At 43.6% G+C, this 288,358-nt stretch overlaps 11 protein-coding genes across 23 annotated transcripts; 8 read left to right on the forward strand and 3 right to left on the reverse strand.

Moving 5' to 3' along the window:
• The first annotated feature begins 11,170 nt into the window (after positions 1-11,170).
• On the forward strand, positions 11,171-18,324 carry abcb6a (ATP binding cassette subfamily B member 6 (LAN blood group) a). Of its 2 annotated transcripts, none has more exons than XM_086128632.1 (19): positions 11,171-11,424; positions 11,580-12,100; positions 12,924-13,064; positions 13,155-13,344; positions 13,430-13,522; positions 13,898-14,090; positions 14,646-14,767; positions 14,853-15,028; positions 15,777-15,902; positions 15,987-16,063; positions 16,141-16,204; positions 16,277-16,362; positions 16,437-16,494; positions 16,566-16,670; positions 16,771-16,945; positions 17,038-17,150; positions 17,239-17,333; positions 17,397-17,465; positions 17,545-18,324. In XM_086128632.1, the coding sequence occupies exons 2-19, from the start codon at positions 11,585-11,587 to the stop codon at positions 17,702-17,704; spliced, it is 2,559 nt and encodes an 852-aa protein (XP_085984758.1). In that variant the 5' UTR covers positions 11,171-11,424; positions 11,580-11,584; the 3' UTR covers positions 17,705-18,324. The 2 variants fall into 2 exon arrangements, with proteins under 2 accessions (XP_085984758.1, XP_085984767.1); XM_086128641.1 differs by having other exon boundaries at positions 11,583-12,100.
• A 546-nt stretch (positions 18,325-18,870) lies between these two features.
• Positions 18,871-30,029, forward strand: cnppd1 (cyclin Pas1/PHO80 domain containing 1). The gene is made up of 8 exons (XM_086128653.1): positions 18,871-19,044; positions 19,465-19,567; positions 21,459-21,540; positions 21,630-21,750; positions 24,533-24,661; positions 24,741-24,802; positions 24,882-24,999; positions 28,551-30,029. Exons 1-8 carry the CDS (start codon positions 18,982-18,984, stop codon positions 29,133-29,135), a joined length of 1,263 nt encoding a protein of 420 aa, XP_085984779.1. The 5' UTR covers positions 18,871-18,981; the 3' UTR covers positions 29,136-30,029.
• A 604-nt stretch (positions 30,030-30,633) lies between these two features.
• Positions 30,634-37,553, forward strand: prkag3a (protein kinase, AMP-activated, gamma 3a non-catalytic subunit). Of its 2 annotated transcripts, XM_086128667.1 has the most exons (13): positions 30,634-30,759; positions 30,870-30,909; positions 30,991-31,085; positions 31,175-31,254; positions 31,326-31,384; positions 33,193-33,238; positions 33,405-33,459; positions 33,569-33,695; positions 33,795-33,960; positions 34,130-34,167; positions 34,271-34,417; positions 34,813-34,996; positions 37,274-37,553. In XM_086128667.1, the coding sequence occupies exons 5-12, from the start codon at positions 31,328-31,330 to the stop codon at positions 34,927-34,929; spliced, it is 753 nt and encodes a 250-aa protein (XP_085984793.1). In that variant the 5' UTR covers positions 30,634-30,759; positions 30,870-30,909; positions 30,991-31,085; positions 31,175-31,254; positions 31,326-31,327; the 3' UTR covers positions 34,930-34,996; positions 37,274-37,553. The 2 variants fall into 2 exon arrangements, with proteins under 2 accessions (XP_085984793.1, XP_085984803.1); XM_086128677.1 differs by lacking the exons at positions 30,634-30,759; positions 30,870-30,909; positions 31,326-31,384 and having other exon boundaries at positions 31,070-31,085.
• A 1,538-nt stretch (positions 37,554-39,091) lies between these two features.
• On the forward strand, positions 39,092-49,502 carry retreg2 (reticulophagy regulator family member 2). Of its 2 annotated transcripts, none has more exons than XM_086128689.1 (9): positions 39,092-39,475; positions 39,954-40,057; positions 42,390-42,420; positions 42,634-42,763; positions 44,510-44,594; positions 44,706-44,843; positions 44,959-45,047; positions 47,085-47,226; positions 47,413-49,502. In XM_086128689.1, the coding sequence occupies exons 1-9, from the start codon at positions 39,222-39,224 to the stop codon at positions 48,144-48,146; spliced, it is 1,707 nt and encodes a 568-aa protein (XP_085984815.1). In that variant the 5' UTR covers positions 39,092-39,221; the 3' UTR covers positions 48,147-49,502. The 2 variants fall into 2 exon arrangements, with proteins under 2 accessions (XP_085984815.1, XP_085984823.1); XM_086128697.1 differs by having other exon boundaries at positions 39,105-39,475; positions 47,085-47,220.
• Positions 49,503-49,596: 94 nt separating this feature from the next.
• mdh1b (malate dehydrogenase 1B, NAD (soluble)) lies at positions 49,597-58,711 on the reverse strand. Its single transcript, XM_086128710.1, has 10 exons — positions 58,584-58,711; positions 56,910-57,022; positions 56,704-56,838; positions 56,456-56,598; positions 56,211-56,379; positions 55,744-56,083; positions 55,528-55,669; positions 50,272-50,447; positions 50,062-50,197; positions 49,597-49,974 (listed from the first exon to the last, which is right to left on the reverse strand). The coding sequence occupies exons 1-10, from the start codon at positions 58,603-58,605 to the stop codon at positions 49,824-49,826; spliced, it is 1,527 nt and encodes a 508-aa protein (XP_085984836.1). The 5' UTR covers positions 58,606-58,711; the 3' UTR covers positions 49,597-49,823.
• A 240-nt stretch (positions 58,712-58,951) lies between these two features.
• fastkd2 (FAST kinase domains 2) lies at positions 58,952-65,462 on the forward strand. 2 transcript variants are annotated; one of them, XM_086128723.1, is made up of 11 exons: positions 58,952-59,920; positions 59,999-60,102; positions 60,217-60,325; positions 61,692-61,815; positions 61,929-62,068; positions 62,409-62,581; positions 62,685-62,848; positions 62,944-63,180; positions 63,357-63,417; positions 64,132-64,246; positions 64,376-65,462. In XM_086128723.1, exons 1-11 carry the CDS (start codon positions 59,288-59,290, stop codon positions 64,475-64,477), a joined length of 1,962 nt encoding a protein of 653 aa, XP_085984849.1. In that variant the 5' UTR covers positions 58,952-59,287; the 3' UTR covers positions 64,478-65,462. The 2 variants fall into 2 exon arrangements, with proteins under 2 accessions (XP_085984849.1, XP_085984857.1); XM_086128731.1 differs by having other exon boundaries at positions 62,947-63,180.
• A 1,813-nt stretch (positions 65,463-67,275) lies between these two features.
• On the reverse strand, positions 67,276-69,842 carry LOC147211563 (uncharacterized). The gene is made up of 4 exons (XM_086128744.1): positions 69,666-69,842; positions 69,172-69,498; positions 68,991-69,112; positions 67,276-68,727 (listed from the first exon to the last, which is right to left on the reverse strand). The coding sequence occupies exons 1-4, from the start codon at positions 69,745-69,747 to the stop codon at positions 68,614-68,616; spliced, it is 645 nt and encodes a 214-aa protein (XP_085984870.1). The 5' UTR covers positions 69,748-69,842; the 3' UTR covers positions 67,276-68,613.
• Positions 69,843-71,783: 1,941 nt separating this feature from the next.
• On the forward strand, positions 71,784-104,420 carry raph1b (Ras association (RalGDS/AF-6) and pleckstrin homology domains 1b). 4 transcript variants are annotated; one of them, XM_086128755.1, is made up of 18 exons: positions 71,784-72,058; positions 82,326-82,408; positions 89,919-90,038; positions 90,261-90,366; positions 90,471-90,650; positions 90,931-91,361; positions 91,814-91,900; positions 93,414-93,488; positions 95,342-95,419; positions 96,282-96,441; positions 96,744-96,865; positions 97,149-97,214; positions 97,294-97,437; positions 97,650-97,760; positions 97,863-97,961; positions 98,062-98,182; positions 98,266-98,399; positions 100,335-104,420. In XM_086128755.1, the coding sequence occupies exons 3-18, from the start codon at positions 89,919-89,921 to the stop codon at positions 102,915-102,917; spliced, it is 4,617 nt and encodes a 1,538-aa protein (XP_085984881.1). In that variant the 5' UTR covers positions 71,784-72,058; positions 82,326-82,408; the 3' UTR covers positions 102,918-104,420. The 4 variants fall into 4 exon arrangements, with proteins under 4 accessions (XP_085984881.1, XP_085984907.1, XP_085984898.1 ...); XM_086128781.1 differs by lacking the exon at positions 91,814-91,900; XM_086128772.1 differs by lacking the exon at positions 82,326-82,408.
• Positions 104,421-108,067: 3,647 nt separating this feature from the next.
• On the reverse strand, positions 108,068-111,459 carry alg11 (ALG11 alpha-1,2-mannosyltransferase). Its single transcript, XM_086128793.1, has 5 exons — positions 111,375-111,459; positions 110,485-110,706; positions 109,806-110,177; positions 109,175-109,740; positions 108,068-109,102 (listed from the first exon to the last, which is right to left on the reverse strand). The coding sequence occupies exons 1-5, from the start codon at positions 111,428-111,430 to the stop codon at positions 108,819-108,821; spliced, it is 1,500 nt and encodes a 499-aa protein (XP_085984919.1). The 5' UTR covers positions 111,431-111,459; the 3' UTR covers positions 108,068-108,818.
• cpb2 (carboxypeptidase B2 (plasma)) lies at positions 110,682-116,495 on the forward strand. 2 transcript variants are annotated; one of them, XM_086128815.1, is made up of 12 exons: positions 110,682-110,738; positions 111,811-111,917; positions 112,019-112,094; positions 113,019-113,143; positions 113,278-113,386; positions 113,476-113,577; positions 113,788-113,889; positions 113,964-114,074; positions 114,151-114,241; positions 114,996-115,198; positions 115,945-116,029; positions 116,105-116,495. In XM_086128815.1, the coding sequence occupies exons 1-12, from the start codon at positions 110,682-110,684 to the stop codon at positions 116,317-116,319; spliced, it is 1,383 nt and encodes a 460-aa protein (XP_085984941.1). In that variant the 3' UTR covers positions 116,320-116,495. The 2 variants fall into 2 exon arrangements, with proteins under 2 accessions (XP_085984941.1, XP_085984933.1); XM_086128807.1 differs by lacking the exon at positions 110,682-110,738 and having other exon boundaries at positions 111,786-111,917.
• A 1,553-nt stretch (positions 116,496-118,048) lies between these two features.
• Positions 118,049-141,570, forward strand: zc3h13 (zinc finger CCCH-type containing 13). Of its 5 annotated transcripts, none has more exons than XM_086128827.1 (20): positions 118,049-118,197; positions 119,904-120,074; positions 120,159-120,262; positions 121,912-122,026; positions 123,982-124,093; positions 124,203-124,369; positions 125,431-125,573; positions 125,881-126,081; positions 126,164-126,313; positions 126,392-126,729; positions 127,619-128,068; positions 128,145-128,354; positions 129,398-129,881; positions 130,617-130,813; positions 130,925-132,127; positions 132,207-132,812; positions 133,434-133,577; positions 133,662-133,862; positions 140,021-140,184; positions 140,296-141,570. In XM_086128827.1, the coding sequence occupies exons 2-20, from the start codon at positions 119,913-119,915 to the stop codon at positions 140,497-140,499; spliced, it is 5,355 nt and encodes a 1,784-aa protein (XP_085984953.1). In that variant the 5' UTR covers positions 118,049-118,197; positions 119,904-119,912; the 3' UTR covers positions 140,500-141,570. The 5 variants fall into 5 exon arrangements, with proteins under 5 accessions (XP_085984953.1, XP_085984965.1, XP_085984972.1 ...); XM_086128839.1 differs by having other exon boundaries at positions 130,617-130,729; XM_086128846.1 differs by lacking the exon at positions 118,049-118,197 and having other exon boundaries at positions 119,926-120,074; positions 120,146-120,262.
• The last annotated feature ends 146,788 nt before the right edge of the window (positions 141,571-288,358 follow it).

Genomic DNA, 288,358 nt, shown 5'->3' on the forward strand with positions numbered 1-288,358 from the left:
ATTGGCAGTTCCGGTTTTGAAAGATTTATCGCTCATTTCTCTGTATGATACGTTTTGCATGCCGCTCATAACCACATCATTTCCACACGTTTCAACAATCAGAATACATGTCAAGTGAATCAAAGAGTAAAGGCTGGTATGGTAGTGAAACAGTCCCACTGCTTATTGTCAAGAAGAATAGGGGCTTGCTCGTTTTGCTTATCATTCCTTCTCGAGTTACAGTTTGCATCCCCCGAGACATAACAGTACCACGGTACTGAGACGCATGAATAAAGTCAAGTAAACACATCAGAATCAAGTAAGCAAGCCACACAAAAGACCTTCCTCCCATGACCAAGGCCAGGCACGGACAAAAAACAGGGAGAATGAGAGCATATAAATCCTCTGACAAATGTCAAATCAATATCCTGCCTTTCCTTTGTTGCAACTGTTTTGACTTGCCGTCATCATGGGATTATTTGTAAATGCAAAAATTCTCAAGAGGATGGAGGCAAGGGAGTGTGCACCACCGAACCCTCGTTTCCCTCCAAACACACCTGGGGAGGAAAAATAAGTGTATGAGTGGTTGGTTGGTTGGAAGCTGTGTGTTTGTAATTTGTAGAGGTTGTGTGTCTCTCAAGTGCATAGGGAAAACCTGCTTGTGTACTTGTTTTGCAGAAACAGCCTGAGAACTGCCACCTCTGCCTGTGCAACATGTTCACCTCTTGGTGTTGTGAAAACAACCTGAAGCGTTGGCATGGCTGAAGCATGTTGCACGTGACAGCATGATATGCCAAAGATAGTCAGTGCAAAATGATTCTGCTGTTTAAAACTCACAGGTGCATCCGAATGAATTAAATTCTTGAGGAAAACCTAATTAGTTCCAATAGTTCAATTGAAGAAGTGGACTCATTTGAAAGGTTCACGACACACGGTGAAACATTTCATTTTCTTTTTTAGAATTTTCATGATTATAGTTCAGTGTTTATATGATATTGAACAAAAAACTGAATTTGCCATCTGTAGATTTTATCATCTTACACAACAAATAACAGAAATTAGATAATAATTTGCCTTCTGAATTTGTATCTTCATGGGTTTGATAAGTTTAATCATAAGCAGTTTTCCTGATTGAATAGAAGTACAGATTTTTTTTTCATAGTATAATTCATTAAGATGCACCCTTATATGAGGCCCATGCACTAATGTGCTTTGGGATATTCTACTTATGCACATATAAATATTTTTACTTGCTATTGGTCCGAGCTTGGTTCTCAGCATGGTTTATTTGGAGTGTTCCAGGTTCCTCGACCACTACCAACTCATGCAAATTAAAACAGCTACAGTATATTGGGTTTTAATGCGAGTGTGAAGGCTGGCAACCAGTCCTGGGTGCACCCCACGACTCACTTATGAGCCCAGTGTGGATGAAGACAAGTGCTAAAGAAAATGGAAGATCGATGCCATTGTAAAGGTCGTACCTAACACAAAAAGCAAATTTCCCCAGTAGGTCACCCATGGCAAACAGGTCCTAGGTGAGGGACCAGACAAAGCACGGCTCACAAAGCCCCTTATGATAAATAAAATCGATGGCACTCAGTTTCCCTTGCCCGGACGCGGGTCACCGGGGCCCCCCTCTGGAGCCAGGCCTGGAGGTGGGGGCTCGTTGGCGAGCGCCTGGTGGCCGGGCCTACACCCATGGGGCCCGGCCGGGCTCAGCCCGAAGAGGCAACGTGGGTCCCCCTGCTCATGGTCTCACCACCCGTGGGAGGGGTCAAAGGGGTCGGGTGCAATGCGAGCTGGGCGGCAGCCAAAGGCGGGGACCCTGGCGGTCCGATCCTCGGCTGCAGAAGCTAGCTCTTGGGACATGGAATGTCACCTCTCTGGCAGGGAAGGAGCCCGAGCTGGTGTGTGAGGCAGAGAATTTCTGACTGGATATAGTCGGACTTGCCTCCACACACAGCCTGGGTTCTGGTACCAGTTCTCTGGAGAGGGGTTGGACTCTCTTCCACTCTGGAGTTGCTCACGGTGAGAGGCGCAGAGCAGGTGTGGGCATGCTCATTGCCCCCTGGCTCAGTGCCTGTACATTGGGGTTCACACCGGTAGACGAGAGGGTTGCCTCCCTCCGCCTTCGGGTGAGGGGACGGGTCCTGACTGTTGTTTGTGCATATGCACCAAACAGCAGCTCAGCATACCCACCCTTTTTGGAGTCCTTGGAGGGTGTGCTGGAGAGTACTCCTGCTGGGGACTCCCTTGTTCTGCTGGGGGATTTCAATGCTCACGTGGGCAATGACACCGAGACCTGGAGGGGTTGGGAGGAACGCCCCCCCCCGATCAGAACTCGAGTGGTGTTTTGTTTTTGGACTTCTGTGCTCGTCACGGACTGTCCATAACGAACACCTTGTTCAAACATAAGGGTGTCCATATGTGCACTTGGCACCAGGACACCCTAGGCCGTAGTTCGATGATCGACTTTGTGGTTGTATCATCGGATTTGCGACCGCATGTTTTGGACACTCGGGTGAAGAGAGGGGCGGAGCTGTCAACTGATCACCACCTGGTGGTGAGTAGGCTCCGATGGTGGGGAAGATGCCGGTCCGTCCTGGCAGACCCAAACGTATTGTGAGGGTTTGTTGGGAGCGTCTGGCGGAATCCCCTGTCAGAAGGAGTTTCAACTCCCACCTCCGACAGAGCTTTTCCCATGTTCCGGGGGAGGCGGGGGACATTGAGTCCGAGTGGACCATGTTCCGTGCCTCTATTGTTGAGGCGGCCAATCGGAGTTGTGGCCGTAAGGTAGTTGGTGCCTGTCGTGGCGGCAACCCCCGTACTCGCTGTTGGACACCAGCAGTAAGGGTGCCGTCAAGCTGAAGAAGGAGTCCTATCGAGCCTTTATGGCCTGTGGGACCCCAGAGGCAGCTGACGGGTATCGACTGGCCAAGCGGAACGCAGCTTCGGTGGTCGCCGAGGCAAAAACCCGAGCGTGGGAAGAGTTCGGTGAGGCATATGGAAGCCGACTTCCGGACGGCTTCGAGGAAATTCTGGTCCACCATCCGACGTCTCAGGAGGGAGAAGCAGTGCACCACTAACACTGTGTACAGTGGGGATGGGGCGCTGCTGACTTCGACTCCGGACATTGTGAACTGGTGGGCAGAGTACTTCGAAGACCTCCTCAACACGTCTTCCTTGGAGGAAGCAGAGTCTGGGGACCCTGAGGTGGGCTCTTCTATCTCTGTGGTTGAAGTCACCGATGTGGTTAAAAAGCTCCTCGGTGGCAAGGCCCCAGGGGTGGATGAGATCCGCCCGGAGTTCCTCAAGGCTCTGGATGTTGTGGGGCTGTCCTGGTTGACACGCCTCTGCAACATCGCGTGGTCAAGGGAGAGAATGCCTCTGGATTGGCAGACCGGGGTGGTAGTCCCTCTTTTTAAAAAGGGGGACCAGAGGGTGTGTTCCAACTACAGAGGGATCACACTCCTCAGCCTCCCTGGTAAGGTCTATTCAGGGGTGCTGGAGAGGAGGGTCCGTCAGGAAGTCGAGCCTCAGATTGAGGAGGAGCAGTGTGGTTTTCGTCCCGGCCGTGGAACAGTGGACCAGCTCTACACCCTTAGCAGGGTCCTCGAGGGTATGTGGGAATTCGCCCTACCAGTCTAAATGTGTTTTGTGGACTTGGAGAAGGCGTTTGACCGTGTCCCTCGGGGAGTTCTGTGGGGGGTGCTTCGTGGGTATGGGGTACCGAACCCCCTGATACGGGCTGTTCGGTCACGATACCACCGATGTCAGAGTTTGGTTCGCATTGCCGGCAGTAAGTCGGAATCGTTTCCAGTGAGGGTAGGACTCCGCCAAGGCTGCCCTTTGTCACCGATTCTGTTCATAACCTTTATGGACAGAATTTCTAGGCGCAGCCAAAGCGTTGAGGGGGTCCGTTTTGGTGGCCTCAGTATTGCATCCCTGCTTTTTGCAGATGATGTGGTGCTGTTGGCTCCTTCAAACAGGGCTCTCCAACTCTCACTGGAGCGTTTCGCAGCCGAGTGTGAAGCGGTTGGGATGAAAATCAGCACCTCCAAATCTGAAACCATGGTCCTCAGTCGGAAAAGGGTGGAGTGCCCCCTCCGGGTTGGGGGGAGATCTTGCCCCAAGTGGAGGAGTTTAAGTATCTTGGGGTCTTATTCACGAGTGAGGGCAGGAGGGAGCGAGAGATCGACAGGCGGATCGGTGCAGCGTCTGCTGTGATGCGGACGTTGTATCGGTCTGTCGTGGTGAAGAAGGAGCTGAGCCAAAGGGCGAAGCTCTCAATTTACCGGTCGATCTACGTTCCAACTCTCATCTATGGTCACGAGCTATGGGTCGTGACCGAAAGAACGAGATCCCGGATACAAGCGGCCGAAATTAGTTTTCTCCGCAGGGTGTCCGGGCTCTCCCTTAGAGATAAGGTGAGAAGCTCGGTCATCCGGGAGGGGCTCAGAGTGGAGCCGCTTCTCCTCCACATCGAGAGGAGCCAGATGAGGTGGTTTGGGCATCTGATTCGGATGCCTCCTGAACACCTCCCTGGTGAGGTGTTCCTGGCATGTCCCACCGGGAGGAGACCCCAAGGAAGACCCAGGACACGCTGGAGAGACTATGTCACCCAGCTGGCCTGGGAACGCCTCGGGATCCCCTGGGGAGAGCTGGAAGAAGTAGCTAGGGAGAGGGAAGTCTGGGCTTCCCTGCTAAAGCTGTTGCCCCCACGACCCGGCCCCGGATAAGCGGTAGAAGATGGATGGATGGATGGATGTATAACTTTCCCATGCCTGCAGTGTAGCTTGGCATCCTTGTAACAATCATCACCTAGAATTGGAATACTCCCTGCTGGAGACGTACAAACATTAGAATGCGCTAGGCTGAGAATCAGTTTAGGAGAAACGAAAGTTATGATATCACACCTTGCGTACCGGTACTGCCCTTCTGATGACGTAAAAATGATGTGATTCTCTTCCTGCTTCGCACTCGTGACCCGCAGCCATTGTCTGTAATTCACGGGCGCCTGGAATATTCTGTTTTTAAAGGCTTCGAAGGAACTGTTCATCAATTCCAGCCTTTATTTGAAGAACCAATATTCTCCTCGTCCGAAATTCAACGAACACGCGGGGAAGAGGAAGCCGCTCTTCCCACAACAATTGGTGACCCCAACGTGATTTCGGATTGAGGTTTCGGTCAACAAACAGAACATCGGGCGCTCACAATTGAGAAGGTAGGGGACAATTGTCCTCTAAATTGATATTCTGTCTGTGGGCTGAGATCAAGGTAAGAATTGCGTCTTGAATTGATATTCTAAAAAGATAAATTGTGGCTGGATGAACAATCTAATGCGCAATTAATTGTAACTTTGTTTTAAGAGATTTGAGTATAAAAAAAAAGAGAAGAATAAAGAAGTTCGCAGATAAAGAGTACAGAGAAGAATACAGTGATTCCTCGCTATTTTGTGGTTCGTTTATTGCAGCTTCAGTGCATCGCGGATTTTTTCAAACATATTCATAAAAATAAAAAAAAGATTTTTTTTTCTTATCCTCCTGACTACCAGGAAAAAAATAATGTTGTCCAATCACATTTATTTCGAAATTCCCCAATCTATGTGAAGTAATTGGACTACTCAAAAGAAATTTTGAAATCCAACTACATTTTTTTAACAGGCTCAAATACACTTAAAACAACACTTTAACGTGTTCATAAGAGTCTTATAATTAAAATGCCAACAGCATTTCAAGACAAAATGTGTTTGATAAAAAGTATGACTTTTCCTCTTCCCATGTTACGTCGTGTGGACCTGATGTGGACTTTTTTCAGCATTTTTTGGCCACGACATGCATCAAGGAGGAGACTCTGTACTCGGTGGTTGCGCCTTCTCGGCAGCACGGGCATACCAGCACTGTTTTTGACTGGGAGGAATGTCGGCGCCATTTGACTGTCGTTGCTGGACAGTCCCGGGGCGCTTGTGTCTTGCGCCTGTAATGGGCAGCATTTTTCACAGCCCCGCTTTGTTCAGCGGAGAGATCGGTGCTGTTGAATGGTCTGCGGCTGGATGGATGTAAGTCTCGAGGAGCCGACGAGGAGAAGAAAGGAGCGTTAGCGCGGAGCGCCGATGCGGATTTGGAACTGGGAGTCGCGGCTTGGAGTTTGAAGCGGATTACGTGGGACAGGAGAAGTGAACTAATCTCTTTTCGTCAATGGACGCTAAAGCTTCGTGTTTGCTTTCAAAACTTAGCTTGTAGCAGACGTGTGCACATTTTCAGCATGACGTCTCTGATCCACTGGTGAAAGGATCAGAGACGTCTTTCATCTATAACTGCTTCAGACAACAAAGTGTATGCAAAAAAGTGGGTAAGATTGCACGACTGTCTGTGTCTTATGTGTTGTGTTGTGTTATGTTATTTTTGTTATTTTGACTTCAAAATGGCGCCACGAGAGTGGCTGCCTTTCCAGCAGCTCCTATATTTTGTTGTTCTATTTCTTCCTTTCATAACTTTGCTGCTGTGAATTGGGAATTTCTCCATTGCGAGACTAATAAAGGTTTTCTTATCTTATTAAAAGTGCTTGCACTGAGGGAAGCCATTTTCTTACTTTTTCTAACCCCTACAAATTTGGTATCATTGGAAAGCACTGAATGTCCTCTTTAGAGTAAAAAAGGAGTTAAGGTGATTGGAGGCACTGGGTGGGAGATATTTAGGTTCACAAATGTCCTCTACAGAGGACAAATTTGAACTACTGGTAGTCAGGAGGATATACAGGTACATGGAGTACAGTTCTGTATATGTTGCTCTATGTGACTCGCTGTTATTTTGCAGCTTCTTGCGGACCGTTTGCAGACTTTTTGCGGACTTAAATATATATATATTTTTTTAACCTGTATATGTTAATTGATGACATGAGTCATGATGGCTGTTTGAAAGTGCTCTATAAATACAGTTGAGTTGAGTTGAGTTGAGTTGTGGCTACTGCACTGATGGGAGGATAACACCTGAACTATTCTTGGTGGCTGCCGGCATGGCAAAGTTTTGTCCCGAACTAATACATTGTCAAGCTTAGTGGGCGAAGGGTAACATTTTTCCAAGAGAAGTGCATCACCATCTGTTACAATGAGTGTGGTTGACCCCATGCATGCTGCTGAGGCCTCAAGTCTCTGAAAATTAAAGCAACCCTATCCAATCCCCTGTAAGGGAGTGTGCGCTACTCTGGAGGGGGCTTACCTTTGAATCAAGCTAGCACACTAGCTTGATGTCTTCCGTCTTTTTCAGCTTGACTCAGAAGATATGTGTGACTCACTTTAAAAGCTCCCATTCTTAAAAGGAGAGATATATAAGAATATAGAAGCAGTTACCAATTGTTTAAAAAACATATCTATGACTTGTTTTCATCAAAATACACCAAAGATCAATATTTGTATCTTATTTCAGACCCTCCTTTATTTGTGTCACTTTAGCCACTTTAAAGGGCCACGGTGAGTGACTGTATTCCCCGTTCCATATACGACTTAGCCAATCGTAAGTTCGGCTTTTATTACCATGAATAACAGAGGTGCAGCCCTGGCATCACAACGAGAGTGGCTTCTACTTGCAGGAGCAGAGTTGGTGTGAGTTTTGCCATAAGTGCAATTAAGTCATTTTCACTTATGAAGGCAGCATTTCATACACAGTTTCTACTTGATAATTCCTCTGGATGTTTGCCCATCTTGTTAGGTACGGGTTGAGGGGAGTCTTAATTCAGGAATTTATTTGCAAAATGCAACAAAGAGACTGAGTGCCACAATCAAATATCATAATTAGAAAAGTTCACCCCCAAACAAACATGAAACATTCAAAATGCAACATGAACAAAGAAACACAGACACGCCACCACAGAAGACCGGTGACAATGACCAGAGACAGGGTGAATGAAAACCAGGAAATAAATAAACAGACTTATGAAACAATTAGGCACACCATGACAAGACACAAGTGACTGGAAGGAGCTGATTGGTTGATATTAAGGGAGCAAAACTGATGTAACCAAGTGCAAACAAAGACATTACAAGTAGACAGGGAAGGCACGAACAAGAGACCCATGCAGGAACACAAAACTCATGATAGCACACCAATACTAAGACCAAAACACAAATGTTGTGGTGCTGTTTCAGTGTAAACCAAAACCAAAACTTAAAAACACACATCATAACAAAATGTACATTTTACGTGTCCCCTATAACCTCCCACAGAAAAAAAAACCCTGAATAAATACGATGCCCCTTGCTGTTTCTGACTTTTCCAGCTGTCTTCGTGCTTGTGCAGTGTGGGCCACACAATAGATTGATCATGGCTGAGTATTAGAGATTGCAAAACAAGGACTGATTTCACAAAGCTTCTATCGTGAGTACTACAATCTAACGCAACTGAAAGCTTTATTGATCTCCCTTGTGACTAATGAGATTGGAAGCAGCATTCCCAACACGGCTGATAGTATTCTTTTCGGGCTAAATCACAGGATTAGATTAAGGTCCACATTCTTCTCATCTCAACCTGTCACAGTCCCATATTTGCCACTCGGCCACAAGTGAACCGATAGGAGAATGAGAGACAAAAAGCCCACCTTCCAGATGTGTTAGATCCAACCGAATGTCTATGCTAAAGTCAGAAAGGCTCACAAAAGGAGTGGAAGATGAAGGCTGTGATGGGCAGGCCATCACATCTTGAGGAGGACAAAAGAGTGGGGTGACACCCAGTTGGTGGACAGAAGGTCCATTTCCACTCGCACAAAAGAACCGTGGCAATGAAGCAGATTAACAACTCTGTGTGACCATTGTGAAGGCTTTAGTCTAAATGGAAAGATTTTACACTGTGCTCTGTGTGTGCTGTGTGTGTGTGTGTGTGTGTGTGTGTGTCTGTGTGTGTGTGTGTCTGTGTGTGTGTGTCTGTGTGTGTGTGTCTGTGTCTGTGTCTGTGTGTGTGTGTGTGTGTCTTTCTCAAATCCTTTGCACTCTCCCCTCGGGAAAAGATGATCCTCTTTATTTCCTTCCTTTCATATGCAGGTATATACTCACTTTCTTGTGAGCCTTTCATTAATTCCTATTCAAAGGCCAGATGAGACAGCTGGCTTTTCAGGCATTTTTTTTTCAGAACACTTAAATTTTAAATTTCAGGAAAACTGCCTATCCTCTTTTTCCTGTACAGTATGAGACGGCGCTCTAAGTTATCTGTGTGAAATTGCATTTATATTATGTGCCGTCTATCATGTCACAGTAGTTCTGTAGCATTCTTTTTCAGTACCTATTTGGGCTGGTGTGTGGGCGCTCGCGTTTGATTTATTCTCGGTCAACATTTATACATTTGTATTTAGCCCCATCTAACGGTCAAATTTCAATATCGCAGTCATGACTTTTTTTTGTTAACTGGTGGGGATGTGAGTGTGAGATAAGATGGCGACCAGTTCGGGGTGTACCTCGCCCCTCAGGCATAGGCTTCAGCACAAGCCCGACGTTTGTTACTTTAGGCGATACAACACTGTATTAAATATGACCCGTGAAAAACATGCCAAATTAAACTGGTTATGTTAGGCAGAACAGGAGTTATAAAATAATGGGTAATTTATACACTACCTAATTTATGTCAGGTACAAGCGTGATCAAAAAAAAAAGTAAAATGTTCCTACACGCAAAAAAAAGAAAAAACAACGGTAGTATCTACTCAATAAATATCAATCCATTTTCCCATTCCAATTTATAATTCAATTATAAAAGTAATTATTTAATTATAAAACTGGATACGGTTTTATAATTAAAGATTTATGTAAATACTTGTACTGTTGTAATCTTTGTCTCAAATATCCATCCATCCATTCTCTGACCCAAGAAACAGCACCATAGCAAATCTTTTTCATCCATCTATCCATCCATCCATTTTCTAATCCGCTTATCCGAATGAGGGTCTCGGGCATGCTGGAGCCTATCCCAAATGTCTCCGGGCAGCAGTCAGGGTACACCCTGAACTGGTTGCCAGCCAATCGCAGGGCACACATGGACAAAAAAAACATTCACACTCACAGTCACGCCTGGGGACAATTTAGAGTGTAAAGAACCTGCACCATAAAGAACCTATGGTGCAGGTCTTTGGAATGTGGGAGGAAACCGGAGTACCCAGAGAAATCCCATGCAGACAGACACAGGATAAACACGCAAACTCCACACAGGAAAGCCGGAGCCGGTTTCTAACCCTGTAACTCTGCACTGTGAGGTCTACGTGCTAACCAGTCGACCGCCCCTCAATAAATATATGCTGTAAAAATAACTGATAGAATCCACTCAATAAATGTATAGTCAAAATTTGCAGCCACTTTCAGTGGATAAATGTAAATCATATATTTGGGTAAAGGGTATTTTAATTAACGCCATGTCACTGTGTTCTGAAGGAAGATAATTAACGCCATGTCACTGTGTTCTGAAGGAGGATTTCTGATCCCCCAGTTTCTTTTGATGCTGTGGCAGCAGGATGTGAATGGTAAGAGTGTTAGAGCTATCAAGAGTCAGTGAAAGCCATTCACCTTTTTACTCATATTATTTAGAAGCAAGGGCGGCCCGGTAGTCCAGTGGTTAGCACGTTGACTCACAGTGCAGGGGTACCGGGTTCAATTTCAGCTCCAGCCTCCCTGTGTGGAGTTTGCATGTTCTCCCCGGGCCTGCGTGGGTTTTCTCCGGGTGCTCCGTTTTCCTCCCACATTCCAAAAACATGCATGGCAGGCGGATTGGACACTCTAAATTGTCCCTAGGTGTGAGTGTGGGCGTGCATGGCTGTTTGTCTCTGTGTGCCCTGCGATTGGCTGGCAACCAATTCTGGGTTTCCTACTGCCCGATGACAGCTGGGATAGGCTCCAGCACCCGCCGCGACCCTAGTGAGGATAAAGCGGTTCGGAAGGTGAATGAATGAATGAATATTTAGAAGTAGACAGATTCGCCAAAATAATCCAATGGTGTTCATGGTGTATTGTCATGTTTTTATGATGTATTTTCCCTGTTGTTGTCGTCAATTCTTCGTTCCTCCTGCACGTTCTCTCAGTCCACACTCCAGTCTCGCTGGAGGCGGTAATGGATCATTAAGCTGGTGCTAGTTTGCCATGATGCCATCCCCGAACGAACCGTAGAACATGATGATGATTTCTTCATCTCCTCTTGAGGGCGCTGAATGCTAAGGCACGTTCTGTACGTCGGTTGTGTAAAACTGACGTCAATCGCCAAGGTTGTTTAGTGTGTTGTCGAACAGGAGCGCGACAACCAACCACGGACAGAACCGATGACTCACAAGTCAGTTTGTACGCCAGACGCTCTAATGTTGCTCGCCTTCAAGTTGTTTGGATCGGACAAGGCAAGCTAGGACATCTGCTAGCTTCTTTATACCAAGCTCTGCTACTGACACTTGGAGCGTGTGAATTGGTCAGTCGAGCTCAAACAAGGTAATTGTTGCACTTGATAGAACGCCGAAAAGTATGAGAGTTACGACATTTGTATGTCTCTTTGAGTTTTGGGATGTGATGTGCTTGTAAAGCAAAATCAGCAACAACATTACTTGCTCAAATCGTCCGGTGTGTTTTCTGGCTTTTCCCGACAGTAGTCATGGTGTTAGTACACAGCTATTGTGAAGCCGGATTTCCCATCTCCCACACGTGGGTGGACGAAGGAATCGCCCCCTGCTTTTACTTCACTCTGGTCCCTGCTGTCCTGCTCACCATCTCTATCTTCCTCGGCACCGTCCACTTCATCTTCTACCAGAAGTATGGCACAGCAATGGAGCCCAAGTTCATCCCCCGCTCGCGTCTCTACACGTTCCAAGTGGCCATTTCCAGCCTTGTCTTGGTTCAGTTTCTGGGTGGGATGATTTGGCGAGCCACCCAAGGAGACCAGCTCCCAGGCTATGTGGTGCTCTATGGCTGCTTCTCTGCCATAGCCTGGGTTTGGGCGCTTGCCTTGCTTATTGTCGAGAGGCGCAGGACTCTGGTCATGGATCGAACACGGGGCCACAGCGCAGCGCTACTACTGTTCTGGGCGACGGCGTTCGCAGCTGAGAACCTGGCATTCGTTTCCTGGTTCAGTCCTCACTGGTGGTGGGGCCTGGAAGACAATCAGCAACTGGTGAGAGACACTGAAATTTTGGGCAAAACACCAGGTGCACCAAAACAATCTTATAGACCCAAGAATGTTTATTTTTGCAGGACAGTAATGTAAAATTGTACTGCAACATACAGATTTGTAATATTTTTGCCCCTTTCATGTTGGTTAACTGAAGGTGACCGAATTATTAGAGACAACAGAAACATTCGTATGATGCAACGTTGTCAACCACACTGCAAATAACAACCGCAATAATAAATACCTGTCTGAACCTGTTGATTAAAACGGAATATTATTATCATTGTAAAGGTAGCTATTTTGATTCAGTTTTTGTCATAAATCTTGTTAGATTGTAGCCGGTGTGTGTCTTCCATTGGGTTTTTATCATGAAAGTCTCTTCCTCCCCGCAGTAATGTGATCATTTTTTTTTTCAAATTGGTGTGGGTCAAAGTATCGTACATTGCTCGTTGCCTCAATTTAGTGTTAATATTTAATAGTGAGGACTTGCCTGACAGTTTAGTGGGTCAGAGTCTGTTTGTTTACAATAGGTGTGTTATTCCCTCAGAGTCAATGTTGTCAGTCCTGTATAATGAGATTGCCGCCCTGACTTGCGGTGATGTAAAAAGTACTTTAGATGAAGGGCTGTGAGATGCAGGCTCTGCTCCTTTTTTTGCTGAGTCACTGTCTAACGTTCAGCTACCAGAAACTGTCAGTAAGAGGCCACATCTTGCCCCTCCCACTCCAACGACTTAAAACATGGCCTGCCTCATGTGGACAGGCTTAAGTCATTTACAGGTTAACGTTCATATTGATGTTTATTCTAACTGTCCATGAAATCTCTTAGGTGCAGTTTGGCTTATGGCTGATGCGCTATGTGGGCACAGCACTGCTCTTCTTTGTTGGTCTTAAGGCTCCAGGGCTTCCAAGGAGACCATACATGCTGCTTATAAATGAAGATGAGCGTGACATTGAGCAGAGTGGACAGGTAATGATGAGCAAAAAAACAAAAACTAAACACATTCTCTCTACAGTAGTCCATTCGGTAATTTTGACTGGCTTCTTGTCACCGTCTCAGAGCCTCTTGGGCAGACCAGATGAGAACCAGTCGACTTGGCGGGGCTTCACGCAGAAGTCCAGGCTGCTGTTACCTTACATGTGGCCTCGGGGCAGTGTCTGGCTCCAGCTGCTTGTCCTCTTCTGTTTGGTGCTGCTGGGAGTTGAGAGGGCAATCAACGTCTTTGTTCCAATTTACTACAAAAATATAGGTGTGTATACCAACAGGAGTGGTTTGTCTTTACCTGATGCTTCACGTTTTTAATCATTACTTTTCTGTCTTCTTCCCCTTCTCAGTCAATGAACTGACTGATGGCACCAGCTGGAACACTCTGACCACCACTGTGTGTATTTATGTCCTGTTAAAGTTCATGCAGGGCGGAGGTGCAGGTATGACAGACCTTTTCACACACTAGATGCTGAGTTAGTTCTTGGGTTTCATGTCAGAGTGTGTGTGTCGGTCCCTTACTAAGTGTGCAAGTACCCACCTGCACACATTAACACGCCGCTTATGACCCCCCCCCCCCCCCCCACACACACACACACACAATGTGTGGAGCAAGTTTTGACTAGTAGCTCTGCATTGATATTCCCATATTAAACCAGAAAAGGTCCATGCAAAGCACCATATGTAGAAAACTTTATCTATGAACCACCAGCTCTACTTCACCGTGTAACAACATCAAGAGACAAATATTTTGTGACATAAAAATTAAGGTGAAAAGTGTATGCGCCATTCAAGGCCACGATGACCTTCTCTTGCAGGCGCCTCGGGATTTGTCAGCAACTTGCGTTCCTTCCTGTGGATCCGAGTGCAGCAGTTCACCAACCGTATGGTGCAAGTACGTCTCTTTGCCCACCTGCACGCCCTCTCACTACGCTGGCACCTGGGCCGCAAAACCGGCGACGTGTTGAGAAGCATCGACCGTGGCACCTCGTCCGTCAACAGCTTGCTCAGGTGGGATGGCTGCGCTAATGAAGTCAACAAACTGCTGTATTTTTAGTTGTTTCATCCACTCTTGTCTTTTACGACAGTAGTTAAAAGTTGCAGATAAACAAATTTACATTTCACATTCTACGGTACGATGTGATTGAGGCAAAATTCGTCAATGACTCAACTGATCCAGCAGATGAATCGGGGATATTCAGGCGTCACAAAACTATCATCCCACACCAATGTTTTCTGTTTTCAATATGCCATGCTGCAGGAATAACGATATTTTTCAAAGATCTGCTCTCCTTCAATGGCTTTGTGGTTTGAGTCATTTTGGCATAATCTACGTGAATTGAAATATATGATTTCATTTTAAATAATTTAGTTTATTTTTTTATTATGAATGATAAAATTCTATTGATACTTTTAGTATAGTACTACATAGTGTAAAAAAAATATTGTACATATACATTTTACAATTTTTTTCACAAATAACCATATTACGTGCACAGGGTTTGGTTGTTTGTTTTTCATGCTAAAGTAGGGAAATTAGACTGAAAGATATGTTTTTCTCCACAGCTACATTGTGTTCAGCATCGTCCCAACAATTGCTGACATTGTTATATCCATCATTTACTTTATCACCAATTTCAACGCGTGGTTTGGCCTCATTGTCTTTGTGTGCATGACCCTCTACCTCAGTGAGTAACATCAGTTGGTGCTTCAGAGATCCTCAATTTTTCTCAGCTGTCACTCCCAGTAAAAAATCTTGTGTCTGTCCACCAGCTTTGACAATCATTATCACAGAGTGGAGGACCAAGTACAGACGGGATATGAATCAGCAGGACAACATTGCTAAAACGAAAGCTGTCGACTCCTTGCTGAACTTTGAGACGGTGAAATACTACAATGCAGAGAACTATGAAGTCAGCCGCTTTGAGGACGCCATTTTGAAATACCAGGTATGAAACAGCCCATTTATATTGATTAAAAAAAAAAATCCATGTCTGTTTTAAATGGTGAGATACAATAATTTCTCAAATATGAGACACATTTATTTGGGGAAAAAAAACCATCCAAATTATGGTGGTAGGAGGCTCGGCTAAAGACAGTTCATCGCAAGGTAGTACCTAGGGGTTGTGAAAATGGTGCACGTTCACTCCAATATGACATTTAATGTTGAATGCTACAAATTTATATCGACTAATATGGTGGTTTTGACATAATTCCCCCACAAAACTAAGGAACAATTAATATATTCCACACATGTGGCCTTCTGGACTTCAGGGGTTATGGTCCTTATTTATACTCCAAGCCTCTCATAGTTACGAGAAATATGTCCGATCACGTGTTGTCTATGATATACCGACTATGACTCCATTTTACAAACTCAGAAATAACATAATGGATTCTAAGCCTGTGTCATTTCCCATTTGGAAAAGAGGAGAAATCTCAGCTTTAGCTGAAGCTCACCATTTGTCAAAAAGTGTTCCCTTATCCCATGCAAGCTCAACATAATGTGCGGTTTGGAGCTTTTCTGTGATATGAATATGCAATACAAGATAAAAGAATCAAACACACGAGGTGAGTGGAGATGTAAGTGGGCCCAAGCCAAGCGCCATAACAGAGAAAAAGAACAATTTCAGTACACCGGTTAATGTAAATAATGTAGTCACTGTGTCTGATGGTTGTGGTATCTTCCCACTGTAGTCGTCAGAGTGGAAGACACAGGCCTCCTTGGCCCTCCTCAACCAAACCCAGAACCTGATCATCGGAGCAGGTTTGCTCGCCGGCTCCCTGCTCTCTGCCTATTTTGTGACAGAAGGAAAGTTCCAGGTGCTGATATTCACATGGGAAGTTTGGTGTTTGTAATAAATGTCTCAGCAATGCAAGCTTGAATTGCTCCATGTGTTCTCTCAGGTTGGTGATTTTGTTCTATTTGGAACATACATCATCCAACTCTATACCCCTCTCAACTGGTTTGGTACCTACTACAGGTAAGAACATGCAACTCCTTGTGCTTTAGGTAGCAATCATTTGCTGTTATTCAAGCAACTTTTTCTTGTTGTTCCAGAATGATCCAAAATTTATTCATTGACATGGAAAGCATGATCAAGCTTTTTGAGGAGGAGGAGGAGGTACATCTGAATCTCACAGATACTCCGACAGCTGTTATGCCCACTCCTAAAACAACTCTCTATTGCACGCAGGTGAAAGACGCTCTAAATGCTGTGGATTTTCACTACAAGCTGGGGAAAGTTCAGTTTGAGAATGTTTACTTCAGTTACACAAATGGGTGGGTTCCCCTCTGCTTTGCCATGCAAACATGATGACGGGCAGTTCCGCTCAGTGGTTGTTCCCATTTTACAGCAAGGAGATTCTCAAGGATGTCTCCTTTACAGTACTACCTGGACAGACTGTGGCCCTGGTACGACAACAAGTGTGTGAACGTAATCTCTATGAAAAAAAAAGAAGTAATTTTTGTTGAACCTTCCATAGGTGGGACCATCAGGGTCTGGGAAGAGCACCATCATCCGACTCCTCTTCCGCTTCTATGATGTTCAGGGGGGTAGCGTTCACATTGACAGTCAGGACATTTCCAAAGTAAGATTATGCTTACTTTCAGCGTGTGTGTTTCTGAAATAACTGCAGCACATAAAAAGCAGGAGGAGAGCAAATGACACCTTCTTTTCGTTGTGCTCAGGTGACGCAGACATCTCTGCGAGCGCACATCGGAGTGGTCCCCCAGGACACGGTGCTGTTCAACGACACCATCCTGGAGAACATCCGCTATGGTCACATCTCTGCAAGCGACCAGGAGGTGGAGGAGGCTGCCATCGCTGGTGATATCCATGACAGAATCATGGCATTCCCTGAAGGTGATTTGTGGATTGAGAATTATCAGTTCTGATTCATCATTTGGGTTGACAAAAGTGCAATATCATGTACCGGTAATGTTTGTCTGTGGAAGGTTATAATACTCAAGTGGGCGAAAGAGGCCTAAAGCTGAGTGGAGGAGAGAAGCAGAGGGTGGCGATAGCTAGGACCATCCTCAAGGCGCCACAGATCATCCTGCTGGATGAGGTGATGAGACGATCACAGCATGGCAAACGGGTTCCATTTTGTTCGGTTTGCGGCATTTCCTGTTTGACCACACATGGTGTCTCAACAGGCCACATCAGCGCTCGATACCCAAACGGAACGAAACATCCAGGCCTCATTAGCCAAAGTCTGTTCTAATCGTACGACCATTGTTGTAGCTCACAGGTAAAAGATACCTTCACAGGTCTTCAGTTGACCTCTAACGCATCTAATAAGCTATGTTCATAGGTTGTCCACAATCATTGGAGCAGACCAGATTCTTGTCATCAATGAGGGTCGGATTGCTGAGCAAGGACGGTAAGCTTTGCTTTTCAATGGCAGGCAACTTCCTTGTATTTGATGACACAGTAATAAAGTCACCATCTTTCTGTTTAAGACATGAGGAGCTACTGCAAAAGCAAGGCCTGTATGCAGACATGTGGGCAAATCAACAGCAGGCTCAGGCCTCTGATTCCTCATCAGACACCGAAGCCAAAGATGACAAGTCTGAGAAACTCCAGCCGCCTTCTACTCCCTCAGGCCACCATGGCCATTGAATGTTCCTTAGTTCGTGTGATGACCTTCAGTTTAGATATTATTAGAACTCGATGGCAAGTATCTTCATTATTTATTTAATTTTAATTCAAATGGTGTCTTTACATTTCTGAATGAGATACATCATTTTTTTTATAACTGGTGCAATGTAACCCGCCCTAGCGTTCACACAACACTAGTTTTTGCCGTTTATGTCAGGGTATAGTTCTCAGAATTTTATCAAGAGTTTAATACACACTCCATTTTCATTCAGTTTTCTTCTTAGTTTAAAGTGATGATATTCGTAAATAGAGTGGAGACCAACTATTCACTGGGAATAGGGACGGACACAGTTTGCAGTTGCAATTGCATTATTGTGTGTGTGTGTGTGTGTGTGTGTGTGTGTGTGTGTGTGTTACTAACTTCAAAAACTGGTCAATAAACCAGAATATAATGCCCATAAGCGTTTTACACAAAAAATGGGAGTTGCGCCGCCCAAAATATATATATTTTTTTAAATATTGGGGTGTGGGGTGGGATCTGCAAATAAGTGATTTTGTGGATGCTGGGAATGTTGAAAATTGTAATGTGGAAATGTTTCATTCAGTTTTTCATGGACATAATAATAAAGCCATACATTGTGCCCCTGGGTTTGAGTCTTTGTGATAACGCGCCTGCTTTGTGATAATGCGCCTGGCATGCTCTTGCTGTAAAAACACATTTCAACAAGTGTCTTATGCGTGTACAGTACTGCTCGAGGTCCCGTTTGGATGGCATTTTGTTTACATTTCCAGTCGCACACAATAAAATAAGTGTATAACAGTACGTTTTGTGCTACATTTCAGACATTATGCTCGCTACAAACTACACAGTGCTTTTAAATTAGATTAAATTAAAATTTTAAATTAGTGTTACAGTCTTAATAACTCATTCAAAAATATTTCACCTGAGATGAATATGTATTTTCGTCAAATATATGTAATATAAAAAATGTAACGAGCGTAATGGAGGTTCTGAGCCTGAGGATTGTAATGCGGTTTCCGGCCTTGCTGTGTGGAGTGTGCATGTTGCCTTCCGCATTCCCAGGATTTGCAAGTCTCGTTCATTGGAGACGAGTCTACTCTAAATGGTATTACGCGCCCCCTGTTGGTCAGCTATAGACAAACCCGCTGCAAAAAGTATCTGACGTCACACTGTTTCTCTTCGCGGTTCTGGTGGAGCGAGGCCGGTAACCAGGCCAAAAGCAGTTGCCTTTCCAACGTCATCCTGGATACATGTTGAACCTGTACTAAACAGAGCTATGGATTTCGACTTTTTATTTAACGATACAGCTATCCAATTTTCAGACTTCCGCGAGTTTACGGTAGGTTGTCCTGTTCCCTCAACTCCCAAAGAGAAGCTAACTAGCTAAGCGCTATATTAGCTTGTTCGTTCAGTGTCGGTGAATGTTTTTAATGTTTGTGTCATCTGGATCCGTTCAGAAAAGTTACCTTAGCCTCAAAAGTGTTTTACGTGTCATCTAAATAGGCTCTGACCTAATTGTATACAGGTTTATCTAGAACCTGCAAGTGTTAACCATTCATTGGACTGTATTTTCACGGATTCTGGTCTTTTGCCTGCCACTGAGCGTTATGTACCACAAGTACGCACACTCGGTAATAGTGGTTTACATAATGAATGTAGTCTTCATACATTTACTAACAGCATTGTGAAGCCAATTAAGTCATGAAGTGACAGCTACATAAAGACGCTTTATGTAACCTGAATCGTGTTTTGTTTGCAGTTTCTACCCGGACAACGAAGGTTGTCTGAACGACTGAGAAAGCGACTTTATTATGGATTGGATCGTGATGTGTCACTTGAAGCACTCTCTTCTCCTATGACAGGTGACTGACTTTTACAACGTGGATCTATTGTCTTTCACATGAGCTATTGATCAAACGTTTGAGATATTGGGCGTTGCGGTGAAATATCAGGCGGCACAATTCAAAGTTGACCTACTATTTGGTCAATCGGAGTGATGTTTTCGGCAAAAGGGGCGCGGCCACCAATAGTTGACCCCTTCTACTGTATGTCAGGAACTCCTGGGTCAGTCTTCAAAGAACAGGTAGTGTTGGAAAGGGAATTCAACACAGATTCAGAAACTGCTATCATTTGAAAGACTGGTAAATATTTTGGTCATTTGACTTTGAAATTGAATTTTTTAGGGGGTGGGGGTGTCAGCCACCCACTATCGTTCACCCCGTAAGTAGGCCTTGTTGGTTACATGATTGAGAATCGTGATATTACATTACCACCTGTGAGATTATTTACTCCATCAGATGTGACGGAAATTTGCGCAACTGCAGCCAATCAGAGTCCAGCTTTTCTTTTTAACTTTGGTTTGCAATTTGAAGTAAACAGATTATGCCATTAAATGAAACCCCGAGCAGTAAACAGAAAGTAATTGTTACAATATCTGAACGTGCAGCTAATGGGCAGCCATGACTTGGAATAATTTTGTAAAATTGAAGCTATTTTGACAATGAAGTGCTTTCCCATTACTTTGACCCGCTGTGCCTATCACCACTGAGCCATGTTGGTGATTTAGTTGGGTTGAATGTGTTGGTAGACAATCTTTCTGTTGTATTTCAAAATGCAAAGTATGCTTGTCCCTCATCATTTGCCGTAGTTCAAGTGAGTAATGAGAAATGTGGGGATTGGTTGGGAGAACAGTGGGTAATGGAAGTCAAGTGAGGCTCGCATAGCGACAGAATAAAACATTAAAATCTTCACGAAAGTGTCTTTATTTAATGTAACGCAGAACATTACATTTTTACTGCAGTAGTTGGCCAGCTTTTCCTTGTAGTCCGCTGCGCCACGGTCGTCCTTGCCTGGTTGGATAGATGGTGCAGTTCCATAAAACAAAAGCACCAAGCACGATGGATGAGCTGATCTTGAATTCTCTCGTGGCTGCTCGATTCGAATGGTCATCCACATAACGATTAGCTTGCAGTTTAAACTGTGCTTCGAAAGCGTATCGTAGGTGCCATTTTCGGGATGTTGTTTTAACACGATGTACGTTTGGCATTATATACACCTACCCGGAGTGTGCCTTTAGAGTCCTGTTTTAGGCCCACCCTTCCCACTTTAACATGTGCATGCTGCCCTCCGTTACGTCTGCCTTTCCTCTATATAAGCATGTCGGCACAACATCAATCAGTCAAGCGCAGCGCTCATCGAAGTCACACAACAGCATTCACAGATTTTGGAACTAAGTGCGTACGCAAGGCGCGTTGCATTATCAAGTGCCCCGTCCATTTTGGAGAAAATTCAAGACTTCAATGTGTGCCTCATGGTCATGAAAATACGGTAGTTATTCATTGACACAACATGATGAGAACTGACAGTGTAACCTATTTCAGAGCTAATGCATAACTAGCAAAGTATCCTCACTAGTTCAACATGAGGAATGTTGTCAAAAACGACACTCCTTGTTATCATGGCTCCTGTTCTGCAGCCGCCTCAGTCTTACAACGGTATATTGATGCTTACGGTACCCACATTTTTTTTGAGAGTGAGTTAAAAAAATGGAACAGCTGGACGTGTCCCTTCAAAACTTTAGAGAAGGTCAAATTATGTTCACATGCAAATGTACTGCAGTCATCCTGCAATTTCACCCAAAAGCCCAATTTCCCTAACAATTGGGAAGTAGCGTAAGATAATAATAGTTTGTTGTCAGTCTTAAACCGTGGACGAGTAATAAATTGCACAAATATTGACTGTCATATCCTTCAGACATTGCCGTTGAACTCTTCCGGAAATCTGCACCAAGCCCAATAAGGAAACTCCACAAGAAATACGCTGTTCATGTCTCCAGGTGTGCAACACGTGTTATACAGTTGTTATGCATTTTCAAAGAAAGCAACACATTTCATATTACCAGAAATTGTTTTGTCTTTGCTCCAGGGAGGCTTGTATATCACCGTGTGCCATGATGCTGGCGCTGGTTTACATTGAAAGGCTCCGAAATAGAAACCCGGAATACTTACAAAAGATCTCCTCCTCTGACCTCTTCCTCATCTCCATGGTATGTGTCTGTGGTCACAGGTCATTTTAGATATGTACTGTATACTCTTTGTGTGTATGCGTGCGTGTGAAATTGAAATAAAAATTCCTATTAGATTATCCTAGAATAAGTAGAGATGTGATCAGGGACTCGAATGCCCCATCATTTTTCCAATCTGTCCGTCTCCTGTGGTTCATTTTTCCCAACTGTCTGGTTGATGGCCCCGTCAGCTTCTTGTGTTGATAATGTGCATCAGCTGGTCGAAATGTGCCACTCCAAGGCCATTTCTGGAGGCTGTTTTGTTGTGAGAGAGACTCACACTCTGCACTGGATGTTTGAAATGTAGCACACCCACTAGCTGTGAGCTCTCCTTTATCTCCTCACATCTAAGTGCTGCAGCCATCATATCAAAGAATGTGTTTATGGACCCTTGATTACATTTCCGCTTCGCTATACAGTGATCCCTCGCCACCTCGCGGTTCACTTATCGCGGATTCGCTATTTCGCGGATTTTCATAATGCATTTTTTATTTTTTATTTTTTTTATTTTTTTTGGTGCATGGTGTTCTGCATTCTGATTCGCTAAAAACTCACTCCCGCTTGTTGTATCAAAACATGCTACGAATTGTGCTATCATTTTATGTTCGAAAATTGTAATTTCGAACATCTCCTAAACCCATAATGTCGACGAAACGGCCTGGACCGACAAAAGCACCTGCGGATGGGCCCAAACGGCGGAAGATGCTACCTATCTCAGATAAAGTTAAACTTCTGGACATGCTAAGGGAAGGTAAAAGCTATGCAGCCGTTGCTCGCCATTACGGAATCAATGAATCTTCCGTTCGTTACATAAAGAAGGAGGAAAAAAACATAAGGACGACAGCAGCAGTCAATTTTAATACGAATGCAAAAAGGGTTGTAACTGTCCGCAACAAGACCATGGTACGGATGGAGACGGCATTAGCTCTGTGGATTAATGACCGCAGGAAAAAAAACATAACCCTGGATACAAATGTTATCTGCACAAAAGCGAGAATGCTGTATGAAAACTTTGCTGTCAGTGACGGGGAAGAGGGAGAGGATGCCGGGCCCCCAGCAAGTGCTGCTGACAAAGTGCCAAGCGCATTTAATGCAAGCAAGGGCTGGTTTGAAAAGTTTAAGAAACGCTTTGGACTTAAAAATGTTTGTCTGCACGGTGAGATGGCGTCTGCGGATACCGCAGATTGAACAATAAATTCAAGGCGATCATTGAGGACGGGGGGATATAAGCCCGAACAAGTTTTTAACATGAATGAGACTGCCTTATTTTGGAAACGAATGCCCTCCCGCACCTTCATCATGCAGGAAGAAGCCAAAGCCCCAGGATTTAAAGTTCACAAAGACCGTTTGACCCTGGCTATGTGCGGAAATGCCGCAGGTTTCATGATTAAACCGGGGCTGATTTACGGGTCTAAAAATCCCAGGGCGCTGAAAAACAAAAATAACGATGATTTGCCTGTTTACTGGATGTACAATGCAAAGGCTTGGATGACAAAAGCGCTCAATCTGGATTGGTTCAAAAACTGTTTCATCCCGGAGGTCAAGTGTTATTTGAGAGGAAAGGGACTGGACTTTAAAGTGCTTCTGCTCCTTGACAACGCCGGAGGTCACGGTAATGATTTGGCATATGATGGTGTGCAAATCGAATTTCTGCCGCCAAAAACTACATCCCTGATTCAGCCCATGGACCAAGGAGTCATCCGTGCTTTCAAGGCTCTCTATACGCGCAACACCCTGCAACATCTTGTTGATGCTATGGACTCGGATCAAGATTTCTCACTGAAGGACGACTGGCGTGGATACACCATCGCATCGTGTCTCCAAAACATTCAGAGGGCCATTCAGGAAATGAAAACGGAAACTCTGAAGGCCTGCTGGAAAAAACTATGGCCAGAGGCAGTGCAAAACGCAACCGGAGGCTCGCTTGACGAGGTCCACCACTCTGCCGTAGAAACAGCTGTGAATCTGGCTAAACAGATTGGAGGAGACGGCTTTAATGACATGAGTCCGGATGACATAAACGCCCTGATTGATGGAGACGCACAGCCGCTGACCGATGCAGAGCTGGCAGAAATGACAAAGCCACAAAGCGACGATGAAAGAGAAGAGGGAGAAGAGGACACGAGAGATGAGGAGGAAGGACTAACGCTTGGTCGCTTAGCAAAATTGGTGCGAATGGCCACTGAACTTAAGCGAGTAGCTGAGGAATGGGACCCTTTGATGAGCCGTTCATTACAGTTCTCCAACGTAATCGATGGTGGCATGTCGGTGTACAAGGATCTTTTTGCAAAGAAGAAAAAAGAGCGACAACAGCTGCCTATCACTATGTTCTTCTCCCGAACAAACACACCTGCACCGCGGGCTTCAGAAGAAGAGAACACTGCAGAGCGCAGTCAGGATGCAGCGGCCCAGTCTGAAGAGCAGTGAAACGGCCTACACGCGAGTCACTGTATTTGTACACATGTAATAGTTGCTAATTGTAAAAAAAAAAAAGTTTTCTATTTCGCGGATTTCACTTATCGCGGGTCATTTTCGGAACGTAACACCCGCGATAAACGAGGGATTACTGTATACTTGAATGCACAATATATACACAAATAATATACGGTAATATATATAATGGAAGGTGGAATCTCCGTAACATGTCCAGTAAGTATATTCTCGGGTCATTTTTGCTCAGCATAAACAATATGCCTTAAATTTCCATTTATTGTGAGTGTCTTCATTGGGTTGACAGATGCATGTATCTGCCACTCTTTGTTAGATGGTTGCCAGCAAGTATTTGTACGATGAAGGAGAAGAAGAGGAGGTCTTCAATGATGAGTGGGGAGCAGCTGGAAAACTGGATGTCGAAACAGTCAATAATCTGGAAATGAATTTCCTGAACGCTATTGTAAGTTACAGCGTTTGCCGATGTACTGTAGCATGTACCTGCTTGTTATTTGTCCTAATCCTTGTGCTAATTTTTGCAGGATTGGAGTCTCTTCACTGGGTCAAATGAGTTCTTGGATACACTGAGCCAACTCGAGAGCAGGTCTGTGTACCTTCAAAGTTCAAATGCTTACTAGGCAAATTAAGATTTTTTTGTGAAACAAGTCATTTTGCGTTCTCAGCATTGCTGAGCGTAAGGGGATGACGCGAGGCTGGTTTACCTACACTGACCTCTGTGTGCTGCTCGAGCAATCGGTGTGGAGCCAAACACTTGCAGCTCTCTATCAGCACTTTATCAAGGTGAGCAGGAGCATACAGGACTTGCAAGTGCGAGTGGCTTTATTCACAGGGGAGATGTTTGTGAATGTGACTTGTAAAATTCGTTTATGAACACTTGTTCGAATTACAAAAAAAGGCCAAAGATGAAACGTGAGCGCTATTTAACATCACAATGACAGTGACAGAAATGGTCATAATTCTCAGTATTCTCAAGTCAAGTCAACTCAACTGTATTTATAGCAAGGTTCGTACGGGTCCTTAAAGGTCATAAAAATCAATTAAAAACAAAGTTGTAAAATTATGTTCTTAATTGTCCATAATTTTCAGGGAAATCTTCTAAAATCCATAAAAATTAACCTGCGGTGTTCATTTCATTTGTGTATGTCATTTCCCCACCCTTCCAATTCATAGTTTTGTCGGAATATGCAGGACCTGGTACCCGCTCTGCTTTTTCCGCCGTCACCGATTAGTTCCGACGATGATCACGTGATCACTTCGGGTCATTCCGGGAAATAAATAGATTGACGCCATCCTGGGGCAGGGAATGGATGGTTTGGTTGCCGGCTCGGCAAACAATTACCGTATTTTCTGGAAAAATCTAATCATCGAATTTATCGATCTCAACAAGTGACAGACAAATATAGCTGTTGTTTCGGCTAGGCTAGCTTTTTGTTGTCGTAGATCAAAGCGTATTTGATTTGTGACGTCAGTTGCTTCCAAAAGACGTGCGCGTGCGTACATGTTCGCGCGGACGCACACACAGCAGAGAGCAGCGGACTTTTGATGCTGAGGCGTGCTTCGCTCAAGTGGCGTCGCTACAAATATTCCGGGACAATGCTATTTTCAAGTGGCGTGGCTGGAGAAGCCGGAGTTCCGTGTTTGGGTCGGAAAATTGCTGGCGATTATATATCGGCCTACTGCTGAGTGTGAAAGAAGGGCATCTCCGTGAGAGATAAAACTTGACATAGCCTCCTGGTCAAGTCAAATGCATTGAGGCACACAGCAAAACAGAAGAAAATTGATCGCCAAGAACTTGCAAAAGAGATTGAGGAGAAAACTAAGTCACTGTCTGCTACCCCCTAATTGTCATATCAGTTTCATATTTGTCATTATAAAACATGTCTGATCATTGAAGGTGATATGAGGGAAAATAATAGGGTTGGACCATTTGGGATTTAGACTTCTGACATGCATTTCAGCTGTTCAGGTATACTGGATACTGCTAAGATGGGCAATCAGTACTACTGTTAGTGAAACCAGATTTTTCTAAACCCTGTCCAGGTGACCCATATGACCATTAGCTCTGTTCTTAGAGTTGTGTTTATTCGAAAATAAATTGACGTTTTATATTTTCTCAATTAAAATTTTTCTTTGTGTGTTTTATTTTAGAATTAATTAAAACGTTTTTTTTTTCATTTTCCTACCTGTAATACAGGTAGCAAAGTGAAAATTTGACATACAGTATGTCAAATAAAGGGTTAAGTGATTGCCCCTAAAAATAAAGATGTGCACTTCCTTTGGCAGCAATTATTTGAACACCAGCTCAGTGATATGTGGCTTTCTGTTCAGCCCGTGTATTGCTGAGCGGGCATTAAATCCACCGTGAATCCCCCGCTGAATGGAGAAAAGGTCCTTAAAAAATGGCTAAATTGGTCCACAAAAGTCATTAAAAGGTCCACAAATAAAAAGCAAGTGGAAGAGTGGGAACCCTGTATAGAGCACTTTCAAACAGCCATCGCTGCATACAAAGTGCTGTACATGGAGCAATTAACATATACAACAAACGATAAAGCATATCGGTAACAAAGACGGTAGAAAGCAGCAAACAGCAAAACGAAGAACAAATCTTGAGTCATGCTGAGTCAAATGCCAAAGAATACAAGTGAGTTTTGAGGCGGGTTTTAAATATGGGCAGCGAGGAGGCTTGCCGAATGTTCAGTGGGAGGTCATTCCAGAGAGAGGGACCAGCAACAGAAAAGGCTCGATCCCCTCTGAGCCTCAGTTTAGTTCTTGGTACTTGTAATAATGTCTGGTCCGCAGACCTGAGGCGCCGGGCAGGTGTGTAGGGGCGGATGAGCTCAGAGAGGTAAGGTGGCGCGAGGTCATTTAGAGATTTGAAAATAAATAAGAGGATCTTGAAAATAACTCGAAAATGTATGGGGAGCCAGTGAAGGGATGCCAGAGTAGGAGTTATGTGCTCCCTCTTTCGAGTACCAGTCAAACTCAACACTGACAATACTTTTGTATTGTCAGTGTTGAGTACTTGCTAAGATAAATTGTGAACAAAAACGAATACATGCACCAAATGCATTGCCACAAGTTGTGTTTTGAATACAAAAAACAAAACTGCACAGCCTACCTTTTCTTGCATGGTTAATAAGTGCTTAAAACATGTAAAGATTGAGAACAATTTCATGCAAAATTGTTTTGCTCTCGCGTTAAAGTCCTTTTCACCATTTTTCCAGATTTTTGGGGGATAGCTCAAATCAAGCCCAAGGTACAGTATGTACTTGGGCTTTCTGGAATTAGTTGGCTCTGCCCCATTACGTAAGCACTGAATGCTGAGGTTCCAGACAACCTGGGCCCGGTCCGTGGGCGAACAAGGGCCATTAGCTTGCTAGGCCCTGGAATGGTATTGGTCTTGTCCAATAAGTCACCACCTCACTCAGTTTTGTGGTGTGTGGTAGATCCACATAACCGAGACGTTTGGGGAAAATTGACTTCCTCATAAATACAGTTGCACACGTTATTCAGCCTGCGCCTCAAGATACAGACAACAGAGCACAAACAGTTATATACACAGCCGCGTTGGCAGGATCGTTGCGCCGTCATGTGAAGGACTGGAGAGCAGTGATAAAACTAGCATTTATCTGTCAACCTTCTGTCCAAGTGGATTCACATCTCACTTTGATCAAAAGGACATAATGAGATACATGCGCAAGCTGGACAGGTTGGATATGCCATACCAAATAATAATATGGGCCCAAAAGAACAGAATTGACATACAGCATGAACATAGTCTTAGATAACTAAAATGACAGAGGTATACTATTTTTAACCAGCCACGTTCTCTGCATCAATGATTATATCAGATTAATTTTCAACCTGCCACCTTTTAAAAACAAAAATATGGCTTCTGCCCTCGTTCACGTTTGACAGTGGAAAATAAATTATGGTTTGTGTCTTTTGTTCTGTTTGTTTGCTGGTGAACCAGAACAAGTTAACAAGCAGCTCAGCTTTGCATGTAATCTAGTTATATAACACCAGTATGGAGCCATACATCCATTCATCCCCCGTGTCAAATAGACAGGGACCTTGATTCCGCTGGATGTATTACACTGCAGATTCGAGGCTTCAATTTTGATTTTAGACCTTTTTTGGACTTTATCTTTTCTCATACATTTCAAGTGACATATGTCAACGGATGGAAATTGAAAACTGGTTTCATATTTAATGTGTTTTTTCCTTTTTACGTTGATCCAAACTGTACTGCTTGTTATCTCCCCCCCCCCCCCAAAAAAAATTATAATTGTCACCTGAACCATTCAATGTTTTCTTTTGTTTTCCCCTAGGTTTCCTGTATGCTTGGATTTTTGTATCTGACTAGTGTGGCAGGTCTCATTGCCACAAGCACTGTGCTCCACCAGCTCGTTCTCTGTCCAAGTGGCCAGACTCTGATGACACCGCAAGGCGAAGTCACCTCAACACTCCCGAACCCTGATGCTCCCACTCAACCCCAACCACTGCCCTGTAACACTCTGTCCAACGAGAGTCTGAACCGTCACACCAACTCGCTCGGAGCGGCTTCGCTTCACGCCACCCCGCAGGCATCAGTGTTGTGTCTGTGGGGTTCACTGCTTACCTCTGTGGGCTGCGTACAGCTAGAAACACCATTGGAGTCTCCTGAAACCTGGTGCACTTCCTCCACCTTTTGTCCGGGCTGTCGTCGCAACCTCTCGACCTCTGAGAGCATGTTGAGTAACACCTCCACCATATTCGCCAGTCTTACATCATGGTTGGCCTCCATCTTGATTAGAGGCGCTGAAGTGAGTCAAAATTCTCACCACGAGGTGTTTTCACTTGGGCAGCTGAGACCTTGTCATCCAAAGTTTCTGTTACCTGAAGACAAGACACAAGCTCTCCTCTTGACCGGCTAGCACTCTGCAGACTCCACTGCTGATCATCATTCAGCAAAAGAAACCAGCACTGCTTTGTTTATTTAAATTATTACCACCTTGTGTAATTCTCCAGATATAACAGGCATGGGCGATATGGTGCACAAACACATCTTAGACATGAGATGCTCAGTATAGTCACTTTATTTGACCACAGAAATCCTAACTTCTTTTCAGAGAAGTTTGAGGGTTTCTGTTACTGGTTTGAAGATGGGAGGTCTTGATCCGTGTGTTCTGAGTGATACGGTCTCATTTGAGAAGGGTTTAAGTATGTTGAGTTTAAGCAATGGTGCTTGGTGAGAAGAAGAAACGTAAATAGCTTTACGGTCATATTGATCACCCTTTTTTTTTTTTCCTTACAGTTTTTTGGGGGGAAGGTCAAACGGGTCATGTTCATGCACATAATGCTGCAACTCTTTTTAAATGGAAATGATGATCATAATTCAACACCTCCTGCTGAAGCAATGAACATCTTCCCACGACAGGGTAGTATGATAAATTCCTACTGAGTAGTTTCCTATTTCCTGAGGGCTGTTTGCGTGTTTTGTTACATAATGCCACCTAATTTAGCATGCTAACAATCTAGCTGCTGTGTACCTTCGCTGGACACGTTTCTGTTGCAACAGCAGATTTTACTTTAGACGTACCAATTACTGAAATATCGATCTTTTGGACGGTAAAGGATTGACGCGCAGGTTTTTAAGATTGTGTTCCTGACAAAGCCAAAGTTGTGCCCGGGAATTTATGATAGACATTTTATTTTGACAATTTGATATACTTGGAAGCACAATGTCCTTAATTTTGTACACGCATGTAAAACAGAAATATTGTCAAGTGAACTAAATTAATAAAGAATTACTTTCTTCAAGTTACAAATTTCTTTGTCAGCATCAACTTGTGGACAGATAAAAAAATCACTTCTGAGATTTATGCTGATGTTTTTATGTTCCATCCAATCATTTATTCTCTGAATCACTTATCCTCACCAAACATATACACGAGTACACCCAAACAAATTTATTCGGAAAGCCTTGACTTGCCTGTCGAATCATCAATATTTTCTGTTACATACAATTGCAAATTTGGCTGATTGAGTGCAAATTATATATGTGCTCACATTGTTTTATTACTATAGTTGCAGAAAATAAGTACAAACCTGAGAAAGTCTTAGCTTCAATTTTAGAAAAAAAAATTATAGGAATAAGAAGTTGGAGTAATCAAAATGCAGAGGTGTTTCTGTGATTACTGAGAAATTGAAAATAGGTGACCTTTTGGGAAGGGGCGTACTAAAGTGTCGAACATCCGGCTGTACCCACACTTTTATATCTGTTATGGCACATACTATATTATTTTAGGAATTATTTGAAGACGGGGAACATTTGCCTGGTGTGGATCCCCCCCCCCCCACACACACACACACACACACACACACTACCTCTGTGCGAGTGCCATGAGCTTGACACCTACCACTGCACAAGTCCGAAAATAGTACCAACCTCTTCCTGGGAAAGAGCGAGGGCTTAAGGGGAGGGGACGCCGAGTATTTTATTGGTTCCTAAAACGTTTTTTTGATGGACGCAACGGAATTATGGAGGCTTCCTTGCAGGTAGACAACGTTGTCAATATGATTCCTGTGTTGTTTTGTTCGTTGAGGAGCTTTCTACTCATTTTGACGACGTCACGCCGAGACTGTCTCATGTCGCCGGGTGTTTTCAGGTTTCGGTCCAAACAAAGAAAGGAAGAATACAGAAAGATGGTAAGACTGCGATACTTGTAGTTTGTTGCCACATTTTTTACGATGCAAAAATAAGATGGATTGTATGCATGTGCCATTTAGAGGCCACCGTCTACATGGATTTTATGAAGAGTCACTGTTGCTATGATGCCATTCCAACAAGTTGTAAATTGGTCATATTTGATACCAAGCTTAAAGTAAGTACTCTTTCGGCCTTGTACACCTATTTGTTCACGTGCACCAGAAAACGACAGCATATCAACTGAGACCCTAATTTGTCTTCAAGGTGCAAAAGGCCTTTTTTGCACTGGTGGCAAACAGCTTGAGGGCTGCACCTTTATGGGACAGAGCTGAAGAGATTTGTGGGTAAGGTGGTCGAAATTGCATAGATAAACTTGAATTGCAAAAAAAGAGAAACGTGTTCTATTCACTCACAGGTATGCTGACTATTACAGATTTCATCAACATCATTCATTGTTACTACAAATCCCCTTTGGTAAGATTAGAAATAATGACTTTAACTCTCTTAGCAGTGTAGAGCAATAGTATGCATTCCCCTCCAAAAGTATTGCAACCGTGGGAGCAATTCCTTTCATTTTGCTGTGTAGACTGAAAACATTTGAGTTTGACTTGAAAATTATGTAACATCCATCCATCCATTTTCTAATCCATATCAAAAGGGGTACGGGGTGTGCTGCAGCCTATTCCAGTTGTCTTTGGGTATTAGACGTGGGACACCCCTGTACAGGTTGCCAGTCAATCGCAGGCCACACAGACAAACAACCATCCGCACTCACAATCACACCAAGGGTTCCATCAACGTGCCATGTCTGTTTTTGGAATGTGGGAGCAAACCGGAATACCCGGACAAAACCCACGCAGGCATGGGAAGAACATGCAAATTCCACACAGGAAGGCCAGAGCCGGAACCCTGCACCTTTGCACTGTGAGGCGGACACATTTCCTGAGGGCTGTTTGCGTGTTTTGTTACATAATGCCACCTAATTTAGCATGCTAACAATCTAGCTGCTGTGTACCTTCGCTGGACACGTTTCTGTTGCAACAGCAGATTTTACTTTAGACGTACCAATTACTGAAATATCGATCTTTTGGATGGATGGAGACCATCATAGACCGCATTGTCGCAGCTGAGGTGGGTGTGTCGGTCCACAGCATGAAATACATCAGAATAGTCAGCCACCGTGCCGCCACATGATGTAACATCAGGATAAATATTCTAGTTTTTATATGGAGGTATTCGCATCGTACATACATAACTTTTCAGTCTAGGAATTCGCCTCACTTTTGGAATGTAATTTGTCACGTTTGGCGGGGTGGTGGTGGACCCCAAAAAGCAGGCAAGAGGGAGGAGCAGGGTGTACTTGACAAAATTGTATTAAAACATAGAGAAAACTAAATCCGAAACAAAGTCCAAAGAATCAAACATAAATCATGACTGACGCTAAAACATAACAGTTACCGAAACATGACTGAAACAACCCTGACAGCAGCAAACAAACAACAATGACCCGACCATGAGTGGTCGGCAGGAGTCCTTTTAAACATCTAATTGCCATACCTGTCAACTTTTCGGAGCGCCAACCTGTATAAGCTACCAAAAAAATCCTTATAAAGAGCAAAAAATCCTTATAACATACCAAAGCATTTTATATGTCAAAATAACGGCAGAAAAAAACCCCACGAAATTTTCAATGATATTTATTGTAGATCTCCATAATACAATGTCTGGTTATAATCATCATTCTACTTGGTGGCATTACTGTGTTCAGAGTTGTTTTCCTGCGTTACTTTTTTCACCGACTCCAAATATTGAAAACACAGAAAAAAATAGCCATTCAGCACTCAGGTTTCAACTAGGAACCAACTAGGTGGGAACCAACCACGTGATTTACTGGAAAGTTACCGGAAATGAAAGCATTCGAGTAGACTAGCACCATTCTGGGCAAAAGCAAACGGAACTACCCGTTAGGGTGGGGGGGGGGGGGGGGGGCAGAAATTTTCAGAATCCGTATGATTTGTGCGATACGGCCATATACGTAAGATTCACCACAAAATCCGTATGAACTATGGCTAAACCGTATGAGTTGACAGGTATGAATCGCATAACGACCAACGGGTGTGCAGCTGCAGGGGGAACCCTACAGTGCCACCTGTTGGTCCCAAACCGAATCATGACAGTAATTATTGAGGGGAGTGTAATGGTTAGTCATGCCATTAAATGACTGATAGGTGAATAATGGACAAACTACTTTGATTACATAAGATTGTGGTTCCTCCTACAAGGTGCAGATGTATGAGCTGGAGAACCACAAGATTGAGACATGGAGAGGTTAGTCATTTTAGTACAAGTAATAACCGAAGTCTGTGATAAACAACCACATCATATCCAACCAGAGACTGATGCTCTATATGTACCATAAAAGTGTCCATTCACCATTTTGTGTGTGCGCAAGTTCGTAAATTTGCTGAGATTGCTTTTCCCTCCTCTTGTTTAGATGTCTATTTAAAGTGTTCCTGTCCATTTCTGATTAGTATTTCACCAGATGCCAGGTGAGAACACGGCAATCACCTTTGGCTCGTTCAAACTTTACATTTGACGGCATCTTGCTTTGCACTTTGGACTTTGCACGTGCCCACACACTCTTTTCTCTTCTCCAAGTCTCTTTGATGCCATCTATTCCTTACTCAAACACAAGATCCACAGACTGCCCATCATTGAACCAACATCTGGGAATGTTCTGCACATTCTTACACACAAGAGAATTCTTAAATTCCTCCATATATTTGTGAGCAAGCATTTCATCATTTATCAAAGAATCTTTCATTGACAGATCTGGATGGATCATTTGTCCCGTGCGATTGAATGGAACTGTGTTCCCCTGCAGGGAGAAAAGGTTCCAAAGCCTGCTTTCATTCGGAGGCAGATCCAAGAGATGGCAATCGGAACTTTCAGGAATATTGCCACAGTTCGGCAAACAGCAACTCTTTTCGATGCTCTTGACATATTTGTGGACAGGAGGGTGTCAGCGCTTCCGGTGGTTGATGAAAAGGGTATGCTTTTTTGTGGGTGGTCTGTCTTTGAAGTAATATAATGTAATATGCTGCAACAGTGGCTGAGAGCGATTGAAAGTTTGAAACCTCTGTATGCATAGCAAGGCACCCAACTCCACAGATTTCTTCCCATGGTGTATATTTTTTATTCTTTTTTTTTTCCAACCAGGCAAAGTTGTGGCACTCTACTCACGATTTGATGTCATTGTAAGTACTTCGGAGATGTTTCATTCCCGAAAAACAATTGTCTTCTGCTACTTTCTGTTGCACTCTGATTGTGCGCTGCATGTTGGCACGCCCTCGGTGGCAGAATCTTGCAGCCCAGAAGACATACAACAACCTGGATGTGACAATGCTCGAGGCTCTCAATAGGCGCACATGTTTCATGGAGGGTGTGATCAAGTGCTATCCAGATGAAACCTTGGAGACCATCATAGACCGCATTGTCGCAGCTGAGGTGGGTGTGTCGGTCCACAGCATGAAATACATCAGAATAGTCAAAGTACTGTACCAAGAACTAAACTGAGGCTCAGAGGGGATCGAGCCTTTTCCGTTGCTGGTCCCTCTCTCTGGAATGACCTCCCACTAAACATTCAGCAAGCCTCCTCGCTGCCCATCTTTAAAACCCGCCTCAAAACTCACTTGTATTCTTTGGCATTTGACTCAGCATGACCCAAATTATGATCTTAGTTATACTGTTTGGTGCTCTCTGCTTTACTGTTGTATATGTTAGTTGCTCCATGTACAGCACTTTTTGTGCAGCGATGGCTGTTTGAAAGTGCTTTATAAATACATTTGAGTTGAGTTGAAAATACTTATATGTCGTTTGTGTTCTTTTTCTGTACATCGCAGGTCCACCGGTTGGTGCTTGTGGACAGAGCTGACATGCTGAAGGGCATCATCTCACTCTCAGACCTGCTTCAGGCTATGGTCTTAACACCAGCTGGTATTGAGGCCCTTTTGTCCTAGCAGCAAGTGTTATGTGGCCCTCATTATTGTTTGTGTAAGCTTCATCTGCTGCTGGCTTCACAGTCAGGTAATCTCTGCACCCTCTCATCCTACCACCTGAAATAACCACCTTCTGTTGTAATATTCTAGTGGCTAGAACTCTCCTATCATTAGGGATGTAAAGTAGTGATGGGTCCAGCGACACCGATGCGTTGACGCATGCGCCGGGCTCACAGAGCAAACCATGTGTCGGTGCATGTGCTGCTTCATTACGTCACGTGATTGACACGTGAACTGCACCGGCGCAGTTTAGACTGCATCGGCTGCATTGACACAGTCCAGGCTGCTAATTGACACGTCGATTGCGTTGACACAGTCCAGGCTGCTAATTGACACGTGAACTGCACCGGTGCAGTTTAGACTGCATCGGCTGCTTGGCACAGTCCAAGCTGCGCCACTTAGTCCAGGGGGCGTCGACTCAGTGCAGGGAGCGTTGACGCTGTAAAAGCCCACACAGTGTATCCTAAGGAAGTGCGTCTGGCGACACGATGCAGATTGCCGAAACAAGCCAGACCCTTTCTGTTTGCTGAGAATTGTATTCTGATTTGTTCAATAAAGATTTAAAAAAAAAAAAAAAAAAAAAACAAGCCAGACCTCACCCTCGCTCGAATAAAAATATATGTTTGGGCAATACGGAAAACACACTGATTATCAGAAAAAATGTGTCCGTCTGACTTCGAGCGGCATGTCGGCTGTCATATAATAGGCTATTATTATATGAGAAGTGCTTTATGGACGTTTGTACTGTACGTCATACTCCAGTTGATTGAGAGGTCCCGCCTATAAGGGGGAGTTCCAGAAAGTGACTGCGAGTGAGCACACCGCACGTTTGATGACTCTGCCACGTTGCTATTAAAAGTCACATAAAACGTAAACCTTGTCTGCTGACCATCATTACATTGGCTAGTTTAGCTGTTGTCGTAGTTCAAAGCTTAATATGTGGCGTGGGTTGGGTCGGCGCCGCGAGTACGTGCTCGCGCTCACACGCTCACAGCAGAGAGCAGCAGACTATCGACTGCTGAGACGCGCTTCACTCGAGTGACGTTGCTACAGTACGTGCATATTATGGAGCAGCTTCCGGACAAATACAAATTGTCAGCCGTGTAGAGCCATTTTGATCTCCTTTTGGAGAATAAGGTATTTATTAAAATCTCCTTGTCTCTCCAAGTGCCTCTCGGATTTTTGACATGTCTTATTCCATTGTGTGTGTGTGTTCTCCACAACAGGGGAAATAGCATGCATTAAACGCAACAGACTGAAATTTAAAACACTGGAGCATCTTATTTTTCTAAATCAAAATTTGTGAAGACAAAGCCCACAAGCATCCTCATTCACATGATTTTCACATGATTGAAACACATTGAATGATACAATATGAATGCATGGATGTGAATGATATTGTCAAGGGTCAATGTCATCTTTATTGTCAAATATGCTTTATGTATGACATGCAGCATAGATGAAATTTCTTCCTCTCAATCCTCAGTGCATACATGCATGCAAACATGCTGTGCATTAAACACACACAGCTAAGAAAGGATAGCAGCTACACTGTATAAAAAAGGCATGTAATCTGAACAGTATAGACAATATAAACAGCATAAACAATGGCGCTTGTGGCTATTGTGGGTAGAGTGAGGTCGTGCATTGTATACACGTCATCATCAAATCAGTTTGTTCAGTCTGTCAAGTGGGTTGGCTGCAGGGATTTTGAAGGTCCAGCAGGTGGCAGTGGTCAGCGACACAGTATCAGTACAGTATCAACACAGTGTGTCATTGTGTCGACACGCCTCATGAGGCCTCATGGACCCATCACTAATTGTAAAGATATCCAAACGTCACAATACAAAAAGATCACGATAAGAACAGCACAATACAATAATTGTCACGATATTGTGGGGAGGTTGGTGATATAAAAAAGCTCACGATACTCATGATGTAAAATAAATAGATAATCTCATGAAATGTCACAATATTTACGTAATAACAGCAGTGACAAATAAATGAGCTAGCCCAATCTAGTACCATGTGTTCCTGTTGGCTCAGCCGCTCAAAGTATCATGCTCTATGTACTGTAGTTCACAACGATGTGTTTGGCTGAAGCGGGCGAAAAGGAATGTTTTTTAACCGAGATGTGCCTCTTTTAAGATCATAAAATGACTACGTCTATATTACAATGTCGCTGTTATCGTTACATGCCCACAGATCATGTTAGCTCCTCAGATGAGCTTCATACCTGCTCCCTGACATTCATCATGGAAAATGTGTCCGGATATGTAATTCTGAACATTCCGATGTCTTTCAGAAATCACAGTGTGGGTGAAGTGACAAACTGCTGCGCTGCTGTTTCTATACAGACATTCATGCTGTGTTAAGGCAACTGGAGCAGATGAGTGCACTGACCTCACAGGCTCTACCACATTCTTCTGTTTTCCAAGGCCTCTACTGCAGTCTTCTTTTGTCTACATGTGATCCATTTGATCAATATTTTTATAATGCGTTGCTCATTTTCTGTATTAAATCCATTGTTGTGATGCTTTAGGATTACTGTACAGTTTGTAATAAAATATTTTCTTTGACCATTTCAGTTGATTTGATGGATATAAAATCTCATAGTGTGTGGATTAATATTCATTTTATGCTCAAGTGATCAGTGGTAGAATACAATACTATGACAGTTTGTACAGTTGGTTCAGAAAATCATTGAACCATTTTAGAGTGACCAGTAGCAGTATTTGTTCTACAAGAAGAGTGACTACGTCAGTGACTGTTTAGGGAGTTAATGGCTAGAGGGAAGAAGCTGTTTAAGTGTCTGCTGGATTTGGTGCGCATGGATCTGTAGCGCCTGCCGGAGGGGAGTAGCTGGAAAAGGTGGTGGGCAGGGTGCGGGGGATCCAGGAGGATTTTCCATGCCCTTGTCTTATTCTTGCAGTGTGCAAGTCCTCAAGAGTGGGTAGGGTGATGCCAATGATTTTTTCCGCCGTCCTAACTGTCCGTTGAAGTCGGTTTTTGTCCTTTTTTGTGGCGGCCCCAAACCAAACCGTGATGGAAGAACACAGGATTGATTCGATGACTGCCGTGTAGAACTGACATAGCACCTCCTGTGGCAGGCCATGCTTCCTCAGCAGCCTCAGGAAGTACATCCTCTGCTGGGCCCTTTTCAGGATGGAGATGGTGTTGACTTCCCACTTCATGTCCTGGGAGACTGTGATTCCCAGGAACTTGAAGGTCTCGACGGTTGACACAGGGCAGTTGGATAGTGTGAGGGGCAACTGTGGAGAAGGATGTTTCCTGAAGTCCACGATCATCTCTACAGTCTTGAGCGTGTTCAGCCCGAGGTTGTGTCGGCTGCACCAAGCTCCAGCTGCTCCACTTGTCGGTACGCAGACTCGTCGCCATCTTTGATGAGGCGAAGATCATTATTGCAGGAATATCTTCATTCATAAGGTGGTAGACTTGGGTTTATGCATAGAGCAGTGGTTCTTAACCTGGGTTCGGTCGAACCCCAGGGGTTCGGTGAGAGGGTCCAGGGGTTTGAACTTCGAAGGAGTCTTTGCCATGGAGGGTAAGACACCGCAACTCAAAATGTTAATTAGTTATGACACGCCCGCTTGGCCATCACTGGCTGCAGATGATCACATGACATTGTTCAATAGTGCTGTGGGAAATTTAGTTCGCTTAATAGTCAACGTGCGACTATCGTGATATACGTCGTACAATAAAAAAGTATACTTATCTCTTGAAATTTTATTTACTTTTTTCTGTTTTTAATAAATGAGTTTTTTTATATCTTGAATGTATTTTTTTTTAATTATTTCTTTATTTATCACTCATGAAGGGTTCGGTGAATGTGCATATTAACTGGTTCGGTTCGGTACCTCTAAAAAGGTTAAGAACCACTGTCATAGAGTAAACAAGGAAACACGTGACCTTTTTATGACGCGTGACTCGTCCCCATCGGTCCACAACCCAAGCGTTTAACCGGAAATGTTTGATTGAATCGTCGTATTTTGTTTATTGGTTTTGTTGTTTTTTTCTCGCGTTTTGATGAAGAAAACAATACCGACAAGATGTTATCTGTCCCCATTTTGATTGTGTAACTCGAGACTTTATAGTCTCGAGGGCCTGGTTATTTATTTTATTTTGAAAGTCTCAGCAGGGGGATGTATTTCTTTGGAATATTTTGCTTGACCCAGATCTCGCCATACACCCAGTGATCGCCAAAACAACACAACAAAGTGGCGCAAAGAAACATGGCGAGCTCCGAAGAGTCACCAAAACGCCCCTCCGTTACATTCTCTTCGGTGGCCCTGGAGGCCCTGTTTCCCGCCGGCACGTCGGAGCACACTTGCGGCGAAGGGAACCCGGAGCTCGAGCGACTGCGGGAGCGCCTTCAAGACTGGTTGTCGCCGTACGAGCCTGAGCTGCTGTGGCTTCAGCGGCTGCTGGTGTGGGAGAGGCCGCTGTACAGCATATCGGTCGCGCTCACGCTAAACACGTTATTCTGGTAAGGCCTCGTCGAGGCACTTCTAGACGTGTTGACTGTCACTTCGCTGGCAGCTCGTGAATGTTGCAGAGATGTGCGAGCTCGACGTCAGTCAGGATGTGAATGGCAGGATAAAACGGTTAATCCCACCTTTAGCCGAATGCTAGCACGGCTTCGTTGGAAGTGTCGACACCGCCGCGTTACAAGTGTGACAGTAGTTGAACTGCTTCTACACGAGTGCGCCGATTAAATCAACCAAGTATATTTGTGCTGATACAGTCAGTTCGGTTGTTTTTAAAGGCGTTCAACTTGATGAGCGGGCCTTGTCAAATATCAGCTGTCACTGATAGTTTGGCAATTGGCACTGAGCAACGAGGCGAGATGCTGAGGATACTTTGTAAAAAATTACATGGAAGAGGCGCTCTGTGTGTTGTCATTCATGCCAGGTTTGCAATGAGGCACACAAGTTGCTAATGTGCTCATTGTGTGCCCTTCACAGGCTCCTGTCGTACACTTCCCTGCGCCCGCTATTCCTGTTGAGTGTGTCCCTTCTGGGGCTGATGCTGCTGGAGAGATGGAAGCCCAAGTTGCTCACCATGACTAGTAAAAAGAAGCATTCATGTTTCTGAATGTTATCCTCAAAATTGAACATTTTCGTATCCAATTTTGCTGCTCCAGTTAATCCCTGTGAATGTGGGAAAACATGTTACCACAGCGTAATGGTAATACACGATGTATGGAAAAGTTTCATTCCAATGCAAAGTGTCCAGCTGCTGCAGCTGTAAAGTCACAATCAAAGTTGATATTTGGATGCCAAAGACATAAAATAATATAACACAACACATAACATAAAACACAGACAGTCATGCAATCTTTACCACTTATCCTGCATACTCTTTGTTGATTGAAGCAGTTGTAGATGAAAGAGGAGAGAAAGTGTCTTTTCATCAGTGGATCAGAGACGTCATGCTGAAAATGTGCACACTTTGCGAAAAGCTAAGTTTGAAAGTAAACAAGAAGGTGTAGCGTCCATTGACGAAAAAAGATTGGTTCACTTCTCCTGTCCAACATAAATCCTTTTCAATTCCAAACGGCGACTCTCAGTTCCGAATACCCAACCGCACTCCGCGGCGACGCTCCTCTCTCCTCATCCTCATCCAGTGGTTACTCGGCGCGTCGACCTCACAATGCAGAGGTACCGGGTTCAATTCCAGCTCCGGCCTCCCTGTGTGGAGTTTGAATGTTCTCCTCGGGCCTGCTTGGATTTTCTCCGGGTACTCCGGTTTCCTTCCACATTCCAAAAACATGCATGGCAAGCTGAATGAACACTCAAAATTGTCCCTCGGTGTGAGTGTGAGCGTGGATGGTTATTCATCTGTGTGTGCCCTGCGATTGGCTGGCAACCGGTTCAGGCTGTCCCCCGCCGACTGCCCGAAGACGGCTGGGATAGGCTCCAGCACGCCCCGTGACCCTTGTGAGGATAAGTGGATCGGAAAATGGATGGATATTGCATCGTTAGAACAATGTGGCAGCATTGCGTCTGCTGATTGCATTAATAAGTTATCAAATTTAATGTCGGGCTTTGTAAAACTCTTAAGGCACTGTATGGTGTAGGCAAAGTGCAATATAAGTTTTCTTTATTTACTATTTAGGGCAAATTTTATTAATTCCACCACCCTCCCCTCAACCACCTTTAAATCTGTCATATTAAGGTACAAATCCAATTGGAAGTGCAAATCAGGAATTTTGCAGTGAGTCCAGCCCCTACTTTTAGCCAAAAATTCAACCGGTGTGACTGTGAAACACCTGCTTATTGGAAAGTACAGGGGAAGTTTCCTACATTACTGTTGTTTTTTGTAAGCGTATCATGTAAAATAATGATAATTATGGATATAGAAACTAAACAAAAATGAATGACAAATGCATTCACCCTATGTTTGAGTATAATAATCATTGAATTGAAAAGTGCAACCAACATCTTTTCAGGTTGAATTAACAGTTGGCTTACCTGCTTCTTCTGCAGTTTTTTTCCCCTTAAACCGAGGAATAAATACAACATTAATATCTAAAATAACGTGCAACCAACATATCTGCGTGTTGAATGAACAGTGGTTGAACCTGCTGCGACTCTCATTGCAATAAACAAATAGTGCACTAATGTTTAGTAAAGGGTCCAGTGTGACCAACTATTCTTCAATGAATCTACAGATTTTATTTTTTTATTTTTATGTATCAGTTTGCTGCTGTAACGGGTACACTGCAAACACTGGACGGTTGGCATTGCCGTCGTGTAAAATCCCATATGGCGCCTTAGTGAGTTGTTGGCGAAATAGCAAGTGGCTTATTTGGAACATTTGTCGTCATTGCAAAAGGCAAGTGTTGGGACATAATGGTGGCTTGATAAGCTTAGTTTAGCTTCTGCCATCCACCATGCTATTCTCTTGTCTGCTGGCGTGAGGCGAAGAAGTCACAGACAGATCAGCTGGATCGAGTAACGTTTAAACATCTTTATCATTGAAACTGCTTACAAAAAAAATACACACACACAGGTATGAAGTGTTACCTTTGAAATTGATCTTTGATCCATAAATTCCATCCAAAGGCTAACTTAATGAGGACAGGTCGTTGTAGTTGGATGGTAGGAATAAAACTGATACGTCAACGTAATAGCTGAGTCTTTACTCCACTGGTATGTATACATCCTGTATTTTTATGCTGTTCATTGAATGCCCTTCATGAACCGAGCATTCCCATGTTTACACTCACCCTATAATAGATAAGGTAGAGCTGTACAATCTACTGATACAAAGTTTCCTAAAGGTTCCTTCTGAATACTATTTTGGTGTATTGATTGCCGTTGCTGTACAGTATATTGTATTGGATCGCAATTTCAACATGTTCAAATCTAACCTTGTTTTTTTCCTGTCTCCTCCAGTTCCACGGGTAGAGGTTTCCCCCATTCAGAGGTATGTGGAATGGAAATCATTTTGTGCTACTGATTATCCGTGTGTGCGTGCGTGTGTGTGTGGGTGTGCGTGTGTTGGTGTGTGTTCGTGTTCTTGTATTATCTGTTGCAACATGAACAAGGAATATCAGAATGCATTTTAAACACCACCCGGAGAGAAATCTTGTCTCCCTCTCACTGTTACGTGTGTGTGTGTGTGCGCGCGCGCGTGCAGTGAATCGATGAGCACAAAGCAGCGTCTGCTCAGCGTTCCTGAGCTCAGTCACCACTTGGCGGAAAGTTACTTGACGTGTTGTCTGGTCCTGCACGAGACACTGCAGTACAAACGACAGAATCACGGCAAGGTAAAACACACTATGGGTATTGCTCTCATTGGAATGGACCGTAGGTGGGGTTTTATTTTATTTTATTTTTTTGTTTTGTTTTGTTTTTTTGTAATAACTAACACTCATACAGTGAAACTCCTCTACAACGAAACCTACATGGGCGAAAATACCCCTAATGTGAAAAAAATCATGCATTAACACCATTCCCACTTTCCTGCCCCCAATACAACGAACCCCCCCCCCCCTTGCTTATACGAAATCTTTTTCTCTGCTTTTGCCTCGAGAAGAAATTCACTACAACGAAGTGTAATCCAACAGTGACCTCTACTGCTTAGTTCGTAAACGGCAACAGCAACCACCAAACTGGTTTACAGTAAATATTCCCATCTACGGAGTTCTTTCAAACGGAAATTCCTTCACCCGGACTAAAACCCTATGCATTTGTAAATTTCCCCAGTGTGGGACAAATAAAGGATATCTTTAATCTTTAATTAAAATTTCGACTACGATGTTACATTAACGATCCATTCATAACACTGGAATTTCCACTACCCAGAACCCAGAAGCCATACAGAAGCACGCAGTGGCACAAACACAACCAAGTCCTGCTCGATACTATGGAATAACTCTGTCCGCGCCGCTATTTACTCTCATTCGATACGAAATGGCGACATGTAAGTTACTCGAATAGCATGAGTTTTACTGGAATAGTGAACAATTTTATTTCGTTTACAGCTCCGAGTTTCCTGAACGCAATATACTCATAGCTGCTCTGCCATTGGCTTACAGAGCATTATCCTGGCCTCCGATTGGCCAAGAGGGAGCTCACTATCTATGTATGTAGATACTGTAGCTAGATCCATAGAAGATAGAGTGGAACGCATCCGATTAGCTGCTCAGAGTAAATTGCTTGTGGCTGGACGGACAGTCAAATAAACGAACGTTTCCTGGAATGCTTTACTTGTTATCATGCTAAAAACCTTACGCTAACTGGAGCGCTAATTAGAGAGATGGCGAGTTCTATTGCGCTAACTATGGCCATCGAGGACTATGAAGCGTCCCGTGGCTGGCTTTAAAAGTTCATTGCATGACATCAGCTGAGCAACGCTGTCTTGGGTGGCGATCGAGGGGAGGTCGAGTTAGAGACAGTGAGATGGTGGAAAGAAAAGCCACCGGGTCCAGGAAGTATTTGTTATTGTTAGATTCAGACGCAGCATGAACTTTGCATTGCTAAAATGGCTACAAAACGGACCTTTGGATGTCAAGCAGCTAAGACAAGAAGCGCTCTGACGCTGGAAGAGAGGGTAAAAGTGATCTAAATGAAAGACGAAGGAATCAAAATAAAATACATTATCCAAGAAATTGATGTAAGTGAAAGTGAATGCTGATCGTAAATTTCGCAATTTCTTTCCCTTTTTTTTCTTTCTACAGTGACTATATGAAGTGTCAAATAAGTGTGTGCTCATAATTATGCACTATTGGAATAAAAATAAAGAGTACACATGCGTTTGTGTGTGTATTTACATCTGAGATCAAATTTGCTACAGTGAAAACCCCCTGTTGTGAAAAATTTCTTGCTGCAAACATGATTTCGTTGTAGAGGAGTTTCACTGCAGTTTCGTATGATTTTTATCCTCTGTGAGGTGACAGACATGCCATGCACCTGCGGAGCTGTTGCTCTTTCACTTCTGTCTACTCTTTGCAGCTTGAAGACACGATCACTGATAATGTGATTTGTTTTTATTGAATTCATTTTTTTCCCAGTTCTGTGCAATGATGTGCAGCGGCTGCGTGGCGCTCGCGGTTGTCGGCCATTACGTTCCAGGAATCATGATCTCTTATATTATAGGTGAGTCACGTTTTCTTTGAGATTCCATTCCATGTTTAATGACATTAACAATTGTTTTATTCATTGGGCCTGCAATGCAGCACTAATTTCCCTCGCTTTGAATTCCTTCAGGTCTTAGTGTAATTCTGTGGCCACTGGTGGTGTACCACGAATTGATCCAAAGGATGTACACTGGGCTGGAGCCCATCCTCATGAAACTGGACTACAGCATGAAGGGAGAAACGGAGCGTCGCAAGCATGACAAGAGGAGTGAGCGTCATCCGTTGCAAACAGTCTCTACAAATCTGTCGCGCTGTGCGGCTGTTGTTTGTGGCAGTTCTATGTCCCAAGATTGACCTTTGAAAACACTTGTTTGTCTATGCAGAGGTAAAGAAGGAGGTAGAGGAGGGCGACGAGCCCAGAGCTGAAACTGAGAGTGAAAGTGAGGAGGAGCTCTCCTGTTTTGCCCCAACGGTATGGCCCTCCGTGAACTCAATTCAAGAACCATGTCATGTCTGTAGCCCTTCCCGTGGCCCATCCAAGTTTGCTTTTCCCTTCTATTTGGTCTGAGTGAAAGGAACATAACATCAAATGGGGATTTCAAGACGACCCCTGCAGGAGACTTAACATCCACTTGTTACGCACTGCTTTAATTTACTCCCCTTTGAGAGTGTGGTTTTGTCTCATTCTGCTAGACTCTAGGGGTGGGCAATTATTTTTTGCATAGGGCCACATGAGAGCCAGAAAATATTATGGAGGGCCGGATCAAAAGGGTGAATTAAATTCGACATAATATTAATTGGATTTCTTTATTTAAAAAGCAGTATTTTGCCTTTTTTGGCACGTTTTTCAGACTTTAAGAGTACATTATTCCGTCGTATCGAACAGGATTTGCTTGACTTGGCGCTACTGCGGGCTTCTGTATCGTCTCCCCCTTCCTCCCTATGCTCTGCAACTTCAAGTAACTGTGCCACCTGGCGTTGAAATGCCTGTCATTACAAGTCCAAATGAAATGAATGCAGTCGTTGACATCGAACCTTAATTGTGTACCAACCTTCGGCGGGCCGGATTAAAAAGACCAACGGGCCGGATTTGGCCCGCGGGCCGTAGTTTGCCCACCTCTGTGCTATAGTGTAGCTTTTGCTACCTTAACCTGAGTAGAGCCATGGGTAGCGACAATTTTTCCAAAAAGCAACTTTCAAAACATTTATTTATGTGCCCGTGGGTGTGTGTGTGCGTGTGTAAAATTTTAAGTTTCTCAACTTTAGGCCTTAACAAGCTTAAACTGTCATGAGTATTGTCCTCTATGTTTTAAATACAATAAAATACATCTTTATTTGTACTCTGAGATATGATGCCTGATTCGGGAAACCGAACCTCTGACTGGGCTGGTTGCCCGCCAATCTCACATTTACACTAACTCATTTACACTCACATCCACGCCTACGATATGGACAGCTTAGAGCAGGGGTCGGCAACCCACGGCTCGTTTATCCTTCCATTGCGGCTCTGCGTTGCTTGGGAAAATAAATGATCACGGTCTGATTGAAGTGTGTATCTCAAAAATGTGTACAGTATTACTTCTGTTGTGTTCTCTGACTATACACTAGGTGGCAGTGTTTCTCTAAAAAATACTAATGACATGAAAAAGGAAGGAGAGGTCATGGAAACTACAGTATAGTGAGTTGTACGAACTAGTGTTGTGTTGTTAATATCCTGTTAAGATCATATTTTGTTTGGCTACAGTTTGGCCATGTTATTTGGCCTCCCGACACCACAACTTCTTTCTTCAGACCTTGTGCAATTTCAGTGATCAGCATTCGCCTGCTTCAGAGACGCTTGCGAGCACTTGACGTGTCGGCAGATAGATTTGAGAAAATACAGGCGTCATGCCGGAAAGCCCAGCAACTCCAAAACTGCACAATGTCTGAACAAAGTATTATATTTATGTTTGTTTCTTCATATAATTGTGATCCCGAAATATTAAAATGATTTCTATATTGTATTATTTTTCGTTGCTCTCTCCAACAGCCTGGCAAAACACTGTACATTTAGCTAAACTTTCAACCACAGGATGGCCAAAAATGGAGAAATCTAAGAAAATAAAAATATCTGAAGAAAATAGAACATTTAATCATGCCTGGGTAGATTCATTTGCATTTACCAGTACAATATGCCTAATTTGTGGTGAAAAAACGGCCAACGGTTACAAGTCAAACGTAGAAAGACATTTCCAAAACGAAACACACAGCCTCTGCTGAAAAATGTCCGGAGGGAGAAGTGAGGGGGAAAAAATGCTATTTCGCAACTGATGCAGGAGGCCGAGGAAAAATCAATTCGAGAAGTGGATGAAGTCTGCAAATTTCACTACCGAGCGGCCACTATGTTTTGTGGCCGCTCGGGAAATAGTCAGATATGGGAAGCCGTTCACAGGTGGAGAATATTTGAAAGAGTCATTCCTTGAGATTGCAGAAGCAACACATTGTTTCTCATTGTGGTTGTCTTGCTCAGGTGGATGTGAGGACTACGGCCCTGGCGATGGCCATCACCGACTCAGAGTTGTCTGACGAGGAGGCTTCCATATTGGAGAGCGGCGGCTTCTCAGTTTCCAGAGCCACGACCCCCCAACTGACGGATGTCTCGGAAGGTAAATGTAGGTTTGCATCAAAGTTACATTTGGAAATCTGCTAATATCGAACTAGCCTCTCCCATTAGAGGAAGGCTGAGAGGCCTGGCCGGGTTCACGCGAAAACACACGGAGACAAAAAAAAAAAATAGGTGTGATCCTTGGGAACACAGTAATGTCCTTCAAATATTGTTCTATGTCACCTCTGTTCAGACCTGGATCAACAGAGTGTACACAGCGAGCCAGAAGAGTCCTATCTACGGGATCTCCCCGAGTTTCCCTCCGTTGAGGAGTTTCCGTCCTTGGAGCACAACCTCCTCCGCTTTCCGTTGCAAGGTGACAGATCCCAGGCGAGCGCTCCCGCAGAGGCCGAAGCGTTGAGCCCCGCCAGCCTCCTCATCCAGCACCTTGCGTCCCCACTGCACTTTGTGAACACTCATTTCAACGGCAACGGGAGACCACCTAGTGGCGAGGTGGGTGTATTGCCGGCCACAGGGGAAGGAGCAGCGGGTCAGAGAGGAGAGGGGGAGGCAGCTGCTGTTTCCCAGGGCACGCAGCGGTCACTTGAGGCCCTAAGTGAGGAGATTGTGAGCACAGCCATCTCCTCTGTGGTACAAAACACTTTGTCAGCGTTGCTACGCTCGAGTGAGGCCAGCGAGGAGCCTGTCCTGGCCGAGTTCCTCCCTCATGAATCCCCCCCAGGCGTTATGGAGACCTCCGCCCACCCAACAATGGCAGTGCCGGGGCCCGACGAGGACCTGGAAACCATAACCACAGAAAGCGTCACTGCTGATGACATACACGATGATACACTGGTTGCTACCGAAGAAGAGGATTTTGAGCTTCTGGACCAAAGTGAACTTGAGCAGGCAGATGAGGGGCTGGACCACAGCCCTGAAAGACTGCTGGCGGGGGGAGCCTCCAGAGCTCCGCAGCATCAACACTAGTCATAGCTTTCCCTTTGCCCCCCACCCCTCAGTCCAATGTGTTTTGTTTTTAATTTGTCCATTACAATGACATCATACGAAGCAGTACAGCCCAAAGGTTTATCAAAGCTTCAGCTGTGTCAGCATTTTACATCTGGCCTCAAAAGCGTACAAATTTGCTTTGTAAGCAAATTCCCCGGGGTGAGTCAACCTGCTGTCAGAAGCAGATGTTTGTCCAGATGTTGTTACAGAGATTAGGATTCCAAAGCATGAGTATGTACTCTAAATGATTTCATTCAACTGTTAGATGGTATATTCAGCCGAGGGTGAATTCAAACATTTCTTGCACCCTTTTAATGTTTGGAGCTCTGCCCAAATTCTAATGAGTAAAGCAGAAAAAAATATCTGCTTGGTTTAATTGAGCACATTGGGGTCATAGTTGCGCTTTCACTTGTTGCCTGGAAACGTTAACTTTGACAAGTGTTGGGTGTTGAAAAGAAGATTTTTACCCACACACCCACAAATGACTTAAAGCGCTTTTCTCTGTGGTTGATGCCTGGTCTTGACTTAATATTAGCGAGTGGAATCTATTGTTATGCCACATGTCATTGCTACAGGTGAGATTGAGTTCTTGTTGTCGTCCATCTTTAGCAACTAACCACGACAAGTACATTGCATGCCATGCATTACACATGTACTAACCCATGTTCAATTGCAATGTTTTGAGTTGGACGTTTTTGCTTTCACCGCTCAGTATCCAATTCTCAGGGGGCAGGGTGTATAAATTGGCTTTTAGCGTTGTGTTCATTTCCCCACTTGTCCTCGTGAACTGTATTTGTACTAACTCCCGACTTTACCAGCCTCCTTGTGTATATTGCAGAAATGATTACAAAAATAAATACCTACGGAATTTATATGTTCCGCAATATTCTGCATGTAGAACAACACGCTGCACAATGGGGGAGGGGGGGATACAGTTGAATGTTTCAGGTAAAATTCACTTTATTATTTTCCAATGAGGGGAAGACATGTTTGGTACGTCCTCATTTTCAATACATGCCAACTGTAAATGACAGACAGTTGATCACATATTTAGCGGTTAGCAGCCTAATTTGTGTTTGGTGGTTGGTAGTGTGCTTACCAGATTGCTTCTTGAACTATAAAAAGGGCACTTGTTGAACTGTTCACTTCAAGACTATATTTTCTAGGCTCTTTGGTTTTGCATAAAGTACTCAGTTTGGTCTTTTACATTTTGAGACTATCAAAAGCAAGAGATGCGTTTGGCCAGGCAAGGAGGTTTATTGTACTGAATTACACTTTAACATTGCATGAGAAAGAAAGAATAAAAGAACAAACTGAAAAGCACGATGCACTAAAGCGGGGGTGTCAAACTCATTTTTGTCGCGGGCCACATTGGAGTCACGGTTTCTCTTGGGAGGGCCGTTATGAATTTTGGGAAACCGTATAAATGTTTAGTCCCCTCCACATATTACATACAACAAATTGATGGATAACTTATTTTAAAATCACAAGTCAATGATAATGACTGTTATTGTGGATTACATATGACCATTTGAAATTTTGGTCCAGACTTAAGCAAGCATGGAACTTGACATGCTTGATTTGCTTTCTCGGGCCACATTAAATGATATGGCGGGCCAGAGCTGGCCCCCGAGCCTTGACTTTGACACCTGTGCACTAAAGCGTATCTAAGGTGGCCTGGTTTTCCATGGATTTGTCAAAGTTTTGATCAGGCTCTTGGTAGACCTCTGTACTGGGTTCCTGGTTGACCTCTGTACTGGGCTCCTGGTTGACCTCTGTACTGGGTTTCTCTGTATCCATTTTTTTCCTGTGAAGGAAATCCATCATACATGATGTTAGGGGTGCTGCAGGTTTCAGGACGCACAAAAAAAGGTATCTCAGCCAAATTGCTTGCCTGAGATTACTTGCAAAAAGGTGAAGTTTCTGCTTCAGATCATCTCCAACAGTCACGTCCGACACAACCGACCACTGGCCGTCTGTGAACGTCACTGGCACTGAAAGGATGACGTCGCCGGGGAGTTCGTAATGGTCTGCAAGTTGCCCAAATGTTCTAAATGTATGTGATGCACATTAGAAGTCCCCCACCCCCTTTTTAATGTTTCACCTGTGCACGAGACTCCCACAGAGAACACCTGACTGGGAGTCAAGGTCCCATTCCATGCCTTTAGGAGAGTGAGGATCCCATTAGCAGTCGACATGTCCGCTCCGCGACAGGTCTTTGAGACTACGGCTGCCCGCTGAGAACGCACGATGTCTTGGAAGTCGCCCTCAACCCATTCCCTAAACAAAGAAGGTGGTCAGTGGCTTTTAGGCAGAGGGTGCATGGTGGAATGCTGAGTGGGCCATTCTTGTTGTATATGTTAAATTGCTCCATGTACAACACTTTGTATGCAGCGATGGCTGTTTGAAAGTGCTCTATAAATACAATTGAGTTGAGTTGAGTGCTGTTTGACACCTCTTGGATGGTTGCCACTTGATCAGGTACGCCAGGTGGGCAGCTTGTGCTCAAGGGCCAAATTAGATTGTTGTTAGAGTCAGGTGAAGGGGGAAACTAAAAGTGGGGATAAACTGAGAAATCAATGCATGTGTCCAACATGTTCATGTTTTGATGATTTAATCCAGTCATTTAAATTTTCGAGATATGGGACTCTGTCAATCAAATGCAAAAGAGCAGTTTACCGCCACTGCCAATTACCAGTGCAACACTAAACAGAGCAATATTTTCTCTGTCCCATGAAATTTCAAATAATCCCCGTAGAGACTACACAAACATGAAAAGAGACGAAATGTAAGTACTTGAAGTAAATGCGATGACTAAATATTCTGTAAAATTGCTTTTTTGTACCTCCTTAATATGTTTTTTCCCTCTAATGAATAATTTATATATCACATGGAACGGACTAAATCAGTTTTAAATCGTCTTTTTCTGACTTTCATTGTCAGAATTTTCATTGTCTTATTTGTAATTGTGAAAACATTTTTGTCATGCCGTACAGTTTAAATGGTAATTATGCTCTGAAGTTGTCTCTCAACATACCGCACAGCCCTGTTACTAAAACATTGTTAGCCATCTAGCGGGGGTCTCGAACACCATTTGCGACCCTCATGATTAGATGTTGTGGCCCAGCCGTCGGCAAGTGCTCTCATGAGCCTTGCTTTTTTTTTGTTTTTGTGTTTGTTTTGTCACTTTGTGTTTGTTGTTACGTCGTGTGGACCTGATGTGGACTTTTTTCAGCATTTTTTGGCCACGACATTCATCAAGGAGGAGACTCGGTGCTTGGTGGTTGCGCCTTCTCGGCAGCATGGGTATACCAGCACTGTTTTTGACTGGGAGGAATGTCCGTTCTTGACATTTAAGTTTAATGTTAATGTGACCTCCCACAATTTTAACTCTCATGTTTCTCTGGCTGTTTGGTGTGTGTGTGTGTGTGTGTGTGTGTGTATATGTTTGTTTTAATCATTTATGGGGCTACTATAGCTCAGGCTCATGACAGTTTTTGGCAAAACAGAATTCTAAAGTAACACAAAGTGGAAGGAAAAGATACAGAGTCATGTATTTTTCAAAACGTTCCGTGAAGATAACGATTGGTGACAGAAACAGCCAATTTCCAGGAAAAAAATATATGGTTTTGTTTTTGGGATTTTCCTGTTATTGTTCTTGAGCACAGGGACACCCTGATATGTGTTCAATGCACCCGAGAAATCCTGCTGTGCTCGAGAAACCATGCCATTACTCAACTAGACAAGTTGAGGAGCATGCAAAGTACCAGGGGAAGCGTGAACTGGGTTGCAAATCTTGCTCATATTCAGAAGAACCGTTAATGTTCTGAAATGTTGTTAATAAAAGATTGAGATGATTGAATTGTTTGTACTTTTTTTTTGGTGCAAATTTTAATCCCTTTTTTGAGAAATGACATTTTTTAGCCACACCTAGACGCTATCTCCAGCAGCCCCCACATACAATTAATTTGAGTTTCAATTCTGATCTAGAGGAAAATTAATTGACTATGGATTGACCTACGGTAAGTCTACCACATGAGCCATGCCATTGCTACTCTGAGTTTTTATATTGCTGGTGGCTCCAAATGGAGGCCCCAAATACTTTGGTCTGCCTCCTTTTGGAGGTACAAGTGTAGGCTTTTGTTAAATTGTTAATTATTGTCATTTTATGTTTGAACATTCTATTCTTTTGTGTTAGGATTACTTAAATTATATTCCGTTTAATAATTGCTGAAACAAGTTTATGTTGATATGGTCTGATTGGCTGAAGGAAAGCAGGAAGTGTTTGAGTAGCCGCAAGGAGGTGTGTTCTCGTTCGTTCGTTCGGGGGTGCAGACATTGGAAAAATAAAAGCTGCGTTCAAACGAAGTCCATCTCTCCTTTTGCCCATTCTCAATGTAGAGCCATCCATTCAAAAACTACGAACCCAACTTACACAAGTATTCCGCCTGGCACGGGCAATTTATTAACTCTTGAGTAGGCATGAATGGCTCAGGTGGTAGAATAGCTGTTTCCTCATCGCGAGGTTGTGAGTATGTTCCTCAACCCTTGAGTGACTTTTTTATTTTCAATAAACTAAGACTGAGCAAATAAAACTGATTCAAAAATTATCTTTGTAGAAATTACTTTGTATTTATGAGTGTAGAAAGTTTTTTGTGTTTGTGGGTTAGTAAATATCACTGCATTTTTTCAGTGTACTAAAGCAGGAATAATCTTCAGAATGGATCAAAGTCTCTTCACACACACATGAGGCTGTCATTGGTGTAAAAATATGGGTGAGTAATTTATGTTGTCATCAAATAAAAGTTGGTTTGAAGTGTTTGGATTACGATTAATCTATTACCTTGAGTAACATTTACTCTGAATTTTTTACTTGTGTAAAGTGTAAATTTAGACTGGAACTAAATAAAGTCTTTTTTGAATACTATGTACTCTACAAAATGTACTATGTATCAAAAACTGAACGTCTCTTCAAAACTGATGACAAGATGAAAAAAACTGGTCAGGGAGTTTTCAAAGAGGCCAACAGCAAGATTGAAGGAGCTCCAGGAATTTCTGGCTAGTACAGACCGTTTAGTCCATAAGGTTGGACTATCGGATAGACTGGCAGGACGGAAGTCTGATCTTACAAAGAAAATCATCAAAGCCTGGCTACATTTTTATTTGTTTTAAGATCTGATGAAACTGTTCATCACCCCCCCCCCACCCTAACCAAAAAAAAGAAAAAAAAACACCTATACCTAGAATGAGGCATGGTAGTGGCAGCATCAGGTTGTGGGCCTTTTTTTTTTTTTGGCAACTGGAAATGGAGTCTTACTCAAAATGGCCGGAAGCCTGAATGGTTCCAAAAAACAGTCAACGTTGACACAATGAGGCCTTTGGTAAAAGCAAAAAAAAAAAAAAAAAAAAACCTATTTAGGGCTAAGTGAAGGCACTTTATATGGTGGCAGGTGTGTGCTGATTCCCATGAAACATATAGTTAATTGTGATTGGTTAATTTTGAACACAACCACATTTCCAGTTAGAAAGGGGGTGCACACTTATGCAACCACATATACAAATCGTATTCATTCAACCATCCATTTTCCAACCTGCTTATCCTCACAAGTGTCGCAGGGGCTGCTGGAGGGTATCCCAGCCGTCTTCAGGCAGTAGGCGGGGGACACCCTGAACCAATTGCCAGCCAATCGCAGGGCACACAGAGACGAACAAGCATCCACGTTCACGCTCACACCTAGGGACAATTTAAAGTGTTCAATCAGCCTGCCATGCGTACATGCTTTTGGAATGTGGGGGAAAACTGGAGTACCCAGAGAAAACCCACGCAAGCCCGGGGAGAACATGCAAACTCTACACAGAGAGGCCGGAGTTGGAATTGAACCTCTGCACTGTGAGGTCAACACACTAACCACTGGACCACCGGGCCACCACACAATTTTTACATGGCTCTAATTCAGGGATGGCCAACCAGTCAGAGCCTAAGAGCCAAATTTTTTACTGTGTTACTGCAAAGAGTCACACACGCATGCACCCGCGCGCGCGCACACACACACACACACACACTTTTTTGCCCAAAGATCGACTTTTGGAGCGACCAACCTCCCACTATCAACCCGATCGCGCACGTGCAAGCATATGAACACACACACACACACACACACACACGACCGTGCACTCGCGCATATTTGCATGCACGCCACGACGAGCAACAGACGACGAGCCTGAACATAAATGAAACAGAAAGTGACAAAAACACATCTTTTTTTCCCCATTTCTTGTTCTCACCGCTCGCGGTCGACTTGGGACCCGTCCGCTGGCTCTTGGTCGATTGCGATCGACGTATTGGGGCACCCCTGCCTTAAAAACAGAAGTAATTCGCTGACTAGCTTAGCATTTAGCACTTAGCGCCGTTGTCTGTGGATGAGTGGTGATTCAGTTATCTGATTGGTTGCCCTCTATGTCAATCAAATAACGGGATTGCTGATTGGCTGACGCAGTACGTTCTGTGTATTAAGCACCGTTGTTTGAATGGCAGCGCCATCGCCGAGGCGTTTTCCACAATTGTGTGAAAGCCCGAGAGCCGCATTGAGCCAGCCAAAGAGCCTCATGCGGCTCCCGAGCCGCGGGTTGGCCACCACTGCTCTAATTTATGTCAGGTTATCGGCCATGGTAGTGGATTTTTTTTCCCTTTTGTCTCACAAAAACCTGGCACTTGACTAGGGTGTGCAGACTTTTTATACACAGTAAAGCTAAGTTTGTTCTTGACCACTTGGCATAGCAGCTAGCATTTACGCTTGAGGGAGAAATTTTAGGGTGGTTCTGTTTGTGACCAACAGGTGGCACTGTAGGGCTCCTCCTGCAGTGGCACACCTGTTGGTCATTTTGTTCAGCCCAGCCTGCTCCTCCTGCCTCCCTGCTTTTTGGGGTCCTCCAACTTCTCTACCACCTCGCAAAACGTGACAAGAAAAGCCTACCATTACATTGTAATTAGAGTAATACGGTACTAAAATTAAATTGGTCTTAAAAAAAATCTTTAATTGTGAAGGATTTATTTAGCAATATTTTGATAGAGGCATTTCAGATGTTTAACTATTTGTAACAAAGTTGTGCCAAATAGAGCAAATTATCACGTAAAATGCGGACTGGTGATGATACGAATCAAATTATACGATGGGTTTAACCGTTTTTTATCCAGGTAACGTTACAGAAAAAAAGGAAGAAAAAAACCCAAAAGAAATGGTCGTTTTTTTCTCAAATGTTGGGTGCCTAAATGTCCTCCTGTTCTGGAATGATCCAAACATTTCTGTGGCAGAATAGCTTCCTTTTCCGGTGAGTATATACTGTTGGTTTGCTCACTGACCTGTCGTAGATAATCTCGAGCACTGGATGGGAAAAGAAGGGCGGCCCTTTGATTGGTCCATCATAATTAAAAACATTTGCCCTCTGCAGATCTATGTAGAAGCTGTCTCCAACATCTCCCCACACAATGACGTCTGTCACCTCTGAAGCGGAACACCACAAAGATGCTTGGAATGCTGACAAGCGAGTGCGCAAAACATGTAAGCGGCGTGGCTACCTGAAGTCCTCACTCGGAGCTTGTTGGCGATGGCGGCTCTGGCTTCATTCTCCAGCTGAGTTGCGACGGCAACAAAGCGACGGCTGTCAAGTGAGCACGCTTTCAGTAGAAGTGAGCATCTGAGGTTCACAAGCGAGCCGCCGGACACAATCACCTTCACGTCCCCATTGGCCCTCTCCTCAATCAAGCGCCCATATTCAGCGTACAGGGCTGCCAGCGCTTTTATCGTCTGTTGTTGCTCCACATCCGTGGCATCGTTTCCTCCGGACCAGTGGTCATCCAACAGGAGGATGATCTCAGCTTTCTGGAAAGCGTCTTTGAGATCTGTGTGAATGGTCACCTGTCCATACGTCGAGACAGATTGTTTGTTTGTACTACACTTGCGGCGTGGATCGCGTCGATAAAAGACGATGTATATATACATATACTGTACATATGAAAAGGAAAAGAGAATTAAGATTATCTGCCTGATGGAGTAGAGGCAAAGCCAGATCTTCCGTCTCCATCTTCAGTGACTCTAGTTCCTCCTCATTGCCTTCCACATCCAGGAGGTGAAGACTTATGGCAGATGCTTGGGAGAGCACCTCGGTGGACAGCAGACTGGGGATCAGCATGTTGCAGGTTGGGTTTAGAGCGCTGGGCGAGTACAAATCAGGCCAATGAGTTGGACGCACCAAACACATTAGCACCACGTCTTGTATGTACTTTTCACCTGCTGATCCATATGTGAAGGGGTTGGATGAGACTGGCACGATGATGTGCCTCCAAAATCAGGGTGATCTTGGTCTCAAGGTTTTCTTCTGCAATACTCTGCATCATTTCTTCAGACATGTCTGATGTGATGTTGTAGTAATTCTGGCGGTAAGGAACAGTGCATGACGCATTTATTATTATTATTTACAAACAGCGTGCTCCACAACATCCTCAGGTAATGTGTCAAATACAAAGTAGGAGGCCGACCTGACAGTGCTCTAAAAAGTCATCAAAGCCCCCTAAGAACACGCCTTTGCCTCCTTGGTGCACCAATTCTCTCCACACCAGAGGGGACTCTTCATGTTTCCAGCCATTTTTCATGCAAGTGTCTTGTAGCCAATCCTGGAGACCGGTGAGTTGTCAATAAGATGCCAAAAACGTACTATTTAACATAGGAAAATGGTTATGTTTACCTTCCATTCATCTGGGAGGATCGAGATCTTGTGAATGCGGAAATTTGGCAAAGAACGCGCCAATCGGTCAGCTAAAAGTTCTGCTTTGGCATAATATGGGCAGTCCGTTCTGCCTGTGGGAAAACATCAACGTGTAACTAAGCCGATTCCAACTTGAGCACCGCTGTCAAACTCAAGGCCTGGCGGCTTGACACATCATTTGCCCGCGAAACCAAATGATGTGAATCAACTTCATGTTTGTTGCAAAAATACCAAAATTACAATTTGTCTTCCCTTTTAAAAACTTTGGAATCCTGTATTGCTAGGATTTTTTGTTACCAATGCCCCTTTTTTGAAAAATAAATATTATGTATACAGTGGCGAGAACAAGAATTTGGTGCACTGCTCACGACTCTTAAAGTGTTGAATCTTCTAGATGTCTCATGTTGTTGCTGTATGTTTTTTCTCTTGCCATGTTTTTTGCACCTACCTATGTAAGTATTTTTTTGCTGTAATTCATAGTCACGGTTTATATCAAACATGTTTTGGGTTTTCTTGTCTCTTTATTGACAAGCTATTTCCGGTTATATTTTTGTCCTTGCCTTTTGCAAGCGTTTTTGGTGGTTTCGTTTTTTTCTTGGTGTTGCACCAGCATTCTTTTTTATACTTTGCCGGTCTTGTAATTTTTTTGTAAATCAACTTTTTGTCAATCCCGACCGAATTTACGTTTCTTGAGTCCTATTCTTTCAACCTTGCGGAAAAACTGACAACTACGATGTGGCCTATGACAAAAATGAGTTTGACACCCCTATCAGAGAGGGATGAACATACTTTCAAACACCACATTTTCAGATTTTTCTTTTTTGTTCAATGGCTTCCTTCCACTTCACAAAAAAAGCCACTTTGAGTTGGTCTATCTATCACAGAGGTCTGCCACCTGTGGCTCCTGAGGCTCGTGTGGCTTTCATCCACCTGCTCTGGCTCTCTGTGACTTTGGAAAATAAAAAGAATTAAATTTAATTTCAAATTACTTTGTTCGTTTTTAAAATTTAATTCGAAATGTAAAAATTAAGGTGACCTTTAAACAGTCAAATAAAATACCCCCCCCCCCAAAAAAAAGCGCAGGTGTGCGACATCTGGCTCCAAGATTTATCGAGCTATTCAACCTCAAAGAAAGTTAAACGGAATGCTAAATGTTGGGCCCTACATGATACATAACTATCTAAATGATAACAGGGATGACGCTACACTGGGGATAAGGGCTACTTTGGCACCTTTAGAAATCTGTATAGGCCCAGTAAAGCCCTCCAGCATTTTATTTGATACTGTATTCTTAAATATATCACATATTTGGAAATACCCCCCATCCCCCTCTCCCCAGCCCACCCTACACCTCCTATGTACTGTATCGATCAAGCCCCGGGCCCCCTTAAGCACCGGGAGAAAAACAACTCTTGGGAGCCGTGCCTGTGTTGACAGCACGTTCCCCACACCATAACATGAAGGGACAGATGAAGAAGGTATTAGTTTCACTGGATAATTTAAATGAGGCTTTAATTTCATGAATACAAGGAGAACTCAAATAAAATGTTATCTCTAGTCTGGGGTTGCCGTCCCTTGGCTGTTCAGATGACCCCCCAATAAAATAAATTAACGATTGTGGTTGAAACTTGCACGTCACATTCATCAACTTACCAGCCAACACAAATTTAGCCATTTCATTAGACGACTCTGGCTGCTCGGGCAGAAGGCGGTGCAACGCACAACATAATGGAATGGTTTCCAACGCTGAATAAACTTCGTTTTCGTTTGCCCGTTGCCCGGTAACGAGATGTTCAACAGTGGATGAGACCGGTAGAAACGACACATGGCGATCGTAAAATAATTTACATTTACATTAAAATAGTGATAACGGTTTTGAAATTAATTTAAAACTTTATAATTAAATTCAAACATTTAATTTGCAGAAATTCTTACTTTTGCTTTACATATGTTGTATTTTCATGTATCGTTATAAAGTATTCGGACACCAAGAACGAGCTGTTTCCGTTTCCAGGGGGACCGATTCAAGCAGTGCACACATCTCGATGAGGCATGTGAGAACGCAAATTAGCTATAACAATTTTAAAAACATTATTAACATTTAAAGTACAGGCGGTTCGCTGTTAAATGAAATGACCTTAAGTTTAAGGCAATGACATGGTGGACTTATTATTTGTCGTTTCGTAAACATTAGCATGTAGCATGCAGTCACTGGCATTTTGCTCGTTGCTGACCTTGCGATAATTTCAGTAGACAGTTCGACACGAACGTTGAATCACTCGGCTAAGCAAAATATGTCATCGGTAATTAGTAACCGTGTCCTGATTTTTTGAACGCACTCACAATCTTGGTGGACAATGTCTCTGTGGTTGACGCAAGAGGTCATGAGGCAGTCTCTACGCTCCTGCATCTTTTCGGTCAAATACTGCAGCTCTGTAGTGGCAATTTCGGGCAAGAACTCATGTTCCTCCAAACAACGGTTGGCACACACTCTTGGCACTCGGCAAATCAATTCATGGCGGCGTTCTAGTTTAAAGAGTTCCGTGAGGTTCCATTCGCAGGATGCCAATTTGGGATCAGAAGAAACTAACGTTGGCCCGACCCCAGTGGCGGAGTCCTTAGTTCTGGATGAGATACACCACCCCTTAGGCCAGAGTCAGAGTGGGTCCCCTTTCTTTGAGCTCCTGCTGCACTGTGGCTCTCCATCAGATGTGCTTGACCTCAGCCAACAACATGCGCCCACCCCTCAACAACTGAGCAACTGCCTCACACATATGTGGGCCAGCATCAAGAAGATGTCGGATGAGCAGAGGCGATGTGAGCTGCAGCTGATGTTCGAGCATCCTGCATTTGACCAGCTGTTGCAAAACATCATGGCCAATGTAGGGTCCATGCAATGTGAAGACATGGCATACTCTCTGTTGGCTATGGTGAATCTCGGTGTGCCTCAAAGGAGCCGTGTGATCCAGCTGTATCTCCGTGCCTGTCAGGTACATAAACATCATGCTAACCTTTGTTTATTCTCCTTCATTTCATTCCATAATTGTTTACTTGTTGTTCACTGACAGGAGAAGTTGAATGACTTTGATGAGAAGAGTCTATCCATTTTGGCCTCCTGTCTGGCACATATGGAGAGCACCCCCAATGTTGATGCACTGAAACACGGCTTGAGGTCAGCCTTATTAAGTCGTGTATGAGTGTGGTTTGGTATTAAAACAATATTGTGCTCTTTTGTGTTTAAACTGTACCATTCCAGATCATGTCGCTTTGTTTTTTTATGCTACAGGCTGGTGGTTGAGGAGCACCTTCCCAGGATAAAGAATGTCGTGGCGCTCCAGACCGTGATGCGCCTCTTGGGGAAAGATATGTCGCTTGACCTCAAACGGAAACTTGAGGTATCTTTCCCCCTGCTTCTACCTTGAGATTGAAAGCTGAATTTACACAAATCTGTTGTTATTCAGTCTTGTGAAAGATACTGTTTGTGTTCTCTCTCCCTTTTTTTAAATCTGTGATTGCATCCAAAAACAACTATTCGTTCTTTTTTTTTTTTGCTGATAAGATTACTCAAAAACTAGACTTTACACAATCTTTTTTTGGGGGTGGTGATCACTAATCCATTCCATTCAGTTAAAAAGAAAAACTATGATGATCCGATCAAAAAATGGCGCAAATATTTATTGAAATAACTTGTTCACTTACTGCATTTACTCGTGTACTGTTTATGGACCTCTACAAACTTGCGGTTCAGCACCTCTTGATTCACATATTCACAGATTTTTCTTTCAACATTTTTTTGAATTTGTGATTGAGGGTAGCAGGGGGAGGGGTAGAATGTTCTCTCTGCTGCCCGTCCCTCTCGCTCTTTCATCCTTAAATTTGCGGAAAATACATATTGAATGTTTATCAGCAGTTTTTTTAGATTGAATTGTTTTCCCCTCAATGCATATTTGTATAGCTGCCACTTATCTGCAGTATTTTGCTATTTGCAGGCTGGCCTGGTCCTTATCCCCCCACAAAATATTGGGGTCCACATATTTGAGATAAACATTACAACAGTACACGTATTTACATAAATCTTTAATTATAAAACTTTATACAGTAATTAACATTCATCAATCTTGCCTTCTGAGAGAGGTGAAGAGGCTTGTGTTGGTGGCGTAGAAGGCGGCTCTCAGTTGACTCGTACACACTTTGGGTTCACTCGGCGACTCTGCTGGGGGGTTGGCGGTGTAGCGAAGGTTTTTAGATTGGAAAAAAACATGGTGATGGGTAGCACTATGATGTTCATCTTGCCTTCTTATTAGTTGAAACAGGTTTAAAGTTTCTTTCTTATCGGACAATGGTCTTTTTTTTAGCGAAGAGCTGTCAGTTTCGGCTGTCACTTCAGCCTTCGTCTGAGCTGTCACTGCCTCCTTGTGACGTGTCTAAAAAACATCTGACCGGGTCGGCAAACCTTTAAAATAAGGTTCCCTGACTTGATCAAGGCTGCGAGCCAACCCCTTGCCGTCGTTGAAGCAATGTGTCCCTTGATTGAACAGGCTCTGACGGTAGTAGTTAAGCTTGGGGATGGTCTGTGAAAATCAACTCAGCGTTCCGATTAGGCCAAGGTAATTCACGGTTTAACCACGGGGACAATTACTTTTTCACACAGATCCAGGTAGCTTTGACGAATTCCCCCGCACCCCTTAATAAATGCCCTGCACATGTTTGCCATGTTAATTTTTAGCACCAAACATTAACCCGAATCAATTGAACTTTCAGCAAAAGGCCTTATCGATGATAGAGCGGTTCACCCTTCCCAACGCACAGTATATGATCTCCACCATGGCCAAGATGGGCTTCTATTCCAAACCGCTGCTGGATATCTGCAGTCAGAGAATTACTGGTATGATCAAGTGTTAATTTCATTTCATTTCATTCCAGTGAACTCATATTAATCATAAAAATTCAACATCTTGCTTTTGACCGACCTGTTGTACTCGCTTGTGATTTGTACAGATAATCTCCATGGAGTCCCATTTAACCGACTGTTAAAAGTGCTGTTGGCATGTCGAGAGCTGCGCTATAGAGACTTTAGCCTGCTCACTGGCATCTCGGACTACATTGCCTCCACATTCGACATATGGAGCCAAAAGGAGGTAATGCCCTTTGGTTGATTTCTGACATGATAACGTTTTTTATTGTTGCTGTTTGAAGTTTATTGTTTTGTTTTAGTAATTAGGTGCTCCCAATATTTTTTAAATGTTTAAGTGAACTTTGTTCCGAATGGCTTACGATGGAAAAACTTAGTTTTGAACCGCGAGGCCACTGTTTATATTCCTTTCTCAGCTCGTAACGATACTCACATAAGGTAAAACAAACTTGTCAGTCAGATTTGATCCATCAGACAGTTCAGCTCAAAATGGCAATGGTCGAGATGTTTGTGGTCGTGCTTAAAATGTAATCACATCTTCCCTCATTCTTCTCACTTCACTCCAGGTTGTCCTCTTCCTCTCAGTGTTTGAGAGCCTTGCCTTTTGTCCCACTCCACTGATGGCGGCATTTGTCCAAAGAGTCATCACCAATCCAGATACTCTGAGTCTTAAAGACCTTCTCTGTGTCCTCAATGTGTACGCGTCCCTCAACTATTGCGTGCAGCATAACAGAGAGCAGTATGTTCTTTTATTACACTTTGATTTCTCAGCCAATACACAACAACAGACGTTTAGCTGTGTACGACTTTCACAAAGCTGATGCTCTGGTGTGTTGCTCCAGGTTTCTGCAGAGTCTCAGCAAAACTCTGGACTTCTACCTGCCCAGGATATCTAGTTACGAACTGTTAAAGGCTTGTTCTTGTCTGTGCCTTCTTGGCCACTTCCCATCCTTGCCACTGGAGAAACTCCTCCAGGGTCCCACCCTGGAGGAGCTGAGTAGCAGAGGTCTGGGCCCGAGTTGTTAAATCAGCAATTTAAAAACAACCCCCCCCCCCCCCCCCCCCACATATAATAATAATTAATCTGAATTTTCTTTACAGCAGCAATATATCTCAGGAGACAGGAGCAAATGTTTCAGACAGTGCACCTATGCCTCCATCTTGAGCAGCCTGTCCTCCCTCGGCCACTGAGTGTCCCCGCAACAATGCTGGGAGAAGTGACATCCAGCGGTCCGCCCGTCAATCAGCATCTCTCGCAGCTTCTGCGAAGGTTGTTGTCCGACCAAGCAGATGTAGCGCTACAGGAAATGGTGGTTGTGGAGAACTTCTACTTCATAGGTAATCAAAGATGCATTTATATGATGCCGTCTGTTATGATAAATCATATAAACACTGAGAGAAAATAATGTACGTACTTAATTTGATGTATACAGATGTACTTGCTTAACAGCATAATTCAGTCTGGAATAATTTTTTATGTATTTATTTATTTATATTTTTGCATTGACTGTTAGATGGCATGATAACCAAACTTGTGGCAAACCAAACCCCCAGTGAAGAAACACCAGCACAAAGGTAAGATATGTGTGTGAAACTGTCCATTCTGCTTCCGCTTATTCCAGGTCGTGATGCTAGGGCATGAGTTTATTAAACATAAAGGCCCAGACGTCACTTTTCCTGACACTTGAATTTGCACCTTTTGGGGTACTTGGAACACCCTTCTGTCCCCGTTCTTAAACGTCATCACCTCGGTTTGCTCATCTGGAGGCAATGTACTGTGCATATTGTCAATGCAATGACCCACGTTATCCAGAACCTTGAAGAACTCCAGGCGGATCTCGCCACCTCCACCGCGCTGCCACCGAGGAGCTTGTGTTATTATCATTATCTTTGTTTTTGGTTGTAATGTGGATGAAAATAATCTATTGGGAGCCCCCCCTCCCCATGTCCAATTTCTGCCAATTAAAAAACGGACTAATTTCAGCCGATTAATGGGCTGCTTTAGAATTGAGGTCTTCACAGTTGCCACTTGACATCCCTAACTCCTGTGGCCAGCAACGTGTTCAGTTATTAGCGCCCCAACGACCACCTCACAACCACAACTCTGGTCGGCCACCCCAACAATGGAGGCCGTGGTGACCAGACTAACCCTCCAGTGGGATAAGGTGTCAGCTCCAAGATGTCCAAGAGAGCAGCTTGTTAGAGACTTTAAATGAGTGACTGACCTGTGACTACCCTTCTTCCGAATGTACCTCTTAAGTTTTAGAAACCCTTTTATCACTGTTTTAGAATGGCAGTTCTTTGTCCGCCTTCCTCTGCTTTCTGCTTTGGGACATCTCAACCCCGAGGTCTGCTGGCTGTCAAACTTCGCCATCTAGAGATTTTAGGGTATATTCCAATTATGGTAAGACTTTATTCTGTTTCAAAACCAGTCGTCACAATAAGACATGCTATATTGCTTGAAGTTTGAAGCTCCTTTACCCAAATACAGTATACCATTGTACTTAGTGATCCCATCCTCTTCAATCCCCAGATAACAGAACAGGAGCTGAAGTCTGAAGAGAAGGCCACGCAACTCCTCACAGCACGAATCTTTCCGGAAAGGCCAGCCCCATGCATGACAATCAGTATCTGATCATCTGTGCCACTGACACTAAGGTTAAAGGTTTGAAACCTCAGCCCAGATGACCTGTGAATATGCTACCAATTGCAGTTTAACCCATTAGCGCATTTGTACAATCTCCAATTCCAAAGAAGTTGAAACCTGAACAAAATACGGACAAAATGCAGACCGCTCGACTGTTGAGCAACTGAAATTGTACATCAAGCAAGAAAGGGAAAGAATTCCACCGACAAAGCTTCAACAATTCATGTCCCCAATTACCAAACACTTATTGAATGTTTCTAAAAAGAAAGGAGTTGTAACACCGTGGTAAACGTGCCCCTGTCGCAGCTTTTTTTGGATTGTGTTGCAGGCATCAAATTCAAAATGAGTGACTATTTGGGGGACGGGGCAAATCACAGTATGAACATTAAATATCTTATATTTGGTGTATTCAATTGAATACTCTATAGGTTAAAAGAATTTGCAAATCATTGTCAAGCCATCCCTGCGATTGGCTGGCAACCGATTCAGGGTGTCCCCCGCCTACTGCCCGAAGACAGCTGGGATAGGCTCCAGCATCCCCCGCGACCCTAGTGAGGATTAAGCGGTTCGGAAAATGGATGGATGGATGGATGTCAAGCCATCCATCACAGGTCTCGAGACAAACTTTTTGCACTGGTTGGTCTTGTGCGCCCAACTTTTCTTTGGTATATTAGCACAAAAGTTAGGTGCAGCCATTTTTCCCTCTGCGTCGCATTCAACACCGTAGTTTTATAGGTTCACCCATTTCTTGGGACGAAATTGTTGCAAATATTAAACATTTAGTACAATGGAATGAAGAAACACCTTTTTCCTGCACCCCTCGAAAGGCTGGTGGCACCGGTGCAACCTCTTATGGGGTTTTTTCAGTGTACTGTTGGAGGAAGAGCGGCCTTTCTCTTCCTCCGCGTGTTCATTAATTTCGGATGATGAGGATGTTGGTTAACTAAATAAAGGCTGGAGTCGATGTACAGTACCTTGAAGAGTTTAATTTTCTTTTCTGCAGTTTACGAATCGATTCGGACTCCTGAGAGTCTCAGATCTCGTCAGAAGAGCGTTGAGAAAATACAGTCATGAGATTATATAGAGACAATATGATAATGAGAGGCGGGGAGGTACGCCTCTCATGCAAATCCCGGAAACAAAGAAAGTAACATGACATCTGACCCGGTCTGGCTGGAAGAAGTTGGGAGTGGTGAGGCGAGACCAAACCACCACTACCCACCATTTGGTGTGATGGCAAGTTCCAGAACCCCGCTGTGCATACATCCTGAGATGAGAGTTCTTCCCAGGGGGGCTTAACAGCAATCAGGGACCTACCCAAGGTGCGGGGGAACAACAGAGGACGCTTGGGGGACCGTTAATCAACCAAGGAGGAAGAAGATAAGATTCAACACTACATCCATTTTCCAAACCGCTTGATCCTCACTAGGGTCGCGGGGGGTGCTGGAGCCTATCCCAGCCGTCTTCGGGCAGTAGGCGGGGACACCCCGAATCAGTTGCCAGCCAATCGCAGGGCTCAACACTACATACGTTGTTTTAAGTGTGCAAACTGATGTTCAGGAAAGAGACTGGGATCAGTAGTACTCATAGTAAAGCGCAGTCCCTCAATAGCTGCAACACGGAAACTAAAGATAACAGTTCCTCTTTTGATGTTGACATGTCTTCTGGAGGGGTCCTGAAAGTGGTGGGGGTGAGGGGGCACCAAAGGTGATCGTAATCACAGTAAGCAGGAAATACCTTCAACAACTTTCTCCATTGTTTCTTTCAAGTGTCTGAACAAACACAACCAACAGAGAGGAATAACACCTTAGTGATCGAATCTAACTAAGAGGAGAGGAATAATACTGTAACAATTGAGAGGACTAATACTGTAACAATCAAATCTAACTAACAGAGAGGAATAACACTTTATTGATCAAATCTAACTAAGAGGAGAGGAATAATACTGTAACAGTACCATGGTGAAACAAGGCCGCCTGGGCACCCAAATCACTCTCAGCCTAGAGACATGCATGTGTGTTCTTTATCCTATCCGGGGTCGGTTCGGGGGGGGGGGGGGGGGGGGGGCAGTTTTAGATGGGAAGTCCAAACTTCCCTTTGTCCAGTTCTTCTAGGGGGAATACTAAGGCATTCCACGGACAGCTGGGAGCCACAGTCTCTCCACCATATCATGAGTCATCCTCGGGGTGTTGCGGACATGCCCGCAACACCTCACCAGGGAGGCGTCCAGGAGGCATCCTAACCAGATGTCCGAACCAGCCCATCTGAGCCCCTCCCGGAGATCCGCGCTTCACATCCTTTCCTCTGCGGGAGTTGCCTGGACAACCTGCAGAGGAAACTCATCTCGGCTGCTTGTATCCAGGACCTTGTTCTTTCAGTCACGACGCACAGTTGGTGATCATAGGCGAGGGTACGAAGGTAGATCAACCAGTAAATTGAGCGCTTCGTCTTTTGGCTCAGCTCCCTCTTCACCACGACAGACCGAAACAGAATCTGCACCGACCTGCCTGTCGATCTCCCGGCCCAGCCACTCCTCACTCAAGATTATCATCACCAACCTGGCACTCAACCCTTTTCCTACAGAGGATCCTACTTTTAGATTTGAAGGTGCAAATCATTACATTCTGTTTTTATTCTACTTTTATTTTGTTTTATTCAACGTCCCAACTTCATTGGAATTTGGGATTGTATGGTGTATTCAAACCGGGATATAGACGGAAAGCTGACATATTTAACTGTCAATTAAAATACAGGGTGTCCATAAAGTGTCAAAAATTTATGAAAAATGCAATTGATTAGATATTTTATTCAGATTTGTTCTATTGTATTCAGCATTTATTAACGTTTTTTTTTTACCTCTTAATTCACTTCCACATGGGCACCATTAGTTGCACGAAGCACATCAAGACGGTCGTCGATTTCTTGCCATGTTCGCTGTAGCATAGCCTCATCAATTGTGGCAATGGCATCAGTAATCCTTTGCTTTAGGTCAGTAATGTCCCTTATCTTGGTTCGATACACGATATCTTTAACATAGCCCAATAGAAAACAGTCCAGGGGAGTGATATCTGGTGAATGTGGCAGCCAAGGAATAGTCCATCCCTTCCAATCCACCGGTCTGAAAATGTTTGATTGAGGAACCCACGAACATACAGCCCCCAATGTGGTGGTGCAGCATCTTGCTGAAAAATGATGGTTGGTTGAAGGTCATTCAGTTGTGGTGCCACGTATTCAGTTAAAAGGTCACGGTAAACATTTGCAGAAATTGATGTCTCGTTGAAGAAAAATGGCCCAATTATAAACAAACAAACAGGATCCCTGAAACATACAAATGGGGTGTGATTAAAAAAAAACTTTAATAAACACTGAATACAATAGAACAAATCTGAATAAAATATCGAATCAATTGCATTTTTAGTAAATTTTTCAAATGGTAAAGAGACTTTATGGACACCCTGTACTATGGGCCTGTAACTGATTTCTGCTCCAGTTTCTAGTGCAGATTTTAATGATGTCATGTACCGTATATATGCGACGGGCTGATGGTTGCAGCCAATAAAATGTGTTCTTGCACTACTTTTGCACAAAGGGTGTGCGTAGCAACAGTTTTGAAGCAGCCACATTTGCAAAAGGCAGGAAACTTGTGGTACAAACAGGAAACTTTGCATGCTGTGTTGTCTTAAAAGGGATTTTGGTATATAACAATTCTTTGATCTTCCTAAGTACTCAGAAAACAAACTGTTTCTTCAGTTTCAGCAGAAAGAAAAATCCTCAAAATGAGGTCATTGCAGTATTTAAGATAAACTAATTTTTAAGGCTTGTAAAAAGGTCATTTGGTGATGAGAACAGGAAGGGGGGCATCTAAAATTGTGGCTACCAAATTTAAAGAGAACCCCCGAGTGTGGTTATTTTTTTCTTAACACCACAGACCAACCACAGGAGGGTCTTCCGACTACAAATGTATGAATGAGTGTAAGATGCAGGAAGTTGTTTTTTTTTTTTTTTTTTTGTATTTTGCACAATCTCAGCTGTAGCTGCTGTAACTCAAAGAAATTGCCTAAATTATAAACCAAGCTTGAAGAAGGCACACATTCATAAAATAGGGCAGTTGACTATCGAGCAAATCAAAAGGACAGTTGTTGAGTGTTGCGAAAGCCTCTTTCCCTCTCACGCTGGCTGGTGCCTCTAGGTTTGGTGTTTATGTAGTCGTTTTGGAACTGTTCCTGCCTCACCTTGACCTGCAAACATGTCAAAAGAAAAAATAAATAAATATACTGCACCCAAGGCTCACATGGCAGATACTGTAGATATGCCACAAAAATAACGTGATGCGGCCATTACACCTAAAGTTTACATGTAAGAAAATGGATTCAGTCTGTTTTTTTACAAATTATTTTTATCCATTCAGGTGCTATCTCCCGGTCTCTCTTTTAGTCCATCCCTACGGTGTTGTAACTTGTCTTTAGTTTACATACTGTCTACTTATTTGGATGCGACTTACCCTGTTGACCACTGCGATAATGGTGATAATGATGCTGTAGACGCAGAGAATGCCAAGCACAGTGATCCAAATCCAGAGGTGTCCGTTGCCCTCTTTTGTTTTCCCACTGCTGCATTTGTTACCTAAGAGAACCATTTGAATATGTGCATTGTGTTGAATGTGCCAAGTGTTTTCTGCTTACCGTCGACATGCACCAGAATCCCCACAGCGCTCATCTCTGTTTTCAAAGGAGGTGGGAATGTGACAGTGCCCTCACACCTGTAGAGCCCGCCATTTTTGGCCATCTCTCCTGTCAGGACAAAGTTGACTGATGTGTTGACCTCACGTAGCATCAAGTCAGCACTTGGGTTTGGTTCACAATCCACCGTCATTTTGTTGGAGTTGCACTTTTGGGTGTGAATCACTTTTTCATCTTTTCGAAGCGCAAATGTCAGATCCTCACCAACCAGCATCGGACACGGGACATAGATTGCGGCCGGGTCATGTTTACACACGGCTTGTAGTTCATCTGTTCAGGAAAAAGTCACTATGATCCAGAATTTTTCATCCTCACACATTGCCCCCACAGCCCACTCTAACTTGAGTCAATGCTCAGAATTTACTCTATTACTGGTAGTTGGAATGAGTCATTCCAGTATGAATAGTAGTTACAATGAAAGCCTGTGCAGTACTTACATTTGAAGGGACACATGCTCTGTATTGGGTTAGCCATAGAGATCATGGACCCCAAGATTATCCGAATCACCCAGGCCGTCATTTAAACCTTAAGCGGTGGGAAGAATTTGCCTTGTCTTGTTCCCTCAATTCACAGTGGCAGTTTGTCTTCAAGACATCCTGTGACTGTAAACGCCTCCTTAAGTTTCCTCTCTCTCCTCGTGTGACCTGTGACCTACGTCACGAGCGCGCAAACATGCAAGGTCAAGAGCTCCGCAGACACACAAATGTACATTTTGGTTTTTCAAGTGTGATACCTTGCTTTGAAGAGTACTGTTGTGTCTTATCAATCGTGTCTATATCTTGTGCAATGCTATGTTCCCTAAAAAGGTCAAACTGTGTGTTTTTCTCTGAAACAACTGATTCTGTGGTTTCATTACCTGATGGTAGAAAGAAGAAAGCTCTCAAAACCTGTAAATTGTGATCCAATTTCACTTAATATTCTACAGTTTCTTCTTGTGAAGCGTGACCACTGGAACATTTCTGCGTTGTTTTTGGTGATTTATTCTTTTGTATGTTGTTGTTTATTCATTCATTCATTCATCTTCCGAACCGCTTCATCCTTACTCGGGTCGCGGGGGCGCTGGATTCTATCCCAGCTGTCTTTGGGCAGTAGGCGGGGGACACCCCGAATGTTTATCTATTTTTAATTATTGTTTATGTATTCTGTTGAATGTCTATCGCAATACAGTGAAACTCCTCTACAATGAAACCTACATGAGCAAAAATACCCCCTGGTGTGAAAAAATCTTCATGCATTGACACCATTCCCACTTTCCTGCCCCCGATACAACGAAACACCGCCCCCCCACCCTCGTTGCGTTATAATCTTTTTCTCTGCTCATGCCTCGCGACGAGATTCACTACAACGAAGTCTAATCCAACAGCGACCTCTACTGCTTCATTCGGAAACGGCAACAGCAACCACCACACTGGTTTACACAAGCGCAGTAAGTAGTCCAAGAAGTATTTATTGTTAGTTTCAGACGCAGCAAGAACGTTGCATTGCTAATGGCTCCAAAACGGACCTTTGGATGTCAAGCAGCTAAGAAAAGAAGAGTTCTGACGCTGGAAGAGAGGGTAAAGGTGATCAAAATGAAAGACGGAGGAAGCAAAATAAAAGACATTATCCAAGAAATTGATGTAAGTGAAAGTGAATGCTGATCGTAATTTCACAATTAATTTCCATTTTTTTCTTACTACACTGACTATGAAGTGTCCAATGAGTGTATGCTCATACTTATGCACTATTGGAATAAAACTAAAGAGTACACATAGGTTTGTGTGCGTGTGCGTGTGCGTGTGCGTGTGTGTGTGTGTACACATACGTTTGTGTGTGTGTGTGTGTTTACATCTGAGATCAAATTTGCTACAGTGAAAAACACCCTTTTGTGAAAAATTTCTTGCTGCAAACATGATTTCGTTGCAGATGAGTTTCACTGTACTGTATTTTTGTCAGGTTGAATTGGTAATGACCACTAGTTGTACTTGGTTGGGCCACTAGATGGCAAAACAGCATTGTGTTGTTAAACCTGTTGACGTTCATCACTGCCGTGCAAACAGGCCAATTTTGTTCAAAGTTGTATTTTAGGTACCACCCATTTCCTAAACCGATTGTCGTCATTAGACTTTATCAATTTAACCTAGCGGGGGAAGGGATAATAGGCCTTAAAGGTGGTAGAAAATATTGACTGATAATATAATACAGTATTTACTTCGCACGGTCACTACGAGCGGTCGGTGAATGGGATTGTAGAAGTATTGAATTCCCAAAATGTTTGTCATTGTTAACTGAAATGGGTGAGGGGAGTCGGGGGTTGGCGATGCCAATGAATCACCAACTATTACTCCAATCACATATCGGGCGAATAACGCACACGTCGCGTTTTTTGTTTGTAGGTTTGTTATGCAGATAACACAGGGCACGCATTTGATTCCGTTTCCGTCTCAAGCTATAGCGAAACTAGTATCCATATACAGTACAGTACCGACGCGACAATTGCATAGGACACTTTAATGTCCGATTATGCGTAGGTCGTGAAGGCAACTTGAGTTCTGGGTTGGACAGGAAACGGCGGAGACGCGCGTGTCCCTTACGCGGTCGGGGAGAAGAATGGGTAGCGGTCCGGGAAACATGTTGACCGAATTGAGCGTGAAAACATGAGGACGACGGATAGTTTTAAGTAGTTTTCATACATTTTCAACGCGGCTCACCACCCGAGAAGTGTGACGCATCTTTCCCACACGACTGTTATAACAACCCCCCCCCCCCCCCCACCACCACCACCACCACCACCACCAACGGGAAGGAGACAATCGGAGGAGAGGACCCCCTTTGTGACTCCCATTTCACTGTAAGTATTTTTTTTTTATTCACTGCCCTGATGTGCGTGTGTTCGAATCTCATTTTCCAACTTTCCCTGTGGCGTTCGGGAACGCCCTTTATACTGTAGGTAATATCCATTCTTTTATTCATCCATGCATTTATCGTTATGCCGCACGCCGTTGACAATGTCAAGAGAAACAGCATCCTGCCGCATTTCCTCAAACGCTTTTGTGATTCCAAAAGGAGCATCTGTAAATCGCCTGGCCCGAAGGAAGGGATGTGTGGACGAGCTGTGGGAGCCCCCCAATGCGGCCATTGAATGACTCCTTTCTTGGGGAGAAGGGGTGTGCGTGGTGTTTGGACCGCCTGGGAAAAGGCACTGGCAGTATTTTAGGAGTCGGGTTACAAATGGATAGGGCAGCGATTTTATGTGTTTATCATTAATGCGTTTAATTGACTTGTGGCGATGGAAGGGTATACAGTATTTCTTTGCCCAGTTGTCGCTCTGCAAGCGTAGCAGCCTCCACCCTGACGAGCGAGGGGAGGCCAGCAGCTTCTCTGCTCGTGGCCGCGTACGGCTTCATTTAAATGGCGATTTTATAACTTTAACGGATCAATTGAAACGTATGATACATCTTTTTGTCATACCGTATCACTATAAAATAGTCCGGTTTAATCCCCTTTGTTTCGTGACGTCACCGCCTGGGATTGGGCATCTTGACCGGCGGCTATGTTCACATTAGTTAGCAGCCATTCAAAGCTAACGAACCTACAAACTGCTGCCTGAAGTGTCAAGTCCCAGCCAAACAGGTGGTACAAACTCTGAACACCTATTTGCTGCAACTGGCAGAAATGACATACCACCACACACACACACACACACACACCATGCAGGGTTGAAAGGTTATTCGCAGAGAGCGGAATGTCATGCCAGCATCTGACCGGATCCCAAGATTGCAAACATGTGTCATTGTATGACAAAATCCATCCAAGGTATGAGTGTCAGTCTCTCAACAAAGCCCCTGTGATGCAGAGGGAGTTTTACCAAAACAATATGACACTCGATCAACCCACTTGCCCCAGACTTTTATTCTCAGACAGGGCCGTTTGTGCCCAAAAGCATTCATGATTTGCATTCTTCGGAGTCTGGTGGCAACAGTGTGCCCCATTTGCTTACACTGCAGTTAATGGATTGTTCATGTTCTGGTTGCGCCCCTGTTGTGAGATGCCTTTTAGCTTTTATCTGCTTAATCTTTAGCAGGATTCAGATTTCACTCTCCATAGAATATGCTGAAAGTACATCTCGAGAAATGTTTTTTATTGTGGATTTTTGCTCCTTTTGGCATGTGGCTTTGCATCATGTGCTGAATTTTATTTGTGTAGCTTGCATGTGGCTTTGCATCATGTGATGAATTTTATTTGTGCAGCTTGATTGCATTGCCAAATTTGTTTTGTTAGCTGATGCCTTATGTTCGGATTCTTAACCCGAGTTGCGGCAATAATAAGCACGCGTACAGGTAAGCTAAATAGTAGCTTTACACACACATGATATGTAACACAAGTGTACAAAACATTTTTGTCAGCACACTTAAGTGCCCCAAGGTGCAACGTTTGGACTGTTGCTGTACAGCTCAGCCATAAAAAGCGCAGACACGGATTAAATTTCCAGCCAAAGAGGTAAAATATGTTGGAAGGGAGTTAGTCATTTCATGGCTACTGTTTAAAAGCGCACACACATGCTTTGTCATCATTTTCCCCTTTCCATGCTGTTGAGAAGAGAAGCTAGACATCTCCAAGTAAGAGAAAATGTGTTTTTTACATTCACAATCACTTGGCTGAAAGTCTATGCTGCCTTCTTTCTCTGCCTGTGTTTTGGCGGAGGAGCATATAGTTGATGAAATAAAAATAACAGCAGTCAAATTCATTTTAGGCTTGAGCAATGATGCTGTAAGACTGTAGAACATTATGCGTGCTGTTGCTAGTGTCTCTCATGTGCTTGTCTGTCACCGCTTCAGCACTGTCGCGTGAGGGCTGTGCGTGACTTCCTCCCACCCATCCAAGCAAACAGCAACCCACCCGTATCCTTGGGCAAAAAATTCCCCACACAAAAGACAAGGCAGCGGGTGGCAGCAGTGTACATTTCCTCAGGTTGTGTTACAACCGGAGGATGCGGCTTCAAACGTCGACTTCAGCGCACTCTGATGGCGCACCGGAGGCTCAAGTGTAACCTGATCCAGCCCCACACACAGAAGGAAATTTGGGATGGAGAGTATCATCCTCTGCAGCAAGACTCAGCTCCTTGTGTTGGTTGTGTTTCGGCAAAAGGAGAAGTAATGTGTGTGTTGCAAAGGTGTGTCCCTTCTCTCGACGCATGCCCATGGTCACCAGCTTGTATAGGCCCTTGTTCTGTTGACATTTTGCTGACCTTTAACAGCAGCTGTCTGTAGCAGTGGGAAATGGGAAATGACGGCAATGATTATTTGGCTTTACTCTCGCCTAAAATCTCACCCGTTTCAGAAATAGTTTCTCTTCCTGATGGCCTTTTCATGCGCAGTCCAAAACCAGTATCAGCACACGCAATGGCACTAAATCACTTGCAGAGCTTTCACAAACATTTTGCCAAATAATGATTCATTAACTAACCTATTTGGCAACACCCTTTAGCTAGGGCAACTGTGACAATCGGGCGACACAGTGGATCCTTTCACAAGATGAACTCAGAAATGAAATTTGCAGGTCTGGCTCTCCATCTTACATGCGGCCCCACACATTAACACAGTAAGACATGAAAATCAAAACCGATATGAACAACAGGGGCGTACGTGAAATGAATCTGTTTGTAAATCTAAATCAAATGATTGCAATTTACACTGACTGTACAGCGTCCCTCTTACAGTTACAATGTTAGCCTTTAGCTGGCATCCAAATGTGTAAACATGACAAACGGAACTCCAATAATACAGTGCCAGGTGGTGCATTTGCTAACTGGGCTTCGGGTAAGGGCGGACCCGACCTAATCCACCTTTTCACAGCACCACCTTCAGGGTGCAGTTGTACAAAACATCAATACTATACAAATGGCATTTAAGAACATGTTATTTTGCCAAGTACATGGTCTGGAACAGTTCAGAATCAATACTGATTCAATAATGAGAGAAACATAATTTTTGAAGAATAAAATACATTATGACCACTTGAGTTGGTGATTATTCAACATTTTTACGTGTGCAGATCTCGACAGATCAGGTCTCCGTTGTTGTGTTTTTTGCTTCATAATAATCCACGTGTTTTCAGTGACAGACTGGTCTGGCTTGCAGGCAGGCCATTCGAGTATCCGTACTCTTTTGACGGCCAAGCCACGCTCTTGTAACACATGTAAATTGTGGCTTGGCATTGTCATGCTTAAAGAAGCAGGGGCATCCATGAAAAAGATGTGACTTGGATGGCAGCCTATGTCCCTCCAAAACCTGTATGTACCTTTCAGCTTTAAAGGTCCTTCACAGATGTGCGACTTTCCCAATCCATGTACACTAACACACCACACAATCACAGAAGCTGTCTTTTGTACTTTGCGTTGAAAACACTCAGGATGGTCCTTTTCCTTTTTGGCCTGAACATGAGGTCCATGATTTCAAAAACAATTGCAAACCAAGACTTGTCAGACCTGGGTTGCATGGTGGGGAAGCTCCGCCTGACAGTTCTGAGGTCGTGGGTTAAGATCCGGACTCTGACTTTCTTGTGTTGAGTTTGCATGTTCTTCGTGTGCGTACATGGGTTTTCTCTGGGTGCTCTGGTTTCCTCCCACATTGCAAAAACTTGCAAGGCAAGGTCATTGGAGTCTCTAAATCAGGGGTGCCCAAGTCAGGTCCTCAAGAGCCCCTATGCAGCCTGTTTTAGATGTCTCCCTCTTCCAACACACCTGATTCAAATGATCAGGATCATTATCGGGTTCCTATAAAGCTTGCTGATAAGCTGATTAGTTGAGGGAGGAGACATCTAAAACAGGCTGCATAGGGGCTCTCGAAGACTGGATTGGGCGCCCCTGCTCTAAATATTCCATAGGTGTGAATGTGAGTGTGAACGGTTGTTTGTGTATTTGTGCTCTGCATTTGTCTGGTGATCAGTTCAGGGTGTATCCACCGCTCGCCCAACAAGAGCTGGGATAGGTTCCAGCACACCCGTGACTATTGCGAAGATAAATCAAATCGAATTTATATACATGGCACCTTTCATACATTAAAACTGTTACACAAAGTGCTTTACAGGAATAAAAACAGTCAATACTGTACTGAAAATGGTACAAGTAGACAAACCCACATACGCAACACATTAAGTGACAGTCTGCGGTGTCTACGTAAGTGGATCAGAGACTAGATGGATGGACTCGTCAGACCACAGCACACTTTTCCACTTTGCATCAGTCCATCGCAGATCTGGCACAGTGAAGCTGACGCAATTCCTGGGTGTTGTTTATACCTGTCCACACTATATGGCTTTGGCTTTTCATAGCAGAGTTTTAACTTGCATCTATTGCATCTTGCATCTGCTCTATGGAGCTATGAACTGTGTTAAAGGACAATGGTTTTCTGAAGTGTTCCTGGTTCCACATGGCAATGTTCTTTACGCAAGGATACCGTTTTTTTTTTTTAATGCATTCCCCTTTGAGGGATAGAAGGTCACAGGCATTCAGTGTTGGTTTTCGGCCTTGCTGCTTACATGCAGTGATTTCTCTGGTTCTCTGATAATATCATGTTTTGAGAATATTAATGGATCGTAGGTGATGAAATCCATTAATCTCTTGCAACTGTACGCTGAGAAACATTGTTCACAAAGTGGTGAAGCCTTGTCCCATCCTTGCTTGTGAACAACTCTGCCTGTTATCAATTAACCTGTTGACCTGTGGAATGTTCCAAGCAGGTGTTTTTCTTTTTTCCCATTCCCAGTCTTTTGTTGGCAACTGCTTTTTTGGAACATGTTGCAGCCATCAAATTCTAAATGATACAATCTTTGGGTGGGCTGAGGTTTGAAAATTAAATATCTTTGTAGTATGTTCAGTTGCATATAGATTTTAAAAGATTTGGAAATCATTATATTCTGTTTTTATTTCCATTTTACACATCTCAACTTCATTGGAAATGGGGTTTGTAGGCCAGTGCTTTTCAATGTTTTCGCCAGCAGAGAAGAGTTGCTGGTCCTGACCCCTCACCACGTCAAGGGAACAGATTGAAACTCATCTGAACGTCATGGTTTGATTGGCTGTGGCCCCTGTTAATTACCAAACGTGTAGTTATATTTCAGGTCTTAAACCACTCTTGGACAATCATTCATTCACTCTCAGCTCGTCGCATCTTCTTGTAAGTTGTGTTTCTGTCACTCCAAGGCCATACGGCAAAGATTGTGAATTTTTGAAAAGGGACAGTATGTTTTATCGGTGTCTTCCCATGAAATGCTGACACTTTTTTAAAATGACTATCATGTCATCAAATCTGACATTTTAACTCTTTTAACCTGAGTATTTTATTGGATTTAATATTTGTTCGCGTATTACTCTGGATTACATCTGCCTATGCAATGTCGTTTCCAGAAACGATAATAGTTAGCCTTGCTTCAGTTAAGGTGTTACAAATTAGTACATGTGAACCCCATATAACCTTCCTAACAATATTGGTTCTTAATTGTACCGTTCAACAAATGTGTGCTTCCAAATTTGGAGTATCCTGACTGTACACTCATGGGTGACTTTGCGTGACTGTGCCCCAGTGGCCCAAGCCAGCTCATTTAAGGCATGCAGACCTTGACAGCCCCAACCTTAACCCTCTTCCAACAGAGATGGTGAGCAAAGAAAGAACAATGACCTCAAACCGCACAAATCCTCTGAATGGACAAACAAAGAGACTCCAAAATCTTGGAGAAAGTCTCCCAAAATGCTGCGGGGGGGGGGGGGGGGGGCAAATGAACGACTCCCATCACCACTTATCACCGGTGATGGGAGCAGACACAAGGAGGGCACACTCCACCCATTCATTTTCTTAGTAGCAGTCACACTCGAGCAAAGAGTCGGCATTGACCTACAATTGGCTCCTGCTCCTTGAATAAGAAAAAAAAGGAACCGTCTACGCGCAAGCATTGAAAAACTGTCTTGTGTTAGCCAGAGAATCCAAATTATGGTTTCTATGGAGCTAATGCGCCACAAAACTATCCATCCATTTTGTACTGTGCTTGTCCTTGTCAGGGTCACGCGTAAGCTACCTGACGAGTGAGCATCAGGGTACACACTGGGCCGCTTGCCAGTCAGTCACAGGGCATGTAGACAATCATTCACACTCGCATTCACATCCCATGTTAAGCGAAGAAGGGAGGCTTTTGGCATGTGAGAGGAAGTAGGACAAAATACACACTCGCACGGTGAGGTCATGCGTACTCCAGTACTCACAAATGTTCCATGGATATTTAAACCCCAACCTCTTGTTGGAGAAGCAGGGGTGCTGCTTCATCAAACTAAAGGCTTAAAAAAACTGTTTGTGTGGACTTCACCTTATCGTTTGTAGTCTCGGACGAAGAGTATGATCAAGTGTTTTGTGTGTTTGCTTCGACAATTCTTCCAGTGCAACGTGTCCGCTGTGCGTGTGTCATTTTTCACCACACCATTTAAGTTAAGCTTGATAAGTTATTTATCCGTGTGAACGTGACAATAACAGGTGGCTTTTTTCTTACTGCGGGGCTGCTGCCCTTTGCCACAATCCCCTTTCCCGCGCCCCCCTCCAGTGATATCTAAGGTCAGTCACTCATTCAACCCAATGATGCGTGTGACAGGAAGTGTAGCTCCCGTCGTTGTATTGTCACACAGCTGAGAGATGTTTGTGACTGCCATAAAGTCGAGAAAGCAAAAGGGGTCTTGACATCCGAGTTGGGGAGGGGTGCAGGGGGGTGGTGGTTGTCGAGAACATTTCATCAACCGCATCAGATTTCAACGAGGACTTGAAGAAGGTGATTCATTGAGGTCGTTTCTTAAGCATGCTCACACGGTCGTGCTGCAGCGCCCACAACAAACACACAACGGGTTTGTGTGTGTGCGTCCGTGTGGCTCGGTGATGTGGGGAGCGTATGGAGTGCCCGAGGCTTATTGGGCTACTTCAGAGGAGAGGAGAAAGGCATGGTGCAAGGAGACAGCGGGTGATGTATCACATCAGAAGACATGGGAGGAGGAGGATTTATTTCTTCATCATCCGATTGCCTTAATGAAATGGCCTGCGCTCTGCAGTTCGTTATGCCAGAAGAATAAACATTGCTGGTGTGACCAGAGTTCAACCGTGTTTGCTTAGTGACTTTCCCGAGTGGATGACAAACGTACAGTACTTCGAGCTATGTATCTACCCACAAGTGTATCTTGCCTTTTTTGGGATTTTGCGACATCATTTACAAAGTTGTTGTTTTGGAAAATGGCTGCCATTGTTACGCTCCAGCCACTTTACGTTAAAACCGAAAATAAATCAACGAACAGCGAAAGGTGTTCAGTGCCGACGAATCCCCCCGCTTTCATAATCTGTGTTCTGTTATTTGCTTTCAGTGTTTTGGGGTCTATTGGAGTAAAGCACCTGTTTATAGAAAAGAGATCGGATGGATTTTCTGCATGAAGATTCATGACTTATCTGATTTATAGTGGCTTGACTTTCTCATAAAATATGCACCGAAGCCTACTTTTGCCCCGTCAGATCTCTTGCCTGCAATCAGACCAGCTAATGTTTGAGAGAGAGCGTCGTTATGATGGCGGGCGGCAGAGGATGGGCATGGCAGCCTGCCCTCAAAGCATCTGGAAGCTACGGGGTGAAAAGTATTAATCGATTTAGGACACCTAGGTCAGTCGTGGCTTTGCTTGGCAGCTTGCAAAAGTCATTCACATAATTGACTTTATAAAGGCAAGCAGGCCCACTGCTCTTCAGTCTTGATTACACCAGGGACACTGGAGGACTCTGGCGAGAAAAGCAGTGACCCACAATCTAAAGGAGAAGCAGCTGCAGCAGACTGACGCCACATTTTGGTGCAAAAGAAAAGTCCCTTGATAATCACTCCAACCTGCAGGCGTAATCCGAGCCAATATCAGTGTGTGGATGTCATCGACTAAATACTCTGGCAGCAAACTCTTGAATTGGGTATCTTGCTAATCTCTTTCTGCTCTGATGTTCTCTCTCTCTTCCTCTTTTTCCCCCGCTTTGTGGTTCACACAGGCAAATGAGCGAGCACCCACCGTGACAGGCTTCAGATGACGTGTTTGAGGTCATACGGTTTAGTGGGTTACTCCTCTACGGTGATGCTGCACAGATGATTCAAGTTTGTGTGAGGCCGATGTTTCGGACCCACCCGCAGGTCAATATGCAGGCCAAAGCAAGAGGCAATGTATCACATAACTTTGTGTGTGTGTGTGTTATTTTATTCATAAACCCCACTGGCAGCTCGCCAGCCAATAAGAAGCCTCGTCAGACCCCACGGGCCACCGTGGGAACATTCCTGACGCAGCATTATTCCATAATTCTCACCATGTGTGTTCTCTTCCCTGCGGAGCACTCTCCGCACGAAGCATGGAGAATCCCGCTGAGGCAGGGAGATCAGCCCCCTTGTAATGGCAACCAGACGTGGCCTCCTTTACGATTCAAGCTGGCCTCGTGATTTGCGCTACAGGCAACTTGTCTGTTTTGTTGCGTGTCTGAATAATTGGCCTCCAAGTCCAACTGTGTCGTTGACCAGGAGTAATATGATATTACTTGTTCTCCTTAGCCACACTCAAACCAGTTTTTAGGTGTTCAATGTTTGGCAGGCAGTTGGCCAAGAAAGAGTGGAGAATTGTTTGGGTTGTCATCCGTACTAAAAGCAACGCGCTGACCAATACTAATGCACCTTCTCAACCCAGTTCTGGCCCATCCATCAGCCGACTGTCAAGAACGGTCGTGATCGGGGAAACCGCAGTCGTGGTTGATGCCAATGCTCATTTCTCCGCGGAGGAAGTCGTTCTCGGTGTTACTCAGTGCATTCGAGCCGTTGTAGTCGTTTCCTGCGCTTTCTGACAACAGTCCCGTCTTTCTCTTTTCCTATGACATCATCATAACCTTTGCTGGGCCGTCGTCCTTCCCTCTTTTCAACTTCCTGTCCGAACAGGAAATGAGCTACCTCAGAGGAGCGCGGCGAATGGTTGCGACGCGTGGGCGAACAAGGACACACCTGTACTCACCACCACAGCGTTTCCCCTTGTTTTCTTGTTGAAGTGGGGCCCCGACGGCTGTATGCAGGGCACTTTTCAGGGTGGCCGCGTGCTGTTGTTTTTATTCCCCCCCCGCCCCCCCAAGGGCTCCTCTAGCTCTGAAAAGGCTCGCCTGTGCACTTTCTGTTGCTTCTGGCTCGAAGCGGCAGATGTTTTATAGTACGTGGGACTCTCACTGAATGTTTTTTAGTGCAAAGAATATATGAACCCTAAAAACACATCAAAGTGTGCGTTGGTTTGAATCTTTTTTTTTTTTCTGCTTCTCAGTTTCTTTTTATGACATGTTCTCTTTGTCTTGTGCCGGTGAGCAGCTGCCCGCCGACCCTGACGCTGTTGTGGCTTCAGCAACTGTGTTTCCCTGCAGCTGCACTGGTCCGTGTGTCATTCATTGCCACACCTGCTTGCTGCCCCCACGCTCATGGAGTGTTATTTCACGTTGACTGGGCACAGTTTGCACCAGGCAGCTGGAAGGGGGCGGGGCGTGAGCCGGAGTATTGGTGACGTGTCTGCCAACAAACACGGAGGCCAGCTCTGCGCCTGGTGTGTGTTTGCCATGGAAATACGCAGTCAGTGTTTCTTCATGTGCAAGGCCGCACACTGGGGTGCGAATAACAGTTGTTGCACAGAAAAACTAAGGAACAGCTGAGGCTACTGGGAACTGCTTTCTGATACTTCTCAGCAGCTGACTTCTCCCCCTTCGCTTTTCAGTCACCTAAAATTGTGATTGTGGCTGGGCGGAAGCCAAACACTTGGAGGCAAATATGTGTTTATGAATTCACATGGTCAGATTGTGTTCTGTGAAAGGCGCTGCAGTGAACTGAAGGCTTCCATGCTCAAAAGTATAGCGTATAACAATTCCTGCTTCGCTCAGCCTGTGTGTCAGTTCCTTCTGCGGTTAATCTGCTGCATTCTTGTAACAGAAGGATCAGTCTGCTCTCCTGTAGCTGCCAGCTTACGCCGTTCCTCTGCTGCAGCAGCCGAGCCTTACGTTTTGGAATTTCCCCGACTGATGCCTTTGCTTGTCCGTTTGGCTCTTTTTCAGCGGTTTAAAGGCCCCGTCAGAGTGGAGTGCTGGTTTCGACTGACCTGTAACCTCAGTAGGGAGAGGGCCAAGCCATTTGAGAGGTAAGAGTTGCTGTGCACTGGCGTGCACGATGGCTGCTTGCTTGTGGCACAAAATTCTAAAGAGCAGATCTGTCAGTCAAACCATTTAAGACGCATATGCATAAGTTGCTGTGATCAAAAACTGCCACAGAAGTTGCATCGAAGCTGGTATCTTCAAATACAGCAGGTATTTATCATTGCGCATTCAAGCACGGGCGCATTTGCTTATTTGCAGCCAAAAGGTTTTGTAAATAAAAGCCAAATGGAAGAGGAGCCAAGCCTCAGGAGATCATTCCCATTTTAAGTGAAACCATGTGAGCGCCAACCGTGACAGACTTGACGCAAGAGGCAGCACCGCTTTGCGAGCTTTCATTCTCTGATGACCGCAATGACAGTAGCGGATGAGCAGCATATCAATCTTTGCACCTTGTTCATCCTGTTTCGTTACGTATATTCAAAGGGACAATCATATGTTGAGAGATTAATTTGCCGTCTGTTAATGCACTTCCCAGGAAGAGAGAAGCAGGAGCCCCTTTTTTATCACCCTAAAAAGTCAACTTAGCAGCTTTATCATGGAACACTGCTGCAATTTTTGCAGATGATAGCCCTTGCAGATTGTGAGAGGAAAACCAGATAAGCCACATTTGTGTCTGTTTATTGCGACTGTTGTATTAAATCCTGCCTTTCAGGACCAGCCACACGCTGGCTAGCTGAGGGGCTTCAGAAACGAACGATGAGGAAAATGGGGTGAGGGCGAGGGTAGTACACTAGAGTGCACATCTCTCGGCCTGTCGGTAGCATCCAGCAAACAGCAGGAAGAATGCTTTTCTGCATCCGTTTGTGTGGTTTGCTGAGCTCAAGGAGGAATGCGCTGCTTCTGCGGCAAGTGTGTTACATTGTCATCATTATCAAACAAGGAGCAGACATACGGCCTCTTCTCGAGTTGACAACGCACTGAAACATTAGCGCTTCTGGTGCGGAGGCCATTTTGACTTTTTAGCTCGGATGATAGCTGAGAATTAGCTTAGCGCTTGTCTAAATTTGGTTAATATGGAGTGGACTCACTTGAACATTGCATTTACAGTGATTGTACTTCCCTGCTTCATTCATTTTGGCTTTTGTTTTTTTACCAAAGTGGTGAGAATGCCACCGTCATCACCCTGGCAGTCTTGTTTGAACCCGTGGCATGTGACACTACTACTTCGAACTGTAAGCAGGATTTCAACATATACTCAGCTGGCCTCTGTACATGACTGGCGTGGTCACTATCCAATCTCTTTAGAATCGATTATACTACCAACTGTTTCATCGACAAATTAAGTAATCGGAAGGACAAATCCTGGTCACGAACGGTCACATCCTAGTGGCTACACTAGATTTCAGTTCCCAGCCTTTACTGCTCCAAAAATGAGTGGGTGGCATTCGGAATGGCTGACAGTATAAAAACGGTGTCAAATAATAGAATCGCTGTGGTGACCCCTGTCAGGACATCATTGGCTGCAGTATCAACTTTCCACCAATAGAGAGTGCTAATAGACTGAAATGGTCACGACTTGTTTGGATACAGTAGAATGGACGTTTATGTAGACAGGAAATGCGTTGTACGGCTGGCGTACAGTGTGCCGGCAACGCCTCGGTGCAAATATTTTGTGCCAGCTTAGTTTCGTGGTCGACTTTTTTTCCCAAACCCCAACAAAGAATGCTCAGAAAGTGGCTCTACCTTGCATTTCGCCTCATCATCTGAGATGGTTTTTTTGAACTGCAGTGTTGCCTTGAGATACGAATTTGATTCACTCTGACCGCACTTGTATCTCAAATAATCATTCATTCAAATGAATTTCTATGCCATTGATCCGTTCCAGCTTTCTTGCCCAAAAGACAACAAAAAATGTCTCACGTATTTCCTTGAGGAAAAATAGCCCTCCATAATGCCGGGCTTGTTAAAAACATACAGTAATGACATAATTGAATAAAATAAAGAAACAGGTTTTGTCATATTACTGCATCAAATGAATGGCCATTGTTCTGTGCCTTCTTCTGTTCCCTTCTAGCCAGTTGGGGTTCGTATAAAACACGTGTTTATACGGCTCCACTGTTCATTGAGACATCTCAATGAATCTCTCAGCTCATCAGTACGGCACTTATCTTAGTTGTTCTATGCAGAGGATAAATAATATACAACTGAGCATTGTTATATTATTTGTCTTAGTGTTGCCACACTCTTTGCGTTCACTCTGTTGCTTAGATAGTGAAAGTATGTTTCTCTTTGTTTTGTTTAGTTTGACAGTCAACTTAAAACTAACACTTGGAAGCCTCATTTTGGAAGAATTGTTCCCTATCTGCCAAACTGCTGTTTGTTGTGAGGGAGTTGAGTTCACTGCCAGCATACAGGGCTTGCATCTCAAGTCTGTGCTTCCAAGTCGAGCAAAAATGTGTCGTCGAGTCACTCGTATCTCAAGGCAACACTGTATTTACCCTGCTTTTGCTGATATGACCAAGGGAACGGATCATGTGATGTCGCCGCAGTGATGACTGGCAAGAACTTGCAAGGCGCTGTGTCTGTAGAGCGAGTGCTGTCACCATGGAAACAACTGTTCTCCTGCTCACTCTCTGTCTGATATTGGGGAGCTATTGTTCACGGCATCTGCTGACCAATCTCATTTCGACTCTCCCTTGCACTCACTGTCCATCTGCCGGCCTTGTCTCCACCTTCCTCCCCTCTCTGTGCCCATACCAACCCTCCTCTTTCTGTGCCCCTCCTCTATAATTGGGTGTGTAATCCCAAGCAATTCCCTGTGTCATGCTGCGCTTTGGTGCACTTGTTTTGAGTGCGCGCGGCTCCGTAAATGTGCGCCTTCTCATTCCCTGTTGACTAATGACACTGGAGCTGTTGGCCTCATTGCACCCTCCACTCTATTCACATCCGAGGCGGCTCCCTCCCTTATTGAACACATCCATCATTCTCTCTGTTATCCATCTCATCTACCATCAGTTGCACCCTTCCATTGTAGTTGTGCCTTATTTATGGCACGTGTGACATTTGGTGTGTGTTGTTTTAAATAGAACTGATCTTCTTTTGTTTCCTAGCCGAGGAAACCAAACTTCTCATTAGTTTTCGGCTCTGGTTTTTGTATTGTTGTAGAAAAAAAATGACCAAAACTTCATCCATAAAATGGTATCACTGACTAAGGAAGGAAACACCTTGGAAGAAGAAGATATAAATGAGCTCCATCTGCTAATTGATGGCTGAAGTCAGATATACGTACAAAACAGTACGGAGATAATTCCCAAATCAAATTTCATATACCCAGACTTGATAGCGCGTTTGGCATTACCGGTAATTTAATGGAAAATCCCAGTTTCGGACAAGAGGTAAAAAGGTGTTGTTTAGAAACAGCATCATCATTTTTAGTTTATTTTTTTCCCCAACCACCGCTAATTCTGAAGAGCTCAGCCAATTTCTCTCTTTCTTCTTCGTCATCGGTGAGGTACCAGCAATTGGCCAGGAAGAAAAAGTGGCTCGTCTTGGCCACCAAAGAAAATGTGTTTTGCAGACATCTTGTCAGCAGCTCAACACATGTTGACGGCCAGAGGATGAGTCAGCCTGTTTGGCGTAGCTGGATTCCTCTCGTGGCTTGTTGGCCATCAAAGGGATTATTGAAGTATTGGTCAGGCATGAGCCATGTCTGCAGTCATAGGGTTGGGAAAAAATAACCTCAGTCCTGCTCTGTTCTGCATGTTGAAGGATGTGACCAGATCCAGAAATAGTCTTGACTAAAACTCAGTCATCGTGGCCGTATTTCAAGACAATAGTGTGCACTCAGCTAATACTGTTCATTCTCCTGCCAACGATCCTGTTTACTGAGCGACTGAGTTATGAAAGGATTTATTAGTAAGTTTCAGATATTAAAGTCGAAATTATGAAGTGGCATCGATGTTGCAAGGAAATCTCTGTAAGAACACCACACACACATAACATGACTCCTCTCCCAGAACCGATGGACTATTAAGAGTCGCTGTTCATGACCTACAAAGTCGCCTGGTAAATAAGGACAGGGGGGGAAAAACCCCCGAATGCAATGCTCCGCTTTTTTCCTCACTCATTAACAGTTCAGCCGTGGAGGCGGTCAGCTTTATATGCAGTGCCATTCTAGTTCTTGTTTTCATCTTCTTTTCATACATATCTACCACAGCCCACCGGCCGATGCAAGAATGAATGCTTGAAGAACTATGGAAAATAAAGCTTGCTTGCAGTTGGAAGCGGCCACATTCTGTTTGCAAAAGCCCAAAGTCGGCTTCTTGCAGCATCACTTATTCCGTGTCGTGACTGAAAATGAGCAGAGTCAGCAAGCTCATTTTTGTTTTGTTTTTTAAACTCTCATCGACCCTAGGTACAAAAAATTGTCTGAGAAGTATTAGGATCATTTAAGTCCTCCCAGTGCACTGAATGTTGGCATACTTAAAAACTATAGTCAGTGCTATTGCAAAGACTGAAGGGAAAAACGAGACACATCGCTCTGCTTTTCAAACGTCCCAACACTCTGATGAGTGTCTAAAGATAGAAATAGACTCCTCCGCTACCTCTTTTTCATCAATGTGCTTGCACCTCTACGTTCTTTAAAGCGGTTTAAGGAGCATCGCACCTCTTTGTCAACGATGCTCATCCAACGCACTACGACTTCAGCAGCGAAGGGACTTGCGACCTCGGACGTCCCCCCCCCCCGCCCCCCCTGACCTCTGAGCCGGCCTTAGTCACAGGAGACAGATGAGCGCCGGTCATGCTGAGACAAGAGAGCAGGACCCCTGCGGTATCGGCGGATAAAAGGCCAAAGCTGTCTGGTTTAAAATGATGCCTTAGGACACACGCCCGCTTTCCACCCGTCCCTGAACCTCCCTTGGGTCATACTCCATAATCTTAAAAGCACTGGCTCAGGTGGTAATTCACTTAAAACTGCACAAGCACACACCATTGAGGATACAATTCCATTCGAACAACAGCAACTTGCGTTCTGTTTTTATCTTTTCTTTTATTCTGTGTCAATGTTTATTTTAGCCTCTTTTTTTTAACTCTTTGCAGTTGGAAAGAATTAACATATTCAGGGATGGAGGGATAGTGTGTGTGTGTGTGTGTGTGTGTGTGTGTGTGTGTGTGTGTGTGTGTGTGTGTGTGTGTGTGTGTGTGTGTGTGTGTGTGTGTGTGTGCCAGCAAATGTATCTTCAAGAACTTCAGGCTGATTGCTGTTTCAACACAGCTGTTAAAAGTGAGAATTTGCACAGAGAGAAGGCACCACAGAGAATATTGTCAAACAGTTGGCTTCGAGCCATCCCGCTCTCCTGGTCCTCCCACACCCAAGGCCCATGTCTTAGCGGCCTATTTTTACACGCACTTATATGATCGGTTGGTTTGTTTTGGTCCACATACAGTATTTGATGTGTTTGATGAGCACCTGGTCAATCGACAGTTCAATGACTGTCTGCTTTGGTTTGTTGGTCGGAGTGACGTGGCAGTTATTTGCACACTTTGCCCTATCGAATCTGCTAACTCAGTTGCAGCGATGGTAGTGTCACTTCATATAACCCAAGCTAATTCATATAAGAGATCAAAAGACCATATGGTATATAAGGGTTAATCCCAAATGAGTAACTCCGTACTAGCTGGGCAGGGTTGAGGAGGGTGTGTTTGGTCAAGACAAAAGCGCAATGAGAGCAATTGGTAACATTTTGCATATTTTCTTGTACGTAGTTAATTATTTCCCAACGTGGGACAAATGCTTTTAAACAGTCCCAGACTTGTCACCGCCTCTGTCTCCCTCTTGTGAGTCACTAGTTTAAACCACATTGTTCAGTGCAGGCTGGCATGTCGGTCCATTCAACTGGGTGGATAGCATCATGCTGTCTAAAGGGGTGTTCACACGGCACACATTTGCTCCGGCGCTGCACCGATGTATTTTGTTGCGATATATTTTGCACCGCAGCAAATTGTGTGGAGCGTTCACACGTACAAAGCCGCTGAGCGTGTCAGCACCGGCACAGCGTCGGTGCAGCCCCACTTGCGTTCACACGGCAGTTTCTGCAGCGGAGCAAAACGACAGAAAACAAATGAGCTGTCGTGTTGGTTCTTTTTAAAACATATACACAACTCAAGCGACTACTGGACAGGCACGTCCTTCTCCTTGCCTTCTGCTCGAGAGTGACCGCCCCCGAAAACGTAAATCAACGATGACTTCAATGACACTCAGAAAAGCAAACACGTAATGCCTCCAAACAGAAAATCAAGAGAGGAAATCACAAAATAAATTATATATGGGAGGCGGGGGGTTGTCAACACACAACAAAGGAACAAACTACACAAACAACTCTGAGGCAGTCCAATCTCCTACAAAAGGAAAGATGTTACCAGCCAAGTCTTGTGTCGTTATTAAACAAACACATGACGGAAGTCCGACAGAGCGCGAAAGCAACGCATTCTCGCCGTACGTAAACTCTTCACAAGCATTTGCTCTGGAGCAAATTTAACCCAGTTGCGTTCACACGTGCAAATTTACACCGGTGCTGTTTCGCAAACAAGCATTTGCGACGGAGCAAATTTTTAAACCACCTCCCTGAGGTGGATCAAATTTGGTCCGGTGTAAGCTGTTTTCCGAGGCTACGCCGGAGCTAATTTGCACGTGTGAACGCTCGACTGGGGCAGCCGGTAGCACCGGGCAGCCGGTAGCACCGGACCAAATCTTGCCGTGTGAATACCCCTTAAATAAACGAGGGTGAAGGCTGTGAGCACTCAGTACGGTATCAGACCCGCTTTTGTAGTTTTGTGTGCTCTTTTATGGCCTTATGCATGGGCCACCAACATTGTCGTCAAATTATTGTTGATTGGAATCCTGAACACGATCAGTGTCTACATAAATGTTCTTTAAGAAGTGTGTATCAAACCGCTTTTGTGTTGGGTTCATTGTAACACAATAATAGATAAATTTCTGCCGCATCATGTCGCGTCATCTGCTATTGCTAATTGAAAACGAACTTAATTCATAAATAAAATGAATGAACATCTCGAATTGGGTGAAGTGTCACACAGCTGCAGTTTCACTATTTTCCTCTGAGTCCACAAGAGGGCGCTCTGTCATCACCTTTTGAAAGAGCGCGGCAGCTGTTTGCTTTGCCTGCCTCGACAACTGCTACAGAGTGCCAGACTGCTTTGCATGGTATTGTCTCCATGGTAATGCGGCGTCATGTGATTCTTGTGGTTTGTTAGATGATCAACCATGAACAATGATACAGATGCTTCCCACACACACACTTTCACCCAAGCGACATTCCTGCTCATTAGGTTATACTTTAAGACACAACAGCTACCCATGAGCGGTTGTCGTGAAAGTTGAGCTGAGCTCACGTTTTCGTGTGTGTGTGTGTGTGTGTGTGTGTGTGTGTGTGTGTGTGTGTGTGTGTGTGTGTGTTTTCCATTTCCACATTTGAATGTGCATTCAAATACCGGTAACTACTTTGCTGTGCCTTTTGGATGTGCGTCTGCTAGATGGAGCAGGTATCAGATGACGAGTTGGATCATGGAGCCGAGGAGGATAGTGATAAGGAGGACCAAGACCTGGACAAAATGTTTGGAGCCTGGTTGGGGGAGTTGGACAAGCTCACACAGGTTAACACACAGATTAACAAACATGCATTGTAACCATAGCAACTTGAACACTGCTATTCCTGTTGCCACGCTCTGTATCCTAGCAACTCGCTTTTTATTTGACTACCTCCACTGTGTTTTTATGCCAGCAATCTTGTTTGCGATTACAAAGCAGATGGACACCACAGAATTATTATTTTTTATTTTTTCACCAAACCATAATTGTTTGTATTGTCTTCATAGAGTATGGATGACGGCAGGCCCCAGAAGGCGCTGCAGAAGCCTCCTCTCCGGCAAGAGACAAACATTGCCAACTTCTCCTACCGGTTTTCAATGTATAACATAAATGGTGAGCCCAAGTTTCATGTCATCCGTGGCTCAGTTTGCTTCATATGTTTGATCCTCCGCCCAAAAGAGAAATACACTAATGCCTCCTAACTCGTCTTCATGCAGAGGCACTGAACCAGGGCGACACCGTAGACTTGGATGCTCTCATGGCTGACTTGTGTACCATTGAACAGGAGCTTAGTACCATTTCCAAACCAAACTCTCGAAGTCAGAGCAAGCGCACGCCAGGGGGGCGCGTTGCCAGCACCAAGCAGCCAGGCACCAGTGGAGGGGGAAGCAGTGGAGGTAGCCCCGTAAACTTACAAGTATTGGAAGTCAGGTTGTTATAGTACAGTTAAATACCCCTGTAACATGGACACTGTTTTCCAATACTGTATAAACTATATGAGCAAACATTTTGGGACAACTGAAAGTTAAATACCATATGAGACCCCCCCCCCCCCCCCCCCCGAAAAAAAAGCTCTGTCCCAAGTCTTTTCATCCATATTGTCTATGTTTGTCGGTCTTTGTAAAGAAATGCATTAATGCAAGGCATGTGTTGTTTAAATGCACAATCCTCAAGCAGGAAGTGCCAGTAGCAGCACTCGGGCATCTCCGGCCAACACGGTGCGAGGCGGCAGTGCCACCGCACGCCCTGTGGCTTCCAACATTTCCCTGGATGACATCACCTCTCAGCTGGAAAAGGCCTCTCTCAGCATGGACGAAGCCGCCCGTCAGACGTCCTCGTCGTCTTCTTCATCCTCATCCTCCTTCTCGTCCACCACGTTAAGACGTCCCTCGTCTGGCTCGTCTGGGGGCGGCCAGCAACATCGACGGACGGGCTCAGTTGGCGCGGTCAGCGAACAGGAGGCTCCATCCCAGCGGTCGAGCGTAAACTCCGCGTGTGCGTCGGCCTCCAGTATGGACTCCCTTGACATTGATAAAGGGATGGCGGGTGGAGAGGTGGATGAGAGGAGCAGCCCGACTGTACAGAGACAAAACCAAACCAGCACGGAGGTATGACATGAAAAGCTAGCTCACAATGTGTGTCGGCTTCTGTGTGCACTTAACAGTCACAATCGGATTTGGCATGAAAGGCGGTCATTTCCAAAGCGTCGACCGGTTTCCCTCAATCTGGTTGTTTTTGTGTACGTCGAACCAAAAAGCATGTGAGACGATGCATGTGTTTGCAAATACAGCACACTTATTGTTTTTGCTTTGGGGAGTTTGCTAATAAGGGCGTTGTAATCTTCTAAACGTGACTGCTCCTGAATGACTCTTTCACTCTCTTGTACATTTTTAACAATCGCCGAGGGTAAGGTTCATACGCACGTGAGAAACGGCAAATGTTTCTGTTAGTTCCGTGAAGTTTGGCACGCACTGTGACCTCCGTTCCGACCTTGCATGTGTTCATCTTTTATGTTTGCATCATTTCTTCTATCTTCATCTGCACACATGCACATTTCCAGCATGTCACACTGCGGTGGGCCAAAGGTAAAACGGCTAGGCGGCACCTTGACTTCACCTCACAAGAGGGTGAAGTGGATCGGGCCACCGTAAGTGCATGTTTGTCTGTGTGGGTGTGACTGTGCGCATGCATGCTAACTCGGTTCTACACGACTGCCTGATGTTGTTACTTGAACCTGAGAATTCCGGCACGGCCACATTATTAGGTACAGCTGCATAATCTAATGCGATCCATCCATCATCCGTGACAAGAGATGTGTTCCCAATAATCTGTCTTGACAATGATAATGCTCAGTTTTACACTGTCGGAGATGTACTATCTGTGTTTTTCATATGCTTGTGGTGTAGAACTGCACATACATCATCCCGACAGGCATTTCAGAACGACCCAAAATATTCGAAACAGCTGCAGTATGATGTCGTGTCACTTCAAAGTACAACAACTAGAAGAAAGTGTTCTAAATGAATGTCCTGACAGTGACACTCCAAAACTTTCTTTGTAAAGACATCATATTTTCTGCAGCTTTTTGGATGGGATCTTATTCGACTTTTCGGCACCTAATCTCGCTCCGATGAGTCCGATGAGGCTTTTCTACAAATACAAATTTACTCCACCATCACCAAATGTAAGGTTTATGCCACACACAGCCGATATGAACACCATTGCTAATGACTTCATTGTTAATCTTATGAGGCATTTTAACCAAAATTGTACTTTTAATCCTCAAAGAGGTAGCTGTGAATGTGAAAATTGACCGTTGCACAAAAAATGGAAAACACTATTTCTTAACGTCTCAATTATCGTTGTTTACTTGCATTGCTGAACAGAAAAATGCGTTTTAATGTTCAGCTATTCGCAATTTTTTTCTATGTAATTGGATGGCCATCATATTCAGGGATTTTTGCTTTTAGCTGGCAGGAATATTTCGGGTCCTCTGTATCTCAAAATGATCGACAAATCCTGATGCTGGATGCTGGAATAAATGTGTTAAACGCAGTACGGTACACCTTTTGTGCTCTTAACATTCAGTGCTCCTTTGCTGCAGCTTTTAACTCGAAGCTTCACCTTTTCATTTTTTTGAACTGGACTGCGACGTTCACGCTTCATGGCAAAGTATACACTCCTCACAGAAAGCTCAGGATAATCCGCTTTAGGGTCATATTCTTGCATGAATCGGCCATGTAGTACAACCTTAACCGCTGAACTTTATTTGACCTCTAAACTTGTGAATGTCCAACCTTTCACCGTTTCAGTACTTTCATACAACTTGCTGTTGAGGAGCCGAACGGCAAAATTCACAACGGTGTTTCATGTCCATGGATCAACCAATTGTGAGAGAACAGCGACTTGTGCAAAAACTACTGAAACACTTAATAGCTCGACACGTGCATTGTAAAAGCTTCGAAAAGGTCAAGTGAAAGCTTTTAGTGCCAGTGGAGGTACATGCTGAAATATTACCCAAATCCGAATATCCCCAACATTTTGTGAGTGCAGGTAGCATGTAATGATGATTACCGGTAACCCCCTCCAAGAATGACCAGACATTGACCCCTTGATTTTTCCTTTCCTCTCCGTTGCTGTTTTGTTCTTCTCACCCCAAGCACTCCTATCTGGATCAAGAAACCTCCCTTATTCTGAAAAGCATAGCTGGAAAGCCTTCTCACCTCCTGACTAAGGTGAATTTCTTCAAGTGTATCCTTGTTTTTTTTTTTTTTTGGGGGGGTGGGGGTTCTCTTCTATATTGAGTTCATGCTCACGCTCTTCTCTGCTTCTATGCACGTCACAGATGTGTCTTGTGGTTTTCGCAGTGATGCCTACCTATAATCACCGTCACCTTTCACTTGCGTAGGTGCACTCTACTAATTTTCAGCAGAGATGCAGCAATCATTCATTATTTAGCAGTGCAATTCTGTGAGTAAGAAAAGAAGGGGTGTCAAACGACAACCCTTTGTCACTTAGTGCATTTCCAACGCCACACTTTTGCCGGCCATATATGACATGGTGTGGTGATCTTGCCTTGAATTTGATACGGGTTCATTGCCTTGCTCAGGGGTTCTTTCCTCTTCATCTGCAGGTCTGCAAACCAGGTCTTGGGGGAAGTGGGTTAAGTCCATATCGACAGAGATATTGTCCATCATAATCTCCACTGGGGTGTGTTAGGAGCACAACTCCAAAGTGTGCGTACGATTTTGATGAGTCGTGTAGTTTTGTGCGACCCGCCTGAAAAATGATGTGTTGCGTTGCTGTTTGACTTTGGCTCCATTTTTGAAGATCGATAAAATAGTGCGCGCGGGATGAAAAAGTGCGTGCACGTGCGTGTGTGAGATGCGCCGAAGGAACAATGAAAAATGGAGATGTGTAGGGGATTCATGCTACAGTGTGACCGGTGAGCCTGCCCAACCCGTGTGACCTTGTTTCACACACTAAAGGGCGACTAAAAGCCTGCCGCTGCGCAGGATGTGTCAGCCAAACAGTGCTGTAGCCAGTCATGTGAAAGTGGTAGTCTGGGTCAAGGAGGTAAGAGGCTTGAGGCGCGGCCTTCAATACCCCCACCTTGAGACTCTCAGCTTACGTGCGCGCACACGCACACACACACACTTTGAAATATTCAACACTTTACCCAAATTCTCTGTCCTTGTCTTTGTGCGTTAGTGCTGAGGTCAGTCCTGGTCACGGTCCCCCACCCCCATGGCCCTGATTGGTTCGAAGAGAAATAGGCATGGAAATGGAGCTCACTGGGTTGGCAGACCTGCTGTGGGTGTCCCTCAATTGGGCACGACAGAGAGAGAGAGGGGGGGAGGGGGGGTAGAAGGGGGAGGGGCCTCCTTCTTTGCTTCTGTTAGCAGTCAAGTTGTGTTCACTTCACGTGCACCTTTCATGAAGTGCATCTGCTCAAATCACATCTTGGAAGATATACGGTCCAATTTTTCTCCGATTTTTTTTTTTTTTTATGGCACTTTTTGGAAGTTTGTCTTTTGCCAATATTATCCGTGACTGGAGGGCATGGAGGCTTTCTGAACTGATCCCACGCTCATCAGAAGCTCGTCGCGCTCTCCGAGGATCTCCTTGTATTGTCTCGCTTTCCTCGTACAAGGGATCAAAGGGAGTTGCTGCAGCCACCTTAAAATCTAGAGGGGAACCAAGGAGGGCGAATGAAGCGCCATATTTGCATTGGACCATTGTAGCGATCGATGAGATTTGCCTTCACCGCCTTTGTTGATCAGTTAGTCTCTTGAAACACGAAGAGGTGTTTTCTTGGTGACCTGCAGAATGGAGGTTATGGCATCTTGTTGGAGAGGACAGGCGAGTAAAACAAAGGCAAATGCATTCTCGTATTTTCATTGCGCCATCACATCCAGGTCTTGTTGCATGTTAAGTGGAAGACTGATAACTATTTCATGAAGTTGTCCTCTTGGTAGTAGATGAATAATCACAAGGATGGTGAGGATGAAGCGAGGTTACGAGCGCGCAAGCAGTCTGGTGTGTGAATGCTTAGTCTATTAACCAAGCTGCTCTTCGAACCATTCAGGAGGAGCACGCCGCCAAGCTGAAGGCAGAGAAGATCCGAGTAGCCCTGGAGAAAATCAAAGAGGCGCAAGTCAAAAAGGTAGGGGCCTCCCTTCCTTTTGTGTGTCATTTCCTAGCTCCGTCTCATCATCACAAGCTTCTGTGACTCACGTCGATACGGCTGTCTTCTGACATTCGCTGCATGCTGCATTCCTTTGTGAACTTCATTCACAGCCTCGAAAGTAGGTCAGTGCAGCATTTGATCGTGAGCGTGCATCTGCCAGAGGTTGCAAAGACAGATATAGGGTGTGCAGATGCCTTTTTTTCCTTCTGTTTCTTCAATGAGCGAGCTGCTTCCATGTGAGGGAGCAATTTCATTTTTTTGTGTGCATTGGAGAATTAAAAGGTTTAATTATCAAGTGCTGCACTCTCTGCGTTTTTCCAAACGTCTCAAGATTTTGGGTGTCCTTTTGACATTGGAGCTTTCAGAGTAGGAATGAGTTATTTCTGGTTTAGTTGCTGGACGAGAACCTGGACCAAATGTCTCAGACGCCCCACGTCTGCAGCTTTTTTGGCGTTGTCATTCATCCAAATTCCTCGTGAACCCGGACACTGATTGGATGCAAGGATCAGTGAGAGGTGATGGGGAGGTCAAGCGATTGAGGGTTTTACTCAATTTCACACCGGGAAGGGCTGTGCAAGGCTGGATTTGGCACATGCATGTGCTAGTCACGTTCAGTTGAATTTAATCTTCCTCGACTTTTGGTGCGATTTAGATGCAAGACCAGATTACTGGAAGTTGGTCTTTAATGGTCACACTGCGACCCGTTAATACCTCTGTATACAGAATTGGCAAGAAACCTCACTTCACCCCGCCGGATCTAGTAGAATAACTAGGTCAGATAAAAATTGACTGTTGAAAAGTAATAAACCATCACTTGTCGACTTTTCGACCTTCTCAGCTGGTGATCAGGGTCCACATGTCAGACGAGAGTTCCAAGACCATGATGGTGGACGAGAGGCAGACGGTCAGGCAGGTGCTGGACAGCCTGCTGGACAAGTCGCACTGTGGCTACAGCCCAGACTGGTCACTGGTGGAAACTATTACAGAGCTGCAAATGGGTAATGGAGACTCCTGAACTGAATCACATCAATTGTTGAAGAGTGAGAATGAGCCTGGTTTGAGGCTATATTTGACAATGGTACTTCTAAGGAGTAAATTGATTGATTGATTTTTTTAATGTAAAAATGTTACAAATCAAAAAAGTCCTCTGTTGCACTGTTAACAATCTGTACATGTATTCCCGTCAAAAACGTATCGGGGTGTTTCGTGGTCAATGTCCAGCTCCTCCAATCGGTTGCCATTTGTGCATAACCTTGATCAAAAACGATTGCATCTTCATCTCTTCTTCTCCTTTGGTCAGAACGTATTTTTGAGGATCACGAGAACTTGGTGGAGAATCTGTTGAACTGGACACGGGACAGTCACAACAAGCTCATGTTCATCGAGCGCATCGAGAAATATGCTCTCTTCAAGAACCCGCAGGTGCCTGGTCACAGCACCGCCACACATCCATGCGAGCAGGGAGCAGATGGGTTGCATGCTGAATAGCCCTTGTCAGGCTGTAGACGCCAACACGTAGTTTACGCATCCTCTGTGGTGCCTGAATTTCTTGGAGAGCAAACGAGAGCGTGTTTGTGCTGGAGCGTTAGTAGGTCAAAGCTGTAAAGCGAGTCAACGTAAATAATGAATTCAACGTCAGACGCAGTGAGCCACTGACTTAACACTGTCTCCTCCTTCACCCCCTCAACTAATCTTCTCTATCCAGAACTACTTGTTGGGGCGTAAGGAGACTTCAGAAATGGCTGACAGGAATAAGGAGGCCTTATTAGAGGTGGGATGATGAACAACCACATCATGACATGTCCTCCTCCAATGAGGAAAAAGACGAGTCTTTCAACATCAATTTTCAGGAGTGCTTCTGCGGCGGCTCCGTGTCAGTGCCTGAGATTGAAGGTGTGCTGTGGCTAAAGGATGATGGGAAGAAGTCATGGAAGAAGCGCTACTTCCTCCTCAGGGCTTCTGGAATCTACTATGTCCCCAAAGGCAAAGCCAAGGTCAGTGAGTCTTGAGTCCCACCATTAAAAAAAAAAACGGCATAGTAATGTCAATTCGGTTTAGAAGAGAAGGCCGCTCTTTGGTATTTTCTGTTTGTAACTTCTTTACAGATTTGTTTCATTCTTCGGACCTGCTAGGTCATTAAGTGACCATCTTACATTAGAAACGGCAAGTCAATTCCCGTACATCACATCGTCTCCTTTTTGTGCAGGCATCCAGAGATCTTGTGTGCTTCCTGCAACTGGACCACGTTAATGTCTATTATGGGCAAGACTATCGCAGCAAATATAAAGCTCCTACTGACTACTGCCTGGCTTTGAAGGTAAAGCCAGTAATTGGACCTCTTCCTATGCAGGGCACACGTTATGTCTCTTGCTCATTCTACAGTAGAGGAATTGCACTGACAAGTGTTGTTGTCATCCAGCATCCACAGATCCAGAAGAAGTCACAATATATTAAGTATTTGTGCTGCGATGATGTCAGGACCTTGCACCAGTGGGTGAATGGAATCAGAATTGCAAAGGTGAATAAGCCCTTAACAATCAGATTTCTGTCCAACACAAATCATGTTTGTGTCAAAATGGAAATGTAAAACCCTTCCCGGGATTGTGCTCTGCATCCAGTATGGGAAGCAGCTCTATATGAACTACCAGGAGGCCATGAAAAGAACAGAGGCAGCCTATGATTGGTCCTCTCTATCTACCTCTAGCATTCGTTCCGGCTCCAGTTCTGCCAGCATACCCGGTTGGTCATTTTTAGTATGAAGAAATTAGATGCTATCCACTTTGAGTTCTAAATTCATTTTCCATCCTTATTTGCGCCTCTAGAATCACAATCGAATCATTCAGGCCAATCAGACAGCGGCGTGGACACAGGGTCTCATGGTCGCTCCCAGAGTGTTGTGAGCTCCATTTTCTCAGAGGCATGGAAGAGAGGCACTCAATTAGAGGAGAACACCAAGGTATGACGACTCAAAAGCTGCGTGTGCACTGCATCCCTGATGAATTAGTACATTACAAGTGTATCAGTAAAGACAGAATTTATTTGCCTGTCTCTTTAAGACAGAAGTCAACTGAAGCTGTCTCTGAAGGCCTTCATTTTTTCCAGAGTAACACAAACATTTGTATTTGATACATAATACCTAACAGGCTACTCTTGTATTTTATGGTCCCTCAATTAGCTGGTGTCCATGTTCAAAAGTGAGTAATTATTCTTGTGTTCAGACACGTATTTTGACCGCGTAAAGGGAAGCTCACTTATCTTCGAACAGCCTTGTTGACACTCAAGTTTTCCTTGGAGTGAGTCGTGTATGCGTGCAGTGTGGACTCAATGTCACAACTCGATGCTCATATATTTTGTGTGTATTTTAATATCCGGGTTATTTTTGAGAAATTATGGTAGATGGATTGTGAGCTGAGTATGTCAATGACAATACCTACACTGTCACGTTTCGGACGAACCGAATCATGTTTTGGATCCCAAAAATTGGAGACTCGAGACAAGGATTCCATAAAAAAATGTTTAATATACGAAAATCGCACTGACAAAGTAGTAACATAAAGCGCTGGTCAAAACAAGAACCAGGGAACACAAAACTAAACGATAACCAAAAGTGCTTGCACAAAGAGCCAGGAAGGAAAACAACCCCGAGTCTACAAACGAAATGCAATGTATCCAACTCACGCAAGCAAAAGCCAATTCAGTAAAACAAAAACCATACTTACAAAACCAATTGTGCCGAGAGATCAAGAGCGAAAACACGACGAGGTCTACAGAAAAGGTCAATGAGCAAGGAGAGCAGCAAGGCAAAACAATAGGGGTGTTCACACGGCAACTTTTGCTCCGGTGCAGCACCGGGGCTGCCCCTGTAGAGCGTTCACACGTGCAAAGTCACACCAGTGTAGCCCCTGAAAACAGCTTAAAGCGGAGCAAATTTAGCCCTGCTCAAGGAGGTGGTTTAAAAATTTGCTCCGGAGCAAATGCTCGTTTGCGGGGCAGCACCGATGTAAAATGGTATGTGTGAACGCTACAGGGGTAGACTCGTGACGCATGAGAAGAGTTGATTACATAACGGCTAGAATGCGTTGCTTTCGTGCTCTGTTGTACTTCCGTCATCTTTCCTTTTGTAGGAGACTGGACTGTCTCGGAGTTGTTTGTGTAGTTTGTTCCTCTGTTGTGTGTTCACAACCCCCCCCCCCCCATAGTATTTATTTTGTGATTTCCTCTCTTGAGTTTCTGTTTGGCGCATTATATGTTTGCTTTTCTGAGTGTCATTGAAGTCATCGTTGATTTAGGCACGGAGACCGAGAAGGAGAAGGACGTGCCTGTAGTTGCTTGAGTTTAACAAATTAATAAAGTGTATGTTTTAAAAAGAACCAACACGACAGCTCTTTGTTTTCTATCGTATTGCACGGCCGCACCCGCAGAAACTGCCATGTGAACACAAGTGGGGCTGCACCGGGGTAAACACGCTTCGCTTTAGACAGCAGCTTTTTACGTGTGAACGCTCCACAAAATTTGCTCCGGTGTAAGATATATCGCAACAAAATACGTCGGTGCAGCACCGATGCTAATGCGTGCCGTGTGAACACTCCTAATACTCCGACAACAAGCAGACAGCTAGTGGGTCCTTAAATACATAGTTCCCAAATGCAAGATTGGCAGCAGGTGTGCAATCAGCCAGTCCGCTCAGTCTGCCACCTGCTGGCCAGGCCAAGAACAGGACACACACCAAGTGAGATAGGCTACGAATTGAACACTTATCGCACCTGACGCTCTTGCAGTTCTGACACAGGCCAGCAGCTTATCTGGCAATTGTGCTCCGGGGGTAAAATCTTGAAAACTACTTGCATGTCTTGTTTGCTCCTGACCCTACCACACATTCTGCTTCAAACAGATGCGAATGGAGGCTTCCAGGGGAGCCACTTTGCCCCATGCTTCCCACAGTCACCGTCATCACAGCCAGCATTCAGTTGACCACCAAGCCCTGACAACCTCCCCTCAGACTCATCCGCAGCAACAGCCTCAACCACAGGCAGTTGAGCAGCACCTGCCCCCGAAGCCTCAGTCGCCTCAACAGGTCCCGCAGCCCCAGCCGCAGTCACCTCAGCGCTTGCAGCAGCCTCCACAAGTGCTGCAACATAAGGAGCCGCACACCATGAGCAGCCACGTGCCCCCTCAACAGCCACCACACCCTGTGAACAACTACAGCCAAATGCCTCCACCACCATCACTTCAACAGCACCAGACGCATGCAAACTACAATCAGCATTCGCCGAAAGTAAGCAACTACAATGTTGTGCTGTCCCAACAGCGGCCAAACAGCGACAGTAACTACAGCCACGTGTCCCCCCCTCAGCAACAGCCAGCTCCTCCACCGCCTCCGCCTCCTCCACCACCACCTCCACCACCCCCAGTCCAAACCATGTCGCACTACTCTCCAGCTCTCAACATGTACAAATTCAGTACAATAACCAGACTGCAGAACAAGAACCAGTCTGGCAGTCACCACAGAATGCATCCCCAACAAGCTCCCCCATCCCAGACACCGCCCACCGCAAAGTTGCACATCAAACCAAATGTGAATCACATTGCAGCAAGGACTAATGTCCCACCTCCACCTCCTCCTCCTCCGCCACCATCTATGCCAACCCCTGGTTCTGCCATGGCGGCACTGAAGTTCGGCCCTCCGAGTCCTAACGCACCCGCCGGCTTCATCCCCCCGCCTGTGGCTCCCCAGACCAACGGAGTAGTGTTTCCTCCCCCTCCCCCGTCAGCAGCGATTCTCATCAGCCAGTCAACGAATCCAATTGGGATGAAGCGTGAACTAAAAGAGAGGTTTCCCAGCCCGCCACGAGATCTCCTGCCTGCAAATGGAGAAGTAGATGACTCCCCACCTCCTGCTCCAACTCCATCGCCGCCTCCTCCACCCCCACCTCCACCACCTCCTCCGCCCCCACCCCCACCACCTCCTCAGCAGCTCCCAGTACCGGCCCGGTTCCCACCTCCTCCACCGGCACCACCCAAATCCTTTACCCCAGGATTTGCTCCTCAGACTGCCCCCAAACCTGTGTCACCTGTCTCACCTTTCCCACCTGCCCCACCACCAGCCACCATGGGTGGACTGCCACCCGCGCCACCCCCTCCTCCGCCTGCACCCCTCAAGAAGCAATTCAGTCTCCAAACAGGCTCCACCTACCACCAGCCTCCACCGACTCTTCCCAAGCAGCACAGTCTGTCAAAGCCCCCGCCTATTTCCACAGGAACGCCCCCAGTCTCGTCTTTGGTGAAACAGCTCGCAAGTCAGTTTCCAGGGGCTTCAACCCAAGTAGCCAATCACACGGAGAACCCCAAAGTTCCCCTGTCCCCACCCGCAGTCAAGTCCAAACCAAAATGGCAGCCTGCTGGCAGTCAACAGGTACAGTCTTCAGAGTTCCCACCCCCTCCGGACAGTGTTCAAGTCAACAGGACTGGTTTTCCTGCCCCACCACTAGCGCCACCGGCTCCGTCGGCCCCTGCCTCATGTCCAACACCACCACCCCCGCCCCTTCCCCCTGGAAATATGGGGTCACCTGTGAGGACGTCGCCCTCTGTCCTAATAGGTAAAAAACCTCCTCCGGCCCCCCAGAGGAACTCCAGTATCAAGTCCAACTCTACTGCGTCCTATGAAGAATCCAGGAGGAACCTTCTCAGTAAATTTGCCCCGGAGATTAACACCTCTTCATCCTCCCAATCTCCCACCACTGCCTCAACTTGGTCTCCGTCAAAGGATCCCTCAGCAGGACCCCGTGCACCCCCAAAACCCGGTAAGCTGAACCTGGCCAACCTGCCCTTGGGTCTTCAGGCCAAAGTCAGCCAGGCGAAGCAATCCGGCGGCGACTTCCCCTCCCCGCCAGCCGAGTGTGGCTACTTCCCTCCTCCGCCGCCACCGTCTGAGCTATTCCCGCCTCCACCTCCTCCTGGGAACGATTCTCATAGTAATGGACCTCCAAGAGTAGCTGTGGTGAACCCCCAGCCTCAAGCTCCTCCTCCTCCTCCTCCTCCTCCTCTTCCTCCCCCACCAGTCTCTATTATTAACAACTCCACTTGGGGTAAGAGCTCCCTAAAAAAGACTCCTCCACCGACACTTGTGCGCCGTAGCAATACTACGCCAGAACCGCTACCACTCTCACCACCACCACAGCTACCTCCACCCACCTCACCAAAGGGCAGCTCAGGTCAGCCCAACTTCCTTGCGGATCTGAACCAGACGCTCAAGCGAAAGTCTGTGGGTAAGCAAGGCAAAATGGACCCTGCTGGGACTATGGATGACATGACATTGCCGCCGCCTCCCCCTGAGCTGCTCCCTGAAGAGGAAAAGCAAAGCAATGGAGGAAATGATGGCCACCTGTCCGGGAACATCTCAGGCTATGCAACACTACGACGAGGACCCCCACCAGCCCCACCAAAACGGGGGGATGCCACCAAGCTTACTGGGTAGTGGTGAAAAAAAAACGTTTTGGAATGACAGACTATTGCTCTACCTGTTTGGGAGCACAATAACAAATTGCTGTTGTACTGTACATACCAAAAGCTAATTGGTCAGCGAGGGTTCACGTTTTTCAAATGCTCAGGATTTTCAACATTGACTCTCTTAGCATGTAGCTTCGATCCTACTGCGAAGTAAAACATGAAGTATTAACTCTCCCAAACTCATAATGATAAATCTTTTGCATTAAGCATTTGAAGTAAATTACAAATTAATTTAGGAAATGAGACTAGATTCATGTTGGACCCAAACCCAGTACCATCTTCTGTTCCTGCATATTGGAAAGGAAAAACCGGACCTTGTTCAGGTTGTAAATGCGAGTGCATGTGTGTGATTGCTGCGTGGGACTCATACTAACATGCATTGAGCACATGCATGTACATGAGTAAGAGGCCTATGCAGAATCGGGCTTGTTTGCTTTTGTGTGAAATTATTTAAATGATCAATTGAAGCGTTTTTATATTCGGATCAATAAAGATCTGGTCAGATGTGATTATGGAATGTACATTGGAAGTTAGGCATGAATGGCTCACATCCACACAATGTCCATAATAGAGAGCGTAAAATCAGTCTTTATAAATGGTCGTATCCCGTGACAAAAGCAAAGAAGGAGGCCTTATTCTTTAAGTCTTGCACACTGTGGGGAGGTGGGAGATTGAACGCTCTGCAGACGCGGGGGAAAATACTCATGCAAAAATTTTCCATGGACCTCTCAAGGCAATTGGAGGGAAATTGTTGCGGAGTGCCCCCCCACCCCCCATATTATTATTATTATTTTTTTTAGTCCATTTGTACAGTTGCTACAGCTGCTGCTTCCTTGCTGTTCCCCCCTGCCCCCAATCCATCCACCATGTCACATCGCAACAATCCAGGAAGCAGGCTGGATTCATCCACATGAAGGATACTCCACAGGATACTGTACAGTACATCAAGTACATCATCATGGGAAACATTAAATTCATGTGAGGTGGACATAAGACTTGAATGTTGCTCTCGGATTAGTGGGTCTGTTGTATATGGATTCTTTGTGGTGCCATGAAAGTCTTCAGCCTAACTGCTTGCAGCAATGCCTTCATTTTCATCGGGGTGCTTGCGCTGTCCCAACATTTTAACATGTGTCAGGATGACATTTATATGTCCATCACTAGTAAAGATGAAGGAGATTGGCTTTTATTTAAAGGGGATGATAAAGACCAGTGGAAACTGTTAAACTCACATGGTCAAGCCTAAAAGAAAAAGATCCTCATGAAATGGGTTCAACGTGCTACTCTTTTATTCTAACCAACATGGTTGTGGTGTATTTCTTTTTTTTTTAATCTGTCCTTAACAGGATATTTGCTACAGTTCTGTGTGTAAGTTATTGATGTGCTCATGTGGGGCCTAAATGTTTGCAAATTGATTAAATGTGTCCTTCCTTATAAACCGAAATTCACAATATAAATGTTCGAACCAGAATTTGTCCTGAGTTATTTATTCAGCCCGTAGTATAGGCTTCCATTTTTGTGATTGTCATATTTCTTATGGCCTAGAACAGGGGTCCCCAACCACCGGTCCACGGTCCGGTACCAGGGCGCGGTTCATTTGGTGCCGGGCTGCACAGAAAGAATAAATAACTTGTATTCCTTCCGTTTTATTCATTTGGGAATCTGATTTTTTATTTTGAAAAAAAAAAAACGGATTCTCTGTTATATCAGTCTACTCTACAGTATGTCACTCTTGACGCAGGTGAATGCGCGCTTCTCAGTCACGTGATAGGTTACCGCATTTAAAAAAAAAAAAAAAAAAAAAAGGCCTTTGAAACGTTTTTTCGGGAAGGGTAAAAGGCCCAGCCAGGAGACAGAAGAGGAGCCTACGACTTTCAAGAAAGAGAAGGCTACATTTAATAGACAGTATCAGGAGTCTTATTTCAAATACGACTTTATCTCAACGGGAGATGCACCAAGCGTTCTCTGCATAATAAGCGGCGATGGTGCGTCGGAATTTTCATGCACTTTTTATTTGTGGCGTATCTTATTTTGAAGGCACATTTAAACGTTACCATAGCGACCAGAGAATGTTGCGGCCAGATAGGACGTTCCCCGTGTCATGATTCGTGTCCATTATTATGTTTCGAAAATACCACACTTTTCATGCAGGCCATATCATCTTATATTGTTGTATCTATCCGGCCTTAAAGGCCGGTCCCTGAAAATATTGTCTGACATGAAACCGGTCCGTGGGGCAAAAAAGGTTGGGGACTTCTGGCCTAGAAGAAGGGGTGTCACGTAAGCAGAAATCGGGCCTGCTCACATCCATTTCAGCTGATTAGAATCGGTGGGTGGGGGTATTTTTATTTTTCTTAAGGGCTGCAAAGCAACAAAATAATCCTGTGGTAAACAGATACTGCCAAAAGCTAACGTAAAGATAGGAAGCTAACGTGAAGATAGCGTCATGTAAAGATGATATGCAATGTGTGCTAATTGAGCATATCGCGCGGAGGAAAGGATTGAGCTTCATTTGACACAACTAATTTAACACCCCACCTGAGAAACTGCTGTGTCTTCCCAATACACATATATATATATATAGAGAGAGAGAGAGAGCAGTGGCGGATGCTGGTCTGTCAAGGAGGGGAAGATTAATTTCGGGCTACATCATAAAATGTGTCCGTTTATTTATACGTGAATACTACTCTCTGTTCATTTTCAAGAAAATGATCTGTGACCCTGTCATACCAACAAGGCGTCTTTTCCAGGGTCTTAACTGTGGTGATATACTGTAAGTCCGTCTGCGAACACAAGAAACTACAAGACTAATCTGTCGCTAGTCGTTTTTAACAAAGAGAGTGTCGCTAAAATGATTAGAAGAAGTCTCCAGTTCAACTCAGAACAGAATGAGAATTGAAAAATGCTCCCACGGGATGCCGACACTAAAAGATCGGTGATTGGCTCATTTCGCTGTCAATCAAAAAGAGATTCAGCCTCAGACAGATCATCCAATCATAATGCAGAAAAGCTGAGCGTCCGGGCCAGCCCATAAACGCCCACTGTCCATAGACTCCCAGATGGGCGGGACAAAACCAGCATTTATCCAATGACTCGTCTCGTTTCAATGCATTGGGACAACCTACACTGAACTCTCTAGATGCCCGCGCTGTCGACACTCAGCGTCCACAGTTTAAAGCACAGTGAAGCTGCGGGAATGAATGAGAAGAGAGTCGCGTTGTAACCAGTAGTAAGAAGCTGATTTGGAACAAAAGTTGAGCGCGCTCCCCTCCGTGAGTCGTCACCTTACCGTGGTGGAGGGGTTTGTGTGTCCCAATGATCCTAGGAGCTAAGTTGTCTGGGGCTTTATGCCCCTGGCAGGGTCACCCATGGCAAACAGGTCCGAGGTGAGGGACCAGACAAAGCACGGCTCACAAAGCCCCTTATGATAAATAAAATTGATGGCACTCAGTTTCCCTTGCCCAGACCCGGGTCACCGGGGCCCCCCTCTGGAGCCAGGCCTGGAGGTGGGGCTCGTTGGCGAGCGCCTGGTGGCCGGGCCTACACCCATGGGGCCCGGCCGGGCTCAGCCCGAAGAGGCAACGTGGGTCCCCCTTCTCATGGTCTCATCACCCGTGGGAGGGGTCAAAGGGGTCGGGTGCAATGCGAGCTGGGCGGCAGCCAAAGGCGGGCACCCTGGCGGTCCGATCCTCGGCTGCAGAAGCTAGCTCTTGGGACATGGAATGTCACCTCTCTGGCAGGGAAGGAGCCCGAGCTGGTGTGTGAGGCAGAGAATTTCTGACTGGATATAGTCGGACTTGCCTCCACACACAGCCTGGGTTCTGGTACCAGTTCTCTGGAGAGGGGTTGGACTCTCTTCCACTCTGGAGTTGCTCACGGTGAGAGGCGCAGAGCAGGTGTGGGCATGCTCATTGCCCCCTGGCTCAGTGCCTGTACATTGGGGTTCACACCGGTAGACGAGAGGGTTGCCTCCCTCCGCCTTCGGGTGAGGGGACGGGTCCTGACTGTTGTTTGTGCATATGCACCAAACAGCAGCTCAGCATACCCACCCTTTTTGGAGTCCTTGGAGGGTGTGCTGGAGAGTACTCCTGCTGGGGACTCCCTTGTTCTGCTGGGGGATTTCAATGCTCACGTGGGCAATGACACCGAGACCTGGAGGGGCGTGATTGGGAGGAACGCCCCCCCCCCGATCAGAACTCGAGTGGTGTTTTGTTTTTGGACTTCTGTGCTTGTCACGGATTGTCCATAACGAACACCTTGTTCAAACATAAGGGTGTCCATATGTGCACTTGGCACCAGGACACCCTAGGCCGCAGTTCGATGATCGACTTTGTGGTTGTATCATCGGATTTGCGGCCGCATGTTTTGGACACTCGGGTGAAGAGAGGGGCGGAGCTGTCAACTGATCACCACCTGGTGGTGAGTAGGCTCCGATGGTGGGGGAAGATGCCGGTCCGTCCTGGCAGACCCAAACGTATTGTGAGGGTTTGTTGGGAGCGTCTGGCGGAATCCCCTGTCAGAAGGAGTTTCAACTCCCACCTCCGACAGAGCTTTTCCCGTGTTCCGGGGGACATTGAGCCCGAGTGGACCATGTTGTTGAGGCGGCCAATCTGAGTTGTGGCCGGAAGGTGATTGGTGCCTGTCGTGGCGGCAACCCCCGTACTCGCTGGTGGACACCAGCAGTAAGGGATGCCGTCAAGCTGAAGGAGTCCTATCGAGCCTTTATGGCCTGTGGGACCCCAGAGGCAGCTGACGGGTATCGACTGGCCAAGCGGAACGCAGCTTCGGTGGTCGCCGAGGCAAAAACCCGAGCGTGGGAAGAGTTCGGTGAGGCCATGGAACCCGACTTCCGGGCGGCTTCGAGGAAATTCTGGTTCACCATCCGACGTCTCAGGAGGGGGAAGCAGTGCACCACTAACACTGTGTACAGTGGGGATGGGGCGCTGCTGACTTCGACTCGGGAAGTTGTGAACCGGTGGGCAGAGTACTTCGAAGACCACCTCAACTCCACCAACACGTCTTCCTTGGAGGAAGCAGAGCCTGGGGACTCTGAGGTGGGCTCTTCTATCTCTGTGGTTGAAGTCACCGATGTGGTTAAAAAGCTCCTCGGTGGCATGATTTGCAAATCATTGTATTCTTTTATTTATGTTTGACAAAAAGACTGCTTGGATTCGCAACGCCTCCTGTGCTCCCTGAACTCTTGAAACTCTTCTCAACTTTTGTCCAGCATTATTGATTGTGCCAATTCAACTTAAACTAAGCCTGACAGGAGAACATTTGCAAATGTGGTTGAACTTCACTTTGCACAAAGTATTTTCCAACAGTTCCTGATGTATGGTTGCTTTTGTTTTTTTACTTCCGAGGTCACGGGAGGAAGCTTCTTTCAACACCATCAGTCAGAATTTCCTTCAGGGTTGAATGTTTATGTACAATTCCAGTGAAAAGTCATTTCCATCCATACAACCCATTGTCAGTTGAACCTGAAAGTATTCAGTCAAACAGTAAACAGCGCACTGAAAAATTATTTGGTCCTCCTTTGATTCATTCCGCATTTGTTATGGTGCAAACAGGGTCTGAAGTTTCCAATACAAGTTTCCTCGGTTTGAGGTGCCCCCAACATATGTGGTTTCTGAAGTGAGATTTCTGTCTAATAGGTCTTCTTTTTAAATATATACATCAATTATAAGTTTACTCTTGTACTGAGTTAAGTCGTCGCTGTAGGGATGAAACTGTGGTAAATAAGAATCATACAAATAACAAATGTTGGAACACAAGGTTTTCGGAATGTCCCGTAAATGTCCCCAAGTGCAAAGTTTCAAAGGCTCCAGTCGCAAATTGCATCTATACAGTCCAAAACATGCAGTCCTTTTCATCGTTCAAGCGTCCCCATCAGCACTTCCAAAATGGCCAGCAGAGACGCTTCAAACTCTTGATCTGAGAAGCGAGCCACTGATTGGCGAGCATTGCGTCGTATCTGCAGGCGGGTAGAGGGCTCCAGACTTAGGATCTCCTCAATGGCCTCAGCATAGCTGTCCTCGTCACCGGCAAGGAAGCCCGTCTGGCCTCCCTCGAAAGGCACCACGATGTCAAGCTTGGGACCACCGGACTTGTGGGCAAGGATCACTTTGCCTGCCGCCATGCACTCCACAACACCTGAAAGCGGGGGAGGGATGACACAGCGGTCAACACATTCCACAAACAAAGAGGTCAGTGATGCTCATTTACCAATTCCAAAGTGCTCATTCCACATGGTGTGCAGTCCAATCGTGGCCCCGCCCAACTCTTTTTTTAACTCCGCAAAGGGGATGTTCAATTTAAACTCCACTCTGTCGGCCACACCCAGTTCCTGGCACAGCCCCCGCAGCATCAGTACCCTGTCCTCGTCCTCATGATTCCTGCATCCTCCAATCAGGATCAGCTTCAAAGTCTCCCTCCCCACTGCGGCTTCCCTTCGCCGATCCAACACCTTCTTGAAAGCTTTGATCTGCAACTGGTGATCCTTCTCAGGCCGGAACTGCCCGATAGAGATGATCGAGTGGCATTTTTGCTCCTCGTCCTCCTCTAGAGGGATGTCCAGGAATGCGCTGACGTCGCAGGGTGGGTAGACCACGCTGGTGCGGTTTGAGGCCTGCCAGAGTGACAGAATGTGCTCAAGCGTCCAGGAGGAGTTGACCATAATGAGGTCACTGCAGGAGCCGGCCATGCCATAGAGTAGACTAAACAGGCAGTAGTAGACGACTTTGACGGCGCTCAGGAACAGACTGTCAGATATGTAACCTGGGTTGTTGAACCTGAGACGAGAATAGTTCATAATTAGGGTCACCGCTTCATCTGTATTATGGAAGTAAAAGCATACCTGGGGTTCCTTTCTCTCACCACCGACAGCATGTCAGTGCTGATGGTGGGGTAGTGGACATAAGCGCATACGCTGCATCCTCCCAGGAAGCGGAAAAGTGGCAGAGTGAAAGCGTATCCCATTGAGTCGATGTAAATGTCAGGGACAAATTCTGTGAGCGCCTCCCATCCCAAGAAGATGGAGCCGATGCTTTGACCGAACAGGGTGAAGTGAGGGAACAGACTGGGCTCTACAAGAAGTCTCAGCCTCAGGAACACAAAGTGAATCGGCCGAGGAAGCACGATGTTGAATCGGCGCCGTGCCCCATCCACAATCTCGTGGGCCGAAACGCCCAGGTCGCCTGTGTAGACCACAATGTCGACATCTGGGTACCTGCGTAGACAGGTGGAACACACATCGTTGATTTAACTCTCGACTGTTATAGTATTTTATTCTACCACTGATGACTTTAGATCTGCTTGATATTTTGCACATTGTCTCACAGTTGTCATTGGGTGGTACCACCACACTACGGCTCACTTACATTACCGAATGTTCTTCCATACTTATTTGTCATGTCCTTGTTTCTGATGATACTAAGGCAGCGTGTTATATTGGAGACAAATTCCTTGTGTGTTCTACATACTTGGCCAATAAAGATGATTCTGATTCTGAATTTAGCACAATCCGTCAAGCGTACCTTCGCTGCAGAGCCCTGATCGCACACCAGAGCACCCTCTCTCCCCCACCGCCAGCGTTGCAGTAGGGGTGGAAGAAGGCCACTGCGTGACGTCTGGTCCTTGCGTATCGACTGTTCCTTTTCCCTTTCAGCCACAAACGCACTGCCAGCATCAGCAGGACCAACACGGCAATCAGAAGCAGACATACAAACAGTACATGGAAGAGCACCTTCCACAGGAAGCTATAACACAGCAGTCCAACATAAACACTCAGGTAAACAATATGTTTGTCATTGTGGTTGTGAGGTTACAATATACTGCATCACACTTAGAACTGTAATAATGTGTTGTCACTCTCATGCGCAGTGTATGAGTTATCTTTTCACAGTATGTTGCAATATTTTCATACAGCACTGCAAACTGCACGCCTCATTTGGGTTATTTAGATTATGAGTATATGAATGGGGAATATAAAACCTAAGTCTTGGAATGAATACATGTGAGAAGAAAAACTGCACATAACCTCTCTGCGAACGCACTGTGAATACGATGAACAATTGACAAAACAACCCACGTGTATCTGCAGTGCCATCTACAGCACCTCAAGGAGATGCGCAGATACGAAGGTGATTCGTTTTGTGTTTATGGCCTAGAAGACTTGCAAGAAATGCATTTTCATTTCAAGTATTAACTATAATTATGACTACTAGTGCGTTACGTCGTCGCGGTGGGAACGCAAACTCCCGTCGTAAAACGTGGGCTCATGTGCACTGGTTAGCTTTTACACTAAAACGAAAATAAAAACAATCCTACTGCGAGAAAATCTAGGAAATGGCAAAGGTTTACAAAGTCGATTAAGATCTTTTCGTGTACAAAATGTGTGTAGAGTGTGACCGGCGTACATACATACCACAGACACAGAACGAGTTCGTCGTGCGCCGACATTTTGCCCACAGACACAAACATCAAACTGCACGCGTCATCTCTTCAACTTGTTGTGGCGGCACTTGATTAGCGCCGTCTATAGGTGCGGATGTATAACTACATCACAACTACTGTAACAGTATAACTGGTGCTCATGAGTGTCAAATTAAAAAAAAGAACTGTCATCTATCTATCCATTATCAGAACCGCTTATCCTCACAACGGTCGCTGGCTTGCTGGAGCCTATCCCAGCGAGTAATTTTAGTTGTTTTCCATATGGTTAAATGTGTTTCCAGAGCAGGATTTTAGCGGTCTGCTCCCTATAGCCTGACGGATTGATCTATGCCCCTCCTCTCTGAAAAAATCCAAAGTTTAACTTCTGAATAAACACTGAAATCAATAACAGCTCCCTACCCTTACAGTTTGAACGAACGTCTGTCATTCGCACTGGTTCCATCATGAAGGCACTTGTGATTTGGTTTCTTTTAATGGGCCACCTCGCCAAGATGGGACACTGCACTGAAATACAGTAAGTTCGATTTTTCTGTGTGTGATGAAGGTAACAATTATAGTAGAATGTCAATCCAATTATTCGGCCTATGTTTGTTTTCTTTTTTCTTTTTTGTGTAGCGACCAAATTCTGTCAATCACACCAACAACACCAGAACAAGTGGGGATTGTGAAGAATATCTCCACTCAATATGAGGTAGAATAGATTGGCAGTTACAGTCCCCTCCAAAAGTATTTTAACGACAAGGTCAATTCCTTTGTTTTTGTAAACATTTGGATTTGAGATCAAAAGGTGAATATGAGAAAAAAGTTAATTCCTTTTATTTCATGGCATTAACATGATCTACATTTAGATGTATTGAACAACTCAGGACAGAGCCCTTTTTCTTGAAGCCATCTACTTTTCAAGTGAACAAAAGTATATGAAGAGACATTATTAATGTTAAAGTGAAAAATAATATCTAATAATTGGTGACATAACCCTTACTTGCAATAATTGCAGTTAAGCTTGCACCCCATTGACTTTACCAGACGGTTGCATTCTTCATTTGAAATACTTTTCCAGGCCTTGACTGCCACCTCTTCTTGTAACAGTGGATTGTGATACATTCACCCCTGCCCTGTATAGTGATGTCACTGGCTGTTGTCTTCGGGTGTTCCTTTACAGCTCTCACAATCAACTGCTATTGATACCCTTGGTCAACTTGTTCGATGTACATCAGTTTCTTTCTTTTTTACAACATTCCAAATTACTTGTGCACGTGTGAAATCCAAAGCACAAAACAAGCACGACAGTATCTAATGTTTAAACAATGAATGTAAAAGGCTACACAAAGCAACTAGAAACACCGATCAGTCACTGTTCCAGTATTTTTGCTCACTTGAGGCTCCAAACAAAAGGTACTCTGTCCTGAGTTGTTTAACAGATCTCGATGTTCATACCATGAAATCAGCGCTTTTGTCTCATAGCTGTATTCATCTTTTGATCTAAATCCAAATGTCATCAGTATAGAGCAAAAAGAAATGAATTGACCTTGCTGTTCTAATACTGTTGAAGGAGACTGTATTTTGCTGTGTTTTACTTCCGCTTCTGCATTGTGTCCGTGCGACATGTCCGCAGACCGCATTGTGGCAGCCCGTCGATGCCCAGTACATCCAAGAAGAAACTCAAGTTCACCTCTTTGTTCCTGCAAACAGCTCAGCCACAGTCAAGGGTTTGCTGCAGCAACATAACATAGCACATGAGTATGTCTACACACACACACACACACACACACACACACACACACATGCTCTCTCTATATATATGTACCAGTATGTATCTATGTGTATAATCCAGTGGAGCAAAAAGCGTTTGTCAATCTGTGTTTTTTTTTAAGAGTGTTACTGGACAACACCAATCATCTGATTGAAATGCAGACGAGGAACGATTCCACCGACCCGAGAAGCAGCACAAGTTTCTATGAGCAATATCACAGCCTAGAGGATGTATATGGCTTCCATCACACACTGGGTTCCTTCATTAGGCAGGGATGACCTGCTCTCATTTGTTGTTGTTGTTGTTGTCTGCTTTTCAGATCTATTATTGGATCAACAGGACCGCTCAGGACCACCCAAACACTATCAAAACCATTCTTCTGGGTTCCTCATTTGAAAAGCGACCGCTCTACGCTCTGAAGGTGCACATGTTCAACTATTAATCAAACGCAACAACTCTGATCGGATAAGCATAGAGATGAGTTTCTGAACATGATGCTGGATCCTATCCAATTGAAACTTGGTTTAGCTTTTGGCCCTCCAATTTTCGACACCATTAATGTGTGGATTTTCCCCAACATGTAACGGTATCATCCTGATAAAATAGTAATAATATTTTATTCCACTTTCAGATTTCACTGAATAGTGAGAATAAGAAAGCCTTGTGGATTGACTGTGGGATCCACGCCAGAGAGTGGATCTCTCCTGCCTTCTGCTTGTGGTTTGTACAATATGTGAGTACATCTGGTTTGTAAATTCTGTGTGTCAGTCCAGAAATCACTTGGGTGGGACGTTCTGTTCTCCGCAGTCCTTAGCTTTTTACAAGCAAAACCAGGACATCACTGACATTTTAGACAACATGGATGTTTATGTCCTGCCTGTGATGAATCCTGACGGGTACCTTTACACATGGACTACGGTAAAAGAGCATTCGGCAGCAGTGGACAATCATTTATCGAAGATATTCAATTCTGCATATTTTTTGTGTGGCTCAGAACCGAATGTGGAGGAAGAGCCGATCAATCCATCCAAATAGCTATTGCGTTGGTGTTGACCTTAACAGGAACTTTGACGCAAACTGGTGCAGTAAGTCTCCCTTAGGCTCAAACACATACGTACACACGTGGACAAAATTGTTGGCACCCTTCTAGTATAAAAAATAAATTAAATTTTTAAAAAGTGTTACTGATGTAGCTTGAAACTAATACCTGAACAGATTAATTTAAAAATATAATAATAATAATAATAATTCTGGCCTGGACACACAACTCTCATTGAAAGCCCAAGGAGAATGTTTGCTTCCCTCAAAGAACAAAATATGAAGTGTCAAAACCATCATTTATGTCCCAAATTGGTTTGTTATGCCACTGGGATTTTGTTCAAGTTCAAATTCAAGTTCAAGTCAACTTTACTATCAAATGTGCTTGCTCTATGTGCAACATACAGCACAGATGACATTTTTTTCTTCTCAACCACAGGAGAGAGAGGAGCCGCTGCGGTTGCCCGCGCCGCCATCAACAGAACAGTTAACATAAAATTACAAAATAATACAACACAACATATAAGACACAGACAGTCGTGCAATCTTAACCATTTTTCCTGCATATCCTTGGGTGTTTGGAGCAGTCATAGATGAAAGAGAGAATCAAAGTGTCCTTTCACCAGTGGAGCAAAGACGTCATTCTGAATATGTGCACACGTCTACTATAAGTATAAGTTTATTATTTAAGTTTATTAAGTTTATTTATTGAATGGTAGGGTGCAAAAAATATTGTCCATCTGTGTAGGCTGTACAGTGTTTTCAAAAGCCTTGGATTTGAGGCCTGTGTTTGACCACCAGCGGAGGGAGCCTCCAACGATCCCTGCAGTGAGATCTACTGTGGTGCCTTCCCTGAATCGGAACCCGAATCGGAGGCCGTAGCCAACTTTCTGCGCAGTAAGAAGGACACCATCCAGCTTTACCTCAGCATTCACGCCTACTCTCAGATGCTGCTTTTCCCATACTCCTGCACCTTGGATGAGGCCCAGAACCACAATGAGCTGGTGAGAACTTCTCCCCAGCGCAAGACAGAGGCGCAGTTTTATTTAAGCCGATGTCAGACGACACGAATGCATTCTGATTTTGCGCCAGCCGACATGTCACAGACAAACGTCGTGTCTCACAGCCGATTTTGAGTTTTTGTGATGCATTGTAGCCGGTGTAGTCTGACATACTCAACTATTGGTCGTGAGGGGTTTAAGACGCTTCACAATCACGATCACGAAAGTCTGGTACTTCCAAATTTTTATTTGTCTTGACGCATCACGTGACATGTCCTCCATCATCTTCCATTGGTTTGTCGACATTGAACAAATGGAAGACAGTGCCCTCCTGGTTTTGACTAGAGACTGGACGTGGCGCACACCATCACAATTTGGTGTGGACAGTGACTTGAACAAAGGGGGAATATTGGAGAGTATCCGTGGCATTTCCACTCGTGCTGCCTTTACTAACTGCAAAGCTTGTAGCGGATTGGTAAACGGGGCATTAAATAAATTCGGTCCCTCAAGTTCTTTTGCAAAATAAACAGTCCATCCAGTCCTCTCCCCACCATTTTTTTTTTTTTTTTGGGCGAAGTGACTTTGCCAGCTGTATGTCCCACCTCCCCGACGGACCTGCACGGTCTGCACCGATGGACTGAATCTTGACGGAAGCACGCGACGACTCATAAATAATGATAAAAGATACGTTTATAACACACAAGAACATATATTTCTTTTCTAAGTGTGACTTTAATCTCTTATTTTAGCTTGAGATGGCTCAAGATGCTTCCCGAAATATCAGACGATATTACAGAAACACTTACAAATATGGTGCAGGAGCACAGACGATATGTGAGTGAGTTCATTTACATTCAAGCTCATTTGACTGATTTAAAGTACTGATGCATAGCTCTAACTATTCTGCAGACCTGGCTCCTGGGGGCTCTGATGACTGGGCGTACAATCTTGGCATCAAGTATTCGTTCACGTTTGAGCTCCAGGACCGTGGACGCTATGGCTTTCTTCTGCCACCATCTCACGTTTCCCAGGCATGCAATGAAGCACTGCTTGCTGTGAAGACCATTGCTCGAAGGGTCATAGACAAAACAAAAGCTTCAATAAGTCCTTCTTCAACTGCTTAAGTAGCAGTACAACAAAAAAATACATGATAATAAAATTAGGATAAACCCTGAAAATGACTGTGACTGTGCTCAATTTGTGTGTGTTTTCCCCCCACCGGTTGACAAGAGCTCAGATCTCACAGTGAAAGTGCTTGAAATTATTTATTTTTTACAATAAATACAGCTTTTTGACGCAGTGTATTTCTTTTTTGCTGATGTATTCCTTTTTGTATAGGAACATAACAAAACATTAGAGTTGGTATTTAAACAGTTCTCTTCATCATGCCTTTCACATTTTGACATCATGAGATAAGCACACCTAAAAATTTATGAAAAATATGATTTAGGCAATTATTTTTTATAAAGGAATGATTTGCTACGTCGTCCGTTAATTCGACCAGGCACAACTTTATGACTGACTGCTTTAACAATATAATAAAATCCAATACAACACCCGTATTTAAAAAAATATTTTCTAATAACATTGATCAGATTTTATCAATACAGTTACAAAAGTATTAATTCAATAGCGTGGTTTTTTTTTGTGTGTATTATTATTTTGTGCTTGAACTTTACAGTGGCGTGTATACTGAGTTCAATCTAGTATTTTTTATTACCCGGATACACGGGGGATTAAACATAATGGGAACAGCTCTCCATCTCATTCATAAAAATTCCAGGTCTGTATTTTAGCTGTGTCTTGAACCACGAGATAACTTAGGTCCAAATGAATGGCATCTAATGGCTGTAACTTAAACCAGATTTATTTATTTATCTATTTATTTCAATCCAATCAAAAATGGTTTATGAGTACAGCAGACATGTAAATTGATGGGTTCGTTGTTTTTAGTGGATAGCTCTACTTTAAGAATGGGCAAAAGGAGAGATGGAATCCTTTGAATGCAGTTTTATTAAAAGGGAAAAAAAGACGACTGCACCGCAGCACCTTCTAGCGCACAACTCCTTTTTCCGGCTATTAAAACACTTCCTGTTTCCTTCAGCCAATCAGACGCTCTCAATATAAACATGTTTAAGAAATTATTAAAGAGAATATAATTTAGGTAACTTTAACATCAACGAGCCCTGCGATTGGCTGGCAACCGGTTCAGGGTGTCCCTCGCCTACTGCCCGAAGACAGCTGGGATGGGCTCCAGCACCCCTCCCCGCGACCCAAGTGATTGTAAGTTGAGGGGTTCGTTGTTTTTCAGTGGATGGCTCTTCTTTACGAATGACAAATGGAGAGGTGGAATCCTTGAATGCAGTTTATTAAAAAGGAGAAAGAAAAAAGAACGTCCGCACCTCCGAAGGGATGAACGAGAACACAACCCCCTTTCAGTCACGAAAACACTTCCTGCTTCTCTTCAGCCAATCAGACGCAAACAACATAAGAATGTTTCAACAATTATTAAACAGAATATAATTTAGATAACTATAACATAAAAGAATATAATGCTCAAATATAAAATGAAAATAATTAATAATTTAACATAAGCTTACATTATGATAAAGCGGTTCAGTAATTGAATGAATGAATGAATGAATAACATCAACGACAATACTGTAATGTTCAAACATAAAATGATAATCAACAATTTAACAAACGCTTACAGATATATAACATGACTTTCAGCATGTCATTTGTGACCTGATCGTGCCAGCGAAGGACATTGTAAAAAGAAAAAACCTTCAACCGTTAGATGGCGCTACTATTATTCATGAGTCTCGCGTTGCCTTTCGCGCGCACCAAAGAAGACTGTGGCCTATGACGCACATCATCCGTCAATATGCGGACTCCCCGGGAACTATTAGAATTCGCCTTTGAGGAATAAATGTAATTTATTCAGTTAATAAATCTTATATCTGGATAATAGTAGATGCGACACCGATTCAGAATCCTGGGTGAGCGATCTTGTTGTCTGTTCATTGTGCAGCATACGCGCTAGGAACCGCGAAGGCCTCGCGCTCAATGACAACACGAAGTGCATCATGCTAGCTTAGGCTCTTTCGTTTGTTTGCCTCAAACGTTAATAAGGTCCATGTTTTACGAATGGTTCAATGCAGTTTACTGTTGTAGTTTGCAGGATAATAATCACCGTCGGTCTGTTTGCATCGCAATTTAAATCATATAGGCAAGGAGGCATTTTGCTTTGCCAAGACTCGCACACAAGAGTGCGTTTTATGGAGTTAGCCCAGTGGTGGGCAAACTACAACTACGCCCCGGGGGCCGAATCCGGCCCGTTTGTCTTCTTAATCCGGCCCGCCGAAGGTTGGTCCACAATTAAGGTTCGATGTGAATGATTGCATTCATTTCAATTTGACTTGTAATGACAGGCATTTCACCGCCAGGTGGCGCATTGACTTGAAGTTGCAGAACACGGGCGGGGCAATCTTTTCGACCACCTAGTACCTCTGTATCGCTCTACTTCTACTGGTCTGATCACAACCCATCTGCAGCGATGCACAGGCTAAAATAGGTCATCAACAACACTTTTGTCATTTAAAAAAAGTATATTAATACCGTACTTTCATGCTTTTGTTCTGTTGATGTTTGATATGGACTGTCAACAAATGCAGTTTTTTTTAATATACCATAGCTCGTGCTGACCTGGCCCTTCTGTCAAATTTTAAAAGTCAATGCGGCCCCCGAGCCAAAAAGTTTGCCCACCCCTGAGTTAGCCCCACTTAATAGGGACTTGGACTTTTGTCCCCCAAAATTGATAAATCATATTTGAAATGGTTTTACCAAATGCACCACAATTTAACAGAAAAAGTATTTCTCCATTTGTCAAATTTGATTAACCCAGTCCTGATAGATTTAAATTTAAACTTCATTAACCCCCCCCCCCCCCCCGCTCCCCGGTAATTTTCGTGTATGCGGACGTAATGTATCCAAACAGTTAAATGTGACCCGGGTTTTCTCAGATGTTCCACTCTGTTGGTGAAGGTCTGAGAGTATAGACAGTTGACAACAGACCAGTTACCTGCATGTATATATGGGAGTAAGGTGGATGGAGAGAGCCTCTGTCCACGATATCGTCTGTCTGATCATTGATGTTTTTGAAAGCAAGAAAAATCAGTGGTACTGGCAAGTATGTTAACAGTATTTATATTTTACATATTCGATACATGGCGGCCCGTTGGTCCAGTGGTTAGCGTGTCGACTTCACAGTGCAGAAGTTCTGGGTTCAATTCCAGCTCAGGCCTCCCTGTGGAGAGTTGCATGTTCTCACCGGGCCTGTGTGGGTTTTCTCCGGGTACTCTGGTTTTCTCCCACATCCCTAGGTGTGAGTGTGAGCGTGGATGGTTGTTCGTCTGTGTGTGCCCTGCGATTAGCTGGCAACCGGTTCAGGGTGACCCTCGCCTACTGCCCGAACACTACTCCAGCAGCCCACCACAACCCTTGTGAGGTTAAGTGGGTCGGAAAATGGATGAATGGATTTATGCCATTAGTTCTTAAAACTGTCATATCTAAAGAAAACAAAGTGTCTTCTAAACTTTACAAAAGCCCCCCCCCCCCCTCAACTGCCTGTATTGAGATCATAGTTGATTCAATGGTTGCGTTTGTCCAAACTTGTAACAACAGATTTTTGCATGATTTCCATCAGTCCTGCAGAATGTCCAAGATCAGGCGGAAGGTTACAGTGGAGAATTCAAAAACAATATCCGATAGCAGCAGCACCACCGCATCCAGCAGCACCAACAACCCTGCGGCCCCTTCGCGACGGCCCAGCGTGTTTGAAAGACTCGGCCCGAGCACCGGAAGTAATGCTGCTGATGTATGTACAACACAGATTGTGGTATCTAATTTCTGGGCTGTCCACTGTCATGAGTCAAATGAAATGCTCAGTTGTGTCTTTCAGAGTCACTGTAGAAATTGGCTGAAGACAGGAAATTGCAGTTACGGAAACACTTGTCGCTACACACATGGAACTCACCCACGAGGCAAAGGATTTAATTTCAGCCGGTATGTTGCTTTGTTTTTAAGTAGGCTGAAAATTTGGAAAATAATGGAATTGTGTGTTTATTTTTTATTTATTTTTTTTAACCTCAATGTTGTGATTGTGATGGCATTTAATTTTTTTTCTCCCTAAAGTCATTTTGTAATGTATTTTTCAACAATGAATTAATCTTTATTCAAGTAAACAACATCAGATCTCTGATAATTACAGGATAGTAAGATATTGGTAAATGAAGCATTAATTATTATGAAAAACAGTATACCATGAGAACATAATTCTGCCATTCAAGTAAGGCGAACATGTAAGTTTACACTGTACTGTGTGAATCACTAAGAAATCCCACAAACTAAAGGCAAGGCAGCTACTTTGTATTGTACGTTTCATACACAATGATTCTCAATGTGATTCACACAAGCAGAGACATCTAAAAGCATTTAAAAACACAACAGCTAACTACATTCAGAATCAGAGAGAAAAAACGTACATTGACAATAATAAACACATTAACAGAAGACTTTAAACAACATTTAAAAGTAAAGAAATAAAATTAAGTGTGTCGATTCAAACAAATCTATGACTTTAACTATTCAACATATCCAAATAATTTTTTTATTAAACATAATATCTAAACGTGGACTGCATTTCTTAAACATTGACATATCATCTAGGCCGATAAATAAAATTGTCATGCTCGTGGTGCAGCAGATCATTTCGGATCAGCAAAAAATAAAACAAGATGAATAGAACTCTGTATTCATTTATTTTATAAAACATTTTTTGTTCATTAAATTAAAAAAAAAACGTTCAACTCAAAATGTCAAATATAGCCATTAAGATTTCTTATAAGGCAGGATAAATTCTTATTTTATACATGGACCGTGAATGAAAAAGACCTCAAAGTGCAATTTGAGGACACCCTTTTCCTTTAAACATGGAGAGTGAATTGCAAACTCTCTTCATCACTACAATAAAAATTGTGACAAGCCAAACTGTCAAAGATAAGTGCGGCTAGCTGTCACATCACCTCACTGGCCACCTTCAAAACAAAAGCCTGCTAAGGCTATTGTATTGGCGTCAATGTATTATTTGGCAAGCTTTTATTCTGAAGTTTGCCTTGGCGTTGGACACGTGTTACGTTATTAGTGTTTGCAGCTTCCTTGACATGTCAAGATGATGGCGCACACCAAATAAAGTGTGAGCAGAGACCGAAGAAAATCCTCATTCATTTTTATTTTTATTTGAGGTACCCGAATTACTGAAGGAGTCGTTTCACCCCTAGTTGCCAAACTGCTCCCATACATTCAACTTGCATGATCCATCAAGATTTTCAAGTTCCTCTACTGACATTCAAGCGAATGAGGACCAATTATGTTACCTTCACATGAACGTGCACAATTTTTACTTTGAGTTTAGGGAGGGGTGGCCCTGTCTGCTAGCGCTGTGATATTGGCCAGTGTCAGAGTAGCCTTCATTAAAATAGTGTACATTGGAACGATTGAATTTAACTTGCCGCTCTTTGTGTGTGTGTGTGTGTCTGTCTGTCTGTCTGTCTGTCTGTCTGTCTGTCTGTCTGTCTGTCTGTCTGTCTGTCTGTCTGTCTGTCTGTCTGTCTGTCTGTCTGTCTGTCTGTCTGTTTGTTTGTTTGTTGGAGCAGGTCAGCAGAGAGACCCACTGGTGACTTGCGGGAGAGGATGAAGAATAAAAGACAAGATAATGACCCAGACAGTGTAAAGCGTGATTTAGATGAACCAGCATCCCCCACAGGAAGAGTGAGTGCACACTCACTCTTTGCTTTGGATTTCCAACTGGTCACAACCAGTTGTTTAAAATCAGATGGGAGCAGTGCGGATATATATCCTTATGGTATTAAGCATAATCTTAATGAGAAAAGTTCATAAATAACACAATCATTTCAAAATGCCATCCATCCATGCATTTTTCCTCTTATCCGGCCGGGGGGAAGCTGACTCCCCTCTCAGCAGCCACTTCTGCCCAACTCTTCTATGGGATGCCAAGGCAAGCCAGGAGACATGGGACTCATCTAATTTTTCTCATTGCAGTTTCCTAGTTGGCTTTAAGTCAGGAGTAGGGAACTCCGGTTCCTCGAGAGCCATATTCTACCTGTTTTAGATCCCTCCCTACTCCAATACACCTGATTCAAACGATCAGATCATCAGCAAGCTCTGTAGAAACCTGAAACAATCATGATCAATTAGGTGTGTTGGGAGAAGGGAGAGCTCGAAAACAGGCAGGATATGGCTCTCGAAGAACCAGAGTTCCCTACCCCTGCTTGAAGAGATCAGCATTTTTGATCAGTGAATTTAGAAAAAAATATATATAGCCGATCACAGATTTAATCAGAAGCTGGCGCCGCACATTTATTGAAACAATTTTTATATTTACATGCCATTGAGAAAATGCATTGGAAAAAAATGACCATTTAAACCCCTCAAATTAAAAAAAAAACATTATCATAAACATTCATTGAATATAACACGTAATGTTTCCATATTCACAACATCTCCTTCTCTGACATTAATGAAAAAAAAATGCATGAACATCACCAGTCATTCAGGTGTCCGGGGCTTTCGCTAAAACTATTGCAATCTTGGTTCATGTGTCAACAATGCACCTACTGTATTTCCGTGTTTGCTCAAACAACGCGCTTGCCTGTTAATTTGATCTGTGACTGGCTAAATGTGCATAGCCGAAAGTTCATCTAACTTGTGTTGAGTGATGAAATCTATTTTGAATTTAAGAGATGTTGAAATTAAATATATAACACAATACTCTAGCTAGTTTTTTAAATGACGTTAAAAAAAAAACTTCACAATTTGTACCAGTCAGTAAATCCATACTGCACAGCATAAATACAGCACTGCTTTTTACAATTTTGCCAGATGGTCCAGGTCGCCGACGCATAACCTCTGGGTCCCCTGCGCAAAGACTTTCCGCTCCCACAACACAAGGCTAAAAAGAATTTAGCCTTTGGGCTCCCAAAAAACACTATTGCAGCAGAGAAAGACCCCAGAGTGAATGGGGTTGTTTGCTGGAATGTTATATTTTGCTGATCCGATCAATGACATTATTGATAGATCGTGCAAATTAGGACATGAGTCGATCACCCATTTTGCATTAAACATTGACCGATTTCAATCCAATGCACCAGATGAGTGTAACATCTGCTTTTTAGTTTCTCAACCTCTGTTTACATCCTAGCGCCTCTCACCAGAAATTCCATTAAGGAAGGGAGGAGATTGACAGAGGAGTGAGGTTGGAGGAGGTAGAAATGTTTTGGGGAAATGAGACAATCGCTCCTCGATGTTGTCATTTTATGCAGACGTCTAAGAAAGATGATATCATTGACGCCTTTTATTAATGCATCACCTCCCCTATATGTTGGTGGGCCCGGGCGCTCACCAATGAGCCCCACCATCGGGCCTGGCTCCAAAGAGGGGCCCGAGTGACCCCTGTCTGGGCAAGGGAGGACGAGTTCCAAAATGGTTTCTAATGGGTCTTAGAGCCATGCTTTGTCTTGTCCCTCACCTCAGACCTGTTTGTCATAGACGACCCTGCCAGGGGCATACAGTAAATCTACAGACAACTTAGCTCCTAAGGGACACACAAAGCCTCCACCACAATAAGGTGATGACTTAAAGAGGGGTATTTAAAAAATGGAAAGAATTCATGTTGTGTGCGTTTATGTGCCTGTCCCAAATCACAGCAGAGAGACTCTTCCAGGGGCCGACATAGAGAGAAAGAGGACATCAAAATTATTAAGGAGCGCACTCCTGCCAGCGAAGAAGAGCCCATTGAGTGGGAAACAAACCGCGAAGGTTTACCAGAATTTGTATTTTTTTTGGGAGGGGGGACGGGCGTGATCACTAAAGTCTATTTCTTGAAGACTCTCAGTTTGTTTTAAGTCTATTCTTGATGAATTTGCAGACTCTGATATTGGTGATTACGACTACGAGTTGTCCCTTGAGATGAAACGACAGAAGATTCAACGTGAGCTGATGAAACTGGAGCAGGAGAATTTAGAGAAGAGAGAGGAAATTGTCATTAAAAAAGACGAGACGCCCACCAAAACAAGATCCACAGCCATGCACAAGGTAAGGAGCCAGGGGTTTCGTAGCCCCTCCACATCTTGTCTGTCCACATGGACAAACTACACTTGCACTCATGCAGTGTCCCTTATGCGCACCTCTGCTGTAGTTATTGGAGTATTCACTTTTGCTTTGTCACTTTGCATAGTTTTGTACTCTTCTGTTGGTGGCAGAAGTGAGAAGTAACAAATACTTTCTGACTGTTGCCCGCTGTATTTATTGGTGTTGGATGATTATGGAAAATATGATAAAAACTGTTCTTTTGAGTGATAGTGAAATCATGATTAATGAACATGATTTTTCATTGAATTCAAAACTTGGTGTTTATTCAACTACCAAAACTCAACTTTAACTACACAGATCACCGTGACACGGATATACAGATATATCTACGTTATACACAGATGTACCAATGCAGTAACCCTTGCGTTAAATGAGTTGAATTAAACACTCACACACTTACTTACAAAATGGGCATCTGCCAGTTAGCGGTTTGATGGTTCACCATGGTTTTAAAAAGTTTAAATTTCAATAACCTCTGGCTATCACTAGTAATAAGCTCCTCTTTATTTTTTGAGGGGACGTCTAAGCAGGACGCTTTTGTTTGGCTACTTGCAGAGTTAAGTAAACCAGCTGGCTCAACTTAGTTGATAGCCTCCAATTACCTTTTTTTTTTTCTCCGTCGTGAGGCATAACGGAGGAGGAACATGCAAACTCCACACGGGAAGGCCATAGCCCGGAATCAAACCCCAGACTTCTGCGCTGTGAGGCGGCCGTGCTAACCAGTCGATTGTTGTCCCGCCAACTTCTAGAAGCAATGCATTCGAATTAACAAGTTAACCCGTGGATCTTGTTCGACAGTTGTAGTATAAAAAAATGATTTAAAACCTGTTTGGCAATGAATTAGTTAATGACTTGCTGTATTTTGTATTGGTACATATGCCTTAGGTGGATATTTTGTTATCACGTCTATTTAGCTTTACCTGAGTGCTAGAGTAAGAACTACCAGTGTCAAATTCCAGATGTGTTTTATGTATTTTGCCACTAAAGATGATTCTGATTCTCAGGCCTCGCCCGAGCCGTTACGTTCACGAGACTCCCCTCTGCCCAAGAAGTCCAGTGCCTCTCCAAAACAAAAAAGTGCAGTTAAAGGGTCCGGAAAGAAAGAGAAGAAGGCATCTGCATCATCGCCTGTCGCAGAAACTGCAAAGTAGGTTTCTTTAGACCTGATTCCACCAAGTAGTAGTGTAAAGTTAGCTCTAAAACGTGTTTGTCAAGTATGACTTTTGTCGATGAGTCAGAGGCATTTTTAAATGTTGGCTGGTGTGATGATGCTCACTGCAACTTAACATGAGTTGGAGTGTGAGTACATGATCCTCAACACTCTCTCTCTCACCCCCCCCCCCCCATTTTATTTTTAAATGGGGCTTATGTTAGGGTTTCTGTTATGGGAAAAAATACAGGAAAGAAGCATATATGATGACTTATTGCTCTTGTGAATTTTGTCTTTCTATCAGGACGTCGAAAGGTTCCCATAGTAAGAAGAAAGGGCCTCGTACCCCGAGTCCTCCACCCCCAGTGCCACTGGATATCCCTGTGGTTGTAAAGAAGCACAAAGGCAAGCACAAAAACAAAGAGAAGGGCGAAGAGAAGCAGAAAGAGGGGAAGGACCGAGGACGTGATGCAGAAAAGCACAAAGAGAAGAAGGAGAAACGTCGGTAAGGACTGCATTCCTCACTCCACCACATCAGTACCTATTTTTCGCTATTCGTAATTTTGAAAAGTCTTGCTCTTTCATAGGGACCGATCTGACAGTTCCCACAAGGCGAAGCGCTCAATGACTTCGGAGGAGCGTTCTGGTAGTGTGTCATCTTCACGCTCAGTCCGGAAGAAGTCCTCCTCTCCCAAAGCTGCTTCACATAAGACCGCTCTCCTGTCTGCTCCACGCAGGTCAGCTCATGAGTTGAATGCGGTTAGGTGGCTCAGGATCAGAGCATTGATGAATTAACCTCGTCTTTCTATCTGTAGGTCTCCAACACCTCCACGCCACCAGCGCACTCCTACGCCGTCCCACCGCCACTCTCCTTCCTCCCGCTCTGACTCTTCTCCCCAGCGGCATTCGCCATCTCCTCGCCGCCGGCGCTCATCTTCTCCCACCTACCACCGCAGCTCTACAGTTGCGGCCTCTTCTCCGCCAAGGTCCCAGCGCTCCCGTTCTCCTGCCACGTCTCAAGATGCGTCATCCCCCCACCGTCGATCAGACAAATCGAGTCCTGCCCTGCACCATTCCAGAGGTCGCGAGAGAAGCCGTGGTGACAGAGAGAGGAGTCCACACACTCAGGAGCGCAGACATGATCGCCGAGATGGTACATGTCTTTTGTGTTCTTCCCCATTCGTTTTGAGTTGTCTCACAGAAGTAGAGATTCCAATTATCGGGCAACAGTGTGTGTGAATGCGTGCTTGTACGTGAGTGTTTGTCGCAGTTTCACTGCGGGTACTGGGTTTCCCTGCTGAAGCCGCTGCCTCCGTGAACCGACCCCCGATAAGCAGTAGACGATGGATGTTTGATTGACTGTTAAATTAATTGTTGATGATTTTGATCGTCGATGTCCTCACGACTAGTCGATTTATCTTGGCAGCCCTAACGAACACCATACTGACTTTAATGTAAACACTATTTTCATCTAGATTTTCACCTAAACCAGGGTCTGGTGTCGTGATCTTGCTGCGTCACGGCTGTCATGGCTGTTTAGACTGTTTTGATAGCACCCTGGCAGTGGACGTGAGGACCCACAAATTAATAAATAAAAAGATCCAGCCGTGACTGTTCCACTCGCCTGCTCTTTATTTATCGTTCACACATTTCCCTCAATAGTCACGTCACACTCATACTCTATCACTGCCTAGCAATGTGTTGATAGCCCAAGGTATGCTAAGTTAGGTGGAGAAGCTTTAACATGCACAGTTGACTGGTTATGACAATTTATTGTAAGACGCTTGGCCCGTAAAGTTTTGATGGGGCATCCTGTGGCGATGCTTAAGCTTGTTCAGTGCTACTTTACAATTACGATGAATGGTCTACAACAGTGTGCTTTTAAGACAGGATCCTTCATGGCAGAGTTGTGGAACCTTTCTATGCTTTACTCGATAGCAGAATCCTACTGTGGTGCTTCGCTGGAAGATGGAATTCCTTCTTTCGTGGCAAAGAAAATGTTTGAGTAATCCTTTTTCTTTTTTCCTTTGTCTTTCAAACAGAAAGCCGCAGGAAGGGAGATAAGGACGGTAACCGCGATGACTGGGATTTCGACTCAGAGCAGGGCTTGTCAAGGGATAGCCGCGACGACAGAGAGGCCAGGGATGTCCGAGAGCGACGGGATGGCCGAGATAGAGGACGCGAAATGACAAGGGAGCCTCGCGACCGCAGAGATGTGAAGGAAACTCGAGAAAGCAGGACAGAAACCCGCTCGAGTCGAGAGTCATTGGAACGACGAGATCGTGAGCGGGAGAAAGAGAGAGAAAGGGAGAGAGAGCGGGATAAAGAGAAAGAAAGGGACCGGATGGACACCCTCAGAAAGGAGGAAATGGCCCAGGAAGACAGGAGTTATGGTAGAACTCATGGCCGGGAAGAAGGAGGAAGAGAAGCACGAACAGAGACCAGAACAGAGCGAAACAGCCGTGGGAGGGGACGTGATTTCTCTGACAAAGGCAAGGCGTGACTATCTCAGCGGATAATGCAAGAGCTTGTGTGTCATATACAGTGTCAAATGTCTTCCTCCATCAGGCTCCAACAGGAACTCCCGAGGGAGCCAGCTGGACAGCAGTCATGACAATTGGGAGTCTCGAAGCAGTGGTGCACGTGAACGGAGCACAGAACGCAGTGCCACAGAAAGAAATTCCGACCGAGACAGAAGAGGCGACCAGTTCCGAGACTCTTCTTACGACAGGAGAGGCGGTCACAGTGAAAGAGACCGCAGAGAGAATCGCGAGAGAGGTGAGAGTTCGAAAGGGTATTTTTGGGCGGGGCACACCACACAGACTTTATAAACAGCTTTTTAGTGTGGTCCAGAAAAATAATAGAGAAACCTTCGAGAATTGTACTACGATATGACATCACCCCAAAATAGGAGTGAGATTTCAAGGGCACTACAGTATATGATCATATACTTTATTTATATCAGGGATGGGATGGTACTCTGCGCTGTGACGGAGAGATTCGCTTTAATGCAAACTTTCACAGAGCGTAACATTTTTTGCACGCTTGGACAATAATAAATCAAACAACTGAACGATTTAAAAACATGAATGGTACTTTTCCGGTAGAAGTCGAATCATACACTGTGATACCAGTGCCAACATGAGTTGTTAATACTGTTTTATGAGCACCGTATGTCTCTGTGTCTTCACCATACAAACATAAATCAGGTGATATTAACATACTCTAGCTCTGCACATGTCGGTAAAATGGCTGTTCTGATTCAGTATAGTGGCATGTGTAATAACTAAATCGGGATAGATCACATCAGAAGTAAACAGTTGACCTGAGATCTTCAATTGCTTCTGATTAAATAATCCAAGGAACTCTGAGCTGTAGTTGTTTAGCTAAAATCAGGCGACTGTTTTATATTCTATGCCGCAAAATGTTTGATGGCACATATGCGCAGTGAACCCCCTGAATCAGGTACGCTTTTCATATTTTCAGTGCTCATGCGCACAAGTGCACCACTTATGTGCATTCTTGTAAGGAAGTATTATTTATATTTTTATATTGCACAAATAATAGACAAGGTAACTCAATGGGCTTTACCTGATGAAAAGTACAATATTAAAAGAAACTATACATTTAAAAACAAAAGAACAGAAATAAAAGCTTACTAAAATTACAAAAAGAGAACAATATTTTCTTTTAAAAAAAAAGGCCTTGTGCAACAGAATCGCCTTGGTCATGTGTTTTTATTTTTGACAGATCAGATTTTAATTTGCAAGAGGAAAATGCACATTTTTCTGGCTCAACAATTGTAACTTTTGTTTTCCTAGATCAAAGGGCAGCTTCCCCAAACAGACATCAGAGAAGATCGGAGGAGTCTGAGAGGGACGAACGAAGGGATGAGCGCAGGACAGACCGAGGAGAAGAGAGACGGGAGGACCGGACCAGAGACCGCGAAAGAGACAGAGAGCGAGAGAGGGAACGGGAGCGCGAGAGGGAAAAGGAGAGGGAAAAGGAGAGGGAAAAGGAGCGAGAAAAGGAGCGAGAGGCTGAAAGGGAGCGCGCCAGGGAGCGGGAGCGAGAACGGGAACGAGAGAGAGAGCGAGAGAGAGAACGGGAGCGGGAAAGAGAGCGTGAAGAACGAGAACGGGAGAGAGAGAGGAAGGAGCGCGAACGGGAACGAGAGCAGCGGGAGAGAGAGCGGCAGCGAGAATGGGAGGACCGAGAGCGGGGAAGGGAGGAAAGGCGGGAGAGGAGGGAGGATGCTCGCGACGACCGGACCACTCGAGAGACAAGAGACGACCGCAAAGCAAGGCATGTATGCATGAAGAGTAAAGCCGCTACTTTTTTCCACACGCTTTAAACCATGTATTTTCACGGATATGCGCCAATCATCTTCGATGTTGTCCAAGCCAAGATCATTGTGAAATGGCGCTCTGGTGACTCTTGGTTTGGAAAATAATTGCTGTCCTCGGAACTCACTTTTATCCAAAACACAACTTCGGGGGAGACTTTTATTTATTTCTTTTTTAATTCGCTGCTGTTTCCTTGTTCCTCACCCCAACTCATTTTGGGAAAAATCTGCTTGTTTTATGATAGCCAAAACATTTAGTAAGAGAACTTGTCTTTACACAAAAAATAGGTGTCTGAACACAAGAAATCCCTGTTTATCAAATTACGATGCAGTCACTACTTTACCTTTTGAGCGTGGAGACCAGCAAATTCAGGGACCATAAAATACATGAGTTCAAAGAAAAAAATGCTCATGAAGGGCAATACAGTATTGGGTGGTTGGAAGGATTTTCATCTACATGTGTTCATCTTGAGAACTGTATATATATATTTTTTGTCTTTCTGTGTAACATCTTTCTTTGTAAATATTCCATGTTATAACATTGACACCCGCGGTTTGTAGACCAGTGTGGTCTTTTTTGAGGGGGGGGGGGGGGGGTTCAATAGTCCAGAAATTACAGTCGTTTGTTGTGCACAATAAAGTTGTTTTGGTAAAATGTATTATTTTAAAACTACTCTCCTCGTCATGTCCTCCAGCCGCAAGCGCCCCAGGTTGGAGACCAGCCCGAGCCCCCGACCTTCGCCCAAACGAGGGACGCGTGACCAGAGTCCTGCAGACAGTGATGGCTACAACAGTACAGATGAGAAAAGTGAGCGTCCACTTGGCCGAGGGCTGGCCAAGCTCCACCCACAGCCCCTCCTCCCCAGCCCTGTGTGTCCACCTCCAAGTGACAGTAGGAAATTCTTTTAGCGAGGACACATCCTTTTTGGGAATGAGGATTTCATATCCAGAGACTATACTGCTACCTAATAAGTCTGAGTTCTTGTGATATGTTCATGTGCAGGTGTGGATAAGCATCGCGTGCTCAGCCAGGTGGTGCGCCCCTTGGAGCCCCTGTTGCGTTCACCATCAAGGCCTGTGATATCCGATGACAAACCCAGCCACTGGAAGGACGAGGAGCGCAGAGGAGCTGGAGATAAGAGGGATGCACGCAGCCGCCATGAGGACCAGGAGCCCCGAAGTGAGCGCAACAGGGGAGGTGACCGGCGAGCTGATCAGCTGTCAGATACACACACTGACTCTCGCAGCCGAGGCAGAGACCTGCGAGACTCCACACCGCCTCCCGTTTCTGTTGCTCCGGGAGCCGAGAACAAAGACAGAGATGTCGCTGTGTCACAGCCTCCAGAGGAAGGCAAAAAGAAAACCAAATCACTGAAGAAGGGGATGAAGAAAGGACGGAAAGAGGAAGACGCATCTGGTGGCAAAGGTCTAACTGGAGAGCGTTTCAACCAGGGTCCCGTGGCTTCTGCTTTGACAGATGGTCCTCCGTCTCTGCTTTCACCAAGGAAGGGAGCAAAGAGGAAAGTGCTTGAGCGCAAGAGGAAACGCGGAGGAGATTCTGAGGCATCGGAGGAGGATTCTTCAGTGCATCAGCCACAAAAGAGGAAGAGAGGTCCTCGGACACCGCCTCCCTCCATGAGACCAGGTCATCGTGGCTCTGCCGGCAATGCCGAGCCAGCCCAACTCTCCAAAATGGACACCTTCAGTGACTGGTCGGATGAGGAGGTCTCAGATCGAGGAGGACAACTGGATTCCGCTTCTGCTGAACGCCCTCCACCTGAGCCTCTTCGAAGAGGTGGGGGCCCCAGGTTGGGTCGGGACAGAGACCGGTGCAACCCCCCTCCGATCGCCCCTCTGCTTCTGCAAGATCCTCCGATGCTGCTGCAGACTTTGACGCCACAGCCCCTGATGTCCCAGCCTCTTCTGCGCAAGCCTCCTCCAGAGCAGACGCGCAGCAACAGCATGGGAAGTAACCAAAGCCGCGCGTCATCCAGGCGCCCGCGGTCGCCCTCCAACGATTCGGCCCACCGAGATGACGTGCAGGCAACACGTGCCCGTAGGGGGCGGCTTCCGGGCAGTGGCACACTTGACCGGGAAAGGGAGAGAGAAAGGGAAAGGCTTGCAGTGAGTGACCCACCAGGAACAGAGAGGAAATCACGAATAGACCAGTTGAGGAGAGGCGAGCCAAGCCGCAGTACCTCTTCAGGTCAGTAATGAGATCAGCTCTGAGCATGAGACAGCAGGTTACATGTACCACCCTAACACTGACTGTGCTTGCCTTGTAGACCGCCAGGATTCTCGCAGCCACAGCTCCAGGCGTAGCTCCCCTGATTCTGAGAGGCAGGGCAGGTCCCAATCCCGTGCCGGTTCCTACGACAGTCGAGAACGAGAGCGTGACAGGGAGCAGTTTGATCGGGAGCGGGACCGAAAGGACCTCCGCCAACAGCAGCCAGCCCTGCTTCTTCAACAGCCTCCTCAACAACAGAGAGACTGGGACCCAGAATCCAGGGACTGGCCTGGCAGGGCACGGGAGCCTCCTCCCCCCATGCGTCCTGCTCGTGAACCCCTTCTAAGGGAGAGGGACGTTCGGGACAGGGAACGCTTACTAACCGAGGGACTCATTCAGCAGAATGAGCGGGAAAGGGAGCGGGAACGGGACAGCAGGGCTGAAAGGGGCGGCGATAGAGAGAGGGAGAGATTGATGATGCTGGACTTGCCCCCCCACTGTGACTCCAGAGCTGCAGGGCGAGGGGACCTGATGCGGCAAGACAGAGGTGACTATGAGCCCCTCCTGCCAAGAGAAGCCTTCAGCCCACCAGAAACTGAGAACCCAAGCAACAGCCACCCTGTGGGGGAGCAGTCAGAGATGGAGAAGATGGACAGCATTGACGGTAAAAATCTACACGCATTTTAAGGGTGTGCACCTCTCGATTCGTTACATATCGCAATAAACAGGGTCAAAAAAAATTCAAGGACGGAACATTTTCAAGTGGAATGATTCGACACTGTTCGATTCGGGGAAATTATGGTTTGATTCAAGGTGGTGCCAGGGCTCTTCTGCTGCACCCGTTTTGGGCACGCAGGTGCCACATTTCATAATAGTGCAATTGAAAAAAAATCTGAGGTTGTAAATGTGTAACCCTCCTGCCGACCGAGAATGTGGGGGCCAAAAAAGTCTCCTTACTCAATCATGGACTCAGCTCTCGAAATACTTTTTTTCTTTATTTATTTAGATTTAACCTAAAAAACTGCAGTGTTGAATGTGATGCGCTTTCAAATTTGATGCACTTAAGTGCTCGTGCACCTTGTGCACGGTTAGCCGAGGTAGCCCTGGGTATGTCTGTCGCTTTTGTCACGTTTATTAATATGCAAACATGTAACATGTAAAAGGTTCCCTAACTATTCAAGATTCAAAGACACAACAAATCATCGGCAACATCAAACCCAATTTATATCTGCTGTGCATCTCATAAAGGTTTGTGTGTGGGTGCGTGCATGGACTTTGCGTTCAGGAGAAGAGGAGGGGAAAGAAGACGACAGCCAGTCAGTGGCATCTGTTGGAGAGGAGTACGAACCAATCAGTGATGATGAGCTTGATGAAATACTTGCTGACAGTCAGAAAAAAGACGATCAGCAGGATGAGGAGAAAATTACAGGTACCGCGACATATCTTTAGTCTCTTATTTGTCAGAGGTCGCAGCTCTCATGACAGTTGCCCCTTCCCCTCCATGTGTCATCAGGCCCTCTGGATGTCATTGATGTGGACTGGTCCAGTCTGATGCCCAAACAGAAGCCAGAGCCCCGAGCGGCTGGAGCAGCTCTCCTGCGCTTCACCCCAGGCGCTGTTCTGCTCAGGGCGGGCGTCTCGAAACGACTTGCTGGGACTGCGCTCCTGGAGAAGGTCAGAGAAGTGTGCAAGGCAGAGCTGGATGACCCAAAAGGTGAGTGTTTGCATCTGAGCATTCCTTTTGTTCATGTCTTTGTAGGTTTGTTTGTTTAGTGCTCATTCCTATTTACACTTCTTGATTATCAACCTTCATTTTTAAGGATTGATTAGTATTTCTCCTCGGATGCCATCTTTCTGTCCATCTTCTTCCACTTATCCAGGGTCAAGGGGAGGTTTGCGGGGGTAGCAACTTAGGCAGGGAAGCCCGCATTCTCCCCGGCTACTTCATCCAACTCTTTCGGGGGGGATCCTGTGGTGTTCCTCGGCCAGCCCGGAGACAATGGCTGTGTCCACATTTTCGGCCGCATTATGTCACTCTCTGTGCGACTCGACCGCACATGGTTTTCAAATTCTCGAAGGACAGTTCGCAGGCTGCGTCCTTCAAATCCTTAAAAACATTTTCCAATTGTGATTATCTTCATAGGGAGTCTTTTTAGATATGTTTTGTCTGCTGCCTCTCATAGGACCTCCTTGTCATGGGTGCATAAAGCTCCTTGTATGCACTAACCCAGGGGTGGCCAACTCTTTGGCCGATTCAATGTGGCTCCCGGGCTTTCACACGACAAGCGTCGAAAACGCCTCGGCAGTGGCGATGCCATTCAAACAAGGCGCTAACTACACAGAACATACTACGTCAGCCTATCATCAATCCCGTTACTTGATTGACACAGAGGGCAACCAATCAGATGACTGCATCGCCGCTCATGCGCAAACAACGGCGCTAAGCTAGTCAGCGAATTACCTCTGATTTTGAGGCAGGGGTGCCCAATACGTCGATCAGAATCGACCGGGAGCCAGCGAACTGGTCCCAAGTCAACCGCAAGGGGTGGGAGGAGGAAATGTGTGGGGGAAAAAAAAGATTTGTTTGTTTGTATCTTTAGCTTTAATTCATTTTCGGCCTGTTCCAACTGTTGCTTGTCGTGGTGTGCGTGCATATCTGCGCGAGTGCACTGGTGGGCACCCGCGTGAGTGTGTGCACATGCGTGTATGTGTGTGTGTGTGTGTGTGTGTGTGTGTGTGTGTGTGTGTGTGTGTGTGTGTGTGTCGGAGCATCCCCCTTGTGCCTCGATGGGATCACCACCTTATCGTGGTGAGGCACTTTGCGCGTCTCCATGACCCCTAGAGCTATGTCGGCAGGAGTCCCGCACTCCTGGCAGGGTCACCCAAGCCGAACAGGTCGAAGGGTAGAGGCCAGACAAAGAGTGATCCCAAACCGGCACCTGGGGGCAGGCACAGGCGGAGTCCAACAGACCGGACTACCGGCAGCCCCCTGCAACTCTTGCCAGGAGAAGGTCGTCATGGGTACCCTCATGCCACCGGAAACCACCTGGCAGGAGTGAAGATGGTGGGAGTGAGGACTGCGCGCCCACACCCTCACCTTAATCCGAACCTCTGCGCAAGCTTCTTGCCCCAACCCCACACCCAATCCCCCACCCTGCATCCCCCTAATCCCCCAAAGTCCTGTGGCGATGTGGAATGGCGGTGGGCACAGGCCAAGGATGTGGCTGGGAGTGCCTAGCCAAACCATGCACACAGGCGGCAATGGAGTGATGGTCGTTGACACTGCGGGATGGAGCAGCGCATCTCTTCGGCAGCTTCCATTGTGACTGAGCAGCTCCACACTGCTCACCCCTGAGATGGGGAGGGACCTAGAAAAAATGGTCTAAAAATTGTCTGCTCTCCACACTCCGGACGGTAAACCGCAATCGTCGGAGCATCCCCCTTGCGGTCGAAAGGATAATAAACGAAATAGAAAAAATCTATGCATAGCTTCGTGGAACGTCCGCACACTGCTGGACCTGGCTGAAACTCCTGACAGGCCCCACCGGAGGACAGCACTTGTGGTCACAGAGCTCGCGAGGTATAACATCGATATCGCAGCTCTCAGCGAGACCAGGATACATGGAGAGGACTCCCTGACAGAAGTTGGTGCAGGGTATACCTTCTTCTGGAAAGGGGTCCCTGAAGGCACTCGTCGAAACCATGGAGTTGGCTTTGCTGTGAAGTCCCAACTGCTGAAGCGCATCCCAGAATCCCCCACCGGCATCAATGAAAGGCTGATGACATGGCGCATTCCCCTGGCAAAGGGACGCTTCGCCACACTCATCAGTGCCTACGCACCTACTCTGAATGCCGAGCAGAATATAAAGGAGGATTTCTACAGAACTCTGGACACCATCCTGCAGCAAACACCGGCTATGGACAAGCTCATAGTCATGGGAGATTTCAATGCTAGGGTGGGCACGGAACACCTGGTATGGAGTAAAGTTATTGGCCAGCATGGAGTGGGAAAAATGAACAACAACGGCCTTCGGCTCCTCTCTCTCTGTGCAGAACATCAGTTGGTCATCACTAACACCATTTTCCAAATGAAGAACAGGTTTAAGACCACCTGGCAGCATCCCCGCTCCAAACACTGGCATCTCCTGGACTATGTGATTGTCCGTCAAAAGGACATACGGGATGTCCTCATCACCCGTGTCATGCGCGGAGCTGAGTGTTGGACTGACCATCTCATGGTCAGATCCAAACTCCTCATGAGCATTCAACCCCGTCATCCAAGGACAGCTCCCAACAAAAGGCTCAACTGTGCAGCATTGAACAACCCCACCACCAGAGCCAACCTCCGGCGACTCCTTGCTGAAAACCTTGACAAGATCCCGGAGGAATCAAGTGACTGGCCAGCTCTGCACCAGGCTATCCAGAGCACAGCTTCGGAGGTGCTTGGCCAGTCAAGGAGACGCCACCAGGATTGGTTTGACTGCAACTCAACCGAGATACATACACTTCTGAAAGCAAAGCATGAGGCCCATAAAGCTCTCCTGTCCTGCCCTACATCTCTCACCCGTAAAGCCACCTTTTCTGCAGTTAGAACAGTGACCCAGCGAGCACTCCGTATCATGGAGGACACCTGGTGGGTGCAGAAGGCAAATGAGATCCAAAATCTGGCAGACTGTAACAACACCCAGGGCTTCTACAATGCCATCAAAGCACTGTATGGTCCCAAGAAGCGGGCAATTGCTCCAGTCCGATCAGCTGATGGCTCTGCACTCCTCAAGGACCACCATGAGATCCTTGCCCGTTGGGCAAACCACTTTGAACATCTTCTCAACCATACCAACCCTGTCAATCCACACATTCTGGACAATCTTCCAGACCTGCCAACAATCATGAGCCTCGACGCCCCACCATCCTATTCTGAAACCCAGCAAGCCATTGCGGGCCTAAAGAACAACAAAAGCGCTGGACCTGATGGCATCCCTGCAGAGGTTTTCAAACACGGAGGTTATCTCCTCACGCGCCGACTGCACCTCCTGATTCAAAACATCTGGGAACATGGGACCGTCCCGCAGGATTGGAAGGATGCTAACATCGTTGTTATTTATAAGCAGAAAGGGGACAGAGCAGCCTGTGGGAATAGCCGAGGAATCTCTCTCCTCTCCACCGCAGGAAAGATCTTGGCCAAAATCATGCTCAGCAGGCTAGTCGAGCACATCTCAGAAGGTGTGCTTCCAGAAACCCAGTGTGGCTACCGGAAGACTAGATCCACCACTGACATGATCTTTGTTTTAAGACAGCTAATGGAGAAAAGCAGAGAACATCAAAAGGACCTGTACATAGCCTTCATCGATCTCAGCAAAGCCTTTGACACCATTAACCGTGAGTTGCTCTGGAAACATCTCTCCAAACTTGGGGTCCCACCCAAGTTTCTCAGCATCCTCCAGCAGCTGCATGATGGGATGCAAGCCAGAGTGCTCATCGGAGGACTCCAGTCAGAGCTCTTCAAGGTGAAAGTCGGGGTGAAGCAGGGCTGTGTCTTGGCTCCAGTGCTTTTTAACATCCTCCTCTCTGCCACCACGTGCCTCTTCCACCGTGGCATGGGACATGAAGACGGTGTCCATATGGAATACCGCCTAGACGGAAGCCTCTTCAACATCAGACGGCTCCAGGCTCACACAAAGACAAAAATCTGTCAGATCTGTGAGCTTCAGTATGCTGATGACTGCACTATATTAGCTCACAGTTCAAACTCTATGCAGCACGCCCTCGACACCATTTCCAATCTGTACCAATCCTTTGGTCTTCAGATCAACATTAAAAAAAACTGAGGTCATGTTCCAACTCGCTACCCCAACCTCCACATCCCCCAGCTTTCACATTAATGGCACTCCACTAAACGTAGTGGACCATTTCACCTACCTTGGCTCCACTTTATCTTCAAACTGTTCCCTTGACACTGAAGTCCACACCCGTATTAATAAAGCATCATCATCCTTTGGTCGCCTACGCAGCAGGGTCTTTGAAAACCGAAACCTGAAGACCTGTACCAAGATTGCTGTGTACAACGCAGTGTGTCTCTCCACTCTGCTCTACGGGTCAGAGTCATGGACTCCATATCGCCGGCACATTACTACCTTGGAAGCCTTCCACATCCGCGGCCTGCAAAAGATCCTTGGCCTATCCTGGGAAGATCGAATTCCCCATACAGACATCCTCGAAAGCACCAATTCCATCTGCATGGAAGCGGCCGTGGCGAAAAAACATCTTCGGTGGATTGGACACACCATTCGCATGCCAGACAACCGCCTGCCCCACCAGGTCCTCTATGGCCAACTGAGAGGTGCAAAGCGTTCTGCTGGGGGCCAAAAGCGGCGCCTCAAGGACTACAGCAGGGACCTCCTAAAGCGAGCCAACATCAACCCCACGCAGCTTGAAACACTTGCACTCAACAGACCAACCTGGCAGATCACTTGTGCTACTGCAATCTCTGAAATACACAAAATTAACCAAGCCAGACAAACCGAGAAACGCATTCAACGACACCAGCGGGCAGCTGGTACCCCCCTGGTATCCGGTTTCCCTTGCTCCATCTGTGGTCGAGTCTGCGGCTCAAGAATCGGTCTCTATGCCCACGAGAAGTGGCACCAGCGACAGAGTTGCTGACCCCCCCCCACCCCCACCCCCCTACCCATCCTCCCCTCCCTTGGAGCAAGTGTCATCATCAGACATGATGGACAGCTAGAAGAGGAAGTGTGTGTGTGTGTGTGTGTGTGTGTGTGTGTGTGTGTGTGTGTGTGTGTGTGTGTGTGTGTGTGTGTGTGTGTGTGTGTGTGTGTGTGTGAGAACGCGTGTGCGCGAGGAAGGGTATGATGTGGCTCTTTGCAGTAACACAGTAAAAAAATTGGTTCTTCGTCTCTGACTGATTGGCCACCCCTGCACTAACCCCTCCATCATGATAAGGTGATGGCTCGGGGAAGAATTTCCTAGAAATGTTGTTGCTGATCCAAACATGGATGTCATGCTTTTTATTTTTGTTTGCATGGATGTATAGTACGGCTTGTCCCGATTTTTGCCCTTACCAAGGGTAACAAACATGAGATTATTTCATTTTGTGTAAAATGATGATTTAAGAATGACCTGTTGTTGGAGTGTGGTCATGAGCGATTTTTTTCTCGATCAAGTTTGAGACGGACCAGGCTGACAAGTATTAAACATGTTCAATAATTATAACCAAAAATGTTCATTTGTGTGGGCAAAGCATAACTCCCAAGTCATGACTCTCCGTGAATTGTGATGTGAAACAGAATGTAGCCAATCAAGAAGTAACGTGACTGAGGAATGAACAACAAAAATATATCCTACCTGAAACACAATGTCCCTCAGAAATGGAGGACCAGCTCTTGGACCTCTCGGAAGCCCGAGAGTGCTTATATGCTGCGGGTTTGGGGGTTTTTTTCTTCTGGATTTTTTTTTTTTTTTTTTTTTTTTTTTTTGGAAAAGAATTTTTTTTTTATAAGAATTTCAAGATCAATGTGAGTCCCTCCTCTCCTGTTGTCTTCCATGTTGTCTTGTTTCCCAGTTTCTTCCTCTTTGCTTCTCTTATATCACATTTGATTGTGTGAAGTTTCTTCTTATCGAACTAAACTCCAGATCAGTGGTGTGGTGTGCTGTGTTGAAATTATCGGAGCACACTATATAAAGTGAACTTAAGTCTGTTACCTGCCAGTTTTTGTTTTTTTAATCTTCACATGGTGTCTGTAAAAAAAACAACAACAACAACAAACTACAATCTCTTAAGATTTGGGGTAAAAAAAAAATCCTTCTGAGTGTACCAGTCCTAAAACACAAACCTAAGTTATGCATCCTTTCCAGATGCCGACAAGCTGTTTGAGCATGACCTCGGGGCCTTGAACATGGCAGCCCTGAACAGACGAGTGGAGAGGGCAGGTTTACTCAGCAACCTGGGGCCCTGCTGCAAGGCTCTCTCTGCCCGCAGGGACTTCGGCATCCGCAAGCAGCTCTTGAAAAATGACAAGGTAAACTGACCGCAATCATTAAAAGGGCCGTTCATTTCATTGTTTATCTCAGCTGCAGTGGGACTAAGTTTTGGTGTTTTAACCTCGCAACTTGTCGTCATCCTCTGTTAGGGCCTCACCAAACAGTATCCCATGAATCCTGTGGTGGACAACGAGCTGCTCCAAATGAGCATGCGTCTTTTTAGGAGAACTGTGACTGGTCAGACTTCTGTCCCAGAAAGATCCGATGGTGGGTCCGATCCAGCTCCTGAAGATGCCCCGGCGGATAGCATCAGCGACCTCGCTGTGGGACAGCCAGAGGTTTGTGTGTCATGAGATGCACAATGCGGCTTTTCGTATGGAAGCCTATGAACATAATGGCTTCTAAGCCTCGACTTCTCCCTGTCCCATTTCATCGCAGGCATCACTTTTTAGTAGGAAATAAAGCTGTTGAAAACTTGGGAATTGTGATTAACATTCAAATTTTTTTCCGTTATGTGCATGTTCTGTGTCATTGAATACTTGTGAAATGTTACGAAAAAAAAGCTCTTCCGAATGTTATTGTTGGTGTCACATTTTCATACATTGTGCATTACTGTACTTACAAATAGTGCTTGTGAAATATGTAAGACCATCTTCCACAGAAGAAAAGCACCTTACATATGAACACTAGCTATGATGCAAAAATGAATTTGCCAAAATTATAGATATGTCAATTATCTCATTGAATGCTATGATTTGGTTATGTGCGCCAATCCTGAGCTTTGAGCGATATTTTTCTTTTTTAATAATACATTTCCAAATATATACAGTACACCAATGCAAGTGGGACTTAATCACTGCTAAGTGCTGGTATTTTTATTCTATTTATTATTTTTACAAGAGCAACAAGATAAAAATACACCTCTCCCTGGTGTGCTGTTTTTTTTCCTCCTTCTTCTTTGAAAAGGCCCATGGGCAACTGGTGGTCTTTTGCAGCGACCTGGTGCCTGTGGGAGCGATGATGATGACCTCTTGATGATTTCTTTCTGATCTTAAAATGGAAAAAGTGGCCTCACCAGTGAATAACAGCAATGGTAGAATTGGTCACACAAATGTGTTTTCCTACAAATGATGATAACAATAATGATTCATCCTGATGACACCCGAGGTTACAACCGTGCTTTGAATGGTTAACTTTTTCTTCCTGGGTCTTTTGTATCGGCTTTCAAATGTGAAACTTTGATCTCCTGTATTCTGATGCGTCCAGTTCCTATTTTGCAGGGACATGACTAAATATTGGTCGTATATCCACAATACATTAGAATGCTTAGTTACATCTAAACTAGATGCCTCTCTAAATGTGTTCATCATTCACATGGCTGACAATGACAAATGACATTAAAAGCCTTGTACAGCTCAATACAAGGATTTTGCCAATGATTTTTGTTTGTTTAAAAAAAAATCACTCTTTAAATTGCCCGTTTCTTAAACATCTCTTCTGTTATTTTGACCACTGTTTTTTCCCCATCGATTCCAGATCTCAGATTTGAAGTGTACCTCTTACCAACTACTCTTTTGAGATCTCTGCAGATTTTCTATGGGAATTAGGTCTGGGTCCTCTTCCGAAATTTTCATCTCCTAACCTTAAATCACCTTTCCTTCACCTTTTTTGGATTATATCATTAGGTCCAGCTAGTACTTCCTTTCCAACATAAGAAAGAACAGCAATGTTTCAAATTGATTCAACTCCACTTTTCCTAGCTGATGTTATCGCGCGACAAGTATTGTTGATGTAAGACTTGAGCTTGGGGATACAGTGAAACTCCTTGACAACGAAATCATGTTTGCAGCAAGAAATTTTTCACAACAGGGGACCAGATTTTTTAGTGCATTTTATTAATGCTTTTGAAGTTAGGACGGCCCACCGAGGGGCCTTACGTCATCTGTCAAAACAAATCGCTAATGCACGTCGTCAGCTGAGTACGCGGGTGAACATGTTATACATCGTTTAAAAGCTGAGTTTCTGGAGATTTGAACGGTGCCCAATATTTTACAATTGTCAAATTTGAACTGGAACTTGGGGAGACCTCAATCTTTGATGCTGTAGTGTTTTCAAGTCTTAATCAACATAACAGCAGTTTTTTAATGCTTTTTTTTAAACAGTGAATTGTGTTCTGCATCCTGATTGGCTAAGGTAGCTTCGGCTTCGCATATACTAAAATTGGAGGGACTGGCCAACGTGAACAGTCTCCGCACCTGTCTGTACAGCTTGCAAAATTTACCTTTGCAAATTTTTGGTCTTTGGTTTCATTGTATCAGTGGCGGATGCTGGCCTGTCAAGGAGGGGAAGCTCAATTTCGGCCTACATCAAAAAAGGTGTCCGTTTAGTGACACGTGAATTCTACTCTCCGTTCCTTTTCAAAAAAAATGAAAAGGATGCCTTCACCATTAGATCGGTGATTGGCTCATTTCGCTGTCAATCAAAAAGAGATTCAGCCTCAGACGGATCATCCAATCATCATGCAGAAAAGCCTAGTGTCTGGGCCAACCGATCTGCTGAGAGTCCAATGGGCGGGACAAAACCACAGGGTTCGTACGGGTCCATAAAGTTAATAAAAATCAATAAAAAACACGTTGTAAAATTATGTTCTTAATTGTCCATAATTTTCAGGGAAATCTTCTAAAATCCATAAAAATTAACCTGCAGTGTTCATTTCATTTGTGTATGTCATTTTCCCCACCCTTCTAATTCATAGTTTTGTCGGAACATGCAGGACCTGGTACCCGCTCTGCTTTTTCCGCCGTCTACGATTAGTTCCGGCGATGATCACGTGATCACTTCGGGTCATGAACACCAGCTCAGTGATATGTGGCTTTCTGTTCAGCCCGTGTAGTGCTGAGCGGACATTAAATCCACCGTGAATCCCCCGCTGAATGGAGAAAAAGGCCTTAAAAAATTACTAAATTGGTCCACAAAAGTCATTAAAAGGTCCATAAATAAAAAGCAAGTGTAAGAGTGGGAACCCTGAACCAGCATTTATCCAATGACTCGTCACGTTTCAATGCATTGGGACAACCTACACGGAACTCTCTAGCCGCCCAGCGTCTGCACGGTCGACGCTCAGCGTCCACACAGTTGAAAGGCGCAGTGAAGCTGTGGGAATGAATGAGGAGAGAGTCGCGTCGTAACCAGAGTCGTAAGAGGAGTCGGGTGGCATAGCGGGAGAAGCCGGAGAGGCGGGGACTGTGTCATCCTCAGACACAGGAGAGATCCACTGGTTCGTCATCACGTCGTCGTCCTCCTCCTCCTGGGCAATCGCCCCCCGTCAGGGACTTGCCCCGCCTCCCGGGTCCCACACTCGGTACGACTCTCGCTGGTGCCTTGCGAGGTTCACACCCATTGCAGGCCCCGGAAGCGCCCTCGCCTGATTTTTGTTTAAGGAGGGTTGTGGGGCGGCTACTTCCACTTCCCCCCATTCCGGCGGGGCGAGCCCTGGGCGCCTCACCTTCCGGTGAGGCCCCACCTCCTTCCCCGCTGGCTGGTGGGCATTTAGCCCCATCTGGGGCCCAAGAGCCCCGGCGTTCCCCCCTCGCGCCACTCGGAGGCATCCCACCACGCGAGGACACGTCGTCGTCATCGCCTCCATTCGATCATCTGCCACCCTTCCTCATCATCAGACAGTTCCACCACCACCTCAGCAGCTGCTGGAGATTGTGGCCTTTCTCCGGCAGCACCAGACCCCACAGTTAGGTGAGAGTCAGCCACCAACCCAGGATTTTGCCCCCATGGCGGAGGCATAGTCTCAGGGCTGGCTGCGATGCAAGAGTCGGCCTCACTGTGCACAGTCATTTGCTGAACCGTGAGGTAGGCGCCAAGTCATGCGGATTAACGAGTGTACTTCTCCTATAGGTTGATTGTTCCTGTCAAACATGACAGTGGGTATTTGGAGGTCCCCCATGGTAGCCTGTAATATGGTACTTTTACATGGCAGGTCAGCAAATCCTTGCCATATCCAGCTTTTCTGGAAAGTGGAGAGCTGGTCGTATGTAATATAAATTCCGTCGAGCATGAGCCAAAATTCGTGCACCCGATTTATCGGTGAGGGGAAACAACAGTGCCCTGTTGGAATAAATGTAATTCTGTTATCCCATATTTACTCTCTGTGTAACTTTAAAACCTGTTTCAGAGTGATACCTCGCAAATACCTCATATAAATGGGGTAGAGGTTGATAATGGGAGACTTGTCGGACCGGGAGAGCTCAGGCTGCTCCTGTTCTAGCTTTTAAGATATCCTTTTGTTAACGGCTTCTGATCAAATTAACTGTTGCTTGTGAGAAGATAACATCAACCCCCAGGACACCATGTGAGGGGCATCCCAAGCTGTGTTCGTGGACCACCGACCTCCAGCAGGAGCCGTCTGACATCTCAGGAATGAACTGTGTGTTCTCATTGAAAGTCTTCTCTACTGAAACTGTTGTGGAATGTGCAAATACTCCCCACACCCATTAGAAGATCGTGTATCAGCGACATCCTTCCAATAAATGCAAGGAGACAAACGCGGTCTCTTCAGAGTTGCCCCAGAACCTGTAACAGTTTACATGGCAGAGCTAGCTGGAGAGCTGCTCGGAGATTGTGAACCAATACATGTTTTAGCGCACTCTCTCTTGCAAGAAAGACAACCATGCCTGCCTCCTGAGTCTTCCTGTTCCTGATGTGTTCTTAGCATCAGATTACCACCATTAACCTAACATGCCCCATGAAGGTTCTACCTACGATCCATGCGGACCTTAAGGATGCGGACCCACAGACAACACACTCTGGGTCTCATCCTCTAACATCCACAAAGTCAATGCAGCCTTTTTTGTCATGATTCGGTTTAGGGACCAATAGGTGGCACTGTAGGGCTCCCCGGGCAGCTGCATACCATAGTCATAGGTAATCAGGGCTTTAAAAGGACTCTCAGCCCGAACACTCAGTGTCGGGTCATTGTTTGCTCTTTGCTCCTGTCATGTTTGTTTGTTTGCTGTTCCTTTGCTGCTGTCATGTTTTTTCTGGTAGTGTTTTGGTTATTGATAGTTTTTGTTTAAGTCATGGTTTTTGTTTGTTACTTTGGACTTTGTTTAGGATTTAGTTTTCTGTGTTTTAAATACAATTCTTCAAATATACCTGGCTCCTCCCTCCTGCCTGCTTTTTGGGGTCCACCACCACCTTGCAACGTGACATTTTTATTCAATTACTCGGGAGGACCTGGTTTGTCATCGTGATCCTTCCTTCTTATATTCTGATTAATAGGATCTTTTTCTCCTATGCCTATTCTATCGGGAGAAAGGGTTCCTTCGCTACGCCTAAGCAGGAATGCTGGTATTTGTAAAGCAGGATCATTCCGAGGTGGGAGAGTAAAGAAGGCTGAATATGTAAAAAAAAAAAAAAACAGGCATTTAAGACCAGTTGGTCGATCATGCCTCGCCAAAGGAGAACTGACATAAGTCCCCATACAATTGCCCATACAGTATTACTAATTTAACTGTTCGCAATATCAAGGTCATCTTTATTGTCAAATATGCTGTATGTATGACATGCAGCATAGATGAAATTTCTTCCTCTAAATCCTCAGTGTAAATATGCATGCAAACATGCTGTGCTTTAAACACACACAGCTAAGAAAGGATAGCAGCTACACTGTATAAAAAGACATATGTAATCTGAACAGTATAAACAGTGTCGACGATATAAACAATATAAATAGCATAAACAACAACATAAACAATGGCACTTATGGCTATTGTGGGTAAAGTGAGGTAGTGCATTGTGCAATACGCAATACGCAGATGTCGGATAATGAGGGGAGGGTCATAGTCTGTGACAGGAGGCAGGGGTCGGGCAGAGGCAGAGGGCGGGGAGTGCGGGCAGAGCAGGGAGGGAGTCGAGTCTCCTGACCGCCTGGTAGAAGAAACAGTTTTTGAGCCTGCTGGTTCTGGCACGGAGACTTCGCAATCTCCTCCGAAGAGGATGTGGGATGGGTGGGGTCACCTGCGATCCGGATGGCTTGGCGGGTCAGACGGGAGTAGTAAATGTCCACGAGTGGGGGGAGAGACACACAAATGATCTTCTCAGCTGCTCTCACGGTGCGCTGCAGAGTCTTTTGGCAGGACACAGCGCAAGCACTAGTGATGGGTCCATGAGGCCTCATGAGGCGTGTCGACACAATGACACACTGTGTTGATACTGTGCTGATACTGTGTCGCTGACCACTGCCACCTGCTCGACCTTCAAAATTCCTGCAGCCAACCCACTTGACAGGCTGAACTAACTGATTTGATGATGAAGTGTATACAATGCACCACCTCACTCTACCCACAATAGCCACAAGCGCCATTGTTTATGTTGTTGTTTATGCTGTTTATATTGTTTATATTGTCTATACTGTTCAGATTACATGTCTTTTTTATACAGTGTAGCTGCTATCCTTTCTTAGCTGTGTGTGTTTTATGCACAGCATGTTTGCATGCATATATGCACTGAGGATTGAGAGGAAGAAATTTCATCTATGCTGCATGTCATACATAAAGCATATTTGACAATAAAGATGACATTGACCCTTGACAATATCATTCACATCCATGCATTCATATTATATCATTCAATGTGTTTCAATAATGTGAAAATCATGTGAATGAGGATGCTTGTGGGCTTTGTCTTCACAAATTTTGATTTAGAAAAATAAGATGCTCCCGTGTTTTAAATTTCAGTCTGTTGCGTTTAATGCATGCTATTTCCCCTGTTGTGGAGAACACACACACACACACAATGGAATAAGACATGTCAAAAATCCGAGAGGCACTTGGAGAGACAAGGAGATTTTAATAAATACCTTATTCTCCAAAAGGAGATCAAAATGGCTCTACACGGCGGACAATTTGTGTTTGTCCGGAAGCTGCTCCATAATATGCACGTACTGTAGCAACGTCACTCGAGTGAAGCTCGTCTCAGCAGTCGATAGTCTATGGCAAGCCATTTGAGCATTTATTCCAAATCCCAGATATCAAACATAAGTGTGTTACACTAGTTCGATCTCTTTCAGCACTAGTTCGACACTCGGCCACACTAGTGACACCGAATGTCGAACTAGTTGCATACAAACTCCAACTAGTCATTCATTTTCAGCAACATGTCAACTTGTCAATCATGGATTATTCTAACGTGAATGTGTGACCCGTGATTTCCTGCACAAGTAAACAAGTGCGAGCTGAAATACTCACTAGTTTACTAGTGGCGGATAAAACAGTAGCTAGTTTACTAGTTAAAGCCCCTTGACGCCTTGATATCTAACTAGTGAGTGTCAAAAATGTTACTTGTTCACTGGTGATGCCCCAAATATTTACTAGTTGCACTAGTGTGACATTTAATGTCGCACTAGTTCAACTAGAGAGGTCTAAAATGTTCACTAGTAAGCTAGTTGCACAAAATCTAATGAGGAGGTGGGGCAGAAATGTGGCTGCAGGATTCCTATTGGATCTGCAGTTAAAATACACCAATCGGGATTCAGATTTTGTCATAATCACACCCACTTCATTTGCATGTTTTACACTAGTTTACAAGTTGTCCTGAGGATTTGCAGCTAGTTCACTAGAGGATGCCCATTATTGGTTACATGTCGACGAGTGAATCCAGAAATCCAAACTAGTAAACTAGGTGCAATCGATTTGACCTTACATGTTAACTAAACGGTTTCAAAATGTGAACATGTTCACAAGTCAATGTAGAGATATCCACTAGTTACACTAGTTGGGCTCATTTTCACTGTACTTGTTAACTAGTGATACACATGTTTCCTCACTAGTAAACTAGTTGGGTTCAGTGTGACACACTAGTGAGCTAGTGAAACAGATTTTCATATCACTAGTTAACTAGTGGAACGTATTTTGTCTCACTTGTCAGGCTCAATGCTGAACATGTATAGACTTTGACTGAACATGTTTGACAAAACTGGGCACTAGGTGACATGTGCACACATCTAGTTTCCTAGTGAAATAATCACATTTGGCTAGTTTACATTTTTGGCAGTTACAAAACTTTACAAGTTCACTAATTGTGCACACATGTCAACTAGTAAGCAATTTTATTTAGCTAGTACGATGTGCATGCCAGCTAGTATGCCAAAAATGAGCTAGTGCAACAAAAATCCCTACATGTTAGATATTTGTTGCACTCGTTGTGCACAGTCGCTCACAAGTGCTGATTAACACCAACAAGTGAAAAGAAAAGCCCAACATGTAGGAAAAATGTCAAACATGTTCAGTCAAACCTTGCACAAGTTGATTTCTTGGTCTGACTAGTGAGACAAAATGCCTCCCACCAGTTAACTAGTTGAATAAACACGAGCGTCTCTAGTGAACTAGTGGCTCACTCTGGACTCAACTAGTTTACTAGAAAGAAAACATGTGTTTCACTAGTTCACAAGTGAGTTTGAAATGAGACTAACTAGTGCAACTAGTGGAAATTGTCGCATTTACAAGTTAACTAGTGAACATTTTGAACCTCACTAGTCAGCTAGTAAGGTTTGGAAGATCCAACTAGTGTAACTAGTTGACATAATATGCCTGACTAGTGAGCTAGTGATCAATTTTTAAACTGACAAGTTCACTGCTAAGGCCAGAACACCTTAACCAGTGTACCCAGTGGACATTTGGCCCTTACAAGTGAGCATGTCAACTGTAACATGCGATCATTCATGTCTCAGTTGCGACTTGAACACCGACATGTTCACAAGTGGGCTGCATGCAAATGAAGCAGGCGGGACAAGAATTTTGATTGGTCAATATTCAAAGAATGAATATTCAGTCTTAAAGCTTTAACCCTTACGCGCCCGGCTCGTAATACCTTAAGAAGAAAGTACAGTAGTGATTTTATAAATATAATTCATAATTTTGATTCATCTGTCTCTCTCGCTCTCTCTCTCTCTCTCTCTCTCTCTCTCTCTCTCTCTCTATATATATATATATATACTTTATATATATATATATATATATATATACTGTATATACTATACTGTATATATATATATATATATATATATATGTTACAATAGAACAAATCTGAATAAAATATGTAATCAATTGCATTTTTAATACATTTTTGAAATGGTAAAGAGACTTTATGGACACCCTATATATATATATATATATATATATATATATATATATCCATCCATCCATCCATCCATTTTCCGAACCGCTTGATCCTCACTAGGGTCGCGGGGGGTGCTATCCCAGCTGTCTTCGGGCAGTAGGCGGGGGAAAACCTGAATCGGTTGCCAGACAATCGCAGGGCACACAGAGACAATCAACCATCCACACTCACAATCACACCTAGGAACAATTTCAGAGAGTTCAATCAGCCTGCCACGCATGTTTTTGGAACGTGGGAGGAAACCGGAGGACCCGGAGAAAACCCACGCAGGCCCAGGAGAACATGCAAACTCCACCCAGGAAGGCCAGAGCTGGAATTGAACCCGGTACCACGGTACCTCTGCACCGTGAGGTCGACACGCTAACCACTGGACTACTGGGCCACCCGTGTATTCATTATAAAGTCATTAAATATTACATTAAAAATACATTCATAATATGTCACTAATTTCATCGATGTGATATTACTGTATACCCAATTTTGTGGCTTACATGTTCACTAGTAAGCGTCAAAATGATCTTACTAGTGAACTAGTGGGCACATTTATGGCCTTACATGTTCACTAGTAAGCGTCAAAATGATCTTACTAGTGAACTAGTGGGCACATTTATGGCCTTACATGTTCACTAGTAAGCGTCAAAATGATCTTACTAGTGAACTAGTGGGCGTTTTGTGGCTTACATGTTCACTAGTAAGCGTCAAAATGATCTTACTAGTGAACTAGTGGGCAATATGGAATAAATACTCAAAGGGCTTGCCTGGCAAGCCCTCTGAGTATTTATTCATCCGTGATTGTATTGTAGACCAATGAGAGCACGTCCGACAGACACGTGGACTTCGGGCAGCCAATCATGAAGCCAAGCCCCAACAAAAACGGAGGAGAAAACTTTCAGACGCATTGAAAGCTTTTCGTATATATTACTCTTGTTGTTACACAAAATGTTGTTTTACGATTATTTTAGGCGGTAAAGTTATGGTGTAAATGTCAAATATGTGGTCAATTTATCAAGATGAAGCCTGCTTAAAAATTTGCTCCAACGATTTCGGAGATGTGTCTGACTTTGACAGCAATGGCGGCAGTTCAACGCTGACAGTCGCAGTCGGGTGCAGATTTATTTCGGCAGGACTTTCTCAAATCTGCCGTTTGCTCTGACAGTTCTCTGTCTGACAGTCACATTTTGTCTTATTACTCACAAGCTAATTGACATTTAAAAAAGAGTTAAAGTTAATGTTTGGAACATGATTTTGCTCTTACTGTTTGCTGCCTTAGTTCGTTTGAATTATTCGCTGCCTGCATTACATGAAGTACATTTTTTAATATTCACAAGACTGTAACTGTGCATTATAAATAATGTAACATTTGCACTATGTTTTACTGGATCTACAACTAAACTAAACTAGGTCCTCGTTTCTGGGAGAGTCCACAGCACCTCCTGCATCACAACCATTCTGCCGGCACACCTTCAGCAGCACGATGTTTCTAACGGGAGCTGGAGGGTGATCAGCTTCATTGAAGAACAGGAGGAGGAGAGGCACAACGTTTGTCATCTGTGATATGTTTTTAGACTTTTCTCCTCATTAAAAAAAAACGGTGTATGTTTTGTTAATTTCTTGATATAGTTCTTGTATTTAAATATTTTAACAATCAAATATTTTTCAACTGTGTTTTGGATATGAATTGTATGAAATAAATCAGTGAAGCCCCAATCAAATTCTACTCCATCTAATCTGCTCGATCACACTGCTGTCAAGATGCTGTAAATAATGCCTTCATTCATGATTGTAGAACCCCCAGAACGGTAAACGTGATTATTTTATTTTAAAATATAAGAAGCCTATGTTTTTCAATTGTGCTCATTTTCGTTGTATTGCACGACAAATATAATAGATGAGCCGGTTTGGGGACATCATCAACCAAGCTGCTGCTCCAATTGCAATGCGATATATTGTCCTGCTCTCCTAAATTCGCATCTACACCACAAATTATAGCATCCTAACTGATTTAGCAACAACTGAAAATTCACATCATTATTTAGGGAGAATATGTTGCAGAACTGTTGCATTATATGGTGCCGTATTAATTTTATTTAGTATAGCATACATATATAAAAGTGGAAAGATACTGTAGAGCTGTACCATTACTCTTTATCTCCGTGTACATAATAAATAAACATCACCTACAGATACATTGACTGGTAAAAATTGCTTGATTCCTTCTGTATACTGTAGATATTATGCAAATGGCGGTAAATAATTGTGAAAGCTCAGAATCAGGTTTTAAAGGGTTAATTTTTTGCTGGGTGGTGCTCTTATTATGGAGCCAGTTGGAGGTGTTCACTTCTGGCACTGTCCTGCCTCCTGATTAGCATTTAGCGTAACTAGTGTGACCAGTGAGCCATTAGTGTTTCACATGTTGTACAAGTGAACATTTTGCCATCACTAGTTAACTAGTTAAATCAAACGACCATTTAACTAGTTGACTAGTGAGTAGGGTGACATTTTGTCATTTAGTCGAACTAGTGAAGTCAAAATGTCGCACTAGTGGAACTAGTGGATATTTGGGGCATCACTGGTGAGCAAGTAACATTTTTGGACTCACTAGTTGGATATCAAGGCTTTAACGGTCTTAAACTAGTGCACTATCAATGTTTTATCCTCCACTAGTTAACTAGTGGATATTTCAGCTCCCACTAGTTAACTAGTGCAGGAAATCATAGGCCACTAGTTAACATGTTAGAACAATCCACGTTTCAATAGTTAACATGTTAACACTTTTTAAACCTTACTAGTAAACTAGTAAGACTTTGAACCTCACTAGTTTGGTCTAGTGGGCCACTAGGGCATAAAAAAGCTGACTAGCTGGGAAGTTCCCTCTGCTTCTGTGCTTCCAGGTGTCACTAGTTAGAATTTTGTCAGCACTAGTTGGACAAAAGTGGCACTAGTTGCCAAAAATGAGTGGCTAGTGAGGATTTCTGTGCAACTAGTTCGACATTCGGTGTCACTAGTGTGGCCGAGTGTCGAACTAGTGCTGAAAGAGATCGAACTAGTGTAACACACTTATGTTTGATATCAGGGATTTGGAATAAATGCTCAAATGGCTTGCCATACGCTCCAGCATTTCTGCACTCCTCAACGTGATCATTTTGACTAGCTTTCAGTTGTTTACACCTCGACCTGACCAACCTTGTGGCAATAAAACCCCTCTTCGTTTTTGGTGTCTGTGTGTGGTTCTTGTGCTGATCTCTCACGAAACCAAAGACTTTAATTCACATTCGACCCAAACTCCTCGTTTGGAGCGTCCCTCGCGCCGAAACGGTGCAGCATCGGCGGTGCCGTGGGCATAAACAACTCGGTACGACATTTCGCGCGGGTGGGCGTGAGATGTTCCTCCGCTTCACTGGTAACCCTGGATACTCTCCGCCGTACGGGTGCCGTGCTCCCCGAACCCAAAGCAATGAGGGACATTTTAGGGCGGTCGGGTTCGGGTTGGGCTCGGGCTCGGGCTCGGGCTCGGGCCGCCCGATCTTACCTCTGCTCCGGCGGGGCCAAGCGGGTGGCATCCGTTCGGTCCCGGACCTTCGTGCTGTTTGATGACCAAGTTTTTCTTCCCTTTGATCGCACACCGCGACCCCCTGGTCCTCAAAGCGATTTCCATCTCTGGCGGGGACGTCGGCACGGCGCAGCTCCGGTTCGAAACCAATTTTTTGGGGTGTGATTTTTGTACATCATATAGCCACTGACACCAATACACAACCAGTGGCCAAAAAAAAACTTTACCAGTGTAGGCAACTTAATCTGACATGTCTGTCATTTTTTAGTGAGAATTTATTTTTTTCCAGAACAACACTCACAACATTAGATATAGGTCGACATGACTTCCAACATTGTGATGTGCACTCACAGCAGCAATACCAGTTTTCGGCCTCTCAATTCATGCAAATGCTTCTCAAGACACTGCTCATGGTACCACCTTTCGCACTGGGTCTCGTCAAAAGGGGGGCGGGGGGAGAGAATCGCAAGATTATTTGTTAGGAAATTTCAATCAGGATAACTCTAAGTTGCTTTTAAAATTCAAATTGCATGCAAAGCATCATGAAGACAATGTCGATGCAAGATAAATTGTGTGTTCTTCCCATGTAAAAATCACTCGTTTTGTCAGAGGACCTTTTCCAGGTGGTTTTGCCATTGAGAGCATGCCACAGTGCATGGCGAGAACAAATACTACAACGTGACGGAATATCAGTCAACATTAAACCTAAAATTCACTGTGTGTAAATATGGGATTGAAATTATATCTTGACATTTTGTTTTCATCAGAGCAGTGAATAACACGAGATTTTTGGTTGTGGTACAAATCATAAAAAATGATTTTCTAAAAGCTTTCAGAATTCATCCCTGGTATCAGCACTTCATTTTCATGAAGTCGTTTGAAACAAAATATTTCTTTGTCATTTCTGGATGCCACAATTAAACATTTTTTGCATGGGTGATCATCATCCAATAAACCTGCTGTGGTCAGTATTTCTGACGATTGTCTTGTTCTCTTATTTTCCATCGCCACGTAATGTTCTAAAATTGATGCACGGAATGTCTGGGGAAGGCCTTCATCAGTTCCACTGCCATCTGAAAAAAAATAGCTTGTTTGTCTTGTGGGAGTGACAAAACTGTTTCGGGCGAACAATTTGAAAACACAATTTGTACAAGGCTGCATAAAGCTGGACGATCGCTTGGTTGTGCGTTGAAGTTTTGGACCCTGTGTTGTCAACCCGCGCCACTTTCGGCCTGCCTGGCTTGGAGGAGCTCCGGCGGGGACAAACTGGCGGCATCGCTTCTATACCGGCCCGTCGCGGGCGTATTCGACGAGGTTTATTAGTCCGTTGCTTGACACCCGCGCCCCTCCCGGCTTCCCGCAAGATCCCCCTTGATCAGAGCTGCATTGCGATCCGCTCGGAGCAGCCGCGCCCGGGCCGTGTTTTGCAGCGGCATTGTACGACATTTGGCGAGGATGGGCGTGAGCTTTTCACCCACTTCGCTTGCAACCCGGGCCACGTTCGACCGACGGGCGCGGCGAAACTCCGGCGAGGTCAGGCGGGTGAGATATTTTCGTTCACAGAATGTCGCGCGGGTGTGCGTCGAAGTTTTCTGCCCTTTGTGTTAGGGTCCATTGTTTGTCCACAGTGTCGACCCTCCCTTTTGATTTTGCGCCCGGGACCTAACCGACGCTGTCGCTTGGCCCCGCCAGAGCTGCGCCGTGCCTGGCGGGCCGGCAAAGGCGAGTGTTGCAAGCGAAGAGGTGGAAGACCTCGCGCACACCAACACGACCTGCCGGGACCAAAGCTGCTGCCCGCTCGGCTCCGCCAGAGATGCACCTCGCTTTGGGGGACAGGGGGCGCGGTGTGCAATCAAAGGGAAGAAAAACTTCGGAATCAAATCGCGCGAAGGTCCGGGACCGAACAGATGCCACCCGCTCGGACCTGCCGGAGTTGCGCGGGGCAGGTAGGGCCGAGAGTGGTGTGTGTGACAAGCGAAGCGGAGGAACAGCTCACGCCCGCCCGTGAGAAATTTCGGACCGAGCCGTTTTTGCCCACGACGTTGCTCCGCTGCGGCGCTCAGGCTGTTCCGACGAGGATGTTGGGGCGGAGCGCTGGGAGAACCGCGGGTGTTAAGCAAAGTGTTCGGCTTCGTGAGAGATGAAGAGAGGAACCACGCGCAGACACAAAAAGCACAGAAGGGTTTTATTGCCAGTAAGCGAGACAGGCCGAGGTGGTCACAACTGAAAGGTAGTCAAAATGATCAATTCGAGGAGTGCAGGAATCCTGGAGCGGTACGGCGTCGTCGACACGGCAGGAAGGATCTCTGACGAAGTGACAATGGGTGGCTCTTCAGGCTGGCTTTTATGCTGCAAGTGGCAGATGAGATAATGACTCGCAGGTGTGTCGGGGAGGCAGGTGCACTGATTAGAGAAGCGCCCATCCCACACTGAAAAAGGTAACAATAACTTTTTGGGAGCGGCAAATTCCCCCACAGGAGAACAGAGAAATAGTGGTTTGATTTCGTGGAGTTCGTGGCGCAATGCATGAGGCGTCTGACTACAAATCAGGTCATGCTCGGCCAAAGAGAGGGCGTCCACCAGGTTGAAAAAGAGATGAAGAGCAAACACTGTCAATACATAATAAAGTTTCTCTGTCCCAATATCCAAAAAAAAAAGCCCAGTCCGAAGTAGCAAGATTAAGAAAATCTTTTGAAAAAACGCTCACATGAGGCGGATTTTGAGCCTTGCCTATGCAGTGATATTAATAATAATTGTAATAATAATCATGAAAAAGTGTGATGGTGGCGTGGCATTCATTTATCTTTTGAATTGGTGCGTTTAGATTTTTGTTTTTTGCTTTTCCTTGTATTTGGGTGTAGTTTCAAGCGCAGCTCATGTTCACACAACGCACATTTTATCTCATTATTTTTAGAGGGTCACAGGAAATCATATGGAAGGCTGCAATGGCCAACTCTCACCAGCAGAGGCTATCGTAAAGTGCTGGCCGTGCATGGACAAATAGGGCTCTCGCATTTCAGAAAGCACAAGAGTGACACAACGTGGCATCAGCTCTGAGCAGCAAATATTGTCAATTCATCGTCAATTTTTTCCGTCCCAAGAACCCCCCAAAAAAGTCAAAAGAGCCAAGATTTTTTAAAAACGCTCACATCAGAAGGATTTTGAGGCGTGTCGATGCAAAAAAAAAAGAAAAAAGAAAAAAGACAATTAAAAAGTGTGATGGGGACACGACGTTCTTTGAATTCTAAATTGATATATTTCGATTTTTTTTGCTTTCACATGTATTTGGTTTGAGATTCGATTTCAGCTCATGTTCACAGGGCGGACATTTTATGTTGTTGCTTATTTTTAGAGGGTCATAAAAAAAATCCCAGACTTGACTTCTTCGTTTACAGTTGACTGAATAGGGATGATTGTTTTATTTGGGAGCAGAGAGATGTTGACTTAAATTCGCGGAGTTTATGATGCCACGGATAACGTGTCTCAATACGATTCAGTATTCGTTCGCGGAACGTCGCGCGGCTGGAAGCCGACGTTTTCTGCCCTTTGCGTTCGAAACCATTGTGTGTCCACGGTGCCGCCCCTCCCTTTTTTTGTCTCTTTTTCAGTGTGGGCTGGGCGCCTCTCGAATCAGTGCACCTGCCTCCCCTACACACGTGCGAGTCTTCATCTCATCTGCCACTTGCACCATAAAAGACAGCGTGAACAGCCACCCGTTGCCAGTTCGTCAGCGATCCTTCCTGCCGAGCTAGCTGCTGCCACGCCGTTACGCTCCAGCATTTCTGCACTCCTCAACGTGATCATTTTGACTAGCTTTCAGTTGTTTACACCTCGACCTGACCAACTTTCTGGCAATAAAACCCCTCTTCGTTTTTGGTGTCTGTGTGTGGTTCTTGTATTGATCTCTCACGAAACCTAACACTTTAATTCACATTCGACCCAAACTCCTCGTTTGGAGCGTCCCTCGCGCCGAAACGGTGCAGCATCGGCGGTGCCGTGGGCATAAACAACTCGGTACGACATTTCGCGCGGGTGGGCGTGAGATGTTCCTCCGCTTCACTGGTAACCCTGGATACTCTCCGCCGTACGGGTGCCGTGCGCCCCGAACCCGAAGCAATGAGGGACATTTTAGGGCGGTCGGGTTCGGGTAGGGGTAGGGCTCGGGCTCGGGCTCGGGCCGCCCGATCTTACTTCTGCTCCGGCGGGGCCAAGCGGGTGGCATCCGTTCGGTCCCGGACCTTCGTGCTGTTTGATTACCAAAGGACTTATGCACACACTTCAACTTGTATTTTGTTCAGGATGACCTCCTGAAGCCTAAATGAGCATTAATTTGATCACACAATTCATGCCTATGAAGATACATTCAAACTCACAAAACGTGCTCAGCTCGGGCTGAAAATGCATTTAAAGCAATAAAAACTCAAATTGAGTGTCACGCCTAAACCGAAGGACTTATGGACACACTTCAACATGTATTTTGTTCAGGATGACCACCTGAAGCCTAAATGAGCATTCATTTGACCACACAACTCATTCCTATGAAGATACATTCAAAGTCAGAAAGCGCGCTCAGCTCAGGCTACAAATGCATTTAAAGCAATAAAAACTCAAATTGAGTGTCACGCCTAAACCAGAGGATTTATGCACACACTTCAACATGTATTTTGTTCAGGATGTCCTCCTGAAGCCTAAATGAGCATTAATTTGACTACACAACTCATTCCTATGAAGATACATTCAAAGTCAGAAAGCGCGCTCAAGCTCGGGCTGAAAATGCATTTAAAGCAATAAAAACTCAAAAAGAGTGTCACACCTAAACCAAAGGACTTATGCACACATTCAACATGTATTTTGTTCAGGATGACCTCCTGAAGCCTATATGAGCTTTAATTTGACCACACAACTCATTCCTATGAAGATACATTCAAACTCACAAAACGTGCTCAGCTCGGGCTGAAAATGCATTTAAAGCAATAAAAACTCAAATTGAGTGTCACGCCTAAACCAAAGGATTTATGCACACACTTTAACATGTATTTTGTTCAGAAGGACCACCTGAAGCCTAAATGAGCATTAATTTGATCACACAATTCATGCCTATGAAGATGCATTCAAACTCACAAAACGTGCTCAGCTCGGGCTGAAAATGCATTTAAAGCAATAAAAACTCAAATTGAGTGTCACACCTAAACCAAAGGACTTATGCACACACTTCATCATGTATTTTGTTCAGGATGGCCTCCTGAAGCCTAAAAGAGCATTAATTTGACTAAACAAATCATTCCTATGAAGATACATTCAAAGTCAGAAAGCGCGCTCAGCTCGGAATGAAAATGCATTTAAAGCAATAAAAACTCAAATTGAGTGTCACACCTAAACCAAAGGATTATGCACACACTTCAACATGTATTTTGTTCAGGATGGCCTCCTGAAGCCTATATGAGCATTAATTTGACCACACAACTCATTCCTATGAAGATACATTCAAACTCACAAAACATGCTCAGCTCGGGCTGAAAATGCATTTAAAGCAATAAAAACTCAAATTGAGTGTCACGCCTAAACCAAAGGACTTATGCACACACTTCAACATGTATTTTGTTCAGGATGACCACCTGAAGCCTAAATGAGCATTAATTTGACCACACAACTCATTCCTATGAAGATACATTCAAACTCACAAAACGTGCTCAGCTCGGGCTGAAAATGCATTTAAAGCAATCAAAACTCAAATTGAGTGTAAGGCCTAAACCAAAGGACTTATGCACACACTTCAACATGTATTTTGTTCAGGATGACCTCCTGAAGCCCATATGAGAATTAATTTGACCACACAACTCATTCCTATGAAGATACATTCAAACTCACAAAACGTGCTCAGCTCGGGCTGAAAATGCATTTAAAGCAATAAAAACTCAAATTGAGTGTCACGCCCAAACCAAAGGACTTATGCACACACTTCAACATGTATTTTGTTCAGGATGACCACCTGAAGCCTAAATGAGCATTAATTTGACCACACAACTCATTCCTATGAAGATACATTCAAACTCACAAAACGTGCTCAGCTCGGGCTGAAAATGCATTTAAAGCAATAAAAACTCAAATTGAGTGTCACGCCTAAACCGAAGGACTTATGCACACACTTCAAGATGTATTTTGTTCAGGATGACCTCCTGAAGCCTAAATGAGCAATAATTTGACCACACAACTCATTCCTATGAAGATACATTCAAAGTCAGAAAGCGCGCTCAGCTCGGACTGAAAATGCATTTAAAGCAATAAAAACTCAAATGGAGTGTCACGCCTAAACCAAAGGACTTATGCACACACTTCAACATGTATTTAGTTCAGGATGTCCTCCTGAAGCCTAAATGAGCATTAATTTGACCACACAACTCATTCCTATGAAGATACATTCAAACTCACAAAAAGTGCTCAGCTCGGGCTGAAAATGCATTTAAAGCAATAAAAACTCAAATTGAGTGTCACGCCTAAACCAAAGGACTTATGCACACACTTCAACATGTATTTAGTTCAGGATGACCACCTGAAGCCGAAATGAGCATTAATTTGACCACACAACTCATTCTTATGAAGATACATTCAAACTCACAAAACATGCTCAGCTCGGGCTGAAAATGCATTTAAAGCAATAAAAACTCAAATTGAGTGTCACGCCTAAACCAAAGGACTTATGCACACACTTCAACATGTATTTTGTTCAGGATGACCACCTGAAGCCTAAATGAGCATTAATTTGACCACACAACTGATTCCTATGAAGATACATTCAAACTCACAAAACGTGCTCAGCTCGGGCTGAAAATGCATTTAAAGCAATAAAAACTCAAATTGAGTGTCACACCTAAACCAAAGGACTTATGCACACACTTCAACATGTATTTTGTTCAGGATGACCACCTGAAGCCTAAATGAGCATTAATTTGATCACACAACTCATGCCTATGAAGATAGATTCAAACTCACAAAACGTGCTCAGCTCGGGCTGAAAATTCATTTAAAGCAATCAAAACTCAAATTGAGTGTAAGGCCTAAACCAAAGGACTTATGCACACACTTCAACATGTATTTTGTTCAGGATGACCTCCTGAAGCCCATATGAGAATTAATTTGACCACACAACTCATTCCTATGAAGATACATTCAAACTCACAAAACGTGCTCAACTCGGGCTGAAAATGCATTTAAAGCAATAAAAACTCAAATTGAGTGTCACGCCTCAACCAAAGGACTTATGCACACACTTCAACATGTATTTTGTTCAGGATGACCTCCTGAAGCCTAAATGAGCATTAATTTGACCACACAACTCATTCCTATGAAGATACATTCAAACTCACAAAACGTGCTCAGCTCGGGCTGAAAATGCATTTAAAGCAATAAAAACTCAAATTGAGTGTCACGCCTAAACCGAAGGACTTATGCACACACTTCAACATGTATTTTGTTCAGGATGACCACCTGAAGCCTAAATGAGCATTAATTTGACCACACAACTAATTCCTATGAAGCTACATTCAAACTCACAAAACGTGCTCAGCTCGGGCTGAAAATGCATTTAAAGCAATAAAAACTCAAATTGAGTGTCACGCCTAAACCAAAGGACTTATGCACACACTTCAACATGTATTTTGTTCAGGATGACCACCTGAAGCCTAAATGAGCATTAATTTGACCACACAACTGATTCCTATGAAGATACATTCAAACTCACAAAACGTGCTCAGCTCGGGCTGAAAATGCATTTAAAGCAATAAAAACTCAAATTGAGTGTCACGCCTAAACCGAAGGACTTATGCACACACTTCAAGATGTATTTTGTTCAGGATGACCTCCTGAAGCCTAAATGAGCAATAATTTGACCACACAACTCATTCCTATGAAGATACATTCAAAGTCAGAAAGCGCGCTCAGCTCGGACTGAAAATGCATTTAAAGCAATAAAAACTCAAATGGAGTGTCACGCCTAAACCAAAGGACTTATGCACACACTTCAACATGTATTTTGTTCAGGATGGCCTCCTGAAGCCTAAATGAGCATTAATTTGACCACACAACTCATTCCTATGAAGATACATTCAAACTCACAAAACGTGCTCAGCTCGGGCTGAAAATGCATTTAAAGCAATAAAAACTCAAATTGAGTGTCACGCCTAAACCGAAGGACTTATGCACACACTTCAACATGTATTTTGTTCAGGATGACCACCTGAAGCCTAAATGAGCATTAATTTGATCACACAACTCATGCCTATGAAGATACATTCAAACTCACAAAACGTGCTCAGCTCGGGCTGAAAATGCATTTAAAGCAATAAAAACTCAAATTGAGTGTCACGCCTAAACCAAAGGACTTATGCACACACTTCAACATGTATTTTGTTCAGGATGACCACCTGAAGCCTAAATGAGCATTAATTTGACCACACAACTCATTCCTATGAAGATACATTCAAACTCACAAAACGTGCTCAGCTCGGGCTGAAAATTCATTTAAAGCAATAAAAACTCAAATTGAGTGTCACGCCTAAACCAAAGGACTTATGCACACACTTCAACATGTATTTTGTTCAGGATGACCACCTGAAGCCTAAATGAGCATTAATTTGATCACACAACTCATGCCTATGAAGATACATTCAAACTCACAAAACGTGCTCAGCTCGGGCTGAAAATGCATTTAAAGCAATAAAAACTCAAATTGAGTGTCACACCTAAACCAAAGGACTTATGGACACACTTCAACATGTATTTTGTTCAGGATGACCACCTGAAGCCTAAAAGAGCATTCATTTGACCACACAACTCATTCCTATGAAGATACATTCAAAGTCAGAAAGCGCGCTCAGCTCAGGCTACAAATGCATTTAAAGCAATAAAAACTCAAATTGAGTGTCACGCCTAAACCAGAGGATTTATGCACACACTTCAACATGTATTTTGTTCAGGATGACCACCTGAAGCCTAAATGAGCATTCATTTGACCACACAACTCATTCCTATGAAGATACATTCAAAGTCAGAAAGCGCGCTCAGCTCAGGCTACAAATGCATTTAAAGCAATAAAAACTCAAATTGAGTGTCACGCCTAAACCAAAGGATTTATGCACACACTTTAACATGTATTTTGTTCAGAAGGACCACCTGAAGCCTAAATGAGCATTAATTTGATCACACAATTCATGCCTATGAAGATGCATTCAAACTCACAAAACGTGCTCAGCTCGGGCTGAAAATGCATTTAAAGCAATAAAAACTCAAATGGAGTGTCACGCCTAAACCAAAGGACTTATGCACACACTTCAACATGTATTTAGTTCAGGATGACCACCTGAAGCCGAAATGAGCATTAATTTGACCACACAACTCATTCTTATGAAGATACATTCAAACTCACAAAACATGCTCAGCTCGGGCTGAAAATGCATTTAAAGCAATAAAAACTCAAATTGAGTGTCACGCCTAAACCAAAGGACTTATGCACACACTTCAACATGTATTTTGTTCAGGATGACCACCTGAAGCCTAAATGAGCATTAATTTGACCACACAACTCATTCCTATGAAGATACATTCAAACTCACAAAACGTGCTCAACTCGGGCTGAAAATGCATTTAAAGCAATAAAAACTCAAATTGAGTGTCACACCTAAACCAAAGGACTTATGGACACACTTCAACATGTATTTTGTTCAGGATGACCACCTGAAGCCTAAATGAGCATTCATTTGACCACACAACTCATTCCTATGAAGATACATTCAAAGTCAGAAAGCGCGCTCAGCTCAGGCTACAAATGCATTTAAAGCAATAAAAACTCAAATTGAGTGTCACGCCTAAACCAGAGGATTTATGCACACACTTCAACATGTATTTTGTTCAGGATGTCCTCCTGAAGCCTAAATGAGCATTAATTTGACTACACAACTCATTCCTATGAAGATACATTCAAAGTCAGAAAGCGCGCTCAAGCTCGGGCTGAAAATGCATTTAAAGCAATAAAAACTCAAATTGAGTGTCACACCTAAACCAAAGGACTTATGCACACATTCAACATGTATTTTGTTCAGGATGACCTCCTGAAGCCTGTATGAGCTTTAATTTGACCACACAACTCATTCCTATGAAGATACATTCAAACTCACAAAACGTGCTCAGCTCGGGCTGAAAATGCATTTAAAGCAATAAAAACTCAAATTGAGTGTCACGCCTAAACCAAAGGATTTATGCACACACTTTAACATGTATTTTGTTCAGAAGGACCACCTGAAGCCTAAATGAGCATTAATTTGATCACACAATTCATGCCTATGAAGATGCATTCAAACTCACAAAACGTGCTCAGCTCGGGCTGAAAATGCATTTAAAGCAATAAAAACTCAAATTGAGTGTCACACCTAAACCAAAGGACTTATGCACACACTTCATCATGTATTTTGTTCAGGATGGCCTCCTGAAGCCTAAAAGAGCATTAATTTGACTAAACAAATCATTCCTATGAAGATACATTCAAAGTCAGAAAGCGCGCTCAGCTCGGAATGAAAATGCATTTAAAGCAATAAAAACTCAAATTGAGTGTCACACCTAAACCAAAGGATTATGCACACACTTCAACATGTATTTTGTTCAGGATGACCACCTGAAGCCCATATGAGAATTAATTTGACCACACAACTCATTCCTATGAAGATACATTCAAACTCACAAAACGTGCTCAACTCGGGCTGAAAATGCATTTAAAGCAATAAAAACTCAAATTGAGTGTCACGCCTAAACCAAAGGACTTATGCACACACTTCAACATGTATTTTGTTCAGGATGACCACCTGAAGCCCATATGAGAATTAATTTGACCACACAACTCATTCCTATGAAGATACATTCAAAGTCAGAAAGCGCGCTCAGCTCGGACTGAAAATGCATTTAAAGCAATAAAAACTCAAATGGAGTGTCACGCCTAAACCAAAGGACTTATGCACACACTTCAACATGTATTTAGTTCAGGATGACCACCTGAAGCCGAAATGAGCATTAATTTGACCACACAATTCATTCTTATGAAGATACATTCAAACTCACAAAACATGCTCAGCTCGGGCTGAAAATGCATTTAAAGCAATAAAAACTCAAATTGAGTGTCACGCCTAAACCAAAGGACTTATGCACACACTTCAACATGTATTTTGTTCAGGATGACCACCTGAAGCCTAAATGAGCATTAATTTGACCACACAACTCATTCCTATGAAGATACATTCAAACTCACAAAACGTGCTCAACTCGGGCTGAAAATGCATTTAAAGCAATAAAAACTCAAATTGAGTGTCACGCCTAAACCAAAGGACTTATGCACACACTTCAACATGTATTTAGTTCAGGATGTCCTCCTGAAGCCTAAATGAGCATTAATTTGACCACACAACTCATTCCTATGAAGATACATTCAAACTCACAAAAAGTGCTCAGCTCGGGCTGAAAATGCATTTAAAGCAATAAAAACTCAAATTGAGTGTCACGCCCAAACCAAAGAACTTATGCACACACTTCAATATTTATTTAGTTCAGGATGACCACCTGAAGCCTAAATGAGCATTAATTTGACCACACAACTGATTCCTATGAAGATACATTCAAACTCACAAAACGTGCTCAGCTCGGGCTGAAAATGCATTTAAAGCAATAAAAACTCAAATTGAGTGTCACGCCTAAACCAAAGGACTTATGCACACACTTCAACATGTATTTAGTTCAGGATGTCCTCCTGAAGCCTAAATGAGCATTAATTTGACCACACAACTCATTCCTCTGAAGATACATTCAAACTCACAAAAAGTGCTCAGCTCGGGCTGAAAATGCATTTAAAGCAATAAAAACTCAAATTGAGTGTCACGCCCAAACCAAAGAACTTATGCACAACGTTCAATATTTATTTAGTTCAGGATGACCACCTGAAGCCTAAATGAGCATTAATTTGACCACACAACTAATTCCTATGAAGCTACATTCAAACTCACAAAACGTGCTCAGCTCGGGCTGAAAATGCATTTAAAGCAATAAAAACTCAAATTGAGTGTCACGCCTAAACCAAAGGACTTATGCACACACTTCAACATGTATTTTGTTCAGGATGACCACCTGAAGCCTAAATGAGCATTAATTTGACCACACAACTCATTCCTATGAAGATACATTCAAACTCACAAAACGTGCTCAACTCGGGCTGAAAATGCATTTAAAGCAATAAAAACTCAAATTTTAAAAAACTTTACCAGTGTAGGCAACTTAATAATAATAATAATACTAATAATACATTTTATTGATAAGCGCCTTTCAAGACACCCAAGGACACTTTACAATAACAAAAAACACAAAACAATACGGGTTGAGCAGCTGACATGTCTGTCATTTTCTTGTGAGAATTAATTTTTTTCCAGAACAACACTCACAAAATTAGATATAGGTCTACATGACTTCCAACATTGTGATGTGCACTCACAGCAGCAATACCAGTCTTCGGCCGCTCAATTCATGCAAATTCTTCTCAAGACACTGCTCATGGTACCACCTTTCGCACTGGGTCTCGTCAAAAGGGGGCCGGGGGGAGAGAACCCTAACATCGCAAGATTATATGTTCGGAAATTTCAATCAGGATAACTCTAAGTTGCTTTTAAAATTCAAATTTTTTCTTTTACTTGAACCAACCCAATTTCAATGATGCATGCAAAGCATCATGAAGACAATGTCGATGCAAGATAAATTGTGTGTTCTTCCATTGTAAAAATCACTCGTTTTGTCAGAGGACCTTTTCCAGGTGGTTTTGCCATTTAGAGCATGCCACAGTGCATGGCGAGAACAAATACGACAACATGACGGAATATCAGTGAACATTAAACTTAAAATTCACAGTGTGTAAATATGGGATTGAAATTTTATCTTGACATTTTATTTTCATCGGAGCAGTGAATAACACGAGATTTTTCGTTGTGGTACAAGTCATAAAAAATGACTTTCTCATAAGCTTTCAGAATTCATCCCTGGTATCAACACTTCCTCTTCATGAAGTAGTTTGAAACAAAATATATCTTTGGCATCATTTCTGGATGCCACAATTAAACATTTTTTGCATGGGTGATCATCATCCAATAAACCTGCTGTGGTCAGTATTTCTGACGATTGTCTTGTTCTCTTATTTTCCATCGCCACATAATGTTCTAAAATTGATGCACGGAATGTCTGGGGAAGGCCTTCATCAGTTCCACTGCCATCTGAAAAAAAATAGCTTGTTTGTCTTGTGGGAGTGACAAAACTGTTTCGGGCGAACAATTTGAAAACACAATTTGTACAAGGCTGCATAAAGCTGGACGATCGCTTGGTTGTGCGTTGAAGTTTTGGACCCTGTGTTGTCAACCCGCGCCACTTTCGGCCTGCCTGGCTTGGAGGAGCTCCGGCGGGGACAAACTGGCGGCATCGCTTCTATACCGGCCCGTCGCGGGCGTATTCGACGAGGTTTATTAGCCCGTTGCTTGACACCCGCGCCCCTCCCGGCTTCCCGCAAGATCCCCCTGATCAGAGCTGCATTGCGATCCGCTAGGAGCAGCCGCGCCCGGGCCGTGTTTTGCAGCGGCATTGTACGATATTTCGCGAGGATGGCCGTGAGCTTTTCACCCACTTCGCTTGCAACCCGGGCCACGTTGGACCGACGGGCGCGGCGAAACTCCGGCGAGGTCAGGCGGGTGGCGTATTTTCCTTCACAGAATGTCGCGCGGGTGTGCGTCGAAGTTTTCTGCCCTTTGTGTTAGGGTCCATTGTTTGTCCACAGTGTCGACCCTCCCTTTTGATTTTGCGCCCGGGACCTAACCGACGCTGTCGCTTGGCCCCGCCAGAGCTGCGCCGTGCCTGGCGGGCCGGCAAAGGCGAGTGTTGCAAGCGAAGAGGTGGAAGACCTCGCGCACACCAACACGACCTGCCGGGAGCAAAGCTGCTGCCCGCTCGGCTCCGCCAGAGATGCACCTCGCTTTGAGGGACAGGGGGCGCGGTGTGCAATCAAAGGGAAGAAAAACTTGGGAATCAAACCGCGCGAAGGTCCGGGACCGAACCGATGCCACCCGCTTGGCCCTGCCGGAGTTGCGCGGGGCAGGTAGGGCCGAGAGTGGTGTGTGTGATAAGCGAAGCGGAGGAACAGCTCACGCCCGCCCGTGAGAAATTTCGGACAGAGCCGTTTTTGCCCACGGCCGAGCCGGAGTTGCTCCGCTGCGGCGCTCAGGCTGTTCCGACGAGGATGTTGGGGCGGAGCGCTGGGAGAACCGCGGGTGTTAAGCAAAGTGTTCGGCTTCGTGAGAGATGAAGAGAGGAACCACGCGCAGACACAAAAAGCACAGAAGGGTTTTATTGCCAGTAAGCGAGACAGGCCGAGGTGGTCACAACTGAAAGGTAGTCAAAATGATCAATTCGAGGAGTGCAGGAATCCTGGAGCGGTACGGCGTCGTCGACACGGCAGGAAGGATCTCTGACGAAGTGACAATGGGTGGCTCTTCAGGCTGGCTTTTATGCTGCAAGTGGCAGATGAGATAATGACTCGCAGGTGTGTCGGGGAGGCAGGTGCACTGATTAGAGAAGCGCCCATCCCACACTGAAAAAGGTAACAATAACTTTTTGGGAGCGGCAAATTCCCCCACAGGAGAACAGAGAAATAGTGGTTTGATTTCGTGGAGTTCGTGGCGCAATGCATGAGGCGTCTGACTACAAATCAGGTCATGCTCGGCCAAAGAGAGGGCGTCCACCAGGTTGAAAAAGAGATGAAGAGCAAACACTGTCAATACATAATAAAGTTTCTCTGTCCCAATATCCCAAAAAAAAAGCCCAGTCCGAAGTAGCAAGATTAAGAAAATCTTTTGAAAAAACGCTCACATGAGGCGGATTTTGAGCCTTGCCTATGCAGTGATATTAATAATAATTGTAATAATAATCATGAAAAAGTGTGATGGTGGCGTGGCATTCATTTATCTTTTGAATTGGTGCGTTTAGATTTTTGTTTTTTGCTTTTCCTTGTATTTGGGTGTAGTTTCAAGCGCAGCTCATGTTCACACAACGCACATTTTATCTCATTATTTTTAGAGGGTCACAGGAAATCATATGGAAGGCTGCAATGGCCAACTCTCACCAGCAGAGGCTATCGTAAAGTGCTGGCCGTGCATGGACAAATAGGGCTCTCGCATTTCAGAAAGCACAAGAGTGACACAACGTGGCATCAGCTCTGAGCAGCAAATATTGTCAATTCATCGTCAATTTTTTCCGTCCCAAGAACCCCCCAAAAAAGTCAAAAGAGCCAAGATTTTTTAAAAACGCTCACATCAGAAGGATTTTGAGGCGTGTCGATGCAAAAAAAAAAAGAAAAAAGAAAAAAGACAATTAAAAAGTGTGATGGGGACACGACGTTCTTTGAATTCTAAATTGATATATTTCGATTTTTTTTGCTTTCACATGTATTTGGTTTGAGATTCGATTTCAGCTCATGTTCACAGGGCGGACATTTTATGTTGTTGCTTATTTTTAGAGGGTCATAAAAAAAATCCCAGACTTGACTTCTTCGTTTACAGTTGACTGAATAGGGATGATTGTTTTATTTGGGAGCAGAGAGATGTTGACTTAAATTCGCGGAGTTTATGATGCCACGGATAACGTGTCTCAATACGATTCAGTATTCGTTCGCGGAACGTCGCGCGGCTGGAAGCCGACGTTTTCTGCCCTTTGCGTTCGAAACCATTGTGTGTCCACGGTGCCGCCCCTCCCTTTTTTTGTCTCTTTTTCAGTGTGGGCTGGGCGCCTCTCGAATCAGTGCACCTGCCTCCCCTACACACGTGCGAGTCTTCATCTCATCTGCCACTTGCACCATAAAAGACAGCGTGAACAGCCACCCGTTGCCAGTTCGTCAGCGATCCTTCCTGCCGAGCTAGCTGCTGCCACGCCGTTACGCTCCAGCATTTCTGCACTCCTCAACGTGATCATTTTGACTAGCTTTCAGTTGTTTACACCTCGACCTGACCAACTTTCTGGCAATAAAACCCCTCTTCGTTTTTGGTGTCTGTGTGTGGTTCTTGTATTGATCTCTCACGAAACCTAACACTTTAATTCACATTCGACCCAAACTCCTCGTTTGGAGCGTCCCTCGCGCCGAAACGGTGCAGCATCGGCGGTGCCGTGGGCATAAACAACTCGGTACGACATTTCGCGCGGGTGGGCGTGAGATGTTCCTCCGCTTCACTGGTAACCCTGGATACTCTCCGCCGTACGGGTGCCGTGCGCCCCGGACCCGAAGCAATGAGGGACATTTTAGGGCGGTCGGGTTCGGGTAGGGGTAGGGCTCGGGCTCGGGCTCGGGCCGCCCGATCTTACTTCTGCTCCGGCGGGGCCAAGCGGGTGGCATCCGTTCGGTCCCGGACCTTCGTGCTGTTTGATTACCAAAGGACTTATGCACACACTTCAACTTGTATTTTGTTCAGGATGACCTCCTGAAGCCTAAATGAGCATTAATTTGATCACACAACTCATGCCTATGAAGATACATTCAAACTCACAAAACGTGCTCAGCTCGGGCTGAAAATGCATTTAAAGCAATAAAAACTCAAATTGAGTGTCACACCTAAACCAAAGGACTTATGGACACACTTCAACATGTATTTTGTTCAGGATGACCACCTGAAGCCTAAATGAGCATTCATTTGACCACACAACTCATTCCTATGAAGATACATTCAAAGTCAGAAAGCGCGCTCAGCTCAGGCTACAAAAGCATTTAAAGCAATAAAAACTCAAATTGAGTGTCACGCCTAAACCAGAGGATTTATGCACACACTTCAACATGTATTTTGTTCAGGATGTCCTCCTGAAGCCTAAATGAGCATTAATTTGACTACACAACTCATTCCTATGAAGATACATTCAAAGTCAGAAAGCGCGCTCAAGCTCGGGCTGAAAATGCATTTAAAGCAATAAAAACTCAAATTGAGTGTCACACCTAAACCAAAGGACTTATGCACACATTCAACATGTATTTTGTTCAGGATGACCTCCTGAAGCCTATATGAGCTTTAATTTGACCACACAACTCATTCCTATGAAGATACATTCAAACTCACAAAACGTGCTCAGCTCGGGCTGAAAATGCATTTAAAGCAATAAAAACTCAAATTGAGTGTCACGCCTAAACCAAAGGATTTATGCACACACTTTAACATGTATTTTGTTCAGAAGGACCACCTGAAGCCTAAATGAGCATTAATTTGATCACACAATTCATGCCTATGAAGATGCATTCAAACTCACAAAACGTGCTCAGCTCGGGCTGAAAATGCATTTAAAGCAATAAAAACTCAAATGGAGTGTCACGCCTAAACCAAAGGACTTATGCACACACTTCAACATGTATTTAGTTCAGGATGACCACCTGAAGCCGAAATGAGCATTAATTTGACCACACAACTCATTCTTATGAAGATACATTCAAACTCACAAAACATGCTCAGCTCGGGCTGAAAATGCATTTAAAGCAATAAAAACTCAAATTGAGTGTCACGCCTAAACCAAAGGACTTATGCACACACTTCAACATGTATTTTGTTCAGGATGACCACCTGAAGCCTAAATGAGCATTAATTTGACCACACAACTCATTCCTATGAAGATACATTCAAACTCACAAAACGTGCTCAACTCGGGCTGAAAATGCATTTAAAGCAATAAAAACTCAAATTGAGTGTCACGCCTAAACCAAAGGACTTATGCACACACTTCAACATGTATTTAGTTCAGGATGTCCTCCTGAAGCCTAAATGAGCATTAATTTGACCGCACAACTCATTCCTATGAAGATACATTCAAACTCACAAAAAGTGCTCAGCTCGGGCTGAAAATGCATTTAAAGCAATAAAAACTCAAATTGAGTGTCACGCCTAAACCAAAGGACTTATGCACACACTTCAACATGTATTTTGTTCAGGATGACCACCTGAAGCCTAAATGAGCATTAATTTGACCACACAACTGATTCCTATGAAGATACATTCAAACTCACAAAACGTGCTCAGCTCGGGCTGAAAATGCATTTAAAGCAATAAAAACTCAAATTGAGTGTCACGCCTAAACCAAAGGACTTATGCACACACTTCAACATGTATTTTGTTCAGGATGACCACCTGAAGCCTAAATGAGCATTAATTTGACCACACAACTGATTCCTATGAAGATACATTCAAACTCACAAAACGTGCTCAGCTCGGGCTGAAAATGCATTTAAAGCAATAAAAACTCAAATTGAGTGTCACACCTAAACCAAAGGACTTATGAACACACTTCAACATGTATTTTGTTCAGGATGACCACCTGAAGCCTAAATGAGCATTAATTTGACCACACAACTCATTCCTATGAAGATACATTCAAACTCACAAAACGTGCTCAACTCGGGCTGAAAATGCATTTAAAGCAATAAAAACTCAAATTGAGTGTCACGCCTAAACCAAAGGACTTATGCACACACTTCAACATGTATTTAGTTCAGGATGTCCTCCTGAAGCCTAAATGAGCATTAATTTGACCGCACAACTCATTCCTATGAAGATACATTCAAACTCACAAAAAGTGCTCAGCTCGGGCTGAAAATGCATTTAAAGCAATAAAAACTCAAATTGAGTGTCACGCCCAAACCAAAGAACTTATGCACACACTTCATCATGTATTTTGTTCAGGATGGCCTCCTGAAGCCTAAAAGAGCATTAATTTGACTAAACAAATCATTCCTATGAAGATACATTCAAAGTCAGAAAGCGCGCTCAGCTCGGGCTGAAAATGCATTTAAAGCAATAAAAACTCAAATTGAGTGTCACACCTAAACCAAAGGATTATGCACACACTTCAACATGTATTTTGTTCAGGATGGCCTCCTGAAGCCTATATGAGCATTAATTTGACCACACAACTCATTCCTATGAAGATACATTCAAACTCACAAAAGGTGCTCAGCTCGGGCTGAAAATGCATTTAAAGCAATAAAAACTCAAATTGAGTGTCACGCCTAAACCGAAGGACTTATGCACACACTTCAAGATGTATTTTGTTCAGGATGACCTCCTGAAGCCTAAATGAGCAATAATTTGACCACACAACTCATTCCTATGAAGATACATTCAAAGTCAGAAAGCGCGCTCAGCTCGGACTGAAAATGCATTTAAAGCAATAAAAACTCAAATGGAGTGTCACGCCTAAACCAAAGGACTTATGCACACACTTCAACATGTATTTAGTTCAGGATGACCACCTGAAGCCGAAATGAGCATTAATTTGACCACACAACTCATTCTTATGAAGATACATTCAAACTCACAAAACATGCTCAGCTCGGGCTGAAAATGCATTTAAAGCAATAAAAACTCAAATTGAGTGTCACGCCTAAACCAAAGGACTTTAGCACACACTTCAACATGTATTTAGTTCAGGATGTCCTCCTGAAGCCTATATGAGCTTTAATTTGACCACACAACTCATTCCTATGAAGATACATTCAAATCCACAAAACGTGCTCAGCTCGGGCTGAAAATGCATTTAAAGCAATAAAAACTCAAATTGAGTGTCACGCCTAAACCAAAGGACTTATGCACACACTTCAACATGTATTTTGTTCAGGATGACCACCTGAAGCCTAAATGAGCATTAATTTGACCACACAACTCATTCCTATGAAGATACATTCAAACTCACAAAACGTGCTCAACTCGGGCTGAAAATGCATTTAAAGCAATAAAAACTCAAATTGAGTGTCACGCCTCAACCAAAGGACTTATGCACACACTTCAACATGTATTTTGTTCAGGATGACCACCTGAAGCCTAAATGAGCATTCATTTGACCACACAACTCATTCCTATGAAGATACATTCAAAGTCAGAAAGCGCGCTCAGCTCAGGCTACAAATGCATTTAAAGCAATAAAAACTCAAATTGAGTGTCACGCCTAAACCAGAGGATTTATGCACACACTTCAACATGTATTTTGTTCAGGATGTCCTCCTGAAGCCTAAATGAGCATTAATTTGACTACACAACTCATTCCTATGAAGATACATTCAAACTCACAAAACGTGCTCAACTCGGGCTGAAAATGCATTTAAAGCAATAAAAACTCAAATTGAGTGTCACGCCTAAACCAGAGGATTTATGCACACACTTCAACATGTATTTTGTTCAGAAGGACCACCTGAAGCCTAAATGAGCATTAATTTGATCACACAATTCATGCCTATAAAGATGCATTCAAACTCACAAAACGTGCTCAGCTCGGGCTGAAAATGCATTTAAAGCAATAAAAACTCAAATTGAGTGTCACACCTAAACCAAAGGACTTATGCACACACTTCATCATGTATTTTGTTCAGGATGGCCTCCTGAAGCCTAAAAGAGCATTAATTTGACTAAACAAATCATTCCTATGAAGATACATTCAAAGTCAGAAAGCGCGCTCAGCTCGGAATGAAAATGCATTTAAAGCAATAAAAACTCAAATTGAGTGTCACACCTAAACCAAAGGATTATGCACACACTTCAACATGTATTTTGTTCAGGATGGCCTCCTGAAGCCTATATGAGCATTAATTTGACCACACAACTCATTCCTATGAAGATACATTCAAACTCACAAAACATGCTCAGCTCGGGCTGAAAATGCATTTAAAGCAATAAAACTCAAATTGAGTGTCACGCCTAAACCAAAGGACTTATGCACACACTTCAACATGTATTTTGTTCAGGATGACCACCTGAAGCCTAAATGAGCATTAATTTGACCACACAACTCATTCCTATGAAGATACATTCAAACTCACAAAACGTGCTCAACTCGGGCTGAAAATGCATTTAAAGCAATAAAAACTCAAATTGAGTGTCACGCCTAAACCAAAGGACTTATGCATACACTTCAACATGTATTTTGTTCAGGATGACCACCTGAAGCCTAAATGAGCATTAATTTGACCACACAACTCATTCCTATGAAGATACATTCAAACTCACAAAACGTGCTCAGCTCGGGCTGAAAATGCATTTAAAGCAATCAAAACTCAAATTGAGTGTAAGGCCTAAACCAAAGGACTTATGCACACACTTCAACATGTATTTTGTTCAGGATGACCTCCTGAAGCCCATATGAGAATTAATTTGACCACACAACTCATTCCTATGAAGATACATTCAAACTCACAAAACGTGCTCAGCTCGGGCTGAAAATGCATTTAAAGCAATAAAAACTCAAATTGAGTGTCACGCCAAAACCAAAGGACTTATGCACACACTTCAACATGTATTTTGTTCAGGATGACCACCTGAAGCCTAAATGAGCATTAATTTGACAACACAACTCATTCCTATGAAGATACATTCAAAGTCAGAAAGCGCGCTCAGCTCGGACTGAAAATGCATTTAAAGCAATAAAAACTCAAATGGAGTGTCACGCCTAAACCAAAGGACTTATGCACACACTTCAACGTGTATTTTGTTCAGGATGACCTCCTGAAGCCTAAATGAGCAATAGTTTGACCACACAACTAATTCCTATGAAGCTACATTCAAACTCACAAAACGTGCTCAGCTCGGGCTGAAAATGCATTTAAAGCAATAAAAACTCAAATTGAGTGTCACGCCTAAACCAAAGGACTTATGCACACACTTCAACATGTATTTTGTTCAGGATGACCACCTGAAGCCTAAATGAGCATTAATTTGACCACACAACTCATTCCTATGAAGATACATTCAAACTCACAAAACGTGCTCAGCTCGGGCTGAAAATGCATTTAAAGCAATAAAAACTCAAATTGAGTGTCACGCCTAAACCGAAGGACTTATGCACACACTTCAACATGTATTTTGTTCAGGATGACCACCTGAAGCCTAAATGAGCATTAATTTGACCACACAACTCATTCCTATGAAGATACATTCAAACTCACAAAACGTGCTCAGCTCGGGCTGAAAATGCATTTAAAGCAATCAAAACTCAAATTGAGTGTCACGCCAAAACCAAAGGACTTATGCACACACTTCAACATGTATTTTGTTCAGGATGACCACCTGAAGCCTAAATGAGCATTAATTTGACCACACAACTCATTCCTATGAAGATACATTCAAACTCACAAAACGTGCTCAACTCGGGCTGAAAATGCATTTAAAGCAATAAAAACTCAAATTGAGTGTCACGCCTAAACCAAAGGACTTATGCATGCACTTCAACATGTATTTTGTTCAGGATGACCACCTGAAGCCTAAATGAGCATTAATTTGACCACACAACTCATTCCTATGAAGATACATTCAAACTCACAAAACGTGCTCAGCTCGGGCTGAAAATGCATTTAAAGCAATAAAAACTCAAATTGAGTGTCACGCCTAAACCAAAGGACTTATGCACACACTTCAACATGTATTTTGTTCAGGATGACCTCCTGAAGCCCATATGAGAATTAATTTGACCACACAACTCATTCCTATGAAGATACATTCAAACTCACAAAACGTGCTCAGCTCGGGCTGAAAATTCATTTAAAGCAATAAAAACTCAAATGGAGTGTCACGCCTAAACCAAAGGACTTATGCACACACTTCAACATGTATTTTGTTCAGGATGACCACCTGAAGCCTAAATGAGCATTAATTTGACTAAACAAATCATTCCTATGAAGATACATTCAAAGTCAGAAAGCGCGCTCAGCTCGGAATGAAAATGCATTTAAAGCAATAAAAACTCAAATTGAGTGTCACACCTAAACCAAAGGATTATGCACACACTTCAACATGTATTTTGTTCAGGATGGCCTCCTGAAGCCTATATGAGCATTAATTTGACCACACAACTCATTCCTATGAAGATACATTCAAACTCACAAAACATGCTCAGCTCGGGCTGAAAATGCATTTAAAGCAATAAAACTCAAATTGAGTGTCACGCCTAAACCAAAGGACTTATGCACATACTTCAACATGTATTTTGTTCAGGATGACCACCTGAAGCCTAAATGAGCATTAATTTGACCACACAACTCATTCCTATGAAGATACATTCAAACTCACAAAACGTGCTCAACTCGGGCTGAAAATGCATTTAAAGCAATAAAAACTCAAATGGAGTGTCACGCCTAAACCAAAGGACTTATGCACACACTTCAACATGTATTTAGTTCAGGATGACCACCTGAAGCCGAAATGAGCATTAATTTGACCACACAACTCATTCTTATGAAGATACATTCAAACTCACAAAACATGCTCAGCTCGGGCTGAAAATGCATTTAAAGCAATAAAAACTCAAATTGAGTGTCACGCCTAAACCGAAGGACTTATGCACACACTTCAAGATGTATTTTGTTCAGGATGACCTCCTGAAGCCTAAATGAGCAATAATTTGACCACACAACTCATTCCTATGAAGATACATTCAAAGTCAGAAAGCGCGCTCAGCTCGGACTGAAAATGCATTTAAAGCAATAAAAACTCAAATGGAGTGTCACGCCTAAACCAAAGGACTTATGCACACACTTCAACATGTATTTAGTTCAGGATGACCACCTGAAGCCGAAATGAGCATTAATTTGACCACACAATTCATTCTTATGAAGATACATTCAAACTCACAAAACATGCTCAGCTCGGGCTGAAAATGCATTTAAAGCAATAAAAACTCAAATTGAGTGTCACGCCTAAACCAAAGGACTTATGCACACACTTCAACATGTATTTTGTTCAAGATGACCACCTGAAGCCTAAATGAGCATTAATTTGACCACACAACTCATTCCTATGAAGATACATTCAAACTCACAAAACGTGCTCAACTCGGGCTGAAAATGCATTTAAAGCAATAAAAACTCAAATTGAGTGTCACGCCTAAACCAAAGGACTTATGCACACACTTCAACATGTATTTAGTTCAGGATGTCCTCCTGAAGCCTAAATGAGCATTAATTTGACCACACAACTCATTCCTATGAAGATACATTCAAACTCACAAAACGTGCTCAGCTCGGGCTGAAAATGCATTTAAAGCAATAAAAACTCAAATTGAGTGTCACACCTAAACCAAAGGACTTATGCACACATTCAACATGTATTTTGTTCAGGATGACCTCCTGAAGCCTATATGAGCTTTAATTTGACCACACAACTCATTCCTATGAAGATACATTCAAACTCACAAAACGTGCTCAGCTCGGGCTGAAAATGCATTTAAAGCAATAAAAACTCAAATTGAGTGTCACGCCTAAACCAAAGGATTATGCACACACTTCAACATGTATTTTGTTCAGGATGGCCTCCTGAAGCCTATATGAGCATTAATTTGACCACACAACTCATTCCTATGAAGATACATTCAAACTCACAAAACATGCTCAGCTCGGGCTGAAAATGCATTTAAAGCAATAAAACTCAAATTGAGTGTCACGCCTAAACCAAAGGACTTATGCACACACTTCAACATGTATTTTGTTCAGGATGACCACCTGAAGCCTAAATGAGCATTAATTTGACCACACAACTCATTCCTATGAAGATACATTCAAACTCACAAAACGTGCTCAACTCGGGCTGAAAATGCATTTAAAGCAATAAAAACTCAAATTGAGTGTCACGCCTAAACCAAAGGACTTATGCATACACCTCAACATGTATTTTGTTCAGGATGACCACCTGAAGCCTAAATGAGCATTAATTTGACCACACAACTCATTCCTATGAAGATACATTCAAACTCACAAAACGTGCTCAGCTCGGGCTGAAAATGCATTTAAAGCAATCAAAACTCAAATTGAGTGTAAGGCCTAAACCAAAGGACTTATGCACACACTTCAACATGTATTTTGTTCAGGATGACCTCCTGAAGCCCATATGAGAATTAATTTGACCACACAACTCATTCCTATGAAGATACATTCAAACTCACAAAACGTGCTCAGCTCGGGCTGAAAATTCATTTAAAGCAATAAAAACTCAAATTGAGTGTCACGCCTAAACCAAAGGACTTATGCACACACTTCAACATGTATTTTGTTCAGGATGACCACCTGAAGCCTAAATGAGCAATAATTTGACCACACAACTCATTCCTATGAAGCTACATTCAAACTCACAAAACGTGCTCAGCTCGGGCTGAAAATGCATTTAAAGCAATAAAAACTCAAATTGAGTGTCACGCCTAAACCAAAGGATTTATGCACACACTTCAACATGTATTTTGTTCAGGATGACCTCCTGAAGCCTAAATGAGCATTAATTTGACTACACAACTCATTCCTATGAAGATACATTCATAGTCAGAAAGCGCGCTCAAGCTCGGGCTGAAAATGCATTTAAAGCAATAAAAACTCAAATTGAGTGTCACACCTAAACCAAAGGACTTATGCACACATTCAACATGTATTTTGTTCAGGATGACCTCCTGAAGCCTATATGAGCTTTAATTTGACCACACAACTCATTCCTATGAAGATACATTCAAACTCACAAAACGTGCTCAGCTCGGGCTGAAAATGCATTTAAAGCAATAAAAACTCAAATTGAGTGTCACGCCTAAACCAAAGGATTTATGCACACACTTTAACATGTATTTTGTTCAGAAGGACCACCTGAAGCCTAAATGAGCATTAATTTGATCACACAATTCATGCCTATGAAGATGCATTCAAACTCACAAAACGTGCTCAGCTCGGGCTGAAAATGCATTTAAAGCAATAAAAACTCAAATTGAGTGTCACACCTAAACCAAAGGACTTATGCACACACTTCATCATGTATTTTGTTCAGGATGGCCTCCTGAAGCCTAAAAGAGCATTAATTTGACTAAACAAATCATTCCTATGAAGATACATTCAAAGTCAGAAAGCGCGCTCAGCTCGGGCTGAAAATGCATTTAAAGCAATAAAAACTCAAATTGAGTGTCACACCTAAACCAAAGGATTATGCACACACTTCAACATGTATTTTGTTCAGGATGGCCTCCTGAAGCCTATATGAGCATTAATTTGACCACACAACTCATTCCTATGAAGATACATTCAAACTCACAAAAGGTGCTCAGCTCGGGCTGAAAATGCATTTAAAGCAATAAAAACTCAAATTGAGTGTCACGCCTAAACCGAAGGACTTATGCACACACTTCAAGATGTATTTTGTTCAGGATGACCTCCTGAAGCCTAAATGAGCAATAATTTGACCACACAACTCATTCCTATGAAGATACATTCAAAGTCAGAAAGCGCGCTCAGCTCGGACTGAAAATGCATTTAAAGCAATAAAAACTCAAATGGAGTGTCACGCCTAAACCAAAGGACTTTAGCACACACTTCAACATGTATTTAGTTCAGGATGTCCTCCTGAAGCCTATATGAGCTTTAATTTGACCACACAACTCATTCCTATGAAGATACATTCAAATCCACAAAACGTGCTCAGCTCGGGCTGAAAATGCATTTAAAGCAATAAAAACTCAAATTGAGTGTCACACCTAAACCAAAGGACTTATGCACACATTCAACATGTATTTTGTTCAGGATGACCTCCTGAAGCCTATATGAGCTTTAATTTGACCACACAACTCATTCCTATGAAGATACATTCAAACTCACAAAACGTGCTCAGCTCGGGCTGAAAATGCATTTAAAGCAATAAAAACTCAAATTGAGTGTCACGCCTAAACCAAAGGATTTATGCACACACTTTAACATGTATTTTGTTCAGAAGGACCACCTGAAGCCTAAATGAGCATTAATTTGATCACACAATTCATGCCTATGAAGATGCATTCAAACTCACAAAACGTGCTCAGCTCGGGCTGAAAATGCATTTAAAGCAATAAAAACTCAAATGGAGTGTCACGCCTAAACCAAAGGACTTATGCACACACTTCAACATGTATTTAGTTCAGGATGACCACCTGAAGCCGAAATGAGCATTAATTTGACCACACAACTCATTCTTATGAAGATACATTCAAACTCACAAAACATGCTCAGCTCGGGCTGAAAATGCATTTAAAGCAATAAAAACTCAAATTGAGTGTCACGCCTAAACCAAAGGACTTATGCACACACTTCATCATGTATTTTGTTCAGGATGGCCTCCTGAAGCCTAAAAGAGCATTAATTTGACTAAACAAATCATTCCTATGAAGATACATTCAAAGTCAGAAAGCGCGCTCAGCTCGGAATGAAAATGCATTTAAAGCAATAAAAACTCAAATTGAGTGTCACACCTAAACCAAAGGATTATGCACACACTTCAACATGTATTTTGTTCAGGATGGCCTCCTGAAGCCTATATGAGCATTAATTTGACCACACAACTCATTCCTATGAAGATACATTCAAACTCACAAAACGTGCTCAACTCGGGCTGAAAATGCATTTAAAGCAATAAAAACTCAAATTGAGTGTCACGCCTAAACCAAAGGACTTATGCATACACTTCAACATGTATTTTGTTCAGGATGACCACCTGAAGCCTAAATGAGCATTAATTTGACCACACAACTCATTCCTATGAAGATACATTCAAACTCACAAAACGTGCTCAGCTCGGGCTGAAAATGCATTTAAAGCGATCAAAACTCAAATTGAGTGTAAGGCCTAAACCAAAGGACTTATGCACACACTTCAACATGTATTTTGTTCAGGATGACCTCCTGAAGCCCATATGAGAATTAATTTGACCACACAACTCATTCCTATGAAGATACATTCAAACTCACAAAACGTGCTCAGCTCGGGCTGAAAATGCATTTAAAGCAATAAAAACTCAAATTGAGTGTCACGCCAAAACCAAAGGACTTATGCACACACTTCAACATGTATTTTGTTCAGGATGACCACCTGAAGCCTAAATGAGCATTAATTTGACCACACAACTCATTCCTATGAAGATACATTCAAACTCACAAAACGTGCTCAACTCGGGCTGAAAATGCATTTAAAGCAATAAAAACTCAAATGGAGTGTCACGCCTAAACCAAAGGACTTATGCACACACTTCAACATGTATTTAGTTCAGGATGACCACCTGAAGCCGAAATGAGCATTAATTTGACCACACAACTCATTCTTATGAAGATACATTCAAACTCACAAAACATGCTCAGCTCGGGCTGAAAATGCATTTAAAGCAATAAAAACTCAAATTGAGTGTCACGCCTAAACCAAAGGACTTATGCACACACTTCAACATGTATTTTGTTCAGGATGACCACCTGAAGCCTAAATGAGCATTAATTTGACCACACAACTCATTCCTATGAAGATACATTCAAACTCACAAAACGTGCTCAACTCGGGCTGAAAATGCATTTAAAGCAATAAAAACTCAAATTGAGTGTCACACCTAAACCAAAGGACTTATGCACACACTTCATCATGTATTTTGTTCAGGATGGCCTCCTGAAGCCTAAAAGAGCATTAATTTGACTAAACAAATCATTCCTATGAAGATACATTCAAAGTCAGAAAGCGCGCTCAGCTCGGAATGAAAATGCATTTAAAGCAATAAAAACTCAAATTGAGTGTCACACCTAAACCAAAGGATTATGCACACACTTCAACATGTATTTTGTTCAGGATGGCCTCCTGAAGCCTATATGAGCATTAATTTGACCACACAACTCATTCCTATGAAGATACATTCAAACTCACAAAACATGCTCAGCTCGGGCTGAAAATGCATTTAAAGCAATAAAACTCAAATTGAGTGTCACGCCTAAACCAAAGGACTTATGCACACACTTCAACATGTATTTTGTTCAGGATGACCACCTGAAGCCTAAATGAGCATTAATTTGACCACACAACTCATTCCTATGAAGATACATTCAAACTCACAAAACGTGCTCAGCTCGGGCTGAAAATGCATTTAAAGCAATCAAAACTCAAATTGAGTGTAAGGCCTAAACCAAAGGACTTATGCACACACTTCAACATGTATTTTGTTCAGGATGACCACCTGAAGCCTAAATGAGCATTAATTTGACCACACAACTCATTCCTATGAAGATACATTCAAACTCACAAAACGTGCTCAGCTCGGGCTGAAAATGCATTTAAAGCAATCAAAACTCAAATTGAGTGTAAGGCCTAAACCAAAGGACTTATGCACACACTTCAACATGTATTTTGTTCAGGATGACCTCCTGAAGCCCATATGAGAATTAATTTGACCACACAACTCATTCCTATGAAGATACATTCAAACTCACAAAAAGTGCTCAGCTCGGGCTGAAAATTCATTTAAAGCAATAAAAACTCAAATTGAGTGTCACGCCTAAACCAAAGGACTTATGCACACACTTCAACATGTATTTTGTTCAGGATGACCACCTGAAGCCTAAATGAGCATTAATTTGACCACACAACTCATTCCTATGAAGATACATTCAAACTCACAAAACGTGCTCAGCTCGGGCTGAAAATGCATTTAAAGCAATAAAAACTCAAATTGAGTGTCACACCTAAACCAAAGGACTTATGCACACATTCAACATGTATTTTGTTCAGGATGACCTCCTGAAGCCTATATGAGCTTTAATTTGACCACACAACTCATTCCTATGAAGCTACATTCAAACTCACAAAACGTGCTCAGCTCGGGCTGAAAATGCATTTAAAGCAATAAAAACTCAAATTGAGTGTCACGCCCAAACCAAAGAACTTATGCACACACTTCAACATGTATTTTGTTCAGGATGACCACCTGAAGCCTAAATGAGCATTAATTTGACCACACAACTGATTCCTATGAAGATACATTCAAACTCACAAAACGTGCTCAGCTCGGGCTGAAAATGCATTTAAAGCAATAAAAACTCAAATTGAGTGTCACGCCCAAACCAAAGAACTTATGCACAACCTACAATATTTATTTAGTTCAGGATGACCACCTGAAGCCTAAATGAGCATTAATTTGACCACACAACTGATTCCTATGAAGATACATTCAAACTCACAAAACGTGCTCAGCTCGGGCTGAAAATGCATTTAAAGCAATAAAAACTCAAATTGAGTGTCACGCCTAAACCAAAGGACTTATGCACACACTTCAACATGTATTTTGTTCAGGATGACCACCTGAAGCCTAAATGAGCAGTAATTTGACCACACAACTCATTCCTATGAAGATACATTCAAACTCACAAAACGTGCTCAACTCGGGCTGAAAATGCATTTAAAGCAATAAAAACTCAAATTTTAAAAAACTTTACCAGTGTAGGCAACTTAATAATAATAATAATACTAATAATACATTTTATTGATAAGCGCCTTTCAAGACACCCAAGGACACTTTACAATAACAAAAAACACAAAACAATACGGGTTGAGCAGCTGACATGTCTGTCATTTTCTTGTGAGAATTAATTTTTTTCCAGAACAACACTCACAAAATTAGATATAGGTCTACATGACTTCCAACATTGTGATGTGCACTCACAGCAGCAATACCAGTCTTCGGCCGCTCAATTCATGCAAATTCTTCTCAAGACACTGCTCATGGTACCACCTTTCGCACTGGGTCTCGTCAAAAGGGGGCCGTGGGGAGAGAACCCTAACATCGCAAGATTATATGTTCGGAAATTTCAATCAGGATAACTCTAAGTTGCTTTTAAAATTCAAATTTTTTCTTTTACTTGAACCAACCCAATTTCAATGATGCATGCAAAGCATCATGAAGACAATGTCGATGCAAGATAAATTGTGTGTTCTTCCATTGTAAAAATCACTCGTTTTGTCAGAGGACCTTTTCCAGGTGGTTTTGCCATTTAGAGCATGCCACAGTGCATGGCGAGAACAAATACGACAACATGACGGAATATCAGTGAACATTAAACTTAAAATTCACAGTGTGTAAATATGGGATTGAAATTTTATCTTGACATTTTATTTTCATCGGAGCAGTGAATAACACGAGATTTTTCGTTGTGGTACAAGTCATAAAAAATGACTTTCTCATAAGCTTTCAGAATTCATCCCTGGTATCAACACTTCCTCTTCATGAAGTAGTTTGAAACAAAATATATCTTTGGCATCATTTCTGGATGCCACAATTAAACATTTTTTGCATGGGTGATCATCATCCAATAAACCTGCTGTGGTCAGTATTTCTGACGATTGTCTTGTTCTCTTATTTTCCATCGCCACATAATGTTCTAAAATTGATGCACGGAATGTCTGGGGAAGGCCTTCATCAGTTCCACTGCCATCTGAAAAAAAATAGCTTGTTTGTCTTGTGGGAGTGACAAAACTGTTTCGGGCGAACAATTTGAAAACACAATTTGTACAAGGCTGCATAAAGCTGGACGATTGCTTGGTTGTGCGTTGAAGTTTTGGACCCTGTGTTGTCAACCCGCGCCACTTTCGGCCTGCCTGGCTTGGAGGAGCTCCGGCGGGGACAAACTGGCGGCATCGCTTCTATACCGGCCCGTCGCGGGATATTCGACGAGGTTTATTAGCCCGTTGCTTGACACCCGCGCCCCTCCCGGCTTCCCGCAAGATCCCCCTGATCAGAGCTGCATTGCGATCCGCTAGGAGCAGCCGCGCCCGGGCCGTGTTTTGCAGCGGCATTGTACGATATTTCGCGAGGATGGCCGTGAGCTTTTCACCCACTTCGCTTGCAACCCGGGCCACGTTGGACCGACGGGCGCGGCGGAACTCCGGCGAGGTCAGGCGGGTGGCGTATTTTCCTTCACAGAATGTCGCGCGGGTGTGCGTCGAAGTTTTCTGCCCTTTGTGTTAGGGTCCATTGTTTGTCCACAGTGTCGACCCTCCCTTTTGATTTTGCGTCCGGGACCTAACCGACGCTGTCGCTTGGCCCCGCCAGAGCTGCGCCGTGCCTGGCGGGCCGGCAAAGGCGAGTGTTGCAAGCGAAGAGGTGGAAGACCTCGCGCACACCAACACGACCTGCCGGGAGCAAAGCTGCTGCCCGCTCGGCTCCGCCAGAGATGCACCTCGCTTTGAGGGACAGGGGGCGCGGTGTGCAATCAAAGGGAAGAAAAACTTGGGAATCAAACCGCGCGAAGGTCCGGGACCGAACCGATGCCACCCGCTTGGCCCTGCCGGAGTTGCGCGGGGCAGGTAGGGCCGAGAGTGGTGTGTGTGATAAGCGAAGCGGAGGAACAGCTCACGCCCGCCCGTGAGAAATTTCGGACAGAGCCGTTTTTGCCCACGGCCGAGCCGGAGTTGCTCCGCTGCGGCGCTCAGGCTGTTCCGACGAGGATGTTGGGGCGGAGCGCTGGGAGAACCGCGGGTGTTAAGCAAAGTGTTCGGCTTCGTGAGAGATGAAGAGAGGAACCACGCGCAGACACAAAAAGCACAGAAGGGTTTTATTGCCAGTAAGCGAGACAGGCCGAGGTGGTCACAACTGAAAGGTAGTCAAAATGATCAATTCGAGGAGTGCAGGAATCCTGGAGCGGTACGGCGTCGTCGACACGGCAGGAAGGATCTCTGACGAAGTGACAATGGGTGGCTCTTCAGGCTGGCTTTTATGCTGCAAGTGGCAGATGAGATAATGACTCGCAGGTGTGTCGGGGAGGCAGGTGCACTGATTAGAGAAGCGCCCATCCCACACTGAAAAAGGTAACAATAACTTTTTGGGAGCGGCAAATTCCCCCACAGGAGAACAGAGAAATAGTGGTTTGATTTCGTGGAGTTCGTGGCGCAATGCATGAGGCGTCTGACTACAAATCAGGTCATGCTCGGCCAAAGAGAGGGCGTCCACCAGGTTGAAAAAGAGATGAAGAGCAAACACTGTCAATACATAATAAAGTTTCTCTGTCCCAATATCCCAAAAAAAAAGCCCAGTCCGAAGTAGCAAGATTAAGAAAATCTTTTGAAAAAACGCTCACATGAGGCGGATTTTGAGCCTTGCCTATGCAGTGATATTAATAATAATTGTAATAATAATCATGAAAAAGTGTGATGGTGGCGTGGCATTCATTTATCTTTTGAATTGGTGCGTTTAGATTTTTGTTTTTTGCTTTTCCTTGTATTTGGGTGTAGTTTCAAGCGCAGCTCATGTTCACACAACGCACATTTTATCTCATTATTTTTAGAGGGTCACAGGAAATCATATGGAAGGCTGCAATGGCCAACTCTCACCAGCAGAGGCTATCGTAAAGTGCTGGCCGTGCATGGACAAATAGGGCTCTCGCATTTCAGAAAGCACAAGAGTGACACAACGTGGCATCAGCTCTGAGCAGCAAATATTGTCAATTCATCGTCAATTTTTTCCGTCCCAAGAACCCCCCAAAAAAGTCAAAAGAGCCAAGATTTTTTAAAAACGCTCACATCAGAAGGATTTTGAGGCGTGTCGATGCAAAAAAAAAAAGAAAAAAGAAAAAAGACAATTAAAAAGTGTGATGGGGACACGACGTTCTTTGAATTCTAAATTGATATATTTCGATTTTTTTTGCTTTCACATGTATTTGGTTTGAGATTCGATTTCAGCTCATGTTCACAGGGCGGACATTTTATGTTGTTGCTTATTTTTAGAGGGTCATAAAAAAAATCCCAGACTTGACTTCTTCGTTTACAGTTGACTGAATAGGGATGATTGTTTTATTTGGGAGCAGAGAGATGTTGACTTAAATTCGCGGAGTTTATGATGCCACGGATAACGTGTCTCAATACGATTCAGTATTCGTTCGCGGAACGTCGCGCGGCTGGAAGCCGACGTTTTCTGCCCTTTGCGTTCGAAACCATTGTGTGTCCACGGTGCCGCCCCTCCCTTTTTTTGTCTCTTTTTCAGTGTGGGCTGGGCGCCTCTCGAATCAGTGCACCTGCCTCCCCTACACACGTGCGAGTCTTCATCTCATCTGCCACTTGCACCATAAAAGACAGCGTGAACAGCCACCCGTTGCCAGTTCGTCAGCGATCCTTCCTGCCGAGCTAGCTGCTGCTACGCCGTTACGCTCCAGCATTTCTGCACTCCTCAACGTGATCATTTTGACTAGCTTTCAGTTGTTTACACCTCGACCTGACCAACTTTCTGGCAATAAAACCCCTCTTCGTTTTTGGTGTCTGTGTGTGGTTCTTGTATTGATCTCTCACGAAACCTAACACTTTAATTCACATTCGACCCAAACTCCTCGTTTGGAGCGTCCCTCGCGCCGAAACGGTGCAGCATCGGCGGTGCCGTGGGCATAAACAACTCGGTACGACATTTCGCGCGGGTGGGCGTGAGATGTTCCTCCGCTTCACTGGTAACCCTGGATACTCTCCGCCGTACGGGTGCCGTGCGCCCCGAACCCGAAGCAATGAGGGACATTTTAGGGCGGTCGGGTAGGGGTAGGGCTCGGGCTCGGGCTCGGGCCGCCCGATCTTACTTCTGCTCCGGCGGGGCCAAGCGGGTGGCATCCGTTCGGTCCCGGACCTTCGTGCTGTTTGATTACCAAAGGACTTATGCACACACTTCAACTTGTATTTTGTTCAGGATGACCTCCTGAAGCCTAAATGAGCATTAATTTGATCACACAACTCATGCCTATGAAGATACATTCAAACTCACAAAACGTGCTCAGCTCGGGCTGAAAATGCATTTAAAGCAATAAAAACTCAAATTGAGTGTCACACCTAAACCAAAGGACTTATGGACACACTTCAACATGTATTTTGTTCAGGATGACCACCTGAAGCCTAAATGAGCATTCATTTGACCACACAACTCATTCCTATGAAGATACATTCAAAGTCAGAAAGCGCGCTCAGCTCAGGCTACAAATGCATTTAAAGCAATAAAAACTCAAATTGAGTGTCACGCCTAAACCAGAGGATTTATGCACACACTTCAACATGTATTTTGTTCAGGATGTCCTCCTGAAGCCTAAATGAGCATTAATTTGACTACACAACTCATTCCTATGAAGATACATTCAAAGTCAGAAAGCGCGCTCAAGCTCGGGCTGAAAATGCATTTAAAGCAATAAAAACTCAAATTGAGTGTCACACCTAAACCAAAGGACTTATGCACACATTCAACATGTATTTTGTTCAGGATGACCTCCTGAAGCCTGTATGAGCTTTAATTTGACCACACAACTCATTCCTATGAAGATACATTCAAACTCACAAAACGTGCTCAGCTCGGGCTGAAAATGCATTTAAAGCAATAAAAACTCAAATTGAGTGTCACGCCTAAACCAAAGGATTTATGCACACACTTTAACATGTATTTTGTTCAGAAGGACCACCTGAAGCCTAAATGAGCATTAATTTGATCACACAATTCATGCCTATGAAGATGCATTCAAACTCACAAAACGTGCTCAGCTCGGGCTGAAAATGCATTTAAAGCAATAAAAACTCAAATTGAGTGTCACACCTAAACCAAAGGACTTATGCACACACTTCATCATGTATTTTGTTCAGGATGGCCTCCTGAAGCCTAAAAGAGCATTAATTTGACTAAACAAATCATTCCTATGAAGATACATTCAAAGTCAGAAAGCGCGCTCAGCTCGGAATGAAAATGCATTTAAAGCAATAAAAACTCAAATTGAGTGTCACACCTAAACCAAAGGATTATGCACACACTTCAAGATGTATTTTGTTCAGGATGACCTCCTGAAGCCTAAATGAGCAATAATTTGACCACACAACTCATTCCTATGAAGATACATTCAAAGTCAGAAAGCGCGCTCAGCTCGGACTGAAAATGCATTTAAAGCAATAAAAACTCAAATGGAGTGTCACGCCTAAACCAAAGGACTTATGCACACACTTCAACATGTATTTAGTTCAGGATGACCACCTGAAGCCGAAATGAGCATTAATTTGACCACACAATTCATTCTTATGAAGATACATTCAAACTCACAAAACATGCTCAGCTCGGGCTGAAAATGCATTTAAAGCAATAAAAACTCAAATTGAGTGTCACGCCTAAACCAAAGGACTTATGCACACACTTCAACATGTATTTTGTTCAGGATGACCACCTGAAGCCTAAATGAGCATTAATTTGACCACACAACTCATTCCTATGAAGATACATTCAAACTCACAAAACGTGCTCAACTCGGGCTGAAAATGCATTTAAAGCAATAAAAACTCAAATTGAGTGTCACGCCTAAACCAAAGGACTTATGCATACACTTCAACATGTATTTTGTTCAGGATGACCACCTGAAGCCTAAATGAGCATTAATTTGACCACACAACTCATTCCTATGAAGATACATTCAAACTCACAAAACGTGCTCAGCTCGGGCTGAAAATGCATTTAAAGCAATCAAAACTCAAATTGAGTGTAAGGCCTAAACCAAAGGACTTATGCACACACTTCAACATGTATTTTGTTCAGGATGACCTCCTGAAGCCCATATGAGAATTAATTTGACCACACAACTCATTCCTATGAAGATACATTCAAACTCACAAAACGTGCTCAGCTCGGGCTGAAAATGCATTTAAAGCAATAAAAACTCAAATTGAGTGTCACGCCAAAACCAAAGGACTTATGCACACACTTCAACATGTATTTTGTTCAGGATGACCACCTGAAGCCTAAATGAGCATTAATTTGACCACACAACTCATTCCTATGAAGATACATTCAAACTCACAAAACGTGCTCAACTCGGGCTGAAAATGCATTTAAAGCAATAAAAACTCAAATTGAGTGTCACGCCTAAACCAAAGGACTTATGCATACACTTCAACATGTATTTTGTTCAGGATGACCACCTGAAGCCTAAATGAGCATTAATTTGACCACACAACTCATTCCTATGAAGATACATTCAAACTCACAAAACGTGCTCAGCTCGGGCTGAAAATGCATTTAAAGCGATCAAAACTCAAATTGAGTGTAAGGCCTAAACCAAAGGACTTATGCACACACTTCAACATGTATTTTGTTCAGGATGACCTCCTGAAGCCCATATGAGAATTAATTTGACCACACAACTCATTCCTATGAAGATACATTCAAACTCACAAAACGTGCTCAGCTCGGGCTGAAAATGCATTTAAAGCAATAAAAACTCAAATTGAGTGTCACGCCAAAACCAAAGGACTTATGCACACACTTCAACATGTATTTTGTTCAGGATGACCACCTGAAGCCTAAATGAGCATTAATTTGACCACACAACTCATTCCTATGAAGATACATTCAAACTCACAAAACGTGCTCAACTCGGGCTGAAAATGCATTTAAAGCAATAAAAACTCAAATTGAGTGTCACGCCTAAACCAAAGGACTTATGCATGCACTTCAACATGTATTTTGTTCAGGATGACCACCTGAAGCCTAAATGAGCATTAATTTGACCACACAACTCATTCCTATGAAGATACATTCAAACTCACAAAACGTGCTCAGCTCGGGCTGAAAATGCATTTAAAGCAATCAAAACTCAAATTGAGTGTAAGGCCTAAACCAAAGGACTTATGCACACACTTCAACATGTATTTTGTTCAGGATGACCTCCTGAAGCCCATATGAGAATTAATTTGACCACACAACTCATTCCTATGAAGATACATTCAAACTCACAAAACGTGCTCAGCTCGGGCTGAAAATTCATTTAAAGCAATAAAAACTCAAATTGAGTGTCACGCCTAAACCAAAGGACTCATGCACACACTTCAACATGTATTTTGTTCAGGATGACCACCTGAAGCCTAAATGAGCATTAATTTGACCACACAACTCATTCCTATGAAGATACATTCAAACTCACAAAACGTGCTCAACTCGGGCTGAAAATGCATTTAAAGCAATAAAAACTCAAATTGAGTGTCACGCCTCAACCAAAGGACTTATGCACACACTTCAACGTGTATTTTGTTCAGGAGGACCTCCTGAAGCCTAAATGAGCAATAGTTTGACCACACAACTAATTCCTATGAAGATACATTCAAACTCACAAAACGTGCTCAGCTCGGGCTGAAAATGCATTTAAAGCAATAAAAACTCAAATTGAGTGTCACGCCTAAACCGAAGGACTTATGCACACACTTCAAGATGTATTTTGTTCAGGATGACCTCCTGAAGCCTAAATGAGCAATAATTTGACCACACAACTCATTCCTATGAAGATACATTCAAAGTCAGAAAGCGCGCTCAGCTCGGACTGAAAATGCATTTAAAGCAATAAAAACTCAAATGGAGTGTCACGCCTAAACCAAAGGACTTATGCACACACTTCAACATGTATTTAGTTCAGGATGACCACCTGAAGCCGAAATGAGCATTAATTTGACCACACAATTCATTCTTATGAAGATACATTCAAACTCACAAAACATGCTCAGCTCGGGCTGAAAATGCATTTAAAGCAATAAAAACTCAAATTGAGTGTCACGCCTAAACCAAAGGACTTATGCACACACTTCAACATGTATTTTGTTCAGGATGACCACCTGAAGCCTAAATGAGCATTAATTTGACCACACAACTCATTCCTATGAAGATACATTCAAACTCACAAAACGTGCTCAACTCGGGCTGAAAATGCATTTAAAGCAATAAAAACTCAAATTGAGTGTCACGCCTAAACCAAAGGACTTATGCATACACTTCAACATGTATTTTGTTCAGGATGACCACCTGAAGCCTAAATGAGCATTAATTTGACCACACAACTCATTCCTATGAAGATACATTCAAACTCACAAAACGTGCTCAGCTCGGGCTGAAAATGCATTTAAAGCAATCAAAACTCAAATTGAGTGTAAGGCCTAAACCAAAGGACTTATGCACACACTTCAACATGTATTTTGTTCAGGATGACCTCCTGAAGCCCATATGAGAATTAATTTGACCACACAACTCATTCCTATGAAGATACATTCAAACTCACAAAACGTGCTCAGCTCGGGCTGAAAATTCATTTAAAGCAATAAAAACTCAAATTGAGTGTCACGCCTAAACCAAAGGACTCATGCACACACTTCAACATGTATTTTGTTCAGGATGACCACCTGAAGCCTAAATGAGCATTAATTTGACCACACAACTCATTCCTATGAAGATACATTCAAACTCACAAAACGTGCTCAACTCGGGCTGAAAATGCATTTAAAGCAATAAAAACTCAAATTGAGTGTCACGCCTCAACCAAAGGACTTATGCACACACTTCAACGTGTATTTTGTTCAGGAGGACCTCCTGAAGCCTAAATGAGCAATAGTTTGACCACACAACTAATTCCTATGAAGATACATTCAAACTCACAAAACGTGCTCAGCTCGGGCTGAAAATGCATTTAAAGCAATAAAAACTCAAATTGAGTGTCACGCCTAAACCGAAGGACTTATGCACACACTTCAAGATGTATTTTGTTCAGGATGACCTCCTGAAGCCTAAATGAGCAATAATTTGACCACACAACTCATTCCTATGAAGATACATTCAAAGTCAGAAAGCGCGCTCAGCTCGGACTGAAAATGCATTTAAAGCAATAAAAACTCAAATGGAGTGTCACGCCTAAACCAAAGGACTTATGCACACACTTCAACATGTATTTAGTTCAGGATGACCACCTGAAGCCTAAATGAGCATTAATTTGACCACACAACTCATTCCTATGAAGATACATTCAAACTCACAAAACGTGCTCAACTCGGGCTGAAAATGCATTTAAAGCAATAAAAACTCAAATTGAGTGTCACGCCTAAACCAAAGGACTTATGCATACACTTCAACATGTATTTTGTTCAGGATGACCACCTGAAGCCTAAATGAGCATTAATTTGACCACACAACTCATTCCTATGAAGATACATTCAAACTCACAAAACGTGCTCAGCTCGGGCTGAAAATGCATTTAAAGCAATCAAAACTCAAATTGAGTGTAAGGCCTAAACCAAAGGACTTATGCACACACTTCAACATGTATTTTGTTCAGGATGACCTCCTGAAGCCCATATGAGAATTAATTTGACCACACAACTCATTCCTATGAAGATACATTCAAACTCACAAAACGTGCTCAGCTCGGGCTGAAAATGCATTTAAAGCAATAAAAACTCAAATTGAGTGTCACGCCAAAACCAAAGGACTTATGCACACACTTCAACATGTATTTTGTTCAGGATGACCACCTGAAGCCTAAATGAGCATTAATTTGACCACACAACTCATTCCTATGAAGATACATTCAAACTCACAAAACGTGCTCAACTCGGGCTGAAAATGCATTTAAAGCAATAAAAACTCAAATTGAGTGTCACGCCTAAACCAAAGGACTTATGCATACACTTCAACATGTATTTTGTTCAGGATGACCACCTGAAGCCTAAATGAGCATTAATTTGACCACACAACTCATTCCTATGAAGATACATTCAAACTCACAAAACGTGCTCAGCTCGGGCTGAAAATGCATTTAAAGCGATCAAAACTCAAATTGAGTGTAAGGCCTAAACCAAAGGACTTATGCACACACTTCAACATGTATTTTGTTCAGGATGACCTCCTGAAGCCCATATGAGAATTAATTTGACCACACAACTCATTCCTATGAAGATACATTCAAACTCACAAAACGTGCTCAGCTCGGGCTGAAAATTCATTTAAAGCAATAAAAACTCAAATTGAGTGTCACGCCTAAACCAAAGGACTTATGCACACACTTCAACATGTATTTTGTTCAGGATGACCACCTGAAGCCTAAATGAGCATTAATTTGACCACACAACTCATTCCTATGAAGATACATTCAAACTCACAAAACGTGCTCAACTCGGGCTGAAAATGCATTTAAAGCAATAAAAACTCAAATTGAGTGTCACGCCTCAACCAAAGGACTTATGCACACACTTCAACGTGTATTTTGTTCAGGATGACCACCTGAAGCCTAAATGAGCATTAATTTGACCACACAACTCATTCCTATGAAGATACATTCAAACTCACAAAACGTGCTCAGCTCGGGCTGAAAATGCATTTAAAGCAATAAAAACTCAAATTGAGTGTCACGCCTAAACCGAAGGACTTATGCACACACTTCAAGATGTATTTTGTTCAGGATGACCTCCTGAAGCCTAAATGAGCAATAATTTGACCACACAACTCATTCCTATGAAGATACATTCAAAGTCAGAAAGCGCGCTCAGCTCGGACTGAAAATGCATTTAAAGCAATAAAAACTCAAATGGAGTGTCACGCCTAAACCAAAGGACTTATGCACACACTTCAACATGTATTTAGTTCAGGATGACCACCTGAAGCCGAAATGAGCATTAATTTGACCACACAATTCATTCTTATGAAGATACATTCAAACTCACAAAACATGCTCAGCTCGGGCTGAAAATGCATTTAAAGCAATAAAAACTCAAATTGAGTGTCACGCCTAAACCAAAGGACTTATGCACACACTTCAACATGTATTTTGTTCAGGATGACCACCTGAAGCCTAAATGAGCATTAATTTGACCACACAACTCATTCCTATGAAGATACATTCAAACTCACAAAACGTGCTCAACTCGGGCTGAAAATGCATTTAAAGCAATAAAAACTCAAATTGAGTGTCACGCCTAAACCAAAGGACTTATGCACACATTCAACATGTATTTTGTTCAGGATGACCTCCTGAAGCCTATATGAGCTTTAATTTGACCACACAACTCATTCCTATGAAGATACATTCAAACTCACAAAACGTGCTCAGCTCGGGCTGAAAATGCATTTAAAGCAATAAAAACTCAAATTGAGTGTCACGCCTAAACCAAAGGATTTATGCACACACTTTAACATGTATTTTGTTCAGAAGGACCACCTGAAGCCTAAATGAGCATTAATTTGATCACACAATTCATGCCTATAAAGATGCATTCAAACTCACAAAACGTGCTCAGCTCGGGCTGAAAATGCATTTAAAGCAATAAAAACTCAAATTGAGTGTCACACCTAAACCAAAGGACTTATGCACACACTTCATCATGTATTTTGTTCAGGATGGCCTCCTGAAGCCTAAAAGAGCATTAATTTGACTAAACAAATCATTCCTATGAAGATACATTCAAAGTCAGAAAGCGCGCTCAGCTCGGAATGAAAATGCATTTAAAGCAATAAAAACTCAAATTGAGTGTCACACCTAAACCAAAGGATTATGCACACACTTCAACATGTATTTTGTTCAGGATGGCCTCCTGAAGCCTATATGAGCATTAATTTGACCACACAACTCATTCCTATGAAGATACATTCAAACTCACAAAACGTGCTCAGCTCGGGCTGAAAATGCATTTAAAGCAATAAAAACTCAAATTGAGTGTCACGCCAAAACCAAAGGACTTATGCACACACTTCAACATGTATTTTGTTCAGGATGACCACCTGAAGCCTAAATGAGCATTAATTTGACCACACAACTCATTCCTATGAAGATACATTCAAACTCACAAAACGTGCTCAACTCGGGCTGAAAATGCATTTAAAGCAATAAAAACTCAAATTGAGTGTCACGCCTAAACCAAAGGACTTATGCATGCACTTCAACATGTATTTTGTTCAGGATGACCACCTGAAGCCTAAATGAGCATTAATTTGACCACACAACTCATTCCTATGAAGATACATTCAAACTCACAAAACGTGCTCAGCTCGGGCTGAAAATGCATTTAAAGCAATCAAAACTCAAATTGAGTGTAAGGCCTAAACCAAAGGACTTATGCACACACTTCAACATGTATTTTGTTCAGGATGACCTCCTGAAGCCCATATGAGAATTAATTTGACCACACAACTCATTCCTATGAAGATACATTCAAACTCACAAAACATGCTCAGCTCGGGCTGAAAATGCATTTAAAGCAATAAAACTCAAATTGAGTGTCACGCCTAAACCAAAGGACTTATGCATACACTTCAACATGTATTTTGTTCAGGATGACCACCTGAAGCCTAAATGAGCATTAATTTGACCACACAACTCATTCCTATGAAGATACATTCAAACTCACAAAACGTGCTCAGCTCGGGCTGAAAATGCATTTAAAGCAATCAAAACTCAAATTGAGTGTAAGGCCTAAACCAAAGGACTTATGCACACACTTCAACATGTATTTTGTTCAGGATGACCTCCTGAAGCCCATATGAGAATTAATTTGACCACACAACTCATTCCTATGAAGATACATTCAAACTCACAAAACGTGCTCAGCTCGGGCTGAAAATGCATTTAAAGCAATAAAAACTCAAATTGAGTGTCACGCCAAAACCAAAGGACTTATGCACACACTTCAACATGTATTTTGTTCAGGATGACCACCTGAAGCCTAAATGAGCATTAATTTGACCACACAACTCATTCCTATGAAGATACATTCAAACTCACAAAACGTGCTCAGCTCGGGCTGAAAATTCATTTAAAGCAATAAAAACTCAAATTGAGTGTCACGCCTAAACCAAAGGACTTATGCACACACTTCAACATGTATTTTGTTCAGGATGACCACCTGAAGCCTAAATGAGCATTAATTTGACCACACAACTCATTCCTATGAAGATACATTCAAAGTCAGAAAGCGCGCTCAGCTCGGACTGAAAATGCATTTAAAGCAATAAAAACTCAAATGGAGTGTCACGCCTAAACCAAAGGACTTATGCACACACTTCAACATGTATTTAGTTCAGGATGACCACCTGAAGCCGAAATGAGCATTAATTTGACCACACAATTCATTCTTATGAAGATACATTCAAACTCACAAAACATGCTCAGCTCGGGCTGAAAATGCATTTAAAGCAATAAAAACTCAAATTGAGTGTCACGCCTAAACCAAAGGACTTATGCACACACTTCAACATGTATTTTGTTCAGGATGACCACCTGAAGCCTAAATGAGCATTAATTTGACCACACAACTCATTCCTATGAAGATACATTCAAACTCACAAAACGTGCTCAACTCGGGCTGAAAATGCATTTAAAGCAATAAAAACTCAAATTGAGTGTCACGCCTAAACCAAAGGACTTATGCATACTCTTCAACATGTATTTTGTTCAGGATGACCACCTGAAGCCTAAATGAGCATTAATTTGACCACACAACTCATTCCTATGAAGATACATTCAAACTCACAAAACGTGCTCAACTCGGGCTGAAAATGCATTTAAAGCAATAAAAACTCAAATTGAGTGTCACACCTCAACCAAAGGACTTATGCACACACTTCAACGTGTATTTTGTTCAGGATGACCTCCTGAAGCCTAAATGAGCATTAATTTGACCACACAACTCATTCCTATGAAGATACATTCAAACTCACAAAACGTGCTCAGCTCGGGCTGAAAATGCATTTAAAGCAATAAAAACTCAAATTGAGTGTCACGCCTAAACCGAAGGACTTATGCACACACTTCAAGATGTATTTTGTTCAGGATGACCTCCTGAAGCCTAAATGAGCAATAATTTGACCACACAACTCATTCCTATGAAGATACATTCAAAGTCAGAAAGCGCGCTCAGCTCGGACTGAAAATGCATTTAAAGCAATAAAAACTCAAATGGAGTGTCACGCCTAAACCAAAGGACTTATGCACACACTTCAACATGTATTTAGTTCAGGATGACCACCTGAAGCCGAAATGAGCATTAATTTGACCACACAATTCATTCTTATGAAGATACATTCAAACTCACAAAACATGCTCAGCTCGGGCTGAAAATGCATTTAAAGCAATCAAAACTCAAATTGAGTGTAAGGCCTAAACCAAAGGACTTATGCACACACTTCAACATGTATTTTGTTCAGGATGACCTCCTGAAGCCCATATGAGAATTAATTTGACCACACAACTCATTCCTATGAAGATACATTCAAACTCACAAAACGTGCTCAGCTCGGGCTGAAAATGCATTTAAAGCAATAAAAACTCAAATTGAGTGTCACGCCAAAACCAAAGGACTTATGCACACACTTCAACATGTATTTTGTTCAGGATGACCACCTGAAGCCTAAATGAGCATTAATTTGACCACACAACTCATTCCTATGAAGATACATTCAAACTCACAAAACGTGCTCAACTCGGGCTGAAAATGCATTTAAAGCAATAAAAACTCAAATTGAGTGTCACGCCTAAACCAAAGGACTTATGCATGCACTTCAACATGTATTTTGTTCAGGATGACCACCTGAAGCCTAAATGAGCATTAATTTGACCACACAACTCATTCCTATGAAGATACATTCAAACTCACAAAACGTGCTCAGCTCGGGCTGAAAATGCATTTAAAGCAATCAAAACTCAAATTGAGTGTAAGGCCTAAACCAAAGGACTTATGCACACACTTCAACATGTATTTTGTTCAGGATGACCTCCTGAAGCCTAAATGAGCAATAGTTTGACCACACAACTAATTCCTATGAAGCTACATTCAAACTCACAAAACGTGCTCAGCTCGGGCTGAAAATGCATTTAAAGCAATAAAAACTCAAATTGAGTGTCACGCCTAAACCAAAGGACTTATGCACATACTTCAACATGTATTTTGTTCAGGATGACCACCTGAAGCCTAAATGAGCATTAATTTGACTAAACAAATCATTCCTATGAAGATACATTCAAAGTCAGAAAGCGCGCTCAGCTCGGAATGAAAATGCATTTAAAGCAATAAAAACTCAAATGGAGTGTCACGCCTAAACCAAAGGACTTATGCACACACTTCAACATGTATTTAGTTCAGGATGACCACCTGAAGCCGAAATGAGCATTAATTTGACCACACAACTCATTCTTATGAAGATACATTCAAACTCACAAAACATGCTCAGCTCGGGCTGAAAATGCATTTAAAGCAATAAAAACTCAAATTGAGTGTCACGCCTAAACCGAAGGACTTATGCACACACTTCAAGATGTATTTTGTTCAGGATGACCTCCTGAAGCCTAAATGAGCAATAATTTGACCACACAACTCATTCCTATGAAGATACATTCAAAGTCAGAAAGCGCGCTCAGCTCGGACTGAAAATGCATTTAAAGCAATAAAAACTCAAATGGAGTGTCACGCCTAAACCAAAGGACTTATGCACACACTTCAACATGTATTTAGTTCAGGATGACCACCTGAAGCCGAAATGAGCATTAATTTGACCACACAATTCATTCTTATGAAGATACATTCAAACTCACAAAACATGCTCAGCTCGGGCTGAAAATGCATTTAAAGCAATAAAAACTCAAATTGAGTGTCACGCCTAAACCAAAGGACTTATGCACACACTTCAACGTGTATTTTGTTCAGGATGACCTCCTGAAGCCTAAATGAGCATTAATTTGACCACACAACTCATTCCTATGAAGATACATTCAAACTCACAAAACGTGCTCAGCTCGGGCTGAAAATGCATTTAAAGCAATAAAAACTCAAATTGAGTGTCACGCCTAAACCAAAGGACTTATGCACACACTTCAACATGTATTTAGTTCAGGATGTCCTCCTGAAGCCTAAATGAGCATTAATTTGACCACACAACTCATTCCTATGAAGATACATTCAAACTCACAAAACGTGCTCAGCTCGGGCTGAAAATGCATTTAAAGCAATAAAAACTCAAATTGAGTGTCACGCCTAAACCAAAGGATTATGCACACACTTCAACATGTATTTTGTTCAGGATGGCCTCCTGAAGCCTATATGAGCATTAATTTGACCACACAACTCATTCCTATGAAGATACATTCAAACTCACAAAACATGCTCAGCTCGGGCTGAAAATGCATTTAAAGCAATAAAACTCAAATTGAGTGTCACGCCTAAACCAAAGGACTTATGCACACACTTCAACATGTATTTTGTTCAGGATGACCACCTGAAGCCTAAATGAGCATTAATTTGACCACACAACTCATTCCTATGAAGATACATTCAAACTCACAAAACGTGCTCAACTCGGGCTGAAAATGCATTTAAAGCAATAAAAACTCAAATTGAGTGTCACGCCTAAACCAAAGGACTTATGCATACACCTCAACATGTATTTTGTTCAGGATGACCACCTGAAGCCTAAATGAGCATTAATTTGACCACACAACTCATTCCTATGAAGATACATTCAAACTCACAAAACGTGCTCAGCTCGGGCTGAAAATGCATTTAAAGCAATCAAAACTCAAATTGAGTGTAAGGCCTAAACCAAAGGACTTATGCACACACTTCAACATGTATTTTGTTCAGGATGACCTCCTGAAGCCCATATGAGAATTAATTTGACCACACAACTCATTCCTATGAAGATACATTCAAACTCACAAAACGTGCTCAGCTCGGGCTGAAAATGCATTTAAAGCAATAAAAACTCAAATTGAGTGTCACGCCAAAACCAAAGGACTTATGCACACACTTCAACATGTATTTTGTTCAGGATGACCACCTGAAGCCTAAATGAGCATTAATTTGACCACACAACTCATTCCTATGAAGATACATTCAAACTCACAATACGTGCTCAGCTCGGGCTGAAAATGCATTTAAAGCAATAAAAACTCAAATTGAGTGTCACGCCTAAACCAAAGGACTTATGCACACACTTCAACATGTATTTTGTTCAGGATGACCACCTGAAGCCTAAATGAGCATTAATTTGACCACACAACTGATTCCTATGAAGATACATTCAAACTCACAAAACGTGCTCAGCTCGGGCTGAAAATGCATTTAAAGCAATAAAAACTCAAATTGAGTGTCACGCCTAAACCAAAGGACTTATGCACACACTTCAACATGTATTTTGTTCAGGATGACCACCTGAAGCCTAAATGAGCATTAATTTGACCACACAACTCATTCCTATGAAGATACATTCAAACTCACAAAACGTGCTCAACTCGGGCTGAAAATGCATTTAAAGCAATAAAAACTCAAATTTTAAAAAACTTTACCAGTGTAGGCAACTTAATAATAATAATAATACTAATAATACATTTTATTGATAAGCGCCTTTCAAGACACCCAAGGACACTTTACAATAACAAAAAACACAAAACAATACGGGTTGAGCAGCTGACATGTCTGTCATTTTCTTGTGAGAATTAATTTTTTTCCAGAACAACACTCACAAAATTAGATATAGGTCTACATGACTTCCAACATTGTGATGTGCACTCACAGCAGCAATACCAGTCTTCGGCCGCTCAATTCATGCAAATTCTTCTCAAGACACTGCTCATGGTACCACCTTTCGCACTGGGTCTCGTCAAAAGGGGGCCGGGGGGAGAGAACCCTAACATCGCAAGATTATATGTTCGGAAATTTCAATCAGGATAACTCTAAGTTGCTTTTAAAATTCAAATTTTTTCTTTTACTTGAACCAACCCAATTTCAATGATGCATGCAAAGCATCATGAAGACAATGTCGATGCAAGATAAATTGTGTGTTCTTCCATTGTAAAAATCACTCGTTTTGTCAGAGGACCTTTTCCAGGTGGTTTTGCCATTTAGAGCATGCCACAGTGCATGGCGAGAACAAATACGACAACATGACGGAATATCAGTGAACATTAAACTTAAAATTCACAGTGTGTAAATATGGGATTGAAATTTTATCTTGACATTTTATTTTCATCGGAGCAGTGAATAACACGAGATTTTTCGTTGTGGTACAAGTCATAAAAAATGACTTTCTCATAAGCTTTCAGAATTCATCCCTGGTATCAACACTTCCTCTTCATGAAGTAGTTTGAAACAAAATATATCTTTGGCATCATTTCTGGATGCCACAATTAAACATTTTTTGCATGGGTGATCATCATCCAATAAACCTGCTGTGGTCAGTATTTCTGACGATTGTCTTGTTCTCTTATTTTCCATCGCCACATAATGTTCTAAAATTGATGCACGGAATGTCTGGGGAAGGCCTTCATCAGTTCCACTGCCATCTGAAAAAAAATAGCTTGTTTGTCTTGTGGGAGTGACAAAACTGTTTCGGGCGAACAATTTGAAAACACAATTTGTACAAGGCTGCATAAAGCTGGACGATCGCTTGGTTGTGCGTTGAAGTTTTGGACCCTGTGTTGTCAACCCGCGCCACTTTCGGCCTGCCTGGCTTGGAGGAGCTCCGGCGGGGACAAACTGGCGGCATCGCTTCTATACCGGCCCGTCGCGGGCGTATTCGACGAGGTTTATTAGCCCGTTGCTTGACACCCGCGCCCCTCCCGGCTTCCCGCAAGATCCCCCTGATCAGAGCTGCATTGCGATCCGCTAGGAGCAGCCGCGCCCGGGCCGTGTTTTGCAGCGGCATTGTACGATATTTCGCGAGGATGGCCGTGAGCTTTTCACCCACTTCGCTTGCAACCCGGGCCACGTTGGACCGACGGGCGCGGCGAAACTCCGGCGAGGTCAGGCGGGTGGCGTATTTTCCTTCACAGAATGTCGCGCGGGTGTGCGTCGAAGTTTTCTGCCCTTTGTGTTAGGGTCCATTGTTTGTCCACAGTGTCGACCCTCCCTTTTGATTTTGCGCCCGGGACCTAACCGACGCTGTCGCTTGGCCCCGCCAGAGCTGCGCCGTGCCTGGCGGGCCGGCAAAGGCGAGTGTTGCAAGCGAAGAGGTGGAAGACCTCGCGCACACCAACACGACCTGCCGGGAGCAAAGCTGCTGCCCGCTCGGCTCCGCCAGAGATGCACCTCGCTTTGAGGGACAGGGGGCGCGGTGTGCAATCAAAGGGAAGAAAAACTTGGGAATCAAACCGCGCGAAGGTCCGGGACCGAACCGATGCCACCCGCTTGGCCCTGCCGGAGTTGCGCGGGGCAGGTAGGGCCGAGAGTGGTGTGTGTGATAAGCGAAGCGGAGGAACAGCTCACGCCCGCCCGTGAGAAATTTCGGACAGAGCCGTTTTTGCCCACGGCCGAGCCGGAGTTGTTCCGCTGCGGCGCTCAGGCTGTTCCGACGAGGATGTTGGGGCGGAGCGCTGGGAGAACCGCGGGTGTTAAGCAAAGTGTTCGGCTTCGTGAGAGATGAAGAGAGGAACCACGCGCAGACACAAAAAGCACAGAAGGGTTTTATTGCCAGTAAGCGAGACAGGCCGAGGTGGTCACAACTGAAAGGTAGTCAAAATGATCAATTCGAGGAGTGCAGGAATCCTGGAGCGGTACGGCGTCGTCGACACGGCAGGAAGGATCTCTGACGAAGTGACAATGGGTGGCTCTTCAGGCTGGCTTTTATGCTGCAAGTGGCAGATGAGATAATGACTCGCAGGTGTGTCGGGGAGGCAGGTGCACTGATTAGAGAAGCGCCCATCCCACACTGAAAAAGGTAACAATAACTTTTTGGGAGCGGCAAATTCCCCCACAGGAGAACAGAGAAATAGTGGTTTGATTTCGTGGAGTTCGTGGCGCAATGCATGAGGCGTCTGACTACAAATCAGGTCATGCTCGGCCAAAGAGAGGGCGTCCACCAGGTTGAAAAAGAGATGAAGAGCAAACACTGTCAATACATAATAAAGTTTCTCTGTCCCAATATCCAAAAAAAAAAGCCCAGTCCGAAGTAGCAAGATTAAGAAAATCTTTTGAAAAAACGCTCACATGAGGCGGATTTTGAGCCTTGCCTATGCAGTGATATTAATAATAATTGTAATAATAATCATGAAAAAGTGTGATGGTGGCGTGGCATTCATTTATCTTTTGAATTGGTGCGTTTAGATTTTTGTTTTTTGCTTTTCCTTGTATTTGGGTGTAGTTTCAAGCGCAGCTCATGTTCACACAACGCACATTTTATCTCATTATTTTTAGAGGGTCACAGGAAATCATATGGAAGGCTGCAATGGCCAACTCTCACCAGCAGAGGCTATCGTAAAGTGCTGGCCGTGCATGGACAAATAGGGCTCTCGCATTTCAGAAAGCACAAGAGTGACACAACGTGGCATCAGCTCTGAGCAGCAAATATTGTCAATTCATCGTCAATTTTTTCCGTCCCAAGAACCCCCCAAAAAAGTCAAAAGAGCCAAGATTTTTTAAAAACGCTCACATCAGAAGGATTTTGAGGCGTGTCGATGCAAAAAAAAAAGAAAAAAGAAAAAAGACAATTAAAAAGTGTGATGGGGACACGACGTTCTTTGAATTCTAAATTGATATATTTCGATTTTTTTTGCTTTCACATGTATTTGGTTTGAGATTCGATTTCAGCTCATGTTCACAGGGCGGACATTTTATGTTGTTGCTTATTTTTAGAGGGTCATAAAAAAAATCCCAGACTTGACTTCTTCGTTTACAGTTGACTGAATAGGGATGATTGTTTTATTTGGGAGCAGAGAGATGTTGACTTAAATTCGCGGAGTTTATGATGCCACGGATAACGTGTCTCAATACGATTCAGTATTCGTTCGCGGAACGTCGCGCGGCTGGAAGCCGACGTTTTCTGCCCTTTGCGTTCGAAACCATTGTGTGTCCACGGTGCCGCCCCTCCCTTTTTTTGTCTCTTTTTCAGTGTGGGCTGGGCGCCTCTCGAATCAGTGCACCTGCCTCCCCTACACACGTGCGAGTCTTCATCTCATCTGCCACTTGCACCATAAAAGACAGCGTGAACAGCCACCCGTTGCCAGTTCGTCAGCGATCCTTCCTGCCGAGCTAGCTGCTGCCACGCCGTTACGCTCCAGCATTTCTGCACTCCTCAACGTGATCATTTTGACTAGCTTTCAGTTGTTTACACCTCGACCTGACCAACTTTCTGGCAATAAAACCCCTCTTCGTTTTTGGTGTCTGTGTGTGGTTCTTGTATTGATCTCTCACGAAACCTAACACTTTAATTCACATTCGACCCAAACTCCTCGTTTGGAGCGTCCCTCGCGCCGAAACGGTGCAGCATCGGCGGTGCCGTGGGCATAAACAACTCGGTACGACATTTCGCGCGGGTGGGCGTGAGATGTTCCTCCGCTTCACTGGTAACCCTGGATACTCTCCGCCGTACGGGTGCCGTGCGCCCCGAACCCGAAGCAATGAGGGACATTTTAGGGCGGTCGGGTTCGGGTAGGGGTAGGGCTCGGGCTCGGGCTCGGGCCGCCCGATCTTACTTCTGCTCCGGCGGGGCCAAGCGGGTGGCATCCGTTCGGTCCCGGACCTTCGTGCTGTTTGATTACCAAAGGACTTATGCACACACTTCAACTTGTATTTTGTTCAGGATGACCTCCTGAAGCCTAAATGAGCATTAATTTGATCACACAACTCATGCCTATGAAGATACATTCAAACTCACAAAACGTGCTCAGCTCGGGCTGAAAATGCATTTAAAGCAATAAAAACTCAAATTGAGTGTCACACCTAAACCAAAGGACTTATGGACACACTTCAACATGTATTTTGTTCAGGATGACCACCTGAAGCCTAAATGAGCATTCATTTGACCACACAACTCATTCCTATGAAGATACATTCAAAGTCAGAAAGCGCGCTCAGCTCAGGCTACAAAAGCATTTAAAGCAATAAAAACTCAAATTGAGTGTCACGCCTAAACCAGAGGATTTATGCACACATTCAACATGTATTTTGTTCAGGATGACCTCCTGAAGCCTATATGAGCTTTAATTTGACCACACAACTCATTCCTATGAAGATACATTCAAACTCACAAAACGTGCTCAGCTCGGGCTGAAAATGCATTTAAAGCAATAAAAACTCAAATTGAGTGTCACGCCTAAACCAAAGGATTTATGCACACACTTTAACATGTATTTTGTTCAGAAGGACCACCTGAAGCCTAAATGAGCATTAATTTGATCACACAATTCATGCCTATGAAGATGCATTCAAACTCACAAAACGTGCTCAGCTCGGGCTGAAAATGCATTTAAAGCAATAAAAACTCAAATGGAGTGTCACGCCTAAACCAAAGGACTTATGCACACACTTCAACATGTATTTAGTTCAGGATGACCACCTGAAGCCGAAATGAGCATTAATTTGACCACACAACTCATTCTTATGAAGATACATTCAAACTCACAAAACATGCTCAGCTCGGGCTGAAAATGCATTTAAAGCAATAAAAACTCAAATTGAGTGTCACGCCTAAACCAAAGGACTTATGCACACACTTCAACATGTATTTTGTTCAGGATGACCACCTGAAGCCTAAATGAGCATTAATTTGACCACACAACTCATTCCTATGAAGATACATTCAAACTCACAAAAAGTGCTCAGCTCGGGCTGAAAATGCATTTAAAGCAATAAAAACTCAAATTGAGTGTCACGCCTAAACCAAAGGACTTATGCACACACTTCAACATGTATTTTGTTCAGGATGACCACCTGAAGCCCATATGAGAATTAATTTGACCACACAACTCATTCCTATGAAGATACATTCAAACTCACAAAACGTGCTCAGCTCGGGCTGAAAATGCATTTAAAGCAATAAAAACTCAAATTGAGTGTCACACCTAAACCAAAGGACTTATGGACACACTTCAACATGTATTTTGTTCAGGATGTCCTCCTGAAGCCTAAATGAGCATTAATTTGACTACACAACTCATTCCTATGAAGATACATTCAAAGTCAGAAAGCGCGCTCAAGCTCGGGCTGAAAATGCATTTAAAGCAATAAAAACTCAAATTGAGTGTCACACCTAAACCAAAGGACTTATGCACACATTCAACATGTATTTTGTTCAGGATGACCTCCTGAAGCCTATATGAGCTTTAATTTGACCACACAACTCATTCCTATGAAGATACATTCAAACTCACAAAACGTGCTCAGCTCGGGCTGAAAATGCATTTAAAGCAATAAAAACTCAAATTGAGTGTCACGCCTAAACCAAAGGATTTATGCACACACTTTAACATGTATTTTGTTCAGAAGGACCACCTGAAGCCTAAATGAGCATTAATTTGATCACACAATTCATGCCTATGAAGATGCATTCAAACTCACAAAACGTGCTCAGCTCGGGCTGAAAATGCATTTAAAGCAATAAAAACTCAAATGGAGTGTCACGCCTAAACCAAAGGACTTATGCACACACTTCAACATGTATTTAGTTCAGGATGACCACCTGAAGCCGAAATGAGCATTAATTTGACCACACAACTCATTCTTATGAAGATACATTCAAACTCACAAAACATGCTCAGCTCGGGCTGAAAATGCATTTAAAGCAATAAAAACTCAAATTGAGTGTCACGCCTAAACCAAAGGACTTATGCACACACTTCAACATGTATTTTGTTCAGGATGACCACCTGAAGCCTAAATGAGCATTAATTTGACCACACAACTCATTCCTATGAAGATACATTCAAACTCACAAAAAGTGCTCAGCTCGGGCTGAAAATGCATTTAAAGCAATAAAAACTCAAATTGAGTGTCACGCCTAAACCAAAGGACTTATGCACACACTTCAACATGTATTTTGTTCAGGATGACCACCTGAAGCCCATATGAGAATTAATTTGACCACACAACTCATTCCTATGAAGATACATTCAAACTCACAAAACATGCTCAGCTCGGGCTGAAAATGCATTTAAAGCAATAAAACTCAAATTGAGTGTCACGCCTAAACCAAAGGACTTATGCACACACTTCAACATGTATTTTGTTCAGGATGACCACCTGAAGCCTAAATGAGCATTAATTTGACCACACAACTCATTCCTATGAAGATACATTCAAACTCACAAAACATGCTCAGCTCGGGCTGAAAATGCATTTAAAGCAATAAAACTCAAATTGAGTGTCACGCCTAAACCAAAGGACTTATGCACACACTTCAACATGTATTTTGTTCAGGATGACCACCTGAAGCCTAAATGAGCATTAATTTGACCACACAACTCATTCCTATGAAGATACATTCAAACTCACAAAACATGCTCAGCTCGGGCTGAAAATGCATTTAAAGCAATAAAAACTCAAATTGAGTGTCACGCCTAAACCAAAGGACTTATGCACACACTTCAACATGTATTTTGTTCAGGATGACCACCTGAAGCCTAAATGAGCATTAATTTGACCACACAACTCATTCCTATGAAGATACATTCAAAGTCAGAAAGCGCGCTCAGCTCGGACTGAAAATGCATTTAAAGCAATAAAAACTCAAATGGAGTGTCACGCCTAAACCAAAGGACTTATGCACACACTTCAACATGTATTTAGTTCAGGATGACCACCTGAAGCCGAAATGAGCATTAATTTGACCACACAATTCATTCTTATGAAGATACATTCAAACTCACAAAACATGCTCAGCTCGGGCTGAAAATGCATTTAAAGCAATAAAAACTCAAATTGAGTGTCACGCCTAAACCAAAGGACTTATGCACACACTTCAACATGTATTTTGTTCAGGATGACCACCTGAAGCCTAAATGAGCATTAATTTGACCACACAACTCATTCCTATGAAGATACATTCAAACTCACAAAACGTGCTCAACTCGGGCTGAAAATGCATTTAAAGCAATAAAAACTCAAATTGAGTGTCACGCCTAAACCAAAGGACTTATGCACACACTTCAACATGTATTTAGTTCAGGATGTCCTCCTGAAGCCTAAATGAGCATTAATTTGACCACACAACTCATTCCTATGAAGATACATTCAAACTCACAAAAAGTGCTCAGCTCGGGCTGAAAATGCATTTAAAGCAATAAAAACTCAAATTGAGTGTCACGCCCAAACCAAAGAACTTATGCACACACTTCAATATTTATTTAGTTCAGGATGACCACCTGAAGCCTAAATGAGCATTAATTTGACCACACAACTGATTCCTATGAAGATACATTCAAACTCACAAAACGTGCTCAGCTCGGGCTGAAAATGCATTTAAAGCAATAAAAACTCAAATTGAGTGTCACGCCTAAACCAAAGGACTTATGCACACACTTCAACATGTATTTAGTTCAGGATGTCCTCCTGAAGCCTAAATGAGCATTAATTTGACCACACAACTCATTCCTCTGAAGATACATTCAAACTCACAAAAAGTGCTCAGCTCGGGCTGAAAATGCATTTAAAGCAATAAAAACTCAAATTGAGTGTCACGCCCAAACCAAAGAACTTATGCACAACCTTCAATATTTATTTAGTTCAGGATGACCACCTGAAGCCTAAATGAGCATTAATTTGACCACACAACTAATTCCTATGAAGCTACATTCAAACTCACAAAACGTGCTCAGCTCGGGCTGAAAATGCATTTAAAGCAATAAAAACTCAAATTGAGTGTCACGCCTAAACCAAAGGACTTATGCACACACTTCAACATGTATTTTGTTCAGGATGACCACCTGAAGCCTAAATGAGCATTAATTTGACCACACAACTCATTCCTATGAAGATACATTCAAACTCACAAAACGTGCTCAACTCGGGCTGAAAATGCATTTAAAGCAATAAAAACTCAAATTTTAAAAAACTTTACCAGTGTAGGCAACTTAATAATAATAATAATACTAATAATACATTTTATTGATAAGCGCCTTTCAAGACACCCAAGGACACTTTACAATAACAAAAAACACAAAACAATACGGGTTGAGCAGCTGACATGTCTGTCATTTTCTTGTGAGAATTAATTTTTTTCCAGAACAACACTCACAAAATTAGATATAGGTCTACATGACTTCCAACATTGTGATGTGCACTCACAGCAGCAATACCAGTCTTCGGCCGCTCAATTCATGCAAATTCTTCTCAAGACACTGCTCATGGTACCACCTTTCGCACTGGGTCTCGTCAAAAGGGGGCCGGGGGGAGAGAACCCTAACATCGCAAGATTATATGTTCGGAAATTTCAATCAGGATAACTCTAAGTTGCTTTTAAAATTCAAATTTTTTCTTTTACTTGAACCAACCCAATTTCAATGATGCATGCAAAGCATCATGAAGACAATGTCGATGCAAGATAAATTGTGTGTTCTTCCATTGTAAAAATCACTCGTTTTGTCAGAGGACCTTTTCCAGGTGGTTTTGCCATTTAGAGCATGCCACAGTGCATGGCGAGAACAAATACGACAACATGACGGAATATCAGTGAACATTAAACTTAAAATTCACAGTGTGTAAATATGGGATTGAAATTTTATCTTGACATTTTATTTTCATCGGAGCAGTGAATAACACGAGATTTTTCGTTGTGGTACAAGTCATAAAAAATGACTTTCTCATAAGCTTTCAGAATTCATCCCTGGTATCAACACTTCCTCTTCATGAAGTAGTTTGAAACAAAATATATCTTTGGCATCATTTCTGGATGCCACAATTAAACATTTTTTGCATGGGTGATCATCATCCAATAAACCTGCTGTGGTCAGTATTTCTGACGATTGTCTTGTTCTCTTATTTTCCATCGCCACATAATGTTCTAAAATTGATGCACGGAATGTCTGGGGAAGGCCTTCATCAGTTCCACTGCCATCTGAAAAAAAATAGCTTGTTTGTCTTGTGGGAGTGACAAAACTGTTTCGGGCGAACAATTTGAAAACACAATTTGTACAAGGCTGCATAAAGCTGGACGATCGCTTGGTTGTGCGTTGAAGTTTTGGACCCTGTGTTGTCAACCCGCGCCACTTTCGGCCTGCCTGGCTTGGAGGAGCTCCGGCGGGGACAAACTGGCGGCATCGCTTCTATACCGGCCCGTCGCGGGCGTATTCGACGAGGTTTATTAGCCCGTTGCTTGACACCCGCGCCCCTCCCGGCTTCCCGCAAGATCCCCCTGATCAGAGCTGCATTGCGATCCGCTAGGAGCAGCCGCGCCCGGGCCGTGTTTTGCAGCGGCATTGTACGATATTTCGCGAGGATGGCCGTGAGCTTTTCACCCACTTCGCTTGCAACCCGGGCCACGTTGGACCGACGGGCGCGGCGAAACTCCGGCGAGGTCAGGCGGGTGGCGTATTTTCCTTCACAGAATGTCGCGCGGGTGTGCGTCGAAGTTTTCTGCCCTTTGTGTTAGGGTCCATTGTTTGTCCACAGTGTCGACCCTCCCTTTTGATTTTGCGCCCGGGACCTAACCGACGCTGTCGCTTGGCCCCGCCAGAGCTGCGCCGTGCCTGGCGGGCCGGCAAAGGCGAGTGTTGCAAGCGAAGAGGTGGAAGACCTCGCGCACACCAACACGACCTGCCGGGAGCAAAGCTGCTGCCCGCTCGGCTCCGCCAGAGATGCACCTCGCTTTGAGGGACAGGGGGCGCGGTGTGCAATCAAAGGGAAGAAAAACTTGGGAATCAAACCGCGCGAAGGTCCGGGACCGAACCGATGCCACCCGCTTGGCCCTGCCGGAGTTGCGCGGGGCAGGTAGGGCCGAGAGTGGTGTGTGTGATAAGCGAAGCGGAGGAACAGCTCACGCCCGCCCGTGAGAAATTTCGGACAGAGCCGTTTTTGCCCACGGCCGAGCCGGAGTTGCTCCGCTGCGGCGCTCAGGCTGTTCCGACGAGGATGTTGGGGCGGAGCGCTGGGAGAACCGCGGGTGTTAAGCAAAGTGTTCGGCTTCGTGAGAGATGAAGAGAGGAACCACGCGCAGACACAAAAAGCACAGAAGGGTTTTATTGCCAGTAAGCGAGACAGGCCGAGGTGGTCACAACTGAAAGGTAGTCAAAATGATCAATTCGAGGAGTGCAGGAATCCTGGAGCGGTACGGCGTCGTCGACACGGCAGGAAGGATCTCTGACGAAGTGACAATGGGTGGCTCTTCAGGCTGGCTTTTATGCTGCAAGTGGCAGATGAGATAATGACTCGCAGGTGTGTCGGGGAGGCAGGTGCACTGATTAGAGAAGCGCCCATCCCACACTAAAAAAGGTAACAATAACTTTTTGGGAGCGGCAAATTCCCCCACAGGAGAACAGAGAAATAGTGGTTTGATTTCGTGGAGTTCGTGGCGCAATGCATGAGGCGTCTGACTACAAATCAGGTCATGCTCGGCCAAAGAGAGGGCGTCCACCAGGTTGAAAAAGAGATGAAGAGCAAACACTGTCAATACATAATAAAGTTTCTCTGTCCCAATATCCCAAAAAAAAAGCCCAGTCCGAAGTAGCAAGATTAAGAAAATCTTTTGAAAAAACGCTCACATGAGGCGGATTTTGAGCCTTGCCTATGCAGTGATATTAATAATAATTGTAATAATAATCATGAAAAAGTGTGATGGTGGCGTGGCATTCATTTATCTTTTGAATTGGTGCGTTTAGATTTTTGTTTTTTGCTTTTCCTTGTATTTGGGTGTAGTTTCAAGCGCAGCTCATGTTCACACAACGCACATTTTATCTCATTATTTTTAGAGGGTCACAGGAAATCATATGGAAGGCTGCAATGGCCAACTCTCACCAGCAGAGGCTATCGTAAAGTGCTGGCCGTGCATGGACAAATAGGGCTCTCGCATTTCAGAAAGCACAAGAGTGACACAACGTGGCATCAGCTCTGAGCAGCAAATATTGTCAATTCATCGTCAATTTTTTCCGTCCCAAGAACCCCCCAAAAAAGTCAAAAGAGCCAAGATTTTTTAAAAACGCTCACATCAGAAGGATTTTGAGGCGTGTCGATGCAAAAAAAAAAGAAAAAAGAAAAAAGACAATTAAAAAGTGTGATGGGGACACGACGTTCTTTGAATTCTAAATTGATATATTTCGATTTTTTTTGCTTTCACATGTATTTGGTTTGAGATTCGATTTCAGCTCATGTTCACAGGGCGGACATTTTATGTTGTTGCTTATTTTTAGAGGGTCATAAAAAAAATCCCAGACTTGACTTCTTCGTTTACAGTTGACTGAATAGGGATGATTGTTTTATTTGGGAGCAGAGAGATGTTGACTTAAATTCGCGGAGTTTATGATGCCACGGATAACGTGTCTCAATACGATTCAGTATTCGTTCGCGGAACGTCGCGCGGCTGGAAGCCGACGTTTTCTGCCCTTTGCGTTCGAAACCATTGTGTGTCCACGGTGCCGCCCCTCCCTTTTTTTGTCTCTTTTTCAGTGTGGGCTGGGCGCCTCTCGAATCAGTGCACCTGCCTCCCCTACACACGTGCGAGTCTTCATCTCATCTGCCACTTGCACCATAAAAGACAGCGTGAACAGCCACCCGTTGCCAGTTCGTCAGCGATCCTTCCTGCCGAGCTAGCTGCTGCCACGCCGTTACGCTCCAGCATTTCTGCACTCCTCAACGTGATCATTTTGACTAGCTTTCAGTTGTTTACACCTCGACCTGACCAACTTTCTGGCAATAAAACCCCTCTTCGTTTTTGGTGTCTGTGTGTGGTTCTTGTATTGATCTCTCACGAAACCTAACACTTTAATTCACATTCGACCCAAACTCCTCGTTTGGAGCGTCCCTCGCGCCGAAACGGTGCAGCATCGGCGGTGCCGTGGGCATAAACAACTCGGTACGACATTTCGCGCGGGTGGGCGTGAGATGTTCCTCCGCTTCACTGGGAACCCTGGATACTCTCCGCCGTACGGGTGCCGTGCGCCCCGAACCCGAAGCAATGAGGGACATTTTAGGGCGGTCGGGTTCGGGTAGGGGTAGGGCTCGGGCTCGGGCTCGGGCCGCCCGATCTTACTTCTGCTCCGGCGGGGCCAAGCGGGTGGCATCCGTTCGGTCCCGGACCTTCGTGCTGTTTGATTACCAAAGGACTTATGCACACACTTCAACTTGTATTTTGTTCAGGATGACCTCCTGAAGCCTAAATGAGCATTAATTTGATCACACAACTCATGCCTATGAAGATACATTCAAACTCACAAAACGTGCTCAGCTCGGGCTGAAAATGCATTTAAAGCAATAAAAACTCAAATTGAGTGTCACGCCTAAACCAAAGGACTTATGCACACACTTCAACATGTATTTTGTTCAGGATGACCACCTGAAGCCTAAATGAGCATTAATTTGACCACACAACTCATTCCTATGAAGATACATTCAAACTCACAAAACGTGCTCAGCTCGGGCTGAAAATTCATTTAAAGCAATAAAAACTCAAATTGAGTGTCACGCCTAAACCAAAGGACTTATGCACACACTTCAACATGTATTTTGTTCAGGATGACCACCTGAAGCCTAAATGAGCATTAATTTGATCACACAACTCATGCCTATGAAGATACATTCAAACTCACAAAACGTGCTCAGCTCGGGCTGAAAATGCATTTAAAGCAATAAAAACTCAAATTGAGTGTCACACCTAAACCAAAGGACTTATGGACACACTTCAACATGTATTTTGTTCAGGATGACCACCTGAAGCCTAAATGAGCATTCATTTGACCACACAACTCATTCCTATGAAGATACATTCAAAGTCAGAAAGCGCGCTCAGCTCAGGCTACAAATGCATTTAAAGCAATAAAAACTCAAATTGAGTGTCACGCCTAAACCAGAGGATTTATGCACACACTTCAACATGTATTTTGTTCAGGATGACCACCTGAAGCCTAAATGAGCATTCATTTGACCACACAACTCATTCCTATGAAGATACATTCAAAGTCAGAAAGCGCGCTCAGCTCAGGCTACAAATGCATTTAAAGCAATAAAAACTCAAATTGAGTGTCACGCCTAAACCAAAGGATTTATGCACACACTTTAACATGTATTTTGTTCAGAAGGACCACCTGAAGCCTAAATGAGCATTAATTTGATCACACAATTCATGCCTATGAAGATGCATTCAAACTCACAAAACGTGCTCAGCTCGGGCTGAAAATGCATTTAAAGCAATAAAAACTCAAATGGAGTGTCACGCCTAAACCAAAGGACTTATGCACACACTTCAACATGTATTTAGTTCAGGATGACCACCTGAAGCCGAAATGAGCATTAATTTGACCACACAACTCATTCTTATGAAGATACATTCAAACTCACAAAACATGCTCAGCTCGGGCTGAAAATGCATTTAAAGCAATAAAAACTCAAATTGAGTGTCACGCCTAAACCAAAGGACTTATGCACACACTTCAACATGTATTTTGTTCAGGATGACCACCTGAAGCCTAAATGAGCATTAATTTGACCACACAACTCATTCCTATGAAGATACATTCAAACTCACAAAACGTGCTCAACTCGGGCTGAAAATGCATTTAAAGCAATAAAAACTCAAATTGAGTGTCACACCTAAACCAAAGGACTTATGGACACACTTCAACATGTATTTTGTTCAGGATGACCACCTGAAGCCTAAATGAGCATTCATTTGACCACACAACTCATTCCTATGAAGATACATTCAAAGTCAGAAAGCGCGCTCAGCTCAGGCTACAAATGCATTTAAAGCAATAAAAACTCAAATTGAGTGTCACGCCTAAACCAGAGGATTTATGCACACACTTCAACATGTATTTTGTTCAGGATGTCCTCCTGAAGCCTAAATGAGCATTAATTTGACTACACAACTCATTCCTATGAAGATACATTCAAAGTCAGAAAGCGCGCTCAAGCTCGGGCTGAAAATGCATTTAAAGCAATAAAAACTCAAATTGAGTGTCACACCTAAACCAAAGGACTTATGCACACATTCAACATGTATTTTGTTCAGGATGACCTCCTGAAGCCTGTATGAGCTTTAATTTGACCACACAACTCATTCCTATGAAGATACATTCAAACTCACAAAACGTGCTCAGCTCGGGCTGAAAATGCATTTAAAGCAATAAAAACTCAAATTGAGTGTCACGCCTAAACCAAAGGATTTATGCACACACTTTAACATGTATTTTGTTCAGAAGGACCACCTGAAGCCTAAATGAGCATTAATTTGATCACACAATTCATGCCTATGAAGATGCATTCAAACTCACAAAACGTGCTCAGCTCGGGCTGAAAATGCATTTAAAGCAATAAAAACTCAAATTGAGTGTCACACCTAAACCAAAGGACTTATGCACACACTTCATCATGTATTTTGTTCAGGATGGCCTCCTGAAGCCTAAAAGAGCATTAATTTGACTAAACAAATCATTCCTATGAAGATACATTCAAAGTCAGAAAGCGCGCTCAGCTCGGAATGAAAATGCATTTAAAGCAATAAAAACTCAAATTGAGTGTCACACCTAAACCAAAGGATTATGCACACACTTCAACATGTATTTTGTTCAGGATGACCACCTGAAGCCCATATGAGAATTAATTTGACCACACAACTCATTCCTATGAAGATACATTCAAACTCACAAAACATGCTCAGCTCGGGCTGAAAATGCATTTAAAGCAATAAAACTCAAATTGAGTGTCACGCCTAAACCAAAGGACTTATGCACACACTTCAACATGTATTTTGTTCAGGATGACCACCTGAAGCCTAAATGAGCATTAATTTGACCACACAACTCATTCCTATGAAGATACATTCAAACTCACAAAACGTGCTCAACTCGGGCTGAAAATGCATTTAAAGCAATAAAAACTCAAATTGAGTGTCACGCCTAAACCAAAGGACTTATGCACACACTTCAACATGTATTTTGTTCAGGATGACCACCTGAAGCCCATATGAGAATTAATTTGACCACACAACTCATTCCTATGAAGATACATTCAAACTCACAAAACATGCTCAGCTCGGGCTGAAAATGCATTTAAAGCAATAAAAACTCAAATTGAGTGTCACGCCTAAACCAAAGGACTTATGCACACACTTCAACATGTATTTTGTTCAGGATGACCACCTGAAGCCTAAATGAGCATTAATTTGACCACACAACTCATTCCTATGAAGATACATTCAAAGTCAGAAAGCGCGCTCAGCTCGGACTGAAAATGCATTTAAAGCAATAAAAACTCAAATGGAGTGTCACGCCTAAACCAAAGGACTTATGCACACACTTCAACATGTATTTAGTTCAGGATGACCACCTGAAGCCGAAATGAGCATTAATTTGACCACACAATTCATTCTTATGAAGATACATTCAAACTCACAAAACATGCTCAGCTCGGGCTGAAAATGCATTTAAAGCAATAAAAACTCAAATTGAGTGTCACGCCTAAACCAAAGGACTTATGCACACACTTCAACATGTATTTAGTTCAGGATGTCCTCCTGAAGCCTAAATGAGCATTAATTTGACCACACAACTCATTCCTATGAAGATACATTCAAACTCACAAAAAGTGCTCAGCTCGGGCTGAAAATGCATTTAAAGCAATAAAAACTCAAATTGAGTGTCACGCCCAAACCAAAGAACTTATGCACACACTTCAACATGTATTTTGTTCAGGATGACCACCTGAAGCCTAAATGAGCATTAATTTGACCACACAACTAATTCCTATGAAGCTACATTCAAACTCACAAAACGTGCTCAGCTCGGGCTGAAAATGCATTTAAAGCAATAAAAACTCAAATTGAGTGTCACGCCTAAACCAAAGGACTTATGCACACACTTCAACATGTATTTTGTTCAGGATGACCACCTGAAGCCTAAATGAGCATTAATTTGACCACACAACTGATTCCTATGAAGATACATTCAAACTCACAAAACGTGCTCAGCTCGGGCTGAAAATGCATTTAAAGCAATAAAAACTCAAATTGAGTGTCACGCCTAAACCAAAGGACTTATGCACACACTTCAACATGTATTTTGTTCAGGATGACCACCTGAAGCCTAAATGAGCATTAATTTGACCACACAACTCATTCCTATGAAGATACATTCAAACTCACAAAACGTGCTCAACTCGGGCTGAAAATGCATTTAAAGCAATAAAAACTCAAATTTTAAAAAACTTTACCAGTGTAGGCAACTTAATAATAATAATAATACTAATAATACATTTTATTGATAAGCGCCTTTCAAGACACCCAAGGACACTTTACAATAACAAAAAACACAAAACAATACGGGTTGAGCAGCTGACATGTCTGTCATTTTCTTGTGAGAATTAATTTTTTTCCAGAACAACACTCACAAAATTAGATATAGGTCTACATGACTTCCAACATTGTGATGTGCACTCACAGCAGCAATACCAGTCTTCGGCCGCTCAATTCATGCAAATTCTTCTCAAGACACTGCTCATGGTACCACCTTTCGCACTGGGTCTCGTCAAAAGGGGGCCGGGGGGAGAGAACCCTAACATCGCAAGATTATATGTTCGGAAATTTCAATCAGGATAACTCTAAGTTGCTTTTAAAATTCAAATTTTTTCTTTTACTTGAACCAACCCAATTTCAATGATGCATGCAAAGCATCATGAAGACAATGTCGATGCAAGATAAATTGTGTGTTCTTCCATTGTAAAAATCACTCGTTTTGTCAGAGGACCTTTTCCAGGTGGTTTTGCCATTTAGAGCATGCCACAGTGCATGGCGAGAACAAATACGACAACATGACGGAATATCAGTGAACATTAAACTTAAAATTCACAGTGTGTAAATATGGGATTGAAATTTTATCTTGACATTTTATTTTCATCGGAGCAGTGAATAACACGAGATTTTTCGTTGTGGTACAAGTCATAAAAAATGACTTTCTCATAAGCTTTCAGAATTCATCCCTGGTATCAACACTTCCTCTTCATGAAGTAGTTTGAAACAAAATATATCTTTGGCATCATTTCTGGATGCCACAATTAAACATTTTTTGCATGGGTGATCATCATCCAATAAACCTGCTGTGGTCAGTATTTCTGACGATTGTCTTGTTCTCTTATTTTCCATCGCCACATAATGTTCTAAAATTGATGCACGGAATGTCTGGGGAAGGCCTTCATCAGTTCCACTGCCATCTGAAAAAAAATAGCTTGTTTGTCTTGTGGGAGTGACAAAACTGTTTCGGGCGAACAATTTGAAAACACAATTTGTACAAGGCTGCATAAAGCTGGACGATCGCTTGGTTGTGCGTTGAAGTTTTGGACCCTGTGTTGTCAACCCGCGCCACTTTCGGCCTGCCTGGCTTGGAGGAGCTCCGGCGGGGACAAACTGGCGGCATCGCTTCTATACCGGCCCGTCGCGGGCGTATTCGACGAGGTTTATTAGCCCGTTGCTTGACACCCGCGCCCCTCCCGGCTTCCCGCAAGATCCCCCTGATCAGAGCTGCATTGCGATCCGCTAGGAGCAGCCGCGCCCGGGCCGTGTTTTGCAGCGGCATTGTACGATATTTCGCGAGGATGGCCGTGAGCTTTTCACCCACTTCGCTTGCAACCCGGGCCACGTTGGACCGACGGGCGCGGCGAAACTCCGGCGAGGTCAGGCGGGTGGCGTATTTTCCTTCACAGAATGTCGCGCGGGTGTGCGTCGAAGTTTTCTGCCCTTTGTGTTAGGGTCCATTGTTTGTCCACAGTGTCGACCCTCCCTTTTGATTTTGCGCCCGGGACCTAACCGACGCTGTCGCTTGGCCCCGCCAGAGCTGCGCCGTGCCTGGCGGGCCGGCAAAGGCGAGTGTTGCAAGCGAAGAGGTGGAAGACCTCGCGCACACCAACACGACCTGCCGGGAGCAAAGCTGCTGCCCGCTCGGCTCCGCCAGAGATGCACCTCGCTTTGAGGGACAGGGGGCGCGGTGTGCAATCAAAGGGAAGAAAAACTTGGGAATCAAACCGCGCGAAGGTCCGGGACCGAACCGATGCCACCCGCTTGGCCCTGCCGGAGTTGCGCGGGGCAGGTAGGGCCGAGAGTGGTGTGTGTGATAAGCGAAGCGGAGGAACAGCTCACGCCCGCCCGTGAGAAATTTCGGACAGAGCCGTTTTTGCCCACGGCCGAGCCGGAGTTGCTCCGCTGCGGCGCTCAGGCTGTTCCGACGAGGATGTTGGGGCGGAGCGCTGGGAGAACCGCGGGTGTTAAGCAAAGTGTTCGGCTTCGTGAGAGATGAAGAGAGGAACCACGCGCAGACACAAAAAGCACAGAAGGGTTTTATTGCCAGTAAGCGAGACAGGCCGAGGTGGTCACAACTGAAAGGTAGTCAAAATGATCAATTCGAGGAGTGCAGGAATCCTGGAGCGGTACGGCGTCATCGACACGGCAGGAAGGATCTCTGACGAAGTGACAATGGGTGGCTCTTCAGGCTGGCTTTTATGCTGCAAGTGGCAGATGAGATAATGACTCGCAGGTGTGTCGGGGAGGCAGGTGCACTGATTAGAGAAGCGCCCATCCCACACTGAAAAAGGTAACAATAACTTTTTGGGAGCGGCAAATTCCCCCACAGGAGAACAGAGAAATAGTGGTTTGATTTCGTGGAGTTCGTGGCGCAATGCATGAGGCGTCTGACTACAAATCAGGTCATGCTCGGCCAAAGAGAGGGCGTCCACCAGGTTGAAAAAGAGATGAAGAGCAAACACTGTCAATACATAATAAAGTTTCTCTGTCCCAATATCCAAAAAAAAAAGCCCAGTCCGAAGTAGCAAGATTAAGAAAATCTTTTGAAAAAACGCTCACATGAGGCGGATTTTGAGCCTTGCCTATGCAGTGATATTAATAATAATTGTAATAATAATCATGAAAAAGTGTGATGGTGGCGTGGCATTCATTTATCTTTTGAATTGGTGCGTTTAGATTTTTGTTTTTTGCTTTTCCTTGTATTTGGGTGTAGTTTCAAGCGCAGCTCATGTTCACACAACGCACATTTTATCTCATTATTTTTAGAGGGTCACAGGAAATCATATGGAAGGCTGCAATGGCCAACTCTCACCAGCAGAGGCTATCGTAAAGTGCTGGCCGTGCATGGACAAATAGGGCTCTCGCATTTCAGAAAGCACAAGAGTGACACAACGTGGCATCAGCTCTGAGCAGCAAATATTGTCAATTCATCGTCAATTTTTTCCGTCCCAAGAACCCCCCAAAAAAGTCAAAAGAGCCAAGATTTTTTAAAAACGCTCACATCAGAAGGATTTTGAGGCGTGTCGATGCAAAAAAAAAAGAAAAAAGAAAAAAGACAATTAAAAAGTGTGATGGGGACACGACGTTCTTTGAATTCTAAATTGATATATTTCGATTTTTTTTGCTTTCACATGTATTTGGTTTGAGATTCGATTTCAGCTCATGTTCACAGGGCGGACATTTTATGTTGTTGCTTATTTTTAGAGGGTCATAAAAAAAATCCCAGACTTGACTTCTTCGTTTACAGTTGACTGAATAGGGATGATTGTTTTATTTGGGAGCAGAGAGATGTTGACTTAAATTCGCGGAGTTTATGATGCCACGGATAACGTGTCTCAATACGATTCAGTATTCGTTCGCGGAACGTCGCGCGGCTGGAAGCCGACGTTTTCTGCCCTTTGCGTTCGAAACCATTGTGTGTCCACGGTGCCGCCCCTCCCTTTTTTTGTCTCTTTTTCAGTGTGGGCTGGGCGCCTCTCGAATCAGTGCACCTGCCTCCCCTACACACGTGCGAGTCTTCATCTCATCTGCCACTTGCACCATAAAAGACAGCGTGAACAGCCACCCGTTGCCAGTTCGTCAGCGATCCTTCCTGCCGAGCTAGCTGCTGCCACGCCGTTACGCTCCAGCATTTCTGCACTCCTCAACGTGATCATTTTGACTAGCTTTCAGTTGTTTACACCTCGACCTGACCAACTTTCTGGCAATAAAACCCCTCTTCGTTTTTGGTGTCTGTGTGTGGTTCTTGTATTGATCTCTCACGAAACCTAACACTTTAATTCACATTCGACCCAAACTCCTCGTTTGGAGCGTCCCTCGCGCCGAAACGGTGCAGCATCGGCGGTGCCGTGGGCATAAACAACTCGGTACGACATTTCGCGCGGGTGGGCGTGAGATGTTCCTCCGCTTCACTGGTAACCCTGGATACTCTCCGCCGTACGGGTGCCGTGCGCCCCGAACCCGAAGCAATGAGGGACATTTTAGGGCGGTCGGGTAGGGGTAGGGCTCGGGCTCGGGCTCGGGCCGCCCGATCTTACTTCTGCTCCGGCGGGGCCAAGCGGGTGGCATCCGTTCGGTCCCGGACCTTCGTGCTGTTTGATTACCAAAGGACTTATGCACACACTTCAACTTGTATTTTGTTCAGGATGACCTCCTGAAGCCTAAATGAGCATTAATTTGATCACACAACTCATGCCTATGAAGATACATTCAAACTCACAAAACGTGCTCAGCTCGGGCTGAAAATGCATTTAAAGCAATAAAAACTCAAATTGAGTGTCACACCTAAACCAAAGGACTTATGGACACACTTCAACATGTATTTTGTTCAGGATGACCACCTGAAGCCTAAATGAGCATTCATTTGACCACACAACTCATTCCTATGAAGATACATTCAAAGTCAGAAAGCGCGCTCAGCTCAGGCTACAAAAGCATTTAAAGCAATAAAAACTCAAATTGAGTGTCACGCCTAAACCAGAGGATTTATGCACACATTCAACATGTATTTTGTTCAGGATGACCTCCTGAAGCCTATATGAGCTTTAATTTGACCACACAACTCATTCCTATGAAGATACATTCAAACTCACAAAACGTGCTCAGCTCGGGCTGAAAATGCATTTAAAGCAATAAAAACTCAAATTGAGTGTCACGCCTAAACCAAAGGATTTATGCACACACTTTAACATGTATTTTGTTCAGAAGGACCACCTGAAGCCTAAATGAGCATTAATTTGATCACACAATTCATGCCTATGAAGATGCATTCAAACTCACAAAACGTGCTCAGCTCGGGCTGAAAATGCATTTAAAGCAATAAAAACTCAAATGGAGTGTCACGCCTAAACCAAAGGACTTATGCACACACTTCAACATGTATTTAGTTCAGGATGACCACCTGAAGCCGAAATGAGCATTAATTTGACCACACAACTCATTCTTATGAAGATACATTCAAACTCACAAAACATGCTCAGCTCGGGCTGAAAATGCATTTAAAGCAATAAAAACTCAAATTGAGTGTCACGCCTAAACCAAAGGACTTATGCACACACTTCAACATGTATTTTGTTCAGGATGACCACCTGAAGCCTAAATGAGCATTAATTTGACCACACAACTCATTCCTATGAAGATACATTCAAACTCACAAAAAGTGCTCAGCTCGGGCTGAAAATGCATTTAAAGCAATAAAAACTCAAATTGAGTGTCACGCCTAAACCAAAGGACTTATGCACACACTTCAACATGTATTTTGTTCAGGATGACCACCTGAAGCCCATATGAGAATTAATTTGACCACACAACTCATTCCTATGAAGATACATTCAAACTCACAAAACGTGCTCAGCTCGGGCTGAAAATGCATTTAAAGCAATAAAAACTCAAATTGAGTGTCACACCTAAACCAAAGGACTTATGGACACACTTCAACATGTATTTTGTTCAGGATGTCCTCCTGAAGCCTAAATGAGCATTAATTTGACTACACAACTCATTCCTATGAAGATACATTCAAAGTCAGAAAGCGCGCTCAAGCTCGGGCTGAAAATGCATTTAAAGCAATAAAAACTCAAATTGAGTGTCACACCTAAACCAAAGGACTTATGCACACATTCAACATGTATTTTGTTCAGGATGACCTCCTGAAGCCTATATGAGCTTTAATTTGACCACACAACTCATTCCTATGAAGATACATTCAAACTCACAAAACGTGCTCAGCTCGGGCTGAAAATGCATTTAAAGCAATAAAAACTCAAATTGAGTGTCACGCCTAAACCAAAGGATTTATGCACACACTTTAACATGTATTTTGTTCAGAAGGACCACCTGAAGCCTAAATGAGCATTAATTTGATCACACAATTCATGCCTATGAAGATGCATTCAAACTCACAAAACGTGCTCAGCTCGGGCTGAAAATGCATTTAAAGCAATAAAAACTCAAATGGAGTGTCACGCCTAAACCAAAGGACTTATGCACACACTTCAACATGTATTTAGTTCAGGATGACCACCTGAAGCCGAAATGAGCATTAATTTGACCACACAACTCATTCTTATGAAGATACATTCAAACTCACAAAACATGCTCAGCTCGGGCTGAAAATGCATTTAAAGCAATAAAAACTCAAATTGAGTGTCACGCCTAAACCAAAGGACTTATGCACACACTTCAACATGTATTTTGTTCAGGATGACCACCTGAAGCCTAAATGAGCATTAATTTGACCACACAACTCATTCCTATGAAGATACATTCAAACTCACAAAAAGTGCTCAGCTCGGGCTGAAAATGCATTTAAAGCAATAAAAACTCAAATTGAGTGTCACGCCTAAACCAAAGGACTTATGCACACACTTCAACATGTATTTTGTTCAGGATGACCACCTGAAGCCCATATGAGAATTAATTTGACCACACAACTCATTCCTATGAAGATACATTCAAACTCACAAAACATGCTCAGCTCGGGCTGAAAATGCATTTAAAGCAATAAAACTCAAATTGAGTGTCACGCCTAAACCAAAGGACTTATGCACACACTTCAACATGTATTTTGTTCAGGATGACCACCTGAAGCCTAAATGAGCATTAATTTGACCACACAACTCATTCCTATGAAGATACATTCAAACTCACAAAACATGCTCAGCTCGGGCTGAAAATGCATTTAAAGCAATAAAAACTCAAATGGAGTGTCACGCCTAAACCAAAGGACTTATGCACACACTTCAACATGTATTTAGTTCAGGATGACCACCTGAAGCCGAAATGAGCATTAATTTGACCACACAATTCATTCTTATGAAGATACATTCAAACTCACAAAACATGCTCAGCTCGGGCTGAAAATGCATTTAAAGCAATAAAAACTCAAATTGAGTGTCACGCCTAAACCAAAGGACTTATGCACACACTTCAACATGTATTTTGTTCAGGATGACCACCTGAAGCCTAAATGAGCATTAATTTGACCACACAACTCATTCCTATGAAGATACATTCAAACTCACAAAACGTGCTCAACTCGGGCTGAAAATGCATTTAAAGCAATAAAAACTCAAATTGAGTGTCACGCCTAAACCAAAGGACTTATGCACACACTTCAACATGTATTTAGTTCAGGATGTCCTCCTGAAGCCTAAATGAGCATTAATTTGACCACACAACTCATTCCTATGAAGATACATTCAAACTCACAAAAAGTGCTCAGCTCGGGCTGAAAATGCATTTAAAGCAATAAAAACTCAAATTGAGTGTCACGCCCAAACCAAAGAACTTATGCACACACTTCAATATTTATTTAGTTCAGGATGACCACCTGAAGCCTAAATGAGCATTAATTTGACCACACAACTGATTCCTATGAAGATACATTCAAACTCACAAAACGTGCTCAGCTCGGGCTGAAAATGCATTTAAAGCAATAAAAACTCAAATTGAGTGTCACGCCTAAACCAAAGGACTTATGCACACACTTCAACATGTATTTAGTTCAGGATGTCCTCCTGAAGCCTAAATGAGCATTAATTTGACCACACAACTCATTCCTCTGAAGATACATTCAAACTCACAAAAAGTGCTCAGCTCGGGCTGAAAATGCATTTAAAGCAATAAAAACTCAAATTGAGTGTCACGCCCAAACCAAAGAACTTATGCACAACGTTCAATATTTATTTAGTTCAGGATGACCACCTGAAGCCTAAATGAGCATTAATTTGACCACACAACTAATTCCTATGAAGCTACATTCAAACTCACAAAACGTGCTCAGCTCGGGCTGAAAATGCATTTAAAGCAATAAAAACTCAAATTGAGTGTCACGCCTAAACCAAAGGACTTATGCACACACTTCAACATGTATTTTGTTCAGGATGACCACCTGAAGCCTAAATGAGCATTAATTTGACCACACAACTCATTCCTATGAAGATACATTCAAACTCACAAAACGTGCTCAACTCGGGCTGAAAATGCATTTAAAGCAATAAAAACTCAAATTTTAAAAAACTTTACCAGTGTAGGCAACTTAATAATAATAATAATACTAATAATACATTTTATTGATAAGCGCCTTTCAAGACACCCAAGGACACTTTACAATAACAAAAAACACAAAACAATACGGGTTGAGCAGCTGACATGTCTGTCATTTTCTTGTGAGAATTAATTTTTTTCCAGAACAACACTCACAAAATTAGATATAGGTCTACATGACTTCCAACATTGTGATGTGCACTCACAGCAGCAATACCAGTCTTCGGCCGCTCAATTCATGCAAATTCTTCTCAAGACACTGCTCATGGTACCACCTTTCGCACTGGGTCTCGTCAAAAGGGGGCCGGGGGGAGAGAACCCTAACATCGCAAGATTATATGTTCGGAAATTTCAATCAGGATAACTCTAAGTTGCTTTTAAAATTCAAATTTTTTCTTTTACTTGAACCAACCCAATTTCAATGATGCATGCAAAGCATCATGAAGACAATGTCGATGCAAGATAAATTGTGTGTTCTTCCATTGTAAAAATCACTCGTTTTGTCAGAGGACCTTTTCCAGGTGGTTTTGCCATTTAGAGCATGCCACAGTGCATGGCGAGAACAAATACGACAACATGACGGAATATCAGTGAACATTAAACTTAAAATTCACAGTGTGTAAATATGGGATTGAAATTTTATCTTGACATTTTATTTTCATCGGAGCAGTGAATAACACGAGATTTTTCGTTGTGGTACAAGTCATAAAAAATGACTTTCTCATAAGCTTTCAGAATTCATCCCTGGTATCAACACTTCCTCTTCATGAAGTAGTTTGAAACAAAATATATCTTTGGCATCATTTCTGGATGCCACAATTAAACATTTTTTGCATGGGTGATCATCATCCAATAAACCTGCTGTGGTCAGTATTTCTGACGATTGTCTTGTTCTCTTATTTTCCATCGCCACATAATGTTCTAAAATTGATGCACGGAATGTCTGGGGAAGGCCTTCATCAGTTCCACTGCCATCTGAAAAAAAATAGCTTGTTTGTCTTGTGGGAGTGACAAAACTGTTTCGGGCGAACAATTTGAAAACACAATTTGTACAAGGCTGCATAAAGCTGGACGATCGCTTGGTTGTGCGTTGAAGTTTTGGACCCTGTGTTGTCAACCCGCGCCACTTTCGGCCTGCCTGGCTTGGAGGAGCTCCGGCGGGGACAAACTGGCGGCATCGCTTCTATACCGGCCCGTCGCGGGCGTATTCGACGAGGTTTATTAGCCCGTTGCTTGACACCCGCGCCCCTCCCGGCTTCCCGCAAGATCCCCCTGATCAGAGCTGCATTGCGATCCGCTAGGAGCAGCCGCGCCCGGGCCGTGTTTTGCAGCGGCATTGTACGATATTTCGCGAGGATGGCCGTGAGCTTTTCACCCACTTCGCTTGCAACCCGGGCCACGTTGGACCGACGGGCGCGGCGAAACTCCGGCGAGGTCAGGCGGGTGGCGTATTTTCCTTCACAGAATGTCGCGCGGGTGTGCGTCGAAGTTTTCTGCCCTTTGTGTTAGGGTCCATTGTTTGTCCACAGTGTCGACCCTCCCTTTTGATTTTGCGCCCGGGACCTAACCGACGCTGTCGCTTGGCCCCGCCAGAGCTGCGCCGTGCCTGGCGGGCCGGCAAAGGCGAGTGTTGCAAGCGAAGAGGTGGAAGACCTCGCGCACACCAACACGACCTGCCGGGAGCAAAGCTGCTGCCCGCTCGGCTCCGCCAGAGATGCACCTCGCTTTGAGGGACAGGGGGCGCGGTGTGCAATCAAAGGGAAGAAAAACTTGGGAATCAAACCGCGCGAAGGTCCGGGACCGAACCGATGCCACCCGCTTGGCCCTGCCGGAGTTGCGCGGGGCAGGTAGGGCCGAGAGTGGTGTGTGTGATAAGCGAAGCGGAGGAACAGCTCACGCCCGCCCGTGAGAAATTTCGGACAGAGCCGTTTTTGCCCACGGCCGAGCCGGAGTTGCTCCGCTGCGGCGCTCAGGCTGTTCCGACGAGGATGTTGGGGCGGAGCGCTGGGAGAACCGCGGGTGTTAAGCAAAGTGTTCGGCTTCGTGAGAGATGAAGAGAGGAACCACGCGCAGACACAAAAAGCACAGAAGGGTTTTATTGCCAGTAAGCGAGACAGGCCGAGGTGGTCACAACTGAAAGGTAGTCAAAATGATCAATTCGAGGAGTGCAGGAATCCTGGAGCGGTACGGCGTCGTCGACACGGCAGGAAGGATCTCTGACGAAGTGACAATGGGTGGCTCTTCAGGCTGGCTTTTATGCTGCAAGTGGCAGATGAGATAATGACTCGCAGGTGTGTCGGGGAGGCAGGTGCACTGATTAGAGAAGCGCCCATCCCACACTGAAAAAGGTAACAATAACTTTTTGGGAGCGGCAAATTCCCCCACAGGAGAACAGAGAAATAGTGGTTTGATTTCGTGGAGTTCGTGGCGCAATGCATGAGGCGTCTGACTACAAATCAGGTCATGCTCGGCCAAAGAGAGGGCGTCCACCAGGTTGAAAAAGAGATGAAGAGCAAACACTGTCAATACATAATAAAGTTTCTCTGTCCCAATATCCCAAAAAAAAAGCCCAGTCCGAAGTAGCAAGATTAAGAAAATCTTTTGAAAAAACGCTCACATGAGGCGGATTTTGAGCCTTGCCTATGCAGTGATATTAATAATAATTGTAATAATAATCATGAAAAAGTGTGATGGTGGCGTGGCATTCATTTATCTTTTGAATTGGTGCGTTTAGATTTTTGTTTTTTGCTTTTCCTTGTATTTGGGTGTAGTTTCAAGCGCAGCTCATGTTCACACAACGCACATTTTATCTCATTATTTTTAGAGGGTCACAGGAAATCATATGGAAGGCTGCAATGGCCAACTCTCACCAGCAGAGGCTATCGTAAAGTGCTGGCCGTGCATGGACAAATAGGGCTCTCGCATTTCAGAAAGCACAAGAGTGACACAACGTGGCATCAGCTCTGAGCAGCAAATATTGTCAATTCATCGTCAATTTTTTCCGTCCCAAGAACCCCCCAAAAAAGTCAAAAGAGCCAAGATTTTTTAAAAACGCTCACATCAGAAGGATTTTGAGGCGTGTCGATGCAAAAAAAAAAAGAAAAAAGAAAAAAGACAATTAAAAAGTGTGATGGGGACACGACGTTCTTTGAATTCTAAATTGATATATTTCGATTTTTTTTGCTTTCACATGTATTTGGTTTGAGATTCGATTTCAGCTCATGTTCACAGGGCGGACATTTTATGTTGTTGCTTATTTTTAGAGGGTCATAAAAAAAATCCCAGACTTGACTTCTTCGTTTACAGTTGACTGAATAGGGATGATTGTTTTATTTGGGAGCAGAGAGATGTTGACTTAAATTCGCGGAGTTTATGATGCCACGGATAACGTGTCTCAATACGATTCAGTATTCGTTCGCGGAACGTCGCGCGGCTGGAAGCCGACGTTTTCTGCCCTTTGCGTTCGAAACCATTGTGTGTCCACGGTGCCGCCCCTCCCTTTTTTTGTCTCTTTTTCAGTGTGGGCTGGGCGCCTCTCGAATCAGTGCACCTGCCTCCCCTACACACGTGCGAGTCTTCATCTCATCTGCCACTTGCACCATAAAAGACAGCGTGAACAGCCACCCGTTGCCAGTTCGTCAGCGATCCTTCCTGCCGAGCTAGCTGCTGCCACGCCGTTACGCTCCAGCATTTCTGCACTCCTCAACGTGATCATTTTGACTAGCTTTCAGTTGTTTACACCTCGACCTGACCAACTTTCTGGCAATAAAACCCCTCTTCGTTTTTGGTGTCTGTGTGTGGTTCTTGTATTGATCTCTCACGAAACCTAACACTTTAATTCACATTCGACCCAAACTCCTCGTTTGGAGCGTCCCTCGCGCCGAAACGGTGCAGCATCGGCGGTGCCGTGGGCATAAACAACTCGGTACGACATTTCGCGCGGGTGGGCGTGAGATGTTCCTCCGCTTCACTGGTAACCCTGGATACTCTCCGCCGTACGGGTGCCGTGCGCCCCGAACCCGAAGCAATGAGGGACATTTTAGGGCGGTCGGGTTCGGGTAGGGGTAGGGCTCGGGCTCGGGCTCGGGCCGCCCGATCTTACTTCTGCTCCGGCGGGGCCAAGCGGGTGGCATCCGTTCGGTCCCGGACCTTCGTGCTGTTTGATTACCAAAGGACTTATGCACACACTTCAACTTGTATTTTGTTCAGGATGACCTCCTGAAGCCTAAATGAGCATTAATTTGATCACACAACTCATGCCTATGAAGATACATTCAAACTCACAAAACGTGCTCAGCTCGGGCTGAAAATGCATTTAAAGCAATAAAAACTCAAATTGAGTGTCACGCCTAAACCAAAGGACTTATGCACACACTTCAACATGTATTTTGTTCAGGATGACCACCTGAAGCCTAAATGAGCATTAATTTGACCACACAACTCATTCCTATGAAGATACATTCAAACTCACAAAACGTGCTCAGCTCGGGCTGAAAATTCATTTAAAGCAATAAAAACTCAAATTGAGTGTCACGCCTAAACCAAAGGACTTATGCACACACTTCAACATGTATTTTGTTCAGGATGACCACCTGAAGCCTAAATGAGCATTAATTTGACCACACAACTCATGCCTATGAAGATACATTCAAACTCACAAAACGTGCTCAGCTCGGGCTGAAAATGCATTTAAAGCAATAAAAACTCAAATTGAGTGTCACACCTAAACCAAAGGACTTATGGACACACTTCAACATGTATTTTGTTCAGGATGACCACCTGAAGCCTAAATGAGCATTCATTTGACCACACAACTCATTCCTATGAAGATACATTCAAAGTCAGAAAGCGCGCTCAGCTCAGGCTACAAATGCATTTAAAGCAATAAAAACTCAAATTGAGTGTCACGCCTAAACCAGAGGATTTATGCACACACTTCAACATGTATTTTGTTCAGGATGACCACCTGAAGCCTAAATGAGCATTCATTTGACCACACAACTCATTCCTATGAAGATACATTCAAAGTCAGAAAGCGCGCTCAGCTCAGGCTACAAATGCATTTAAAGCAATAAAAACTCAAATTGAGTGTCACGCCTAAACCAAAGGACTTATGCACACACTTCAACATGTATTTAGTTCAGGATGACCACCTGAAGCCGAAATGAGCATTAATTTGACCACACAACTCATTCTTATGAAGATACATTCAAACTCACAAAACATGCTCAGCTCGGGCTGAAAATGCATTTAAAGCAATAAAAACTCAAATTGAGTGTCACGCCTAAACCAAAGGACTTATGCACACACTTCAACATGTATTTTGTTCAGGATGACCACCTGAAGCCTAAATGAGCATTAATTTGACCACACAACTCATTCCTATGAAGATACATTCAAACTCACAAAAAGTGCTCAGCTCGGAATGAAAATGCATTTAAAGCAATAAAAACTCAAATTGAGTGTCACGCCCAAACCAAAGAACTTATGCACACACTTCAATATTTATTTAGTTCAGGATGACCACCTGAAGCCTAAATGAGCATTAATTTGACCACACAACTAATTCCTATGAAGCTACATTCAAACTCACAAAACGTGCTCAGCTCGGGCTGAAAATGCATTTAAAGCAATAAAAACTCAAATTGAGTGTCACGCCTAAACCAAAGGACTTATGCACACACTTCAACATGTATTTTGTTCAGGATGACCACCTGAAGCCTAAATGAGCATTAATTTGACCACACAACTCATTCCTATGAAGATACATTCAAACTCACAAAACGTGCTCAGCTCGGGCTGAAAATGCATTTAAAGCAATAAAAACTCAAATTGAGTGTCACACCTAAACCAAAGGACTTATGAACACACTTCAACATGTATTTTGTTCAGGATGACCACCTGAAGCCTAAATGAGCATTAATTTGACCACACAACTCATTCCTATGAAGATACATTCAAACTCACAAAACGTGCTCAGCTCGGGCTGAAAATGCATTTAAAGCAATCAAAACTCAAATTGAGTGTAAGGCCTAAACCAAAGGACTTATGCACACACTTCAACATGTATTTTGTTCAGGATGACCTCCTGAAGCCCATATGAGAATTAATTTGACCACACAACTCATTCCTATGAAGATACATTCAAACTCACAAAACGTGCTCAGCTCGGGCTGAAAATGCATTTAAAGCAATAAAAACTCAAATTGAGTGTCACGCCTAAACCAAAGGACTTATGCACACACTTCAACATGTATTTTGTTCAGGATGATCTCCTGAAGCCTAAATGAGCATTAATTTGACTACACAACTCATTCCTATGAAGATACATTCAAACTCACAAAACGTGCTCAACTCGGGCTGAAAATGCATTTAAAGCAATAAAAACTCAAATTGAGTGTCACGCCTCAACCAAAGGACTTATGCACACACTTCAACATGTATTTTGTTCAGGATGATCTCCTGAAGCCTAAATGAGCATTAATTTGACTACACAACTCATTCCTATGAAGATACATTCAAACTCACAAAACGTGCTCAGCTCGGGCTGAAAATGCATTTAAAGCAATAAAAACTCAAATTGAGTGTCACGCCTAAACCGAAGGACTTATGCACACACTTCAAGATGTATTTTGTTCAGGATGACCTCCTGAAGCCTAAATGAGCAATAATTTGACCACACAACTCATTCCTATGAAGATACATTCAAAGTCAGAAAGCGCGCTCAGCTCGGACTGAAAATGCATTTAAAGCAATAAAAACTCAAATGGAGTGTCACGCCTAAACCAAAGGACTTATGCACACACTTCAACATGTATTTAGTTCAGGATGACCACCTGAAGCCGAAATGAGCATTAATTTGACCACACAACTCATTCTTATGAAGATACATTCAAACTCACAAAACATGCTCAGCTCGGGCTGAAAATGCATTTAAAGCAATAAAAACTCAAATTGAGTGTCACGCCTAAACCAAAGGACTTATGCACACACTTCAACATGTATTTTGTTCAGGATGACCACCTGAAGCCTAAATGAGCATTAATTTGACCACACAACTGATTCCTATGAAGCTACATTCAAACTCACAAAACGTGCTCAGCTCGGGCTGAAAATGCATTTAAAGCAATAAAAACTCAAATTGAGTGTCACGCCTAAACCAAAGGATTTATGCACACACTTCAACATGTATTTTGTTCAGGATGACCACCTGAAGCCTAAATGAGCATTAATTTGACCACACAACTCATTCCTATGAAGATACATTCAAACTCACAAAACGTGCTCAACTCGGGCTGAAAATGCATTTAAAGCAATAAAAACTCAAATTTTAAAAAACTTTACCAGTGTAGGCAACTTAATAATAATAATAATACTAATAATACATTTTATTGATAAGCGCCTTTCAAGACACCCAAGGACACTTTACAATAACAAAAAACACAAAACAATACGGGTTGAGCAGCTGACATGTCTGTCATTTTCTTGTGAGAATTAATTTTTTTCCAGAACAACACTCACAAAATTAGATATAGGTCTACATGACTTCCAACATTGTGATGTGCACTCACAGCAGCAATACCAGTCTTCGGCCGCTCAATTCATGCAAATTCTTCTCAAGACACTGCTCATGGTACCACCTTTCGCACTGGGTCTCGTCAAAAGGGGGCCGGGGGGAGAGAACCCTAACATCGCAAGATTATATGTTCGGAAATTTCAATCAGGATAACTCTAAGTTGCTTTTAAAATTCAAATTTTTTCTTTTACTTGAACCAACCCAATTTCAATGATGCATGCAAAGCATCATGAAGACAATGTCGATGCAAGATAAATTGTGTGTTCTTCCATTGTAAAAATCACTCGTTTTGTCAGAGGACCTTTTCCAGGTGGTTTTGCCATTTAGAGCATGCCACAGTGCATGGCGAGAACAAATACGACAACATGACGGAATATCAGTGAACATTAAACTTAAAATTCACAGTGTGTAAATATGGGATTGAAATTTTATCTTGACATTTTATTTTCATCGGAGCAGTGAATAACACGAGATTTTTCGTTGTGGTACAAGTCATAAAAAATGACTTTCTCATAAGCTTTCAGAATTCATCCCTGGTATCAACACTTCCTCTTCATGAAGTAGTTTGAAACAAAATATATCTTTGGCATCATTTCTGGATGCCACAATTAAACATTTTTTGCATGGGTGATCATCATCCAATAAACCTGCTGTGGTCAGTATTTCTGACGATTGTCTTGTTCTCTTATTTTCCATCGCCACATAATGTTCTAAAATTGATGCACGGAATGTCTGGGGAAGGCCTTCATCAGTTCCACTGCCATCTGAAAAAAAATAGCTTGTTTGTCTTGTGGGAGTGACAAAACTGTATCGGGCGAACAATTTGAAAACACAATTTGTACAAGGCTGCATAAAGCTGGACGATCGCTTGGTTGTGCGTTGAAGTTTTGGACCCTGTGTTGTCAACCCGCGCCACTTTCGGCCTGCCTGGCTTGGAGGAGCTCCGGCGGGGACAAACTGGCGGCATCGCTTCTATACCGGCCCGTCGCGGGCGTATTCGACGAGGTTTATTAGCCCGTTGCTTGACACCCGCGCCCCTCCCGGCTTCCCGCAAGATCCCCCTGATCAGAGCTGCATTGCGATCCGCTAGGAGCAGCCGCGCCCGGGCCGTGTTTTGCAGCGGCATTGTACGATATTTCGCGAGGATGGCCGTGAGCTTTTCACCCACTTCGCTTGCAACCCGGGCCACGTTGGACCGACGGGCGCGGCGGAACTCCGGCGAGGTCAGGCGGGTGGCGTATTTTCCTTCACAGAATGTCGCGCGGGTGTGCGTCGAAGTTTTCTGCCCTTTGTGTTAGGGTCCATTGTTTGTCCACAGTGTCGACCCTCCCTTTTGATTTTGCGCCCGGGACCTAACCGACGCTGTCGCTTGGCCCCGCCAGAGCTGCGCCGTGCCTGGCGGGCCGGCAAAGGCGAGTGTTGCAAGCGAAGAGGTGGAAGACCTCGCGCACACCAACACGACCTGCCGGGAGCAAAGCTGCTGCCCGCTCGGCTCCGCCAGAGATGCACCTCGCTTTGAGGGACAGGGGGCGCGGTGTGCAATCAAAGGGAAGAAAAACTTGGGAATCAAACCGCGCGAAGGTCCGGGACCGAACCGATGCCACCCGCTTGGCCCTGCCGGAGTTGCGCGGGGCAGGTAGGGCCAAGAGTGGTGTGTGTGATAAGCGAAGCGGAGGAACAGCTCACGCCCGCCCGTGAGAAATTTCGGACAGAGCCGTTTTTGCCCACGGCCGAGCCGGAGTTGCTCCGCTGCGGCGCTCAGGCTGTTCCGACGAGGATGTTGGGGCGGAGCGCTGGGAGAACCGCGGGTGTTAAGCAAAGTGTTCGGCTTCGTGAGAGATGAAGAGAGGAACCACGCGCAGACACAAAAAGCACAGAAGGGTTTTATTGCCAGTAAGCGAGACAGGCCGAGGTGGTCACAACTGAAAGGTAGTCAAAATGATCAATTCGAGGAGTGCAGGAATCCTGGAGCGGTACGGCGTCGTCGACACGGCAGGAAGGATCTCTGACGAAGTGACAATGGGTGGCTCTTCAGGCTGGCTTTTATGCTGCAAGTGGCAGATGAGATAATGACTCGCAGGTGTGTCGGGGAGGCAGGTGCACTGATTAGAGAAGCGCCCATCCCACACTGAAAAAGGTAACAATAACTTTTTGGGAGCGGCAAATTCCCCCACAGGAGAACAGAGAAATAGTGGTTTGATTTCGTGGAGTTCGTGGCGCAATGCATGAGGCGTCTGACTACAAATCAGGTCATGCTCGGCCAAAGAGAGGGCGTCCACCAGGTTGAAAAAGAGATGAAGAGCAAACACTGTCAATACATAATAAAGTTTCTCTGTCCCAATATCCCAAAAAAAAAGCCCAGTCCGAAGTAGCAAGATTAAGAAAATCTTTTGAAAAAACGCTCACATGAGGCGGATTTTGAGCCTTGCCTATGCAGTGATATTAATAATAATTGTAATAATAATCATGAAAAAGTGTGATGGTGGCGTGGCATTCATTTATCTTTTGAATTGGTGCGTTTAGATTTTTGTTTTTTGCTTTTCCTTGTATTTGGGTGTAGTTTCAAGCGCAGCTCATGTTCACACAACGCACATTTTATCTCATTATTTTTAGAGGGTCACAGGAAATCATATGGAAGGCTGCAATGGCCAACTCTCACCAGCAGAGGCTATCGTAAAGTGCTGGCCGTGCATGGACAAATAGGGCTCTCGCATTTCAGAAAGCACAAGAGTGACACAACGTGGCATCAGCTCTGAGCAGCAAATATTGTCAATTCATCGTCAATTTTTTCCGTCCCAAGAACCCCCCAAAAAAGTCAAAAGAGCCAAGATTTTTTAAAAACGCTCACATCAGAAGGATTTTGAGGCGTGTCGATGCAAAAAAAAAAAGAAAAAAGAAAAAAGACAATTAAAAAGTGTGATGGGGACACGACGTTCTTTGAATTCTAAATTGATATATTTCGATTTTTTTTGCTTTCACATGTATTTGGTTTGAGATTCGATTTCAGCTCATGTTCACAGGGCGGACATTTTATGTTGTTGCTTATTTTTAGAGGGTCATAAAAAAAATCCCAGACTTGACTTCTTCGTTTACAGTTGACTGAATAGGGATGATTGTTTTATTTGGGAGCAGAGAGATGTTGACTTAAATTCGCGGAGTTTATGATGCCACGGATAACGTGTCTCAATACGATTCAGTATTCGTTCGCGGAACGTCGCGCGGCTGGAAGCCGACGTTTTCTGCCCTTTGCGTTCGAAACCATTGTGTGTCCACGGTGCCGCCCCTCCCTTTTTTTGTCTCTTTTTCAGTGTGGGCTGGGCGCCTCTCGAATCAGTGCACCTGCCTCCCCTACACACGTGCGAGTCTTCATCTCATCTGCCACTTGCACCATAAAAGACAGCGTGAACAGCCACCCGTTGCCAGTTCGTCAGCGATCCTTCCTGCCGAGCTAGCTGCTGCCACGCCGTTACGCTCCAGCATTTCTGCACTCCTCAACGTGATCATTTTGACTAGCTTTCAGTTGTTTACACCTCGACCTGACCAACTTTCTGGCAATAAAACCCCTCTTCGTTTTTGGTGTCTGTGTGTGGTTCTTGTATTGATCTCTCACGAAACCTAACACTTTAATTCACATTCGACCCAAACTCCTCGTTTGGAGCGTCCCTCGCGCCGAAACGGTGCAGCATCGGCGGTGCCGTGGGCATAAACAACTCGGTACGACATTTCGCGCGGGTGGGCGTGAGATGTTCCTCCGCTTCACTGGTAACCCTGGATACTCTCCGCCGTACGGGTGCCGTGCGCCCCGAACCCGAAGCAATGAGGGACATTTTAGGGCGGTCGGGTTCGGGTAGGGGTAGGGCTCGGGCTCGGGCTCGGGCCGCCCGATCTTACTTCTGCTCCGGCGGGGCCAAGCGGGTGGCATCCGTTCGGTCCCGGACCTTCGTGCTGTTTGATTACCAAAGGACTTATGCACACACTTCAACTTGTATTTTGTTCAGGATGACCTCCTGAAGCCTAAATGAGCATTAATTTGATCACACAACTCATGCCTATGAAGATACATTCAAACTCACAAAACGTGCTCAGCTCGGGCTGAAAATGCATTTAAAGCAATAAAAACTCAAATTGAGTGTCACACCTAAACCAAAGGACTTATGGACACACTTCAACATGTATTTTGTTCAGGATGACCACCTGAAGCCTAAATGAGCATTCATTTGACCACACAACTCATTCCTATGAAGATACATTCAAAGTCAGAAAGCGCGCTCAGCTCAGGCTACAAATGCATTTAAAGCAATAAAAACTCAAATTGAGTGTCACGCCTAAACCAGAGGATTTATGCACACACTTCAACATGTATTTTGTTCAGGATGTCCTCCTGAAGCCTAAATGAGCATTAATTTGACTACACAACTCATTCCTATGAAGATACATTCAAAGTCAGAAAGCGCGCTCAAGCTCGGGCTGAAAATGCATTTAAAGCAATAAAAACTCAAATTGAGTGTCACACCTAAACCAAAGGACTTATGCACACATTCAACATGTATTTTGTTCAGGATGACCTCCTGAAGCCTGTATGAGCTTTAATTTGACCACACAACTCATTCCTATGAAGATACATTCAAACTCACAAAACGTGCTCAGCTCGGGCTGAAAATGCATTTAAAGCAATAAAAACTCAAATTGAGTGTCACGCCTAAACCAAAGGATTTATGCACACACTTTAACATGTATTTTGTTCAGAAGGACCACCTGAAGCCTAAATGAGCATTAATTTGATCACACAATTCATGCCTATGAAGATGCATTCAAACTCACAAAACGTGCTCAGCTCGGGCTGAAAATGCATTTAAAGCAATAAAAACTCAAATTGAGTGTCACACCTAAACCAAAGGACTTATGCACACACTTCATCATGTATTTTGTTCAGGATGGCCTCCTGAAGCCTAAAAGAGCATTAATTTGACTAAACAAATCATTCCTATGAAGATACATTCAAAGTCAGAAAGCGCGCTCAGCTCGGAATGAAAATGCATTTAAAGCAATAAAAACTCAAATTGAGTGTCACACCTAAACCAAAGGATTATGCACACACTTCAACATGTATTTTGTTCAGGATGACCACCTGAAGCCCATATGAGAATTAATTTGACCACACAACTCATTCCTATGAAGATCCATTCAAACTCACAAAACATGCTCAGCTCGGGCTGAAAATGCATTTAAAGCAATACAACTCAAATTGAGTGTCACGCCTAAACCAAAGGACTTATGCACACACTTCAACATGTATTTTGTTCAGGATGGCCACCTGAAGCCTAAATGAGCATTAATTTGACCACACAACTCATTCCTATGAAGATACATTCAAACTCACAAAACGTGCTCAACTCGGGCTGAAAATGCATTTAAAGCAATAAAAACTCAAATTGAGTGTCACGCCTAAACCAAAGGACTTATGCACACACTTCAACATGTATTTTGTTCAGGATGACCACCTGAAGCCCATATGAGAATTAATTTGACCACACAACTCATTCCTATGAAGATACATTCAAACTCACAAAACATGCTCAGCTCGGGCTGAAAATGCATTTAAAGCAATAAAAACTCAAATTGAGTGTCACGCCTAAACCAAAGGACTTATGCACACACTTCAACATGTATTTTGTTCAGGATGACCACCTGAAGCCTAAATGAGCATTAATTTGACCACACAACTCATTCCTATGAAGATACATTCAAAGTCAGAAAGCGCGCTCAGCTCGGACTGAAAATGCATTTAAAGCAATAAAAACTCAAATGGAGTGTCACGCCTAAACCAAAGGACTTATGCACACACTTCAACATGTATTTAGTTCAGGATGACCACCTGAAGCCGAAATGAGCATTAATTTGACCACACAATTCATTCTTATGAAGATACATTCAAACTCACAAAACATGCTCAGCTCGGGCTGAAAATGCATTTAAAGCAATAAAAACTCAAATTGAGTGTCACGCCTAAACCAAAGGACTTATGCACACACTTCAACATGTATTTTGTTCAGGATGACCACCTGAAGCCTAAATGAGCATTAATTTGACCACACAACTCATTCCTATGAAGATACATTCAAACTCACAAAACGTGCTCAACTCGGGCTGAAAATGCATTTAAAGCAATAAAAACTCAAATTGAGTGTCACGCCTAAACCAAAGGACTTATGCACACACTTCAACATGTATTTTGTTCAGGATGACCACCTGAAGCCTAAATGAGCATTAATTTGACCACACAACTCATTCCTATGAAGATACATTCAAACTCACAAAACGTGCTCAACTCGGGCTGAAAATGCATTTAAAGCAATAAAAACTCAAATTGAGTGTCACGCCTAAACCAAAGGACTTATGCACACACTTCAACATGTATTTAGTTCAGGATGACCACCTGAAGCCTAAATGAGCATTAATTTGACCACACAACTAATTCCTATGAAGCTACATTCAAACTCACAAAACGTGCTCAGCTCGGGCTGAAAATGCATTTAAAGCAATAAAAACTCAAATTGAGTGTCACGCCTAAACCAAAGGACTTATGCACACACTTCAACATGTATTTTGTTCAGGATGACCACCTGAAGCCTAAATGAGCATTAATTTGACCACACAACTCATTCCTATGAAGATACATTCAAACTCACAAAACGTGCTCAACTCGGGCTGAAAATGCATTTAAAGCAATAAAAACTCAAATTTTAAAAAACTTTACCAGTGTAGGCAACTTAATAATAATAATAATACTAATAATACATTTTATTGATAAGCGCCTTTCAAGACACCCAAGGACACTTTACAATAACAAAAAACACAAAACAATACGGGTTGAGCAGCTGACATGTCTGTCATTTTCTTGTGAGAATTAATTTTTTTCCAGAACAACACTCACAAAATTAGATATAGGTCTACATGACTTCCAACATTGTGATGTGCACTCACAGCAGCAATACCAGTCTTCGGCCGCTCAATTCATGCAAATTCTTCTCAAGACACTGCTCATGGTACCACCTTTCGCACTGGGTCTCGTCAAAAGGGGGCCGGGGGGAGAGAACCCTAACATCGCAAGATTATATGTTCGGAAATTTCAATCAGGATAACTCTAAGTTGCTTTTAAAATTCAAATTTTTTCTTTTACTTGAACCAACCCAATTTCAATGATGCATGCAAAGCATCATGAAGACAATGTCGATGCAAGATAAATTGTGTGTTCTTCCATTGTAAAAATCACTCGTTTTGTCAGAGGACCTTTTCCAGGTGGTTTTGCCATTTAGAGCATGCCACAGTGCATGGCGAGAACAAATACGACAACATGACGGAATATCAGTGAACATTAAACTTAAAATTCACAGTGTGTAAATATGGGATTGAAATTTTATCTTGACATTTTATTTTCATCGGAGCAGTGAATAACACGAGATTTTTCGTTGTGGTACAAGTCATAAAAAATGACTTTCTCATAAGCTTTCAGAATTCATCCCTGGTATCAACACTTCCTCTTCATGAAGTAGTTTGAAACAAAATATATCTTTGGCATCATTTCTGGATGCCACAATTAAACATTTTTTGCATGGGTGATCATCATCCAATAAACCTGCTGTGGTCAGTATTTCTGACGATTGTCTTGTTCTCTTATTTTCCATCGCCACATAATGTTCTAAAATTGATGCACGGAATGTCTGGGGAAGGCCTTCATCAGTTCCACTGCCATCTGAAAAAAAATAGCTTGTTTGTCTTGTGGGAGTGACAAAACTGTTTCGGGCGAACAATTTGAAAACACAATTTGTACAAGGCTGCATAAAGCTGGACGATCGCTTGGTTGTGCGTTGAAGTTTTGGACCCTGTGTTGTCAACCCGCGCCACTTTCGGCCTGCCTGGCTTGGAGGAGCTCCGGCGGGGACAAACTGGCGGCATCGCTTCTATACCGGCCCGTCGCGGGCGTATTCGACGAGGTTTATTAGCCCGTTGCTTGACACCCGCGCCCCTCCCGGCTTCCCGCAAGATCCCCCTGATCAGAGCTGCATTGCGATCCGCTAGGAGCAGCCGCGCCCGGGCCGTGTTTTGCAGCGGCATTGTACGATATTTCGCGAGGATGGCCGTGAGCTTTTCACCCACTTCGCTTGCAACCCGGGCCACGTTGGACCGACGGGCGCGGCGGAACTCCGGCGAGGTCAGGCGGGTGGCGTATTTTCCTTCACAGAATGTCGCGCGGGTGTGCGTCGAAGTTTTCTGCCCTTTGTGTTAGGGTCCATTGTTTGTCCACAGTGTCGACCCTCCCTTTTGATTTTGCGTCCGGGACCTAACCGACGCTGTCGCTTGGCCCCGCCAGAGCTGCGCCGTGCCTGGCGGGCCGGCAAAGGCGAGTGTTGCAAGCGAAGAGGTGGAAGACCTCGCGCACACCAACACGACCTGCCGGGAGCAAAGCTGCTGCCCGCTCGGCTCCGCCAGAGATGCACCTCGCTTTGAGGGACAGGGGGCGCGGTGTGCAATCAAAGGGAAGAAAAACTTGGGAATCAAACCGCGCGAAGGTCCGGGACCGAACCGATGCCACCCGCTTGGCCCTGCCGGAGTTGCGCGGGGCAGGTAGGGCCGAGAGTGGTGTGTGTGATAAGCGAAGCGGAGGAACAGCTCACGCCCGCCCGTGAGAAATTTCGGACAGAGCCGTTTTTGCCCACGGCCGAGCCGGAGTTGCTCCGCTGCGGCGCTCAGGCTGTTCCGACGAGGATGTTGGGGCGGAGCGCTGGGAGAACCGCGGGTGTTAAGCAAAGTGTTCGGCTTCGTGAGAGATGAAGAGAGGAACCACGCGCAGACACAAAAAGCACAGAAGGGTTTTATTGCCAGTAAGCGAGACAGGCCGAGGTGGTCACAACTGAAAGGTAGTCAAAATGATCAATTCGAGGAGTGCAGGAATCCTGGAGCGGTACGGCGTCGTCGACACGGCAGGAAGGATCTCTGACGAAGTGACAATGGGTGGCTCTTCAGGCTGGCTTTTATGCTGCAAGTGGCAGATGAGATAATGACTCGCAGGTGTGTCGGGGAGGCAGGTGCACTGATTAGAGAAGCGCCCATCCCACACTGAAAAAGGTAACAATAACTTTTTGGGAGCGGCAAATTCCCCCACAGGAGAACAGAGAAATAGTGGTTTGATTTCGTGGAGTTCGTGGCGCAATGCATGAGGCGTCTGACTACAAATCAGGTCATGCTCGGCCAAAGAGAGGGCGTCCACCAGGTTGAAAAAGAGATGAAGAGCAAACACTGTCAATACATAATAAAGTTTCTCTGTCCCAATATCCCAAAAAAAAAGCCCAGTCCGAAGTAGCAAGATTAAGAAAATCTTTTGAAAAAACGCTCACATGAGGCGGATTTTGAGCCTTGCCTATGCAGTGATATTAATAATAATTGTAATAATAATCATGAAAAAGTGTGATGGTGGCGTGGCATTCATTTATCTTTTGAATTGGTGCGTTTAGATTTTTGTTTTTTGCTTTTCCTTGTATTTGGGTGTAGTTTCAAGCGCAGCTCATGTTCACACAACGCACATTTTATCTCATTATTTTTAGAGGGTCACAGGAAATCATATGGAAGGCTGCAATGGCCAACTCTCACCAGCAGAGGCTATCGTAAAGTGCTGGCCGTGCATGGACAAATAGGGCTCTCGCATTTCAGAAAGCACAAGAGTGACACAACGTGGCATCAGCTCTGAGCAGCAAATATTGTCAATTCATCGTCAATTTTTTCCGTCCCAAGAACCCCCCAAAAAAGTCAAAAGAGCCAAGATTTTTTAAAAACGCTCACATCAGAAGGATTTTGAGGCGTGTCGATGCAAAAAAAAAAGAAAAAAGAAAAAAGACAATTAAAAAGTGTGATGGGGACACGACGTTCTTTGAATTCTAAATTGATATATTTCGATTTTTTTTGCTTTCACATGTATTTGGTTTGAGATTCGATTTCAGCTCATGTTCACAGGGCGGACATTTTATGTTGTTGCTTATTTTTAGAGGGTCATAAAAAAAATCCCAGACTTGACTTCTTCGTTTACAGTTGACTGAATAGGGATGATTGTTTTATTTGGGAGCAGAGAGATGTTGACTTAAATTCGCGGAGTTTATGATGCCACGGATAACGTGTCTCAATACGATTCAGTATTCGTTCGCGGAACGTCGCGCGGCTGGAAGCCGACGTTTTCTGCCCTTTGCGTTCGAAACCATTGTGTGTCCACGGTGCCGCCCCTCCCTTTTTTTGTCTCTTTTTCAGTGTGGGCTGGGCGCCTCTCGAATCAGTGCACCTGCCTCCCCTACACACGTGCGAGTCTTCATCTCATCTGCCACTTGCACCATAAAAGACAGCGTGAACAGCCACCCGTTGCCAGTTCGTCAGCGATCCTTCCTGCCGAGCTAGCTGCTGCTACGCCGTTACGCTCCAGCATTTCTGCACTCCTCAACGTGATCATTTTGACTAGCTTTCAGTTGTTTACACCTCGACCTGACCAACTTTCTGGCAATAAAACCCCTCTTCGTTTTTGGTGTCTGTGTGTGGTTCTTGTATTGATCTCTCACGAAACCTAACACTTTAATTCACATTCGACCCAAACTCCTCGTTTGGAGCGTCCCTCGCGCCGAAACGGTGCAGCATCGGCGGTGCCGTGGGCATAAACAACTCGGTACGACATTTCGCGCGGGTGGGCGTGAGATGTTCCTCCGCTTCACTGGTAACCCTGGATACTCTCCGCCGTACGGGTGCCGTGCGCCCCGAACCCGAAGCAATGAGGGACATTTTAGGGCGGTCGGGTAGGGGTAGGGCTCGGGCTCGGGCTCGGGCCGCCCGATCTTACTTCTGCTCCGGCGGGGCCAAGCGGGTGGCATCCGTTCGGTCCCGGACCTTCGTGCTGTTTGATTACCAAAGGACTTATGCACACACTTCAACTTGTATTTTGTTCAGGATGACCTCCTGAAGCCTAAATGAGCATTAATTTGATCACACAACTCATGCCTATGAAGATACATTCAAACTCACAAAACGTGCTCAGCTCGGGCTGAAAATGCATTTAAAGCAATAAAAACTCAAATTGAGTGTCACACCTAAACCAAAGGACTTATGGACACACTTCAACATGTATTTTGTTCAGGATGACCACCTGAAGCCTAAATGAGCATTCATTTGACCACACAACTCATTCCTATGAAGATACATTCAAAGTCAGAAAGCGCGCTCAGCTCAGGCTACAAATGCATTTAAAGCAATAAAAACTCAAATTGAGTGTCACGCCTAAACCAGAGGATTTATGCACACACTTCAACATGTATTTTGTTCAGGATGTCCTCCTGAAGCCTAAATGAGCATTAATTTGACTACACAACTCATTCCTATGAAGATACATTCAAAGTCAGAAAGCGCGCTCAAGCTCGGGCTGAAAATGCATTTAAAGCAATAAAAACTCAAATTGAGTGTCACACCTAAACCAAAGGACTTATGCACACATTCAACATGTATTTTGTTCAGGATGACCTCCTGAAGCCTGTATGAGCTTTAATTTGACCACACAACTCATTCCTATGAAGATACATTCAAACTCACAAAACGTGCTCAGCTCGGGCTGAAAATGCATTTAAAGCAATAAAAACTCAAATTGAGTGTCACGCCTAAACCAAAGGATTTATGCACACACTTTAACATGTATTTTGTTCAGAAGGACCACCTGAAGCCTAAATGAGCATTAATTTGATCACACAATTCATGCCTATGAAGATGCATTCAAACTCACAAAACGTGCTCAGCTCGGGCTGAAAATGCATTTAAAGCAATAAAAACTCAAATTGAGTGTCACACCTAAACCAAAGGACTTATGCACACACTTCATCATGTATTTTGTTCAGGATGGCCTCCTGAAGCCTAAAAGAGCATTAATTTGACTAAACAAATCATTCCTATGAAGATACATTCAAAGTCAGAAAGCGCGCTCAGCTCGGAATGAAAATGCATTTAAAGCAATAAAAACTCAAATTGAGTGTCACACCTAAACCAAAGGATTATGCACACACTTCAAGATGTATTTTGTTCAGGATGACCTCCTGAAGCCTAAATGAGCAATAATTTGACCACACAACTCATTCCTATGAAGATACATTCAAAGTCAGAAAGCGCGCTCAGCTCGGACTGAAAATGCATTTAAAGCAATAAAAACTCAAATGGAGTGTCACGCCTAAACCAAAGGACTTATGCACACACTTCAACATGTATTTAGTTCAGGATGACCACCTGAAGCCGAAATGAGCATTAATTTGACCACACAATTCATTCTTATGAAGATACATTCAAACTCACAAAACATGCTCAGCTCGGGCTGAAAATGCATTTAAAGCAATAAAAACTCAAATTGAGTGTCACGCCTAAACCAAAGGACTTATGCACACACTTCAACATGTATTTTGTTCAGGATGACCACCTGAAGCCTAAATGAGCATTAATTTGACCACACAACTCATTCCTATGAAGATACATTCAAACTCACAAAACGTGCTCAACTCGGGCTGAAAATGCATTTAAAGCAATAAAAACTCAAATTGAGTGTCACGCCTAAACCAAAGGACTTATGCATACACTTCAACATGTATTTTGTTCAGGATGACCACCTGAAGCCTAAATGAGCATTAATTTGACCACACAACTCATTCCTATGAAGATACATTCAAACTCACAAAACGTGCTCAGCTCGGGCTGAAAATGCATTTAAAGCAATCAAAACTCAAATTGAGTGTAAGGCCTAAACCAAAGGACTTATGCACACACTTCAACATGTATTTTGTTCAGGATGACCTCCTGAAGCCCATATGAGAATTAATTTGACCACACAACTCATTCCTATGAAGATACATTCAAACTCACAAAACGTGCTCAGCTCGGGCTGAAAATGCATTTAAAGCAATAAAAACTCAAATTGAGTGTCACGCCAAAACCAAAGGACTTATGCACACACTTCAACATGTATTTTGTTCAGGATGACCACCTGAAGCCTAAATGAGCATTAATTTGACCACACAACTCATTCCTATGAAGATACATTCAAACTCACAAAACGTGCTCAACTCGGGCTGAAAATGCATTTAAAGCAATAAAAACTCAAATTGAGTGTCACGCCTAAACCAAAGGACTTATGCATACACTTCAACATGTATTTTGTTCAGGATGACCACCTGAAGCCTAAATGAGCATTAATTTGACCACACAACTCATTCCTATGAAGATACATTCAAACTCACAAAACGTGCTCAGCTCGGGCTGAAAATGCATTTAAAGCGATCAAAACTCAAATTGAGTGTAAGGCCTAAACCAAAGGACTTATGCACACACTTCAACATGTATTTTGTTCAGGATGACCTCCTGAAGCCCATATGAGAATTAATTTGACCACACAACTCATTCCTATGAAGATACATTCAAACTCACAAAACGTGCTCAGCTCGGGCTGAAAATGCATTTAAAGCAATAAAAACTCAAATTGAGTGTCACGCCAAAACCAAAGGACTTATGCACACACTTCAACATGTATTTTGTTCAGGATGACCACCTGAAGCCTAAATGAGCATTAATTTGACCACACAACTCATTCCTATGAAGATACATTCAAACTCACAAAACGTGCTCAACTCGGGCTGAAAATGCATTTAAAGCAATAAAAACTCAAATTGAGTGTCACGCCTAAACCAAAGGACTTATGCATGCACTTCAACATGTATTTTGTTCAGGATGACCACCTGAAGCCTAAATGAGCATTAATTTGACCACACAACTCATTCCTATGAAGATACATTCAAACTCACAAAACGTGCTCAACTCGGGCTGAAAATGCATTTAAAGCAATAAAAACTCAAATTGAGTGTCACGCCTCAACCAAAGGACTTATGCACACACTTCAACGTGTATTTTGTTCAGGATGACCACCTGAAGCCTAAATGAGCATTAATTTGACCACACAACTCATTCCTATGAAGATACATTCAAACTCACAAAACGTGCTCAGCTCGGGCTGAAAATGCATTTAAAGCAATAAAAACTCAAATTGAGTGTCACGCCTAAACCGAAGGACTTATGCACACACTTCAAGATGTATTTTGTTCAGGATGACCTCCTGAAGCCTAAATGAGCAATAATTTGACCACACAACTCATTCCTATGAAGATACATTCAAAGTCAGAAAGCGCGCTCAGCTCGGACTGAAAATGCATTTAAAGCAATAAAAACTCAAATGGAGTGTCACGCCTAAACCAAAGGACTTATGCACACACTTCAACATGTATTTAGTTCAGGATGACCACCTGAAGCCGAAATGAGCATTAATTTGACCACACAATTCATTCTTATGAAGATACATTCAAACTCACAAAACATGCTCAGCTCGGGCTGAAAATGCATTTAAAGCAATAAAAACTCAAATTGAGTGTCACGCCTAAACCAAAGGACTTATGCACACACTTCAACATGTATTTTGTTCAGGATGACCACCTGAAGCCTAAATGAGCATTAATTTGACCACACAACTCATTCCTATGAAGATACATTCAAACTCACAAAACGTGCTCAACTCGGGCTGAAAATGCATTTAAAGCAATAAAAACTCAAATTGAGTGTCACGCCTAAACCAAAGGACTTATGCACACATTCAACATGTATTTTGTTCAGGATGACCTCCTGAAGCCTATATGAGCTTTAATTTGACCACACAACTCATTCCTATGAAGATACATTCAAACTCACAAAACGTGCTCAGCTCGGGCTGAAAATGCATTTAAAGCAATAAAAACTCAAATTGAGTGTCACGCCTAAACCAAAGGATTTATGCACACACTTTAACATGTATTTTGTTCAGAAGGACCACCTGAAGCCTAAATGAGCATTAATTTGATCACACAATTCATGCCTATAAAGATGCATTCAAACTCACAAAACGTGCTCAGCTCGGGCTGAAAATGCATTTAAAGCAATAAAAACTCAAATTGAGTGTCACACCTAAACCAAAGGACTTATGCACACACTTCATCATGTATTTTGTTCAGGATGGCCTCCTGAAGCCTAAAAGAGCATTAATTTGACTAAACAAATCATTCCTATGAAGATACATTCAAAGTCAGAAAGCGCGCTCAGCTCGGAATGAAAATGCATTTAAAGCAATAAAAACTCAAATTGAGTGTCACACCTAAACCAAAGGATTATGCACACACTTCAACATGTATTTTGTTCAGGATGGCCTCCTGAAGCCTATATGAGCATTAATTTGACCACACAACTCATTCCTATGAAGATACATTCAAACTCACAAAACATGCTCAGCTCGGGCTGAAAATGCATTTAAAGCAATAAAACTCAAATTGAGTGTCACGCCTAAACCAAAGGACTTATGCACACACTTCAACATGTATTTTGTTCAGGATGACCACCTGAAGCCTAAATGAGCATTAATTTGACCACACAACTCATTCCTATGAAGATACATTCAAACTCACAAAACGTGCTCAACTCGGGCTGAAAATGCATTTAAAGCAATAAAAACTCAAATTGAGTGTCACGCCTAAACCAAAGGACTTATGCATACACTTCAACATGTATTTTGTTCAGGATGACCACCTGAAGCCTAAATGAGCATTAATTTGACCACACAACTCATTCCTATGAAGATACATTCAAACTCACAAAACGTGCTCAGCTCGGGCTGAAAATGCATTTAAAGCAATCAAAACTCAAATTGAGTGTAAGGCCTAAACCAAAGGACTTATGCACACACTTCAACATGTATTTTGTTCAGGATGACCTCCTGAAGCCCATATGAGAATTAATTTGACCACACAACTCATTCCTATGAAGATACATTCAAACTCACAAAACGTGCTCAGCTCGGGCTGAAAATGCATTTAAAGCAATAAAAACTCAAATTGAGTGTCACGCCAAAACCAAAGGACTTATGCACACACTTCAACATGTATTTTGTTCAGGATGACCACCTGAAGCCTAAATGAGCATTAATTTGACCACACAACTCATTCCTATGAAGATACATTCAAACTCACAAAACGTGCTCAACTCGGGCTGAAAATGCATTTAAAGCAATAAAAACTCAAATTGAGTGTCACGCCTAAACCAAAGGACTTATGCATGCACTTCAACATGTATTTTGTTCAGGATGACCACCTGAAGCCTAAATGAGCATTAATTTGACCACACAACTCATTCCTATGAAGATACATTCAAACTCACAAAACGTGCTCAGCTCGGGCTGAAAATGCATTTAAAGCAATCAAAACTCAAATTGAGTGTAAGGCCTAAACCAAAGGACTTATGCACACACTTCAACATGTATTTTGTTCAGGATGACCTCCTGAAGCCCATATGAGAATTAATTTGACCACACAACTCATTCCTATGAAGATACATTCAAACTCACAAAACATGCTCAGCTCGGGCTGAAAATGCATTTAAAGCAATAAAACTCAAATTGAGTGTCACGCCTAAACCAAAGGACTTATGCATACACTTCAACATGTATTTTGTTCAGGATGACCACCTGAAGCCTAAATGAGCATTAATTTGACCACACAACTCATTCCTATGAAGATACATTCAAACTCACAAAACGTGCTCAGCTCGGGCTGAAAATGCATTTAAAGCAATAAAAACTCAAATTGAGTGTCACGCCAAAACCAAAGGACTTATGCACACACTTCAACATGTATTTTGTTCAGGATGACCACCTGAAGCCTAAATGAGCATTAATTTGACCACACAACTCATTCCTATGAAGATACATTCAAACTCACAAAACGTGCTCAGCTCGGGCTGAAAATTCATTTAAAGCAATAAAAACTCAAATTGAGTGTCACGCCTAAACCAAAGGACTTATGCACACACTTCAACATGTATTTTGTTCAGGATGACCACCTGAAGCCTAAATGAGCATTAATTTGACCACACAACTCATTCCTATGAAGATACATTCAAAGTCAGAAAGCGCGCTCAGCTCGGACTGAAAATGCATTTAAAGCAATAAAAACTCAAATGGAGTGTCACGCCTAAACCAAAGGACTTATGCACACACTTCAACATGTATTTAGTTCAGGATGACCACCTGAAGCCGAAATGAGCATTAATTTGACCACACAATTCATTCTTATGAAGATACATTCAAACTCACAAAACATGCTCAGCTCGGGCTGAAAATGCATTTAAAGCAATAAAAACTCAAATTGAGTGTCACGCCTAAACCAAAGGACTTATGCACACACTTCAACATGTATTTTGTTCAGGATGACCACCTGAAGCCTAAATGAGCATTAATTTGACCACACAACTCATTCCTATGAAGATACATTCAAACTCACAAAACGTGCTCAACTCGGGCTGAAAATGCATTTAAAGCAATAAAAACTCAAATTGAGTGTCACGCCTAAACCAAAGGACTTATGCATACTCTTCAACATGTATTTTGTTCAGGATGACCACCTGAAGCCTAAATGAGCATTAATTTGACCACACAACTCATTCCTATGAAGATACATTCAAACTCACAAAACGTGCTCAACTCGGGCTGAAAATGCATTTAAAGCAATAAAAACTCAAATTGAGTGTCACACCTCAACCAAAGGACTTATGCACACACTTCAACGTGTATTTTGTTCAGGATGACCTCCTGAAGCCTAAATGAGCATTAATTTGACCACACAACTCATTCCTATGAAGATACATTCAAACTCACAAAACGTGCTCAGCTCGGGCTGAAAATGCATTTAAAGCAATAAAAACTCAAATTGAGTGTCACGCCTAAACCGAAGGACTTATGCACACACTTCAAGATGTATTTTGTTCAGGATGACCTCCTGAAGCCTAAATGAGCAATAATTTGACCACACAACTCATTCCTATGAAGATACATTCAAAGTCAGAAAGCGCGCTCAGCTCGGACTGAAAATGCATTTAAAGCAATAAAAACTCAAATGGAGTGTCACGCCTAAACCAAAGGACTTATGCACACACTTCAACATGTATTTAGTTCAGGATGACCACCTGAAGCCGAAATGAGCATTAATTTGACCACACAATTCATTCTTATGAAGATACATTCAAACTCACAAAACATGCTCAGCTCGGGCTGAAAATGCATTTAAAGCAATCAAAACTCAAATTGAGTGTAAGGCCTAAACCAAAGGACTTATGCACACACTTCAACATGTATTTTGTTCAGGATGACCTCCTGAAGCCCATATGAGAATTAATTTGACCACACAACTCATTCCTATGAAGATACATTCAAACTCACAAAACGTGCTCAGCTCGGGCTGAAAATGCATTTAAAGCAATAAAAACTCAAATTGAGTGTCACGCCAAAACCAAAGGACTTATGCACACACTTCAACATGTATTTTGTTCAGGATGACCACCTGAAGCCTAAATGAGCATTAATTTGACCACACAACTCATTCCTATGAAGATACATTCAAACTCACAAAACGTGCTCAACTCGGGCTGAAAATGCATTTAAAGCAATAAAAACTCAAATTGAGTGTCACGCCTAAACCAAAGGACTTATGCATGCACTTCAACATGTATTTTGTTCAGGATGACCACCTGAAGCCTAAATGAGCATTAATTTGACCACACAACTCATTCCTATGAAGATACATTCAAACTCACAAAACGTGCTCAGCTCGGGCTGAAAATGCATTTAAAGCAATCAAAACTCAAATTGAGTGTAAGGCCTAAACCAAAGGACTTATGCACACACTTCAACATGTATTTTGTTCAGGATGACCTCCTGAAGCCTAAATGAGCATTAATTTGATCACACAACTCATGCCTATGAAGATACATTCAAACTCACAAAACGTGCTCAGCTCGGGCTGAAAATGCATTTAAAGCAATAAAAACTCAAATTGAGTGTCACACCTAAACCAAAGGACTTATGGACACACTTCAACATGTATTTTGTTCAGGATGACCACCTGAAGCCTAAATGAGCATTCATTTGACCACACAACTCATTCCTATGAAGATACATTCAAAGTCAGAAAGCGCGCTCAGCTCAGGCTACAAAAGCATTTAAAGCAATAAAAACTCAAATTGAGTGTCACGCCTAAACCAGAGGATTTATGCACACACTTCAACATGTATTTTGTTCAGGATGTCCTCCTGAAGCCTAAATGAGCATTAATTTGACTACACAACTCATTCCTATGAAGATACATTCAAAGTCAGAAAGCGCGCTCAGCTCAGGCTACAAATGCATTTAAAGCAATAAAAACTCAAATTGAGTGTCACGCCTAAACCAGAGGATTTATGCACACACTTCAACATGTATTTTGTTCAGGATGTCCTCCTGAAGCCTAAATGAGCATTAATTTGATCACACAACTCATGCCTATGAAGATACATTCAAACTCACAAAACGTGCTCAGCTCGGGCTGAAAATGCATTTAAAGCAATAAAAACTCAAATTGAGTGTCACACCTAAACCAAAGGACTTATGGACACACTTCAACATGTATTTTGTTCAGGATGACCACCTGAAGCCTAAATGAGCATTCATTTGACCACACAACTCATTCCTATGAAGATACATTCAAAGTCAGAAAGCGCGCTCAGCTCAGGCTACAAATGCATTTAAAGCAATAAAAACTCAAATTGAGTGTCACGCCTAAACCAGAGGATTTATGCACACACTTCAACATGTATTTTGTTCAGGATGTCCTCCTGAAGCCTAAATGAGCATTAATTTGACTACACAACTCATTCCTATGAAGATACATTCAAAGTCAGAAAGCGCGCTCAAGCTCGGGCTGAAAATGCATTTAAAGCAATAAAAACTCAAATTGAGTGTCACACCTAAACCAAAGGACTTATGCACACATTCAACATGTATTTTGTTCAGGATGACCTCCTGAAGCCTATATGAGCTTTAATTTGACCACACAACTCATTCCTATGAAGATACATTCAAACTCACAAAACGTGCTCAGCTCGGGCTGAAAATGCATTTAAAGCAATAAAAACTCAAATTGAGTGTCACGCCTAAACCAAAGGATTTATGCACACACTTTAACATGTATTTTGTTCAGAAGGACCACCTGAAGCCTAAATGAGCATTAATTTGATCACACAATTCATGCCTCTGAAGATGCATTCAAACTCACAAAACGTGCTCAGCTCGGGCTGAAAATGCATTTAAAGCAATAAAAACTCAAATGGAGTGTCACGCCTAAACCAAAGGACTTATGCACACACTTCAACATGTATTTAGTTCAGGATGACCACCTGAAGCCGAAATGAGCATTAATTTGACCACACAACTCATTCTTATGAAGATACATTCAAACTCACAAAACATGCTCAGCTCGGGCTGAAAATGCATTTAAAGCAATAAAAACTCAAATTGAGTGTCACGCCTAAACCAAAGGACTTATGCACACACTTCAACATGTATTTTGTTCAGGATGACCACCTGAAGCCTAAATGAGCATTAATTTGACCACACAACTCATTCCTATGAAGATACATTCAAACTCACAAAACGTGCTCAACTCGGGCTGAAAATGCATTTAAAGCAATAAAAACTCAAATTGAGTGTCACGCCTAAACCAAAGGACTTATGCACACACTTCAACATGTATTTAGTTCAGGATGTCCTCCTGAAGCCTAAATGAGCATTAATTTGACCGCACAACTCATTCCTATGAAGATACATTCAAACTCACAAAAAGTGCTCAGCTCGGGCTGAAAATGCATTTAAAGCAATAAAAACTCAAATTGAGTGTCACGCCCAAACCAAAGAACTTATGCACACACTTCAATATTTATTTAGTTCAGGATGACCACCTGAAGCCTAAATGAGCATTAATTTGACCACACAACTAATTCCTATGAAGCTACATTCAAACTCACAAAACGTGCTCAGCTCGGGCTGAAAATGCATTTAAAGCAATAAAAACTCAAATTGAGTGTCACGCCTAAACCAAAGGACTTATGAACACACTTCAACATGTATTTTGTTCAGGATGACCACCTGAAGCCTAAATGAGCATTAATTTGACCACACAACTCATTCCTATGAAGATACATTCAAACTCACAAAACGTGCTCAGCTCGGGCTGAAAATGCATTTAAAGCAATCAAAACTCAAATTGAGTGTAAGGCCTAAACCAAAGGACTTATGCACACACTTCAAGATGTATTTTGTTCAGGATGACCTCCTGAAGCCTAAATGAGCAATAATTTGACCACACAACTCATTCCTATGAAGATACATTCAAAGTCAGAAAGCGCGCTCAGCTCGGACTGAAAATGCATTTAAAGCAATAAAAACTCAAATGGAGTGTCACGCCTAAACCAAAGGACTTATGCACACACTTCAACATGTATTTAGTTCAGGATGACCACCTGAAGCCGAAATGAGCATTAATTTGACCACACAACTCATTCTTATGAAGATACATTCAAACTCACAAAACATGCTCAGCTCGGGCTGAAAATGCATTTAAAGCAATAAAAACTCAAATTGAGTGTCACGCCTAAACCAAAGGACTTATGCACACACTTCAACATGTATTTTGTTCAGGATGACCACCTGAAGCCTAAATGAGCATTAATTTGACCACACAACTAATTCCTATGAAGCTACATTCAAACTCACAAAACGTGCTCAGCTCGGGCTGAAAATGCATTTAAAGCAATAAAAACTCAAATTGAGTGTCACGCCTAAACCAAAGGACTTATGCACACACTTCAACATGTATTTTGTTCAGGATGACCACCTGAAGCCTAAATGAGCATTAATTTGACCACACAACTAATTCCTATGAAGCTACATTCAAACTCACAAAACGTGCTCAGCTCGGGCTGAAAATGCATTTAAAGCAATAAAAACTCAAATTGAGTGTCACGCCTAAACCAAAGGACTTATGCACACACTTCAACATGTATTTTGTTCAGGATGACCACCTGAAGCCTAAATGAGCATTAATTTGACCACACAACTGATTCCTATGAAGATACATTCAAACTCACAAAACGTGCTCAGCTCGGGCTGAAAATGCATTTAAAGCAATAAAAACTCAAATTGAGTGTCACGCCTAAACCAAAGGACTTATGCACACACTTCAACATGTATTTAGTTCAGGATGTCCTCCTGAAGCCTAAATGAGCATTAATTTGACCACACAACTCATTCCTCTGAAGATACATTCAAACTCACAAAAAGTGCTCAGCTTGGGCTGAAAATGCATTTAAAGCAATAAAAACTCAAATTGAGTGTCACGCCCAAACCAAAGAACTTATGCACAACCTACAATATTTATTTAGTTCAGGATGACCACCTGAAGCCTAAATGAGCATTAATTTGACCACACAACTAATTCCTATGAAGCTACATTCAAACTCACAAAACGTGCTCAGCTCGGGCTGAAAATGCATTTAAAGCAATAAAAACTCAAATTGAGTGTCACGCCTAAACCAAAGGACTTATGCACACACTTCAACATGTATTTAGTTCAGGATGTCCTCCTGAAGCCTAAATGAGCATTAATTTGACCACACAACTCATTCCTCTGAAGATACATTCAAACTCACAAAAAGTGCTCAGCTCGGGCTGAAAATGCATTTAAAGCAATAAAAACTCAAATTGAGTGTCACGCCCAAACCAAAGAACTTATGCACAACCTTCAATATTTATTTAGTTCAGGATGACCACCTGAAGCCTAAATGAGCATTAATTTGACCACACAACTAATTCCTATGAAGCTACATTCAAACTCACAAAACGTGCTCAGCTCGGGCTGAAAATGCATTTAAAGCAATAAAAACTCAAATTGAGTGTCACGCCTAAACCAAAGGACTTATGCACACACTTCAACATGTATTTTGTTCAGGATGACCACCTGAAGCCTAAATGAGCATTAATTTGACCACACAACTGATTCCTATGAAGATACATTCAAACTCACAAAACGTGCTCAGCTCGGGCTGAAAATGCATTTAAAGCAATAAAAACTCAAATTGAGTGTCACGCCTAAACCAAAGGACTTATGCACACACTTCAACATGTATTTTGTTCAGGATGACCACCTGAAGCCTAAATGAGCATTAATTTGACCACACAACTCATTCCTATGAAGATACATTCAAACTCACAAAACGTGCTCAACTCGGGCTGAAAATGCATTTAAAGCAATAAAAACTCAAATTTTAAAAAACTTTACCAGTGTAGGCAACTTAATAATAATAATAATACTAATAATACATTTTATTGATAAGCGCCTTTCAAGACACCCAAGGACACTTTACAATAACAAAAAACACAAAACAATACGGGTTGAGCAGCTGACATGTCTGTCATTTTCTTGTGAGAATTAATTTTTTTCCAGAACAACACTCACAAAATTAGATATAGGTCTACATGACTTCCAACATTGTGATGTGCACTCACAGCAGCAATACCAGTCTTCGGCCGCTCAATTCATGCAAATTCTTCTCAAGACACTGCTCATGGTACCACCTTTCGCACTGGGTCTCGTCAAAAGGGGGCCGGGGGGAGAGAACCCTAACATCGCAAGATTATATGTTCGGAAATTTCAATCAGGATAACTCTAAGTTGCTTTTAAAATTCAAATTTTTTCTTTTACTTGAACCAACCCAATTTCAATGATGCATGCAAAGCATCATGAAGACAATGTCGATGCAAGATAAATTGTGTGTTCTTCCATTGTAAAAATCACTCGTTTTGTCAGAGGACCTTTTCCAGGTGGTTTTGCCATTTAGAGCATGCCACAGTGCATGGCGAGAACAAATACGACAACATGACGGAATATCAGTGAACATTAAACTTAAAATTCACAGTGTGTAAATATGGGATTGAAATTTTATCTTGACATTTTATTTTCATCGGAGCAGTGAATAACACGAGATTTTTCGTTGTGGTACAAGTCATAAAAAATGACTTTCTCATAAGCTTTCAGAATTCATCCCTGGTATCAACACTTCCTCTTCATGAAGTAGTTTGAAACAAAATATATCTTTGGCATCATTTCTGGATGCCACAATTAAACATTTTTTGCATGGGTGATCATCATCCAATAAACCTGCTGTGGTCAGTATTTCTGACGATTGTCTTGTTCTCTTATTTTCCATCGCCACATAATGTTCTAAAATTGATGCACGGAATGTCTGGGGAAGGCCTTCATCAGTTCCACTGCCATCGGAAAAAAAATAGCTTGTTTGTCTTGTGGGAGTGACAAAACTGTTTCGGGCGAACAATTTGAAAACACAATTTGTACAAGGCTGCATAAAGCTGGACGATCGCTTGGTTGTGCGTTGAAGTTTTGGACCCTGTGTTGTCAACCCGCGCCACTTTCGGCCTGCCTGGCTTGGAGGAGCTCCGGCGGGGACAAACTGGCGGCATCGCTTCTATACCGGCCCGTCGCGGGCGTATTCGACGAGGTTTATTAGCCCGTTGCTTGACACCCGCGCCCCTCCCGGCTTCCCGCAAGATCCCCCTGATCAGAGCTGCATTGCGATCCGCTAGGAGCAGCCGCGCCCGGGCCGTGTTTTGCAGCGGCATTGTACGATATTTCGCGAGGATGGCCGTGAGCTTTTCACCCACTTCGCTTGCAACCCGGGCCACGTTGGACCGACGGGCGCGGCGAAACTCCGGCGAGGTCAGGCGGGTGGCGTATTTTCCTTCACAGAATGTCGCGCGGGTGTGCGTCGAAGTTTTCTGCCCTTTGTGTTAGGGTCCATTGTTTGTCCACAGTGTCGACCCTCCCTTTTGATTTTGCGCCCGGGACCTAACCGACGCTGTCGCTTGGCCCCGCCAGAGCTGCGCCGTGCCTGGCGGGCCGGCAAAGGCGAGTGTTGCAAGCGAAGAGGTGGAAGACCTCGCGCACACCAACACGACCTGCCGGGAGCAAAGCTGCTGCCCGCTCGGCTCCGCCAGAGATGCACCTCGCTTTGAGGGACAGGGGGCGCGGTGTGCAATCAAAGGGAAGAAAAACTTGGGAATCAAACCGCGCGAAGGTCCGGGACCGAACCGATGCCACCCGCTTGGCCCTGCCGGAGTTGCGCGGGGCAGGTAGGGCCGAGAGTGGTGTGTGTGATAAGCGAAGCGGAGGAACAGCTCACGCCCGCCCGTGAGAAATTTCGGACAGAGCCGTTTTTGCCCACGGCCGAGCCGGAGTTGCTCCGCTGCGGCGCTCAGGCTGTTCCGACGAGGATGTTGGGGCGGAGCGCTGGGAGAACCGCGGGTGTTAAGCAAAGTGTTCGGCTTCGTGAGAGATGAAGAGAGGAACCACGCGCAGACACAAAAAGCACAGAAGGGTTTTATTGCCAGTAAGCGAGACAGGCCGAGGTGGTCACAACTGAAAGGTAGTCAAAATGATCAATTCGAGGAGTGCAGGAATCCTGGAGCGGTACGGCGTCGTCGACACGGCAGGAAGGATCTCTGACGAAGTGACAATGGGTGGCTCTTCAGGCTGGCTTTTATGCTGCAAGTGGCAGATGAGATAATGACTCGCAGGTGTGTCGGGGAGGCAGGTGCACTGATTAGAGAAGCGCCCATCCCACACTGAAAAAGGTAACAATAACTTTTTGGGAGCGGCAAATTCCCCCACAGGAGAACAGAGAAATAGTGGTTTGATTTCGTGGAGTTCGTGGCGCAATGCATGAGGCGTCTGACTACAAATCAGGTCATGCTCGGCCAAAGAGAGGGCGTCCACCAGGTTGAAAAAGAGATGAAGAGCAAACACTGTCAATACATAATAAAGTTTCTCTGTCCCAATATCCCAAAAAAAAAGCCCAGTCCGAAGTAGCAAGATTAAGAAAATCTTTTGAAAAAACGCTCACATGAGGCGGATTTTGAGCCTTGCCTATGCAGTGATATTAATAATAATTGTAATAATAATCATGAAAAAGTGTGATGGTGGCGTGGCATTCATTTATCTTTTGAATTGGTGCGTTTAGATTTTTGTTTTTTGCTTTTCCTTGTATTTGGGTGTAGTTTCAAGCGCAGCTCATGTTCACACAACGCACATTTTATCTCATTATTTTTAGAGGGTCACAGGAAATCATATGGAAGGCTGCAATGGCCAACTCTCACCAGCAGAGGCTATCGTAAAGTGCTGGCCGTGCATGGACAAATAGGGCTCTCGCATTTCAGAAAGCACAAGAGTGACACAACGTGGCATCAGCTCTGAGCAGCAAATATTGTCAATTCATCGTCAATTTTTTCCGTCCCAAGAACCCCCCAAAAAAGTCAAAAGAGCCAAGATTTTTTAAAAACGCTCACATCAGAAGGATTTTGAGGCGTGTCGATGCAAAAAAAAAAAGAAAAAAGAAAAAAGACAATTAAAAAGTGTGATGGGGACACGACGTTCTTTGAATTCTAAATTGATATATTTCGATTTTTTTTGCTTTCACATGTATTTGGTTTGAGATTCGATTTCAGCTCATGTTCACAGGGCGGACATTTTATGTTGTTGCTTATTTTTAGAGGGTCATAAAAAAAATCCCAGACTTGACTTCTTCGTTTACAGTTGACTGAATAGGGATGATTGTTTTATTTGGGAGCAGAGAGATGTTGACTTAAATTCGCGGAGTTTATGATGCCACGGATAACGTGTCTCAATACGATTCAGTATTCGTTCGCGGAACGTCGCGCGGCTGGAAGCCGACGTTTTCTGCCCTTTGCGTTCGAAACCATTGTGTGTCCACGGTGCCGCCCCTCCCTTTTTTTGTCTCTTTTTCAGTGTGGGCTGGGCGCCTCTCGAATCAGTGCACCTGCCTCCCCTACACACGTGCGAGTCTTCATCTCATCTGCCACTTGCACCATAAAAGACAGCGTGAACAGCCACCCGTTGCCAGTTCGTCAGCGATCCTTCCTGCCGAGCTAGCTGCTGCCACGCCGTTACGCTCCAGCATTTCTGCACTCCTCAACGTGATCATTTTGACTAGCTTTCAGTTGTTTACACCTCGACCTGACCAACTTTCTGGCAATAAAACCCCTCTTCGTTTTTGGTGTCTGTGTGTGGTTCTTGTATTGATCTCTCACGAAACCTAACACTTTAATTCACATTCGACCCAAACTCCTCGTTTGGAGCGTCCCTCGCGCCGAAACGGTGCAGCATCGGCGGTGCCGTGGGCATAAACAACTCGGTACGACATTTCGCGCGGGTGGGCGTGAGATGTTCCTCCGCTTCACTGGTAACCCTGGATACTCTCCGCCGTACGGGTGCCGTGCGCCCCGAACCCGAAGCAATGAGGGACATTTTAGGGCGGTCGGGTAGGGGTAGGGCTCGGGCTCGGGCTCGGGCCGCCCGATCTTACTTCTGCTCCGGCGGGGCCAAGCGGGTGGCATCCGTTCGGTCCCGGACCTTCGTGCTGTTTGATTACCAAAGGACTTATGCACACACTTCAACTTGTATTTTGTTCAGGATGACCTCCTGAAGCCTAAATGAGCATTAATTTGATCACACAACTCATGCCTATGAAGATACATTCAAACTCACAAAACGTGCTCAGCTCGGGCTGAAAATGCATTTAAAGCAATAAAAACTCAAATTGAGTGTCACACCTAAACCAAAGGACTTATGGACACACTTCAACATGTATTTTGTTCAGGATGACCACCTGAAGCCTAAATGAGCATTCATTTGACCACACAACTCATTCCTATGAAGATACATTCAAAGTCAGAAAGCGCGCTCAGCTCAGGCTACAAATGCATTTAAAGCAATAAAAACTCAAATTGAGTGTCACGCCTAAACCAGAGGATTTATGCACACACTTCAACATGTATTTTGTTCAGGATGTCCTCCTGAAGCCTAAATGAGCATTAATTTGACTACACAACTCATTCCTATGAAGATACATTCAAAGTCAGAAAGCGCGCTCAAGCTCGGGCTGAAAATGCATTTAAAGCAATAAAAACTCAAATTGAGTGTCACACCTAAACCAAAGGACTTATGCACACATTCAACATGTATTTTGTTCAGGATGACCTCCTGAAGCCTGTATGAGCTTTAATTTGACCACACAACTCATTCCTATGAAGATACATTCAAACTCACAAAACGTGCTCAGCTCGGGCTGAAAATGCATTTAAAGCAATAAAAACTCAAATTGAGTGTCACGCCTAAACCAAAGGATTTATGCACACACTTTAACATGTATTTTGTTCAGAAGGACCACCTGAAGCCTAAATGAGCATTAATTTGATCACACAATTCATGCCTATGAAGATGCATTCAAACTCACAAAACGTGCTCAGCTCGGGCTGAAAATGCATTTAAAGCAATAAAAACTCAAATTTAGTGTCACACCTAAACCAAAGGACTTATGCACACACTTCATCATGTATTTTGTTCAGGATGGCCTCCTGAAGCCTAAAAGAGCATTAATTTGACTAAACAAATCATTCCTATGAAGATACATTCAAAGTCAGAAAGCGCGCTCAGCTCGGAATGAAAATGCATTTAAAGCAATAAAAACTCAAATTGAGTGTCACACCTAAACCAAAGGATTATGCACACACTTCAACATGTATTTTGTTCAGGATGACCACCTGAAGCCCATATGAGAATTAATTTGACCACACAACTCATTCCTATGAAGATACATTCAAACTCACAAAACATGCTCAGCTCGGGCTGAAAATGCATTTAAAGCAATAAAACTCAAATTGAGTGTCACGCCTAAACCAAAGGACTTATGCACACACTTCAACATGTATTTTGTTCAGGATGACCACCTGAAGCCTAAATGAGCATTAATTTGACCACACAACTCATTCCTATGAAGATACATTCAAACTCACAAAACGTGCTCAACTCGGGCTGAAAATGCATTTAAAGCAATAAAAACTCAAATTGAGTGTCACGCCTAAACCAAAGGACTTATGCACACACTTCAACATGTATTTTGTTCAGGATGACCACCTGAAGCCCATATGAGAATTAATTTGACCACACAACTCATTCCTATGAAGATACATTCAAACTCACAAAACATGCTCAGCTCGGGCTGAAAATGCATTTAAAGCAATAAAAACTCAAATTGAGTGTCACGCCTAAACCAAAGGACTTATGCACACACTTCAACATGTATTTTGTTCAGGATGACCACCTGAAGCCTAAATGAGCATTAATTTGACCACACAACTGATTCCTATGAAGCTACATTCAAACTCACAAAACGTGCTCAGCTCGGGCTGAAAATGCATTTAAAGCAATAAAAACTCAAATTGAGTGTCACGCCTAAACCAAAGGACTTATGCACACACTTCAACATGTATTTAGTTCAGGATGTCCTCCTGAAGCCTAAATGAGCATTAATTTGACCACACAACTCATTCCTCTGAAGATACATTCAAACTCACAAAAAGTGCTCAGCTCGGGCTGAAAATGCATTTAAAGCAATAAAAACTCAAATTGAGTGTCACGCCCAAACCAAAGAACTTATGCACAACCTTCAATATTTATTTAGTTCAGGATGACCACCTGAAGCCTAAATGAGCATTAATTTGACCACACAACTAATTCCTATGAAGCTACATTCAAACTCACAAAACGTGCTCAGCTCGGGCTGAAAATGCATTTAAAGCAATAAAAACTCAAATTGAGTGTCACGCCTAAACCAAAGGACTTATGCACACACTTCAACATGTATTTTGTTCAGGATGACCACCTGAAGCCTAAATGAGCATTAATTTGACCACACAACTCATTCCTATGAAGATACATTCAAACTCACAAAACGTGCTCAACTCGGGCTGAAAATGCATTTAAAGCAATAAAAACTCAAATTTTAAAAAACTTTACCAGTGTAGGCAACTTAATAATAATAATAATACTAATAATACATTTTATTGATAAGCGCCTTTCAAGACACCCAAGGACACTTTACAATAACAAAAAACACAAAACAATACGGGTTGAGCAGCTGACATGTCTGTCATTTTCTTGTGAGAATTAATTTTTTTCCAGAACAACACTCACAAAATTAGATATAGGTCTACATGACTTCCAACATTGTGATGTGCACTCACAGCAGCAATACCAGTCTTCGGCCGCTCAATTCATGCAAATTCTTCTCAAGACACTGCTCATGGTACCACCTTTCGCACTGGGTCTCGTCAAAAGGGGGCCGGGGGGAGAGAACCCTAACATCGCAAGATTATATGTTCGGAAATTTCAATCAGGATAACTCTAAGTTGCTTTTAAAATTCAAATTTTTTCTTTTACTTGAACCAATCCAATTTCAATGATGCATGCAAAGCATCATGAAGACAATGTCGATGCAAGATAAATTGTGTGTTCTTCCATTGTAAAAATCACTCGTTTTGTCAGAGGACCTTTTCCAGGTGGTTTTGCCATTTAGAGCATGCCACAGTGCATGGCGAGAACAAATACGACAACATGACGGAATATCAGTGAACATTAAACTTAAAATTCACAGTGTGTAAATATGGGATTGAAATTTTATCTTGACATTTTATTTTCATCGGAGCAGTGAATAACACGAGATTTTTCGTTGTGGTACAAGTCATAAAAAATGACTTTCTCATAAGCTTTCAGAATTCATCCCTGGTATCAACACTTCCTCTTCATGAAGTAGTTTGAAACAAAATATATCTTTGGCATCATTTCTGGATGCCACAATTAAACATTTTTTGCATGGGTGATCATCATCCAATAAACCTGCTGTGGTCAGTATTTCTGACGATTGTCTTGTTCTCTTATTTTCCATCGCCACATAATGTTCTAAAATTGATGCACGGAATGTCTGGGGAAGGCCTTCATCAGTTCCACTGCCATCGGAAAAAAAATAGCTTGTTTGTCTTGTGGGAGTGACAAAACTGTTTCGGGCGAACAATTTGAAAACACAATTTGTACAAGGCTGCATAAAGCTGGACGATCGCTTGGTTGTGCGTTGAAGTTTTGGACCCTGTGTTGTCAACCCGCGCCACTTTCGGCCTGCCTGGCTTGGAGGAGCTCCGGCGGGGACAAACTGGCGGCATCGCTTCTATACCGGCCCGTCGCGGGCGTATTCGACGAGGTTTATTAGCCCGTTGCTTGACACCCGCGCCCCTCCCGGCTTCCCGCAAGATCCCCCTGATCAGAGCTGCATTGCGATCCGCTAGGAGCAGCCGCGCCCGGGCCGTGTTTTGCAGCGGCATTGTACGATATTTCGCGAGGATGGCCGTGAGCTTTTCACCCACTTCGCTTGCAACCCGGGCCACGTTGGACCGACGGGCGCGGCGAAACTCCGGCGAGGTCAGGCGGGTGGCGTATTTTCCTTCACAGAATGTCGCGCGGGTGTGCGTCGAAGTTTTCTGCCCTTTGTGTTAGGGTCCATTGTTTGTCCACAGTGTCGACCCTCCCTTTTGATTTTGCGCCCGGGACCTAACCGACGCTGTCGCTTGGCCCCGCCAGAGCTGCGCCGTGCCTGGCGGGCCGGCAAAGGCGAGTGTTGCAAGCGAAGAGGTGGAAGACCTCGCGCACACCAACACGACCTGCCGGGAGCAAAGCTGCTGCCCGCTCGGCTCCGCCAGAGATGCACCTCGCTTTGAGGGACAGGGGGCGCGGTGTGCAATCAAAGGGAAGAAAAACTTGGGAATCAAACCGCGCGAAGGTCCGGGACCGAACCGATGCCACCCGCTTGGCCCTGCCGGAGTTGCGCGGGGCAGGTAGGGCCGAGAGTGGTGTGTGTGATAAGCGAAGCGGAGGAACAGCTCACGCCCGCCCGTGAGAAATTTCGGACAGAGCCGTTTTTGCCCACGGCCGAGCCGGAGTTGCTCCGCTGCGGCGCTCAGGCTGTTCCGACGAGGATGTTGGGGCGGAGCGCTGGGAGAACCGCGGGTGTTAAGCAAAGTGTTCGGCTTCGTGAGAGATGAAGAGAGGAACCACGCGCAGACACAAAAAGCACAGAAGGGTTTTATTGCCAGTAAGCGAGACAGGCCGAGGTGGTCACAACTGAAAGGTAGTCAAAATGATCAATTCGAGGAGTGCAGGAATCCTGGAGCGGTACGGCGTCGTCGACACGGCAGGAAGGATCTCTGACGAAGTGACAATGGGTGGCTCTTCAGGCTGGCTTTTATGCTGCAAGTGGCAGATGAGATAATGACTCGCAGGTGTGTCGGGGAGGCAGGTGCACTGATTAGAGAAGCGCCCATCCCACACTGAAAAAGGTAACAATAACTTTTTGGGAGCGGCAAATTCCCCCACAGGAGAACAGAGAAATAGTGGTTTGATTTCGTGGAGTTCGTGGCGCAATGCATGAGGCGTCTGACTACAAATCAGGTCATGCTCGGCCAAAGAGAGGGCGTCCACCAGGTTGAAAAAGAGATGAAGAGCAAACACTGTCAATACATAATAAAGTTTCTCTGTCCCAATATCCCAAAAAAAAAGCCCAGTCCGAAGTAGCAAGATTAAGAAAATCTTTTGAAAAAACGCTCACATGAGGCGGATTTTGAGCCTTGCCTATGCAGTGATATTAATAATAATTGTAATAATAATCATGAAAAAGTGTGATGGTGGCGTGGCATTCATTTATCTTTTGAATTGGTGCGTTTAGATTTTTGTTTTTTGCTTTTCCTTGTATTTGGGTGTAGTTTCAAGCGCAGCTCATGTTCACACAACGCACATTTTATCTCATTATTTTTAGAGGGTCACAGGAAATCATATGGAAGGCTGCAATGGCCAACTCTCACCAGCAGAGGCTATCGTAAAGTGCTGGCCGTGCATGGACAAATAGGGCTCTCGCATTTCAGAAAGCACAAGAGTGACACAACGTGGCATCAGCTCTGAGCAGCAAATATTGTCAATTCATCGTCAATTTTTTCCGTCCCAAGAACCCCCCAAAAAAGTCAAAAGAGCCAAGATTTTTTAAAAACGCTCACATCAGAAGGATTTTGAGGCGTGTCGATGCAAAAAAAAAAGAAAAAAGACAATTAAAAAGTGTGATGGGGACACGACGTTCTTTGAATTCTAAATTGATATATTTCGATTTTTTTTGCTTTCACATGTATTTGGTTTGAGATTCGATTTCAGCTCATGTTCACAGGGCGGACATTTTATGTTGTTGCTTATTTTTAGAGGGTCATAAAAAAAATCCCAGACTTGACTTCTTCGTTTACAGTTGACTGAATAGGGATGATTGTTTTATTTGGGAGCAGAGAGATGTTGACTTAAATTCGCGGAGTTTATGATGCCACGGATAACGTGTCTCAATACGATTCAGTATTCGTTCGCGGAACGTCGCGCGGCTGGAAGCCGACGTTTTCTGCCCTTTGCGTTCGAAACCATTGTGTGTCCACGGTGCCGCCCCTCCCTTTTTTTGTCTCTTTTTCAGTGTGGGCTGGGCGCCTCTCGAATCAGTGCACCTGCCTCCCCTACACACGTGCGAGTCTTCATCTCATCTGCCACTTGCACCATAAAAGACAGCGTGAACAGCCACCCGTTGCCAGTTCGTCAGCGATCCTTCCTGCCGAGCTAGCTGCTGCCACGCCGTTACGCTCCAGCATTTCTGCACTCCTCAACGTGATCATTTTGACTAGCTTTCAGTTGTTTACACCTCGACCTGACCAACTTTCTGGCAATAAAACCCCTCTTCGTTTTTGGTGTCTGTGTGTGGTTCTTGTATTGATCTCTCACGAAACCTAACACTTTAATTCACATTCGACCCAAACTCCTCGTTTGGAGCGTCCCTCGCGCCGAAACGGTGCAGCATCGGCGGTGCCGTGGGCATAAACAACTCGGTACGACATTTCGCGCGGGTGGGCGTGAGATGTTCCTCCGCTTCACTGGTAACCCTGGATACTCTCCGCCGTACGGGTGCCGTGCGCCCCGAACCCGAAGCAATGAGGGACATTTTAGGGCGGTCGGGTTCGGGTAGGGGTAGGGCTCGGGCTCGGGCTCGGGCCGCCCGATCTTACTTCTGCTCCGGCGGGGCCAAGCGGGTGGCATCCGTTCGGTCCCGGACCTTCGTGCTGTTTGATTACCAAAGGACTTATGCACACACTTCAACTTGTATTTTGTTCAGGATGACCTCCTGAAGCCTAAATGAGCATTAATTTGATCACACAACTCATGCCTATGAAGATACATTCAAACTCACAAAACGTGCTCAGCTCGGGCTGAAAATGCATTTAAAGCAATAAAAACTCAAATTGAGTGTCACACCTAAACCAAAGGACTTATGGACACACTTCAACATGTATTTTGTTCAGGATGACCACCTGAAGCCTAAATGAGCATTCATTTGACCACACAACTCATTCCTATGAAGATACATTCAAAGTCAGAAAGCGCGCTCAGCTCAGGCTACAAATGCATTTAAAGCAATAAAAACTCAAATTGAGTGTCACGCCTAAACCAGAGGATTTATGCACACACTTCAACATGTATTTTGTTCAGGATGTCCTCCTGAAGCCTAAATGAGCATTAATTTGACTACACAACTCATTCCTATGAAGATACATTCAAAGTCAGAAAGCGCGCTCAAGCTCGGGCTGAAAATGCATTTAAAGCAATAAAAACTCAAATTGAGTGTCACACCTAAACCAAAGGACTTATGCACACATTCAACATGTATTTTGTTCAGGATGACCTCCTGAAGCCTGTATGAGCTTTAATTTGACCACACAACTCATTCCTATGAAGATACATTCAAACTCACAAAACGTGCTCAGCTCGGGCTGAAAATGCATTTAAAGCAATAAAAACTCAAATTGAGTGTCACGCCTAAACCAAAGGATTTATGCACACACTTTAACATGTATTTTGTTCAGAAGGACCACCTGAAGCCTAAATGAGCATTAATTTGATCACACAATTCATGCCTATGAAGATGCATTCAAACTCACAAAACGTGCTCAGCTCGGGCTGAAAATGCATTTAAAGCAATAAAAACTCAAATTGAGTGTCACACCTAAACCAAAGGACTTATGCACACACTTCATCATGTATTTTGTTCAGGATGGCCTCCTGAAGCCTAAAAGAGCATTAATTTGACTAAACAAATCATTCCTATGAAGATACATTCAAAGTCAGAAAGCGCGCTCAGCTCGGAATGAAAATGCATTTAAAGCAATAAAAACTCAAATTGAGTGTCACACCTAAACCAAAGGATTATGCACACACTTCAACATGTATTTTGTTCAGGATGACCACCTGAAGCCCATATGAGAATTAATTTGACCACACAACTCATTCCTATGAAGATACATTCAAACTCACAAAACATGCTCAGCTCGGGCTGAAAATGCATTTAAAGCAATAAAACTCAAATTGAGTGTCACGCCTAAACCAAAGGACTTATGCACACACTTCAACATGTATTTTGTTCAGGATGACCACCTGAAGCCTAAATGAGCATTAATTTGACCACACAACTCATTCCTATGAAGATACATTCAAACTCACAAAACGTGCTCAACTCGGGCTGAAAATGCATTTAAAGCAATAAAAACTCAAATTGAGTGTCACGCCTAAACCAAAGGACTTATGCACACACTTCAACATGTATTTTGTTCAGGATGACCACCTGAAGCCCATATGAGAATTAATTTGACCACACAACTCATTCCTATGAAGATACATTCAAACTCACAAAACATGCTCAGCTCGGGCTGAAAATGCATTTAAAGCAATAAAAACTCAAATTGAGTGTCACGCCTAAACCAAAGGACTTATGCACACACTTCAACATGTATTTTGTTCAGGATGACCACCTGAAGCCTAAATGAGCATTAATTTGACCACACAACTCATTCCTATGAAGATACATTCAAAGTCAGAAAGCGCGCTCAGCTCGGACTGAAAATGCATTTAAAGCAATAAAAACTCAAATGGAGTGTCACGCCTAAACCAAAGGACTTATGCACACACTTCAACATGTATTTAGTTCAGGATGACCACCTGAAGCCGAAATGAGCATTAATTTGACCACACAATTCATTCTTATGAAGATACATTCAAACTCACAAAACATGCTCAGCTCGGGCTGAAAATGCATTTAAAGCAATAAAAACTCAAATTGAGTGTCACGCCTAAACCAAAGGACTTATGCACACACTTCAACATGTATTTTGTTCAGGATGACCACCTGAAGCCTAAATGAGCATTAATTTGACCACACAACTCATTCCTATGAAGATACATTCAAACTCACAAAACGTGCTCAACTCGGGCTGAAAATGCATTTAAAGCAATAAAAACTCAAATTGAGTGTCACGCCTAAACCAAAGGACTTATGCACACACTTCAACATGTATTTAGTTCAGGATGTCCTCCTGAAGCCTAAATGAGCATTAATTTGACCACACAACTCATTCCTATGAAGATACATTCAAACTCACAAAAAGTGCTCAGCTCGGGCTGAAAATGCATTTAAAGCAATAAAAACTCAAATTGAGTGTCACGCCCAAACCAAAGAACTTATGCACACACTTCAACATGTATTTTGTTCAGGATGACCACCTGAAGCCTAAATGAGCATTAATTTGACCACACAACTAATTCCTATGAAGCTACATTCAAACTCACAAAACGTGCTCAGCTCGGGCTGAAAATGCATTTAAAGCAATAAAAACTCAAATTGAGTGTCACGCCTAAACCAAAGGACTTATGCACACACTTCAACATGTATTTTGTTCAGGATGACCACCTGAAGCCTAAATGAGCATTAATTTGACCACACAACTGATTCCTATGAAGATACATTCAAACTCACAAAACGTGCTCAGCTCGGGCTGAAAATGCATTTAAAGCAATAAAAACTCAAATTGAGTGTCACGCCTAAACCAAAGGACTTATGCACACACTTCAACATGTATTTTGTTCAGGATGACCACCTGAAGCCTAAATGAGCATTAATTTGACCACACAACTCATTCCTATGAAGATACATTCAAACTCACAAAACGTGCTCAACTCGGGCTGAAAATGCATTTAAAGCAATAAAAACTCAAATTTTAAAAAACTTTACCAGTGTAGGCAACTTAATAATAATAATAATACTAATAATACATTTTATTGATAAGCGCCTTTCAAGACACCCAAGGACACTTTACAATAACAAAAAACACAAAACAATACGGGTTGAGCAGCTGACATGTCTGTCATTTTCTTGTGAGAATTAATTTTTTTCCAGAACAACACTCACAAAATTAGATATAGGTCTACATGACTTCCAACATTGTGATGTGCACTCACAGCAGCAATACCAGTCTTCGGCCGCTCAATTCATGCAAATTCTTCTCAAGACACTGCTCATGGTACCACCTTTCGCACTGGGTCTCGTCAAAAGGGGGCCGGGGGGAGAGAACCCTAACATCGCAAGATTATATGTTCGGAAATTTCAATCAGGATAACTCTAAGTTGCTTTTAAAATTCAAATTTTTTCTTTTACTTGAACCAACCCAATTTCAATGATGCATGCAAAGCATCATGAAGACAATGTCGATGCAAGATAAATTGTGTGTTCTTCCATTGTAAAAATCACTCGTTTTGTCAGAGGACCTTTTCCAGGTGGTTTTGCCATTTAGAGCATGCCACAGTGCATGGCGAGAACAAATACGACAACATGACGGAATATCAGTGAACATTAAACTTAAAATTCACAGTGTGTAAATATGGGATTGAAATTTTATCTTGACATTTTATTTTCATCGGAGCAGTGAATAACACGAGATTTTTCGTTGTGGTACAAGTCATAAAAAATGACTTTCTCATAAGCTTTCAGAATTCATCCCTGGTATCAACACTTCCTCTTCATGAAGTAGTTTGAAACAAAATATATCTTTGGCATCATTTCTGGATGCCACAATTAAACATTTTTTGCATGGGTGATCATCATCCAATAAACCTGCTGTGGTCAGTATTTCTGACGATTGTCTTGTTCTCTTATTTTCCATCGCCACATAATGTTCTAAAATTGATGCACGGAATGTCTGGGGAAGGCCTTCATCAGTTCCACTGCCATCGGAAAAAAAATAGCTTGTTTGTCTTGTGGGAGTGACAAAACTGTTTCGGGCGAACAATTTGAAAACACAATTTGTACAAGGCTGCATAAAGCTGGACGATCGCTTGGTTGTGCGTTGAAGTTTTGGACCCTGTGTTGTCAACCCGCGCCACTTTCGGCCTGCCTGGCTTGGAGGAGCTCCGGCGGGGACAAACTGGCGGCATCGCTTCTATACCGGCCCGTCGCGGGCGTATTCGACGAGGTTTATTAGCCCGTTGCTTGACACCCGCGCCCCTCCCGGCTTCCCGCAAGATCCCCCTGATCAGAGCTGCATTGCGATCCGCTAGGAGCAGCCGCGCCCGGGCCGTGTTTTGCAGCGGCATTGTACGATATTTCGCGAGGATGGCCGTGAGCTTTTCACCCACTTCGCTTGCAACCCGGGCCACGTTGGACCGACGGGCGCGGCGAAACTCCGGCGAGGTCAGGCGGGTGGCGTATTTTCCTTCACAGAATGTCGCGCGGGTGTGCGTCGAAGTTTTCTGCCCTTTGTGTTAGGGTCCATTGTTTGTCCACAGTGTCGACCCTCCCTTTTGATTTTGCGCCCGGGACCTAACCGACGCTGTCGCTTGGCCCCGCCAGAGCTGCGCCGTGCCTGGCGGGCCGGCAAAGGCGAGTGTTGCAAGCGAAGAGGTGGAAGACCTCGCGCACACCAACACGACCTGCCGGGAGCAAAGCTGCTGCCCGCTCGGCTCCGCCAGAGATGCACCTCGCTTTGAGGGACAGGGGGCGCGGTGTGCAATCAAAGGGAAGAAAAACTTGGGAATCAAACCGCGCGAAGGTCCGGGACCGAACCGATGCCACCCGCTTGGCCCTGCCGGAGTTGCGCGGGGCAGGTAGGGCCGAGAGTGGTGTGTGTGATAAGCGAAGCGGAGGAACAGCTCACGCCCGCCCGTGAGAAATTTCGGACAGAGCCGTTTTTGCCCACGGCCGAGCCGGAGTTGCTCCGCTGCGGCGCTCAGGCTGTTCCGACGAGGATGTTGGGGCGGAGCGCTGGGAGAACCGCGGGTGTTAAGCAAAGTGTTCGGCTTCGTGAGAGATGAAGAGAGGAACCACGCGCAGACACAAAAAGCACAGAAGGGTTTTATTGCCAGTAAGCGAGACAGGCCGAGGTGGTCACAACTGAAAGGTAGTCAAAATGATCAATTCGAGGAGTGCAGGAATCCTGGAGCGGTACGGCGTCGTCGACACGGCAGGAAGGATCTCTGACGAAGTGACAATGGGTGGCTCTTCAGGCTGGCTTTTATGCTGCAAGTGGCAGATGAGATAATGACTCGCAGGTGTGTCGGGGAGGCAGGTGCACTGATTAGAGAAGCGCCCATCCCACACTGAAAAAGGTAACAATAACTTTTTGGGAGCGGCAAATTCCCCCACAGGAGAACAGAGAAATAGTGGTTTGATTTCGTGGAGTTCGTGGCGCAATGCATGAGGCGTCTGACTACAAATCAGGTCATGCTCGGCCAAAGAGAGGGCGTCCACCAGGTTGAAAAAGAGATGAAGAGCAAACACTGTCAATACATAATAAAGTTTCTCTGTCCCAATATCCCAAAAAAAAAGCCCAGTCCGAAGTAGCAAGATTAAGAAAATCTTTTGAAAAAACGCTCACATGAGGCGGATTTTGAGCCTTGCCTATGCAGTGATATTAATAATAATTGTAATAATAATCATGAAAAAGTGTGATGGTGGCGTGGCATTCATTTATCTTTTGAATTGGTGCGTTTAGATTTTTGTTTTTTGCTTTTCCTTGTATTTGGGTGTAGTTTCAAGCGCAGCTCATGTTCACACAACGCACATTTTATCTCATTATTTTTAGAGGGTCACAGGAAATCATATGGAAGGCTGCAATGGCCAACTCTCACCAGCAGAGGCTATCGTAAAGTGCTGGCCGTGCATGGACAAATAGGGCTCTCGCATTTCAGAAAGCACAAGAGTGACACAACGTGGCATCAGCTCTGAGCAGCAAATATTGTCAATTCATCGTCAATTTTTTCCGTCCCAAGAACCCCCCAAAAAAGTCAAAAGAGCCAAGATTTTTTAAAAACGCTCACATCAGAAGGATTTTGAGGCGTGTCGATGCAAAAAAAAAAAGAAAAAAGAAAAAAGACAATTAAAAAGTGTGATGGGGACACGACGTTCTTTGAATTCTAAATTGATATATTTCGATTTTTTTTGCTTTCACATGTATTTGGTTTGAGATTCGATTTCAGCTCATGTTCACAGGGCGGACATTTTATGTTGTTGCTTATTTTTAGAGGGTCATAAAAAAAATCCCAGACTTGACTTCTTCGTTTACAGTTGACTGAATAGGGATGATTGTTTTATTTGGGAGCAGAGAGATGTTGACTTAAATTCGCGGAGTTTATGATGCCACGGATAACGTGTCTCAATACGATTCAGTATTCGTTCGCGGAACGTCGCGCGGCTGGAAGCCGACGTTTTCTGCCCTTTGCGTTCGAAACCATTGTGTGTCCACGGTGCCGCCCCTCCCTTTTTTTGTCTCTTTTTCAGTGTGGGCTGGGCGCCTCTCGAATCAGTGCACCTGCCTCCCCTACACACGTGCGAGTCTTCATCTCATCTGCCACTTGCACCATAAAAGACAGCGTGAACAGCCACCCGTTGCCAGTTCGTCAGCGATCCTTCCTGCCGAGCTAGCTGCTGCCACGCCGTTACGCTCCAGCATTTCTGCACTCCTCAACGTGATCATTTTGACTAGCTTTCAGTTGTTTACACCTCGACCTGACCAACTTTCTGGCAATAAAACCCCTCTTCGTTTTTGGTGTCTGTGTGTGGTTCTTGTATTGATCTCTCACGAAACCTAACACTTTAATTCACATTCGACCCAAACTCCTCGTTTGGAGCGTCCCTCGCGCCGAAACGGTGCAGCATCGGCGGTGCCGTGGGCATAAACAACTCGGTACGACATTTCGCGCGGGTGGGCGTGAGATGTTCCTCCGCTTCACTGGTAACCCTGGATACTCTCCGCCGTACGGGTGCCGTGCGCCCCGAACCCGAAGCAATGAGGGACATTTTAGGGCGGTCGGGTAGGGGTAGGGCTCGGGCTCGGGCTCGGGCCGCCCGATCTTACTTCTGCTCCGGCGGGGCCAAGCGGGTGGCATCCGTTCGGTCCCGGACCTTCGTGCTGTTTGATTACCAAAGGACTTATGCACACACTTCAACTTGTATTTTGTTCAGGATGACCTCCTGAAGCCTAAATGAGCATTAATTTGATCACACAACTCATGCCTATGAAGATACATTCAAACTCACAAAACGTGCTCAGCTCGGGCTGAAAATGCATTTAAAGCAATAAAAACTCAAATTGAGTGTCACACCTAAACCAAAGGACTTATGGACACACTTCAACATGTATTTTGTTCAGGATGACCACCTGAAGCCTAAATGAGCATTCATTTGACCACACAACTCATTCCTATGAAGATACATTCAAAGTCAGAAAGCGCGCTCAGCTCAGGCTACAAAAGCATTTAAAGCAATAAAAACTCAAATTGAGTGTCACGCCTAAACCAGAGGATTTATGCACACACTTCAACATGTATTTTGTTCAGGATGTCCTCCTGAAGCCTAAATGAGCATTAATTTGACTACACAACTCATTCCTATGAAGATACATTCAAAGTCAGAAAGCGCGCTCAAGCTCGGGCTGAAAATGCATTTAAAGCAATAAAAACTCAAATTGAGTGTCACACCTAAACCAAAGGACTTATGCACACATTCAACATGTATTTTGTTCAGGATGACCTCCTGAAGCCTATATGAGCTTTAATTTGACCACACAACTCATTCCTATGAAGATACATTCAAACTCACAAAACGTGCTCAGCTCGGGCTGAAAATGCATTTAAAGCAATAAAAACTCAAATTGATGGTCACGCCTAAACCAAAGGATTTATGCACACACTTTAACATGTATTTTGTTCAGAAGGACCACCTGAAGCCTAAATGAGCATTAATTTGATCACACAATTCATGCCTATGAAGATGCATTCAAACTCACAAAACGTGCTCAGCTCGGGCTGAAAATGCATTTAAAGCAATAAAAACTCAAATGGAGTGTCACGCCTAAACCAAAGGACTTATGCACACACTTCAACATGTATTTAGTTCAGGATGACCACCTGAAGCCGAAATGAGCATTAATTTGACCACACAACTCATTCTTATGAAGATACATTCAAACTCACAAAACATGCTCAGCTCGGGCTGAAAATGCATTTAAAGCAATAAAAACTCAAATTGAGTGTCACGCCTAAACCAAAGGACTTATGCACACACTTCAACATGTATTTAGTTCAGGATGACCACCTGAAGCCGAAATGAGCATTAATTTGACCACACAACTCATTCTTATGAAGATACATTCAAACTCACAAAACGTGCTCAACTCGGGCTGAAAATGCATTTAAAGCAATAAAAACTCAAATTGAGTGTCACGCCTAAACCAAAGGACTTATGCACACACTTCAACATGTATTTAGTTCAGGATGTCCTCCTGAAGCCTAAATGAGCATTAATTTGACCGCACAACTCATTCCTATGAAGATACATTCAAACTCACAAAAAGTGCTCAGCTCGGGCTGAAAATGCATTTAAAGCAATAAAAACTCAAATTGAGTGTCACGCCCAAACCAAAGAACTTATGCACACACTTCAATATTTATTTAGTTCAGGATGACCACCTGAAGCCTAAATGAGCATTAATTTGACCACACAACTAATTCCTATGAAGCTACATTCAAACTCACAAAACGTGCTCAGCTCGGGCTGAAAATGCATTTAAAGCAATAAAAACTCAAATTGAGTGTCACGCCTAAACCAAAGGACTTATGCACACACTTCAACATGTATTTTGTTCAGGATGACCACCTGAAGCCTAAATGAGCATTAATTTGACCACACAACTGATTCCTATGAAGATACATTCAAACTCACAAAACGTGCTCAGCTCGGGCTGAAAATGCATTTAAAGCAATAAAAACTCAAATTGAGTGTCACACCTAAACCAAAGGACTTATGAACACACTTCAACATGTATTTTGTTCAGGATGACCACCTGAAGCCTAAATGAGCATTAATTTGACCACACAACTCATTCCTATGAAGATACATTCAAACTCACAAAACGTGCTCAGCTCGGGCTGAAAATGCATTTAAAGCAATCAAAACTCAAATTGAGTGTAAGGCCTAAACCAAAGGACTTATGCACACACTTCAAGATGTATTTTGTTCAGGATGACCTCCTGAAGCCTAAATGAGCAATAATTTGACCACACAACTCATTCCTATGAAGATACATTCAAAGTCAGAAAGCGCGCTCAGCTCGGACTGAAAATGCATTTAAAGCAATAAAAACTCAAATGGAGTGTCACGCCTAAACCAAAGGACTTATGCACACACTTCAACATGTATTTAGTTCAGGATGACCACCTGAAGCCGAAATGAGCATTAATTTGACCACACAACTCATTCTTATGAAGATACATTCAAACTCACAAAACATGCTCAGCTCGGGCTGAAAATGCATTTAAAGCAATAAAAACTCAAATTGAGTGTCACGCCTAAACCAAAGGACTTATGCACACACTTCAACATGTATTTTGTTCAGGATGACCACCTGAAGCCTAAATGAGCATTAATTTGACCACACAACTAATTCCTATGAAGCTACATTCAAACTCACAAAACGTGCTCAGCTCGGGCTGAAAATGCATTTAAAGCAATAAAAACTCAAATTGAGTGTCACGCCTAAACCAAAGGACTTATGCACACACTTCAACATGTATTTTGTTCAGGATGACCACCTGAAGCCTAAATGAGCATTAATTTGACCACACAACTCATTCCTATGAAGCTACATTCAAACTCACAAAACGTGCTCAGCTCGGGCTGAAAATGCATTTAAAGCAATAAAAACTCAAATTGAGTGTCACGCCTAAACCAAAGGACTTATGCACACACTTCAACATGTATTTTGTTCAGGATGACCACCTGAAGCCTAAATGAGCATTAATTTGACCACACAACTCATTCCTATGAAGATACATTCAAACTCACAAAACGTGCTCAGCTCGGGCTGAAAATGCATTTAAAGCAATCAAAACTCAAATTGAGTGTAAGGCCTAAACCAAAGGACTTATGCACACACTTCAACATGTATTTTGTTCAGGATGACCTCCTGAAGCCTAAATGAGCATTAATTTGACCACACAACTCATTCCTATGAAGATACATTCAAACTCACAAAACGTGCTCAGCTCGGGCTGAAAATGCATTTAAAGCAATAAAAACTCAAATTGAGTGTCACGCCTCAACCAAAGGACTTATGCACACACTTCAACATGTATTTTGTTCAGGATGATCTCCTGAAGCCTAAATGAGCATTAATTTGACCCCACAACTCATTCCTATGAAGATACATTCAAACTCACAAAACGTGCTCAGCTCGGGCTGAAAATGCATTTAAAGCAATAAAAACTCAAATTGAGTGTCACGCCTAAACCGAAGGACTTATGCACACACTTCAAGATGTATTTTGTTCAGGATGACCTCCTGAAGCCTAAATGAGCAATAATTTGACCACACAACTCATTCCTATGAAGATACATTCAAAGTCAGAAAGCGCGCTCAGCTCGGACTGAAAATGCATTTAAAGCAATAAAAACTCAAATGGAGTGTCACGCCTAAACCAAAGGACTCATGCACACACTTCAACATGTATTTAGTTCAGGATGACCACCTGAAGCCGAAATGAGCATTAATTTGACCACACAACTCATTCTTATGAAGATACATTCAAACTCACAAAACATGCTCAGCTCGGGCTGAAAATGCATTTAAAGCAATAAAAACTCAAATTGAGTGTCACGCCTAAATCAAAGGACTTATGCACACACTTCAACATGTATTTAGTTCAGAATGTCCTCCTGAAGCCTAAATGAGCATTAATTTGACCACACAACTCATTCCTCTGAAGATACATTCAAACTCACAAAAAGTGCTCAGCTCGGGCTGAAAATGCATTTAAAGCAATAAAAACTCAAATTGAGTGTCACGCCCAAACCAAAGAACTTATGCACAACCTTCAATATTTATTTAGTTCAGGATGACCACCTGAAGCCTAAATGAGCATTAATTTGACCACACAACTAATTCCTATGAAGCTACATTCAAACTCACAAAACGTGCTCAGCTCGGGCTGAAAATGCATTTAAAGCAATAAAAACTCAAATTGAGTGTCACGCCTAAACCAAAGGACTTATGCACACACTTCAACATGTATTTTGTTCAGGATGACCACCTGAAGCCTAAATGAGCATTAATTTGACCACACAACTAATTCCTATGAAGCTACATTCAAACTCACAAAACGTGCTCAGCTCGGGCTGAAAATGCATTTAAAGCAATAAAAACTCAAATTGAGTGTCACGCCTAAACCAAAGGACTTATGCACACACTTCAACATGTATTTTGTTCAGGATGTCCTCCTGAAGCCTAAATGAGCATTAATTTGACCACACAACTCATTCCTATGAAGATACATTCAAACTCACAAAAGGTGCTCAGCTCGGGCTGAAAATGCATTTAAAGCAATAAAAACTCAAATTGAGTGTCACGCCTAAACCAAAGGACTTATGCACACACTTCAACATGTATTTAGTTCAGGATGTCCTCCTGAAGCCTAAATGAGCATTAATTTGACCACACAACTCATTCCTATGAAGATACATTCAAACTCACAAAAAGTGCTCAGCTCGGGCTGAAAATGCATTTAAAGCAATAAAAACTCAAATTGAGTGTCACGCCCAAACCAAAGAACTTATGCACACACTTCAATATTTATTTAGTTCAGGATGACCACCTGAAGCCTAAATGAGCATTAATTTGACCACACAACTAATTCCTATGAAGCTACATTCAAACTCACAAAACGTGCTCAGCTCGGGCTGAAAATGCATTTAAAGCAATAAAAACTCAAATTGAGTGTCACGCCTAAACCAAAGGACTTATGCACACACTTCAACATGTATTTTGTTCAGGATGACCACCTGAAGCCTAAATGAGCATTAATTTGACCACACAACTAATTCCTATGAAGCTACATTCAAACTCACAAAACGTGCTCAGCTCGGGCTGAAAATGCATTTAAAGCAATAAAAACTCAAATTGAGTGTCACGCCTAAACCAAAGGACTTATGCACACACTTCAACATGTATTTAGTTCAGGATGTCCTCCTGAAGCCTAAATGAGCATTAATTTGACCACACAACTCATTCCTATGAAGATACATTCAAACTCACAAAAAGTGCTCAGCTCGGGCTGAAAATGCATTTAAAGCAATAAAAACTCAAATTGAGTGTCACGCCTAAACCAAAGGACTTATGCACACACTTCAACATGTATTTTGTTCAGGATGACCACCTGAAGCCTAAATGAGCATTCATTTGACCACACAACTCATTCCTATGAAGATACATTCAAACTCACAAAACGTGCTCAACTCGGGCTGAAAATGCATTTAAAGCAATAAAAACTCAAATTTTAAAAAACTTTACCAGTGTAGGCAACTTAATAATAATAATAATACTAATAATACATTTTATTGATAAGCGCCTTTCAAGACACCCAAGGACACTTTACAATAACAAAAAACACAAAACAATACGGGTTGAGCAGCTGACATGTCTGTCATTTTCTTGTGAGAATTAATTTTTTTCCAGAACAACACTCACAAAATTAGATATAGGTCTACATGACTTCCAACATTGTGATGTGCACTCACAGCAGCAATACCAGTCTTCGGCCGCTCAATTCATGCAAATTCTTCTCAAGACACTGCTCATGGTACCACCTTTCGCACTGGGTCTCGTCAAAAGGGGGCCGGGGGGAGAGAACCCTAACATCGCAAGATTATATGTTCGGAAATTTCAATCAGGATAACTCTAAGTTGCTTTTAAAATTCAAATTTTTTCTTTTACTTGAACCAACCCAATTTCAATGATGCATGCAAAGCATCATGAAGACAATGTCGATGCAAGATAAATTGTGTGTTCTTCCATTGTAAAAATCACTCGTTTTGTCAGAGGACCTTTTCCAGGTGGTTTTGCCATTTAGAGCATGCCACAGTGCATGGCGAGAACAAATACGACAACATGACGGAATATCAGTGAACATTAAACTTAAAATTCACAGTGTGTAAATATGGGATTGAAATTTTATCTTGACATTTTATTTTCATCGGAGCAGTGAATAACACGAGATTTTTCGTTGTGGTACAAGTCATAAAAAATGACTTTCTCATAAGCTTTCAGAATTCATCCCTGGTATCAACACTTCCTCTTCATGAAGTAGTTTGAAACAAAATATATCTTTGGCATCATTTCTGGATGCCACAATTAAACATTTTTTGCATGGGTGATCATCATCCAATAAACCTGCTGTGGTCAGTATTTCTGACGATTGTCTTGTTCTCTTATTTTCCATCGCCACATAATGTTCTAAAATTGATGCACGGAATGTCTGGGGAAGGCCTTCATCAGTTCCACTGCCATCTGAAAAAAAATAGCTTGTTTGTCTTGTGGGAGTGACAAAACTGTTTCGGGCGAACAATTTGAAAACACAATTTGTACAAGGCTGCATAAAGCTGGACGATCGCTTGGTTGTGCGTTGAAGTTTTGGACCCTGTGTTGTCAACCCGCGCCACTTTCGGCCTGCCTGGCTTGGAGGAGCTCCGGCGGGGACAAACTGGCGGCATCGCTTCTATACCGGCCCGTCGCGGGCGTATTCGACGAGGTTTATTAGCCCGTTGCTTGACACCCGCGCCCCTCCCGGCTTCCCGCAAGATCCCCCTGATCAGAGCTGCATTGCGATCCGCTAGGAGCAGCCGCGCCCGGGCCGTGTTTTGCAGCGGCATTGTACGATATTTCGCGAGGATGGCCGTGAGCTTTTCACCCACTTCGCTTGCAACCCGGGCCACGTTGGACCGACGGGCGCGGCGGAACTCCGGCGAGGTCAGGCGGGTGGCGTATTTTCCTTCACAGAATGTCGCGCGGGTGTGCGTCGAAGTTTTCTGCCCTTTGTGTTAGGGTCCATTGTTTGTCCACAGTGTCGACCCTCCCTTTTGATTTTGCGCCCGGGACCTAACCGACGCTGTCGCTTGGCCCCGCCAGAGCTGCGCCGTGCCTGGCGGGCCGGCAAAGGCGAGTGTTGCAAGCGAAGAGGTGGAAGACCTCGCGCACACCAACACGACCTGCCGGGAGCAAAGCTGCTGCCCGCTCGGCTCCGCCAGAGATGCACCTCGCTTTGAGGGACAGGGGGCGCGGTGTGCAATCAAAGGGAAGAAAAACTTGGGAATCAAACCGCGCGAAGGTCCGGGACCGAACCGATGCCACCCGCTTGGCCCTGCCGGAGTTGCGCGGGGCAGGTAGGGCCGAGAGTGGTGTGTGTGATAAGCGAAGCGGAGGAACAGCTCACGCCCGCCCGTGAGAAATTTCGGACAGAGCCGTTTTTGCCCACGGCCGAGCCGGAGTTGCTCCGCTGCGGCGCTCAGGCTGTTCCGACGAGGATGTTGGGGCGGAGCGCTGGGAGAACCGCGGGTGTTAAGCAAAGTGTTCGGCTTCGTGAGAGATGAAGAGAGGAACCACGCGCAGACACAAAAAGCACAGAAGGGTTTTATTGCCAGTAAGCGAGACAGGCCGAGGTGGTCACAACTGAAAGGTAGTCAAAATGATCAATTCGAGGAGTGCAGGAATCCTGGAGCGGTACGGCGTCGTCGACACGGCAGGAAGGATCTCTGACGAAGTGACAATGGGTGGCTCTTCAGGCTGGCTTTTATGCTGCAAGTGGCAGATGAGATAATGACTCGCAGGTGTGTCGGGGAGGCAGGTGCACTGATTAGAGAAGCGCCCATCCCACACTGAAAAAGGTAACAATAACTTTTTGGGAGCGGCAAATTCCCCCACAGGAGAACAGAGAAATAGTGGTTTGATTTCGTGGAGTTCGTGGCGCAATGCATGAGGCGTCTGACTACAAATCAGGTCATGCTCGGCCAAAGAGAGGGCGTCCACCAGGTTGAAAAAGAGATGAAGAGCAAACACTGTCAATACATAATAAAGTTTCTCTGTCCCAATATCCCAAAAAAAAAGCCCAGTCCGAAGTAGCAAGATTAAGAAAATCTTTTGAAAAAACGCTCACATGAGGCGGATTTTGAGCCTTGCCTATGCAGTGATATTAATAATAATTGTAATAATAATCATGAAAAAGTGTGATGGTGGCGTGGCATTCATTTATCTTTTGAATTGGTGCGTTTAGATTTTTGTTTTTTGCTTTTCCTTGTATTTGGGTGTAGTTTCAAGCGCAGCTCATGTTCACACAACGCACATTTTATCTCATTATTTTTAGAGGGTCACAGGAAATCATATGGAAGGCTGCAATGGCCAACTCTCACCAGCAGAGGCTATCGTAAAGTGCTGGCCGTGCATGGACAAATAGGGCTCTCGCATTTCAGAAAGCACAAGAGTGACACAACGTGGCATCAGCTCTGAGCAGCAAATATTGTCAATTCATCGTCAATTTTTTCCGTCCCAAGAACCCCCCAAAAAAGTCAAAAGAGCCAAGATTTTTTAAAAACGCTCACATCAGAAGGATTTTGAGGCGTGTCGATGCAAAAAAAAAAAGAAAAAAGAAAAAAGACAATTAAAAAGTGTGATGGGGACACGACGTTCTTTGAATTCTAAATTGATATATTTCGATTTTTTTTGCTTTCACATGTATTTGGTTTGAGATTCGATTTCAGCTCATGTTCACAGGGCGGACATTTTATGTTGTTGCTTATTTTTAGAGGGTCATAAAAAAAATCCCAGACTTGACTTCTTCGTTTACAGTTGACTGAATAGGGATGATTGTTTTATTTGGGAGCAGAGAGATGTTGACTTAAATTCGCGGAGTTTATGATGCCACGGATAACGTGTCTCAATACGATTCAGTATTCGTTCGCGGAACGTCGCGCGGCTGGAAGCCGACGTTTTCTGCCCTTTGCGTTCGAAACCATTGTGTGTCCACGGTGCCGCCCCTCCCTTTTTTTGTCTCTTTTTCAGTGTGGGCTGGGCGCCTCTCGAATCAGTGCACCTGCCTCCCCTACACACGTGCGAGTCTTCATCTCATCTGCCACTTGCACCATAAAAGACAGCGTGAACAGCCACCCGTTGCCAGTTCGTCAGCGATCCTTCCTGCCGAGCTAGCTGCTGCCACGCCGTTACGCTCCAGCATTTCTGCACTCCTCAACGTGATCATTTTGACTAGCTTTCAGTTGTTTACACCTCGACCTGACCAACTTTCTGGCAATAAAACCCCTCTTCGTTTTTGGTGTCTGTGTGTGGTTCTTGTATTGATCTCTCACGAAACCTAACACTTTAATTCACATTCGACCCAAACTCCTCGTTTGGAGCGTCCCTCGCGCCGAAACGGTGCAGCATCGGCGGTGCCGTGGGCATAAACAACTCGGTACGACATTTCGCGCGGGTGGGCGTGAGATGTTCCTCCGCTTCACTGGTAACCCTGGATACTCTCCGCCGTACGGGTGCCGTGCGCCCCGAACCCGAAGCAATGAGGGACATTTTAGGGCGGTCGGGTTCGGGTAGGGGTAGGGCTCGGGCTCGGGCTCGGGCCGCCCGATCTTACTTCTGCTCCGGCGGGGCCAAGCGGGTGGCATCCGTTCGGTCCCGGACCTTCGTGCTGTTTGATTACCAAAGGACTTATGCACACACTTCAACTTGTATTTTGTTCAGGATGACCTCCTGAAGCCTAAATGAGCATTAATTTGATCACACAACTCATGCCTATGAAGATACATTCAAACTCACAAAACGTGCTCAGCTCGGGCTGAAAATGCATTTAAAGCAATAAAAACTCAAATTGAGTGTCACACCTAAACCAAAGGACTTATGGACACACTTCAACATGTATTTTGTTCAGGATGACCACCTGAAGCCTAAATGAGCATTCATTTGACCACACAACTCATTCCTATGAAGATACATTCAAAGTCAGAAAGCGCGCTCAGCTCAGGCTACAAATGCATTTAAAGCAATAAAAACTCAAATTGAGTGTCACGCCTAAACCAGAGGATTTATGCACACACTTCAACATGTATTTTGTTCAGGATGTCCTCCTGAAGCCTAAATGAGCATTAATTTGACTACACAACTCATTCCTATGAAGATACATTCAAAGTCAGAAAGCGCGCTCAAGCTCGGGCTGAAAATGCATTTAAAGCAATAAAAACTCAAATTGAGTGTCACGCCTAAACCAAAGGACTTATGCACACACTTCAACATGTATTTTGTTCAGGATGACCACCTGAAGCCTAAATGAGCATTAATTTGACCACACAACTCATTCCTATGAAGATACATTCAAACTCACAAAACGTGCTCAGCTCGGGCTGAAAATGCATTTAAAGCAATAAAAACTCAAATTGAGTGTCACGCCTAAACCAAAGGACTTATGCACACACTTCAACATGTATTTAGTTCAGGATGTCCTCCTGAAGCCTAAATGAGCATTAATTTGACCGCACAACTCATTCCTATGAAGATACATTCAAACTCACAAAACATGCTCAGCTCGGGCTGAAAATGCATTTAAAGCAATAAAAACTCAAATTGAGTGTCACGCCTAAACCAAAGGACTTATGCACACACTTCAACATGTATTTTGTTCAGGATGACCACCTGAAGCCTAAATGAGCATTAATTTGACCACACAACTCATTCCTATGAAGATACATTCAAACTCACAAAACGTGCTCAGCTCGGGCTGAAAATGCATTTAAAGCAATAAAAACTCAAATTGAGTGTCACGCCTAAACCAAAGGACTTATGCACACACTTCAACATGTATTTTGTTCAGGATGACCACCTGAAGCCTAAATGAGCATTAATTTGACCACACAACTCATTCCTATGAAGATACATTCAAACTCACAAAACGTGCTCAGCTCGGGCTGAAAATGCATTTAAAGCAATAAAAACTCAAATTGAGTGTCACGCCTAAACCAAAGGACTTATGCACACACTTCAACATGTATTTTGTTCAGGATGACCACCTGAAGCCTAAATGAGCATTAATTTGACCACACAACTCATTCCTATGAAGATACATTCAAACTCACAAAACGTGCTCAGCTCGGGCTGAAAATGCATTTAAAGCAATAAAAACTCAAATTGAGTGTCACGCCTAAACCAAAGGACTTATGCATACACTTCAACATGTATTTTGTTCAGGATGACCACCTGAAGCCTAAATGAGCATTAATTTGACCACACAACTCATTCCTATGAAGATACATTCAAACTCACAAAACGTGCTCAGCTCGGGCTGAAAATGCATTTAAAGCAATCAAAACTCAAATTGAGTGTAAGGCCTAAACCAAAGGACTTATGCACACACTTCAACATGTATTTTGTTCAGGATGACCTCCTGAAGCCCATATGAGAATTAATTTGACCACACAACTCATTCCTATGAAGATACATTCAAACTCACAAAACGTGCTCAGCTCGGGCTGAAAATGCATTTAAAGCAATAAAAACTCAAATTGAGTGTCACGCCTAAACCAAAGGACTTATGCACACACTTCAACATGTATTTTGTTCAGGATGACCACCTGAAGCCTAAATGAGCATTAATTTGACCACACAACTCATTCCTATGAAGATACATTCAAACTCACAAAACGTGCTCAACTCGGGCTGAAAATGCATTTAAAGCAATAAAAACTCAAATTGAGTGTCACGCCTAAACCAAAGGACTTATGCATACACTTCAACATGTATTTTGTTCAGGATGACCACCTGAAGCCTAAATGAGCATTAATTTGACCACACAACTCATTCCTATGAAGATACATTCAAACTCACAAAACGTGCTCAGCTCGGGCTGAAAATGCATTTAAAGCAATCAAAACTCAAATTGAGTGTAAGGCCTAAACCAAAGGACTTATGCACACACTTCAACATGTATTTTGTTCAGGATGACCTCCTGAAGCCCATATGAGAATTAATTTGACCACACAACTCATTCCTATGAAGATACATTCAAAGTCAGAAAGCGCGCTCAAGCTCGGGCTGAAAATGCATTTAAAGCAATAAAAACTCAAATTGAGTGTCACGCCTAAACCAAAGGATTTATGCACACACTTTAACATGTATTTTGTTCAGAAGGACCACCTGAAGCCTAAATGAGCATTAATTTGATCACACAATTCATGCCTATGAAGATGCATTCAAACTCACAAAACGTGCTCAGCTCGGGCTGAAAATGCATTTAAAGCAATAAAAACTCAAATGGAGTGTCACGCCTAAACCAAAGGACTTATGCACACACTTCAACATGTATTTTGTTCAGGATGACCACCTGAAGCCTAAATGAGCATTAATTTGACCACACAACTCATTCCTATGAAGATACATTCAAACTCACAAAACGTGCTCAGCTCGGGCTGAAAATGCATTTAAAGCAATAAAAACTCAAATTGAGTGTCACGCCCAAACCAAAGAACTTATGCACACACTTCAATATTTATTTAGTTCAGGATGACAACCTGAAGCCTAAATGAGCATTAATTTGACCACACAACTAATTCCTATGAAGCTACATTCAAACTCACAAAACGTGCTCAGCTCGGGCTGAAAATGCATTTAAAGCAATAAAAACTCAAATTGAGTGTCACGCCTAAACCAAAGGACTTATGCACACACTTCAACATGTATTTTGTTCAGGATGACCTCCTGAAGCCCATATGAGAATTAATTTGACCACACAACTCATTCCTATGAAGATACATTCAAACTCACAAAACGTGCTCAGCTCGGGCTGAAAATGCATTTAAAGCAATAAAAACTCAAATTGAGTGTCACGCCTAAACCAAAGGACTTATGCACACACTTCAACATGTATTTTGTTCAGGATGACCACCTGAAGCCTAAATGAGCATTAATTTGACCACACAACTCATTCCTATGAAGATACATTCAAACTCACAAAACGTGCTCAGCTCGGGCTGAAAATGCATTTAAAGCAATAAAAACTCAAATTGAGTGTCACCTCTAAACCAAAGGACTTATGCACACACTTCAACATGTATTTTGTTCAGGATGACCACCTGAAGCCTAAATGAGCATTAATTTGACCACACAACTCATTCCTATGAAGATACATTCAAACTCACAAAACGTGCTCAGCTCGGGCTGAAAATTCATTTAAAGCAATAAAAACTCAAATTGAGTGTCACGCCTAAACCAAAGGACTTATGCACACACTTCAACATGTATTTTGTTCAGGATGACCACCTGAAGCCTAAATGAGCATTAATTTGATCACACAACTCATGCCTATGAAGATACATTCAAACTCACAAAACGTGCTCAGCTCGGGCTGAAAATGCATTTAAAGCAATAAAAACTCAAATTGAGTGTCACACCTAAACCAAAGGACTTATGGACACACTTCAACATGTATTTTGTTCAGGATGACCACCTGAAGCCTAAATGAGCATTCATTTGACCACACAACTCATTCCTATGAAGATACATTCAAAGTCAGAAAGCGCGCTCAGCTCAGGCTACAAATGCATTTAAAGCAATAAAAACTCAAATTGAGTGTCACGCCTAAACCAAAGGACTTATGCACACACTTCAACATGTATTTTGTTCAGGATGACCTCCTGAAGCCCATATGAGAATTAATTTGACCACACAACTCATTCCTATGAAGATACATTCAAACTCACAAAACGTGCTCAGCTCGGGCTGAAAATGCATTTAAAGCAATATAAACTCAAATTGAGTGTCACGCCTAAACCAAAGGATTTATGCACACACTTTAACATGTATTTTGTTCAGAAGGACCACCTGAAGCCTAAATGAGCATTAATTTGATCACACAATTCATGCCT

This window comes from Hippocampus guttulatus, chromosome 1 (assembly GCF_054856545.1).
Source record: "Hippocampus guttulatus isolate MCC_2025c chromosome 1, RoL_Hgut_1.0, whole genome shotgun sequence".
Lineage (NCBI taxonomy): Eukaryota > Metazoa > Chordata > Actinopteri > Syngnathiformes > Syngnathidae > Hippocampus > Hippocampus guttulatus.

Excerpts from the sequence above, each read along its gene's own strand:
- abcb6a (XM_086128632.1), top strand. The coding sequence starts at position 11,585 with ATGGTGTTAGTACACAGCTATTGTGAAGCCGGATTTCCCATCTCCCAC. Across the intron at positions 14,091-14,645 it reads TCCGTCAACAGCTTGCTCAG|CTACATTGTGTTCAGCATCG; the intron begins GTGGGATGGCTG and ends TTTTCTCCACAG. Across the intron at positions 17,334-17,396 it reads ACCATTGTTGTAGCTCACAG|GTTGTCCACAATCATTGGAG; the intron begins GTAAAAGATACC and ends CTATGTTCATAG.
- cnppd1 (XM_086128653.1), top strand. The coding sequence starts at position 18,982 with ATGGATTTCGACTTTTTATTTAACGATACAGCTATCCAATTTTCAGAC. Across the intron at positions 19,568-21,458 it reads ACTCTCTTCTCCTATGACAG|ACATTGCCGTTGAACTCTTC; the intron begins GTGACTGACTTT and ends CATATCCTTCAG. Across the intron at positions 24,803-24,881 it reads CTGAGCCAACTCGAGAGCAG|CATTGCTGAGCGTAAGGGGA; the intron begins GTCTGTGTACCT and ends TTGCGTTCTCAG.
- prkag3a (XM_086128667.1), top strand. The coding sequence starts at position 31,328 with ATGCTGACTATTACAGATTTCATCAACATCATTCATTGTTACTACAAA. Across the intron at positions 33,460-33,568 it reads AGTATTTCACCAGATGCCAG|TCTCTTTGATGCCATCTATT; the intron begins GTGAGAACACGG and ends CTCTTCTCCAAG. Across the intron at positions 33,961-34,129 it reads TCCGGTGGTTGATGAAAAGG|GCAAAGTTGTGGCACTCTAC; the intron begins GTATGCTTTTTT and ends TTTTCCAACCAG.
- retreg2 (XM_086128689.1), top strand. The coding sequence starts at position 39,222 with ATGGCGAGCTCCGAAGAGTCACCAAAACGCCCCTCCGTTACATTCTCT. Across the intron at positions 39,476-39,953 it reads ACGCTAAACACGTTATTCTG|GCTCCTGTCGTACACTTCCC; the intron begins GTAAGGCCTCGT and ends TGCCCTTCACAG. Across the intron at positions 45,048-47,084 it reads TCTCCTGTTTTGCCCCAACG|GTGGATGTGAGGACTACGGC; the intron begins GTATGGCCCTCC and ends TGTCTTGCTCAG.
- mdh1b (XM_086128710.1), bottom strand. The coding sequence starts at position 58,605 with ATGGCTAAATTTGTGTTGGCTG. Across the intron at positions 57,023-58,583 it reads GGCTAAATTTGTGTTGGCTG|GCAGAACGGACTGCCCATAT; the intron begins GTAAGTTGATGA and ends GTTTTCCCACAG. Across the intron at positions 49,975-50,061 it reads CTTTTTGCAAGTAATCTCAG|GAAAAAAATGGATACAGAGA; the intron begins GCAAGCAATTTG and ends TTTCCTTCACAG.
- fastkd2 (XM_086128723.1), top strand. The coding sequence starts at position 59,288 with ATGTCTCTGTGGTTGACGCAAGAGGTCATGAGGCAGTCTCTACGCTCC. Across the intron at positions 59,921-59,998 it reads TGTATCTCCGTGCCTGTCAG|GAGAAGTTGAATGACTTTGA; the intron begins GTACATAAACAT and ends GTTCACTGACAG. Across the intron at positions 62,069-62,408 it reads ACATATGGAGCCAAAAGGAG|GTTGTCCTCTTCCTCTCAGT; the intron begins GTAATGCCCTTT and ends ACTTCACTCCAG.
- LOC147211563 (XM_086128744.1), bottom strand. The coding sequence starts at position 69,747 with ATGACGGCCTGGGTGATTCGGATAATCTTGGGGTCCATGATCTCTATG. Across the intron at positions 69,499-69,665 it reads GAGCATGTGTCCCTTCAAAT|ATGAACTACAAGCCGTGTGT; the intron begins GTAAGTACTGCA and ends TTTCCTGAACAG. Across the intron at positions 69,113-69,171 it reads GATTCTGGTGCATGTCGACG|GTAACAAATGCAGCAGTGGG; the intron begins GTAAGCAGAAAA and ends TGGTTCTCTTAG.
- raph1b (XM_086128755.1), top strand. The coding sequence starts at position 89,919 with ATGGAGCAGGTATCAGATGACGAGTTGGATCATGGAGCCGAGGAGGAT. Across the intron at positions 93,489-95,341 it reads CTTCTCACCTCCTGACTAAG|GAGGAGCACGCCGCCAAGCT; the intron begins GTGAATTTCTTC and ends CGAACCATTCAG. Across the intron at positions 96,442-96,743 it reads TATTACAGAGCTGCAAATGG|AACGTATTTTTGAGGATCAC; the intron begins GTAATGGAGACT and ends TCCTTTGGTCAG.
- cpb2 (XM_086128815.1), top strand. The coding sequence starts at position 110,682 with ATGGAAGAGCACCTTCCACAGGAAGCTATAACACAGCAGTCCAACATA. Across the intron at positions 113,387-113,475 it reads AATATCACAGCCTAGAGGAT|ATCTATTATTGGATCAACAG; the intron begins GTATATGGCTTC and ends TCTGCTTTTCAG. Across the intron at positions 114,075-114,150 it reads ACCTTTACACATGGACTACG|AACCGAATGTGGAGGAAGAG; the intron begins GTAAAAGAGCAT and ends TGTGTGGCTCAG.
- alg11 (XM_086128793.1), bottom strand. The coding sequence starts at position 111,430 with ATGTTTGTGTCTGTGGGCAAAATGTCGGCGCACGACGAACTCGTTCTG. Across the intron at positions 110,178-110,484 it reads ATCAGGGCTCTGCAGCGAAG|GTACCCAGATGTCGACATTG; the intron begins GTACGCTTGACG and ends CTGTCTACGCAG. Across the intron at positions 109,741-109,805 it reads GTGAGAGAAAGGAACCCCAG|GTTCAACAACCCAGGTTACA; the intron begins GTATGCTTTTAC and ends TTCTCGTCTCAG.
- zc3h13 (XM_086128827.1), top strand. The coding sequence starts at position 119,913 with ATGTCCAAGATCAGGCGGAAGGTTACAGTGGAGAATTCAAAAACAATA. Across the intron at positions 120,263-121,911 it reads AAAGGATTTAATTTCAGCCG|GTCAGCAGAGAGACCCACTG; the intron begins GTATGTTGCTTT and ends TTGTTGGAGCAG. Across the intron at positions 126,314-126,391 it reads CTCCTGTCTGCTCCACGCAG|GTCTCCAACACCTCCACGCC; the intron begins GTCAGCTCATGA and ends TTCTATCTGTAG.